The sequence below is a fragment of the Denticeps clupeoides genome, chromosome 12 (assembly GCF_900700375.1).
Source record: "Denticeps clupeoides chromosome 12, fDenClu1.1, whole genome shotgun sequence".
Taxonomy (NCBI): Eukaryota; Metazoa; Chordata; class Actinopteri; order Clupeiformes; family Denticipitidae; genus Denticeps; species Denticeps clupeoides.
The window spans coordinates 18,731,023-19,010,474 of record NC_041718.1 but is presented as its reverse complement, the minus strand read 5'-3'; the positions used below and the strand labels follow the sequence as shown (position 1 = coordinate 19,010,474).

Here is a 279,452-nt window from a genome sequence, read left to right as displayed (position 1 = left end):
TGGTGTTTTTTTTTTTCTTCGCTGCCGGAACGCTTTCCCACAGTAATACAAGGAGCCAAGCCCCCCCCCTCCCCATACGATCCCCAACTCATGCATTTTTATAGAGACACTGAATCCCCTGAAGGCCTCCTAAACTACACTCTCCAGAACAGGAACGCCTGACAGTTGGATCCATTTAAATCACTAAACATGGAACCTCAATCTTAATAAATCAGCACCGCATCACATGGTACCAGCATCATCACATCCAAATGAGAAACACACTGCAATGCAGACAACATGAATGTAGACTATGGCACAGTGTGTTCTGGGTCCTGAGAGCGACACCATTAATCTGGCACTGCATAATTCCACTTTATGCATCATTCCACTTTATGGGCATAAGGTCACAAGGTCAGTGATGTTGCTTAGGAACAGCTGGATTACAGATGAACCATTTCTTCACCAGAAGATAAATTTGAAGTTCCTCAGTAATAAATAAATATGAACAGGTCAGCTGTGGTATCATCGCCATTATTCACTCCATTTGCTGTGCTGGTGTGATGATCTCCTGAACACGGATCACCACAGAATTATCAAGGTGAGATCAGATGCTCGTGTCCAGACAGGGGCAGTGGTGGCCTAGTGGTTATGGAAGCGGCCCCGTAATCAGAAGGTTGCTGGTTCGAATCCCGATCCGCCAAGGTGCCACTGAGGTGCCACTGAGCAAAGTCACCGTCCCCACACACTGCTCCCCCGGCGCCTGTCATGGCTGCCCACTGCTCACTCAGGGTGATGGGTTAAATGCAGAGGACAAATTTCACTGTGTGCACCGTGTGCTGTGCTGCTGTGTATCACATGTGACAATCACTTCACTTCACAGATGCCGTGATCTAAGGGCTGATGCAGGTCTCATGTTAAGGGCCGGTGGGACCTCAGAATGGAAATTCTTCATTTCTGCCTTCACTGATCCCAGGCTGAGGATCATATATATTAAAAAACCTGTAACAGAGATCCCAGAACCCCAGTACAAGCTTCAGGGGCGTATGAACATTCTGTGTGTTTTTTGCTATTCTGTCAAATGAATTCAAATATGAAATCTGATCATTTCTAAACAGCCATTCTCATTAAATGACAAAACCATGAACAGAGGTTTTAATTAGGGCTGCAACAACGAATCGTTTGAATCGATAAAAATCGATTACTAAAAGAGTTGGCAACGAATTTCCTAATCGATTCATTATGTCGCGCGACGCGGAGATGTTTGATTATTAAAAAAAAACTTTATTTGAGCGCGGAGCGGAGTGAACACACTCGGTCTCTCTCGCGCACAGACGCTAGCAGAGTTTGGCGCCTCATAGACAGCGCGGAGCAAAAATAAAAAAAAAACGAGCGGAGGTAGAGGACAGATACATGGCGGAGGCAGAGAAATCTGCGCGAAAATATGCAAAAGCGACATGGCACGGCACGGGAGCACCACGGCAATGATCCTGCACCTGAAACGCAAACATGTTGGAGTGTTTGAGGAGGAAGAAGGGAGTTCAGCAGCAGGGTAAGTCGCTACAGAATCCTACTTTTGTTCCGTTTTGAAGTGAGGAACGTAATATCCCTGGTGCTGGTGTTTAACTCGCCACAGAGGAGAACTAGACGGGGACTTACAGCGCCACCTACAGGTGTGGAGGGGGGATGAAACAGCGTTCGGACTGTTCTCTGCCTCTCCGCGTGGACGACTCGCCTATTGTGTCCCTGAGCAAGACACTTAACCCTAAGTTGCTCCAGGGGGACTGTCCCTGTAACTACTGATTGTAAGTCGCTCTGAATAAGGGCATCTGATAAATGCTGTAAATGTAAATGTTTACCCGTCATCCAGCTTGACAGGCATGACAAGTTAGCGTTAGCTTGTTAATAACAGTAGTAAAGCAGAGCTGCTATAGTTACTTTGCATTAAAAGACTAAAGACATGTTTTTATTCACTAGCCTTTTTCGGACCATTCATTATTCAATCTGTTGTCATGTATAGCTACACTGCAAAAAAAGCTTTTCTTACCTAGTAATTTTGTATCGTTTCCACTCCAAATATCTAAAAAATCTTAAATCAAGATTACTAGACAAGAAAAATGGCATGAGAAAATTAAATGATGCTTAAAACTTCTGTTTGAGATTATATCTCATTAAGATTAGTTTTCTCACCCCATTGGCAGATAATTTTGCTTGTTTTAAACAATCACTTAATTTTGAGATGTTTTATTGGAAAATAAGACATCATTTCTTATGCTATTTCATGTGTCTAGTAAATGTATCTTGATTTAAGATTTTTTAGAGATTTGGACTGAAATCAGTGAAAGCATTTTTTGCAGTGTGTGTGTTTCAGTGTGAGTTTGTGAGTGTGTGCGTCTGCGAGTGTGTGCATCTGCAGTGTAGTGTAGAGAACAAGTTCTGACATTCAAACAAATCCTGTTAAATTTTCTGATTTGTATTGTTCTTTATTTTTTTATAAATGATTTATCATTCTGGCAGCTCAGGTGGCACTTTATTTAAAAAAAATGTCTATATTTGGCAGATGTAAAGCATACATGTGTATGTTTTTTGTGTTAGTCTTTTTTTTATTATTATTATTATTATAACAGCTCAAGGAGCAACATGTTTGTGCACTTTCTAAAGATTTTGGTTCTGTTTTTGAATAAGGGGTTGGAAATTAATGCTTTTCTAGTTTTTTGCTTTTTAATCCGATTCTACGATTAATCAAATATAATCAACATATTAATCGATTATTAAAATAATCGTTAGTTGCAGCCCTAGTTTTAATTACTATTCAAACTCTTTGAAGCCCTGTTGCTCTTCCTTTAAAGGACTTGGTGGGTGGAGGCACAGAAGTGGCACTGGCATTGAATTTACACCCAGTGTCACAACCACAAGCTGGAAGGGAAAGGAAGAACAGAAGCAGGGCATGGCGATGAAGGAGTTTTAATAAATGACCAAAAGAACAAAACACAGCATGAGAGCCAAAAGGAACAGAAAGGGGACGAACTGAAAAAGAACCCGAAGGTGTGTGGCATAAGGCCAGGAACAGAAGGTGAGCAACAGTGTTGTCCTTTTAACAGGGCCCTAATCATGGATATCTAATCAGCAGCACTGCTCCATGATTAGAGCCCTGCGGCCACATGGACCAGTGCAGGCTGCGATCGTGCGATCCAGAGCCCCGACACCCAGAAAGAGCATTGCAGCCATCGCAGGCCATGAATAAAAGCAGTTTATCCAGGGGTCAGAGCAGGAGTTCAAAGCAGCCAGGAAATGGGATGCTGTTGGATGTTAACTGGTTAAAAAAAATGTGCCTGCAGAAAAAAAAGCTTCAAAGAACCCCTTTTGTTCTTCTCCTTGGCGCTGGATCCTTCAAAAATGAGCTCAGGTTGAAATACATCAAAAACACAAATACAAATTCGGGTCTTTTTATTCAGAAATTGTCTGTGTGGCACAAGACAATCATACTGTATGAGTGATTCTGGAGTAAAAAAAGAAAAAAATGTTTTGAACCAAATATTACTACCTCTGCTCAACAGAACGTAAGCTTAGAAGATGAAGGGGAGTGGAGAAATTCAGGTAAGAGAATGTATTTTACCATGGCGTAATAATAAAAAGCCACAACTACAAAATCAACATTATATAAAGTATGGTATATGATGGATAAGCTTTTTATGTATACTGTAAATTTGAATTAATTTCTCCATTCTAAGGTAAAGACATCATCACAGACACAAGCCGCAGCGTATGATTCCTTTGGTCAGTTTGGAATGCTGAGAGGTGTGTGTGTGTGTGTGTGTGTGTGTGTTGGGGCGAATGGCTCGTCTCATGCTATCTACTGGGGTGAGTGTCGGAGGGACTCAGCCAGCATCAGCCTCTGAGCGAATTCACTCAGGAGGTGAATGAGGCAGATTAGCTCGGCCTCGACAAGCCCCACACCGTGGGCCGTCAGCAGAGGACTTCCGAGGTTCCTGTATGCTTCTTCTGTCTTTTTGTGTTGTTCTCTGTCTACGGTGCAAATTTATGAAGCTGCAGAGTTGGAAAAGGGAACGATGATGAAGGCTGATGCTGCTCAGCGTTCCTCATCCCCAGACTGAGGTCGTGTAAAGAAACAGAACAGAGTTCATTTGAAATATTCTGCATAGTATGTGCAGTAAAATATAGAGAAAAAAACGGTGTTGTTCATAATTTAATAATACAGTGTATCTGCATCGTTCGTTATTTAATACTACAGCGTATCGGCGCTGTTCATATTTTACAGCTACAGCGTATTGCCATTTACCTGAACCTCTCATATCCCTCCTTGCATGGCTGCTGCTTATTGTAATTTGTTGCGAAGGACTGAACACCTGTCAACATTTTTACCCACAATTCTTCATTCGCAGAGTCAGGACCCAGCAGGTGACACAACGGGTGTCGATTGTGCCGGACTGACAGGTGACGAGTTGCGGACGCGATGCCCGTCAGCCTCGTTCGCATCGTCTCTTTCATCAACAGATCAGCCTGATGCGGCAGACAAAATACAGCACACACCCTCACACACGCTACACACAGCTCGCAGCAGAGCGATTTCACCTGCATCCCTCTCCAACACTTCCTGTCACACACCTTAACCCAGGCTGACCAGCAGCACAAACCTTTTCAATCAATGACCAGAGAGATTCATCTCACCAAGAGCTCGAAACCGATTGTATTGTTTTTGAACGTTCTCATATGACTGGGCTGGACATGACTGCAGCTCGTCTTTCCGTCTAGAGATGTAAAACTATATATGTCAAGATAAAATGGGGAGCAAATCGACTTTAAATGTCCTTATTTCCTATCCTTCACAATTTTTATTCCACTGCAAAAAGTAATATTCAGTCGGTGTCACACCAGAAGAGGTAAAGAAATGTGCTTTGCATGCATGACGTGTTCCTGATCACCGCTGCTGGGCGAACTGAAGCTGTGTTCCAGCGTGAAGGCGTCATCGGAGATGAGCAGCGGGCCCGTTTTCTTCATTTAAATGCACACGCGGTGAGGCTGCGTCTCGGTGAATAAAAATGCAGCGCGGCTGTTTAAGGCTGTTTAAGTTCCGGGCTGACGGTGACGCACTAAGCAGGAGGCGAGCGGGCTGACCACCGCGTCCCCGGCGTAACGCTCAAAGCACTCTGGCTTCAGCTCCGCCAGCACATTTAGAGCGCCGAGGTGGAATCAGCCCGCTGCTTTCCGGGGGCTGAGATGTTGGGTAAATGGCCGCGTCGTGAACCGCTCTGTGCATTAGCCAAGTCTGGCTGGGGACGGCGAGCGGCGGGTCCGCCGGGGACATCCCGGGGGCCGCTCATCACTCAGACGCAGCAGGCCGGCGTGTAATGACCCCTCGTCCGCCTGGTGGCCCCAGATCTCGCATTCGGGGGACAGCCACCAGTGCACTAGTGCCTCAGGCCCGTCCACAGTCTCATTCGTCCATGCATGCGTCCCGCCAGACCCCTTCAGTCCACACCAGCCCATATTTAATGAGTAAATCCAAAACTCAGCATCTTCTGCTGACTCAATAATTAACTCATTAGCCACATGGGCGGTTCCTTTGGGATGCATACGATAGCACGGATATACCCATGGCTAATTTGGCATCCTTTCCATTATCGTTACTTACACTGCGAACGATGTAAAGCGATCGGCTGTTGCTTAGCAACACCCACTGCTACCATTTTTCATCACTGAGGCTAAATAAAGTTTCATACCGGGGTTTCTTTATGGTTGCAACAGCAGTCTTTCATAAATAGCAACATTCAAAAACCAGTTCATAAATCAAAACAACACACCCGCTCACGCCGCCGAGCGCTCTGCTCTGCATTTTGGTTGGCTGAGATGAACATACCAGCACGCAGCACCTCACCGGTATACCGGTAACCCTGGTCATTTATTATTGATAAAAGTTCTGTACGGCTGAAACGCGGGTAACAACCATGCGCTAGAACGATGGAGGATCCCGTGTCGTTTGTTTCATCAAAATTGCAAATAAAAGATGCAATAAGAGTCCTTTTATTAGTCATATGATTCATTTTTTTGTTGTTTGTTTTTTTTTTTTTAACAGTTTAAAAGGTGATTAAGAATATATATGGTCGTTATCATAAATGCATGCACTTGCGCATACATAGTTTCTAAGTGCAGCAGAGAAGCAGGAAGGGCAATAAAAACGGCATAATCGATGGTAAAAAATGTCAGCTCTTCCTCCAGGAGACATTTTGTTGTTAGGCTGCCGGAGTGAGACCTCTGGTTCTGCAGTAAGACTTGCTCCATCATCAGTGTTGCCTCGCCGTCTCCGTCTGCTGATGTCACCCATAGGTCCCATTTCAGCCTGGGTAACGTTCTGTAACATGAGACAGCCTCGTCCTGAGCATTTGGCTGGACCGTGAGTCTCTGGCCAATCATTTGGCCTACATGCAGTCCTCTCTTCAACTCCTCCAGCCATCATAGATCCAGAAAAAAAAAACACCTCTTTCTGAAGCACTGCAAACATCTCATAATCCGTTTCATGTGGGCTTCACCAGCTCTGCACGTGCTGCTGGTCCTTATAAACACCGCAAATGTTTCTATTCAAATTCATGCGGCCAGAGTTTTCCCCAGAAACGTAATGGGTTTTGTGCCACTTCCCATTTGGGTGTTAATGGAAACCATTAAGAAACGTCCCTGAGGGTCTTTAATGTTCTACTTCTGAGGGCAGAGTACCCTGGTGACACGGCATGGAGGATATTCCTCTCCAGCGCGGTTTCTGAAGGCTCCTTCAGATTTGGTTAAAAAGCAGCTGCCAGGGTGGAAAGTGCAGCTCAACGCTGACCCAGAACATGAATGACACGAATTAAAAGAGGGAGCACATGCAGGAGCTACGGCGAGATGGACCATCATTTTTTAACAAGGTTTGATATGTTGGGAAAAAATGACTTTTTTGCATAATATCACACAATATAAATGCGGTAATTTCACAAATGTGTTTTTTTTTTTCCAATTTTGAAAATATCGCTTTAGTTTTACACAACTATAACACATTTTCCCTTTCTCCTATAAAACCATGGGAAAAAGTTGGGGAAAAAAACGTCTCATCTAAGCAGTGTGGTAGGAGGGAGAGAATGTTCCATATGGGAACGTATTGATTAGAAAGGGAAGCGTTTATAAAATTTGACATGAAATTTGTCAGATGGCAGGTAGTTGCGTTGGTCATTAGTGAGGCGTCTGCATCCCTTTGGGGTTTTGTCAGTAGACCCCTGCTCAACAGGCCATCCACGCGCATCAGCACATTTCGTTTTTACTGCTGAGTAAATCCGAGCCGTGGCGTGGGAAGAAGTGGGATTTTTAAGTGCCGAACAAACTGATGACCGCGGGAGATTTTTAGCCCCCCGCGGTCAGGGAGGCAGGACAACAGGCCGAGAAAACACCTTGCTAATGAGGGGGGTTGGTGAAGGAGAGCTGCATCACCCCCAGCTGCTCCCAGGAACATGACGGCGAGTTCACTTCCTCAGACTTCCACGTCGCAGTCCTGCCTGTGAAGCAAGTCTGGGATCAGGAGAGCCGCGGCTGAGCAAAACAAGGAGGCGAGAAACTGGTCCAGGCGATGGGCGTCCTTCTACTGGGCCACTCCCTACCCCAAACCCGCTCGGCTCACCAGATCAGGGTCATGGCTAGACTAGTAAACAACCTCCTCAAGGAAGCCAGAAAGCACAAATACACACACACAATATCATGACTCAGGTCCAGCCGTTCAGCCCACGGACTCATTAACCATCTTCAAGACTCCTCACCTCCTACGTTCCGGACAATTAAAAGCACGACCATCAAGGTTCTAGGCGCCGTTCGGCATAGCAGAACAATAAAAAGGTGTAACTGAGATGAACATGTTCCCCGGACCAACTTCCTGCTTATTGATGCTCAAGACTTACTGATCAGTTCTCGGTTCTCATCCCTAATGAGGTCTGATGGACCAATTGGACAGAGTCAGGGGTGCAAGAAGCTGAATATCAGTCGACTGGGGAGGTCACAAGCCCCGCCCCGCATGGTGACCCCTGCCCTGGAAGGCGTAGCACGTCCGTTTATACCGCCACCGTGGTTCATCTTCCCAGCAGGACCGTTTCACATCAGATAACCGCGACTTTGCCCAGAATCGCGCTTGGATGTCATCACGCCGCGGTCGTTTTTACCTGCCAGAGGGCCGTGGTTCATGAATAGGCAGGATTCCCCGGTGGTCCGGGGTGGGCTTTATTCTGCACGGACGATGAAAGGTGAACATGGCGTCCACGTTTTACATTTCAAAAGGCACACACACACACTCACACGAGGCTCAAATCCATAATTCACACCCACACAAACAAAGCTCGGCTACGGTTACTGGTTGTGGGAATAAATATGAACATACATAAAAACTGTATTTTTTAATAAAGTAAATAAATAAGAAGGCTTTCTGCTCTAATTTGTGTATAACTTGTAACTTCTGAGATTTTATTATTCTGTCACCTTTTTTTAAAAATGAGAACTGGTCACATGACTCATCCTGAGAAATTCCTGGATTTTCTTGCCTCCAACGATGAGTTCGTGGAGAAGGTTGTTATGGAGGCGTCCTGAGCAACTTGTTTCTCCAGGTTTCCTGGGTCCGTGGTTTAAACTGGAAAAATGACGTGTGGGGAACATAACGGCCGAGGTCAGCAGACCGCTTCCATTCCCTCTGACTCACCTCTAGGAAGGTCACTTCAGCCAAAATCAGAGTCGGATCTGTTCACTGTTCACATGTTCATAATACTTTTATAGACCGGGCCAACTGTGCCTCAACACGAACTGGTTTTGGTGTAAATAATGCAAAAGGCGAGCATGATTTATTCATCCCACGCCACAAACCCCAGACCACCGTGGCTGCGGTGGTCCCATTATTTACACGCTGACCAGAACAATGGCAGCAGCTTCACTATCACGTGTCGGTCCATGTTCATTCATTCATGCAATTTTATAAATGTGCATCATGTGACATAAGAGTCACCTTCAAGGGGATTTACATGAATTAGATTTTTTAAAGTGCTTGTAATGCTGCATAAGAATCTGTGAGAAAATGCCCTGAATCCAGAGATATGAAGACTCGCTGTCATGTGTCTGTTGAGCTCAGATAAAACGACTCCAGAGGAACTTTTAACTTCATTCATTCCGAAAAGGTTAAAAGAGGCTATAAAAGCTACAGTCAACAGTTAATCAGTTAACATTCAGCTCTGAAAGATGATGCAAATTAAGGTTTTAAGACAGATTCCAACAAAAGAATAAATCTATAAAATATGGGAGAGATTTTATAAAAATGTGTCATCCCAAATCTCACTTAAGCCAATTCTCAAAGATGGATTAAAGTGGAAATATGAAACTGAATCACTGATTATTAAATTTATCCATGTGTCATCAGGATAGATGTGCATTATGGGTAAAAACCAAAGCCTCGATTCATGCTGTTAAGTGTTACGTTAGACCAAAAATAGATTTTAACATTTTTTACATGGCATCTCTGCCATGCTTTAATTACGATTCATCATGATTAGTCATGATTAATTGTTTGCAAAAGGCTCCATTTCCTCATCAGCATCAGGCTGACAAGCACCTCTGGGTGATGGTCACCATCACAATGCCACAGAGATAGATGGGACTGAAGGAGGACTCGGTCCACTCCAGCATCATGGGAAAAAGCCTTTCATCAGGCCCAGTAATCAATGACCGCAGGTAATGCACTTTCAGAGTCAGTGGCATATGGCAGCCAGTCCATCATTACATGACTTCATTCTTCCTGTTCTCACTCTCTCTCTCTCTCTCTAACCCACACCGACTTACTGAAATGAAATGGCGCAAGAGCCACGTCTTTTAATGACATCCGTCCTGCATTGGTTCATTTGAGCTTGTTGTGCTGAGATCATGTGAGATCTCCTCTCTTTGCAGGAGAGGAGCCGTATGTTTCTGAATCAATTTGTGCATTCTTCCAAAAAATGACCGCAGCCAACGTAAATGCAGAAGCATAAAGACTGTGTCAACGGAGGGACAAACATCCCAGTTTGCAGAATTATGATTGAAAAGCTATTTATAAAAACTGTGCACAATATAATATGTTCTTTATAGCATTATAATTGACATGCAATGTACACCATGACACATTTTTTGTGGAGTTTTTCCTTGTGTGCAGAAGGGTCAAGTGTGGGTGGTGTCAACTGCTGGGTGGTAGTAGCCTAGTGGGTAACACACTCGCCTATGAACCAGAAGACCCAGGTTCAAACCCCACTTACTACCATTGTGTCCCTGAGCAGGACACTTAACCCTGAGTGTCTCCAGGGGGGGGTTGTCCCTTTAACTACTGATTATAAGTCGCTCTGGATAAGAGCGTCTGATAAATGGCGTAAATGTAAATGTAACTGTAGGGCGGATTTAGGCATGGAAAGGTCTCCATCATGGCACCGCATCACCAACTCACTGCTCGAATGTCCGGTGGACACCAAGTAAGATGTAACAGTGACAGCGTTTTTCATCTTCATCTCGGCGCTCAGATGCACAATCAGGTCACGCCTTGCCTGGTCACGGCAGCTGGGCTTCAGAATGAAATTCTGAATTCATATCTGTATGTGTGTTTGAGTGCACGAGCTGCGAAAACAATCATGAATGAATAAACGTCTGTCATCTCCGCCCCTCACGCTGTTCGGCCGCATGCTGTGACTGTAAAGTGACGTCCAGGAGACCACAACTGCACAGGCACCTCTTCATTACTTCTGTATTATTCATATTTTCCTTGAATCACATGGCGGCAGCCTATTACACAGACGCTCTAATTAGAGATGAACAATTCACAGACGTCTTTACAGCTGCGTATAAATTAAAATCAGCTTGCAGTCATGCACAGGTTACGCAAGGCCTGCTTTTTAATAGGGAAGTATTTCTACTCTTACGTGCAATGCATGGTGGGGAGTTTTGACTTTTTGGGGAGATAAAGTTATATTAATACAAAGCAACACATGGATTACAAAAACAGCATTAGCTGTGGTATCGGCTTGACAAATGCTCCTCAAATTTAGCTACTTGATGCAGCCGCATGTTCCGCACACTTTTCTCTAAAAAACGGGTTTCTGTATGGTTTACTTTTACCCCATGTCACACCATACACACAAAAACAACACTACTAATCTGATCTCATCATTTGTGATAAAGCTGATAAAGCAACACACTAGCAACCATGTCTTTAAATCCTAACTGACCAGGTGCAGTGCGGTGGTAAATGAGTAATAAATGTGTAATAACGACAGCATCATAGTAAAGACAGAGCTGAAGCTTTTTTTTAACCAAACATAAAAAGGAAGGCACCACGCTGATAATCCCTCTGTACATTCTCTGTCGCGTTCTGTCGTATTGATTTACATTATTTGTCACGTTGAAATTTATTATTTGTAAGGGTATGAACCATAAATACGAGTTTATTCCAGGCGCATCAGGACACCCCGGTGACGGGCCCACAGCAAGGCCCGCAAATCAATTCTAATTTTCTCGGGACACAGAGCCAAACATTTTGCATTGTTTGGGTGAAGGCAGTGATCCATTCAAGGTGAAAAACGACACAATCGAGACACGTCGAGCCCCACAGAGGGACCGACTACGCCGCGCGCCTCGCTAGATGAGCCCCCAGTTCCCAGCGGGGCGCCTCCCGAAATCAGGGCAAACGTATAGGATTTCTGGCCCAATACCAGTAAATACCCACAATGGCAGCAGACAATTCACATTGAGGGTGATGGAATCGGAAATGAAGGAGGAGCCCTCGTCTACTGAGGAGCCAACGATGGCCACTGTTTGGTACTTTTATAATATTAGCATATTAGCATCTTATCAAAATACAAATTATTTTGATAAGACCAAATTTCATTTCCCCTGAACAGGGCTGCGTGGGCGCTCTGTAACGACGTCCAATCACGCGTCCACCCCCGTGCATTTTTGAAATCAGTGAAGTTTTTCGTCCTCCATGAAGCACGACAGCGACCGTCAACCTGTAATCAGCCTGTCAGCCTGTCAGCGGTGAAATCTCCAGCCCGGCAAGCGCCTCCCGGAGCCACTCGACGGCAGATGAAAAGGCTAACGGCCTGTCTGGGTCAGCGGCGTGAACCGAATGGACGTTTCATGGTCCACAGAAGTCGAGGGGCTCAATACGGACTCCATAATGGCAAACAATGGCCCCTGCTTTCTGTCTGTGGCTTCCGAGCTTAGCAAAAAAAAAAAAAGTTTTTTTAAAAATCTGAGTGTGGAGCGGCAGAACGAGCACGATGTCACAGCGCCACAGATCGATCCACAAGATCCCCACAGAGACGTCACTTCTCAGAACAAAGGAAAAATCCGGAGCCTTTAATAACACAGCAGACAAAACACTAAAGATCCCTCTGAGATGGATTTTTTCGCGTGCCAGAGTGAAGGTGGGTGAAGTTTATACGAATTTCTGTTGTGTTCCGGAACGTTCCTTCTCACCCCTAAATCATTCATCTGCAGCTATTCTTACCGGGGTTATGAATAAGGAACTATAACCAGCGTTTCTTATATTTACCGAGGAACTCTCTGCATTACGTTGGAACGCATGGAAATGAGAAATGCAAAGTCCTGCCGACCTGCTAATCACCTTCGTGCAGACAGGGGTCGCGACCCCAGAGCCTTTCAGCCACTTTCACCAGGCAGGTAAGTGACATCTGCCAACCGACATCAGGAAGGATTAAACAAGGGTTTGGGGTTTTTTTGGGGGTGTAATACCTGCTGAGGTTTTATACAGACTGATTCTGATCTTTCCAAGTGAAATTACCCGCTAGGATTAGGATGGCGAGATGAATTGGAGGTTCGCGGCTCTACGGGGCGGGATCAGAGGCTGAATGGGTCTGTGACGAAGAGACCAGCAACAGGCCTCACTCTTCTCACCTCCACCAGGTCTGTCCTTCTCTTACCACGAACAGAAGACTCTGAAGATATTCGGAAAACCCGTAAACGACGGAACACGAACCATCTGAGTGGCAGTAATAAACCTTCATGAACTGATAAACTAGCCAGGCAATAAAAGGGATCCTTTTTAGTGACCAAGTTGCATGCACACACACACACACACACATCACTTACACATGAAGTTTGCAATCACCTGGCATCAAATAAAGCGAATCCGATTAGACCATAATTATCCTACATTAGCTGCAGGTCTCTTGACTGAAGAGTGGAGCACGAAATAACGTAAAGGCATTAAGTGACTCATTAGGACCCAAGAGCACCAGACCACAAGCAAAAAAAAAAGAAGAAGATTCAGCAACTTTAGCAACTTTAATGAAGCTGGCCACGCCCCCTGATAAACAGCAACCATTGTACACAGTCCCCGCCAGTGCAGTTGTGGGACATGGACATGATGAATTTGCAACTCTGTCAGGCCAGTGTTCAGCCTTAATTACGGGATTGCGACTAACCATTTACAGAGTCTGTTCAGCAAACAACTCTTTTTATTGGTCTGTTGATAATGAAGCCATGCTTATTTCTCACGAAGAAAGCAGGTTTTTGAAAAATGAATAAAAGATCGCTTGCTGTCTGAGCTCGAGCATTTATCAAAGCGCGGATGTACAGTAATTCACGACATAGAACAAATAATCCATCATGACATTTGCATATATGTGTGTGTGTGTGTGTAAGACCCAGCAACTCTACCTTTCTAATATACCCGCTGCTTTTGAGTTGAATCAAATGTCACTTGTTTGGAACCATCTGGAAATCTACGTAAATCACATCACGGGTGGCAGTAGTCCAGTGGGCGATGCGACACCTGTCCACGAACCAGAAGACCACAAAGTCACAGGCTCAAACTGTGTCCCTGAACAAGACACTTAACCCCGAGTGTCTCCTGGGGGACTGTCCCTGTAACTACTGATTGTAAGTCACTCTGAGTTAGGGCATCTGATAAATGCTGTAAATGTAAATGTATGTCATAGGCCTCATTAGGCCAATTTCCAGCCTCCTGAAAAAAAACTCCAAATCCTAAAGTTCTCCTAAAGTTGGATGTTCATCAGAGCAAAACCTAAGAGCGAGTATTCATGAGGTCACTTTCCAACACGCCTTCAGGTGTCAAATCCTCTCATGATATCAGAATTGTCATGGAAGCTTTCAATCAGCCAATCGTTTCTACCTTTCCCACCACCAATGGCGACCGATGTAGATATAGATTGAGCCCCGCCCCCTGCTCATGTTAGCCATCACTCAATATCAGCTGGTCCTGGGATTGGCTGCGATCCACACGACTGCTGAGCTGAACAAGCAGAGGCGCAGATCATCTGTGCTGAGCCACGCATCAGATGGATCAGATGCTTTTGACTTGTTTGTTGGACCAACTGTGGCACACGAGAGCAGCATGAGCATCCTGAGCTGTTAATCAGAGACCCGCTGCGTCGCATTAATCACCCGCTACAGCAAGCGCGCACACACACACACACACACACCAGCAGCATGAATCAAGACTTCCATTCACAGCTTTCCTCAATGGAGAAAATAAAAGGCGCCATTAATCACATCAAAACTGCACCGCTTACCTTGAACAGACGGAGGATGTTGGCCACCATGATGGACACGGAGCTGGCCGACGCCCCGATCACCCCGACCACCCTCTCCTGCTTGGTGACGATGGGCGCGCCGCCGCCCAGGCACTTGACGTCCGTGCCGTCCTTCTCGATGAGCGCCTGCACGAAGGTGAGCGACTGCTCCAGGGCGTGCGTGTCGCGGGAGCAGGTGTCCAGGATGCGGGCGCCCAGCGTGATGTTGGGCAGCAGGGCGTGGTCGTTGTTGATGCGGTCCAGGGCGAACAGCATGGCCTCCAGCCGGTGGATGCCCTTCTCCTTCTTCAGCTCGCCGCAGGCCTTGCCGTCGTGGCCGCGGGCGTGGACCGGGAACAGGCCGCCCAGCGAGATGTCGCCGTCGATGCGGATGGAGTTCAGGTGCGTGTGGCCGAGGGGCTTCGTCCTCCCCGCGACCGTCACCGCGCCCAGCCAGAGGAGGGCCAGAGCCACGCCCACGCCGCGCCGGCCCGTCCAATCAGCCACGCCCCCTGAGACCTGACACATAGCGCCGCAGGTCGATACGATGACGTCCCTCTAAGCAAAAGAAGACTCCTTCAGTGGAAGAAGAGACCCGGGGGACGGCATCGCGATCCGCTGGTCAGACCTCCGTCTCTGGCTGGAGGAGAAGACCTGCGGAGACCTGCGAATGGACAAACGAATGAATGAACAGCGTGAAGTGGAGCGTTATGCAGAACTTCCTCCCTTCCTCCGCCGTTCTCCCGCTCCCCTCGGCGGATCATGAATTTAAAAGGTTGCCATGGACTCCCAAGGTCGATCGGAGCCAACGGTGGCGCCTACTTGTTTCTTTTCAGCGCGCCGAATGAAAATGTGACACTCTGATGTGTGTTGTCGTCATGATTTGTCCCTTCCCCGCAACACCGGAACGGTTTATGTGACAAAAATTCATAATTGGCTTTTGCAGCATCTGCTTCCCAACGCACAAACAGCGGTAAACCGAACCGAACACGTTTCCATCCTCCTCCATCAGGCACCTCTGCCTGCTGCAGGTCCGCAAACTGGCCAATTTTCACTCTAAATCACCCTTAAACACACACACACACACACACACACACACGCACACATACATAATCTGTTTGCTTTTCATGGTTTTGTTGGAACAGCCCGTATCGACAGAAGCTCTAAAATAATCCATCAAAAACGAAGGCGGAAGATCATTATGACGGTTTTCAGAGATTTGCGAGGATTGGGAGGGGGGGGGGGGGGGGGGGGGGGGGTACATCAGTACCACCTTCAGAAACAGGGATCAGATGAGAACAGGCTCCGACAAACGGTCCAGTTTGTAGGATCAAAATTCATAAGAGGAGCTTGTGGTGTTCATCAACATGACAGATCCAGGCAGTTGAGCATTGTTCCGTAGCGGGTAAAGGAGCGGACTCATAATCACAAGACATCCCACTGCTCACCAAGGGTGGTGGTTAAAAGCAGAGGACACGTTTCGTAGTGTCATCGTGTGCTGTGCTGCGAGTGTTTCACTTAAACACAGAACAATGGATTCTCTGTGTTTATACAACTCTTTCATCGATTATGAACCTCAAGAAAAACAATACCTCTCCCTGGCCACTTTATTCCAAACATTTAATAACTAATATCCACCGGTCTGGGTCACTCTATCGGATTCACCTATGTTCTTCCTCCATCTGACCACCATTGACATCAATGGTGAGTTACTGCTGACCAGCTCTGATGAGGGGTCGTGACCCTGGGAACAGGGTGGTCCACCACCCAAATACATCCAGAGAGAAGAAACTGGCCACCGATGGAGGGTCAGAAGATGATAAGCACACTGTGTAGATCAGTAGCTGGACTACGGTCATACCGTAGCTGGAGGTGCAGGGTGGGGTCTCTAATAAACTGGCCGGAGAGTCCATTTTTGGGCCCGTAAGTGGTCCTCCTCCGGCACTTTCAACAAACAGATGTGTTTGCTGATGGAGCAGGTCATCCTGCTGCACCTGAGTGGAGATGAGATGGGCGGGAGCAGACGGGGGAACTTTAAATATGCTCCATATGGCAAAGGAGAAGCAATTCCTGCAAGTTTATACCAAGAGAAGAATGGAGCGCTGGTGGAAATTCATTCCAGTGCAAAAAAAAAAAGCAATCTATCTGTCCACAAAGGACAAGCGCACACAATAACCTCCAGCCGTGACTCCGCCCGGGGAACCCGGAGGAAGAGAGAAAGAAATGGATGAAAAGAGATGGACAGAATCCCTCCTCATTCCGCCGCTGTTCGGTATTAGAGGAGTTGAGCCGCTGGAACCGGAGCAGCAATCGGCCCGACAGTCCAGGTGGGGTTGCAAAATAAAGTCCTGGCTTTTCAGAAAGCCACAGCGTGACCAATCAGAACGTCCCGCTCGATTTACACAGTGCGCCGAGTCTAGCAAGAAAAGAACTGGTCGAACTTGTCAGTTTATCCATCTTTCATGAGATATGTCTCAAACTACGAATTATACTAGTGACTACAAATGACACTACTGTAGGGGGGTAGAAGCCTAGTGTGTAACACACTCGCCTATGAACCAGAAGACCCAGGTTCAAACCCCACTTACAACCATCGTGTCCCTGAGCAAGACACTTAACCCTGAGTGTCTCAAGGGGGGGACTGTCCCTGTAACTACTGATTGTAAGTCACTCTGGATAAAGGCGTCTGGTAAATGCTGTAAATGTAAATGTAAATTTTGAAAGCAATTTTTTCATATGCATGAGAATTTCCAACAGTACATTGTGATCGAGATCTTTACACAAGAACAAACAAAAACAGGTTTAAAGCTTCTTAAGTGAAAATGATTTTCCCTTTTTTTCTCAATTTTCATCCTTTTTTAATACACAGAATCACAGACCACAGAAGGAAGGTCGGCAGAGCTCGACCACAGGAGAACCCGTCCACCAGCACAGGGTTCTTTCTCCACAGTAACACAGCTCCAGGCAAAACGTTGAAGTTCTTCAACGATACGAACCGACACGGAACCATTTTACTTTTACAGCACGTGATCCACAAACACAAACAGAATTTAAACTGAGTTCTTCAGAGAAGCGCTCCTTGTTTCTGCTGATTTTCCAGCAGAATCATGAGCTGCCTGAGAAGTGAAGGGAGCTGCAGATCATCACCTGAAGACAAAAGGATGACTGATTCGCAAGATAAAGATCCGACAGATGACTGAACCGCCGGTGCCAAGCGCTCGATGAAGACCCCAGAGCTGCACCTATTCTCAGTGTTCACTTGATGTCACTACGGAGGAGATGATGTAGAACATCTTCTGCTGTGAAGGTTCAGTATGGAGGCGTGGATGGGTGCTACTCCTCCTCCTCCTCCTCCTCGTGCGCACGCACTTTCACTGTGCTGAAGTCCAATGACCTTTGACCTTCTAAATTTGCCGAGCCTTTTCTCACATCCTCATCTACAGTCACCGCCGACTGAGACCCTTCAGGCGTTTGGCACATGAGCCGAGTCCCAGCCGGGGCGAGGAAATGATGCAAAACTGAGAAAGAGGCTTTTTACTCCGCTGCTGCTCCACACCTGAACTAAAACAATGACATGATGCAAAGTGGGGGTCACACGCTGTTACCGAGCGCTGCGGAAACGTCCGGACAAGAAATGTTCCGGTTCTTCCGCCGAGGAACATCTGCAGACGGCCCTCAAAATTAAAGCTGTAAATATCAGCTGCCAGACCGACAAGATCCTCTAAATATTTCAGTGCCGAAAAAAAGCACGTCAGTGACGGCTGTGGGGGGCAGAGGAGGTAATGTCACCACCGGTGCCACGTCCACAATTCCCACATCCTTGCCTGTCTGGACCGAATCTTCCCACTGCTTGCTGCTGGACAGGGCTGGACATGTAATGTGCAGGGCGTGGCATCATTTCAAAACTGCCCGGCGGAACTGGACCAGAGTGAACCAAAACCAGCCAGACAGATCCCAGTCGATGTCTCACGTACTGTAAGTGCTCCCCTCAGAGCTGCGGTGACGTCGGTGGCGGGTAAATAGTGGTGGGCGAGAACTCGCACCACTACAGGGAGTGTTCAGAAACACAGCTTGCCTTGGACTATTCCCCGGAATAAAACACGTCCGCATTCTCCACCAAACACGTCCAGGTCTTATCGAAGGACCAGTCAGAGATGAGATGCAGATGAAGGTCAGAAAAGCTCTCACCGAGCAAACGTCCTTTAATGGGGCAGTGGTGGAATAGCGGTTAAGGAAGTGGCCCCGTAATCAGAAGGTTGCCGGGTCATGGGTTAAATGCAGAGGACAAATTTCACTGTGTGCACCGTGTGCTGTGCTGCTTTGTATCACATGTGACAATCACTTCACTTATTCACTTTATTATTATTTAACCCAAAAACAGAGAGTTTTTCATTACCAGATACTAACAGCATTTTATACTGTACAACTCGAGATAAACCGGGCGACTGGCCACTTCAATGCATGATAAAAACCAGTGGTGTTCCAGTACTGTGAGTGTGATTTTGTGTGTGTGTGTGTGTGTGTGTGTGTGTGTGTGTGTGTGTGTGCCTGTGTATGTACCCTCTGTACACCACCTACCCACAAACACTCAAATTTCAATAAAAATCAACTTTTTGTCCAACATTATTACAAAAACACACCAGAATAAAAGGTACTAATTCAATCATTCTGTGTAAGAAAATTGAACATTGAATAACTGAACATTGTCCTTTCATAATTAAATTGAAGTGTCAGTCTGAGGCCAGCAGGATAAATATATGAATATTAATATAAACACTCATACAGCACTATATGAAAACAACCATGAAACAGATTCCAGATGAGGGTCACGGTGGCAGTAGGCTGAGTTGACCGTTCTCCAGGGTTCTCCAAAGACTCCTGGCACAATCGGGGCATGCCTGAACAAAGGGGGCAGTGGTAGCCTAGCGGTAAGGAAGTGGTCAAGGCTGATGGTTAAAAATCAGAGGACACATTTTGTTGTGTCACCGTGTGCTGTGCATCACAATGATAATCACTTCATCCTTTACATTTACATTTAAGGCATTTGGCAGACGCCCCTGATCCAGAGCGACTTACAACATGCTTCCATGTTACCATGGATGAAGAGATCAATTCTGGTTCACTAGGACCCCCAACTATGAATACAATCTTTTTATTCACTCTGTTCTAGTTTCTATACAGAAGTCAGACAAGAAGAAGTTCATCTAAATCTACTGAGCTCCTTGCCCTGTTCACACAAAGTTCATGAAGCAGACTGACTGACACTGCCTTCGATTTATTCTCAGTTCCCTTCTCCTCCTCCAGCAGAATGACCCCTGACCTGGAGACAGCGTCCACCCGTTTCAAGGATAGAATCACAGTTTCTACAATAAATCTTGCAAAATCTTACAATCTCACAAAGGTTGCCGCAGGCCTGTCCAGGTCTGACATCTTTCCTTCGGACCTCGAAATCACCATCAACTGTGTATTTTTATATCATGATGGTACAGCCCATGGTAACATGACCACAATATCCTCTTTTAATCATTTCAGAATGCCCTGCATGGTTGAATAAATGAAAAATCATTTTGTATGACAGAAAGGGTATAAAATGTCTCACTTTGTTTGCATGCATGGCTGTATGTGTTTAGCATTATCATATATCGCCATGTCAGTTCTTTTTCCATTCAGCCAGAACATGCTGACAGCTGATGTGCATCGTTCTGCGGGAACAACATGGGGTCACCAACCCTGGACGCCGTTTATCCTGCACATTATTGGTTTTTACCCACATTTAACATGCCTGATTCATCCTCTTTACTCATCGCCACCCAGTTGTTGAGCTGCATCACGTGTGGTGTCCTCCAGGTCTACATCAACACACCACTATCTACGCCTGGAACCTGGAAGCAGGCGGGTGCGCCGGTGCTCTCGGGCTGTGTTCTTCTCGCACCTAATCGCCTCGAGGTGGGGCTCCTGAGCACCGAATTAAAAATGATTGGCACTCAGCAGCTCACCCTGAGAAATGAGCCCTGCCCGTTTATTCTCCTCGGTCAGTGAGATTTATAACGTTGCCATGGCTACAGCCCACCACATGCAGCATGTCCAATCAATGTCTCACACAGGGACCAGTTCAATGCAGCCTCGCTGAGCGCCTCTGAATGGAAACCTGGGTTTCAAATGTAAATAAATAAAAACGGACCTCACACCGGTCCATAAAGCCCCGAAAATGAGCTGCTTACTGAAAAAACTTTAGAAACTTTTTAATGGATGCATTTTTACTGCATGGACAAATTTTACTAGCAACCATAAATAGGAGTATATGTGATATGTAGCAGTGTAGACCTCACAATATTCCAGCAATATGCATAGATTCATAACTACAGCAATTATTTGATAATATCTAATGAGGAGAGATTTACCTCAGCAAAATATATAGGGATGATGAGGTAAATATGTTGACTGCAGAGTTCATGATGTTCACTTTTAAGTACATAAAACACAGTATGGAGCGTTTACTGTAAAAAAAAAGTGAAATTTCTATTTTAGGGAAAAATAATATCTTGAAAAAAGGTAACTTTTATGATCTGGCCCAGCCTGGTCCTGTTAATGCTTTGGTTGTGCATCCATTGTGGAATCAGCATGTGTATCGCGGGTATTAGGAGTGTTGAGAACGGAGGGAAACGGAGGAGTAAGGGGAGAGATAAGTGCTGCGCTACACCTGGCAGTGTGATGGATTGACAGGAGGGGGTTTTAAATCGACCAGGATGAGCAAGCAGGGTGTGTGAGAGCTGTCAGTCAAACCTACAGGCTCCTCCCCGTGTTAAAAACAAAATTAAAGTTAGAAATAGTTACACACAAAAAGGGATGGATCCTCTGTCTTTATCGCTGCAAATCCAGAAGGGATTTGCTGCATCATATTGGTGTATCAATAATAAGGAAGGACAAGTTCTCATGTAAAAATACTAATGTTGAGATGCTGATGACATTAAATCTGAATGCAGAATTATATTTAAAGACGGCAGCCCGCATCAGAAGACACCGAGGATGGTGAAGGGAAGTGAAGAATGTTCCACGGCTGCTTATCTGTGGAACGTTCCGCTTCCATCAGCGGGAGCAGAAATGGGATCTGATTGTAGCATGTTCTTAAAGGACAGGAAAGGGCCTGGAGTAAGAGACGCAGCGCTTATTAAAACGCAGCACTCAAACAGAATCCATCATGGACAGAACAACAGGTCAGGGGGGTGGGACAGGCGAAGATACACTCAAAAATAAACGGGACCTTGGAGACCAAAGAGTCAGGAACCCAGACGTTCAAGTCAGAACGTGGTGAGGCGGTGCTCTACATTCATCATGTCCATCCTCATCCTTCGTCTGCATCAAAGTGCCATCAATCTGCCGAATCTGGTGGAATTTCAACAGCAAGAACCTCATGAGAGATCTGTCAAAACATCAGGTTGTCACGCGGGGGACTTCACTGGGACCTGCATGGTTCTGTCCACGTTCGGGTCACAGAGAAGTCAGGTGCGATGGAACAGGGAACGGGGTCGTTCCGCCAGGCAGGTTAATGGCCCCTGAGCGGCGTAGCCCGCATTAGCACCGTCTGTTCCGGGGGCTGCGTAATGATCCGAGACGCGCCGCAGAACCACGGGTCGGACTTGCTCAGGCCTCAGGAAGAGCAGCTCAGGCGAGCTCAGAAGTATGACAGACTTCAGACTGCTGTGGAGTGGGTGGTAGTAGTCTAGTGGGTAACACACCCGCCTATGAACCAGAAGACCCAGGTTCAAACCCCACCTACTACCATCGTGTCCCTGAGCAAGACACTGAACCCTGAGTGTCTCCAGGGGGACACTGTCCCTGTATCTACTGATTGTAAGTCGCTCTGGATAAGGACGTCTGGTAAACTTCTAAATCACAAGTCAGTTTCATATAACTGCCTGACATCAGCTCTTTCAATTCCCTTCAACCATTTTTACTGTTTTTTTTTTGGTAGTAAAAAAAAAAAATCAGATCAGACATTCGATTCAAAAAATAAAAAGTGTAAAAAACCCTCACCCTTAGAGGAAATCTTAATAATCTTTATCTTTTACATGGTTTAACCAGTTATTAAATATACAAGAGTCTTCTTAATTTTAACTTTTCTGAAAATCATATAGTTTTTAATTCTTCATTCTGATTATCCTGCAATAACATTATTCTAGTTTATTACATTCACCAGGTCACGTGACCAACAGAGATGAAATTTCATGTCATAGAAGATCCATCTAAATCCCCATCAGCCACTCCATGGGCCTCTGTTACATCTAGCACTGATGTCCTGATCTACTGAACATGGATCACCACGGCCCACCATCACACAGAACCTCCTCCACCGTGGGATTTTTCAGTGGAAAACACACGTGTGCAACACCACTGAGCATCTACGATCACAGACATGATGCCTGGCGTCTAGTACATGATTTTTTATTTTAATCACGTGGCTCCTCCCTGCACCTAGATTCCCTTCTCAAACATGACTGTGTTAAATCAAGAATGAAAAATTATTGAAGTCATAAAAAGTTATGGCGAATCGGCAGTCACAGTGAGACAGACGACACCAAGCTGTCTGTTATCGGCACTGCGAGCAGTGACAGCGGCCGATGGCGGTCCAGTGCATTGATTTATCTGCGGCGCGGCTCCCACCGCCTGTCAAGATTAAAGAATTTATGGCTTATCAGAGGCATCTGGCGCCAGAGCCTCACCACACAAAATTTCCCACGTCAGCAGAAGACGAAGCCCTAATCGTGGAGTAAAGATAAGCATATTACTCGCAGCAGTGAGCGGAGACTAGTTTTGACGAAATATCTTCGTCAACGAACCTTTATGAAGTGGACGCAACATAAATTCTGGTCGTGTGACAATAACTCTGACGAAATATATCAGTTAATTTTTGGAGAAATAAAAATGTGATAAATGTGAGATAAAATGTGGTTTACAAAAGAAAAACTACACTAAACTGCCTTCTAATTTTTGCTGATGAAAACGTAACAAGACGTTATTTCCTCTCATATATTTGCGTTATTGTTGTGTCTTCCCATCCGGTCGCAGGGAAGATGTCACTTCTTCAATTGCCATTCGCTGCATTGTAGATTTCAGAACACTCGCGGCGTGCTTTGGTATCCGCCTCACAAAAACAGAATGTGCGCTCGAAAAAGACAGGGAGAAATGCGGCCATAAAATATTGGGGAACAAAGTGACATTGAGGTAAGTAAAGACAATAATGTAACGATAACTATGGTTTACATGGTAATGTTAGCAATAGATGTGAGCCTGCTAGCTTTAGACGTTTTGGATGACACTTGTACAAAATATAAAAAAAAATAAAAATAGACTTGACAATTTTCATTGACTAAAAATAGACTAAAATGTCATCAGTGATGACTAAATAAAGACTAAAATTAAGACAGGCCTCCAATGGCAGCTGTAGTGGAGAAGGCAGCGCCCCTCTGCTGAATGAAAGGGGGAGGATGGCGGCGGGCGCCCGGGAATGCATCGCCGCGGGTCGCACGCCACCTCTGAGCCGTTGATGGACTCCGATCTGCAGGCTGTTTACTTGTGAGAGCCCTCAGGCGGTTCAGTTCACCGCCGGGGTTTAAGGAGCTCTCAGAAACACGGCCTGGTGCTGGGCCCAGCCTGCGGAGCTGCCTCGCCGTAAAAGCAGGGAAGAAAACCAACAATCGAATCGGTAAAGAACGTAAAACACAATGCAGCTGCAATATTAGCCCCACCTGCGTAAATGAGCGCAGGTCCCCCTTAAAATCTCTCTTTCGTCAGCAACAGTTTCAGCTGCAGCAGCTCTTTGGTAAAATCCAATGTCCATCTAACACCACCAGTTCGCCTTTGATCTGTACAAACCACCATGAACACACAACAAAATCTTTACCAGTTGTCTAGAATCACAATCTGGTATTTTATGCCTTTGCCCTCACGGCAAAAATTCACTCGCATTTCATCAAAGGCAAAATTCCAACATCATTTTGCACGATAATGTCGCAAAACCTTGAGACTGGACATTGAAATATAGAGACAGAAAAATTAGTAAAATGATTAAAAACAGCCCTGTCGCTCTTCATCATCAACATGACAAACGGCGAGGAAGGTTTCAAGAGATGCAGAAAGCTGATGATACGCTTTCTATATAATTACGTGAAGCCCAAGTCTATTGCAGATATGTACATTTTTATGGGCATAATGCTGAATTTCAGGAAAGTTTCACCTTGTGGGCATTTGTGGGCTCATTAATGCTTATCTGAACTGATCAATACTGAATCGCTGGAAACAATGTAACTTCAAGCCCCGCGCCCTGCATCTAGTCTCTGCTTTTGTTTGAAGTAGCTCTCCGCCGGCCATAGTCACCGCGTTCTGCTGACCTCGTACTCTCGGCCGTCAGCGGGAGGGGTGTTTTGATAGGCAGGACGTGGACTGCCATCCTAACGGAGCTGATTTCTGCACAACCTGCCCATTTTCTGAGTATATGTGTGTGTGTGTGTGTGTGTGTGTGTGTGTGTGGTGTGGTGTGTGTGTGTGTGCATCAGGTTGAGATAATATACCACACCACATGGTGAACCAAAAAAATTGTTACATTTGCGTTACATATTTTCATATTCTCATATCAAGAAAGCCGGGCCTGAGCAGCAACCTCATTAACCTTTACCTCATCTGATCTCATTACTGTCATTATTAGGTGCGGCTCATTAAAAGATAACGGTGAATCCCAGTGAGACGATCGTACAACAGGAAGTGTGTATTAAGCCTAATGAAGCCCTAATCAGCCCACCAGGCTCCAGGATAAACCGATTTGGTCCAATTTAGAGTCCCGAATGTCACACGGTGGAAAAAAAGATGATACTCTGGGACAAATCCCCAGGTCGGCTGCCGTTGGATTATGAGTTTAAAGTTTCCTGTCTGTCCAGCTGATTATGCGGGGCGTAAATCCGGGTTTTGCATTATTTGCATGTGTCTTTGGTCCTCTCCCTCGTCATATCGCGGGAGACCTGTGATTTTTTCACCTTGCCTTCTCAGATGCGGTACAATGCCAAACAGAACGAAGTGAAATGAAAGGAAATGAAACGTTGGCTGCAGGAAGGATGGTCCAGGCTCTCAGGGGTGTGAGGGGATTCAGTTCTGAGCCCCGGCTCTCATTTCATGCCAGACGCATTCGCCTGCATCCTTCTCAGGGCGTCAGCATGTGCAGCACTAACACCGTGAGAGGCCACAAAACGGCCTTTTATCACCTTTCTCGCAGAGTGCAGCCCGCTTAAACGTTTCAATGGATTACAGCTTCAAATCAAGAATGCAAATATGCAATACATTTTGCTGCATGTGTTGCAATGGGGTGGTAGTAACCTTGTGGGTAACACTCACCTATGAACCAGAAGACCCAGGTTCAAATCCCACTTACTACCATTGCGTCCCTGAGCAAGACACTGAACCCTAAATAGCTCCAGGGGGGGACTGTCCCTGTATCTACTGACTGTAAGTCACTCTGGATAAGGGCGTCTGGTAAATGCCGTAAATGTAAATGTATGGAGGTCGTGGCTGCATGTTAAATCCATCTATTTCCTGATAAAATAATTCCTAATCAACAGCTGGTCATGTGACCTCATGACTGCAAACATGTTTAAAGCCATCAAACTCAATTAACAGAAATCAACACAGGGAGCATGAATTTGGCTCATAATACTGTGTAGGTTGGTTGGCTGGCCTGGGAATTCAGACGACAGATGTCCTCGTCCCTCTACGGCTGTCCATTAAACTTACATTTCAATATAAACATGGCTAACGCGTGTTGCAGAGGTTCATTTTCTGAGGCCACATGGCTTATTAAAGCCACTCAAATAAATAACCGTCTGGTGCTCTCCGTAATGAGCCATGGTTTCAGCACACAGATCTGGTTACGTACAAATCACAGCAAACATTACATATGCAATTATGTGGATGATGTTCTCACGCACACAACGACGACTGACGAAGCCGGGACAAGAGTTAACAAGATGGGAGTTTCAAAGACCTGAATTAAGCAGAAAAAACAGAAGCGAGATTCACAGAACAACTGCAGGCACGTGGAGAGAGAGAGAAAAAGAGAAAGAACTACTTCAAGCGAAAAAGGATCACCGTGGTGCTGATGTGGCGGATGTGACAGTTCGCACTGGGGTACACACACACATACACACACACGCTGCAGTGTTAGAACTACCACATTAGATCTACAAAGAAAGGTGGATGCCATTTTCCAGGCATTTCTCCAAATAAATACAGTACAGGCCAAACGTTTGGACACGCCTTCTCATTCAATGTGTTTTCTTTATTTTCATGACCATTTTCGTTGGTAGATTCTCACTGAAGGCATCAAAACTATGAATGAACATATGTGGAGTTATGTACTTAACAAAAAGTGGAGACCTGGCCTCCACAGTCACCGGACCTGAACCCAATCCAGATGGTTTGGGGTGAGCTGGACCCCAACAAGTGCTAAACACCTCTGGGAACTCCTTCAAGACTGTTGGAAAAGCATTTCAGGTGATGACCTCTTGAAGCTCATCGAGAGAATACCAAGAGTGTGCAAAGCAGGAATCAGAGCAAAGAAACAAGTTTTCAGTTATTTCACCTTTTTTTGTTAAGTACATAACTCCACATGTGTTCATTCATAGTTTTGATGCCTTCAGTGAGAATCTACCAACGTAAATGGTCATGAAAATAAAGAAAACACATTGGTCTGTACTGTGTATTAAATATTAAAATGAATCACATTGTCACCTTTTCACCGCTCTTCCACCTCACACACATTTTCAGCACTGGACAAAATCCCTCATTTGCATAATCTCTCAGCGGATGGTGAACACTTTCTGTCAGACGGTGCCAGATTGTGAACGCTCGCTTGTTGAGAACCGCTGAAGTATTGAAATCGTGCTGAGTCGTCTTTCGCCGCAAGACAAAATATTTTTTGCGCCAGTTAGCGTCGTGGCCTCACGCCTCCAGAGGCGTGAGTTTGAGTCCCGGCCCAGATATCGTTTGCATGTTCTTTATGTGCTATATGCACTAGGTAAACTGGCGACTAGGTTTGCCCGAGTGTGAGTGAATAGTGTGTGTTTCCCTGCTGCACCCAATGACGGAGGGTGAGCTCTGACCCTGAGTAAAATTTACATTTAAATTCATCCAGAGCGCCTTACAATCAGTAGTGACAGGGACGGTTCCCCTGGAGACACTGTGTATTGTTCAGGGACACAATGGTAGTAAGTGGGGTTTGAACCTGCGACTTTGTGGTCTTCTGGTTCATAGACGGGTGTGTTACAAACTAGGCCGCTACCACCCCTTGTTTTAACAGGACTAAGAGTTTATGGAAAGTGACTCAGTGAGTGAGGCTGTCAATGCTTTTGACCCTGCTATTTAAATGCAGACGACACATTTTGTTATGTGCTGTGCAGCTGGCACCCCCGGCAGCCCCCTCCCAGGCCAAACGTGATATCTTCAAATGCGTCCCCATGCCCGGATCGTGACAGTTTGACATTTCGTCAGATTCCTCTCTTCTGCAGGTGGTGTGGAGGTCATCGGGTCATCTGCAGCCTCCCACTGTAGAGCTGAGATCAATACATCAATTACCAGGTGAGCTCGATCATGACCACTGACATGGCTGCACAATCCTATGGTGAAGACGTCTGAGCTCCTACTTTATTTATTTGAGGCTTGATCACGGTTTAAAGTAATGCGCCAGTAACGTGACGTTAAATGGCAGCGTTAACGCCTCCTTCTTGCTGAACATGAGGTGACTAGTGTAAAATCTGTGATTTACCTGATGTTTTTACGTGCAACGCCCAGGCGATGGAGCATGACGCGTTGCTTGTTGCAGAATTTAAACCGGGGGAGGCAGAACCGAGGCAGCGCCGCTCCTCAATTAACCACGACATTCCGATTCGTGGGAAATGACGGCGGCGTTATTATTTTTTTTCCACAGGAGCCGGGCCTCTCCTGCAGACGTCCCCTGTCGTTCAGCCAGACATGCGCCAGTGCGGGCTGAAAGAGGCGATATTCACATCTTCATCCCGCCTGACAGGACATCTGCCCATCGCATCTGGAACCTCACCCAGCCAAGAACAGAGGCCGCTCCGTTACGTTATACTCACATCACAGCTCAATGTCACCTCGCCGGTTTAATACAGGCGCCGCTTCTCAAGCAGGCCAAATACATGCTCCAGTTCAAACTAATCCACTCTTCAGAAATAAGTCTAGCAAAAATACAACTAAAGTTACATTTGGACAAAGGACCATGCACGCAGTGTTAAGATAATATAAGAAATAAGTAAATAACTAGTCCTACAAAAAAGCAGTAGATGTGACTTATAATAATAATATCAGTATAAACATAGAAAAACAGGAAGGCCTGTATACATATAATATAAGTGTATTTACGTACAGAGTGGCTATATAGGAAAACGGAAGTGGTGTATTGGATGTGTGTGTAGGTGTGTTAGTCTATGTATGTTTGTGTGGTCAGCTGTTGTGCAGTCTGACAGCGTTTGGCAGGAAAGACCTTCTGAATCTCTCCGCCCCACATCGTGGTTGCCGCAGCCTGCCACTGAAGGAGCTGCTCGGTGCTGTCAGGGTCTCCTGCATGGAGTGGGAGATGTTGTCCACCATTCTCCTGTCACTCACCACCTCCACTGGGTCCAGAGGGCGTCCTAGAACAGAGCTGGCCCTCCGGATCAGCCTGTTCAGTCTCTTCCTGCAGAGATGCTACCTCCCCAGCAGACCACACCATAAAAGATGGCTGAGGCCACCACAGAGTCATAAACGGTCTTAAAGAATGGGACCTGAGCCTCCACAGCAGGTACAGCCTGCTCTGCCCTTTCCTGTAGGGGGCATCAGAGGTGTGTGTCTAGTCCAGTTTACTGTTCAGATGAACACCAAGGTACCTGTAGCTCTCCACAACCTCAATGTCCAGACCCTACATGGACAGTAATTGTAGTTAAATTCATTGTCGCATAGTTTCTGTGATTTTTTTGTGTGTGTTGATGCATTTTTGAACGTATTGACAGGACGTGGTCTAAATTTCCAGGAATGAGGTCTTTTGAGAGCTGTCAATCATGTTTATGGCTCTTCTTCAAGTTATAGATAACTTGCAGTGCTTTCTTGCTTTATACATGTATTAATATTCTGAATATGCCTTTGACTTTACACTAGTGAACAAGCCCCATGCACAAGTTGTGATGTTTGAGCAGAGCAGTAGTAGAGCAATAGAAGAGTCTCTGCGGTCCTCCCGGAGCAGCATGATCCTCATACGTCAGGAAGAGCATCCAGCCTGCACTCCGATGTGTGTAAACACACCGTGCACGTCGTCTTCGGACGCCATTACCCAGCATTCCCCATTTTATCTGCCCGTGCACTCGTCTGCACTGAGATGCAAGATGAGGCTAAATGGAAACCGACTGGAGCAATTAATTTCCCTTCTGATGCAGCAGTCATCAAAATGGCCGTAGACATTCCTTCCAGCGTGAGTTTTATACTCCGGATTAGATACACTGAAAACCTGCAAAATGCAGCCTGACGGAGAAAAAGTCAATCATAAAATGACTTGCAATCTCATAAATCTCCCGCTGCTAAATAAATGTTTGGAATTCAGTGGATCTGCCAAGTAAAACCACCAAAACCCAGAGCGCTGGAAGTAAAATTTTGAGAGGCGTCTTGACATTCACCTGAAGCAGCGTTCTTCAAGTCACTGTCCTGGGGGGGCTTGGCGGGTTACGGCTGATTTAATGCCTTCCCTTCACTAGAAATATCATCAATGCCTTTTCTAAAGCTACTCATGGGGAAGAAGGAGCCTATGCCGGAAAGCTGCAGGCATACACACACACACACACGCACACTGCAATTGGGCACTGGAGGCCAGATGTCTTCATGCCTCAACCACTGTAATCAAAAACGTACACCGCATTTTTACACCAAAAGTCATTCTCATAAAGCACAAATATGAATATGTGACAGACAGCAAATATCGTTCGTATCAGAGAGCAATTGGTGGCGGTGAATGTTTGCAGGTCTGATAATGAGCTCCGAAGTGGCGGCTTCGTTGAAAGATGCTCGTTGATTACTAATTCATCCTTCCTGCATTTTAAACCGCCAGCCTGCAGCGGCATTCATTTCCACACCAAACTGACCTGAATATTGCACTTGGGTCCTAGTGCATTATGGGATCAGGCCACGGAGGTCTAGGAGGTCAAAGCCACACGGATTTCACTTCAAAAATGTCCTATGTGACCTCTTCATGGTCAGGTTTTTAAATGAAGGGACGGATGAAAGGCTTTTTTGCTCGTCTAGTTTTTAAATCTTTCACTGTCCATCACAAAACATTTCTTATTCTACCTGTAAGTACCGGCGACCCTTACTTTACTTTACTTTACTTTACTATACTTTATTTTGCCAACGCGTTTATCCAAAGCGACTTACAGGAGGAAGACACCAGAAATTCGATTTCTATAGATTTGAGTTTACAAAACTAAGAGCCCTGATAAGGCCGAACCTGTCAGCAAAGAGCATGCTCGGAGATTGTTAAGTGCTAGACGAAGAAAAATTGTGTGTGTGTGTGTGTGTGTGTGTGTAAGTGTTAGATTTGTCTGAAATACTTTTTGAATAAGTGGGTTTTCAACAGCTGATGGTAGGTGGTAGTCTCGGATAGTCGAATGGAGCAGGGCAATGAATTCTTTCTTAATGCATGGGATCAGTGCAAAAATACGAACATATATCGCGTAATGTATCATACACATTATGATACATCTAAGCTTTATGCATAGAACGTCACGTTACGCGCTTTGTTATTTTACTTGTGTTGTGCGTTTAGCAAACATGAATATATTGTTCAAGTAAAAAATATTTGGTGTTTTATGGGGGTTTATGGGGTCCCCCCGGGATTTTCATCTATGACTACTGTATAAAAATAGATTATTTTAATGAACAAATTAGCCAAAGCCTTTGATTGGTTCATTACTGCTGTGTTTAATAGGTTTAAGCTGGTAACATGTTATTTAATCTTCTAATTTATTAAACAACCACATTAATGGATGTATCTGTCAAATGATGGGCCTGCATCAAGGAAATGGAATACCTGTCATCACCCTGATTTCCGAATTGTGTCTTCTGATGTCGAGCATATAAATGCAGCCTTATTGTGTCTATTCCTCATTGGGTCATCATACTGTATGTTTGTGCTTGTACCCTGCACTGTATGTTGTGGGACTCGTCATACAAGTTGAGTGACTACGTCCTTCTTCCCTGTCCTGTCCCTGTTGCCGTAACAGAAACGCATAAAGCGATGCACCTATCACGCATAGTCCCTACTGTACCTACTGTACCAGCTGTTTCAGTTGCTTGGGTCTGGGTTCAGCAACATTTTGCAGGAGTAAAATTAAGACTAGCATATTTCAACATAACAATACCAGAATTCATTTATGGTATTTGAAAGTAAAGTGATCGTCATTGTGAAACACTGCAGCACAGCACACAGTGACACAACGAAATGTGTCCTCTGCTTTTAACCATCACCTCACCTCAGTGGATCGGGATTCGAACCTGCAACCTTCTGATTATGGGACCGCTAGGCCACCACTGGCCCACTATTTATTATTTACCAGACACTCTTATCCAGAGTGACTTACAATCAGTAGTTACAGGGACATTCCCCTCCTGGAGACACTCAGGGTTAAGTGTCCTGCTCAGGGACATGATGGTAGTAAGTGGGGTTTGAACCTAGGTCTTCTGGTTCATAGGTGAGTGTGTTACCCACTAGGCTACTACCGCCCGTATGAAAATTCAGAATCCTCAAGCATAATTTTTCACACATGGACTGTGAAACACCAACCTTTGAGATGTGTTGGACAGTGGACTGAGTGGACAATCTGGCATGAAATGTTTCCAAGAGCTCAGTAATGGAGGGCCATGATTTAACATCAATCCAATGGCAATTTTCACATCTTCTGCTGTAAGTCCTGACGGGCTCGGCGTCACGTCCCTCGATGCACCAGCGTCTTGAAAAGAAAAGGCGGGCGAGGTGATTGATGAATTATATATTAAAGGCGTCCACCCCCGCGTGCGCCAGCATCTCCGTAAGGGAGGGTTTGATCCGCGTCCGCCGCTCGCCTGCGGCAGCCACAGCTGCCCCGCCGCCGCCGCTTCGCCCCGCCTGGTTGCAGCCGAATGTGTGAAATGTGTCAGTTTAATATGATCCGTAAAACGAACGATGCCGGAGTGGCGCTTGTGATTAGCGTCGGTGGGCTTCTTGTTAAAGTGAGCGGAGTCGCTGGCTTTGTTGTCTTGTTTGCATCGTTTGCCGGCCCTTTTTTCCCGTTCTAATGTGTGTAATTGGGCGTAAGTGCCCCTGTGAAACACAGATGGGACCTGGTGCCAGGGAGGTTACGTGGCGCAGCTGGACGCGGCCCCGCAAGCCACCGGCGTCTCCAGGACGACACACGGCGTCCCCAACTGAGCCAGGATCAGTCCAGGCCAGCCAGCGACTTGTAGAGGGATCGCCGACGACCCCGCCCCTCCGCCAGACCACCATGAACCCCCAAAGGCCGCAGCGATGCCACCGCCACCGTTATGCCCCCTGTCGTCTTGACAACCGGGTGATAGCTGAGATCGCGGCCATCGGCGGAGTGGAGAGGTTCTTTTTTTTTTTTCCGTCTCCAGGACTTTTAACTGCCTCTTAAAAGCTCTGGAGTCCGATAGCAGGCACTCACCGGCCGGACGGGGGAAATCGCTGACGCGGCAGGGCGGAGAGGCATGGCGGTGCGGCGGCCTGATGGGGTTCTAGGAACCAGATTGCGTAGCGTGAGTGTTCTGCTGGCTGAGTGTAATAACAGCCACTTGGCCAGGATCAATAATTTCCAGCGAGTCGCTCCTGAATAACAGCCAGTTCTCAATGGCTTCTCTGTGTGTGTGTGTGTGTGTGTGTGTGTGTGTGTGTGTGTGTGTGTGTGTGTGGTGTGTGGTGTGTGCGTGTGTGTGTGTGCGTGTGTCTGTTGGCCGCAGTGGGAGCTCGGCTCAGTCAGAGGGGCTGGGCGTCCACCGAGACCCCCTCTGAGGCTGAGCTCATGGGCTCCGTCTTCAGAGACAGTCAATAAATACAGCCTCAAGGCCTCAAGCCCACGGCTTAAAAATGAAGAACCAAGGCTCCGCCGGAAAAAACGGGACCTTCGTCTTCTCGTTTTCGGGAAAACCGCGGAACCGTCTTCACCGTCTGTTACTGAACGGCTAAATTGCTGCATTTACCTCCAGCTGACTCTGGGTGACATTAACAGCCATTGCCACCGCAACAGGACGTGGATGTGATGGGATCAGCCAGGGTACCTGATCACCTTGCATCTCATGCATGGCATTTTCCCGGCACATTGCTGATGTATCTGTATTTTCTTTGGTATTTGCAGAAATAATACGATATAACCATATAAGTGGGTGCTTGGCAGCTATCTGTATGTAACTACCCGCCCTGCCCTTGTTGCTAGCGTGACACCCAATGGAAAAAAGGGGAGGAGCCTGTATTCATGATCATGACTTCCTCTTTCAGGATGATTTTATATGTGACACGCCCAGGTGTAGCACAGTGTCCATCTCCTCCCTTTCTCCTCCGTTTCACCCTTTTTTCTACACTCCTTTCTGATTGAAGGAGACGTAACATTAGTGACCAGTAGCCTAGTGGGTAACACACTTGCCTATGAACCAGAAGACCCGGGTTCGAATCCCACTTACTACCATTGTGTACCTGAGCAAGACACTTAACCGTGAGTGTCTCCAGGGGGGGACTGTCCCTGTAACTACTGATTGTAAGTCGCTCTGGATAAGGGCGTCTGATAAATGTAAATGTGACCACGCCCCACATTCTTATATAGGTGCTGGCAAAATACTGTACCCAGGTGTACAACTCTTAAAAGAGGGTTTCACGTCAATAATAATAAATGTCGGCGTCTCTACATTTACATACATCTGCCACATGTAGGTCAGCTCTGCACACCGTGCATCAGCGCTGCAGGATTCAGATTCCGCGGAAAAAGCATGAATATCTCCCACATACATACATACTGTACTCATCCATATTTTATTCCACTGTTTATACCGCGCGTACGCTCTAATCTCCTGCGTATGTTGGGGTTGCCGTCTGTAACGTATCCAACATGGAATCTAATGGAATCTCCGCAAACGGAATCCGTAACGTAACGGTGGGCTGGAGACGGCGTACGTGGGATGAACGGGTCGGTGCAGATCTGCCTGGGAGGCCGCGCGTTAGGAACACGAATGACGAGGCGCCCGCGGTGATAGGCACCGTCTGCCTGACGGATGAGGCGGCCGCTGAATAACCCGTTTTTAACGTTCTCCTCTCAGCACGCGGAACTGAGCTCTTTTACGGGCCCGAACTGTCGAATTAATCGTGAATTATGGGAGGCGTCAGGGGTAATGAAGCCGCCGACACGCCGGTGCGTAATAAGTCGCGTGTTAATTGGAGAGGACAGGCCTGGAATCGCACGGCGCGAAAACGCCCCACCTCACGTCAGGCAGCCATTTTCGGCGCTGGAACCATGAGTCGTGGTCGTCATGTTGAAGGCTCGCCCGGCGCTGCGGGAGCCTTCTGGAAAGACGCATCACCGGCGAGCCGAGCGGAGGTCCTGCCGCAGCGGCCGGTTTGCAGGGTTAATATTCGCTTTCGCCGCGAGCGAAGAAGAAAGCGGCAGAAAACAGACGTGGAGTAACGACTAATCGCAGAGTTTAGAGGCGAGCTCAGAGCGGCGATGCGGCGGCCCGGGTTCTCGGCTCCCGTATTGATTCGCGTGAGTCATCGACTCCGCACGGAGCCCAGCGATAAAGACTCTGCCCAAACTTCTTCTGCCTCTCAAGCTGTGTCTGAAACGAGAGACAGACTGGGGTTCAATAGATTATTTCACAGCCATCGCTGCAGCGGTGCGACCTCCCGATCGTGAGTTTCCTCTCCGAGGTACAGTACAAGGCCAAAAGTTCGGACAACTTCTCATTCAATGCGTTTTTCTTTATTTTCATGACCAATTACGTGGTAGATTCTCACTGAATGCATCAAATCTATGAATGAACACATATGGAGTTATGTACTTAACAAAAAAAGGTGAAATAAGTGAAAACATGTTTTATATTCTAGTTTCTTTGCTCTGATTACTGCTTTGCACACTCTTGGCATTCTCTCGATGAGCTTCAAGAGGTCGTCACCTGAAATGGTCTTGAAAGAGTTCAGAGAGGTGTTTAGCACTTGTTGGCCCCTTTACCATCTGGATTGGGTTCAGGTCCGGTGACTGTGGAGGCCAGGTCTCCACTTTTTGTTAAGTACATAACTCCACATGTGTTCATTCAGAGAGAATCTACCAATGTAAATGGTCATGAAAATAAAGAAAACACATTGAATGAGTTGGCCTGTACTGTATGTTAAGAGGATTAGGAAACAAAAAGCACACAAAAGTTTTTAAAAAATGTGATTCTTGAGAACTGGAAAATGTTGTGCCCAAAAAACATCAAAACATTACTTAATTAGACTGAAATTCAACACTCTAATTTTACACTGTGAAATTATCTATATTACAGTGAAGATAAATAATTAGGGCTAGAGCTTGTGAACTTTGGATTGGATTCCAATATTCTTTAAAGATTCTATAACAATCACTGAATCCAGTGGTCCAGAGCAAAGGGAGGGTCCTTTATTCGATCAATATAATGAAGCGCTCCTACCAGCAGGAATACCTGAGAACACATTCAGCTCAAGCAAAGGCGAGATGCTTCAACACACAAACACAATGAGACAATGGGGCGTGGCCAGGCAGCCCAGATGGGCATGGCATAGGCTGGACCCAAGGTGGGTTAAGGAGCTGAAGGAGCCGGTTTAAAATGCATCACAGCTAAGGATGCCATGGACATCGGACAGTAAGGACAGGCCTCCGTCCATCCCCCCCCATCGTGCTTTTTTAACGTTACCGTTCCATTCCTTTACATATTCCACCGTGTTGGATTACAGGCTGAGAACCAATTTCCTTGTGTTAATGTACTTGGCCGATGACCTGATTCTGAATTATTTAGTTCATTGCGCCCAGGATAAACAATCGCAATTCTGTCTTAATAATTCATGGTGATAAATATTCATCTACAGTCTGGACGAATAGTTTTACCCGGACCCTCCTCACAAATTGGCACAGACACCTTTAAAATCGCACATCACAAATAAGCATGTAATCACAGATAAAATCCCCAAATGGCACATGCTGTGACAGTGACCTAAAAGAAATCGGTGGCTTTTTGACAGAAGCTTGCTTCTTTTAATTCATGCAGAGCAGGTGCTGGGGGACGGCTGGTGTCTGTGATAAAGACGTGTTCAGAATCAGCATTGCGAGCCAATCAGGGCACTTCCCTCTCCCGGCTTGCCCCCCGCCCGCCGGTGACAGCTGGGAAAAGTAATCCGACGCGCCCTGGCACAGGTCGCCGTTCCGCGGTCAGAAACCAGACAGAATCAGATGATTCCAGGCCTCGGCGGAGCTCCGTAACATTACAGCCGTCTCCAGAGCGTCTCAGGACCTACCGACCTGTCGGACAGCCGTAGGGCGGGAGAAGGTGTGTGATTGAACACCTTCGCGCTCAGCTTCCACCTCTAACCCCTTCTCCAGGTTACGGCCCATCCATGAATAACTAGAACTTCTACAGTAAATAAACGTCCCTCTTTATAAAAAGCCCACCAAAAAGGCCCCAACATGCATCTCTGTAATGAGACTCTGAGGTTTCTGCATTCTGAACATTTTTATTTACCAGACGCCCTTATCCAGAGCGACTTACAATGAGTAGTTACAGGGACAGTCCCCCCTGGAGACACTTCTGGGTCTTCTGGGTCACAGGCGAGTGTCTCACCCACTAGGCCGCTAGCACCCAAAACCATTGCATTTTTATTCTGAATGACTTCTGGCCTGTCCAGTGGCACCAGAATGCAGAATCCAGTCCCTGCAGCGTGGCTACGACGTCACAGAACAACCGCTCCACGTATTTTTCCAGGAGCTTTTCATTCATTTACATTTACGGCATTTGGCAGACGCCCTTATCCAGAGCGACTTACAACGTGCTTTCAAGTTACCATCGATTAAGTGATCAGTTCTGGTTCACTAGGACCCCCAACTATGAATACAATCTTTTTATTCACTCTGTTCTAGTTTCTATACAGAAGTCAGACAAGAAGAAGGTTACAAGTTCATCTAAATATTCTCTAAAGAGGAAGGTCTTGAGCTGCCGTGTGAAGGTGCTCAGTGACTGAGCTGGAAGTTCATTCCACCACCGAGGGGCCAAGACGGAGAAGAGTCTAGATGAACGTCTTCCTTTTACCTTCAGAGATGGAGGGACCAGGCGAGCAGTACTGGAGGCTCGGAGTATACGAGGTGCAGTGTGAGGTGTAATAAGGGCTGTGAGGTAGGATGGTGCTACTCCATGTTTGGCTTTGTAGGCCAGCATCAGTATATTGAACCTGATGCATGCAGCTACTGGGAGCCAGTGGAGGGAACGTAGCAGAGGGGCGGTGTGGGAGAACTTGGGACGGTTGAAGATCAGTCGTGCTGCTGCATTTTGTATGAGTTGTAGAGGTCGGATGGAACATAGAGGTAGACCAGCTAGAAGGGAGTTACAGTAATCCAGTCGTGAGATTACTGAGGACTGAACCAGTATCTGGGTGGCCTGTGTTGATAAGGGCGGATTCGTCTGATATTGTAGAGAAGGAATCTACCGGAGTGGGAAAGATTGCTGATGTGAGTCGAGAAGGAGAGTTGGTTGTCTATTTTTACTCCAAGGTTGCGGGCGGTTGTAGAAGGAGAGAGCTGTGAGTTGTCCAGGTAAATAGCAAGATCAGTTATTTTCAGTCATTTGTCGCACATGTTTTGGCACAGCAGCTGAGATTGGCCACTTCGCTCACGAACCTCCGACTGTTTGCTCTCGAACGAGATGCACAGGGGACGGATTTCTGTTTCCCTTACGTGTGTGGCGCTGAGCGCTGACCGCCGGCCGACTGGTGGGAGGTCTAAGCGCCATCATTTCACAGTCCATTTAGCAAACGCCGACCCGGGGAGGGCGGACCAGCGCGGCTTCGAGAGTCGGGCTTCCCTTTAGTGCGTTGTGCGTGTGTGTGAGTGTGTGTGTGTGTGTGTGAGGGGGGGTCCACTTCAATTTTTAAGTTTGTGTCTCAACTTTAAATGAGGCTGTAATTCTCTAAAAGGATTTTTTTTTCAATTTGGCAAAATTCAACCATGACAGAACGTGTGTGTGTGTGTGCGTGTGTGTGTGTGTGTGTGTGTGTGTGCGTGTGTAACTGGAGCTCTGTTTAATGCAGGCCCAGTTCCAGATCACAGCTCCCACCCTCCCACCTGTGTACCGAGTCTTGTCACCTGTCAGTGGGCGTGCCGGTGGGCGGAACAGACAGACGGCAGTAATTAACGAAGACGCGTCTCGGCGCCTTTCATGGGGTTCGACGGTTTGAGATTAAAACCCATCGCCTGACAAGAACTGCAAATCAAATTAACATTTTATTAAAATGTAACTTTTGATAAAACAGCAAAATTACATGGAAAGGATAGGTACTATAGAGCGGTACTATAGACCCAACCTGACTAAAATTATAAAAACTGAGCCCAAAGCCAACACTCATCACTCTAGCGAGTCATCCCGCCACTGTTCTAGGGTCCAGTGGCGCCGTCCCAGTGCTTTTAGCAATATAGTGCACGTGCCACTTATGACCTTTATCCTCAATTCAGGCCACGGAAACGCCACGTGACACCCCGGTCCCCGGCCTCTTCAGCACCCATGCAGGAAGATTATCGTCGGGCCCGGAACGGCTCCGTGTTGGAATTCACTCCCTCTCCGACGCCACGCTGTGTGGCAAGGTGCGGCTGCCAGAGGGGAGGTGGGAGTCCAGCCTGAGTCACCAGCGGTCATCCCACTCTAACACGCATGCACCTACGCGTACGAAACACACAAACCGAACCACAAAACAATGGGTTGTTCAATATGCAAAGGACGGGTCGGTTTTTACCAATCTCAGACATTCAAATGCTTATTAAAATAGCTCAATCTTATTCATCTTCTTCCTTCGGCTTCTCCCATTAGGGGTCGCCGCATCAGATGGTGGTCCAAACTATTTAAACCCGCTTTATGCTGGATGCCCATCCTGAAGCAACCCTGGCTCGGCGCCGGCACCAAGTGGGGCGGTAAGAAGCAGACCAGTAATTAGAAGGTTGTGGGTTCAAATCCCAATCAGCCAGGGTGCCACTGATCAAGGTACCGTCCCCACACGCTGCTCCCCGGGCGCCTGTCATGGAGAGTTAAATGGAGAGGACACATTTCACTGTGTCTCCATGTGCTGTCTTTGCTGTGTGTCCAAATGTCAATCTTTTAAATGCATGGTTCACCCTCAGAGGCTGGGCTCTCAACGTATACCGTTGCTGTGTAAATTTTTATAAAATATAGTTTTCACTCGTTTGATCCACAGTAGGTTGGGACCTGACATTGAACCCCAATGCTTGGAGGTGTTATGCCACAGTGCAGCCATGTGTCCCTACTCAAACCCACTCACTCACAATCCATGAACACACACACGCTCGCACATGCACCTACGCATACGAAACACACACACACACACATGCGCATCTTTGGCCGATTTAGAGTCACCAATCGGTCTGAGGCGGCAGGAGGGAAGCAGACCGACATGGGGAGAGCATGCAAACTCCGGAGCACGTAGTACGTGAGATCTGAACCTGGGTCTTTAGGTTCATAGGCGAGTGTGTTACCTACTAGGCTACTACCTTCTTAAAGGTGGTAGTAGTCTCGGCTAGTCAAATGGAGCCGGGCAAGTTGTTCCACCAGCCAGGGACTTCTGTTTTATGTTATTTTATCCCTATTTAATTTTTGCACCCGTAACATTGATATTATACTGTATGCAAGATAATGTGTACCAGGAAACTAACACTCGGCCGTGCAGAAGACACAAGACCATCCCAGAATTGCCAGCGCGTGAGCGTCGCCACGCCGGGCCCCACGCCGGGCCCCACGCCGCAGATAAGCGCTGCAGCACGTTCCCCGAAACAGTGGATGTGCTCGCGGCGCATTCGGCTCCCTGCCGCCTTATCAGAGCCCCGGCCCGGCGACAGATTTAATGATCTTAACGTAACAGAGGCCATTCCGCCGCAGTCCTGCTGAGCCGGCAGTTGTTCAAAGTACCGGCGGAGAGCCGGGCGGTGTGGGGAAAGTTCGTGCAGGCTCCTCTGCGCCTCTCTGGACGTCCGTGAGCAGATATGTCACATTACTGAGGGCCAAAACCCCCCCCCTCCCGTCCCTGTCCCCAACGTGGGCCCTCGACGGGCCAGAAGGAGACGCACGATAACACCGACACACAACCGCGGCCCATGGGAGCGGCAGGAGCGGCGCCAAATTGAATCTAAATCTCCCTCCCCCTCGGTTTCCGCCGAGTCGGCATCTTTGGATAATTAGCTCGGCGATATGCGGCTTCTGATCCTCGTCTGGCAGCGCCATTCTCAGATGAATGCCACTACGCCCCGCCCGAGAGCCACAGATCCACGGCGCACGGTCGCGGTTTTATTACGTCCCAAAGTGCCGTTAACAAGAGAAGGGAATGAAAGGAACGATTCTGGACATTTCTGAGCCCCAAATAAACAATTGGCCTGAGTCAATAATAATGTCCATTTCATTGCACCTCTGTACATTTTACCCACAATCCCTTCACTGCTGCTTTGGTTAAGCTTTAAAAGAAACTTATTTTAGATTGATTTACAATAATATATGAGGTCACGTGTCTCAACCAGCGATGGCAAGAATGTAAAAGATGTTTTTATTTAAACCAAAATTGCACTTTTTTTGGCAGAAGTATGAGACGAAATGTGATTTTGAACCTGTGTTGAGACGCTGCGTCTGGACCTGTTAGAATCTCATATTGCTGGATCGTGTCACCCCGAATCGTGTTCCGCTAGTCTGAGTTTAACCCCTTCTGAAGCAACAATGTCCCTTTTCAGGGAAAGTGGCCAGAAGTGGTATTGCACTTTTTGTGGCAGAAGTAAGGGAACAAAATGAGAATGAAACGGAGTGTGATTTTAAAGTGAAGTGAAGGTCATTGTGATACACAGCTGCACAGCACACGGTGCACACAGTGAAATGTGTCCTCTGCACTTAACCCATCACCCTGAGTAAGCAGTGGGCAGCCATGACAGGCGCCCAGGGAGCAGTGTGTGGGGACGGTGCTTTGCTCAGTGGCACCTTGGCGGATCGGGATTCGAACCGGCAACCTTCTGATTAATTGGGCCTCTTCCTTAACTGCTAGGCCACCACTGCCCCAAACCTATAGATGCTGCATCTGGACCTGTTAGTATCTCATATTGCTGGATCGTGTCACCCCGAATCGTGTTCCACAAGTCTGTGTTTAACCCCTTCTAAAGCCACAATGTCCCTTTTCAGGGACAGTGACCAGTGAAGCTCCACTCCATCCTTTTGGTGGAATATGAACGACTCCAGCCGGTTCAGTGGGTCGATCGAAGGCCCGTGTGGGTATCAGGAGCAGGGGGGGGCAGGAGAAAGCCATTAATCAGCCGCCACCGGCGTGTGATGAATTTGATCAGAGCAGCAAAGTGCCTGTTAGCCGGACGGCCACTGCTGAGATGACAGATGGCCGTAACCGCGATTTGCCATCAATAAGGCATCCGGCACCGCCAACCAACGCGTCCCGCCGCCTGTCAGTAAGTGTTTGCCCTTTGACCCCCTGAGAAGTAGCCTGACCAGTGACGAAGCTTCCAAAAAGGAGCTTTTGGTTTAAATTGGGGGGGTGAGAGGTTGTAGGGGGTTACGGTGGGTGGGGCCTCCCCTTTTAAAGGTGGGTTAGATCAGGGTGGCGACATTTGCACACGGGCCTGGTCCAGAATGACAAAAGAGCCGAACCTCGGGCTTACATAAGCCCAACTGGGCCGGAGAGGGTGGATCGTCGGGGGTCCAACACGCCGCGGACGCGCAGACGCGGTGACGGCGGCCGTTCGTCTACTCACCGCTCCGTCAGGTGCGCGTCTCCGGGGACGAACTTTATTCCACAAACTCCGGCCCCCCGAATTAAAAAATAAAAATAAAAATCCCAGCGGACGGGACGGAGGGATCTGTTGCGCTCTGCGGAGGAGAAGTGGTCCCGACCGGCGGACGCGGGCTCCGGCGCAGAAATCCGACGCCCACGGAGCGCGTCCGGTGCGGGGCGCAGAGGAGCTCGCCGCGTCTCCGAAACCATGAAAACCTCCCGGCGCCCCCCAGGAAAGAGTCTCCGGGATGGAACGCCAGGACGGGGTGGAGGGAAGAAGTCTTCACCGAAGTATCGACATCGTCCAGGGCGCAGGGAGGGATGGATGGAGGGAGGAGGGAGGGAGGGAGGGAGGGAGTGGATCGGGGTGGGTGGGAGGGAGGAGAGAGATGGAGACGTAGAACACACACACACACACACACACGCAGCCATTTAGAGATGGAGAGCAGAGCTGTCATAAATTGGATTAGTAATCAGATTATTTCTAGACGTCGATTCACTTCGGACGCGATCGTTCCGTGGTTTTGCGCAGTAAGAATCGTTCTTTTCTTTCTTTTCTTTTTTTTTTTACGATTCCCGGAATGGCCGTGTGGATTTTTACACTTGTCTGTGCACAGACGATTCGTTTCATGTCCGGCGTGGGTCCCTGGAAAGGAGGACACGGCAGGCGTGGTGTCACAGCGCCCACCAGTGTCGCGATGGAGGAAGGGATCTGTTCAGGAAATTGCCAAAAAGGCCCCAACGTGCAGCGTGTCACAAGCTCTGATGGAAAAAAGAGGGGCAGGAGTGAGTCTGGATGGGTGCATTAGGCATTAAAGGAGGCAGAATAGTCCAGGAGGGGTCAGGGTGGGCTTGGTGTGAAGAACAGAAGAAATTCTGCCTTTAAACAACAACAATGAAGTCTTTTCACCCACTGTGAGGCAGTGGTGGCCCTAGCGGTTAAGGAAGCGGCCCCATAATCAGAGGTTGACGGTTCGAATCCCACTGAGGTGCCACTGAGCAAAGCACCGTCCCCACACACTGCTCCTCGGGCGCCCGTCATGGCTGCCCACTGCTATCTCAGGGTGATGGGTTAAATGCAGAGGACAAATTTCACTGTGTGCACCGTGTGCTGTGCTGCTATGTATCACAAGTGACAATCACTTCACTTTCACTTTAATCTCTTAAACAGCTTTTGAAAAAAAAAATCATTTTATTCATATATGTTTTTAATAAAATATTGAAAACAATGATTAAAAAGTGAAATTACCACCAGACGTTAGCTTTTTGTTTTTCCTCTCCCATGAACCTTGCAGATTTCTTTTGTCAGACCAGTCCAATCTCCCAGCCTGGTCCCATTTTTAACATCTGATGACCTCTTTGAAGTCTCCTCCGTCTATCTCTCTCTCTCTATATATATATATACACACACACACACACACACACACACACACACACACACACACACACACTTCACCAGCAGTCATATGATTGTCATCTATGAAAGGTACTTTCAGGTCATTAGATCCAGCCAGGGGCTCTTTATCTCTCTGCTAGAATGTCCAGCATGACACCAGCCTTTGTCATTTTCCTGTATCTTCTGCACCAAATGTATGGTATTTGTCAGTAACTTGGCAGTTCTTTTGTAACCCTTCTGGACTGATGAGCTTCATCAGCTCTTCAGTTGGGGTCTCTGATGTCTCTTCTTTTTTTTTTTTTTAAGCTGATCCCTTTCTTGACAAGAACGCCTGGCAGTAATTTTCTTCTCATACAGTTCAGACATCTCGGAGGGTCCCGTCACTGACCACAGCCAAACAGAGACGCTCCCCTGGCACAAGGTCCACACCATTCACAAACCTGCCATGAGAGATCTGTATCTTCCTCCTCAATGCTGAGCAATGGGACAGTGATTGATGGCCATTGTAGGTGAGGGAATGTCAAAGAAACGAATGCCCTGAAAAATAATATTTATGTCACTGAGAGAACACTGTGGTGAAAATTACTCCCAACAGACCTACTCGTGTGAAAGTGATGCCTCAGTGGCACTTTGGCAGTTGGGGATTTGAACCCGCAACCCTTTCTAACCCATCCACTTCCTACCCACCACCACTACTTTTTATACTATCCAATTAGTAAGCAATATTACCCTCACCCTATGAAGGCCACTCTTTTCTCCAGCCATGCACTGGCCTATTGACACACTGTTGCTATGGTAACTGTAACAGTTATCAAGTATATAAACTGTAAAACAATTTTCCCAGAATACTGTTTTATACTGTGTGGTGAGAAATGACAGTGAGCCCAAGGGATCGTGCGTTATAAAAATATATTCGATTTTTGGATTGTTTATTCATAAAACTTTTGCTTTTGGTGTACAGTGAGACACAATTATAACAAATATCCTAATTTCCATTATTCAGGGATGTGTGAATAACATCAATCAAACCATGATAAACGAATAAACTAAGCGCCGTCAATGACCAACTTACAAGAAAATGAAGCGTCTTAAATGGGAACATAATACATTTTTCCTTTTTGCAGCGCCCCCTACTGACTGATTTGCAACACATTTTACAAACATGCTTTTTATTACTGCAGATTGAATATGCTTTGTTTAAATGAGTGACTTTTGGAAAGATTGTGTGTTTTAGCTGCTAACATAAAAGATGATTCTGGCAAGTTGGGCATCTCGCACACTAGCAGCATTGGCATGGAATTCTATCTGCAATTTCTCACCCCAGGATGAATTAGGAAAGAAATCCATTTTAATTCTACTGTATTAAACTTTATTGCCTGAGGAGTGAGTGGAGGATCTGGCCTGATGCGGCAGAAAATAAGAAATAATCAGCACAAAATACAGCAAATGAATAAATACACTACAGGCCAATAGTTTGGACACACCTTCTCATTCGATGTGTTTTCTTTATTTTCATGACCATTTACGTTGGTAGATTCTCACTGAAGGCATCAAAACTATGAATGAACACATGTGGAGTTATGTACTTAACAAAAAGTGGAGACCTGGCCTCCACAGTCACCGGACCTGAACCCAATCCAGATGGTAAAGGGGCCAACAAGTGCTAAACACCTCTGGGAACTCCTTCAAGACCATTTCAGGTGACGACCTCTTGAAGCTCATCGAGAGAATGGCAAGACCGGCAGTGGTGGCCTAGCGGTTAAGGAAGCGGGTCCGTAATCAGAAGGTTGCCGGTTTGGATCCCGATCCGCCAAGGTGCCACTGAGCAAAGCACCGTCCCCACACACTGCTCCCCGGGCGCCTGTCATGGCCGCCCACTGCTCACTCAGGGCTCACTCAACGTGCTGCAGCGCTTATCTGCGGCGTGGGGCCCGGCGTGGGGCTCGGCGTGGCGACGCTCACGCGCCGGTATCACATGTGACAATCACTTCACTAAAAAACAAAAACAAAGCAGTAATCGGAGTAAAGGGTGGCTATTTTAAAGGAACTAGAATACAAAACATGTTTTCAGTTATTTTTTTGTTAATTACATAACTCCACACGCACATGATAAATCAGACTTCTGCTCCTGGCGCGGCGCATCGATGCTCTCTGTTATCGTCCCTCGTGGCTGTCCGGCCGTCTCTCGCCACTCGATTGCTCCGGACTGCGCCTCGGCCAGGAAGGAAGCGGCGTGGACGGTAAACAGAAGTGGGGACCGCGGCGCTACAGCGGCGACATGACGAACGGTGGGTATTCGTGTTGACGGGTACGTGAACGCGGCCGCCCCGAGTGTGAAGTAACCTGCTGCCCCCTTCCCCTCCCGCAGTTTACTCCTTCGACGGGATCCTGGTGTTCGGACTCCTCTTCATCTGCACATGCGCGTACCTGAAGAAGGTCCCCCGCCTCAACAGCTGGCTGCTGTCCGAGAAGAAGGGGGTCTGGGGCGTCTTCTACAAAGGTGGGCGTCGCCAGCTGAGCCGCGGCCTTCTTTTACATGTCCGATTCGGCGCTGTACGACCCACCCTGGGCTAAAGTTGTAGGCGGTGTTGGAACTGGGAAATAGTTCGGGAAGCGCGAAGCACACAGAGACACTAACGTGACAATGCTGATGTGTGGGGATGGTGGTAGAAGAACTTGGAGTCGGTCGCTCCGAGCTCCTACAAGCAAACGCCTCCATGTTGTATTGCGGCTCCGAGAAGATCAGGAGAACAGATCATGCCACGTTGCAGAAAGGTTCGGAGCAACCATTGCGCTGCGGGATCTAGTCGGCATGTAAGCAGTATATAAAGCAGTAAATAAATCTAAATATGAAAGTACAGCAGGTGAGTGGGCGTTATAAAGTAAGCAGAAGAAGTAGAATAAGAGCAGTGAACTTTATTTGTCCCTGAGGGGCAAATTAGAAGGCACAGTGGAGCAGCTCACGTATAACACTTGTTACAGCAGACACACCATATGACACAGAATAAAAATTTATTGTACCATGAACAACCATAAATAACCATACATAAGTGATTCACCTTACTGCTCCTGTTAAAAAGTGTGTGAGGTGATCATTTGGGTGGATGTCCAGAGTTCAAAAAAAGGACTGCTTTAGGAACAGAGGGTGTGAGGGGTCTCTAATGGGCAGTGGTGGCCTAGCGGTTAAGGAAGCGGCCCCCGTAATCAGAAGGTTGCCAGTTTGAATCCCGATCCGTCAAGGTGCCACTGAGCAAAGCACCGTCCCCACACACTGCTCCCCAGGCGCCTGTCATGGCTGCCCACTGCTCACTTCACTGTGTGCACCGTGTGCTGTGCTGCTGTGTATCACAAGTGACAATCACTTCACTTCTTTTTTTTTTTTTTTTTTTTTTTTTTTTTTTAGTACTTCTTCCATTTATATAACATAACATTATTTTATAACATTCCCAGCAATCAAATTTATTTGAGGGGTTTCATACGTTATTATGCTACGAAATAAACATATAAAGTGAAATCTGACAAATGACTGTATAATGGAGGACTTTTCAGGGATGTCATCAGTTTAATTTTGTGATTTTTTCTGGTAAATGAGACTTTCTGTGATTGTTTTTTTCTTCTTCACATTTGCACAGACAAATCAGAGTCATGAACATTTGACTTAGAGTAGTTGAAAATTCATGGAAATTCTTTTGTAAAAATGTGCTTATGGAATCTGGCCTGCAGACACGTATAAACACACATAAAACAGAGAACCCTGCTGGTGCATCCATGCAACGGACGTCAGAGCTCCTTCATTCACTGCATACACAGAGCCAGGATGCAACAGGAGCCTAAACGTGATCTAGAAACATGATCATTGCTTTTAACTGTGTGAGAAACTCTTTTGCTGGTCTATTTTAATCACATTGTAATGTATTTTAATTGCAGGACATTATGACACTGCGTTGCCTTTTAATTGTTCTCTATAAACATGGTGATTTGGTTCATTTAAATGAATAGTCATTATATGGTCATTGCTTCTTCCCATATGGTAATATTATCATAAGTAAACTCTGATAATGAGAATAACATTTACAGCATTTATTTACCAGACGTCCTTATCCAGAGCTCCTTACAGTCCGTAGTTACAGGGACGGTCCCCCCCTGGAGACACTCAGGGTTAACTGTCTTGCTCAGGGACACGATGTTAGTAAGTGGGATTTGAACCTGTGAATTAAACGTTGTCTGTATACTTGTCCCCCAGCTGCAGTTATTGGGACGCGGCTGCACGTTGCCGTGGCGCTCTCCTGCCTCTGCACGGCGTTCTACATCGTCTTCCTGAAGTGACGGGGCCCGGCGGCAGGTCGCGCACATGGACTCCGCAGACCGAGGCCCCTCAGTCTGGCTCCGCCAAACGCCGCCCCGCGCTGGCCGAAGTGTAAACTGGCTCCAGTCTCCCGTCCTCGAGTTCCCGACACACAATCTGTCCCCAAGCTTTTCTCTGGTGCAGGGAGAAACTCCATATCAAGAGTATCTTTTCTTTTTTCTTCTTATATGGGAAGATGTGTTGCTGTAAATTTGGAGAGATCGGAGGCTGGTGTTTGTCGTGACGAGGACTGTGTAAATAATGGCATTCCGGGTGGACATCCTCTCAATAAACGTCCCTTTTTATTGAATCCAAGCCTAGTCTGGTATCTCGATGGAATTTACACAATATAAAACTTGCATATTTTCATGCGGCAAAAAAAGAAACTGGCCAAGCTGGTTCATTGTAGTTTTTTTTTTCCCCATATGTTTGCATATTGTCTAATTATTCACATTAGTCAGATGTCTGAATTACAATGTCTTTCTTTTTTCATGTCCTGAGTAACTGTTTTACTTTATACTTTTACTGTTTGACAATGAAGGTGCAAATACATGTTGGATCGAAATATTTGTACATAGTTGACAAATAAAATGTTTGTCTAAAGCCCTGAAGAGCATCATTTCCTTTAAGCCGTCCCCACAGTTTCCTGCATGGGGTGGGAGATGTTGTCCAACAGGGATGACAGCTTAGCCACCATTCTCCTGTCACTCACCACCTCCACTGGGTCCAGAGGGCATCCTAGAACAGAGCTGGCCTTCCGGATCAGCCTGTTCAGCCTCTTCCTGTCCCCAGCGGAGATGCTGCTGCCCCAGCAGACCACACCATGAAAGATGGCTGATGCCACTTCAGAGTCATACAGAGTCATATAAAAACGAAACCACATTATGTAGCTTCTGCACAACACTGCATCATAAACTGAGGCGGCAGTGAGTGAGATGCGTGCGGAGCAAGCCATCGCATGAATGTGCGTAGAAATATGAATGTAATAAATAGCTGCATTGTGTTGCACTTCTATTTTGATAATTGGTGGCCCAACAACAACAGGTGATTCATAAATGGACTTGTTTGACCGGATTTGCATCACGCCGGTTGACGCCTCCATAACAATTCGCACCGTTAGCCCGGTCCACTGGGTCAGTTTTCGACCTGGCACCTGGATGCGAGGCTGGGACAAGGCTCCATCTGTCCCTGTGGCGGCCGGAGAACAGAAGAGACCGGGCAGCCGGCACGGACCGGGCAGCCGGCACGGACCGTGCACCGGCCCGCCGAAGCCTGTGTGTTTGATTAACAATTACATTTACGGCATTTATCAGACGCCCTTATCCAGAGCGATTTACAATCAGTAGTGACTGGGACAGTCCCCCAGAGACACTCAGGGTTAAGTGTCTTGCTCAGGGACAAGATGGTAGTGAGCGGGGTTTGAACCTGGCTCTTCTGGTTCATAGGTGAGTGTGTTACCCACTAGACTCCTACCAGGAAAAAAGAAACCCATATTGTTGAACAACGTGAAGTTGTTGATTTTCCATCGTGATCTGGCGCTTGTTGTTGTTGTTGTTGTTGTGTGAGTGGTGGTGGGCGGGGCTATCGGGCCGCTGATCTCGGATCTCGCGAGATGTTGGCCAACGCTCCCCGCGTCCCTCGTCAGAGGAAATCCGCGGCGCTGCGTTGTTCGCGTTCCTCGCCCGTTCCGCTGTTCGTCTCCCCCCCGCCGCGCAGTCGGAACCGCCGCTGAGCCGCAGCCGCCGCGCCGCGCCGCGTGTTCTCGACCTCGACTCCGCTCTCCAGCGCCGAGCGCCCAGCGGAACCGGACCCCGGCGGAGAATCTCCTCGGGGCGCCTCGGGAGGAATGTCCCAGACGGAGAGACCCACATTCTACCGGCAGGAGCTGAACAAGACCGTGTGGGAGGTCCCGGACCGGTACCAGAACCTGTCGCCCGTCGGCTCGGGCGCGTATGGATCCGTGTGGTAAGGACCGCCGGTGGTCGGCGCGGCTCTGCAGGCCCGCGGGCTGCAGCGCGGCCTGCAGCGGACTCGGTTCAGTCCGGCTCCCCTGCAGAAGCGCGTCACGCATCAATAATGCGCTTTAATACACGTGCATTATTATTATTATTTTAATATTAGTAGTAGTTTTGTTTTAGTTTTAGTAGTAGTACACGTGCATTGTTGTTGTTATTATTATAATTTTAATATTAGTAGTAGTTTTCTTTTAGTAGTAGTAGTAATAATACACGTGCATTATTATTATTTTAATATCAGTAGTAGTATTTCTGTTTTAGTAGTAGTACACATGCATTATTATTATTATTATTTTTATATTAGTAGTATTTTGGTTTTAGTTTTAGAAGTAGTACACATGCATTGTTATTATTATTATTATTATTATTATTATTATTATTTTAATATTAGTAGTAGTATTTAAATAGTAGTAGTAGTAGTAAATGCGCTAAAACTCCTCTGCAGAGTCAGAAATAATAAAAAAAATGAATCACCCAGGGTGAGGTCATGGTGACTCATAATCCCTGGATGATGTCCTCTTCTACCCTTCGTAGTCTCGGTCGGCCTTCAGGTTTGTGGTTGCATTGGAATGTAGTAATGTAGTCTTTTAATTTTTTTTTATTAAAAGTTAAAACTTTTTTTTTTTTTTTTTTTTTTTTTTGTGAAGGCCAACATGCAGGCCGACGCCGAGCTCCCTGCAGCAAAGTGTCGTGTTTTGCATTCTTACCTTTTTAAGACACCCACCTGGGTGCATTTTTTTTTTGTCAGCGTTGAGGGGAATTCGGTGCCGTGGAGTTAAAACCAGGCTTTTATTGGCCATTATTGCACAACGCGCCCGATCCCACTTTATGGGTGGTTCACTGGCTCCTTCTTAATTCTGGTGATGCATCAGAGTTTAACACTTAAAACATGTGGCTGTGAAATTGTGTATCTTGTGCTATATAATTTGATATGTACATGTAAATGTAACTATTTTTGAAAGGGTATCATGTCAATAGCAAAAGCAAGTTGTTTGGTAAACTTTTTAAACATTTCAAAGTAGCCGTGAACATAGTGCAATTATTGTGCAATTCTGCAATTATTAAAAAAATGATCAGCTATCATCTGAACATCGCTCCCATAGAGTTTATGACTTCAGTGAAGTTAGCAGTGAGCTCTGTATTCCACAGACATTTATAGAACTGTGGAATTACACCACACACACACACACATACACAAATACATATGGGGCAGTGGTGGCCTAGTGGTTAAGGAAGAGACCCCGTAATCAGAAGGTTGAATCTCGATCCGCCAAGGTGCCACTGAGGTGCCACTGAGCAAAGCATCGTCCCCACACACTGCAAATTTTACTATTTGCACCGTGTGCTGTGCTGCTGAACAATCACTTGACTTTTCACTTTATACACGTGTTCTCTGTGCTCTCGTGCTCTCGTGCTCTAAGTAGGCATGGTATTTCTGTGGCCGGCCGGTATAATCAAAATCAAGTAGGGCTGAAACGATTATTCGAATAACTCGAATGATTCGATTACAAAAAATGTTCGAGGAAAATCCTTTGCCTCGAGCCTTCGTTTTAATTCGGAGCTGCGCAGTGCGGAGCTGCGCAGCACCGGAATCATTGTTCTACACGGACTGTTTTAACTGAAGCGCATTTTTAAGGAAGCGCAAGATTTAAGGAGGCGCGCTTTATTTTGAGCTCCATGGCAATGGCGGAAAATGAAGATACTGGTGCGCGTAAAAGGCATAAAATGTCTAAAGTGTGGGACCAGTGTATACAACGTAGTGCTGTGTATACACCGTAAAACGGACCTGGCCTACCATAAAAGTACTTCGTCAATGCTACAGCACCTTAACCGAACAAATCCTCACGTGACCGCACTTCTCCGAGCGGACTCGGAGCTTCTACAAGGTATCGTATTTTTATGATTGCTAACTAACATTAGCGCTTCTTAGAACGTACATTATTGTAATTATTTGTGTTATGAGTCGATAGTGACGAAGCATGATAAGTAGCAAGAGAGCACGTACACACACACTGATAGGTTACATCTCAAAACACGCCTTCCCCATACATAAGGTAGTAATAGTAAATGCAACAGATGGACAAATCTACATTCATTAGCATATAGATTTACTTTTGGGTGAGTTTATAGCATTTGTTGTACATCACAGCGGCGCAGGCTTGCACATGCATTGCACATGCATTGCACACACATGCACTAAGACAAATTCTCTCTCTCTCTATTTTGCACATTGCACAAATACAAACATTCCACCTACCTAAGTCATCTAGATTCACTGGAAAATGAACTGTATTGTTTAAATTGGATTACTAGTAATGCTTGAATTGTTTATTTATATTTTCTTTTTACTATTTTGTACCTTTTTTACTTTTTATTTTTCGTTATTCTCAGATGGGTTATAGCAGGGGGTACACCTCTAGTTTTATTTATTAAAATAAAACTAAGGACAAATAGGCTACCCTATGTTTGTGAATTTCATAGTTTTTTCCATGCACACCATGTACATTCACAGAAAGATGGATTTAAATGGGCTTAATTCTAGAGCCAGTAACCCAAAGGTTTTAATCTTTGGTCTAATAAAAGTGTTTTTTTGTGAAGAGTAACAGCCAATTGCTTGCTCATTTTAAGAGGATTTTCATGTTGCATAACACACTATTGATAGAGTTGTTTAAAAACTCAAAAGTATGACTTATCCGATTAATCGATTAAAAATCGACAGAATACTCGATTCCAAATATATTTGATAGTTGCAGCCCTAAAATCAAGTTTATATCTCATACCGTTTATACCGCACAGTACTAGTTCCGCCCGTTTCGGTTTCACGTGGACCCAGACGCTGAAGCCCGTTGTGCTCCACAGCTCGGCCTACGACACGAGGTCAGGCCTGAAGGTTGCGGTGAAGAAGCTGTCCAGGCCGTTCCAGTCCATCATCCATGCTAAGCGCACGTACCGAGAACTGCGGCTCCTGAAACACATGAAGCACGAGAACGTAAGTTTGGCTCGTGCTTCTCCACCTGCTGGCTGCCTGACGTTAACGTTCTCCCGGGGTTTCTCTGATGGATGTGGTGTGACGATTAATGTTAATTATTAAAAACCACGATTTGTCTTGGCTTGATGGGCTGGGGTTCCCACCGTCGGCCATCAGAATATCATGGTCAGAACCGACTGAATAAGTCATGAACGAGACGGAAATGGGAAACGTCACACGACCTCGCCTCATTGTCTCGATGGCTGTGTTTCAGGTGATTGGTCTGCTGGACGTTTTCACGCCTGCCACAAGCCTGGAGGAGTTCAGCGACGTGTGAGTAGGACCCCGCCGGGGTTCTGTTTCAGCTGATGTTTACCTGCGTGAGGCTCTATTTGCAGGTTTCGTTGGGTCCCGCCATGTGTTTTCAGAGCTTAGCTGTAAGGATTGTGGCTTGGGTTGGTCTCTCACACACACACACACACACACACACCCACGTTCAGCTGAATTCAGTGATGAGTCGGGGTGCGGTGTGTGTGACTGCTTATTTACATCCTCTGGGTTTTATCAAAAAAACAGATCCAACGATATAAGGGGATGATTTTGAGCAGCAGCTCAGATGGTCGGACCTGGAACTTGTCCCCTTATGACCTCCCGTTTCTCATGCTTTTCCCGCCCAGAGAATTTCCCACCCCTCCCCTCGAACATTATCTCCACCGACCGTCATGGCCTCCAAACAGTGATTGGATGTAAAAATTAGCACACATGTATTTTTTTTTTTTTTTTTTAGTTCTGTCACGCGACACTCTGAAGAACCAGAGGGTTCGTTTTATTTTTTCTGCAAAAACGCTTTTTACCCCAGTTAATTACCAGTGTGTCCCTAAAATCGACCCTCAACCCTGAATTTAAAGCATCGTTGTCCTGGTGCTCTTAATACCTTGCTGCTGCCCTGCTGGTGGGTAGACCATCATTACCCAGCATGCATCTGTCTTGACTTGTCTGGGGTTATAATTTTGGTCATTTTGACCCGTGGCCGTCCTGCAGGTACCTGGTGACTCATTTGATGGGCGCCGACCTCAACAACATTGTCAAGTGCCAGAAGCTGACGGACGACCACGTCCAGTTCCTCATTTACCAGATCCTTCGGGGGTTAAAGGTCAGACCTTCATTAGCCGCGATGCTTCATTTATCTTCGTCGATTCAGCTGTTTGGTAACATGTCTCTTGTCCGCTTTTTTCTTGCAGTACATCCACTCAGCGGACATCATCCACAGGGTACGTGGTTGTTTTGACCGGTGCGGATGTTTCCCGCTGTAGAAGGTAAAAAAAAATTTTATTTTTTTTTCTTGCGCCCCGCAGGACCTGAAGCCCAGTAACCTGGCGGTGAACGAGGACTGCGAGCTGAAGGTGAGCGGCGGCGGTGGCCTGCCTGGTCGCGAAATGGCTGGCGGGAGGTGACCGTAACCTGTCTCCTGTCCGACTCAGATTCTGGACTTTGGCCTGGCGCGCCACACCGACGATGAGATGACCGGCTACGTCGCCACGCGCTGGTACCGCGCCCCGGAGATCATGCTCAACTGGATGCACTACAACATGACCGGTAGAGATGATTGGCGGCGGCCTGGGGCGTGCCCAACTTCTGCAGCAAATCTTTTTAATGGATTTCTTTTTTCTTTTCTTTTTTGACTCCAGTGGACATCTGGTCTGTGGGCTGCATCATGGCCGAGTTGCTGACTGGACGGACTCTGTTTCCCGGCACTGACCGTATCCTTAACTCCGCAATTCAGTACTGATACCCACTAAAAAAGGATCAACAATTTAGTTTTTGTGCCAGGAGTGGCCCAGCGGTAAGGAAACGGACCCGCAATCGGAAGGTTGCAGGTTTGATTCCCGAGTTGCCACGGTTCCACTGAGGTCCCCTTGATCAGGGCACCATCCCCACACACTGCTCCCTGGGCGCCTTTCATTTACATATTTACATTTATGGCATTTGGCAGGTGCGCTCATCCAGAGCGACTTACAACATGCTTCCATGTTTTCATGCTTCCATGTTACCATGGATGAAGTGATCAGTTCTATACAGAAGTCAGACAATAAGAAGGTTACAAGTTCATCTAAATATTCTCTAAAGAGGAAGGTCTTGATATGCCGTGTGAAGGTGCTCAGTGACTGAGCTGGAAGTTCATTCCACCACCGAGGGGCCAAGACGGAGAAGAGTCTAGATGAGCATCTTCCTTTTACCTTCAGAGATGGAGGGACCAGGCGAGCAGTACTGGAGGCTCGGAGTATACGAGGTGCAGTGCGAGGTGTAATAAGGGCTGTGAGGTAGGATGGTGCTACTCCATGTCTGGCTTTGTAGGCCAGCATCAGTATTTTGAACCTGAACCTGAACCTGCAGCTTCTGGGAGCCAGTGGAGGGAACGTAGCAGAGGGGCGGTGTGCGAGAACTTGGGAAGGTTGAAGATCAGTCGTGCTGCTGCATTTTGTATTAGTTTTAGAGGTTGGATGGTACATAGAGGTAGACCAGCTAGAAGGGAGTTACAGTAATCGTGAGACCAGTATCTGGGTGCCCTGTGTTGACAGATAAGGACAGACTTGTCTTATATTATAGAGAAGGAATCTACCGGAGTGGGAAAGATTGCTGATGTGAGTCGAGAAGGAGAGTTGGTTGTCTATTGTTACTCCAAGGTTGCGGGCTGTTGTAGGAGGAGAGCGCTGTGAGGTAAATCCAGGTAAATGTCAGTTGGACATGCAGAGATTTTGGAAGCAGCATGTAGATCAGAGGGAGGAAAAGAGAATGTGAGTTGTGTGTCATCGGAATAGCAGTGGTAGGATAATCCATCTAAGGAAATGACCTCACCAAGTGATCTCGTGTAGAGGGAGAATAGGAGAGAACCTAGTACTGAGCCTTGAGGGACACCAGTGGAGACTCTACGTGAGGCAAAGGTCGATCCTTTCCAAGTCTCTTGGTAAGATCACTCATCAAGCAAACCACTGCCATGCTGAGCCCTGAATTCCAAGCCTGTTCAAGATAGACAAGAGAGTCTATCCTTTCATGGCTGCTCACTTAAATGGTTAAATCCAGAGGACACATTTCATTTTGTCACTGTGTGCTGTCCTGAAGTGTTTCCACAATGAATCCCTTCACTTCCACTTTTGGCTCTGCACAATAAAAGGGAGAAAGTTTAAGGAACGAGTCAGGAATGACCCACTTTCAGGGCAGAGCGAGCGTGGAGTAGATCTCAGAGACGGGTTGGTAATAATTAGTCCAAAGAATTGTCTATGAAGATACAGTTATAGTTGGTATTAAACAATAATATTTGTAATAACAATAACAGTATGAACAATAGCGTAATACTATAATACCATTTTGATCGCCAATAGTAACATAAAATGACAATTTTGAGGTTAACAGTGCAAATTTTGAACTAATGTATGGCAAATATTTTAACATCGCTTTATTTACTGCTATTGCCCGCTAGCTGTTATTGTGATTTATCGAAATTAATAGTTAAATGGCTAACATTACTTTTTTTGTACATGTTCCACTAGTGTGTTGTGCTGTGTTCTGTACTGAAGTGAAGTAATTGTCACATGTGATACACAGCAGCACAGCAAATGGTGCACACAGTGAAATTTGTCCTCTGCATTTAACCCATCACCCTGAGTGAGCAGTGGACACCATGACAGGTCACCCGGGGAGCAGTGTGTGGGGACCTTGGCGGATCGGGATTTGAACCGGCAACCTTCTGATTATGGGGCCGCTTCCTTAACCGCTAGGCCACCACTGCCCCTGTAGATGATGGAGCCATGTGAAGACACTGACGATAATAATGATACTGATGCAAATGAAATTACATTTTTTTCTGTCCCTTCTACACCATTTTTGGATGTCCCCTCTCCACCTCCTGAACGTTTTCATCCGCACTAATTTCACAGTTCCACAGCATGCGGCCAGGATTTACACCGAACTCCACCTAGTAAGAGTTTAGGTGGAGGAAGAGTTTAACATCCCTTGACTCGAGCGCCTAAGATATAAACCAGCTTCAACAGATCATGCGTCTAACGGGAACCCCGCCAGCCTCCTTAGTGAGCAGGATGCCGAGTCATGAGGTGAGCAAACCTATGGCATCAAAAAAAAAAATATATATATATATATATATTTCTGTTGCTAATAAAGTTTCAGGATGAACAGCAGGACTAATGCCCTGTCAATGTGAGAGCTTTTACCCATCATGCTTTGGGCTGCTTGTAAAATCTTCTTCACCCAGTCACCTTTTAATAAATATTTATTTGTTTGTTTGTTTTTATTTATTTATTTGTTTGTTTGTTTGTTTGTTTTAACTCAGGCCAGAAACTACATCAACTCCCTCCCCCACATGCCCAAGAGGAACTTCACCGATGTCTTCATCGGTGCAAACCCGTTAGGTAATGCAGCTATACTTCATTCTTCTACATTCTACATTTTAATTCATTGCTTGCAACAGTGTGTGTGTGTGTGTGTGTGTGTGTCTTCCTTCCACTCAGCTGTTGACCTGTTGGAGAAGATGCTGGTTCTGGACACAGACAAGCGCATCACCGCGGCCGAGGCGCTGGCGCACTCGTACTTCGCTCAGTACCACGACCCGGACGACGAGCCAGAGGCCGAACCGTACGACCAGAGCTTCGAGAGCCGCGAACTGGAGATCGAAGAGTGGAAAAGTGAGTTCGAAATGAAATGTCCCAACAGCCCAGTGCAGTCTGTAAATTTGGACTCGCGTTGCAGGATTGACCCACGAGGAGGTGCAGAGTTTCGTTCCGATGCCGTTTGACGGGGAGGAGATGGAGTCGTGAGGCGGCTGCGTGTGACCCACGCCGAACTCGACGATGCAATACAGAAACTGACCAATCAGAAAACCGGATACCCAAGTGCCTGCTGGTCTTTCCTCAGCTGATTGGATGAAAGACAATGAGAAAGACAACGCGCTCCGATTCCGGCTTTGACCCCAGAACCCAACGGAGCTGCTGGCTGAAATTGTGTAAAGTGTTGGATTTATGTCTGTGGCTTAGTCTTTTTTTTTTTGTTAAATAAGAATATACATACATATACATGAACTGTGTTCCACTTAAAAAATGCTGTTGTAAATATGAAATCATGTCTTCAGGTTGGTTGTTGAATGTGAACTTCACCCACGTGTGTGGACCTGACGTGCTGGACTGAAGAATCGATGAGCGCGGGTGTCGGGGTGGTGGGGACAAAGCGGAGAATCCAGGCCTGCAGGGGAACGTTGTGACTGAACTCGGAACTTTCTTACACGCGCCCGCTGTCTTCTGCCGGTGTTCTGCCTGTCTGTGTTACATTTTCATTCTTTAAAGCAATATTTATGTTACAGTGGCTGGTGCAACAAAATATCAATTCCAACCCTCTTTTTTTTTTATGGATTTGTTGTAAAAATGACAGACCACCATTTTACTTTTTTTTTTTTTTTCCTTCTAATCTGTCAGTTTCTGTTAAACATCCTGTAAATACCTCTAAATAAATAAAAGCAGATTATTTTTAGTGTTGGTCTTTAATCACCTTGCTTAGGATGAAGCGGCAATGGAAATTGAGGAAATTGTGGACTCTGCACTTCAGCGAATGACGGATATATTCCAGCAGGTGGAGCCAGAACTGAGAGACGGCGAGCGTTTGGACGTCTGTTTAGCAATGGTCCCATAGAGATGGCAGAATGACCCCTGAGGAGCCATGAACTTCAATGGAGCAGAAGACATGCCCCCCCCCCCCCCCAAAAAAAAGAGCAATAAGCATGAATTTGAGCATGAGCATGAATGATATCTAGCAGTGAATAAAAAGATTGTATTCATGGTTAGGGGGTCCTACCATTTGCAGGACCACTCTAGGGGGTCCCTCTCTGTATCACTCCTTCCCAACGTTTCTTCCTTTCTTTCTTTTTTTCTCTATCCTAGAGTTTTTCTTTTGTGTGGAGTTTTTCCCGTTGTGTGCCGAAGGGTCAAGTGTGGGGGGTGTCAACTGTAGGGCCTGTCAAAGCCCATTGAGACATACTGTATGGCTATATAAGAAATAAATGTTGTTGTTGTTGTCCTAGTGAACCAGAACTGATTACTTCATCGATGGTAACATGGAAGCACGTTGTAAGTAATGCCAAATGCATTAAATGTAAATGTAAATATAAAAATGCTGACTACACTAAATGAAGCCCAGGTTGGTGATATTTTGTTCAGCTGTGGTCCCGTCCCGCTATTGGATCCAGGGGCAGGATTTCACCAGGAAGAAGAAAGACGTCCACTCCCATCATAATGAGCAGGGGAATGCAAAGACGTTACAGGAATAAGTCAAGAGATGAATCAGAGGCCAAAGCAGAAATCAGATTTTTCTCGTGTACATGAGTGTTGAGTTTCTTTTAGTTTCTTGTCTGCGTGTTTGTCTCAGTCTTTGTCTCCCTCTGCTGAGCTGCAGCCCTGAGATTCCTCCGTCCTACTCTTCCTCCCCCTCCTTCTCTGGTTTCTTCTCTCTGCCTCCCTGCTTGTGAGTGCTCTGTGGTGCTGAAGTAGCACTTGGGCGGCGAGGACGAGGACAAGGACGGAACCCGGGACGGCGAGCGGAGCGCCAGATGTGGCTCCTGGACTGGATCGAGTCCCTCAACAGCGCTGTGGCGAAGTTGACCAGCAGCCTGAGGTGCAAGTGAGTGGATGCCGGGTCTGGGGGCTGAGGATGAGGAGGAGGAGGAAGGCAGGATGCAGCAGGACGCAGTACGGAGGAACTGTTCCCGGAATTCCGTAGTCCAGTTAGACTTTTTCGCTGTATGGCTTCACGTGAGGGACATGCAGCTGCAGATTTCATCAATATTTCACTGTAGCGTCCATCCAAACTGAACACACACACACACACACACACACACAGCATGGTTGACCTCAGAGTTTAATTCATACTGCAGTCTGAAGTTGGTCTCTTAAACAGATCTGGATCGAGACGGGCAGCCGACCTCATTGGGTTGTAATGCTGCGTGTGTGTGCCTGTGTGTGTGTGTGTGTGTGTCCACACCTATACGTCTCCTTATCTGTCCACTGAGTGAGTGTGGATGTGGCGGTGGTTACATAACAGTGCAGCCGCTGCATTTTATACTGTGGGCCCCACACACACACACACACACACACACACACGTGACTGATGTTGGGCGTGTGGCTCCTGATTCTGTGTCTTCACCCTCAGAAAGTCAGGACAGGTACAGAGGCGTCGTTCTCACTTCCGGTTCTGCCACAGTGCGCGTGGCATGGATCAGACGCGTGGAAACGTGACCTCGGCCAGCGGAGTCGGTCCTTCGTAAATTCGTTACGAGGATGCTATGGTTTACAGTTCAGACTTCTCCTGCTGGCTCGCCAGGGGACGCCAGGACACCGCTGAGGACACATCGGCCTTGTTCATGTGAGATATTTAGCCCAGAATCCAACATGCCTCTCTGAGTAGGAGGACGGATTTTCTCTCTTCTGAGTGGGAGCTGGTGCTGTGGAGATACAGAGTCTATTTACACGCACGGTCCACTCTGAATCCTCTTATTCATCCTGCACCAACATGACTGTCTTATTAAGACAAGTCTCGCTTTTACCATCCTTTTAATGCAAATACGCTGTTCATGATGACGGTTCAACATGCACACAACAGGGCGGAGTAAAGTCTGTCTTTCCTGCTGCGAGTGTGAATGTGTGTGTGTTGGTGAGTATGTGCTGGTGAATGTGTGTGTGTTGTTGAATGTGTGTGTGTTGTGGTGTGTGCTGGTGAATGTGTGTGTGTGCGTGTTGCAGTGTGTGTTGGTGAATGTGTGTGTGGTGTGTGTGTTTCAGTGTGTGGTGGTAAATGTGTGTGTGGTGTGTGTGTTGCAGTGTGTGGTGGTGAATGTGTGCGTGCTTGTTGTTTGTTTGTTTGAGTGTGTGTTGGTGAATGCGTGTGTGTGTGTGTGTGTTGTGGTGTGTGTTGCAGTGTGTGTTGGTGAATGTGATTGTGTGTGTGTGTGTGTTGTGGTGAATGTGTGTGTGTTGCAGTGTGTGGTGGTGAATGTGTGTGTGCTTGTTGGTTGTTTGTTTGAGTGTGTGTTGGTGAATGCATGTGTGTGTTGTGGTGTGTGTTGCAGTGTGTGTTGGTGAATGTGATTGTGTGTGTTGTGGTGTGTGTTGGTGAATGTGATTGTGTGTGTGTGTGTTGCAGTGTGTGTTGGTGAATGTGATTGTGTGTGTTGTGGTGTGTGTTGGTGAATGTGATTGTGTGTGTGTGTGTGTGTTGCAGTGTGTGTTGGTGAATGTGATTGTGTGTGTGTGTGTGTTGCAGTGTGTGTTGGTGAATGTGATTGTGTGTGTGTGTGTGTGTATTACGTTGAGGGTCACCTGCAGGCAATAATGAAGCTGCTGACAGGACGTGATGCTGAGTGAAGTGACGCCTTGAATGCCTCAGCACACAAAGAGGAGGGTGTGTGTGTGTGTGTGTTTGTGTGTGTGCGCGTGTGTGTGCAGTGAGTCGAGTTTTCAAAAAGAAGATGGGGGGGGGCTGTGTTTTTTACCTGCAATGCAGTTCTGGAGTACTGCGGCCAATCAGAGCTCAGAGCCGGTGCAGGAGGGGTGGGGCTTGTGCGTGACGGCAGCAGAGCGGAGCTTTCAGAGAGAGAGAGAGCGAGAGAGAGAGAGAGAGAGAGCGAGGGCAGAGGAGGGAGAGATGAAGCAGCCCCTGCCTGTCTGCCCGCCTGCCCGCCTGCCTCTGGTTCATGGCCGTGGGCCGAACTGACCGCCTCCTGACAACGACACTGATGGGCATCCGGGCGTCCTGCAGGTAAGACGCTCCGCGGTGGGACAATTCATCTCCGTACAAGCGTCCTTCACGATGTCGATCTTGAATTTCCATTCCTGGCCACATCCTCATCCTCATCGACCGGTGACCCCGGGTCTGGTGCTGGTGGACCCAGAGATGTGGGCGGGTCTTCATTTTCACGCCTTCATCCTGCTGGACACAGTTGCTGTTTGTTAATGGGAGTTTAGGAGACAGATTTTCATCTTCATAAAGTTGCGGGTTGGAGAAACCGGCCGGCGCCTGAATGGCGGATGAAGATGAGAGGAAGGGGAGGGGGGTGAGCAGTGGGGACAAACTTTGCTCCTCACCCCCTGGGTCCTGATGTCGGGGTGCGTTGTCTGGACCTGAACGCCTTTGATATCCTTTGATCCCCGTGATGAATCGCCGCGTTGGTCCTGCAGAACCTGCCATATGCTGCTCGACTGTTGCTGTCGCTTTCATCTGCTCCGCTCACCAAACACCAAGGAGCATCATCATCACCATCATCATCATCATCATGCACCAAATATTTCATGTGGTTTTTTTTAAAGACATATATTTTTTTCATGTATGTGCGTCTGGGAGAAGAAGCAGCTCTCAGAAGCTCTGCAGACTGATTGGGTTCTGCCTTGGGGAGTCTGAGGGAGTTTGAAGTGTGTCTCGCACTGTGTGTGTGTGTGTGTGTGTGTGTGTGTGTGTGTGTGTGAGTGTGTGTGCATGACAGAGAGCGTGTGAATGCCTTGCTGTGAGTGGGTTTGTGAAATTCTTGGAGCGCCGTTGTCTGTCTGGGGTTGTACTGGAACCCTTTCTGAGCCGCACACTTGTTCTTGACTACAAGACTGTGTGTGTGTGTGTGTGTGTGTGTGTGTGTGTGTGTGTGTGTGGTCCGACTCTGACGCATGTGAAAGCAGCTGATGTGAGGATCGGCAGCAGCTCGTTGCTATGGTCGTCCATTCGAAATAGAAACCTCCTCCACAGCGGTGCTGATCTGACTGATGCGTTTCTTCGTCTTCACCCGTACAAACATCGGCCGCTTCTCACTGAGGTTGAGTCCCACGCTCTCATCCTCGTCCAGAGGGACGTCCAGCCCTGGCTGCAGTCTGAGTGCGTGGTGGGAACCCAGACACCTTCAGCGTCCCCACTTGCCGGGGTCCTGAAGAGCTGAGGAGCATCGGATCGCGAAACCTTCAGCAGGCCTGCTGAGGCAGAAGGAAAATTCTCCATTCTTACGTATTCGTACTACCTTTTTTGAGGCTAATCTTTTCTCTCTGTGGTGTCTTGGCTGCTGATGTTATTTAACAGACACATTTTTTTTATGTCCCGGCTACGTTTTACATAAGACGCTCAGTAGTCCTGTTTCTCAGAGTGGAGGCTGACGGGTAAAATGCACAAAATCCTTTAGAAATTGAATATACTACATATATTGCTGTTGCCATTCAATCATCGAAAGATGTCATGCTCCCCCCAGGTTCCCAGGTGGGGCAGTGGTGGCCTAGCGGTTAAGGAAGCGGCCCCGTAATCAGAAGGTTGCCGGTTCGAATCCCGAGCCGCCAAGGTGCCACTGCGCAAAGCACCGTCCCCACACACTGCTCCCCTGGCGCCTGTCATGGCTGCCCACTGCTCACTCAGGGTGATAGGTTAAATGCAGAGGACAAATTTCACTGTGCTGTGCTGCTGTGTATCACATGTGACAATCACTTCACTTAAAAGGTTAGAAAGCCTGAAATTTGACTGCAAAACCAATGATAGACATCTGAGTGTCTGCCAAATGTCATAAATGTAAATGAATACATGCAATGCTGAAATGTACAAAAATGAAGTGTTCGGTATTCAGTCCATTTTTTCAAGGCAGTGTTGAAAAGAGGAGAATATTTTTGGAATACATCTGCTGTGATACACAGTACAGGCCAAAATATGACACATGTGGAGTTATGTACTTAACAAAAAAAGGTGAAATAAGTGAAAACATGTTTTATATTCTAGTTTCTTTGCTCTGATTACTGCTTTGCACACTCTTGGCATTCTCTCGATGAGCTTCAAGAGGTCGTCACCTGAAATGCTTCTCCAACAGTCTTGAAGGAGTTCCCAGAGGTGTTTAGCACTTATTGGGGTCCAGCTCACCCCAAACCATCTGTATTGGGTTCAGGTCCGGTGACTGTGGAGGCCAGGTCTCCACTTTTTGTTAAGTACATAACTCCACATGTGTTCATTCATAGTTTTGATGCCTTCAGAGAGAATCTACCAACGTCATGAAAATAAAGAAATCACATTGAATGAGAAGGTGTGTCCAAACTTTTGGCCTGTACTGTATATAATACCTTTGCTTAAGTACTTGAAAGTGGTTGGTGTGACTGGGATCCGTCATAATGTCTAAATTAAATTTCGTTTTGTTCGTTGCTGTTCCTTTGATGGCTTGATATTACCGTGGGGACTAGTGTCAATGGCTTGGCTTTGCACTTGACATGACTGCAGTCCAATGTAGCCGTGTTCCATTTTCTTGGCTTCTAGTCATCAACAGGAATTGTGGGATGATGAGTGGATATTTGAAAGGACGTTTGTATGGATTTTTGGTCTGAAATAGCGAAGCGGCCAACATGCCACTGGTTTTACTACAACAGGATTTGCGTGTGTGATGTGTTCATTTCGAAGAGGCAGAAGAGTAGAAATTGACACTGAGGGCAGTGCCGGTGTAAATATAAAGACATGAGCCCATCTGTCACTCATCCCTCTGAAAATAGACCCTCAAACAGGCATCATCACACTCTGTTCCCTGCCCGTAAGTAGTTCATTGCTGCTCCCAGCAGAAGCTGTTTATGGACGATACAGTAATCTTCAAAAGGCAGCTAATCCTCATCGGGAATCTGCCGCCTCGCCTCTGCTGATTTACTGCCTTCATTTCCCCTTTACGGCGGCGCCGCGGTGCTGCTTTAGCGGTTCGTTTGATTTAGGTCCTTATTTGTTCTGGGAATTTCCGGATGGGGATGATGAGAGAAATTATTGACGCGGGGGGGGGGAATTAGGAGCCGCCCCCCCTTCTCCCTGAAGTGATCCAGCTAATGTGCATCAGGGGGCCATCACTAATTAGCCAATCCCTGCCTGTGATCCACAGGCCAGACCCCCACCTCAAAAATGCCTCCCTGCAGACGGACCCCGCCCTCCAGGAGCAGAACGAGGAGGTCATGGGCTCAGACGACGAGGAGCAGGAGGACCCGAACGATTACTGCAAGGGTAAGTGCGGCGTGAACAGGACCCGGCGTGGACGGTCCCGCGTCAGGGTGAGTAAAGCCGCTGGCGTTGCCTCTCTCCAGGCGGATATCACCACGTGAAGATTGGCGACCTGTTCAACGGGCGGTACCACGTGATCCGTAAGCTGGGCTGGGGCCATTTCTCCACCGTCTGGCTGGCGTGGGACATTCAGTAAGACTCTGGTTTCCTGTTGGAGCGTTGTCAGCTGGAAGTTTCTCTTGAGCAATACCCTTTTTTGTGTTGTTCAAGGTGCAAACGTTTTGTTGCAATGAAGGTGGTGAAGAGCGCCGAGCATTACACCGAAACAGCACTGGACGAGATAAAGCTTCTGCGATCAGTCAGTGAGGCTTATATGACACCTCAACAGTCTTAAGACACCGATTTGTCCATTTCATGCTGATGGAGGCTTCCTTCTGTTCCAGGTCAGGAACACAGACCAACATGACACCAACAGGGAGAGGGTTGTGCAGTTGCTGGACGACTTCCGGATCTCTGGCGTGAACGGCACTCGTATCCTCAAGTGGCACCTCTGCTCATGCTAATTGTCATGCTGTCATGTCTTCTGATGCTAACAGCCACATGCAGGATGGGACGATCAGACTTCACGGCACATCTCATTTTCTTCCATCTGACCTTGACTTGTCTGTCAGACGTGTGCATGGTGTTCGAGGTGCTTGGCCACCACCTTCTCAAGTGGATCATCAAGTCCAGCTACCAGGGCCTGCCACTGCCCTGTGTGAAGAGCATCATACGTCAGGTAATCAAAAGCAGAGTCTTCCTTCAGAATAATTATTGACAATCAAGTTTCTTTCTTCCCCTCATCCCTCTGTCCACAGGTTCTTCAAGGCCTCGACTACCTGCACACCAAGTGCAAGATCATCCACACAGACATAAAGCCGGAGAACATTTTGATGGGCGTCAACGAATCGTATGTCAAGAGACTCGCCGCCGAGGCGACAGAGTGGCAGCGAAGTGGAGCTCCGCCCCCCTCCAGCTCGGCAGGTGAAAATAAAACGGAACCGTATCAACCCACGAAAATCCTTATTTTATCCTTAGTTATTTTCTTACTACAGTACCTGTTTGTTTTTATTTTTCTTACTTTTACTTTTCTTACAATCTGGATTATTAATTATTGATAGTAAAAATATGTTTTTTTTAATTATCAATTTTGTACTGATCAAAACAAAAACCATCACCAGAAAAACAATAATGTTCAATTTGATCAATGAACTGAAAGATATCACGGCAAAATGCTGATTGCATAACCAGATCATTTATCTGGATAAAATGGTGAAGCGGTGATTTCCAAGCATCGGCCGCGATGTGCTGTGCCGCCGAGACGTCTGAGGTTTTAACGCGAAGACCCGTTATGTAATGCGACGTGGGTGGTGATGACTCATGCTGGGCCGACTGCAGACGGGTGGGGGACGTCCCCCTCCTCGCCTGAATGTTTGTCAGGTCAAGTGATTGACTGCGTTCTTCTCTCTCTCCTCTCTTTGGACAGCGAGTTCTGCACCCCATCAGAAACAGGTTGGTTCGGGTGAATTTTGGTGGCGCGCCAGGGATGGAGGAAACGTCCTGCCTCCTTCAATGCCTTCGTTTATCCACAGGTATTGAAGATGTCCAAGAACCAAAAGAAGAAACTGAGGAAGAAGCAGAGACGGCAGACGGAGCTTCTGGAGAAACGACTGCTGGAGATGAAGGAGCTTCAGCCGGAAGAGGGGGAGGAGGATGAGGAAGATGAGAGCTCCCCCTCAGGTCAGTCTGACCTGCAGAAGGACCATGAGGAGGCTGGAGGTGAGGAGCTGCTTTGAAACAGCATAACTTAGTCCTACAAGATTTACATTGATATTCACAGCATATCCAGAGCACCTTACAATCAGTAGTTTCAGGGACAGTCCCCCATGGAGACACTCAGGGTTAAATGTCTTGCTCAGGGACACAACGGTAGTAAGTGGGGTCTTCTGGTTTATACTGTTTTACCCACTAGGCTACTATACGGTGGCCCAGAAGGGTCAATACAAATGCAAAGGCCACAATGGAAGTTACTCACCGGAAGTTATGGCCACTGTGTTCATATATCAAATATTGTATATTGCACATAATATTTGATATTTTAATACAGTGTCCATTATCCCTTACATAAATACATCACAGTGAATAATGTGACTCATTATGACAGGCATTAATAAACGTATTCTTGCATCGGTGCTTCACTTACTTCACATTTACAGCTTTTCATTCGGCATTTTCATTCGTGCTGTGGCTTTCGCAGCCACAATGAGAGTTAGCGCTATAATACATTGATTAATGCCTGCCATATTCCAGAAAACATTTATCACCATACTACTACCATCACAGCTACTAGATCACACCCACATTTCTTGTCTCCTCTCTCAGCTCATGCGTTGGATTGTGTTGCGGAGGAGACCAGTAATGGCCACCAGAGCTGTGAGGAGCACGACTCCGAGGACAGCAGCCAATCCCGGCATCGCAGATCTGGTGTCAAGGATGAGGAGGAGCCTCCGAACCCCTATCCTGACGGCGCTGTCACTACGGAGACGGAGCCCACCAATCCCTACCTGCCCTGCAACACCAGCACGTCGTCACACTCAGAACAGGGGAGTCCCCACGGCGCCATGACAACCAGCGACACAGAAGGTAACTGCCATTGGTCACCAGTAGCATTCAGCAAACAGGAAGCGTGAGGTCCTGCTTCACTTTGGACACCCCGCAGGCCTCAGCTCAGACAATGAACCACTCCCATCAGCCATAACACTATGACCTACTATTCAGCAGGCTGCCAAAACAGCCCTGGCCCCGTTGAGATGGGTCTGGCACCAAGTTATCGATAGTGTTATCCTTGAAGTTGCAACATGCCTTAGTTTAACAGTGCTGTCACGATCCGGTCTGGCAGGGGTTACTCCGGGTCCGAAGTTCGGACCGGAGTTTTGTGATAGTCTTGTGTAATGTTCCCTGATTGTTATCACCTGTGTATGAATATAAAGCTGCCTTGTTGTGTCTGTTTGCCATCAGGTTATTGTTTGTACCATGTATTAAACCCCTGTCTCGTGGCATCGTGTGTTTGCGTCCTTCTTTCTCGCCACGTCCAGCCATCGTGACAAGTGCATATTTCTGGTTCCCCATTTGGGGAAACGGTCTCCAGGAAGACTTGGTCAGCAGCAATGTTCACCTGTCGGTGGTCATAATGTTAAGGCTGTGTGTGAGTGTGTGGTTCCCACCATCTAGTGTTTGAAGTTTACAATATTTAATCCCCTCTTAGCTCGGTTTGGTGCTGCCAGCCTCTTCTCCCCCCTGCAGCCTGAAAACGCAGACAAGATCCAGGTGAAGATCGCTGACCTGGGCAACGCCTGCTGGGTGGTAAGAGAAACTTGGTTTTCAGGTCCACTGGTGACAGTGGTGGCCTAGAGGGTGAGGACGCAGACTTGTAACCGAAGGGTTGCAGGTTCAAATCCCTTACCACCACTGAGGTCCCCTCGATCAAGGTACCGTCCCCACACAATGCTCCCCGGGCACCTTACATGGCTGCCCACTGCTCACTGAGGGTGATGCAGGGTTAAATGCAGAGGACACATTTTGTTGTGTCAGCATGTGCTGTGCTGCAGTGTATCACTTTCAATTCATCTGCATGACAGTGAGCATGTCTGAATTATTCAGTTCTGATTTATACACAGTACGGGCCAAAAGTCTGGACACGCCTTCTCATTCAATGTGTTTTCTTTATTTTCATGACCATTTACGTTGGTAGATTCTCACTGAAGGCATCAAAACTATGAATGAACACATGTGGAGTTATGTAATTAACAAAAAAAATAAAAATATTCTAGTTTCTTTGCTCTGGTTACTGCTTTGCACACTCTTGGCATTCTCTCGATGAGCTTCATTGCCTGAAATGGTCTTGAAAGATTTCCCAGAGGTGTTTAGCACTTCTTGGCCCCCTTACCATCTGGATTGGGTTCAGGTCCAGTGACTGTGGAGGCCAGGTCTCCACTTTTTGGACATAAGTATAAAAATCCACATGCGTTCATTTATAGTTTTGATGCCTTCAGTGAGAATCTACCAACGTAAATGGTCATGAAAATAAAGAAAACACATTGAAAGAGAAGGTGTGTCCAAACTTTTGGCCTGTACTGTATATATGCAGTGCACACACACACACACACACACACACACACATACATATATATATCTTTCTGATTCTTTCTGATCTCTCTGCAGCACAGACACTTCACAGATGACATTCAGACGCGGCAGTACCGCTCCCTGGAGGTGCTGATCGGGGCTGGATACGGCCCGCCCGCTGACATTTGGAGCACCGCCTGCATGGTAGGTCAGCAGGAGGGTCGCATGAACGTAAAATTTCTCAAATACACAGCAGTGATCAGAATGATGATGATGATGCTGTTCCTCTTTTCAGGTGTTCGAGTTGGCCACCGGAGATTATCTGTTCGATCCACATGCAGGACAGGACTACTCACGAGATGAAGGTTCACTTTTTTTATTGAGTCATTTTCATAGTGCAGTCATGGCCACTTTTGAGAATGACACAAATTCTGGTTTTCACAAAGTTTGCTGCTTCCGTTTTTATTTCGGCAATTTGCAAATACTCCAGAATGTTATGAAGAGAGATCAGATGGATTGCAAAATCCCTGTTTGCCATGAAAATGAGCTTAATCCCCAAAAAACATTTCCACTGCATTTCAGCCCTGCCACAAAAGGACCTGTTGGGATCATTTCTGTGATCCCCTCATTTACACAAGTAAGAGTGTTTAGGAGCACAAGGCTGGAGATCATTCTGTCATGCTGGTTGAGTTTGAAGAGCAGACTGGATGCTTTAAAAGGAGGATGATGCTTGAGACCATTGTTCTTCCTCTGTGGGATTGGTGTGCCACCAGTGCACAGCTTGCTCAGGAATGATAGCAGGCAGGTGTGAGAGCTTCTGCACCCACAGTGAGGCGAAGACGTATGGAGGACAGCCTGGTGTCAAGAAGGGCAGCAAAGAATTTACTTCTCTCCAAGAAAACATCAAGGACAGACTGATATTCTGCCAAATGTGCAGGGATTGGACTGCCGAGGACTGGGGTAAAGTCATTTGCTCTGATGAAGTCCCTTTCGGATTGTTCGAAAAGGTGAGCGCTAGTATCATCAGACCTGTCTTGTGCCAACAGTAAAGCATCCTGAGACCATTCATGTGTGGGGCTGCTTCTCATCCACGGGAGTGGGCTCACTCACAATTTTAACTAAGAACACAGCCATGAATAAAGAAATGGTACATAAAACATCCTCCGACAGCAACTTCTCCTAACCATCCAAGACCAGTTTGGTGAAGAACGATGCCTTTTCCAGCATGGTGGAGCTAGAAGCTGATGGACAGCACGCCAGGGCGATTTGCAGAGGTCTACAATGCAAATATTGACTCTTTGCAGAAACTTGATGAAATTGTCAATAAAAGCCTTTGAAACTTCAATACACCACAGAAACAGCTAAAAAAAAGGTCTAAAAACACTGCAGCAGCAAACTTTTTGAAAACCAGCATTTGTGTCATTCTCAAAACGTATGGCTCGACTGTGCACCCTAATTACCCTGGAGACTTAACTATTTACAGATCACATCTTTCATCATTATAGAATCTATATTTCATGTCTTAGAGAGTGATTCGGTGTTTTAACCTCACTATTTGCTGTATTCAATTATGTATAAAATCAGTGTTATTATCAGTCTATTATCGATATTTGTCTCAATAATTCAGTAAAACTTCTGGTAATATGAAGACTTTTTTGACTTTTCTCTGTTTAGATATGTTTACAATATGATCAGCATCATACTGAAAATCACATTTCTTTTTTTTTTTACAACAATATTTATTTATTATTTGGCCCAAAATCACATGTAATATGTCTCAATGTCTCGTCCAGATAAGAGGTGGAAACCTTTTGTGGGACAGTATCTCAAGCTGCTTTAACTACCTCTTAATCTCTAGAGGAAAAAAATGAAGAACAGAGAACTGACCAGAATGAAATAAAATAATAAATTCATGCAAAAAAAAAAACAGAATACTGTTGTGGTGGTGGGTTATGGTGGCCTAGCGGGTAAGGAAACGGACCCGTATCCCGAACCGCCAAGGTGCCACTAAGGAGCATAGCACCGTCCCCACACACTGCTCCCCGGGCGCCTGTCATGGCTGCCCACTGCTCACCAGGGGTGATGGTTAAATGCAGAGGACACATTTTGTTGTGTCACCACGTGCTGTGCTGCAGTGTTTCACAATTACAATCACTTCACTTTCACTTTCACTGACACTCTTGCTTACTCAGCTTTATATACTGGCCATGCCCACATGTACACAGCGAACTTCTTCTGAATATTGTAAGAATGTTGCATCTTCCTCCACGTCTGCATGTTCTCTTCCTGTTGGGTCTCTCCTGCAGATCACATTGCACTGATCATTGAGCTGCTGGGCAAAATTCCCCGGAAGCTCATCCTTAGCGGCAAATATTCCAAGGAACTCTTCACAAAGAAAGGTAACACGTTCTAATGAAAGGTTCAGGCCTACTTCTTGACCATCATAGATGCTGATGTGTGGTTTTTTCCTGCGTCAGGCGATCTGAGGCACATCTCCAAGTTGAAGCCATGGGGTCTGCCTGCTGTGCTCATGGAGAAGTACGAGTGGCCACAGGACGAAGCGCAGAACTTCAGCAGCTTCCTGCTGCCCATGCTGGACTTGGTCCCTGAAAAGAGGGCGACGGCGGGCGAGTGCCTGAGACACGCCTTCCTCGCCACCTAGCAGCTGGTCTCCTCGCCTCAGACCGCTCTGGTCCAGCAGACCTCTGGACTGAGCAGCATTCGCTTTGCTCTCGTTCTGTTCCTCGGCCTCTTCTCCTCTCAGCCTTCAGCACCCGTCACCACTCTGCTCATTTCAGTCGATGTAACTCTTTTCTTTCACATGATTGTCATAAGAAGTAAAAAAAAAAAGAAGCCTTACGAATGAAGGGAAGGGACCGACAACAGCGTACATACAGTATCTGGACACTTCCTGTTCGGGGTGGACTCTCGTGATGAAGTAGCATGGTGGAGCGGATCCTCACGTATATATATTTGGCCTTTTCTTCAGCGCTTATTATATTTCATATGCTTGAATGCAGATCTGTGTACATTTTTTTTTTGCTTTCATTGCATCTCTCTGCAGCTTCTCCTGTCAGCTTTGGTTCTGAATGTCTTTTGCTGTGCTGAGAGCTAAAGCCTTTTTCTCTGTTTGCTGAAAATAAACATTTTCAAATGGTGGGAGAGGGTCTGTTCAATGCACGAAACAATACACAAGATGTGTTTTATACCATGTAGGATAAAACCAATTTTTTTCTCTGCTGTGTGACTGCAGAATCAGGACAGAAAACTGTCCAGTTCACTGAAATCAGACTAGACAACTTATCATCAGCCATATGTCACCTTTACTGAAGATGCATCATAAAAGGACTAAAATGATGCTTCCTGATAAGGTGTATATAGAGAATGTAATGAGGAAACAAAGCAAAGGAAATTATTGGTCATCTTTTTATTAAAATACCAATTGAATGGCAAAAAGTAGCCAGAATCTTCTTTCTGAAGAAGAACCTGACAACGGAGGACACTCAAGCACATCACTAATAGCACTTTGTTTGCCCTTGGCACCACATTTTTATATAATTTTATTTGTTGATAGTGTTTGAATCGAAAAAAAAAAAAAAGAATGTAACAACAAAAAAATTGCTTTATGTTGGCTAATTAACATTAACATCTTATCAAATGTCTGGATATACAATGTTATTCTTGCAGAGGAAATGCAAAGAAGTGTGGGCCTGTTTTAGTATAAGTTAAATAATTACAAAATAGAAAAATGACTTGAAATTCATTAAATTAAGTTTTTAAAGTGTTAATAAACAACCTAATATCCTGTAGTCCTGCAGAACCGTAGGCTAAATACCCCCCAGTAACCTGCCAGAATGGAACCATCAGAACCCCTTTGGAACCCCTGAGGTCCATGGGTTCTCCCTGACAGGTGAGGGTCATGTGATCAGGAACGGGTGCTTTGATGCGGCGCCTTCATCAGGTCAGGGGAGCCTCAGGCCTTTTCTGAAACAAGATATGAAAATCAGGGGGGTTGTAAACTATTTAAAACACAATTCCATCCAGGCTCCTCCTCCTTATGCAGCACAGAGGGGTTCTGGGGGCGCCCAGATGTCCTCACCTTTCTCCCCCACATCGAAGTCATCGGGCAGCAGCTTGTCCTGTCGGTTTCCGAGGACGAAGGCCAGGAAGGAGAGGCTGAGCGAGTCGAGGATGCTGATGATGGCCAGGATGTAGGCCCAGCGCACGGTGCAGTTGCCCAGCGTGTATTTATCCGTCCTCTGGCCACACATACGCTTCACCTCTTCAGAGTCCCACCCGTCAGGGTAGATCAGGCAGCCAATCACCATGCATCCTGCTGCAGAGGGGCGGGGCGGCACTCGTGAGTGTCCGTTTCAGGAGAGATCACCGTTCTACCTGCAGGTCGTTTATTATTGATCATAGCTGCAGGGTAGAGTTACCAGACGACTTTCACTGGAGGATCACATTCACCAGAGAAAGCTGCGGTGAAACGTTGCGAAAACGTTCCACAGAAGACCCTGCACAAACCTTCAACGCATCTGCCATTATTCTAATAGTGTTCTATTAGAACTGAGCAGCTGACCAGACTATACATCACACACACCTGCCTCATACACACACATGCCATACTGCTTCAAAAATGCTGTCCTGCCTCACACACACACACACACACACACCTGTCTCACAAACACACATTCTCTCCTGTCTCACATGTATTCAGTCCACACACACTCCTGTCCTGCACATGTTTTGTATCCCAATTCTCTTCTGTCTCGCTCACACACACACACACACACACACACACTCCTTTGTCACACACTTACAGGACGCGAGCTGCATCCAGGCGCAGATCTTGTAGACGCTGCCGGAGTTGCAGAAGAAGAAGAGGCTGAAGCTGACAATGGTGCCCACTATCAGCAGCATGGAGATGCCCACAAAGAACATGGCCGTCTTGAAGGCACCGGACGGGATGGAGCCGAAGTCCAGCGCGCTGCCCTTGCAGGTGAGTTCGGAGGTGAGCGCGTTCCCAATGCAGTAGTGGAAGAGGCCAAAGTAACCGGCCTGCGGCGTGTTGACACTGTCCCCGATCCAGTAGGGCTGGATGAAGACCACCATGATCAGCACTGCGAAGGTGATGGTGAAGACGATCCAGAGGACCCCGATGGCGCGCGCGTTACGCACATAGTTGGTGTGGTAGATTTTGGCCGCCTCCTGAGCCGGTAGCAACTTATTCATTTTGTCTGAGGGTCAGAGGTCAGCAGAACAGGCTTCCTCCTTCACGGGAATGCAAAGCACCTGTGAGTCCAGATCCTGGGTGGACGATGAGAAGATGAGACAACGTCACTAATGTGGGCAGATTAATTCATGACGCAGGTCGAGTTCCTGAACTCCTCCTTCTTCATCCTGCAGGACCCTGTACAGAAGAGGTACAGAGGAACAATGATGGGGTTCATGATGGGGTTCCTGATGGAATAAAATTATCCTATGTTCCCATTTAGATGGAGACAGTGACCCTCCCTATCTCAGATTTATTGTTTTAATTTAAATTTAATTTACGGCACCGCTGGAAGACCGGACGCCAGTCCTCGTCTCATCTTGTATACTTTTAAGGCCTTTGTTGCGCCTTTGCTCATCTGTTCGTTTGCGTATGTCCCGGCGTCCCGTGATGTTTCTGGTGGAGTTAATACAGTGTAGAGAGAGGTGTAGATGGTGGTGCGTGGAGGTCCTGTGGCCACCAGATGGCAATGAAGCTCCTCCTCCCTCTCCACGGATTGGAAGTGCCCACTTGGTCCTGAAGAAGACTACAATAACAGTTTTGCAGACCTCATGATCCCAGAAAGAATATTCAGAAGACCAAATCTGTAGAACACAGGAAGAACATCAGCTTTATTGCTCCGTTTCGCCAGATTTTACTGTACCTGACACCAACCACGAAGAGACAGATTCTGAAGGATTTATTTAATAATGTGTTAGTGTACAGGCATAATCATTCTAATAAAATAAATCAGGCATAATCATCATAAATAAAGATTCCTCAAGATCTTGAATGAGGCCAATATTTAACACGTGGTGATCAAACTCCTTCACCAGCTGTCTTCTCCCGACTTGGTGTTTTGAGCCCTCTGGCCCATCAGCCAGTCTAAATTACAGATTTTTACGTGAGTTGACAGCATGTGGCCAACAGAGAGACCAATTTAAATCATTAAATCAGCTAATTAGACGCCTGCTTGTACCAATAATTGCTCAATATTTCATGATTATTGGATTATTGGTCAGACTGCATGAACGAGACAATGGCACAATAATGAGCTAGATCAACAGAGGGTCGTCTGCGCTGTCCCGCTGTCCTGCTGCTCTTTGTCATGAAAATCAGCATCTGGTGCCACTGATACGCTTCTGGCCGGAGCACTAAATTTCACCCCTGCATTTTTTTCGATGATTAACTCATTTTAATCATATCTCAGTTCAATGGCGGTTGGTGTGGGCATATTTCGCCCTGACTTGCGGTGGACACTAAAGTCTCTGGTCTCAGTGAGACTTCACGTGAAGGCGGGCGTGCAGTGTGTTTCCATTCTTCTCTGCCTCCAGTGCTCTTCTTCACTTCGACCATTTAAAAAACGGGGGTTTTCACATCCGAGTTTAAAAAAACTGTCCCGTGTGTCCAAAAATCAATAAAAAATAAACATATGAGCCCCACTTTTTGACAAAAGTCATCATTTCTTGACCAAACTCTGCAAACTCTCCTAAGGAGACTGAAAATGTCAAGTGTTTTGATTTGGGACAGATTCAGATTTCCTGTTTTTCGGGCACAAAAGACAACAAAAGAGATTTGACTGGACTCACACACGTCTACTGAACACACCCAAAATGTCAGAGACATAAAACTAAAATATCATATAATAATTTTAGCACTGGATAATTAATTTTTTCATTGATAATAAAAAAATACCCGAGCATGCCTAAAAAGGACAAATGGAATTGGTGACTTGCTGCTAAAACAAATGATCGTCCCCTTCTCAGATTTATTATTGGAATTTAATTTTCAGCCATTTTTTTTATTCTTTTTACCCCTCATTTTCTGACACTCATCCTGTCTTTTCTGTCATTTTCTAACGCGCTGACTTGCAATCAGTGGCATTTCTCTGACTTACAATCAGTAGTTACAGGGACAGTCCCCCCTGGAGACACTCAGGGTTTAGTTTCTTGCTCAGGGACACAATGGTAGTGAGCGGGATTTGAACCCGGGTCTTCTGGTTCACAGGCGAGTGTGTTACCCACTAAGAGAGAGAGAGCCTGGAAAAGACTTTATTTCTGTCTGTGTGTGCTGGAGGTCCCCATAAACCACACCAACCATGGGTCGTAAGACAGGACACCGGTCCTCAAGTCGTCTTGTATACTTTCAAGGCCTTCGTTGCATCTTTGCTCATCTGGCCATCTGAGTTTGAGTGGGTACCGGTGGCAAGGACTCGTTCCGTGGTGTTACTGGTGTAAAGTCAAAGTAGAAAGTGTTGTTCATTTCAGTTTTTTAGCCTCAGATCTCAGCTGTCCTCTGAGGCGGTGGGGGGTTCCGTTTTCAAAAGCACAGATTTATGACGCTGACCGGCTTCCACCTGATCTGAGGAGATGAGATGAGCCTCTGGCTTTTCTGCTTATTGGGACAGTTATTAACGCTTCTTTTCAGCGCCGGCCTCATTGTCAGCCCATCACACAGCATTAGCAGTCCAGCCTGTCATGTGCTGCACGAAATGGGGGGTCAGTGGGGCGTCCATCTCTGTAGGAGAAGCCCAGAGGCTACAGACATCCCCCGCCTTCAGACCCAACCTGCCGTGAAATTCAGGAAATGAGGTCAGAGGTGGAGGGAAGTGACAGCCCTTCTATCGTTTCGGTTTGTCCTTATTGGTCTGGTTCCTGGATCTCGTTCCATCGTTTCCACCACCACCGAGGTCACAGTGGAACTCTCTGGAACCCAGAGAAGTAAAACTTTAAGCCACTCTTGATGTTTACTGGCTACTGTGGCCGTCGGGGGGGGATCTGACCCAGCGTTCCAAACACAGATGGTGGCTTCATGTGAGAGAGGAGTGTTTGTGTGTGATTGTGTCCCCTCAGGCCTGCAGGAACAACACACACTCCTCTCTCTTCGACTGACCTAGATGAAGTCAGAGGCAGCTGACTCCGGATCTGTCTGTACCCTGGTCTCTCTCCGGACCGGTGAGACGCCAAGACGCCTGAGTTAAACCCATCCACATAAGATACGAACACACACACTCTAGCCCGGTGAGGACGGATTGTAATATGTGTGTTGCTATAAATGTGTAACTATCTAAAACTGCCCAACCCCTTAACTCAGGAATAATTTTTAAGATGAAATTTTTCATAAGGATGCGACATATTGGTAGCAGCATGGTACGTAACACACCCACCTGTGAACCAGAATATCACAAAATCACAAGTTAGTGAAATGGATTGTCTTTGTCGTCTGCTGCACTTAACCATCACCAGTGGGCGGCCATGACAGGCACCAGGAACAGTGTGTGGGGATGGTACCCTGATCAAGGGGACCTCAGTGGCACCTTGGCGGTTGAGCATTTGAACCCACAAAACTTACCCACTTACCCCACTTACTACCGTTGTGTCCCTGAGCACAACACTTGGTCCTGAGTGTCTCCAGGGGGGACTGTCCCTGTAACTCTTCTGGATAAGCGCGTCTGATAAATGACATGAAAGGATAAATGTAGCCGTCTTTGTGAAAGTTATTAGTTGTAACATGTGACACACCACGGTACAGCACCCAGTACACACAACCAAATGTTGTCAGGATCCGGTCCGAAATGGGGGTTACTCCGGTCCGGGTCAGGATCAGGATCCGGACCGGAGTTTCATTGTTGTCCTGTGTAATGTTCCCTAATCGTTTTCACCTGTGTTAATTGTATAAAGTTGCCCTGTTCGTTTCTGTCCGCTGTCAGGTCTTTGAAGTTATGTTCCGTGTTCACCAGTGTCTACGTCTCGGATGTCTCCCCTGTCTTGTGCTTCACAAATTAAACCCCGGTTTCGTGATGTCAGGTGAAAGCGTCCTCCATTCCTCGTCATTCCTCGTCACTCTTCGTCCTCTCCGTTCACCCGCCGCGTCATGCCCGCATGGACGTGACAGAAAGACCTGACCCACATTTGGACGCCACCTGACGCAGCCCCGCTGATCTGAGGAGCCGCGACTCGCCGGGAGGACGCCGCCAGCTTCCTTGTCCCTGGCCTTCCATGGCTTCATTCAGCAGGGTCCCGACCCCTGCCTCTCAGTCCCGTGTCTGGCGGCGTTGAAGGTGAGGAGCGGCCATTCAGCGGGGCGAGCCGGAGACTGACAGGGAGCGGTGGATGCAGGCGGACGAGGTGCCGGTACCACACTGGCCCGAAGCCGTCTGCGCTGGAGAACCGCCGCTCGTCCATCTGAAATACTGGACCATTCATTCATTCATTCAGTCATTTATCATTCCTCTCTGTTCATCTCATCCTTTCTGGTTTACGAATCGATTCCGTTCGATTCCTCCTGTCCACTCGGACCATTTAAGACTGTGTATGGACTTTTCCCCCCTCCTTCATGGACTGCTCCATCTGGCCCGCCAGGTGTCGTGCCATAAAAGGGGGGATTCTGTCAGGATCCGGTCCGAAATGGGGGTTACTCCGGTCCGGGTCAGGATCCGGACCGGAGTTTCATTGTTGTCCTGTGTGATGTTCCCTAATCGTTTTCACCTGTGTTAATTGTATAAAGCTGCCCTGTTCGTTTCGGTCCGCGGTCAGGTCTTTGAAGTTATGTTATGTGTTCACCAGTGTCTTCGTCTCGGATGTCTCCCCTGTCCTGTGCTTCACCATTAAACCCCTGTTCCGTGATGTCAGGTGAAAGCGTCCTTCATTCCTTGTCACTCCACGTCCTCCTCTCCGTTCACCCGCCGCGTCATGCCCGCATGGACGTGACAAATGTGTCCTCTGTTTGGTGAGCAGTGGGCACCATGAAAGGCGCCCGGGGACAGTACCTTCATCAAGGGGACCTTTAAGTGAGGTGAAGTGATTGTCACTTGTGATGCACAGCACACGGTGCACACTGTGAAATTTGTCCTCTGTATTTAACCATGACCCTGAGTGAGCAGTGGGCAGCCATGACAGGCGCCCGGGGAGCAGTGTGTGGGGACGGTGCTTTGCTCAGTGGCACCTTGGCAGATCGGGATTCAAACCTGCAACCTTCTGATTACGGGGCCGCTTCCTTAACCGCTAGGCCACCACCGCCCCACCTCAGTGGCTCCTTGGTGGTCGAGGATTCGAACCAGCATCCTTCCAATTATGGGCCCGCTTCCTTATCCACTGAGGATGCACACAGTACAGTGAACACACACACACACGTGCACACGCGTCACACACCCCATAGTCCCCCTCCCCTGCAGGGGGTCTTTGTCTGAAGATCCAGCCTGCATCACCGATCGCAGTGCAGAGAAACAATGGTTCAGGGTCCGCGAGTGAATTCGTAATCATAACGAGCCCGGGCCGGTGGCGCGAAGCTGCGCAAACTAATTATATAACCCCGTGCAATAAAGACCAGACACGGTTTATTAAAGAGCACCAATCAGCTTAGGACTTCCAGGCACAAATATAGAAACGGTGCAGCGGGGATTATGGAGACATCAAAGAATGAGGAAAATGCGGCAGCGCATGCGGCGATTATCCTGCCGCCTTCTGATTCGCAGGCACGGAACGTTTCGCTCAAACGTTCCTTGAACATTGTAAATAGCGACAATGACAATAGGTTTAACAGAACCAAAACCAGTTTATAGAACTGACCAGTGCCAGTTCCAGGTCTGGGTTCAGCCAAAAGCTAGAACGCAAGCCGGCATTTGGTGGCAGCACCACAGCCAAGGAACTTCTAGAAACCTGGTGACCTTCAGACAGACAGCAGCTCCTGGCCTGTGGCAACAGGATCTTGCACCACTGGCTGATGGTCCGAGGCCTGTTGCATCGGTTCTGCGGAACCCTGGACCGCGTGACTACGCTCGCTGGTCAGGAGTGTTGGGCGGGCATGTCGCCGATCCCCGTTACTGCTGACTAATCCGCCCCGGAATCTGGCGCTTGGACGCGACTACGTCGCAGCGGTCCGGATCACTGGCGGCCGAGTCCGACTCGACGGATCTCTCGCTACAACAAGCATGCGGACTTCGCAGTTCCACACACACACACACAAGAAGGGGAGGTCAGGTGGATCTTCATCCAAAGATCACGAGATCTTTTTTTCACGCGTCTTCTGACTATGTGGTGGTCTTGGTCTGGACAATTATGTTGACGTGGTCGAAGGCATAAAACTGTGTAGAAACGGTAAAAACACAGCATGGACGTGGTTTAAAACTATTTGCAGAGATGAGACATTTTTAAGTCGCTTTGAAGTGAAAGCCTCTGAATTTCCTCTTTTCAACATTTCTACACTTCCTCTGGCCTCGTTTCTGCTCGCCTTTGTTCTGGCGCGGCCGAGTGACCTCTGACCCGCAGGGTTTTGAGCACTGCCCCCTGACCCCCCCCCCGTCTCACTTTTACGGCCATTTAACGCGACTCAGATGTCGTTTGTGAACCCAGCTCCGCACCGCACCGCCGCCTGGCCGCGCCGGCTACCCATTGGACGACTGCGCCGAATTGGGGGGCGGGAGCTTTCGTCTGATTGGCTGTTGTGCTGTCGATCATGTACCGGTGTCCCCGCCCCCTCCGCCGTCTGCTGCAGCGGCGCGTTCTGCGAGAGACGCGGCGCGCCGAGCGGCGACTGGTCGCGCAGGGTTTGTTCCGTCGCCTCGTAACGTTGCAATGTCGCGGCGGCTCAGCGTCGCGGCGTGACGGCGTCCCGGCCATGCGAAGCAGCTCCTCGGAACCGGGCAGACGGGCCGAGGGACAGACGGGCTGCGGGTCCGTCTGACGATGTCGCGCACGGCCCCGCCGCTGCTGCAGTTAACGTGACGGCGCGTCCACCTTCCAGCGGAGGAACCATGACGGCCCAGAGCGACTGCTGCGTCAAGGTCTCGCTGAGGTGAGGTCCGACGACCGAGGCGTGATGGGTGCGAGGAGAGGACATTTAAAAAAATGTAATAAATCAATCGATTTGTTCATGTGGGTCAGCGCGCGTGACGGGTGCTGGTTTCACCGCGGTCCGCCACGAGCTCTATTGTTGCATCCCCGACTGCAGACTGGACGTCAGAAAGTGACTTTACTGACGAGAGGAAGTGTGTGTAGGTCTGTCACCTGCCCATTGTTTTTGGCAGCGTGTGTGTGTGTGTGTGTGTGTGTCTTGCAGAAATTGATCATCCACCCCAAAATAACGGTCCTCGGTATGAGGAAGGGCGCCATATAATAACGACCTTTCGTCTGTCCTCACCGCTTCCCCCAGAGGCCTGTTAACCGCGTCTTGGTGGCCGCCGCTGGCGGAGATCAGCATCTTTTTGTCCTTTGCCGCCTTTCTTCACCCCGCAGGAGAGCGTGGAAAAGGTGTCGAGTCAGCAGAGATGTTATACGCGCGAACGGGAGAGCCCGTCGCCGTCCTCTCTCCACGCCCCGGGGCGGCGGGGTGCTGCCAGTCTCATGGCCTCTCGGGCGGAACCGAGATGTTCTAAAGATGCGCGTCCGGCCTGCGCGACCTTCCCCGGTTCTGACATTTACAGCATTTATCAGACGCCCTTATCCAGAGCGACTTACAGTCAGTATTACAGGGACAGTCCCCCCTGGAGACACTCAGGGTAAAGTGTCCTGCTCAGGGACACGATGGTAGTAAGTGGGATTTGAACCTGGGTCTTCTGGTTCACAGGCGAGTGTGTTACCCACTAGGCTACTACCACCATATTTCTCTTTCAACTGGTTCCCACTTTAAAGACGCTGACGGTTTAATACGTTAATTAACGTTCAGCGGAGCATCGACGCGCACGTCTGTTTTCCATTTCCCCCTGCCAGCGCTGCACCGCTCGTGGCCTTTGACCTTTGACCTGTGTGTTTGTGGGTGGTGTTTTTTTTTTTTGTTTTTTTTGGTGATTTGCCTGTCCGGATGTTTGCGGCCAATCGGACGATAAGGCGGCTGATCGTTTTGGTGGGCGGGGCTCCTGCTCAGCTCCGTGTTCGGCTTTCATCTCCATGTTTGTCCTGTCAGCGCCATTGAAGCGCAGCGGCGGCTGGCCTGCGCGCAAAGAACAACTTCCTGTTGGCTTCGGGGGGGCCGCGCCACGCCCTCGGCCGCTTCCTGTCGCCTGGCAGCGTGGGGGGCAGGAAGGGAGGAGTGGAGAGAGAGAGAGAGAGAGAGAGCGAGCGAGCATCACAGCGAGCATTTTGAGTTTAAAGATGAAATGTTTTCCTCTGGTTATATAAATTGTAGTTTTGGGGGAACTTGCAGCTCTTGGCTGCGCTCGGCGTGAAGTTGCGGTGAAAGTTGCGTGTCCGGAACGCGGCGTGACTGGTCCGGGGGTTAATGCGGACGCTTCTGCCCTCGGCGAGGACGTTCCCCTTGTTCTGCCCTCGTTCTCGTGAAGAAGACCCGCTGACGCCTCTGATCTTTATCTCCGGCTCGGGACGGAAATTCTCGTTTTTTAGAAGGAGCGGCCGGTCACACGTTTAAAAGGTTCGTGCGTAGAGTCGCCAGCTCAGCACAAATCCCATCTGGCAGCTGGAACGTCCCCCAGCGCCCGGTTCCCCCGAGCTCTGCTCTCAGCCTGTCTGGTCGCTGGCCTGGATCCGTAGAGAATTGGGTAGTGTGTGTGTGTGTGTGTGTGAGGGAGTGTATAGTATGTCCAAGTGGGCGTGGGGGTGGTTGGAGTCAATTGATGTCCCTCTTTTGTGAATTGGTTGCTGTTCTTTTCGACCCGATTCCCTGAGAGGAAGAAAGGAGTGGCTGTTGTGAGATAAAAAGAGGAAGAGCGAGCGAGAGAGACTTCCTGCACCATCTCGCTCTCTCTCTCTCTCTCTCTCTCTCTCCCCCTCATCCCTTTCTCTCTCCCCCTCGGTATCAGAGGACGGCACAGAAGAAAAATAAAGAGCTGCCCTCTGAGGAACTATACAAAGAGGAACGTTTAGTTTGAATTATGTCTGCGTGGTTGTGTGTGTGTGTGTGTGTGTGTGTGTATGTGTATGTGTGTCACAGATGTCTCCTCATGGGTCCAGCAGCACAGAGCCTCAGTGATTGGGGGGGGTGCTGGACCAGGTGCTGCTGCTGAACTCCCCAGCGCATCACGGACGCTGGACCATGAACACACACACACACACACACACACACACTGCTGATGCTCCAGCTCGGATTTGCATAGTTGGTCTGTGGGCATCTTTGTTCTGCTGACTCTGTGTCGGTGGCAATTTGAATTTCCACGGAAAGGTTGGATTTAAATATACGGCGAGCTATTAAAATTCACACACACACACACACACACACACACACACACACGTTTTCTCAACGTTGCACCATTTGGGGTCTGCTGGTGGTCCTGACGTGACCGGTCCCTCTGTCTCGTACCCCAGAGGCCCCCTTAGATCGCTGTGTGTGTGTTATCTTTACCCACAATCCCCCAGACTCATTACTTCACTTCCTAAACTGTGACTGTGGTCCCACTTTAACACACACTCACATGTGTGTGTCTACGTGTGTGTGAGATTAAAGTGTGTGTATGACTGCCCGGCCTAATCCTAATCTGCAGATATGTTGTGTAATCTGGAGGGTCAGGTAACAGGGATAATGGGGCGGGGTGTGTGGAGGTAAAGCTGATTGGGTTTTCGTGGCACGGACCCCACCTCATTTGACCCCACCCCTCACATGGTTCTGCTGATGGTGTCTATATTCTGTAGGCCTCACTGTACACACACACACACTGCTGTCAGAGCCTGCGGGTCTGATTGGGGGTGGAGTATTTGGTATGTGTGTGTGGGCATCGTGCCCACTGTGTGTGAATTGTTGGCCAGAGCTGCTGTGACAGCAGGACTAACACACACACACACACACACACACACACTCAGGACATTAAAACAGCAGTTTAACCCTGAACAATGCAGAGTGTGTGTGTGTGTTGCAGAAGTTCTGTCCACGTCAGATGGTCTGTGGACTCATACGTTAAACACACACACGCATGCGCGCGTGTGTGTGTGTGTGTGTGTGTGTATGTGTGTGACAGTTAATGCACGAGGGTCAGCATGAGGACCCCCTCCTCGGGGGGCTGATGTGAAAACAAGCAGCTGCCCTCTTGTGCGGGACCGGCGTAAGCTCTGATTGGCCGCTGAAACGCCCACTTCCTGTCTGATTCTCCCTCGGGGGGGCAAACGCGCCGCCGGGGGGAGGGGCTGGACTCCGGGGTCCGAGTTTGGTTTATGGACCCCTCTTGGTCTGCATTTTCCGCTACTGGTCCTGGTAACCATGGAAACAGCAGCTCTGACCACTTGGGCGATGGCATGTTGGCGACAGAACGGCGGGCTCCGGTGGGGTTTGGCTTTCCCGTGTTTCCTCACCTCCTCTCCGTTCTTCATGGTTCCTCCATTTCTACTGACAGACGCCTTTACTTTACTGACGCTGAGGTGTGCATGGCGTTGTGGGCGGAGCCGCGGCCGCAGGATGTGGTGCGACACAGGAAATGCTAAACGCGCAGAGATGCCCTGAATCTGAAACCGGGCCGGGGGGGCGACGTCACAATTCTCCATCGAAACCAAAACCTATAGAACGCATGTCACGGGGGGGCTCTACAGCGAGCCCAGGAGATCAGTCCACCAATGGGTCCTGGAAAAAGGGGTTCAGAAATCCAGGAAAGCCGTATGGATGGTCCGAGGTGGTGCTCTTTCCATCGGCCATCTAGATCCAGGACCGCGAAGAACCTCAGCAGCGCGCTGGTGGAAGCCTCCTGGTCTTTGTTATCAGTGCTGTGGGGGGGGGGGGGGGGGGGGGGGGGGCTGAAGGGAGGGTGCAGCTGGGAGATGGTCGGAAGTCGTGATGGAAGGCGGGATAAATGCTGCTCGGGGCTCATTAATTATTCATGACCGTCTCCTGTCACAACTGGCCGGTGGAGGCACCCATCCTGGACGGCTCTCCGCGCTGCTGCTGACAGGCCGTTCCTGCACAACCTTTCAGCAGCGGCATTTGAACGACCCTACATCATTCATCACAGGCAGCTCTGAGGGCCGCGCCCATAAGAGAAGTCCCGTACATGCTCTTAACCTCTCGATGTTGTTCTCCAACGCAGGATCCGGCCCCAGATGGCCAACGAGAAGATAGAGGGCTGTCACATCTGCACGTCCGTGACTCCCGGGGAGCCTCAGGTGCTCCTGGGTAAAGACAAGGCCTTCACGTACGACTGCGTGTTCGACTTGGACGCCAAGCAGCATGAGGTCTACGGTGCCTGTGTGCAGAAGCTGGTGGAGGGGTGCTTCGAGGGCTACAACGCCACTGTTTTCGCTTATGGACAGGTTGGACAAACATACACACGCACGCCCGCAGTCAAGATTGTGTACACGTTGCCCAGAATAGTGATTGATGACATCACTAACTATTTTGCGTATATATAACTGTGTTGCGTAGAGGGTGTTGAGAGACAGAGAGTGTGTGTGTGAGAGATTTTTTTTTTGCAGTATAACAGCTCTGTGCTTTGTCAGCATGTGGTTTAGTTGGTAAGATTGTGCGTGTGTGTGTGTGTGTGTGTGTGTGTGTGTGTAAGCATGTTCGACCTGCCATGATTAAAGAACAGCCCCATACCTAAGTGATTAATTGGCCACTTTAGAAAAGTGAAGCACTGAGAGCTCCATTAAATCCAGCCTGAGCCGTACGTCACAATGCCAATAAAATCCAGTCCTACGGTCCCCCTGTATATCAGCTCCTCCGCGTGTCCTGCGTTACCTGTACTGTGGTGAATTCTGCACACTGTAGTACACCGTACTCTGCACAACATCATTCACTATACTGTAAAAATGTCAGTCGGTACTATAACTCTACTATATCTACATACTGTTCTACACCATGTTGTACAGTACACAGTCGGTAGTGCATACTCTACACACTACAATTCCCCATACTGGACAAAGCATAGTCTGTTGTAGAACTGTACTAAATGTACATACGATAGTTAGGGGTGTTGAAATGAATCTCATCGCGATGCAGTGCAGAACATAATGACGATTCGTTAAAAAGTCGTGCAGGTAGCGACTGTGGCGACCTGTTCTGAGTGCAGCGGCGCTCCGGGTGGCGGTTGCTCTCACCGCGCTGACTTATTAAACATATTAGATGTGTCGTGATATCGAAACGCTGACGTTCGTAATTGAACCAGTGATGGTTCACACGGTACACTGTACTCCACTGTCTCCGGATTCTCCCGGCCCGAAGACGCACTGGCTGTATTGGTGAATAATTTGGCCGCGGGTGTGAGTGTTAAAGCCAGTGTTGGTGATTTGGTGTGTGTTCGTGTGAATTTTGACTCCTGTCCCATCCCAAAATGGGTGACTTCTGCATGTTGGTCCGATGCTGTGCAGTGTGTTTGTTGCGATTAATTCGGTGTGTGTTTGATTGCATGCTTGTGTTGTGTTCTTTTTACGTTGTGTGTACGTTGTGGGGCAGTGGTGGCCTAGCGGTTAAGGAAAGTTGCCGGTTCGAATCCCGATCCGCCAAGGTGCCACTGAGCAAAGCACCGTCCCCACACACTGCTCCCCGGGCGCCTGTCATGGATGCCCACTGCTCACTCAGGGTGATGGGGATAAATGCAGAGGACAAATGTCACTGTGCACTGTGTGCTGTGCTGCTGTGTATCACATGTGACAATCACTTCTCTTTACGTTGGTGTTGGGCGTGGTCAGCATGATGCCGCGTGTGTAGTGATCTGGGGGCTTTTGCTGACCGTAGACAGGATCGGGGAAGACATACACCATGGGGACGGGATTCGACGTGAGCGTGGCGGACGAAGAAAAGGGCATCATCCCGCGGGCAGTGCGCCACCTCTTCCAGGGAATCCAGAAGCGCCGCACCGAGGCCCAGGCGGCCGGCGGCCACCCGCCAGAGTTCAAGGTCAGCGCCCAGTTTCTAGAGGTGAGTGTCAGGATGCCCGCACATTAAACCAAGACCAACACATCTAGTGTATATGCCTACCATGGTAACAGCGTGTGTGTGTGTGTGTGTGTGTGTGTGTGTGTGCGCATGCATGCGCGCTCCAGCTGTATAATGAGGAGATCCTGGACCTGTTTGAGGGCGCCAGGGACAGGAAATCCAACATTAAGATCCACGAGGACAGCAGTGGCGGCATCTACACCACAGGGGTGACGTCTCGACTGGTGACCTCAGAGAATGAGGTTAGCTGTTCTGTGTGTGTGAGCGATGTAGCCAGATATAAGCAGAAGTGCACAAACCACAAAAAATCCCCAGTAGAATTCATTTAAAAAATGTTAAAATCAACATTTATGTATAAATAATGTCTTCCCTGCCTGCACGTTTCTTTATGTAATCTTTCTTAACAAATGAACGAGTGACCGTGACAGCAGTAACACTGATCTAATTATCAGTTTGCTTCTACTCGGCCTGTAATGACATTAGGAGCAGCCAGAGTGGATAATGTGAAGATCCGCCATCTTTCCCTCTTTAGTTGGGCACCAGGGCTGGAATTGCGTTTGGCACCGGGTCACTGCGGTTCTTATCCCACCTCACCAGGGACCATAGCTGAAGAGTGCGGGGTTAAACCATTCGTTTGGGGTAAAAATAAAATGAGCTGATTTCAGTCCCACTCTGGCCCTGACATGAGGCAGAGCTTCACGACAATGTTTAAAAAATGTCCTTCCTGGCTATAAAATTCATTGTAGCGTATTCAAATTTGGCAAAATTTGTAAAATTACTTTTTTAATGCTGCGTATTATGAAACACGTTAATGAAACTCATCAATCGATCACATCGTACTGTCCCGTGCAGTACGAATATTTGTTTTGGAACATAGTGGCAGTATTTTGCCTCTGTCCACAGCTGTTGGACTGTTTGAAGCTGGGCGCTCTGTCCAGAACCACGGCCAGCACTCAGATGAACGCCCAGAGCTCACGGTCCCACGCCATCTTCACCATCCACCTCTGCCAGATGAGGGTGTGTCAGCTGCAGGTCAGTCGATGATGAAAAGGTTACGTGCGGTCTGCGGGCCTTTACGGTCCCCTGACATGAAAGAAATGGTCCCCTAATACTCTATATGAAGGTCTCTTTCTGAAATTCAGCCTTGGTGCAGAATTACAGCCACAATGAGATTTCCCAGGACGCGCCGTTCCGGTGTCTGTAGCTTAAAATGCTACGGAGGAGGGGAGCGGCTTATAGAAGTTGAGGGGACATTCGCTGAAATGACATCATGAACACCAACCACTACGTCTGGCACAGACAAGACGTCGTGTAACAAATTCCAGATCCGACCGTCTCAGCTGCCGCTCTGTGAACTGCGAAGCAGAGCGGCCAGAGCGCTCTTTACGTCTGTCGCCATTTCTAGCCACCGCCGGGCCATAGACAGTGTTAATGTTAAATCATCTCACAAAGTCGGGGACCTTTAATCCTCAACTCCACTGTTCTGATGAGATTCCATTTTTTTTACGTTTAGTTAATTGTTTAATTATTCAAGAGCAGAGATTGTGATGAATGATCAAGGGTGATGTAAAAGTTGCATGAATTCCGGTTTAAAAACCAAGTTAAAAATATCGCACTCCATGTCAGTTGTGCTATTCATCCTGTCGTGGTAAAAAAGTGAGCAAAACTCTTATTCGAGCCACAAAACTCTGATGTCTACACTACCAGTCGAACGTTTGGACGCACCTACTCTGTGGTGGTTATGCAGGCTAAGATGGAGCCATTTTGAATATTCCAATGCAAGAAATATATTTATGTTTCGATGAACCTTTTGTTTGTTACATAACCTCGTGTGTTATTTCATAGTCCTATGCCTTCAGTTTTGTACGATAGTGTAAAAAAATGCAGGACCAATAAATCAGTAGGTGTGTCCAAAGCTTTGACTGGTACTGCGTGATATTTCTCCTCTGGGTCAGGTGAACGGGGAGGTGAATGGAGAGGAGGATGGCGTGTCTGAAGGCTCCATCTCTCAGCCCGCGTACGAGACGCTCACCGCCAAGTTCCACTTTGTGGACCTGGCCGGGTCCGAGCGCCTCAAGCGCACCGGGGCTACGGGGGAGCGGGCGCGAGAGGGCATCTCCATTAACTGTGGCCTCGTAAGTACAGCTCACTTCAGACGCTTCAAAATGGCTCTTCAGTATCAGCTTCGAACTGTTTTTAATATAAAGAGTTCAGCAGGACATTATTACCAGCTTCTGCTATTCGTTGTTGTTTACAGACAGATGATTTGTGTGTGTGTGTGTGTGTGTGTGTGTGTGTGTGTGTACACAGCTGGCCCTGGGTAATGTGATCAGCGCTCTGGGGGATCAGAGTAGGAAGGGCGGTCACGTGCCGTACAGAGACTCCAAACTGACCCGGCTTCTGCAGGACTCACTGGGCGGGAACAGGTACGTCTGCGTTCCATTCCCATCATGCATTAGCTTTCCTTCTAGAGGGAGGGATGTGGCTGCATAACACACGGGCCCACACACACACAACCCGCATAAATGTCACCTTGTCACAAACGCCCATATACGGTTACAAAGACATTTCTGTTACTCCTATAAAGGTTACGCAGACCGCACAGACACACACATGCTTCTCCAGTTACTTCAGTGTAACTGCAATGTGTGTGTGGGATGGGGACTTTGCAGTATGAATTAAACATGAGGACGGTCAGTCACTGTGGTCAGACTGTGTATGGCTGCCGCGTGTGTGTGTGTGTTCATTTTTGCCCTCAAGCTACTGTGTTGGAGTGAAATGCTAATAATCCCCTCCTGTCCGCTTTATTTTATATTTCAGTCGGACGCTGATGATCGCCTGCGTCAGCCCCTCAGACCGGGACTTCATGGAGACATTGAACACGCTGAAGTATGCCAACCGGGCGCGCAACATCAAGAACAAGGTGGTGGTGAACCAGGACAAGACCAGTCAGCAGATCAGCGCGCTGAGGGCCGAGATTGCCCGGCTGCAGATGGAGCTGATGGAGTACAAAGCGGTGAGGAGGCGGAGGGGCAGTGCTGAGACCTGCTACACTACACTCACATGTTTGGTGTTGGTATGATAACTTCACCTGATGCCTACATGAAAGCAGGTTGTAAGTCAATCTGGATATGGGCCAATATGCTGATGTAACATAAAGATGTAGATTGAGGTTGTAGGTCAGTTGAAGGAGGTGTAGATGTAGGTGGAGGTGTGAAGGTCCGTGTATGAAGATGTAGATTGAGGGCATAGGTAAGTTGGAGGGGGTGAAGATGTAGGTGGAGGTGTGAGGTCATTGAGATGTAGATTGAGGGCATAGGTCAGTTGGAAGAGGTGAAGATATAGGTGGATGTGTGAAGGTCAGTGTATGAAGATGTCAGTTGGAGAGGTGAAGATGTAGATGGAGCTGTAAAGGTCCGTGTATGAAGATGTAGATTGAGGGCGTAGGTAAGTTGGAGGGGGTGAAGATGTAGGTGGAGGTGTGAATGTCCGTGTATGAAGATGCAGATTGAGGGCGTAGGTAAGTTTGAGGAGGTGAAGATGTAGGTGGAGGTGTGAAGGTCAGTGTATGAAGATGTAGATTGAGGGCATAGGTCAGTTGGAAGAGGTGAAGATATAGGTGGATGTGTGAAGGTCAGTGTATGAAGATGTCAGTTGGAGAGGTGAAGATGTAGATGGAGCTGTAAAGGTCCGTGTATGAAGATGTAGATTGAGGGCGTAGGTAAGTTGGAGGGGGTGAAGATGTAGGTGGAGGTGTGAATGTCCGTGTATGAAGATGCAGATTGAGGGCGTAGGTAAGTTGGAGGAGGTGAAGATGTAGGTGGAGGTGTGAAGGTCAGTGTATGAAGATGTAGATTGAGGGCATAGGTCAGTTGGAAGAGGTGAAGATATAGGTGGATGTGTGAAGGTCAGTGTATGAAGATGTCAGTTGGAGAGGTGAAGATGTAGATGGAGCTGTAAAGGTCCGTGTATGAAGATGTAGATTGAGGGCGTAGGTAAGTTGGAGGGGGGTGAAGATGTAGGTGGAGGTGTGAATGTCCGTGTATGAAGATGCAGATTGAGGGCGTAGGTCAGTTGGAGGAGGTGAAGATGTAGGTGGAGGTGTGAAGGTCAGTGTATGAAGATGTAGATTGAGGGCATAGGTCAGTTGGAAGAGGTGAAGATATAGGTGGATGTGTGAAGGTCAGTGTATGAAGATGTCAGTTGGAGAGGTGAAGATGTAGATTGGAGCTGTAAAGGTCCGTGTATGAAGATGTAGATTGAGGGCGTAGGTAAGTTGGAGGGGGTGAAGATGTAGGTGGAGGTGTGAATGTCCGTGTATGAAGATGCAGATTGAGGGCGTAGGTCAGTTGGAGGAGGTGAAGATGTAGGTGGAGGTGTGAAGGTCAGTGTATGAAGATGTAGATTGAGGTTGTAGGTCAGTTGAAGGAGGTGTAGATGTAGGTGGAGGTGTGAAGGTCAGTGTATGAAGATGTCAGTTGGAGAGGTGAAGATGTAGATGGAGCTGTAAAGGTCCGTGTATGAAGATGTAGATTGAGGGCGTAGGTAAGTTGGAGGGGGTGAAGATGTAGGTGGAGGTGTGAATGTCCGTGTATGAAGATGCAGATTGAGGGCGTAGGTCAGTTTGAGGAGGTGAAGCGATGTGTGTGGAGGTAGGTTTGGAGAGGATGGGTCTGTGGGCGGAGTCCTGTGATTGGCTAAGATCTGTGAAAGTCTGCTGACGGTGATGCCATTTGCCGCTGCAGATGGTGGGCGTGACCGGTCTGTCTGCTCTGTGTCATCAGGGGAAACGCGTGGTGGGTGAGGACGGCACGGAGGGCTTCAGCGACCTGTTTCAGGAGAACACCATGCTGCAGCGCGAGAACAACACCCTGCGAATGCGTGTCAAGGCCATGCAGGAGACCATCGAGCACCTGAACTCCCGCGTCAGCCATCTCCTGTCCAACGAGATCAACCTGCTGCTTGCCAAGACAGGTGAGGCCACGCCCAGTAATGGCATTTGGGATGGATCCATTTGAGATTCAGGATCTTCTGGACCTTCTGTGCTCTGTTGCAGGAGAGGGAAATGAGGAGATAAGCGCTTTGATCCAGAATTACATTCGAGAAATAGAGGAGCTCAGGTGACAGCATCACACACATACACACCTCAACACATTCACAGATCTTCAGTGGTTCCTTCAAGACTGTAACTCTCGCTTCCTCTCTCAGGTCAAAGCTGCTGGAAAGTGAGGCGATGAACGAATCGTTGCGGCGCAGCGTCTCCCGCCTCTCCTCGCGCTCGCCCTACCCCTCCTGCCATGCCCCTCCCACCGGCCACCCCCCCGGCTCCTCCCCTACCATCTCTGTGGAGGCGGAGATGACTGACGTCATTCGCCAGGCCAAGCTGGACATTGACCGGCTGAAGAAGAAGGAGAGGAACCAGAGGAGGAAGAGGGTCAGGGTGAACGAACGCAGCGAATGACGTTGCAGCTCGGCCCCCTTTTTTCTTGAGAAATGGGGTCAGAATGAGAATAATTGGGGGACGCGCTGTAACTGGGGGGGTGTGGCTGCAGGTGTGCACAGTACAGTAGGGGACAGACTGGATGGTGTGCTGGTGTGTGTGTGTGTGTGTGTGAGAGACCTTCCTCTTCACACACACAGACATCCTCGGTTTGTGTGCGTGTCAGCAGCTGGATTCCTCTGTGTGGACGGGGCGTATCGGCGTAAACGGGTTAACGGTTCCACCGTGGGTATCAGTGTCGGGGTTAAAAGCTCCCTGAGGGCTGGAGCTCATTACTCATCACAGCCGAGGACCGGCGGGGGCGTCCGAACGAAACGGCTTCCAGCGAGAAGCAGCTTCCACAACCTTGTTTTGTGTTTTAAAAAGTGATGCTGATGGGTGTCTGTCTGTCTGTCTGTCTGTCTGTCTGAAGTCCTGAGAAACCAAAGGGTCCGAAAAAAAGAGCGAAGCTTCACCCGCCAGAGAACGGACAGGGCAGACAGGACGGGGACGGCGATTCGGACGACCATGAGGCAGAGGAGGTGGGTCTGAAGGTGAGGGTACTGGGTGGGGACATCCCCCCAGGCTCCTCCCCCAGCCTCCAGTACTCATTTGAATGTGCTGCGTTCCAGAAGGGCATATACCCCCTGCAGGAGGAGGAGCAGGAAGAGAGCGGATGTGATGATGAGGAGGAGGAAGAAGAGGACGCCGTGGAGGAGGAGTTTGACAGTGATGAGAGTCTGGTGGACTCTGACTCGGACTCAGATGAAAAAGGTGCCGCAGACACTAATGAGGGAAATTCCCGGTTAAATTTGGTGGAGCAAAATTAATTTAGTTTAACTCGACTGAACAGTTCAGGAAGCCGGACTAATATGCCTGACCTCTGCCCTCTGACCTCGTAGCGAACTTCCAGGCGGACCTGGCCGACCTGACGTGCGAGATCGAGATCAAGCAGAAACTGATTGACGAGCTGGAGAACAGCCAGCGGCGGCTGCTGACGCTGAAGCTGCAGTACGAGGAGAAGCTGGTCCAGCTGCAGAACAAGATCCGTGACACCCAGCTGGAGAGGGACCGCGTGCTGCACAACCTCAGTGAGTCCCAGGGGCATTGTGGGAATTTCCTTTTCTGGACTCATCTGTGGTGAGATTTACTGGCGAGCCGCGGTTTACGGTTCTAGATTTGGAGACATGGGCTGGAGTGGAGGTTCTGGTGAAACCTTGGAGTGGATGGTTTCTTTATCTACATTTACAGCATTTACCAGACGCCCTTATCCAGAGAGACTTACAGTCAGTAGATACAGGGACAGTCCCCCCCTGGAGACACTCAGGGTTAAGTGTCTTGCTCAGGGACACAATGGTAGTCAGTGGGATTTGAACCTGGGTCTTCTGGTTCACAGGCGAGTGTGTTGCCCACTAGACTACTACCACCGTCCAGTGTCATGTCTTATTGACATGACTATGCTGATGATGATGACAACGTGAAACACAATTCTTCTTCTCCTGCCCAGTGTCCATGGAGAACTACACTGAGGAGAAGGCCTGCAAGATCAAGTCAGAGTACGAGAAGCGTTTGAAGGAGATGAACAGGGACCTGCAGAAGCTGCAGGCAGCACAGAAGGAGCACGCTCGCCTGCTGAAGAACCAGGGGCGCTACGAGCGCGAGCTGCGGAAGCTGCAGACGGAGGTCGCCGAGATGAAGAAGGCCAAGGTGGGGGCGCCTGCTGCTGCATGTTAAAGTCGCGGGGTTCCGGCCGGCGTCCCCTGGGGACGTTGTGAGGAGGCACGACGCGGCCTGGCTCTGATCTGGCTCTCCAACTGCAGGTGGCGCTGATGAAGCAGATGAAGGAGGAGCAGCAGAGGCGGCGCATGATCGAGGCGAAGAGGAACCGGGAGATCGCCCAGCTGAAGAAAGAGCAGCGAAGGCAGGAGGTGAGTTACACAGCGATGATATCGAGCACTTGGCACCTCTCACACACCCTACTTCCCCATTGTGGACCATTTGGGCCCCGTCCACAGAGACCGTTTTTCTCGAAAGCGGGAACGGTACTTATGGGGACCCAGAATATTATTTTCTGAAACTGGTCCCACAGTAAATTTCTCTCTTCCACGTGGACTGCAAAGCGGTGCACGTTTCCAACAAAGGTCTGGAGAACAACGAATTGTTTAACTCACAACGGAGAACTTAGAGGCCAAACAAGGAGAGTGGGGAGTTACAGCACCACCTACAGGTGTGGAGGGGGGTTAGCGTTCAGGACGTTCTCTGTTCTTATGTGGACGGGGCCTTAAACAGCATCCATCTCCCTCTGATTTTTCATAAAAAGGAGACATAATTAGACTTGAGTCAGCTGACTGTGTGTGTGTGCTTCTCAGTATCAGATCCGTGCCCTGGAGTCTCAGAAGAGGCAGCAGGAGCTCGTCCTGCGCCGGAAGACACAGGAAGTGACTGCGCTGCGGCGGTTGGCGAAACCCATGTCAGAGCGCGTAGCCGGGCGGCTCCCCAGGCGGCAGCAGAACCAGGATTCTGGCGCCGAGCTGTCGGCCAGCACCACCACGTCCTCGGAGCCCGAGACCAGCCGCTCCGTCTCCACCATCGTGCGGCAGTGGAACTCCAAACTCAACGGGTACTTGGGCGAGAGCGAGAACGCGGACAGCAGGACCCACGTGGCCAGGTGAGCTCGGCTGTCCACGCCAGCTGGTCCCCAGCCGTCCTTCCTCCATCTGCAGGAACCTCGTCCTGGTCTGTTTTCCGTAGCAGGAAGAAGTTCCAGAGGAAAGGTGTGGGCAGTAGCTTTTCGAAGACGGCCCGTCAGAAGTGGCAGTCCCTGGAGAGGAGGATCCTGGACATCGTCATGCAGAGGATGACCATCACCAACGTAGAGGCCGACATGGACCGCCTCATCAAGGTGAACCCAAAAAATGACTTAAATAAATTATCTGTTTAACGCTGAATCTGTGAGGAACCTGGTGTGTTTTTCTCGCGCCTCTCAGAAGCGCGAGGAGCTGTCCGTGCAGCAGGAGGCGCTGCTGCGTAAAAGAGAGACGCTCCTGGGCGAGGCGGAGCCAGGCCAGGACGAGGATGAGCAGAGGCTGGTGCAGGAGATGAACGAGGAGGTGGAGGTTCTCAGCGCCAACATCGACTACATTAACGACAGCCTATCCGACTGCCAGGCCACCATCGTGCAGATCGAAGAGTCCAAGGCGAGCAGAGCCGCGCCCGCCGCGCGATCTCGGGGGGGCTAATGAGGGGCCGTTAGCTGTCGAAACTTCGTTTGTCTGCCGCTGGTAGAAGCATTGCCTGCGGCTGAAGAGGTTCACGTGGAGAACATTCCCATCAGCTGCTGCTTTCCCAGACATCTAGTTTCTCGCTCTATATACAGTCCATTTCTGGCCGCGTTCAGACCACGTAATAGAGAATTGGAATTTTTTCATATTGATTGTCGATAATATCTTGATAATTTGAAATATAAAAAAGATTGGGTTGGTTGGGATCTCCTGGTTGAAGGGGCGGTGGTGGAAGCGGCCCCGTAATCAGAAGGTTGCCGGTTTAAATCCCGATCCGCCAAGGTGCCACTGAGCAAAGCACCGTCCCCACACACTGCTCACCAAGGGTGATGGTTAAATACAGAGGACACATTTCGTTGTGTCATTGTGTGCTGTGCTGCAGTGTTTCACAATGACAATCACTTCACTTTCACAAGGGTCACTGCAGGACGTTCCAGGACTGACTAAGTTGGCGGGAAATTGATCAGCACCTTAAAGTTGTTTTGTTTTTGCTTCAGGATGAGCTTGACTCTGTTGACACCTCGGTGGTCATCAGCTCCTGCTCGCTGTCTGAAGCGCGCCACCTCCTCGACCACTTCCTGAAAGCCTCCATCGACAAGGTGAGGCTCGCTTGCGCCACAATGGAATTGTGGGTCGTGTGACCCGAGTACCGTTCACAGCACTGTGCTTCCCTCTGCTGGCCACGACAGGGATTACAGGTGGTGCAGAAAGATGCTCAGATCCGGTTTCTGGAGGGGCAGCTGCGTCAGACGGATGTGATTGGCTCCGCCCACAACCACATCATCCTGGATGCGCTGCGTGAGAAGGCCGAGTGCCACCCCGAGCTGCAGGCCCTCATCCACAATGTCCAGCAGGGTCAGCAGAACTTCTCACACACTCACGTCCAGCTCAGTCCATCAAGGGTTGTAGTTGCCACTGACATCTTAGTTGCCGAAGTGGAACAAAAACCTCCCAGGATGGACCGAGCTGGCCTCCACCGTGCCGCAGATGCTGCTGGGTCATTCCTCCAGAGGAGGGGGTTTCTCTTTTTTTTGCTGGCCTGACCTGAGATGTTGATTGTGCGCATCATGTGTTCCATGCAGAGAATGGCTATGCTAGCACAGACGAAGAGGCCTCTGAGTTCAGCCAGGTCTCGGACTGCGGGTGAGTACTATACACGCCGACCAATGACCTTGTAGAACGTCCATCTTCTGACCTCTTACTTTCCGATCTTCTGTTTCAGTGTCTCTCAGTCTCAGATGAAGGCTTCGGCCAGTCAGGAAGATTTCAAACTTAAGGTAAGGCTGTCTTGACAGACAACACCTAAAGTCTGTCCTCTGCAGGACACGTCTTCGGCTGCATTGCGAAAGGAGATATGGGTTTGAAGAGGACTTTGTCCTTCTCCGCAGGCCGAGCCGCGGCTGTCCATCCAGATGAAGGCCATCTCTGCCGAGTACCTGGGCCCTCTGCTGGACTCCTCCACCAGGAACATCACCAAATCCCTGGCGTCCCTCACCGAGATCCACGAGGATGGCCTGAGCTTCTCCACCCACGAGGCCTACGCCCGCGAGCGCGTCTCCCGCACAGTCAGCCTGCCGGTCCGGGGTCACACGTTGTGAGTTTGTGGGACCAAATGGTTGGAGGACTGAATAAAATACACATATATGCTGGTCAATGATGTGTCAATATTTTCATTGATCATTCTCAAGGTGCATTAAAATGGGACGTAATAGTGCATATTGGCTAAAAATCGGTAAACAGGATAAACACTTATTTAGAACAGCGTTGAATTTTGCGTGTTGTGTTTGTCTCATAGTCCCAGGCAGTCCAGGGGGTCGGACACATCACCTTTGACCCGGAGGCAGTCGTATGACCGCGTGTCACCGTACAGGTAAATAAGTGTGTGTGTGGTCTGTTTTTCTTCTTCTTCTGCTGAACCTCCGTGGCTGTTCCTTGATTGTCCAATCGCAGCTCAGTGCTCAGTTCTCCGCTGAGGCCTCCTGACATGGGCTACACCCCTCCCTCCTCCCCGCCGCTCCGCCCGCGCAACGACCGCAACGTCTTCTCCCGTCTGACCAGCAACCAGAGTCTGGGCTCGGCGCTGGACAAGTGAGTGGCCGTCACACACACACACACACTCTCTCACAAACATGAGACAGCCGCACCGATGGTGTCTTTTTGTCCCGTCGTCTTTCTTAATTGTTTATGCAAATGTGATGTTCTCCAGTCGCAGGGTCGTGTGTTCTTTACGGTTCCTGGCGCTCCGTTGTCGTAGCGCCGGCCGCTTTGCCGCCTATTAGCCGGTGCCGGAAGCCGCCGATAATGAGGCTGCGCCGCGTGGACGGCTGTCCCCGGCGAGGGCCTGCGGATTCTCATTAGGCTGCCAGGAGGGGCTGAATTGGGTCGCGGTCACCAATTATTCTTCTTTGCGAGGCGCCCGAGACCCCCACACCAGCCAGAGTGCAGCGTGTGACGGGTCCGCGGTGGCTTTATTTATTACGGGCCTGAGTGCGTGATTTCAGCTCCGAGGGACGCTTTCTGCAGCCGAGTCCACAAACTGTCCCAAAATCTTAAACCCGGACAGGCAGCAATGTTATACAGACACGCGTCAAGACGTTGTGTCTTTTGGAAATTTTTGCCATTTGTAACTGGCTGTTCTGTGAATCAGTGATTTAAGGGAAACGTGTGTATATAGTGTGTTTGTAGTGCGTGTGTGTGAGAGCGTGAGTGAATACACACATTGTGCGCTTGTATGTGTCTGTATGCGTGTGTGTGTGTGTGTGCTTGTATGTGTATCCTCAACTTTTTGCTTGTTACATTTACAGCACATTTATCAGACACCCTTACAATCAGCAGTGACAGGGACAGTGCCCCCCCTGGAGACACTCCGGGTCTTTCTCAGGGACACAATGGTAGTAAGTGGGGTTTGAATCTGGCACTTCGTGGTCTTCTGGTTGGTTTTTTTAAAGCGAACCTGAGGTCAGAGACACCACAGACACCAGTGTAGATTCTGTAGGTTAAAGCTTGCTATGGACGAGTACAGAAGCTGTATCAGCACGTGTGTGAGCGTCTGAGCATTTTCGGTGTGTTTCTTTGCGTGTTTGTGTGTTTTGACGTCGAGATGCATTGTGAATTTGCTACAAGTTTATATGCGGCTGATCTCACAACGGCGCAGAATAAGTAAATCACACTGTGAACTTAGTTGTATGCATAGTTTTCTCCTCGAGTTGTGTCTCCTTGCCATCGGACTGCTGGGGAAGAGTTTGATTCAGAGCCTCAGTGGCCCACTCAGAATCCTAACTAAAGGTGAAGAACCACGTCTGCTGGGCGTGGTCCATGGTCCTGCACCGTTGATTTAATGCGGTTGCAGATGACAAGGTGTCGTCTTGTTTACAACTCTGTTCATGTGTCCTTTAACCCTGACCGTCCCCGATTCTCTCTCTACTCTTCTGTTAACTCCTGTGCCTCCCTGCCCTCCCCTCAGCCCTGATTCCTGCCTGCTTCCTCAGAAGCCCCGCCCCCCAATACTGACTCCTCCCACCCTGCCCTAACCCTGCTGCTGTTCTGTCCTCTAGGTCGGATGACAGCGACTCCTCTCTCTCGGAGGTGTTCAGGTAGAGATCTCTGTCTGTCCGTCCGTCCGTCTGTCATTCTTTCTTCTCTTGCCTGATTGGCCTGAGTTTGGCCCTGCCCCGTCCTGAGGGGTGGGTGTGGCTGTGTGAGCATGCTGTTCCTTCCGTGGTACCCGCCCATCTGACCCCACCCATTTCAGTTCCATGTGTGCGGCGTCTGAATGGACCTTACGACCTCCGTGTCCAGTCTGCAGGAGAGCGTGTGGTGATGTGACACTGACCTCAAGTCCATGATGTGACACTGACCTCAAGTCCATGATGTGACACTGACCTCAAGTCCATGTTTAATATCCTGCAATTGCCTGTAAACAAGAAATCGGAGGCAAGCAAAGAATTAAAGCTCCTCCCCTGAAACCTGCGCCATGGGCGTCGAGGTTAAAGAACCGGTGGAACTCGGGGGTGTCGATTTTTCCGGCAGCTGTCCATTCTGAAGCCACTGCCACCTCCCCGCCGCTCCTTATGGAACGACTGGCATCACACCCGACTCTATTTCTCCTCCACAGTCGTCTTAGCGACATAAAAGTTCCGTTTTGCTATTGACTCTACACAGTGTGGCCCGAGGCTGATAAGGTCCATTCAGACCCCTGACCCACAGAGACGCTCACATCCTGCTCCTCCCCTCAGCCGGGGGTCCGGATTGAGCCTTTTCACTTCATGTGTGTTTATCAGGTGCCTCCAGAAAGGGACGTGTCCAGCTAGAGACTCGCATGAGCCGTAGGTGTGGCGCTTTACGGCAGTGTGTGTGTGTCTGTGTGTGTGTGTGCGTTTGGTTCCTCATGGTTTTCCACTGCATTCGTGTAATTTATGATTTCACATGGTGCTGTAGGTGGCGACACAGCATGTAGCTTCGCTCCACATTTTCATTTGAGGTTGGGTGTGGTTGGGGTGTGGCTCTGGTGCTTTTGTCGGTTTTACCTACATTTACATTTACAGCATTTGTCAGACGCCCTTATCCAGAGCCACTTACAATCAGTAGTTACAGGGACAGTTCCCCCCTGGAGACACTCAGGGTTAAGTGTCCTGCTCAGGGACACAATGGTAGTAAGTGGGATTTGAACCTGGGTCTACTGGTTCCTAGGAGAGTGTGTTACACCACTAGGCTACTAGCACCCTCTATATATACAATACAATACAAAAGCCTCGACGGAAGTTACGTTTATATATTAAATATTGCATATAGCACATAATATTTGACAGGCACGTTCTCTAGCATGACTTCCATTGTTGTGGCTTTTGCATTCAGGCCATCGTACATTACAGTTTCATTTAAATTTACATTTACAGCATTTACCTGATGACCTTATCCAAAGCGACTTACAATCAGTAGTTACAGGGGACAGTCCCCCCCTGGAGCAACTTAGGATTAAGTGTCTTGCTCAGGGACACAGTGGTGGTAAGTGGGATTTGAACCTGGGTCTTCTGGCTCATAGGTGAGTGTGTTACCCGCTAGGCTACTACCACCCTCACCTGCGAGCGAAACACGAAACCAGTCCAAACGACCAGTTGTACAGGAACTCTCTCTCTCTCTCTCTCTCTCTCTCTCTCTCTGCGTTTCTCTGCACACGCAGCAACTGCATAGTTTCAGAGTCGACTGTTTTCACTTTGATGATGTTCCTCCAGCCCACCTGCCCGTCTCCCTCTCCTCCGGTGGGACGCCACGTCGCTCCACTTTCGTCTTTTAATCACCGCGCCCCTGTACGAGTTCCATTTGAACTTCAGAGGCGCCTCGGCCCACCCCTGCTCACCAGAGACCAATTTTCGTCCCTTCATCCCTCTCACACGCCGCCCAGTACGAGCCCAGCAACTTCCCCGAGCCGCGTCGTGGGACCGGGTGACGAACGGGAAGTGCCTCATTATCTCCGAGAGGGGCGAGTCCTGTTCATCTACCAGGGCCGCCTCTTTTTAAGGCTTCCTAATTGGCGGCGAGGAAAAGCTCCACCGTTTCAGCTCCGGATGACGGCGCTACCTCAGCGAGAGCCCTGCAGCGCACGCCCACTTCCTCCAGCAGGGGGCAGCCTGGCGCTGGCACCCGGCCGCCGGAGTGAAAGGCATGAGACGGGACAGGCTCCCTGCCGTATTTGGTCCCATTGTCTGAGAAGCGCCGGGATGATCGGAGCGCCGCGCTCGTCTCCGACAGCCTGTCTGTCAGTCTGCCGGGGGAGAAGCCACCGCCGGGATATTTTTGCCCACGTCTGCTGTCACTAGCAGTCTGTCACGCCATTTATTTTAGTTTATCGTCGGACGCAGAACCTCCGTGGCCCGGCGAGTATTTGTGTTCCTTGGCCCCGCCGGCTGACGCGAGACTATAACTGGTGTTGCTGGGTAACCCACCGCCACGCCTCCAGAACCCGCCCCCGTCACAACTAATTTCTGGCTGACTGGTTTAAGCCCGCTGACAGGTGTCATGTCATGTTGTCACTACTTACATTTACATTTACAGCATTTATCAGACGCCCTTATCCAGAGCGATCAGTAGTTACAGGGACAGTCTCCCTGGAGCAACTTAAGGTTAAGTGTCTTGCTCAGGGACACGATGGTAGTAAGTGGGATTTGAACCTGGGTCTTCTGGTTCATAGGGCGAGTGTGTTACCCACTAGGCTACTACCACCTTAATTACCACTACTTCATCTGCAGTAAAAAGAAATTTGCATAAACAGGTCGGACGGGCTTGAAATGTACAACAGTGTTTTAATTTTAATGCCAGAATGACTGCATTCAGTTTTGTGGTGCATTATGTCACTCCGTACAAAGGACGTACATGCGAGTATAGTCACGGCCTGAGCCTCTTTCCCACACTCGTCGCAATTAAAACATTACAAACATTAGCTTCCTCTGTGGTCGTCTGACCACCAGGCCATCATCCGCTCAGGACTGGGGTGTTGGGACATGTGTAGGGCCACACCCCTTCGCCCCTCACGTTTCTGACCGCTGGTGGGTTTTAACACTTGTTTGTCCACGTGCTGGACACACACACACCTCTTTGTTTGTCCTCGGCTGTCCATTTCCACATCACAGTCGTCACTCGGCAGCCACTCTGATAAAGACCATTAAACACCACTGAGCTATTAATACCCCGCGGAACAGACAGCGCTCTGTCCACTAAAGAGCTGATAGGAGATCACACACACACACACTCATTAACTCTCTCTCTCCGAAAGTGCTGATAACACATCACACGTGTGTGTACACACACTCCAACTCTGCCTCTCACCATGCACTGGATGTCTTTAGACACACACACACACACACACACACACACACACACACCAGCAGCGTCCCTAACCGTGTGTTTCTGAACCAGGGGGGTGATCAGCCCGGTGGGAGGGCTGAAGGCGGGGCGCACGGCGCCTCTGCAGTGTGTGGCGGTCGCCGAGGGACACTCCAAACCCGTCCTCTGCCTGGACGCCACCGACGAGCTGCTCTTCACCGGATCCAAAGGTACGGAACCTCTAGGCCGGCCACTGTGCGGACACATGCAGGCCAGCTCATGGCAGAACCATACATAGCGTTGGGTTCTGCTGCAGAACGTTACAGAACCCAGTCATGTTGTGAAGTCCCGAACCTGACTGAATCCAACCCGACCTGACAAGTACAACTTTGTACAAGCCCCAACTAGCCCCACCTACCCCTGGGGCAGTGATGGCTTAGCAGTTAAGGAAGCGGCCCCGTAATCAGAAGGTTGCCGGTTCGAATCCCGATCCGCCAAGGTGCCACTGAGGTGCCACTGAGCAAAGCACCGTCCCCACACACTGCTTCCCGGGCACCTGTCATGGCTGCCCACTGTTCAGGGTGATGGTTAAATGCAGAGGACAAATTTCACTGTGTGCACCGTGTGCGGTGCTGCTGTGTATCACATGTGACAATCACTTCACTTTACTTTAGTGCTGGATTAAGAGGAAAAGGGAATGAGCGGGTTTAAAATATAATCGCCAGCGGCTAGCCTCCGTTTCACCTCCTCAGCATCCATTTTCATATCTCTTTTGCGATAATTAAAACCAAATCCAATTTAATCATACAGAAAAGATAGGAACTGTGGACCGCAAGCGCGTGTCTGCCAATAATTTACCGCACGAGCCTGAACAGACCCGAGCTCGGGCCAAGAATTTCTGCTCTGCTGTGAAGGGTTCTGTAGTGGGGCAGTGTTCGGCCTTGCGGCTAAAGAAGGTTGCCAGTTCAAATTTTGAACCGGCAAGGTGCCCCTGAGGTCCCCTCGATCAAGGTATCCTCCCCACACACTGCCCCCTGGGCTCCTGCTTACTAAGGGTGATGGTTAAATGCAGAGGACACATTTTGTCCTTTTTGTTTCATCATAATACTCATGTACTGTTTTTAGGGTCCTAATGTAGAACATTAGGGTACCCATCTGTGATTAAGTTTCTGAAGTTCTAGAACTCTGCTGTCTTTGCTCGACCTCTTCCTCCATCTTTCTTCCTCGTCAGACCGCTCATGTAAGATGTGGAACCTGGTCACGGGGCAGGAGATCGTGACGCTCCGCGGTCACCCCAACAACGTGGTGTCAGTCAAGTACTGCAGCAGCTCCTGCCTCGTCTTCACCGTCTCCACCTCCTATGTCAAAGTGTGGGACATCCGCGACTCCGCCAAGTGTGTGCGCACCCTCACGTAAGTCACTGCGGCCAATGGGGGCTCAGCAAGACCTTCATCGTCCAATCAGATGCTTTTTTCACCTGGAATCTCGGCATTGTAGCTGAAGATTAATGAAATATGTCTGTATTAGCGTGTATGCGGTTATATTATGAGTGTGAGGTTCTGAAGGAGGTCCCGCTCTTCAGCTCCTCTGGTCAGGTGGTGTCAGGCGATGCGTGCGCCGGAACGACAACTCGGAGCATCACCACGGCGCCGGGCGAGTTCCACATCAATCAGATCGCACTCAACCCCTCAGGCTCCGCCCTGTACGCCGCCGCAGGGAACACAGTCAGGACCTGGGACCTTAACAGGTACACATACACAGCAGCGCCAACGTCCACACAAACACATAAAATGAATGCTTAACGTGTTAAAAGAAAAAAAACATGAAAACATAATTATCTGTTCAAGCAGACCGTGTTTGTCCATTGATCTGATCACATTTTTACAACCAATTTGAGCAGAATTCTATATAATTCCAAAGGGTTCACATACTTTTTCTTACAACTGGATATGGAAACAGTGTAATGTGCACATTAACACTCACTTACGCTCTGTGTGTGTGTGTGTGTGTGTGTGTGTGTGTGTGTGTGTGTGTGTGTGTGTGTGTTAACAGAATGCAGGCCACGGGGAAGCTGACGGGACACATCGGCTCGGTCATGTGTCTGACCGTGGGCCGTTCTTCTGGGGGGAAGGACCAGGTGATCACCGGCTCAAAGGACCACTACGTCAAGGTGGGAGGAGCCTCATCTGATCTTGATTAGCAGGTACCTCAGGGACCCTCACAGTTAGGGGAGTGATGTTTAGTTCCGAGTGTGCGTGTGTGTGTGTTGTAGGTGTTTGACGTAGCTGAGGGAACGCTGGGCAACATTGGCCCTGCACATAACTTCGAGCCACCACACTACGATGGGATTGAGTGTCTCGCTGTCCAGGGGGACGTCCTATTCAGCAGCTCCCGTGACAACGGCATCAAGAAGTGGCACCTGCAGCAGCAGGAACTCATTCAGGTACGGAGTCAGTCCGATAATTCATTTTATTATTCACGAAATACTCCTGAAATGAATTAAGAAAACTGGTCCTTTTTGGTCTTCTGATTAATTTCTTACCCGTCGTAAATGCTCGGCTACCAGCACATTTTTTAAAGACCGGAAATGATAATGATTGGCTGTCAGCCTGAGCGATGCAGAAACCAGCCTAATGGGCACCTGTTTTTCGGCGGAGTATTTTAAGCAAGTCAGTGGGTGTGAGTGTCTCTCTCACTGGCATCCCATACACACCACCAACCCGCGGGCCACGCACCTCGATTCATCCCGACTCTTCCAGAGCGATGTTAAAACGCGTTTCTGCTCCTCTCCTGTTCCCCACTGGCACAGCGGCTGAGTCCATTTGGCTGAGGTTAAATAAATGGACCTGACGCTCCATCTCTAATTATGGTCCTCAGATGGCTCTAAAACAAAGAGTTCTTCTGTTTTATTTTGGCTGCCTCGTGTCACCTCTTCCTACAGCAAATCCCCAACGCCCACAAGGACTGGGTGTGTGCCCTCGCCTACGTGCCCGGCCGGCCCATGATGCTCAGCGGCTGCAGGGGGGGCGTCCTCAAGGTGTGGAACGTCGAGAACTTCACCCCCATTGGCGAGATCAAGGGCCACGACAGCCCCATCAACGCCATCTGCACCAACTCCAAACAGATCTTCACCGCCTCCAGGTACCATCCCTGGGCTGGCCACCCTCGTTGCATTTAACCCCTTCTAAAGCTGCAATGTTCTTATTTAGGTGTGGCGACCAAACCTGTACAGTATTCAGGGGAAATTCTATTCTTAGCATCACCTCCCTTAAAACTCCACACATCTGGCGAAAAAGTGTCAATCTTCACACCCAGGCCTTTCTCATTATCAGCTTCATTCCATGGAACCCATGAAGTATCTGTTCTTTATGTTTCTGCTCCTGGTTCGTTAATTAGATAGATTTCTGCCGTTGGCTCGGTGTCGGCAGGGCCATCTTCAGCAGATTGAACCTGTTGTCTGCATGCGCTAGTGTTAACGCTGTTTAGAACAGTGCCGCCATCCCACCACGACTGCCTGATTCTTTCCGTCTGCCTCACTTTATAGGCCTGTGAAGCAAATGGATTCTGTCTGTTGGCCGTCCTTCATCCTCCATTTTTTATCCTGTTACCCACGTCGAGCTTATTGCTTATTCGTTTTTAAGAGACGACCATTTTGAACCATGCTTCTAATCAGTAGGAACCTTCACGTCCTTCCTAACCTTCATTTGTGATAAAAAAATGTCCAATTTCAGCACATTAGGATCGCTGCCGTTAATGATCTCCATCTAACGGGGTCTCACTCTCGCTCTGTCTGTCTCTCTCCTGCGGCTGCAGCGACTGCCGGGTGAAGTTGTGGAGTTACGTCCCCGGCCTCACCCCCTGCCTCCCTCGCAGAGTCCTGGCCATCAAGGGCCGCGCCACCAGCCTCCCATGATCCTCCACTAACACCTCCTGCTTCCACCGCTTTCTGGTACTGTCCACGCCGGGCCTCCGCCTTCCTGACCCCCCTTCCCCCTCTCGTTTTCTGTCTCGCCGCCTGCCCGCACGTCCGGCCAATCAGAGCCCAGCGGCTCCGTGTCTGTCTCCGCAGCCACTTTCGTTCTCGGTTTTAAAACCCCCAAGAATAGATGAGCGGGAGTGACGAGCGAGCGCGGCGCCGGCTGTTCAGCGGGCTGAATATTTCATGAGCGCGGTGCCGCGGGAGGTTGTGATGTTTATTAACCCACGGCGGGGCGCTGCTGAATCGGGGGGGGGGCCACGACGAGCATTTGAAGCTGGTGGCGTGGGCGTCACAAGACAAGGTGTTTGAAGCTGCTGGAAACTGAGTCCCCTTTTCTCCCCCCCCCCCCTCTTCCCTCCTTCTGCAGCGACATGAGAGTGAAGATCTGGGTGGCGAAGATTGGGAAGAAGAGGTGACGTGGCGGCGGACGTGTCCAGCGGTGGGGTCAGCTGGGGGACCACGAGTGCTTATGTGCCATATTTGAACCATGTCCAGATTGGAATAGAGACCGTCAAACTGGTTCATTCAGCACCTTTTTTCCACAGGATGTGCCCCTGTGGTGAGACGTAGCTGCTGATGTTTCCTTCATTTTTAATGAAGCCCTGCACTCCTCGCCATGTGGAAAGTGAAACTGGGAACGTTTCGTCTTTTTAAGAGGACGTGTTGTGAAAAGGGAAGAGTTTTAATGTAGAGCGTCAGCGATGACTTCACGTCAAGTTTCTCTTTTCCTCTCTTAACCTGTTTAATACGTAGTTACTTTGACCTCTTCTGACCCTCCAAACCTGACCCTCTGATGCTCCAACACCACGCCAGTACCCCTTAACATCATGTAGGACTTCGCCCCCGTCCACACGAGAGAATTTCTATCTCACTTCTAAAACTGAAAACGCTGACGTATCAGCCCAACCTCCAACCTGACCTATAACCCCGAACGCATCATACATACAATGGCGGATAACACGTTCGTGGTCGTGCTGCTGCAACCACTGCAAGAAATCCTCTCTACGTTCCTAATGAAAAGACAGACAGGTCTGGGGAACAATGACTTGTTTAACTCACCGTTCTCTGCGTCTCCGTGAGGACAACATTTCAGATAACGCTAAAACGTGGACGCGGGTTTTTTTTAGAAACCGAAAACCCGTTTTAGAAAAAAGCGTTCTCGTGTGGGCGGGGCCTTAGTGATGGGGGTTCGCCATCAGATGTCCACTTCTGTACCTTTAAACACTATAGACCTTCTGTGTTGAAATACACACAAGATGGTGGGCGAAGCTTTGACAACGGGCCTCTTGTTCTTCAAAATTGTGGTAAGATTGCTGGGTGTCCGTTCTATATGGGGTGTGCGTTATCGTCCCCTGCGCAGGGGCTCTGTGTCATTATGGGCTGTCCTGCCGGGCACGGGGGAAACCTCGGCTGAGACGCTGGAGGAACTTTCCGGATTCCCCCTCCGGGTGGAGGAGCCTCGCTGAGCTTCAGCCTCGTTATTGCCTCTATTTTAAGTCGTAAGAACCAGACATAATTTGGAAGGGGAAAAAATGACAAGCAATTAATCTGTATGTGTCTGTTTTCTTGTGCCCCGCCCCCACAGCGCGAGTGTGATGCGCGTGGGCGTAGCGCCGTCAGAACTAGGTCACACATCGTTTTCCAGCCAGCCCCGTTGAGCTCCCTGTTAAATCAAACGCGGCGTTCCGTCTCTCCGGTGTCAGAAGAAGCCACTTGCCTGACGGGGAAGCGTGGGCGACTCTTGGCACAACTAGAATTCTGGGTATTTTTAGGTCTGTGGCTGTCAGAGCAGAAGTCATCTCTGCTCCATGCTTCCTCACACGAAGGTTTTTTTTTTATCACTGGAACTTCCTGTTAGACCTTCTGACCTCGGACTGGTCAGCAACGAAGGGTTTCTTCAGACTTATCCTGATGAGTATTTGCAGCACAACCTTCTTCTTAGGAAACACAAAGAATATTAATTCATAAGTAAAAGTTCAGCCATCGAGCAGAATTGGCTAGCCAACGGTTTGATTTTGGTGCTTCACGCTTCTTGTCTGTCCATTGGTGCTCAACACTGTAGCCTTTGCCGTTATTTCAGGGTGCCCCCTTTTTTTGTACAGACCTTCACAGCCACTCCTCCTCAGGTGGCGTTACGGTACGACCACGAAGCCCTGCACTAACCTGGCCCCAGGAGGGCCGGCTCCGCCTCTGTTTGTTTAGGCTCCGCCTCTCCCAGGCTTTACAGTCCACACTGCCTTATACCTCCCTCGAAGGCACACAGCGACTTTGTCAGAGGTCAGGGGACTTTCAGATCTACGAGATGTAGGTCCAGCCTTCATTAAAGGTGGCGGTCTGAGGTCCTGATGGGTTCAGGTTTGGGAGGGTTTGTTTTTAGAAAGAACTCTTTAAAAGGCTGATTGTGTGCTTTGAATGAGTGTGTGTGTGTGTGTGTGTGTGTGTGTGTGTGTGTGTGTGTGTGTGTGTGTGTGTGTGTGTGTGTGTGTTAGTGTGTGCGTTATGAAGATCAACTGCATCTTCACAGCCAAATCCCAGCAGCATGGCTGGAACGCAAGTGTAGAGCTGCAGGCTGGGAAGGTGGGAGTGATGAGGAGATGTGGAACTGGAGTCACGAGTCAGCCTCTTCCTGCTCCGAAACCGGCGAATCCCGCCCCCCATCGGCGCTCTGCACCTTCGCACCCACGCTCCCAGTCTGATGGATTAGCTCTGTACCCTGGCTGGACCAGTGCAGTTTAATACTTACCTGTTATTGGAGCTCCTGACTCAAGCGACCCTATCACTGGCCTGAACCGATGTCACCTTCAGGGCCAGACGACAACACTGTGACCCCTCTATGCAGGCAAGAGGTCACCAGGGGTCACCGGTGCCTTTAATTGCACAGACAACTCCTTGACAGGAATGTAGATGTATGTACAGCTTTTCTCTTCTCTCTTTCTACGTCCGCATGGGACCAAACGAGAACAACTTGACTGTAAATGATGTATATAGATTTTTATTTAATGACTTGTTTGAGAGAAATAAAAGAAAAACAACACCACACCTGCTGAGTTTTTTTTTTTTTTTTTTTTTTTTCTTGTTGCTCCAGCCCTCACTAGCTCCCAAAACCTTCTCATCATACCATCCCTCCGTCCTCCTAAAACCGGACCGTCTCCCTCTCAGCCCATTTGAATTGATGAACTTGATTGCAGAGCAACCATATGACGTGACCACAGGCCCTCGCAGAACCAACATGACATCCTCATCACGTGACCACATGCTCACCTCTGTCGCTAGGCAACAGTGTATCTGTTTTTCGCTTTTCTAATTTTAACTACACAGGAAAAGAAATTATCTTATACACTGTTAACCCTCACCTTATGTTTAAAAGGTTTTTTGTTCAGAAGCTTATTTTCTGCAGTAAACAAGCAAGCACACACACGCGTGTATATATATTAAACAAGCACAGGCCTGCGAGTGGTAAAAGATTGTAATTGTACAATTGTAGAGTAACGTGATGAAATTAAGGGATCGTCCCTCCGGCTCAGTCACATGACCCTCAATCATTTCAATATAATCAATAATGACCTAGAGTTTAAAAAAAAATAAAAAATGAATTCCGGATGCATCAGAAGCTGGATTTGGCACAGGAGATGCAAGTATGGATTGTGTGTGTGTGTGTGTGTGTGTGTGTGTGTTAGTGTGTAGGCCTGCCCTACACACGGTGTAGTTGAATGTCTTAATTACAGTTGTATATAACAGGAAGAGGTGCTTGTCCAGTCAATAGCACATTTATCCACAGGGGAAAGGCAAAACATGTTATTTCTGCAGCTTGTTATTGAATTAAAGTTTGCATCCGAGCCGCTCGTCCAGCATTGTGGCTCCGTTCGTTCCTACTCAACGTTCAGCTGCCTCGCACCATTCATAATAATGAACGGTTCAGCTAGTTGCTTATTATATGAAAGGGGATCTTGCTGCTGTTGATCTTTCACCAAGCCAAGGAGAAGCTTTTACTTCTTTAAGAACCACTCTCCATTATTTTTGTGTCACGTTAACTCCTTAACAACACCTTAATGTGCTTTAAATTGCAGTGAAACTGTTCCACCGATCAAACAGCCATGCTGGTACATCATCATGTCCTCTGTGAGGACAGATCACTGATTGGTGTGGATTTTATCATCTCGCCCGCCGCCAGACTGTCTGTGGAGGTGATGGACGACGGGCATCACTCGCCTGGACCAAAGACCACCTCAACACTGAGTCATGAGCAGATTCAAGTTCCTGCTGCCACTGCCATTTAAACGTATCGACTGGCTGCTGTAATTAGTCTCTAGGTACACCTGTACCTCCTCCACACACGCTACAACGCTACAACCACGACACAACACACTACAACACTACACAACTACACACTACAACACTGCAGCAAAGATACTACACACTACAACACTGCAGCAAAGATACTACACACTATAACACTGCAGCAAAGATACTACACACTATAACGCTAAAACCACAACACTACACAACTACACACTACAACACTACAACCATGACACTACACACTACAACATGACACTACACACTACAACACTGCAGCAAAGATACTACACACTATAACACTGCAGCAAAGATACTACACACTATAACGCTAAAACCACAACACTACACAACTACACACTACAACACTGCAGCAAAGATACTACACACTATAACGCTAAAACTACACAACTACACACTACAACACTGCAGAAATGATACTACACACTATAACGCTAAAACCACAACACTACACACTACAACACTGGCAGCAAAGATACTACACACTACAATACTGAAGCAAAGATTCTACACACTAACGCTAAAACCACAACACTACACAACTACACACTACAACACTGCAGCAAAGATACTACACACTACAGCACTGCAGAAATGATACTACACACTACAACACTGGCAGCAAAGATACTACACACTACAATACTGAAGCAAAGATTCTACACACTAACGCTAAAACCACAACACTACACAACTACACACTACAACACTGCAGCAAAGATACTACACACTACAGCACTGCAGAAATGATACTACACACTACAACACTGGCAGCAAAGATACTACACACTACAATACTGAAGCAAAGATTCTACACACTAACGCTAAAACCACAACACTACACAACTACACACTACAACACTGCAGCAAAGATACTACACACTACAGCACTGCAGAAATGATACTACACACTATAACGCAAAAAATACCAACACTACACACTACAACACTGAAGCAAAGATACTACACACTATAACATTGCAGTAATTATACTACACACTATAACACTGCAGAAATGATTGTCACGTTGTAAGTTGCACTGGATAAGGGCGTCTGCCAAATGCCGTAAATGTAATTGATACTACACACTATTAACGCTACAGCCACAATGCTACATTCGCAACAATACAAACTATAATGCTACAGCCACAATAATACACACTGTAATGTTAGACCCATGATAATATGCACTATAACACTACATCCACAATAATACCCACTATAACGCTATGGCCCTGATGCTACACACTATAACGCTATAACCACAATAAAAAGTACTATAACACTACAGTATGTCTGAATGGGCTTTGACAGACATCACACTTGACCCTTCTGCACACAAGGAAAAACTCTAGAAGAGAGAAAAAAGAAAGGAAGAAACCTTGGGAAGGGGTGATACAGAGAGGGACGCCCTTCCAGGGTAGAGTGAGCCGGGTTGATGGTCTGATGATTTTGTGGAGGTGCTGGACAGGGCAGAGTAGGTTTTAGTCCAGTGTCATGGTGTACATTACGTGTCCATTATGATGCTACTGGTCCACTTGAAGGTCCCTGAAGCTTTAGCTGTTACGGTGGTGGCGGCTGTGGTGACCCTCCGGTTCGTTTCATGTTAAGTGGTCTCGTTAGAGTTGCCAGGAACCAGGATTTATCTGCTGGTCTCTTCACTGGAGTCTCCCGGTGGTCTGCAAGCTTGATTCAGTATCTCGGAGAGAACAAACAGATGCAGCAGCAGACGGTGGCATCGTACAACTGGTACAGAAATATGTGGTTATAGAGGTATATTTGTGCAACAGTGGCTCGGTACCTAACTAGGACAGCCTAACTAGGGTGAACACACTATAATGCTACAGCCACGATGCTACATGCTGTAATGCTACAGCCATGATTCTACACAGTATAACACACAGTATAACACTAAAACCACAATACTACACACCATAACACGATAGTGCACACTATAACACTAAAACCACAAAACTACAAACTATAACACGATAGTGCACACTATAACACTAAAACCACAATACTACACACCATAACACGATAGTGCACACTATAACGCTACAGCCACGATAGTGCTCACTATAATACTACAGCAACATACTATAATGCTACAGCCATGATTCTACACAGTATAACACACAGTATAACACTAAAACTGAAATACTACACACCATAACACGATAGTGCACACTATAACGCTACAGCACGATAGTGCTCACTATAATACTACAGCAACATACTATAATGCTACAGCCATGATTCTACACAGTATAACACACAGTATAACACTAAAACCGAAATACTACACATCATAACACGATAGTGCACACTATAACACTAAAACCACAAAACTACACACTATAACACTGGAGCAACGATAGTGCACGCTATAACACTACAGCAAAATACTATAATACTACAACCACAATACTACACACTATAACGCTACAGCTACAATTCTACACTCTATACCTCACATTACAATGTTACCACAACACGAGTAGACAGAAATGTGTTTTTTATCAGTTTCGAATGCAATGAGCAAATTGACACACAACATTTTTCAACAATAAATTTTTATTTCAGGAACCTTGATAAAAAACAGACACAATATATAACACAAAATTGGAATGTGTTCTGGAGGTCCCATAAACGTCTCATGGGAGGCTTTCAGGGGAGCTCGGGTCTTTTGCTGCTCCGGCTTAATTTGAAACACGAATTTACTGAAGGAACATGGACGGAGGGAAACGAAGCAGAAAGGAAGGTGAAAGAGAGGGGACTTGAGTCTCAAAAGTAAACTTTGGTCTCACACTCTCCATAAGGGAAGGGTCCAGAGTTCCGCCGAGCACAATCTGTCTTTGATTGACACAGGGGGTCACACAAGCAACGTGGCGGGCGTTCGCAGGCTCCGCGCCCGTCGTGGGTACGTCGCTCAAATCCGCACCCGCTTCTCACAGACCACATCTGAGACGTGCCAATCTTCACACGTCCCACGGACCTGAGCTCAGGTCTCGGGTTTTAATGATGGGCGGACGCTGCCGAGCCGCTTTTGGACGCGTGCGCCCGTTGCCCGCGGGTCAGTCGCGCAATTTCTGCAGGCCTGATGTTGGTGAGTGCGAGTTCACACCAAACAGACTCTGACATTTACAGCTTCCCGCCGCTCCGGGGACCGTTTCTTTCCTTTTCAATTAAATGGTGGTTTCCGGATTGAAGTGAGATTCGGATTTTTGCGCTCAATTGCGCTTCTCCGTCTTCGGCGTTGCGGCTGCGGCGTTGGCCGGCGTCCCTCTCCAGTGCAGGCTGTTGTAGGAGACCAGGGCGCCGATGAGGTAGGCGAACATCCCGGCGTAGCCGCCGATCACCAGGCACAGCGGCTGCACCAGCACGAACAGGACGAAGACGTTGACGGAGGCGCTCGGCGGCAGGTCCACGCGGTCGTCCCGGGTGGCGCGCGTCACGCCGAAGAAGTAGGCCAGGGCCACGGCGGGGTAGAACGCCAGCTCCGCCATGACGGCCCGATGGAGGAACGCGATCAGAGCCGCGCGTCTCCAACGGCCACCTTTAAACCCCACGCGGCCTTGAAGAGGGTGGAGCGGGTAAACCATTACCCACAATGCCTTATCAGCCTCGGGGCAGAGTACACGCCTTCAACCTTTGCTCTCCAACATTTAAAAAAGTGAAGTGATTGTCGCTTGTGATACACAGCAGCACAGCACACGGTGCACAGAGTGAAATTTGTCCTCTGCATTTAACCCATCACCCTGAGTGAGCAGTGGGCGGCCATGACAGGCGCCCAGGGAGCAGTGTGTGGGGACGGTGCTTTGCTCTCTGGCACCTCAGTGGCACCTTGGCGGATCGGGATTCGAACCGGCAACCTTCTGATAACGGGGCCGCTTCCTTAACCGCTAGGCCTGGGTGGTAGTAGCCTAGTGGGTAACACACTCGCCTATGAACCAGAAGACCCAGGTTCAAATACCGCTTACTACCATCGTGTCCCTGAGCAAGACACTTAACCCTGAGTGTCTCCAGGGGGACTGTCCCCTGTAACTACTGATTGGATAAGGGCGTCTGGTAAATGCCGTAAAGGTAAATGTAGGCCGCCACTGCCCCTATGGGTAGTGGGTATATGGGTATAAATGGGTATGAGTGGCAAATGCGACGGCGATTCAAATTGCTAAAACGCAGCAGTGGGGGAGCAGCAGGTGGGCGGTGGAGGAAACCACCACGTGCCGCTCCGCACTCTTCCCCCCCATTAACCTATCAAGGCGCCGTTGGAGGGTCCTCATTTGGTCAACGTCTCTTCCATCTTCTGTGCCTAATTGCGCGCAGGATGACGATATTTTTGGTCCCCGTGACGCAAAGGAGGCAAAAAATACAGTAATTAAAAAGCCAAATCACAGGGAACGGGCGCACGGCGAGCCAAACGTCTTCATTTCTCTGTCCGTCTGATGAGCTCCCCTCTCCGCGGAGATGTAGAAACGAGGAAGGGTGGTGGACCGGGGCCATTCGTGGGGTCTTGGGGGTTCGGCTGGCTGCTTGACAAAACTTCATCCTTCCCCTCCTCCTCCTCCTCCTCAAACCGACCCAGCACCAGCTCTTCATCTGGCCCCCATGTGGCACGTCTGCCCTTCCTACCAGGAACCAGGTCCCCTCACGCTGCTTCTTCTCCGTTTTCAGGCCCCGCGCTCCTCCACGCGCGCGCTCGGTCCCGTAATTAAATCATAAAGCGTTAATTTTGTATTTTATTCGGGTTTCAGGCAGTCAAAGCCACACATGAGCCTCGTGTGACCTCATGAGTAGAGCCGAATGTGCCATTTTTTTCTGACTGACCCACACTCTTGAATATAAACTGCAATACGCCAGTTTATTAAAATAATAATAATAATAAAGGACGGAAATTATTTCTAATACTTTTAAGATAAATATCAGGAATGGCGTGCGTGCGTTTAAGTGCCGGAGTTAAGAGTCGGAACGAGTACAAAACTACCCAGTTCGGCGGTGAATGTGCAACCCGCCCGTAATCAGAAGGTTGCCGGTTCGAATCCCGATACGCCGAGGTGCCACTGAGCAGGGCGCCGTCCCCACACACTGCCCGCCGCTCACTGAGGGTGACGGGTTAAATGCAGAGGACACATTTCACTGTGTGCACCTTCGCGTTCAGTCCGGTTAGTGGAAACGATCCATGACACCCCTTTTTGCAGACCGCAGTTGCACTTCTACTGTTATCATTTGGACTAAATAAAATGTAGGAATTGTGAATAAATCGATGAACGAAAGCCGTGACGTAACGATGGAAAAACGATGTTTTTTTTTTTCCCCGATATGCACGCCAGATATGAGACGAGACGGTCCTATATTAGTCCCACAAGTGGGACATATGCGCTTTACAAAGTAAACGATTGTTACTTTTCCCGCTGGAATTGTTCGTGTCCTTGTGTGTGTGTGTGTGTGTGTGTGTGTGTGTGTGTGTGTGTGTGTGTGTGTGTGTGTGTGTGTGTGTGTGTGTGTGTGTGTGAAGTTGTGTGTTCTAGAGCGGATTTAGAACGGGAGGGAGGAGAGAGAGAGAGAGAGAGAGAGAGAGAGAGAGACCATCACAGCACCGGAGCCACCAGACCGTCCGCTTCACCTCCGCGTCCACGTCCACTCCTCCACCTCCGGCTGCAGCCCGCGGGGTCGCCGCGTTGGACACGCGCGGTTTGTGCACCTGCGACCGGGGCGACCCGGACGGACCCCGGCGGTGCGAGTCCCGGACCTGTCCGCTGCCCCGGCCGCTCATGGAGGGCGACGCGCTGGACAAGCCGGAGGACGCGGCGTCGGTCTGCGACTTCGACCCCATCACCGGCAGCATCCCGGCCACCAAGGTGGAGCTGACGGTGTCCTGCAGGTAGGACCGGGACACTTTCTTTAGCGACATGCATATATATAAATATCGAGATTTTCTCGTCACTGAAGTTCTCACACGTGGCCGGGTCAGGATTTAATGCATGAAAGATCTACATTTAGATATTTTAAAATACATTTACGCCCTTATCCAGAGCGACTTACAATCAGTAGTGACAGGGACAGTCCCCCCCTGGAGCTGTTTAGGGTTAAGTGTCTTGCTCAGGGACACGATGGTAGTAAGTGGGGTTTGAACCTGGGTCTTCTGGTTCTGGTTCATAGGCCAGTGTGTTACCCACTAGGCTACTACCACCCTGAGATGGTCTCAGGCAGATGAAAAAAAAGTCCAGGATGGGTCAGATGGGTCTCCGTCACCTAAAGGATGAGTTTGAAGTGTGTGTGTTGGTGTCTGGTGGTCAGGAGATGAGAAGAAATGAAATTTCATCAGCTCAGAATGAACGCCCATCGCTCAAAAACCCCCCATCCTCTCTGCATTTAGCTCTGCAGAATATGCAGGGACGGTGCGTGTGTGTGCGAGACGGACGTGTGATGTGTTGTGTGTGTGTGTGTGTGTGTGTGAGAGACGGACGTGTGATGTGTTGTGTGTGTGTGTGTGTGAGAGACGGACGTGTGATGTGTTGTGTGTGTGTGTGTGTGTGTGTGTGTGTGTGTGTGTGTGAGAGACGGACGTGTGATGTGTTTTGTGTGTGTGTGTGTGTGTGTGTGTGAGAGACGGACGTGTGATGTGTTGTGTGTGTGTGTGTGTGTGTGTGTGTGTGATGTGTTGTGTGTGTGGGCTGCTGGAGACTCTTTTCAGTCTCTGCCCTTGAAAGCAACGCTGAGTTTCTGCTCCTCGCCGCTGATTCTCCCTGTTTAGGTTCTGCCTAAATGCATGTGAATGTGTGTGTGTGTGTGTGTATGTGTGTGTGTGTGTCCACACGTGCGAAGCTGCTGAAAAATATTGAGTGAATTCAGTGGAGAGCTTCCAGCGCAGAGAACACACACACTGACACGCTGACGGGCTTCAGTGCAGAATGACGGAGAGTCACATCACACACACGTTTCACCTGACGAGCCTTCAACAGTTAAAAAGACGACTGTGTGTGTGTGTGTGTGTGTGTGTGTGTGTGTATATAGACAACTGCTCCATCACATTCCTCTTGTTACGGACCTGCTGTAGACCAACACGCAGACCAGACTGGAACCTTACATCTAAATTTACAGCATTTACCAGACGCCCTTATCCAGAGCGCCTTACAGTCAGTAGTTACAGGGACAGTCCCCCCCTGGAGACACTCAGGGTTAAGTGTCTTTCTCAGGGACACGATGGTAGTAAGTGGGATTTGAACCTGGGTGTGTTACCCACTAGGCTACTACTACCTTCTGGGTTTCTGCTTCCTGCTGGTGAAACTGGGTGCCGGTTCTTGTTCAGAACCACAGTTAAAAGGCCACCTGACCACGAATGTTCTCACCAGTTGGGTTCTCTCCGAGGACCGTGAAGAGTTGCGTAGACCCCCCCTTTTCCCTTTAAGTTCCTTCCTTCTCGTTGGTTAGCGGAGCCATCGTCTCGGTTCTGCCTCACTCCCACGGCGCTATTCGATCTAGATTTTTTTCATTCATATGCACAGTACGCTGCTGCATGCACCGGCGTCGCGGCTCTTTGATGATTTCAGCAGATCTGGGTCACGAGCTTCAGAACGGCAACCTCCGACACTCCCACATGCTGCCCGGTGAACGCGTGGTTCCGCTTTCTCCGTACGCGGAACTCGCTGCAGCCAGAAAAAAAAATCGTTCTGTGACGTTCCATGTCCAAGTTGACATTTATCAGGCATGGCCAGGATATGGACAGAGCGGTTTAAGTAATGTAGACCCTTCACTTCACGTTCAGTGAGCAGAAGAACGTCTCTCTTGGTCTCTTGGTTCCTGCAGCATCGAGGACTTAAAAAGTCTCGAAATGACACTTCCTCGGCACAGCGAACCTGCAGAACATCGATTTGTTATCTCCGCCTCCAACGAGGACGGATCATCTGCATGAGGGAACTGGAGGGCCGCGAAGACGGTAAGAAGAACGGGGAAATGCCACGATGCACCTGAGGACAGAGCTTCACCCTCTCCGCCACGAATCGCTGCTCTTCCTCCTCCTCCGGAGGGAAGGAAAACAGCAATTCGGGAGCAATTAGCAGTCTCCTCATCACACTGGAGCCCTGTCACCAACCCCCGTCCTTCGTCCGGGACCTTATCCGTCAATAAGCGCGGGATTAGTCCCATCCGGAGTATCAGGGCGTATCCGTCCGGGCCTCCTTTCCACTTCCCACCCGAACATCTGCACGAGTGGGAGCCTGGCGCACCAGGGCGCGCCGGGTCCGTGTTCCGGGTCTCCTGCCGTTCCTGTGCGGTGCGTCGGCGAGGGACCTCGTACCCGGGTTTACCCCTCCGCCCTGCCACGCCCCGCTGCCGTGACCACTGGTGGCTTCTTTAATGAGAGGGAGGTATGGCGTGGCGGTTGTGGGTCTGGTGTAAACGGCTTTGTCGTTTTTTTTGCTGAGAGTGCGTGGTAGTGTGATGGTTTAATAGATGTGTTGATGGAATGAACTTCCACTCGATGTGGATCTTCACATGCCAGGTAAAAGCCGTGAATTTACAAAAAACAAACAAGGGTTGGGTCGTGAGTTCTGAAGCGAGTGGCATTTACAGATCGGTAGTGGATCAAATGACGGACTTCTGTGTTGGGCATTTTAAAAGCGCTCATGTGAAGTCACGCTGGATATGAGCATCTGCCAAATGCTGTAGATGTCAATGTGATGATGGTGGTGAGGGAGGCTAAAAGAAAGTGGATTTGAAAGCATTGTAGATGGCAATGGTGTCGGTTCTCATGTTGGTAAGGGGCAGGGAATTAGTGAAGTGAAGTGATTGTCACTTGTGATGCACAGCAGCACAGCACATGGTGCACACAATGAAATGTGTCCTCTGCATTTAACCCATCACCCATGGTGAGCAGTGAGCAGCCATGACAGGCGCCCGGGGAGCAGTGTGTGGGGACGGTGCTTTGCTCAGTGGCACCTCAGTGGCACCTTGGCGGATCGGGATTCGAACCGGCAACCTTCTAATTACGGGGCCGCTTCCTTAACCGCTAGGCCACCACTGCCATTCAACACACTGAATGTGTTGAACGTGTCGCTGTAGATCTAGCTGTTGGTTCCCATTAAGAAAGTTGTAAAATCCCACAATAAGACTGATGCTGTGTTTGTGACAATGGGACTGGCTTACGGTTTTTGGTTAAATAAAGTGCTTCACAGATAAAGTGCTTCACATACAGTATTAAATTCTGCTGCAGAATCGGGTCCTGTGATGATGGGTTGATGATCCAGAGCGACTTCAGTTTCCCTGAAGACACTCAGGGTCAAGTGTCCTGCTCAGGGACACGATGGTAGTAAGTGGGGTTTGAACCCGGGTCTTCTGGTTCACAGGCGAGTGTGGTACCCGCCAGTCCACTACCGCCCTGGGTGCGGTGCACAGTATGGGTGCTGATGCAAGTGATGGCAGGGCCGACCTCATCATCGTCCACGTGCTTAGAGAGAGGAGGCGGAGTCTACCGTTCCTCAAAATCTTGAGGCAAACAGGTTCCGCCGAATCCTGCCGCTCACGACTTGTCCAGTTGCCGACGTGCGACAAAGTAATCGACCGTGATAGGAACTGATTATCTGGACCTGCTGACCGGTTGTCAGGTCAAAATAAAACTCGCCGTTATTGTTGCTTGTGTGGCTTTCGCTCCCTGCCCTTGTTGTTACCATGGTGGCAGACCACGGTGAAATGTTTATTTTTTTGACATCTCTGTCACCTGACTCGCCGGCTGAAACGGAACTAATCCGGGGACTCTCTGCGGCCAGGCGAACCGTAATGGAGTGCGATGCTTTCAGACCCGATACGTCAGCTGCCTGCAGAAAGGCCAGGGCTGATAAACCTGTGTGTGTGTGTGTGTGTGTGTGTGTGTGTGTGTTACGTTAATTTAGTTAGATTACATGATTGCAGGACAGAGAGCGTATGGAGGCAGTGGACCAATTGGCCGGGTTCGACCTCATCACATGCGGCAGCTCACTGAGTGGACAGCGAGGCAGCGCCATGCTGCCCTTTGACCCCCTTTCTGACAAAGAGTGGAGGGATGATAGCGCATGGAAAATGTATTTAAATACCATAGATAAAAATGAGAAAGTGAGACCTGTGATCTCGTCATCAAACTAAATTCTCAATTTGCGTACTACGAAATCACGATTCAGTGAAGTTACTGCCAAATAATATATATATATTTTCCCCCGGTGGTGAAAGACCACCGCTCATAAATATGCACAACTACATTTACATTTTACATTTACAGCATTTATCTTATCCAGAGCCACTTACAATCAGTAGTAACAGGGACAGTCCCCCCTGGAGCAACTTAGGGTTAAAAAAAAAAAGTGAAGTGATTGTCACATGTGATACACAGCAGCACAGCACACGATGCACACAGTGAAATTTTAACCCATCACCCTGAGTGAGCAGTGGGAGGCCATGACAGGTGCCCGGGGAGCAGTGTGTGGGGACGGTTCTTTGCTCGGTGGCACCTCAGTGGCACCTTGGCGGATCGGGAATCGAACCGTCAACCTCTGATTACGGGGCCGCTTCCTTAACCGGTAGGCCACCACTGCCCCCCAAAAAAAGTGTCTTGCTCAGGGATGCGATGGTAGTAAGTGGGATTCGAACCCGGTTCTTCTGGTTCGTAGGCGAGTGTGTTACCCGCTAGGCTACTACCACCACTAGCTCACCACTGGTTCACCCGTGGTGTGTGAGCGCGGCCTCGTTCTTTACATTTACATTTAAGGCATTTATCAGACGCCCTTATCCAGAGCGACTTTCAATCAGTAGTTACAGGGGACAAGTGGGATTTGAACCTGGGTCTTCTGGTTCATAGGCGGGTGTGTTACCCACTAGGCTACCACCACCCCTTTACAGCGCGCTCGGGGAGGTCGGGGTTATTCGTGCGGAGTGGCCACGTTGAGCCGCCATTACAAATCTGCGAGTCACCACTGAGGTGGAGCCATTAGGGTGTTGGCTGACTTAAGGGTCCTGGTCTGGTGGCGTTGGAGGACGTTCGGGGCCGATTCGCACCTCTTGATAGCAACATATGTTCCCAGACGGGGGTTCGTCGTGCAAGCTGTCGCAGCGCTCTGTTCGCGTCGTCCGCAACAGTCAGGCCGAGCGCGGAGAGCGTCTGGGTCTGGGCATGTGGATCCGTGATGATGGGCCCTAACAATCCTCTCTGCGTTTGTGTCTGTTCCGGATTGTTCCCAGTCGGAAGTGGCTGCCACCGCTCGGCAGCGGACGGCCCTCGGGGGACACGGCACGTCTGGCACAGTTCCGCAGCGGGCTGCTCGTACGAGGTGTGTGAAAGGGGAAGCGTGTGTGTGTGTGTGTGTGTGTTGCACATGCTGCTGCTGCAAAGGTGACAGACAGGCGGTTTGAGGTTCCACCCCACCCTCACGTTCTACACGCCACGCCCACCCACAGCGGTGGAGCGGCTCGGCACCGTCTGAACAGAAATGTTTCCATACGAGAGGACACGCCCACCCGAGTGCTGGATGCCACGCCCATCCCTCGGACCCGCAGGTCCGCCCCCACCTGCCTCAGCTGCAGAGCCGTTCGAATTGCAGAGGGGGCCGGCACTCGGATGAGAAGGGCTGCCGTGAAAGGAAGCGAGGGAATAATTGTTCACGCCGCTCCCACTCCACTCGCGCCGATTCTCTCCGCTAAACCGCTGCCAGGGCGCAGCCGCCGCCTCCGACTATCGATTCGCATCTAATTGAGAATCTCGATTGTTGGCTCTGGTGGGTGATGGTGGATGAACCTTCATTCCGCCTTTCCTCCTCGCCGCTACACTGTCTTTATCCTTCAGTTTTTAAAACCGGCACATAGACCTAGGCCTGTCACGATCTTGGCTGCCACGATTAAGTAGCTGGATCTGCTGCATAAAGTCTATGAGCGGCAACCTCAAATTGCGACAGAGTGAGACGTAATGTTGGGAACAGTAGGTGACAAAAAAAATGTCTGATTGTCGCATTTGCAGTCGCAGTGGTGGCCTAGCGGTTAAGGAAGTGGCCCCGTAATCAGAAGGTTGCCGGTTCGAGTCCCGATCTGCCAAGGTGCCACTGAGGTGCCACTGAGCAAAGCACCGTCCCCACACACTGCTCCCCGGGCGCCTGTCATGGCCGCCCACTGCTCACTCAGTGTGATGGGTTAAATGCAGAATACAAATTTCACTGTGTGCGCTGTGCTGCTGTGTATCACATGTGACAATCACTTCGCTTTCACTTCACTTCAGCCTCTCACCATTTTTGGACGTGGTTCCGAACTCATTCAACCACCCTTCTCTGATGGTACGGGCGAAAATGCTGGGCTTTTGCACCACGTACGGCTGTAATAACGTGCGAACGAAGAATCAATGCATTACATTTTATTTTAACATTTTTTTACGACACGGGTGCGACAAATAAGGTTATTCACGTTACAGGCCTGAGCTTCTGTCTTCCCGCCCCACCCCATATGACAGGCACAGCTTCTGTTCAGACTCTATATGTTTTATAGTTAGTTCATTGCCTTGACGAATCTATGCAAAATGCCTCTGTTTATGGGACCTGTCCTGTCTATAGTTATTTTTTCCAAATACGCAGGTAAATCTATGTTCATCTTTTATATTAAATTTAAAAAAAAGTATTTTCATAGTGACCTGCCTTGAAGAAGCCAGAAGATGTTGACAGGCTGGTGTTTCTGTTCCTTGTAGTATGTGCCTTTTCCGCATAGACTTCTTGTTTTCTTCATTTATTTGCACTTTATCATTGTACTTTGCAATTGCTACTTATTTTTTGCTTTGGTACATTTTGAGTTATTATTTAAGAATAATTTTTATTTGAGGTTTATATTATTATTATTATCATTTAATTATTGTTTGTTAAAAATAGAAGGTGCAATAAAATGTGTTTACCTAAAATAATGGATAATCATAATTAATAATCGTGATTACAACATTGATAAAACTAATAATAATAATAATCGTGATTATCATTTTGGCCATAATCGTGCAGCCGTAGAGCACAATGTGGGTCATTTAAGCACATCCGTATTCCTCGACAAGCATCGTCAGCAGCTTCTGTGTGCATAAATCCTGGTGATGGATCCGATCCTGGAGCATCACAGGAACATGCCTGAGGTCCTCAGATTCTGCTTGCTGAGTCACCTTGATATGTAGGTTTTGAATTTATGATCTCTTGGCGCAGAGAGAAATGAGCAGTGTGTTAGAGAAATGCACCCATAGTTAACCTGTACCTGGCAGTTTTTATTCCAACAGGTTTAGGTGCAGAGGAACATCTCAGGGTTTTTTTTTACAAAGAACCTTGTTCTCATTAGATATCTGGTCTTTACATCTTTATGTTTTATTCCAACAATACTTGCCTGGCCCCTGGCCTTGTCCATTAGCTGTTGGTACAGCTGATCTCTGGACGCCGCGGTTTTATTACGCTCTTACAAGATCATCTTGTCAGCAGGAGATGCTTGTGATGAGGTCCTCCGCAACAGGGGCCATGATAATTTCACTCCAATCACCCCCACAAGCTCTGGAGAATCAAGGCAATAAAAGGCTAATAAAAAATTCAAGAAGGAGACGTGCTCCTTAACACACCCGTGGCCTCTGGGACCAGAGAAAGATGCTGGTGCTCAAAGCCGGAGAACAAAAGGAGGAAGAACTGAGGAAATTGATGTCCGGTGAGGAACATCAGTGTATCTTCATGGCCACAGGCCTCCTGCACGCGCGCCTTTCCCGATCCTCACCGTAGGCCGTTCGTGAATAAAAGATGACCCCGTTGGATGCGCTTCCAACAGCCCCCCCGCGTTACACATCAAACTTCGCTCACACAGAGAGAGACGGGGAGAGCGCTGCTGGAGTAATCATCTGGATGTGTGACTGTGACATGGTGGATGTTAGAGGTGTGAACCGCCACTGGTCTCACGATTCGATTCGATTACGATCATCAATGCCTAGGTTATTGATTTTTTTTTCTACATTACTTCACACGGTCAAACTGCTACCCGGGGCGGTGCTGTTCTCAGATCAGGCAGCCACAGTCACTCCTTTTTAACGAGGTTTTTTTATACCCCTGCCAGAAAATCACCAAGCAACGGCATCATGATACAATCGATGTTCTGCACTGCATCAATGCCGAATCGTCCACGTCAGCATTGCGATGCATCGTGGATGTGCAGAGGAGCGCTGCGGGGTCGCACCCAGGAATGTCTCTTTTTACCCTCCCGGAGAAGATCGGTGGTCACAGTTCTCCTCAAACCAGAGAGGAAGCTAAAGCACACACACACACACACACACACACTTTCCTAACATGAACTGCTCCTCCTTCACTGTGGGTTGTGTGCACCTACGATACCATGCAACCAGAGTTTATTTTTGGTATTGCACGGTGGATCTGAATCTGATTCATAACTGATTCATGAGATCCCCAACACCATGCAGCATTTCCTTCACCATGTTTAATAGATGGACGTAGACACCCACTATCGAAGCGATTTAAGACCTGCTGCTACCGATCTTCAGATTCCCTGTTTTCCTTTTCATGAAGAAATAAGACGTGGCTCAAGACTTTTGTGCATTTACTGTGTTTCGCTATGTATATTTTCATATATTTTTCCCGAGACATCATTCTGTTTCTGCATTTTTGCTAATGTACGACACTGTAAGATGGAAAATTCCAGGTCCATGACTTTTCATGTGTTAATGAAGGCCTCCACTTCTGTAACATCGGTACCAATTTCCATACAACATTTCCAATAGTAATCTACCCATGTTAATAAATTAGGAGCTGGTAATTTATGTAAGTATGTCCAGGTAACATCAGAATATTGCTCATAATTAACGGAGTCAGATTAACAAGGTCAACGCAATCTCTGATGTCCACCTTTCCGATGCCTGAATTGGATTCCGTTTTTGGGCTTTTTACAACACTTCTTACTTATACGATTCAAGTGAACTGATTCTCTGAGACAGCTCTCTCGGAGAAAACGTGATTATCTTGAACCAGACGGCCGTGGCCGAGGTCACAAATGAGCCTCTGTCTCACATGGTGAAAATGCCTGAACGCCACCAGTCCGGTCCGTTCCATCACAGCGCGCAAGGCTCCACGCCAGAAATCAATGTGGCCTTTTGTGTTCCCCATCGACTGTCCTTCAGCTCGCTCTGCTGTCCTTCACTCTCACTGAAGCTCTGGCTGGCACCTCCACCGATGCTTTTATTGGAAATAATGGCCTGTGGGGTGAAGGTTGTCAGGATTCGGGAGCAGACAAGCGCCCTGTTGATTCCTTTTGTGCTGTCCATGGTGCTGATCTCCAGCCTCGCGTTTCACGGAGGATTTTCTCGGTTTTCTGGCAGCAGGAACGCATTCTTCGCACGATTTACCGGCCAGGGGCATCGTGGTGACACGGAGAGGCAGCCTTCCCTCATTACTGCCACAGTTGCTTAGAAAAAAATAGGTGAACGTCCACAATGAGTGCAAAGGGGCAGAGGTGGCCTAGCGGTTAAGGAAGCGGCCCCGTAAGCAGAAGGTTGCCGGTTCGAATCCCGATTCGCCAAGGTGCCACTGAGGCACCACCGAGCAAAGCACCGTCCCCACACACTGCTCCCCGGGCGCCTGTCATGGCTTCCCACTGCTCGCTCAGGGTGATGGGTTAAACGCAGAGGACACATTTCACTGTGTGCACTGTGTGCTGTGCTGCTGTGTATCACAACGACAATCACTTCACTTTCACAATGAGCATGGAAAATTAAACACAAACCCCCAGAAAACACCCATTCATCAGTCTGAAGCAGAGTGAAGTGACAGAGCAGCCGAAACAGGATCGTTCTCTTTCATTCCCTGAGGATGGACGCCGACCAGATAATGAAGGCCCACACAAACACAAACATCTTAGCTCTATAATATTATCTCTTTTTTTACATTTTTTATCGCTGTACGTACTGCACTCGGATTAGAGGCTTTATTTCGATTTTGCCAGTTTTTAACGATGCTCACATATTGCCGTGTCTCACAGTATGAGTGCCATAAAGCACATTATGCTGCCATAAATTATGTTCGATTGACAAACCGTGGATTAATTTTTTAATTACACTCCACCAGGCTTCAGTCAGGGCGGAAGTCTGTTTGCAGATGAAAGGTGTGATCCTGCAGGTTGGCTGTTGGACTGAAGTATAGAATATATGAATCTTCGTGGAGAATTTTGTTTAAATTTTATCGAGGTGTGTCGCCGTCCTTCCCTCTCAGGGACTCGCTAAAGGCTCAGCACATGAATAAAGGACAAGCGGGAAACATCTCGTCTCGTCCTACGTCCACCGCTCCACATTTCTCCTGGTTTTCGGATCTGCCCTCTCTTTTGCTTCCCATGGTCCTCTTGTGCACTGGATGTCCAGTAAAAGAGAGATGGAGGAAAGATCGATTGATTGGAAGCCTGTTGATTTCTGGACTGGATTCTCCTGTGAACCTCCACCAAATCCCCGTACCGGGATGAAGATCTGCTGTTTGATGTCTCAGGTACGACATCTACGTCAGTTGGGTGCAGTGAAGGCATCTGGGGGACCCTGATAAGGTCCGGATAAGAAAATGGCTCATCTGCATATTCATGAGCTGTAATTAAAGCTCCAGTCGGGCTCTTCCGGGCTTCCCGGTCTGCCGGTGCCGTGGGACTCGGCTGCCCTGGTTTTCTGCCGGCGTCGGTGAGGGAACCTTCCCGAACGGATACTAATGTGTCGCGGGTCCAGGTGGAGAGGATCTCTCTCTCCACGTGGGAGTTTAAGAGGCACAGAGGAGCGTGCAGGACCCTCTTAAAATGCCACGGTGAGAAATTGCCGTTCATTAACGGCGGCGGCGTATTTATAGCGCCACGCTGCCGAAATGCGGTTTTAATGGGTGCGTTTCCCCCAATTTTCCGCATGAGTAATGTCCCTTTATTAAACCGTGGGACATTTGCATATTCCTCCTGATGAAACGGGAGGGTCTGTGTTTACTCCTCCTGCCGGCGGACGGGCGAAGGACTGAAACGTGATCTGGCACCAAAACGCACACAACGTGCTGCCGGCGGCGCGGCCCCGAAGTCCCTCCAGCTGTCAATCTTTGCAGGGGTCAGGGGGTAAAGGTGCGCTTGCTGTACCTGTCAGCCGGCAACGTGTCCGTAATTCCCTGAGCCGCGGCGGAGAGAGCGCAGGATGCGCGCCGGCGTAATAACAGAGGCGGTTTGGTTTGGCATCTGCTCTCGTAATCGCGCCGTGTAGCCCCGTGCCGGAGCGGGAGGACGTAAACACTCCGGCGTGGCCTTTTTGTTCGGCCCGTGTCTCCTGTCATTATCTTCTCCCGGGTCGAGACGATTACAAATTACGATGTGCATGAACATTTACATTTATGGCATTTACCAGACGCCCGTATCCAGAGCGACTTACAATCAGTAGTGACAGGGACAGTCCCCCCCTGGAGACACTCAGGGTTAAGTGTCTTGCTCAGGGACACAATGGTAGTAAGCAGAATTTGAACCGTGGAATCGAGATCAGGTCTGCGATTCGTCTCCTTCCACCTTTGGCCCCATCAGTTCTCTATGGGCAGTGGTGGCCTAGCAGGTAAGGCAGCGGACTCGTAACTGAAGGGTTTCGGGGTCAAATCCTGAGCGACCGAGGTGCCACGGAGGTCCCCTCAATCTCACGCTGCTCCCCAGGCGCCTGTCACGGCTGCCTACTGCTCATTCAGGGTGATGCAGAGGACACATTTCGTTTTGTGTCACTGTATGCTTGGCTATGCTATGCTGTATAGCACAATGACAAAATCAGAAGGTTGCCGGTTCGACTCCCGATCCGCCAAGGTGCCACTGAGCAAAGCACCGTCCCCACACACTGCTCCCCGGGCGCCTGTCATGGCCGCCCACTGCTCACTCAGGGTGATGGGTTAAATGCAGAGGACACATTTCACCGTGTGCATTGTGTGCTGTGCTGCTGTGTATCACAATGACTTTTTTTTGGGATGCGTCCATGGAGGCGGCTGGTGGTGGGCGCGTCTGCCGCGCACGGCGCACAGGAGTGGCAGCCAAATGGTGTTTCTCGCTCATGACAACAATGCCTGCTTCATTCACTCGGCATCGGCCCAACTGATCGCCTGGCATTTGCATTAGGCCATTTGGTACTGATTTGCCGGAGAAATTTGCGTAGAAACGTGTTTGATTGGCTGGCACCCGCAGCCAAGAAAAGTTAAAGATTATTTTTTTTTTTTTACTCTCTTCTGCAAGCAACATAAAGTGATGGACCCATAATTCAGCAGCGCATGGATTTTCCTGTCCTCCCGTCGTGTGGGGAATGACAGAACCCCAGGACTTCTAACAATGTGCATGGAATATGTGGAATATTTCTGCCGTGAAATAGCTGGAATGAGTGATGGGAGCATTTTTGGAAGCTCAGACTAGTTTTGTTGGATTTATTAAATTAAATTCGAATTAAATTAAGTACAAGAGATAGATGCAAGCCGAAGGTGAGAGAGTGTTCTGTCACGTCATGTGATGTTTTGTAAAGGGCCAGTGGTGGCTTAGCGGTTAAGGAAGCGGCCCCGTAATCAGAAGGTTGCCGGTTCGAATCCCGATCCGCCTGTCATGGCTGCCCACTGCTCACTCAGGGTGGTGGGTTAAATGCAGAGGACACATTTCACTGTGTGCACCTTGTGCTGTGCTGCTGTGTATCACTTCACTTTATACTTTAATCTCTCTATATACACTGGATACTACACGTATTGTGCGTGTCACTGCTACTTGTTGCAACATGATGGCATTGTTTGATTTTTCTCTCTTTCACTCCTCCCAACCAGGAATCTTCTGGATAAAGACACGTTCTCCAAATCCGACCCGAGTGAGTTCCGTTCTGTCCCGGCACATTCACGCTGTCAGCATGTCTCATTATAAAGCTTTTGCTCACCCCCCCAGTAGTCCCTGTCTGTCTCTTCACCGGGTTCCGTTATTTTAATTGTTCCGCTTTTCCTCTTCTCCTCACCCTGTTGTGTGTCTGTCGACTCGGGGTTCGTCCCTCCTGCTCTTCTGCCATCAGCTGTGTGTGTGTGTGTGTTTGTCAGGACACCTTAGAACCCAGTTCTCTGCTGTGATGGTGACAGGCTGGGGGGAGGTAGGGTCGCGTCTGACTCCCGAGAGAAGCGCGTGGACGCCGCACGTCCTCCATCTTGTTGTAACGAGTGCTGCTTCTGCCACCCTGCGGGTTCCGTGTGTTCTGTGGCCAGAGGCGCGAAATGAACGATTCAAGTCTGTGTTTCTTCTGTGTGTCTGCAGTGTGCGTCCTGTACACCCAGGGTGTGGAGACCAAGCAGTGGAGAGAAGTAAGTGTGTGGACACACATACACACACACACACACACTCAAAAAAGTTTCTATACAAATTTAAGCCCCGTCCACACGACAACGTTTTCCTATAAAATGTTCTATCCGATCTGGCCTTATGTACACAGGGTTTGAGGGAACCCAGAAACAGGCTCCAACCGCCAACCGGACCTTTTAATACAGAGCTCGGGACATTTCAGATAGCGCTCCCGTGTGGACGCGAAAACCCGGTTTAGAGAAAAGCGTTTCTACACTTTGACGCAAATGTATAAAAATCCAACTGTAATGGAATCGGGAAGTCGGAACAGCCCGCAGCTGTCAGGATCCGGTCCGAAATGGGGGTTACTCCGGTCCAGGATCCGGACCGGAGTTTCATTGTCATGTGAAATGTTCCCTAATCGTTCTCACCTGTGTCAAATGTATAAAGCTGCCCTGTGCGTTTCTGTCCGCTGTCAGGTCTTTTGAAGTTATGTTCCGTGTTCACCAGTGTCTACGTCTCGGATGTCTCCCCTGTCTTGTGCTTCACCATTAAACCCCTGTTCCGTGATGTCAGGTGAAAGCGTCCTTCATTCCTCGTCATTCCTCGTCACTCTTCGTCCTCCTCTCCGTTCACCCGCCGCGTCATGCCCGCATGGTCGTGACGGCAGCTACTGAGCTAAGGACCTCTTCGCCGGGGTGGATTTACCAACCTAATCCTGCTGACCTTTCAACTGCAGCCGACAGGAGTCAGGAGATGATGGAGACGAGGGACAGATCGAAACGATCGCATCACGATCATCTTGCTTTCACTTCGGCAACTGCTGAACGGCCAAATTGAAAAAAAATAAAATAAATAATAATAATGGTGGATTTATTAGAGGGTGCATTATTCTGACGGAGGCATTTTATACCCATTTTCCCGCCTTCCCTTGGCAGATAGGAGCTGCAGAAACGTCCTCCGTACAAAACACCCATTTTCAATATTCCAATTTAAATTCTGGTCGGCGGCACGCGGTGGAGCGATCGTCTGTCATTTGGTCCATTTGCCTAATAACCGTCTTCAGGAAGTGCCTTTTAAAACGTCTCCATCAACGCTTACGTAGGACACATCCTTCACGGTCGAGAAGTTGTTTCAAGTCTTGTCTCGCCGTAGAGCGACCACTCAGATGACTGTGAGAAAAGTTGGCACGTCGCGTTGAAAGTCATCTTCTGGAGGCCGAGCTTTTATTTGTTTGTTAGTTAGTGGAACACGCTGTGTGGGATTTCTCGCGGCTTTACGAGACGATCCAGGATCCGGCTCTTCGGCTAAAGAGCAGCAGCTCGTTTTCGCACTCCGCGGCGTCCGCTGGGAAACTCATTAGCGGCAGAGGAACGCAGCCGAGTCGGAGGGACGCGGTGCTAATTCTGTCTTGTTTTGCTCGGACGCGACAGCCTGACCTTTCCTGGCATCTCCTCTGCACGTTGCACTCGTCCTCCTGCCCACGCAGCCGACGTCATGTGTCCCAAACCTACAGTCGGGATGGAGAGAACGTCCTCCCCTTTCCCGTTTTATTTATTTTTTTAAACAGATTAGAATTGTGTTAATGCTCAGTCATTAACACAATGGCAGTGGTGGCTAGAGGCAGTGGTCGCCTAGCGGTTAAGTAAAGTGAAGTGATTGTCACATGTGATACACAGCAGCACAGCACACGGTGCACACAGTGAAATTTGTCCTCTGCATTTAACCCATCACCCTGAGTGAGCAGTGGGCGGCCATGACAGGCGCCCGGGGAGCAGTGTGTGGGGACGGTGCTTTGCTCAGTGGCACCTCAGTGGTACCTTGGCGGATCGGGATTCGAACCGGCAACCTTCTGATTACAGGGCCGCTTCCTTAACCGCTAGGCCACCACTGCCCCAGTGTTAAGGTAGCAGCCCCATAATCAGAAGGTTAACGGTTCGAAACCCGAGCTCACTCAGGGTGATGGTTAAATGCAGAGGACTTGAAAGCACGTTGTAAGTCGCTCTGGATAAGGGCGTCTGCCAAATGCCGTAAATGTAAATGAGGACACATTTCACTGTGTGCACCATGTGCTGTGCTGCTGTGCATCACATGTGACAATCACTTCACTTTCTTTTTCTTCTTTCAGTCGGAGCAGGGAATGGAATGGTGTATGGATAGGACAGGCAGCGCTGTTACTGTAAAATTAATTTTATTATAATTTTTTTTTTCATTTTTATTTCACTCGAAATGTTCTTTGACTTAAGCTTCTTAAATGCATATGAGACGGAAAGAACCGAAGCAATAGTTTTCAATAGACAGATAACGCATTATAATATACAGTGTTATGGTTAATATACCAGAGTAAAAAACTAGCTGTAAATAAGCACGCTTGGAGAGCTTTTCCTCTCTGGTCCACTCGGTTCTGAAGCTGAACGGAACGTGGTAATGGGTGCAGCGGCGAACCTTGTTTGCGCATGTTTTATATATTCATGCGAACAGAGTGGCGTTTCTTTAGCTGCATTATTCATCATAAACAAACAGCAAAGCCCTGCCAACAAAATGGACCCAACTGCGGCACTGAGTCGTCACAGGACGGTTCTTTAGGGGCTGGTGGGTATAGAACCATCGTCCTCTAATAGATTTTTTTTTTCTCCCTGCAGTTTGGACGGACTGAGGTGATTGACAACACGCTGAACCCGGACTTTGTGAGGAAGTACATCCTGGACTACTTCTTCGAGGAGAAGCAGAATCTGCGCTTTGACATGTGAGGCTCAGACATCTGATTGGCTGGAGGGTTCACAGGGGCGTGGTTTAATAATGAAATCTCCGCGCCGTTGGCCATAAATCCCTCAGTTATTTCACAATGTTATTTATTATGCTGCATGTTATTTTTTTGGTGTGGCTGACCTGTTTCTGAGTAACCCCAACCCGGATAATGAACTATATTAATTATTATTAATTGATGAGATGATAAATTGAGAACAGTGTTGCCCTGGTGCATTTCAGCACGTTCCATCTCGTGTGGAATCGGGACGTCTGGGTGTTATGGTGATCTGCGGTTAAACTGGGGTGTCTCTGCGTTGCTCCGCAGGTACGACGTTGACTCCAAAAGTCCCGACCTCTCGAAACACGTGAGTGGGAACGTACTCCTCGCTGAGGTCACTTCACGGTCCGTCCGTCCATCTGTCTGTCCCATCTGTCTGTCTGCTTGGTGTTTGCCGCATGTGTTTTCATCCCAAATTAAAAAAAAAACGTCAAAAACGCTAAAAAGGTCCAAACGCAGCGTAAAGTAACGCAGAGTTCTGGCGTAGAGAAGCAGCGCCATGCTTTTTGATTTTTTCCCATCAGAGCTTTTCGGGCCTGAACTCTAAAATCCCGAATGACGCTTCAAATCCGCCACGGAGCCGCCGCCGAAGCAAAAAGGCGAACCCGGTTCGCAATTAAAATAATCAGCGCCGCTGATTATTTCAGATTATTCAGGGGGGTGGGCTTCGCATATTTTGAACGTTTATGTTAATGCATGGTTCTCAATGTTTTTTTTTTATTTTTTTAGTTGCGGACGCCCTCGCCCCCGCCCCTGTCGGCCATTGCTGGGCTCTGTTGTGCTTGTTTTCTGTCACGTGTCACGTTTCTGTCCCCTCTTGTGGTTAAACTGCTGCCCCGCTCTCTACTTCCGGAAGCCGCCCAGCTCCAACGTACGTCAGCGTCTTTGTCCACTTGATTTCTGTAGAGAACGGAGTAGCCTGTGCTGCCGCGGGTGATTTCTCACCAAGCCCCGCCCCTCTCTCTCTCTCTCTCTGTCTCTCTCTCTCTCTCTCTCAAACCCCTGCAGGACTTCCTGGGTCAGGTGTTCTGCACCCTCGGAGAGGTGGTGGGGTCACCCGCCAGCCGCTTGGAGAAGCCTCTTGGGTGAGTTGCAGCAGAGGCTTTAATGTCACTCCAAATGTCACACTGGGCCGTGACGCATGCGCCGCATTCACGTATACAGAACGTTGCTACATGGAGATTCTGTTTCTCAGCTGCGCGAACAGATGCAGCGGGTCACAGTTGACAGGACCTGATGGGGGGGGACGTTCCTGGATGCCACCGACGGATAATAACTGTCATTAGGTGGCTGCAGTGAGGAATTGAGTTATTGGACTCTCCGCAGGGCATGCAGCTGTGGATACTCCGGCTCTTTAAGGGGGACTTATTTTTTTTCGCCCGCTCGGCTTCGGCAGCGCTGCTGGGGCTGATTGTTTGGTTTGGGGTATTGATTAATACACGCGGCCCGACATCGGGCACCGCGGAGCGGCACGGCGGCACGTTTTTGAGCCGCAGGAGCCCATTAGGGAGGACTGAGGGCGGAACTGCGAGCACAAGGAGCGAAGCGGCGGGTCTGATGACAGACACTCTGTCGGCTCGCGGCGTTTCCATAACAGCGGAACGCTCCTCTTGCAGCCCGCAGGCGATCGGCAGAAACTTTCCTCGACTCGAATTAAAGAGGAAGCGAGATCAAGGAGCCGACGAGGGTTCCTGCGGGAGGGAGGCCTGCGCTCTGGAGCAGCAGCCAATCGTAGCGAGGGTTTGAGGTAGTGGTTCCTGCTGAACATCAGCAGCGGAACCGAGGCGCTCACGTTGTAATTAGAGCGGGTCAAAGTGGCTGAAGAGGCTTTTAGTGGCCACCTTTTAGCCCCTGCAATCAAAGCACATGCGCTATACACACACAACATACACACATACAGACTACATACACATACACTGTATATATGTATATATATGTATACGCACACAACACATACACATACAGACTACATACACATACACTGTATATATGTATACACACACACCATATACACATACAGACTACATACACATACACTGTATATATGTATATATATGTATACGCACACAACACATACGCTGTATACACATACACACACCATATACACATACAGACTACATACACTGTATATATGTACATATATGTATACGCACACAACACATACACACATACGCTGTATACACATATACACACACCATATACACATTGAACCCTGTTTTTGATGGACTGTAATACAACCCCAAAAAAGTTGGTACAGGGTGGGAAACGGTAGGTGCTGTACTGTTCCAACTTTTTTTGGAACGTGTTGCAAGCCTGAATGGCAAGAATGGATATTCATATACAAATCAAAAGATGTTGACAAGAAAAAGCATGAATTATTTTGTGTTAACACAGTCTGCAATGAAATACAATTTGAGGAAAATGTATTACTTGCTTTTTTCTTTTTTTTATTCACATTTTCCACCCTGTCCCAACCAGTGGTGGCCTAGCGCTTAAGGGAGCGGCCCTGTAATCAGAAGGATGCCGGTTCGAATCCCGATCTGCCATGGTGCCACTGAGGTGCCACTGAGCAAAGCACCGTCCCCACACACTGCTCCCCGGGCGCCTGTCATGGCTGCCCACTGCTCACCAAGGGTGATGGTTAAATGCAGAGGACACATGTGCTGTGCTGCAGTGTTTCACAATGACAATCACTTCACTTTATTTTATATTTATTTTCTGATTTGGGGTTGTAGATGGTAATGGTCTTATTAATGACTGTAATAATATTATGTCACAAGTATGTCATTACGATTTAAACAGAATAAACCGATAAAAAGGACTGCTTGGTAAAAAATAGGCTGAACCTCAGTTCTGCACCGGAGCCTCGTGCTTCATGCTTCCCCTCTGAGTTCGGCGCATTCACAGAGACTCCTGTCTCTGTCCGCCTTTTCTTCCCGAACAAAAGAAAAAACAAAAGCGCGTGGATGAGTTCTCCTGCAGCGCATCGTTTAATTGTGCTGCCTTTAATCTCCGGAAATTAGACGTCATGCTAATTCTGCGCCGCATATTTTTGATCATGAAAGGGCTGCTTCAGGGAGGTTTGGGAACGGGAGGTGGTGCGAAGACGGGGCAGGTGCTTTTAGAACACATTTACATCACAAGTGACATTTACATGACAACGCGCATGTCACATTTACATTTACTCCACGTCACATTACTTTAAAGTTCCTTAGGACGCTGTAGCAGGTGGATGTAGCTGGTTATTTTCTTTAAATAGCCTGTTAGTTATTGTAACGTTTTACATTTACAGCATTTATCAGACGCCCTGATCCAGAGTGACTTAGTAGTCAGTAGTGACGGGGACAGTCCCTCTGGAGACACTCAAGGTTAAGTATCTTGCTCGGGGACACAATGGGAGGGAGTGGGGTTTCGACCTCTGACTTTCTGGTCTTCTGGTTCAGAGTTGAGTTTCTAACCCACTAGGCTACTACAACCAGAACATCACCGCACACATTTTATAGACTGTATTGGACTGCGTCAGTGTATCTAGCGCCATGTTTTTCTCAGCTCTGTCATTCCAGGACATCATTGGACTTTTCCTCTGCGCCAGAACCAGGGTTCTCTCTGATTTCAGCCCAGAACCTGGCCTCAGTCCAGTCGTCTTCTTCCAAGCCTATAAATAAACAATCCCTCCGTCTCAGTCTGATAACATGATCCCAACCGCCGAGTGGATCGATGGGCGCGAGGCTCCGCCCCCGAGTGACCTCCCGTTGAAAGATCTGGAGGTGATTAATGCTGCACAACCTCCCTCACGAACTGAGCAAACGCTCACCCACTCTTTGACATTTGACCTCGTATTGACCGAGGTGCAGCAGAACATCGTTTGCTCAGCGCCAGCCTCTCTGCATGCGTTCGCTATCATTTCAGCGGGGTCGTGTTAATGAGCCGCTTCTCTGCAGAATTTTCATTCAAGCCACTGGGTCCGCGCGTCGAATGAACTCCCGCCTGCCTCTCAGACTGATCAGAAGGGGCGATTAGGACATGTCGCCACGCTGATCCTTCTCCGCCTTTGAAATTGAGAATAAAGGTGGTTGTGGCTCAGTGTCTTTCAGAGAGAATGAATCGGAGTGAAATTAGAGGAACGTTTCTGGCCATTTCTGATCGATGGGAAGGAACAGGGCAAGACAAAAAAAAAAAGTCAGCTTCTCCCTCAATTGACTGCGGTAAGGATTCAGTCCATTGATCCGTGCATCACTTCCAATTCGTCAGCAGGATCAGAAATAAAAATTAAACATTGTCATACATGCTAACGAACACGGATCATTTTGCACCCAGATTCCCAGCATGAGGATCAGAAGGAACGAAGGGCTTTATCTGGAATTATCCGTCGGAATTGTTTTCCATGAAGAGCAGAGCAATATCCGCACCAGTGTTCTTCAGAACGGAGAAAAGTTGATTGACCTTCCTTCAAGTGGCAGTTCTGCCTGATGGCGGCGTTCGGCAGATACCGCCCTCCCCTTTGTCTGATGCGAGAACTGTGCTGAGGGACTTTTCTTTCCCCGCACCCACAGCTGGTCTCAGGCTGCCATCCAATCCCAATCGTAGGAAGAAGTGACCGTGGAACGTAGCGCTCTCCGTCTGAGACACCGTCCGTCTCTTGGTCGCTGTGGTAGTAGAGGGTGGTAGTAGCCTAGTGGGTAACACACTCGCCTATGAACCAGAAGACCCGGGTTCGAATCCCACTTACTACCATTGTGTCCCTGAGCAAGACACTTAACCCTAAGTTGCTCCAGGGGGACTGTCCCTGTAAATACTGACTGTAAGTCGCTCTGGATAAGGGCGTCTGATAAATGCTGTAAATGTAAAATGTAAATGTAAATGCTGTTGACAAACACTGCATACTTGTACTCATCTGTACTTCACCTGACCGTTTGTTGTTTCTTCCTCACTCTAGTTTTGCTTCGTGATTGGATTGGGCGCAGAAAATAATCCTGTGCGTTTTTCTTAACACACGTCACCATGCATAATGGGGACGATGACAAACAAGAGCATCTTTTATTCATCAACGCTTTGTTTTCTACACTTTCTTCTACATAACATCAGCTATTAATTTAAGTTTCTGTATTAATATTACACGAGGTCCAGTTGGTTGTCTTATTTTTTTACGTGTTTCAGAGCTCGTACATGACAAAAGAGCCATCATTTGAGTATTTTTAATTCGAGTACCCGCATGCCTAATTGAGTTAAGAATGTGTGACTCTTTCCGGGTCTCCTCCGGTCGTAACGAGGTGCCAGCAGGCTTGAGGGTGTGATAAGTTCCTGGAACAGGAGGCATTGTGTTCTGTGTCACGGTCACTCGGCCTGATGGACGCCGTGGTGGTGGCTTCTGTACCTCAGCTGCCCATCGGTCTGATAGAACTGGACAGCGAGAGCCGCAGTGCCGTCCAGAACATCCATCAGTGATGGCGCTCAGTATTCTATTGCATTCTAAAATGATAAATCATGAAACAGTCAGGTTCAGGTTTTGTTATTTCTGTGGGCATCTGTTTTCTTTAAAGACTTTTGCACGTTTCAGTGGTAAGTGAGCATCTGTTGTTCTTCTTCTTTCTCCCACCAAGCACCTGTGGTGTTGAAAGAACAATTAAATGAAAAAAAATCATAATAATGAACATGAGTCTAATTCTCTTCTCCGGGCGTTTTCCTCCACAGTGGAACGTTTCCCTCTGCTCAGTCGATGGGCATGGTGGGAGAAGGTGAAGCTCACCTCTCCATCATTAATAGGTGTTTGTTTATTTACAGTCAGCGTATAACTGTACAACATAATGAGCCATTAGCTCCATTTCTCAGAGCTGAAACGGATCGGCAACGGCAACTGCGTTTTTTATTCTGAGAGGAGATGAAAAAGAAAGATGAAAAGGGATAGATGAAAGGCCATCTTCATTCTGCTACTGCAGCGCCTTAAAAAAATTAATAAATCCACACTGTACTCCATCTGTATCAGAACACAGGAATGTGGCCTATAAAAAGAAGGGATCATTCTGATTGGCTCTGTGGGATTTAGATCCTGGCATCCGTCCAAAGAGTGGGGACCTAAAGACTGAGATGATCTTCATCTGTTCTATATGAAGAATAACAATGAAAAAACATTTATCACAAATGCTGTCCAGACAAATAAAGAGCTGCAAGACCAAGTGGTTGTCATTGTGAGCACAGCACACAGTGACACAACAAAATGTGTCCTCTGCCTTTAACCGTCACCCTTGGTGAGTGGTGGGCTGCCATTCGTGGGGACGGTACTTTGCTCAGTGGCACCTTGGCATTTCGGGAATTGAACCTGCAACCTTGCGTTTACGGATCTGCTTCCTTACCGACTGCCCCATTACCACCGAAATCCAATTCAAACCACTGATGCTGACCTAAAGAGTGGCTTCTAGCGCACCACCCAGCTACCGTAACTGAAAGGGGACGATTTATATGCGGGTTGGTCCATGGAAGGTTGCCTGGACAACCTCTGTGGTCCAGCAAGCTACCAGTCACCATCGTCTCTTTCCCTCTCTATAGTCAAGAATAGCATCTCCTCACACCGGAACTCTTACCTGCTCAAACTGACTTTACACACTTTTCAGTCCCATTCAAATTCAAGTTGAGAAGCACACTGATGCTTCCATCATCAGAACGTCTGTTTGGTTAAAAGCCACCTGTGGTGTCTCGCTCAACACACTGACATACTGATTTAGATCCAGATGTCATCCTCTGTAATATTGTAATAACTACCATCAAAATTAGACTCTTCCCTCTGCCTGTTCAGAACAGATGGATTAAAATTAGAACTGGGTGGTGGTGGTGGTGTTCTGCGTGGGTTCAGAAGAATCCTGTCTGACAGAGACGACTTCTCCGCCTGTCATGCTGTCACTTTTATTTAGTTTCTACCATTTCCTCCCGTGCCGGAGGTAATAAAGTGAGTTTGGGGGGCCAGCGCCGTCGGGGGTGTAGACGTGGACGTGTTGGTGAATCCTCACCTCCTCCATGTTTCTGTTTTTTCTGTATTTCCCATGATGCTTCACCCTGCTGTAGTCGTCTGAATGTGGGGGCGGGTTGTGCCGTTTGTTTTTTTTTTTTTTTTTTTTTATCTTTGTTGCTCTTCTGAGAAATACTTGAAAGTAAATCCTGGCAGCTAATTCCACATCCACTCATTAATCCCACTGTTTCCACAGAAGCGGCGCTGCCTGGAGACCCTGACCGGTGGAACACACACACACACACACACACACACACTTTCCTGTAGCAGCAGCAACAGCAGCAGCCTCTCTGGCTCTAATTGGTGGAGTAAAAAGTGCTTCCTCTTGTGTTCCGGTGGAGATGAGCTCAGGCCCCGCCTCGGGCCGGGCTCGGCTTCGGTGCCGCTGTGCAGAAACCACAGTTCATCCTCCAGATGTTAAGTTGAGAAGCCATAATAGAGATCCCGGTGATTTGTGCACCCTGGTTTTTATGTCCTTTCTCCACGACTCCCAGTTGCCTCGAGGCCCTTCGCGTTCGTCTCCATCCATCAGTGCAGCTTAATGGAGAAGCGTGTTATTTCCTCCAGCCCCACGATCATGCCGGTGGTGCTTCAGTATTCATTACATGTGTAAACTGGTCTTTAATGGGAACGAGGAAGAGGATATATGTCTTTGGCAGCGTGCTGAGAGAGGGGGTGGGGTGATGAATTTTGCATTTACATCCAGCAGCAGTGCAGGACCATCTTTTTTGTCCCTTTTGCTGCACAGTGAGGGATGTTTTTCTTTCATTCGGCGCCTAGATGAAAAATTCTAAACGATGTAGATCCTTCAGTTGGACTTGTTCCCTGCGGGGACACCAGGATCTTGCATAGATTTTTTGTCAGTTATGGACGGAACTTCTCTTTGATTAATGATCCTTCCAGGACCACCCCCTTTTTTTCAAGGCTAATTAAAACACTCACAAAATATGGTACAGTACTGAGATGACACCATTTTTACAGATATTTACAAAAGTAAGTTCAAGATTCTGTCCAATGTGGCATACATGTCACTATTTTATAATATATTTTGATTAAAATACAGTTTAGTATTGATTAATTTATAGAATTCCTAAAATAGCGATGCTCTCTGCGTGTCAGAGGACGTCAGTAAATATTTAATTGAATCTAACCACGAAAGCGTGAGGGTGCGTCATTACTAATGTAATCAGTTCTTTTGAAATTACATTTTCACCATCAGTATAAAAACGACCCCGATTGACCCGGACGGACAGTTGGAGTTTTTTTTACTAATAAATCCATCGCGCCGGAGTTTCTGTTCGCTGTCGGTGCCCGGGAGTGTGAAAAGGCCACGCCTGTTCGCTTCCGCAGCCCCTGCTGCGTGTTCCTGCCACCAGCGCACTGACCTCTGTTTTTTTTTTTTCTGGATTAAGACCACGTGGAGAACCTCCTGGAGCTGGAAATTACAGATGTACATATCTGTTTCATCTGTCCACACTGAGCCAACGCATGCTGAGCGCATCAGATACTAATTAGTAGATATTATTAGTGCGATGAATATTCTATTCTAGCAGATCAGAATGTTCTGTGGTAGAACTTTTTCATGCTTTGTAACTTGCCTATGAACCAGGAGACCCAGGTTCAAAGCTGTCAATGTGTCCCTGAGCAAGACACTTAACCCTGGGATATATTCTGCTGAAAAAGAATAGATTTTTTTTTTTAAAATAGAACATATGAATGTGAACTAGTTGTTTGCGTTTGTTTGAACTGAGCTCTTCTTTTTTTTTCTATCTACTCGCTCAAAACAGCTTGGGGGGGTTAATCAGATGATGATAGTTCACTTCAGATCCACACTCCTTAATCTACCCACAGTGCTCCTGCGTGCGTTTCTGCCCGTATACGGTTCAAGTACAGAATGTGTGGAGGCAGAAGCATTTGCCGTTTTTAGCATCTTATCATTGCCAGTAAAGGTGACTAGCTCTGCGCAGTAATCTCCGTTCAGAACTCTGTGGAACGCTCACCTCGTAACAGCTTATGACTCTGAAATCTGGTTGAACAAATGCTTGCTGGAAGGGGGCAGCGTTATAGAGTTAATGAGCTGAGAAATGACCGTTTGCTGTGGGGAACGCACATGAACGGGAAAACCATGCAGATCCTGTGACCCCGTCCTCAGTAATGGAAGCTCTCATGATTGGCTTTTTGTGTGTGTGTGTGTGTGTGTGTGTGTGTGTGTGTGTGTAGGGGAATTCCCGGGAAGAAGTGTGGTTCGATCGTCCTGACGGCGGAGGAACTCGGCAACTGCAGGGTGAGTCACAGCATTACTGTCATCTGGATGAACGGCGCCTGGACTGGGACAATAGACACACTCCCGGTCCAGACCCATCACCGGCCACATCGGGACGAGATTTATTTACGCCGCACCACGTCACTGAGCTGTGGCACCAACACCGAGTCCTGTCACACATCCCACACCTGGGATTTAACATTCTCCCCCTCAGCGTTTTCCTAATGAACAACTGTGTGTTCCTCACTACTGAGTGACACTCGCTGCAGGATCAGGGTGCTGGTGTACTGGGGTGTTAGTGTATGTTATTAATGTGATCGTCATTACGGGGCAGTGGTGGCCTAGCGGTTAAGGAAGCGGCCCCGTAAGCAGAAGGTTGCCGGTTCGAATCCCGATCCGCCGAGGTGCCACTGAGGTGCCACTCAGCAAAGCACCGTCCACACACACTGCTCCCCGGGCGCCTGTCATGGCTGCCCACTGCTCACTCAGGGTGATGGTTAAATACAGAGGTATAAACAACTGGGTATAAAAACGTTGTAAACATCTTGGATTTGATGGCGTGGGCGTGGCCTGGATGAGGATGGGCAGGCGTATGAATATGGAATATTTTGGCGTCTGTATTTAATGAGGGCTGCTGCTGCAGCACACTTCAGTCCTCTGGCCTTGTTAGATGCTGGGCCTGATGAATTATTAACTCCAGTGGCGCTGCCCTGCATGGGCAGCTAGTTAGATATTTATTTATTATGGATGATAATCAGATTTTGGAACAGGCACCGCTGTGTAACAAAAGGAATTTTCAAAAGGAGCATTCGTGACCTCCGATGTGCCGGTCATACAAATGAGACAACCAAGTGTAGCACGTGACAGCAAGAGCTCCATTAGGGTCTCGCTGCACTGTCCCGACTCGAGGACATATGAAGCCTCCAGATAACGAAGCCACGGCGTCCTGTCAATTTCACTTTTAATCACCACAGGACCACTCACCACCATCTTCCTGTAATAGCCATGCGAATACAAACATGCGTGGGCGGGGCCGACGGGGGCGTTCCACTGCTGCGCTCATTAAAATGTCAGCTCCTCTCTGAGTTCTTCTCCTTTCTTGCTCCTTCACAGGATTTCGCCACCATGCAGTTCTGCGCCAATAAACTGGACAAGAAGGACTTCTTTGGGAAGTCAGACCCCTTCATGGTGTTCTACAGGAGTAACGAGGACGGAACGTGCGTTCAGTTGGATCTTTTGGCTTCATTCTGAAATAAAATCCGCTGAAATAGAATCAGCCAGTAACAGGTCAACACTACTTGCCCAGAGTGCACTTTAGCCGCCAGGTCCACCTCTTTTCCCAGAAAGCTGTAGGGTAACCGCTTCATTGAAAAGCTTTTAAATCTTGACTGAGGAGAAAATGATTCATAAACCCGCAGTTTACATCACAACACCATCCTCAGTCATTCAGTCAATCGGTGGCATGCTGGGTAAAAAAGGACAGCGCTATGTGGTTTCGCAGCAGATTCAGAATTCAGAAACTCAAAATGAGCCACGCCCACAGGACTTTAAAATTTTTTTTTTATTATTTCAAGGTTCACCATCTGCCACAAAACCGAGGTGGTGAAGAACACGCTGAATCCAGTCTGGCAGTCCTTTACCATCCCGGTGAGGGGACTGTGCAACGGGGACTACGACAGGTACAGACCCCTCCACACGACACCGCGGGTGACCGTCACGCTGTCGCAGCCAGTCAGCTCTGGTCCAAAAAACGTCCATTACCAATGCTGTCTGAGACATAACATGTAGCAAGAGGAGGAAGGAAGTTCAGGAGGTCAAGAGTCACCCGTCTGTCACTTCTGGCTCTTACGTTTACAGCATTTACCAGACGCCCTTATCCAGAGCGACTTACAATCAGTAGTTACAGGGACAGTCCCCCCCCGGAGCAACTTAGGGTTAAGTGTCTTGCTCAGGGACACAATGGTAGTACGTGGGGTTTGAACCTGGGTCTTCTGGTTCATAGGCGAGTGTTTTACCCACTAGGCTACTACTACCCTTGAGACAGTGCATCCCCGTGGTCCAAATAAAAGTTTACAGAAATAAACAGAATCAAAAACGGGAAAAAATGAGCACCCTACCAGTTGTAGCCCAGGAGTTCTCCTCTGTTTCCCTCCATGTTTCTACACTCCTAATACCCCTGATACACAGAATATGTCACAAATGTGACCACGCCCACTACCAACACCAACATGCAGATTATCGGATCCTTAACTCGTGAATGTGACATTAGAGACCATGTCCCATACGCGGTGTCATAAATATGTCCCTCTGAGGGTCAAATTCACAGTGACAAATTAAACCCCTCATTAAAGGGCCAGTTTGGTGACAAAAAAAGGTCCACTTCTAAACCAGGCCAGATTTAAGGGGGGGGTCAGACGAATGGAAATTGATTCCCCTGTGTAAAGACGTGATTGCGTTTGCTCTGTTAATAAAAACGGGGGTTCCGGCGCAGCTTTGAATCCAGACGATAAAAGCCTGTGCAACGCTGGCACGGAATGGGCTCGAGGGAATTCCGCGCCCCTCTCGCCTCCCCCGCTGCTCGCAGGATATTTCCGGCCCGTCTGTAGCTGGCGCCTGATCGACGGGACCCGCAGGGCGTCCCTCTCGCTGTCAGGACGCGCTCACCTGCGTGTGGGCTGAGCCGCGTGTACCGCACTGTGATTCCCTTGTCTTTGGTGGCACCCGTGGGTGGATTTGTGTTTGTTGAGGCCCGGGCGTGATGCGTGGGGAGTCACACAAACTTATTCGCAGAATGAAAAAAAAAATAAACTTCTGCTTAATCCTGCCCAGAGGAATCATTTGTCAGGCGGTGTTCCGGGGAGCGTGAGAATGTGGGAGTTTTGGTGAGTTGGTATCAGCGGGTCTGCAGCGCAGCCTCTGGGTGGAGGCTCTACTGGAACGTAACATGAAATCGGAAAACCGAACAGGTTCAAGCTCTGGACGGAGTAAAAGTGTCGTTGTTTCATAATCTTTTATGGAAAATTTTAACACTCTCTGCCACAGCTCGCTGTGGATTAGTGAGTTTACGACATACCCACCTGCCAAAAATAAACGTGCTTCAGCAGGTTGCTATGGTAACATGCAGATGGGAGAGGAAGGAAAATCCTCCATGAAGCTCCAGGTTCTCCGGTTCTTTTCCTGGAGGATTAGGAACCTCCAGGACAACTAATGACGTGTGGATGGAATTTTAGGTCAATTTACAAATAGTAGTGACAGGGACAGTCCCCCTGGTGACACTAAATGTCTTGCTAAGGGACAATGGTAGTAAGTGGGGTTTGAACCTGGGACCTGAACCTGTGGTTTTCTGGTTCATAGGTGATTCTCTGACTCACTAGGCCACTAACACCCTTAGGCGTCTTCATCCAGGACTGTGACAGGATCTTTTTGTTGGTATGTGATCATTTCTGACACCCCATAGATTAAAATGGGCAGAGCCTATAGACATGATTGGCAGGTCTCACGCCCCATCAGGGCAGAAAAAGTTCATCACATCGTCATACAGAGACCCTCGCAGAACAAACGAGTAAGACATACTTTTAATTTCACTTGGATTCACACGTGAAGGTGGAATAGATATCAGTCTCAACTGGATCTGCACGTACAACTACCAGCCAATCAGATATGAGCTGGTCACATGACCTCCTGACCCTAAGCTACATGTAATGATGTTTAAAGAGTGATGGTGTCATAATATCGTCCCTCCCTGGAGACCCACAGTAAACTGGATTCAGCTTTTACTGCCATTATCCAGGAGATTTAATGCCACTCTCACAGGAAGTGACCTTTTATGTCAATATGCTGACTGGCAATAATGACAGCTGTAATAATAGTCTTATATTAAATTTGTAATCGCTGGTGTCCTCGTCCCGCCGCCCTCCTGCATAACTGCGAATGCTTCAGCAGGTATAATGAGGTTTCGGAGTAGACGAGTGCAGTTTTCTTCTCCATTAATTCGGAACGTAGATGTCATTTTTCTCGTCTTTTTACTGCGCTGCAACGTCTGCTGGAGGACATGTTCACCCAGCTTCTCCAGCCGGTGCTGCTCTGCGCGAGACGGATGAGACGAGAAGCCAATTACCACGCGTCCCTGCTAAATCCTGCAAATGAGGGCCATCGCAGCGAATGCAGCCACACTGGTCTGGCTGATGATCGTTCATGAATTTGCATATTTATTTATTACTCGTTCTTTTTGGTGCTGCTCTTGTCTCCCACAGGACAATTAAGGTGGAGGTGTACGACTGGGACCGTGATGGCAGGTTAGTGGTTTGTGGCCCAATTTTCATGGTGCCGTACAAAGCTTGCTAGTCACCAGTATGTTGGAGACATACTGAACTACCCGCCCAGTTATTTTTTTGTAGGTGTGTAATTATTTCAGCCACCCTGAAGATGGTTTTATATGCAAAAAAAATCTCCTCTTGCATGTTCTCACATATCCCCTGTGTTGGCTTGAAACTGTGTGTGCAAGTGAGTTCCATTATTGGTCACCTGGAATGGGACGCCCCTTTGTCTGATGTCATCTATAAAGCAAGATTCGTTTGTGTTGCAGCCACGATTTCATTGGTGAGTTCACCACCAGCTACCGAGAGCTGGCCAGGGGGCAGAGCCAGTTCAACATCTACGAGGTGAGTATCTGACCACCTCACTAGCTACTGTAGGCCAGTGGCTGTCCGGGATCGATTCCTCGTCCCAGCGGTGTGGGGAAAGTGCCACCTGGCATCGGAGGCTTTTCAACGTGCGGTGAATGAAACGGTTCAGAGGTCTATAGTGCCACAGTGAGCTTTTTCCACGGAATTTGGTGTCTCATTTCGGCTGCTCCCGTTAGGGGGGGTCGCCACAGCAGATCGTCCAGTCTGGTTGTACGCACAAAATTTGCTAAAATTACCAAGAAATAAACTGTCACCTGCATCCCCAGTGGCTTGGTTGTGCGTGAATTTAATTTATTTTTCCTATAGAATGGTAATCACCTGAATAGTGGGGCAGCGTGTGAAATGAGGATTAGTGCGGAACATTCCAGGAATTATTAGCCTAATGTCTTTTGGTCCCCCCAAGGCGCCTGTCTGAAATCACGTCGTTCCCCCTGAGCCTCTCAGACTGGGCTCGACGGCACGGCCCATTAACCTGGTTCGGCCCGACCGGTGCCTTGTTTCAGTACCATGTAATCCATGCTGCGATGGGATTTCTGCCGTTGGCAGCGGCATCAACCCTGCCCTTTTCCCGCCCTCTTACACAACTTCATCCATAAACAACGTGGCCTTCACGGAGCCGCACACTTTTTACGGTTCTCAAAATGACAAATTTTCACGACCAATTGACCAATGACCAAGACCAAATTATATTATGCGGGGAAAAAGTATAGGACTGATCATGGACCCTAACCACAGTAGTCGAAGCTCATTCCTGAACCATCATAGTCCTTCACACTCTTTTGGTTCTTGCCTGACCCATTATCTTCTGGCATGCTAGATGTTCAGGTCCAAATGGGTCAAGATTCAAGGCGTGACTTCTCTGCTGTGGGTATGATAATGTGTTTTTTCTGCTCCAGTGCTGACTAATGATCATTAATCAGCACTTATCTCCAAAACCACCCCCGCCGCACGGTGGGCTCTTTAGTTCAGACCGTCTCAGTGTGAGGAGGATGAGAAGTTGAGGAATTGTTTATTTCGGCCCTGGATCGATTTCGGTTTAGATCGGCGCTGCACCCTCCTGACCAGTGACTGGTCAATAACGTGGACGGTCTTCTGAGGTTTCTTCTGAGCCTCTCAGGCTGCTGAGTTGTTTTTATTAGAGATGCTCAGGGCACTTCAGTGAAATTAAATACAAACCGAATTTTAGTCTAGAATTTAGTTTAGAACACCAACACAGCCTACTGTAAAATAGGAGGTTAAACGACAGCATTATGTAACTGATTTCACCAAATTGGCTCATTTTCTCTGTAGGACCAGACCCCTGGACAATGTCCTCTTATATCAAGAGAGTTAAATTCCACACCGAACACCAAACCCCGGTTTACTAATATGAATAATAGGTTAATTAATATGAAAGGAATATGAAATGGCTCCTCTCTGTGTGGTTGTTCGTAACGAATTCTGTGTTGGGGCAGTGGTGGCCTGGCGGGCGAGGAAGCGAGACTTATAACCGAAAGGTTCCAGTGAGGTCCCCTTGATCAACGCACCGTCCCCGCACGCTGCTCCCCGGGCGCCTGACATGGCTGCCCACTGCTCACCAAGGGTGATGGTTAAATGCAGAGGAGACGTGTCACCGCCTCACCGCGTGCTGCGTTGCAGTTTTATTTTCCTAATGCACACATTCGATTATTTTTCATGAGAGCCTTGATGCAAAATGCAAACTGCTGTGCTTCGGATCGCATGGACGTGAACCTACGTCCTCCTCCCACCTTTCTGCAGTCCTCCTGCGTAGGAAAGTGTTGCTAGACCTCGCGTGTGGGATCATCTTCGAACCTGCTGTTGTTGTATTGTTCCCAATGCCTGTCTGAGTTCGCTTTTCTCAACTCGCACTAATAATAATCGCATTTCCCTCGGTAGGTGGTGAATCCCAAGAAGAAAATGAAGAAGAAGAAGTATGCAAATTCAGGAACGGTGAGTGTCAGCTACGGTGCCGCCGAGGGGGACGTGTCCACGCGGCTGTCGGCCATGTCTCATTTCACACTTCAGTTAGTTAAAGGAGGAAGCCACACGTGCACACACACCAGCCCGGAGATCTGTTTCAGGTCGCGGTGGTGAAGCTCGCCACGATGAATGATGTCCCTCCGTCTCCCGTTAATGTCCCGTCAGCCGGTTACGGTGACTGATGGCGCTTTATATCACAACAGGCTCCTGTTGACTTTTTCATAACGTGGCTGATGGAGTCATCAGCCAGCGGCACGTTTACCTTCACACACCCGTCCCTCGCCCGGCGTCATCATTTACATTTACATTTACGGCATTTATCAGACGGCCTTATCCAGAGCGACTTACAATCAGTAGTTACAGGGACAGTCCCCCCCCTGGAGCAACTCGGGGTTAAGTGTCTTGCTCAGGGACACGATGGTAGTAAGTGGGATTCAAACCCGGGTCTTCTGGTTCATAGGCGAGTGTGTTACCCACTAGGCCACTACCACCCTATCAGCCAGCGGCGCGTTTACCTTCACACACCCGTCCCTCGCCCGGCGTCCCCGCGCGCATCCCCGCGTACGGCCGCTGGTGAGCGCTTCTCTGTCTGTTGCAGGTGACCCTGCTGTCCTTCTCCGTGGAGTCGGAGTCGACGTTCCTCGACTACATCAAGGGAGGGTGAGTCGGGCAGCGAACGCACACCGACACTCGGCGACACACAGCGGCGCGTTGGGAGGCGCGGTGCTCTCGGGGCGCGGTCCCTAGACGCAGCCTACGTGCGTCCTCAGGATATTACAATGTCATTATTACCCAGGAAACTTACCCACGTTTCTTCCATTCCGGGTGATCTACGTCACCGGATAATACCTTACACGTGCCAGCGTTATTAACGCACCATGTGCATCACATTTTATGTTTTTTTGCATAATTATTTAGCATTTTATTGCATGAAATAGGTATTTGATACGCCATAAAAACGGAGCTTAATATTTGGTACAGAAACACTTGCAGAGGGCACTTCTTGGCCAGGCTTGCGCACAGTGCAACAGGGACAGTCGCGGGGTTTCAGCTCCTCCAGAGGTTTTCTACTGGCTTCAGGTCTAGGCCACTCCAGGACCGTGAAATGCTTTTTACGGATGCCACTTCTTAGGTGCCCTGTCTGTGTGTTTGGTCATTGTCCTGCTGATTTTGGAAGTTGGCCCTTACTGAGGGCCCATCCAGGCTCTCCTTTACAGGGTGTGGAAAATGTGTCCACGCCCATGTTCTTGGGATCGTTCCCATCCTTCTTCTTCCTCCGAACACGGCAAGTGGAGCTCACACCAAAACCGTTCTGTTTTAGTCTTGTCTGACCACATGACCTCCTCCCGTGCCGTTTCTGGATCATCCACGTGGACTTCAGACGGCTCTGGACAATGCTGGCTCACACGCGGGGACCTTTTGCACGCTGCAGGACTTTAGTCCAGGACTTCAGTGGGCAAAATCGGCAGGGGATCAAACAATTATTTACCCCACTGGCATTTGGCCTTACAAACGAACCCCTTGCTTAGTGTGTAGTGCTGCCCTAGTCGGTGCCCTCAGAGTGGGCTGGAGGTCATGGGGCAGTGGGGTGACGGGTCCTCCTTGATGAAGTGGCAGCTCGCGCTGGTGTGAGCTGTTCGGCTCGGCCGCGTTGCCGCGGAGACCCCCAATGCAGGATCCCTCGGCCAATTCTGCTGACCGGCCCTCTCCGATCCTCGCTGTTATACATGTGTCATTGTTACAAACACACACACACACACACACACACACACACAGTAAGCAGCATGGTTACTTGTGGTCCGTCCAGCCCGCGAATGAAGCCCGGCGGGGCAATTACCGGCCGGCCGCAGCTCCGGGAGCGGAACGCCGTTGCTGACAGTCGGGGTAATTGGGTGGACGGCCTGGTTTCGGTTGCGGCAGAAGAACAGAGAACCCGGTGAACCGTTCTCCTCCTTGCGCTCATGAGGCCAGTCGCCGGATGATGTTTCTTTACCGTAGGCCTGCAGCTGCCGTGTGAGTGTGAGTGTGTGTGTGTGTGTGTGTGTGTGTGTGTGTGTGGCTCACGTTTGTATCAGCTGGTGCGACCCGAAATTAAGCTCCGGGATTAAAAGGAAAGCGGAAATTGGCACTTCGGCTGAAGCGGCTCTTCGCCACCGACGATCCGGTCGTGAAGAGTCCGGCCGCGTGTCGGGAATACCGATTGGGGCCGAGACAGGAGATGACCAATCACCACCAGAACCATGGCAACGCTCTCGAATCGACAGCCTCTACCACTCAAAGATGAAAGTGTTACCAAGAAAAGAAGGAAAAAGAACGCAGTCTTTGTTTTTATGTTATTGTTCATTTCATATTTTTACGATATTGTGATTTTCTTTTTCTTTTTGAGAATTCCTGTGTTTTAGTGTGCTTTTATGGGATAGCAAATACAATTTCTATTAGAATTCTGCTCGCCTGTGATGTGAAGGTGCATCGATTAGCAGAAGGAAATCGGCGGAATCCATTTGGTTCCGGGGAGCTCCGGAGCGACGATAACTGCGGGAGCCGCGGCGGCACGCTCCATTACCCACGCCGCCGCCGGCGGTCCGTGGGTGGAGGCTGTGGGGTGGGGGGGCGCCTGTGCACGGGAGCGTTGGCTCTGATTAAACGCTGACCTTTCGCGCCGCGACAGGCCGGACGGCTGAGTGGCGGACGCCCGCCGTCTGTCCGCGGCTCGCCTCGCCGCTCCTCCCGCCGCCGCCGTGACCCTCGGAAGACTTCTGGCATTTCTGTTAGCCGACCCCGCCCCGTTCTGGAGGTGAAGAGTCGCCGTCTGATTAATCCCCGGTGGTCAATGGCCACCGCAGCAGCCACCACTCAACAAAAAAAGCAGAAGCCCCCGCGGGGGAATTGATCGATCCGTAATAGCTCCACTCCGGGGCAGGAAGAGCAGTGGATTCCAGACTGCGGCCCCGGGTTGATGGACAGGCGGCGGTCAGGGAACCACGGCTCCTCCACGATTAATGAGTGCAGATAATTGGTGTCCAGGGCGGGAGGTCTTCTCTACCCACAGGATCTGGAAGGTTAATGTGATACGTCTACTTTTTTATTACTGTGTTGAGGCCCAGCTTGATGGGGCTTCCTCGTTTCCTCTGTAGTCCTGGATCTGCAGATCTTCTTCCCAATGGTCCTCTGTCTTTCTGCCTCCTTAGACTGAACTGATGAATATATATCACGCCATAATTATGATATAAATGGGTTGTGCGGCTAACATTCTGATCTATTTCCTTCAAACGTTTCACTAAAGTACACGTTGCTGATTCAGAAACAAGAAGACATTAGAAACACTTCAAACGAATGGTGAAATGGTGGAAATCCGCATCTGAAGTCGGAGGTGCATTATTAAATGATATTTAAGCAGCGCTTCTTAGATGTGTGCAGGTGCACCTTTTTTCTTGTCATTTGCAGATTTCATTGTAAAAATACATTTAAAATAAACAGTAGAGTGAGTGGATTGTATATATAATTTAATGTGTTCCCTTGTGCTAATGTTTTCATTTATAGTGTTTTATTGTAATACCATTTTGAAAAAGCAGCATAAAAGTCATGCTAGGACCACTTTGCCTGAATGTTCTCAGCCCATGTTTTCCATTTTCAGGAATTAAGTTCACTGGTAATTAATACAACCGAACAAAAGCCCCACTGTTCCCCTTCATTAAAGCACTTTGGCCTTTGCTGTGATTGGTTTGTTGTAAAACGCATGCAGAGGTGTGACGACATGACCAGCGGTTCCCACGAAACCAAGGACACATGATTGGCTGTGATGCAGCATCTTATTCGTTTCTTAACTCACCGGGGAAGTGAAAAGCACAACATGTGAGGAGAGTAAAAGCCTGCGGCGGTGTAAAATGCAGCGGCGCACCGCCGGACTCGGTAATTCATCGGATGTTGTTATAGCGCCGCGTGCGACGCTCCGTTTTTCATCAATTCATAAATCTACCTGGGCAGCTGGCTGTGCCTCCTCCATCGTCTGCTGCTGAGCGCCTGGAGGCCGCAGGTTCCACAGCTGGACGAGAATCGACGCTGGAGATGCGGCGTTTCATCCTGACAGATAGGGATGTGTACCGATGCCCATGGGACAGCCGCGCTTCATCGCCACAGGGAGCATGGCTTGTGTTTTTCATGTGTGCGTGTGTGTCTGCAATAGTTTGTGCAGTTGTTTTCATCTTTTTTTTTTATTGTGTTCTCTCCCTGTTTAGAACCCAGATCAATTTCACTGTAGCCATCGACTTCACTGCATCTAACGGTGGGTGTTGTTTATTGTACATTTACATTGTACATGAATATCTGTGTTTTTGTGGCGCATTTTGTATGTAATTGTGTATATTTTTTATGTGATATGTGTGTTTTGTGTGCTTTCTGTTGTATAACATGTGTCTTGTTTTGTAGACAGTACAGTACAGGCCAAAAGTTTGGACACCTTCTCATTCAACGTGTTTTCTTGATTTTCATGACCATTTACGTTGGTAGATTTTCACTGAAGGTGTCAAAACTTTGAATGAACACATGTGGAGTTATGTACTTAACAAAAAGTGGGGACCTGACCTCCACAGTCACCGGACCTGAACCCAATCCAGATGGTTTGGGGTGAGCTGGACCCCAACAAGTGCTAAACACCTCTGGGAACTCCTTCAAGACTGTTGGAGAAGCATTTCAGGTGACGACCTCTTGAAGCTCATCGAGAGAATGCCAAGAGTGAGCAAAGCAGTAATCAGAGCAAAGAAACTAGAATATAAAACATGTTTTCACTTATTTCACCTTTTTTTGTTAAGTACAGAACTCCACATGTGTTCATTCATAGTTTTTATGCCTTCAGTGAGAATCTACCAACGTAAATGGTCATGAAAATAAAGAAACACATTGAATGAGAAGGTGTGTCCAAACCTTTGGTCTTTACTGTATATTTGCGTATTTTGCGTTGTTCGTTTGTTGTCTGATACAGTGGGGGGGGGGGAGTATTTGGCAGGAAAATACATTGGACCTTTGTCATTGCCAACCAAGGTTACATTACAAAGTATTGAGGTGAACTCTTGCTATTGACCAAATACATATTTTCTGCACCGTAAATACAAATAAATTATTTGAATGGATTTTTGTTTACATTTTGTATGTCACAGTTCGAGTGTACCTGTGATGAAAATGACAGACCTCTCTCATCTTTTTAAGTGGGACAACTTGCCCAGTCTGTGCCTGCCAGATGCTTTTGCCCCACTGTATGTGTGTGTACAGTGTTGTTTTGTGTGATGTTTGCTGTATAACATGCAATATGTTTTGTGGGTTTTGTAACGTGTGTTTCGTTTCGTGTGTTTGATGTGGTTTTGCCTGTGACCACCGAGAGTTGCGATAGACGAAGCAAGCGTCTGACCTCTGACCTCACAGGTAACCCATCCCAGTCCACGTCTCTGCACTACATGAACCCGTACCAGATGAACGCCTACGCCATGGCGCTGAAGGCCGTGGGGGAAATCATTCAGGACTACGACAGCGACAAGATGTTCCCGGCGCTGGGCTTCGGCGCCAAACTCCCGCCGGACGGACGGGTGTTTCACGAGTTCCCGCTGGTGAGTGTGTGTTGTTCTCCGGCGCCTCCTCTCCATCCTGTGTCGCGGCTGGATTCCAACACCGAGTGTCTTTCACTTGCTGCAGACGTGTGTGTGTGTGTGTGTGAGGACGTGAAATAAGAATATTGCTTTTTTTTTAATGCGTCGCTGGAGATCTGCGGCCCTCTGAGAAATAAAAGGAACGACGCCCCGTCTGAATTCGCGCTTCTGAAACTGCAGCTTCTGTCCAGCTGTGATAAACTCCTGCCGGGCGCAGGAAGACGGAGGGGAAAAAAAACGTGGGCACATGTGTGTGTCTGTGTGTGAAGACAGGAGAGATGGGAGACCCGGAATTTTGCCGCTTCTGGAAGCTTTACAAAAAAAAAATAAATCTGCGTGTGTGTCATATTGCATCCTGAGCTCCTCGTTTCTCTGTAAAATCCCGGCGGCTCTCAGTCGAACTGGCGGGAGTCGTGTGACGTCGGGGGTCTCTAATCCCCCCCGTTAGTGGCGGATGGGCGAAAACCACTTCTCACCCCGGCACGTCTCCCTCTCTTTCAGAACGGGAACATTGAGAATCCCTACTGCAACGGCATAGAGGGCATCCTGGAAGCCTATCACCAGAGCCTGAAGACGGTGCAGCTGTACGGACCCACCAACTTTGCTCCGGTGGTCAACCACGTGGCCAGGTGGGATGTAGGCAGGGCCGTCACCGCCTCGGCTTGGCGGACACATGAAAGGTCGCCGCGGTGGTCTTCACGCCGCTGTTCCGAATCGCACATCTGCCAGAGTTCCGCGGCCAGGAACTGAGAGCTGAGGAGACTGTGGTCGGGCCGTAGAGACCTCGGTGCCGTGGACATAGTCCACGGGTGGGCATATTGAGGCGGGACGGGATTTTTGAACTACCATTTCACCTCAGCGGCCGAGTTGCTGATGGCTGTGCGCTGATTAAATCGTCTGGAGAGTGAAAAGAGCAGAAAGAGGCTTTCATTGATGGCAACAAACCAGTCAAAGTACTGTAACGATTTTCTGTTTTTGCTGTGTGTGTGTGTGTGTGTGTGTGTGTGTGTGTGTGTGTGTGTGTGTGTGTGTGTAGGTATGCTGCAGCAGTTCAGGACGGCTCTCAGTACTTTGTGCTGCTGATCATCACGGACGGCGTCATCTCAGACATGGCACAGACCAAAGAGGCCATAGTGAATGTGAGTTTTATTGTGTGTGTGTGTGTGTGTGTGTGTGTGTGTGTGCGTGTGTGTGCGCTTTCAGTGTGAACTGCAGCGAGGCCACGATTACAACAGACTGGATTTAAAGGGAATTTGCGACTGTTAATGAGACCAGTAGAACAGCCACACCTTCCTTTTAAGATCTTGCCTGCTGCTCAAACACTCTTGGCCGCCACGGAACTGCCGCTGCAGCACCGGATCAGAATGCGTGAGTTTGTGCGGAGTGTGTGTGAGAGTGTGTGTGTGTGGGTGGGAAAATCTGACAATGTGTGACGAGTTATCTCAAGATCAGCACTTAATAAAAACGGTGGATTGAAGGCCAACGGGAACTTCGATAATGGCTGAAACCGCAGCATGACCACAAAGAGCAAGGCCAGAGCTCGACAACGCGAAACACAGCGGGGCGTGGTCGTGTGGGGAAGGGGCTCAAACGATGGCAAAGGTTCAAGCTCAGAGCTGCGGGTTCAGCTAATTAGGGCAGATCTTCAGATGTTGAGGCATGTTGGGTGGCTGCCCAGATATGTGTGTGTGTGTGTGTGTGTGTGTGTGTGTGTGTCCTCTCACGGGTTCGTTTTCAGGAACACTGACCTACTTCCCGCTTCTGCTGCCGCACGGGGAACCGCATGTATCATTCATACCATCCTCGCCGCGCAGGGACAGGAAGCAGCTGTTCACCCCCACAAAACTCCCTAAAACAGGCCAGGCTGGGCACGGGCCACGCCCACCTCGTGGCCACGTTACGGCGGCGCTTCGCCGCAGGAGAAAACTTTACGCAGTTTTACAGGGCCAGAGGTGGAACCGCCACCAGACCATTACCAAAACCGCCGTTTCCAGCCGTTTCCCCGCCCACCAGAAAATCCTCCCGTCAGCCATCTGCCTGGCATAAACACTGCAGCGGCGGGATATGAATATTTAACGTGCGGGTCATAAACGCAGATGGAGCGCGGAGCCTCTTCATATTTTTAGAACCTGTTTGTTTTTTTGTTTTTTTTTTTGCTTAGTTTAGCTCTTTTGTCAGAGCCGTAAAAATTCCGTTGTCAAGGCAACAACGGGAAATGTCTAGTTACAGCGGATCCGCTCTGTCAGTCACAATGCGAGGTGGTGGCACAAATAGGCCAACAGAGCTCAATTATTCACGAGTGGCGCTGAAGTTCCCCTCCAGTAAACCAGGAGATGGTGGTGGTGTCTTCATCGGACCACATGGGCACGGAGATTCAGAAAGGTGCCTACAGACGTTTTACGAGGTTTAATCCTCAGGCAAACAAAGTAAATGGTCGAAGAGGGCGTCAGGAGCCTGGCCATCAAATCACACAATCTGACCCCAGAAACATACCGATCATGAGTCCAAATACCACGGTTTGAATTGTGCTGTTGATATGATTAATGCATTGATGGCATTTTTAGGTCTTTAATACCACCGATAGCCAATAGCCCAATACACAGCTACCCTTCATTAGCATTGACGTGAAGCGATAACAGCCTTTATTACATTTATATCAGATTTGGAGCTGAATAAACAAAGTTTATTACGTGGTTCTGGTTTAAAATACCTCATAAAACCTCCACAGCCAGTTTTAAGCATCTCTTGCCAATGATGAATTGCATAACTTGGAAAAGAATGATTAGAATTAATAAGAAGAAATCCAATTAGATTCATTTTTTAATGTGTCAAGTGTTTGTAAAAGTGATTTTATTGCTTGTTATAACACATTCATAACTAAGAGGTTTAATCACTGCTGCGTAACTCAATGATCTAAAATCTCCTGTGTTCCTGCAGGCTGCTAAACTCCCCATGTCCATCATTATTGTGGGTGTGGGACAGGCCGAGTTTGATGGTAAGACCTCTGACCTTTCACCTATGTGTGTTGGACGTCTGTGGCAGGCATAACTCTTGCAAATACTTCAACCAATGAGTCAATAATTAGCCTTACAAATCGTCTGAGGGCAATTAGCAGCCCATTTGAGTCCACAGACGGAAGACGGAGTGAGATGGAGTGAAATCCGACTTCAGCTAATTACGGCGTGTTCAGTAAATATCAATCACTCAGCATCTGGCTAATGAGCTCTGGTCCTCCAGGCTCCACGGAACGCCTCTCGTGCAGATTAGCTGTGAGTTGGCTGGTCTGAAGCCATACGGTGGGCACCGTGGCGCTGGAGAAGGGCGGTGTGATGAGGTGGCTGGAGGCTGTGCGCTGTTGGGCCAGCAGAACAGACTGAGGCTCTGATACCTGTCCAAAACAAAATCAGAGAAAGCAGACATTTCCCATAATGGAGTTAACCACCGCAACAAAAAGACTGCGGTTCAAACATGCAAATAGTAACAAAGTGAAATTGAAGTCCCCCAGTGAAAGACTGCAGCACAGCACATGGTGATATATTGGGTGGTAGTAGCCTACTGGGTAACACACTCATCTGTGTTGGGGCAGTGGTGGCCTAGCGGTTAAGGAAGAGGCCCCGTAATCAGAAGGTTGCCGGTTCGAATCCCGAGCCGCCAAGGTGCCACTGAGGTGCCACTGAGCAAAGCACCGTCCCCACACACTGCTCACTCAGGTGATGGTTAAATGCAGAGGACACATTTCACTGTGTTGTGCTGTGCTGCTGTGTATCACAAGTGGCAATCAACTTAACCCTGAGTGTCTCCAGGGGGGGGACTGTCCCTGTAATTACTGATTGTAAATACTGTCTGGTAAATACTGTAAATGTAAATAACAAACAGAACAGGCTCGGTTCGGGATTTGAACCAGCAACCTTCTGATTACTACCCCACAGGTAAAACTGAAATGAATGAGCAGGGAAATATGCCAAAAATATAATTCCTTCTGTCTTTGTCACTGAAGGTAAGGTGTGCATTTCTGAAACAAATTGCATGTTCTCTGTGAAGGTGTCCCGGATAGTATCCCACTTTTCAAACCTTTTCGTGGGATTGTCCATTAGATCGTACCAGGATGTTATTTCATGGGGTCGTATCTGAGATTGAACAGATCTGTTACAGATCTGTCACATCAGTTCTACCACCCGCCCACCCTACACACTAGGCACTGGCATGAAATTACAAAAACAACCAAAAATTCCCGTCGGTATAGCACTGCATGACAGTCTTTTTGCAGGCATGAAATCGACAGGATCTGAGCTCCGCAGGCAGCAGCATCCCGCACTGCATCAGAAACCCGTCCTCATGTCTCCCCTGCACCGAGGAGAACTGTAGTGACTCTTGCGAATTTTTCTCCCTCTTCAGCTATGGTGGAGCTGGACGGCGATGACATCCGGATATCGTCGCGGGGCAAACTGGCGGAGCGGGACATTGTGCAGGTGAGCAGGAGGACCGACAAATATTCACATTATCAAGAACAATTAGACATTGACAGCAGAACGACGCATATCTGGACAGACGTGATAAAATCTCTCTTGTCTCTGCATGTGCGCCGACGCCAGTTCGTTCCGTTCCGAGACTACATGGACCGGACAGGGAACCATGTGCTGAGCATGGCCCGCCTGGCCAAAGACGTTCTGGCGGAGATCCCGGATCAGTTCATTTCCTACATGAAGAGCCGGGGTATCAAACCCAACCCAGCACCCCCACCGTACACCCCTGCCGGACACACCCACCACACGCAGATCTGACCAGGAGCTTTGCTCTCCTGGAATTCTGGGACACGTCTCCGATATTGTGAGGACGGCGGCGGGGACGGATGCAGTGTAGAAAAAATCTCCTGGTTTCTCCTCAGAGATGCAGCGGCGTTTTTTTATTTTTAATTATTTTTTTTTTTTGGTGCTTGTTTTAATAGGAGGAAATTCGGACGTGAGAATCTTGACGCTCGGACTCGTTATTATTTTCCAAAAAAAAGACAAACCAAACAAAAAAAACAGTAAGATGTAACACATAGACATAGGCCTGTGACTGTTTCCCGACGGACCACGTCGGACCCCATGAGAGTGAGACGTGCTTGTGGTTTCAACTCGTGCCTGTCTGTGCTTGTCTAAATGTGTCAGCACATGTCTGCCCTGCTCTGACCTTTGACCTCGCTCCACATCAGCGTATCAGAGTGAGTGTGTTCAGGTGCCGTTTTCTTTTTTGGTACTTTTGTATGTGGTGTTGCTTCGAGGGAACCGCCTCCAAAAAACCTAAAGTTACAACCAGGACAAGTCATCCTTGAACTTGAATGTCCGCAGCATCGAGCAGTGCACCGATAAAGCAGCAGTGATGACGATGATGATGATGATTATTATTACTGACATTCTTACTGCTGCTCTTTTCTCTTTTTCTCCCTCCCATTTTTTCTCCAAGTGAAAGTGCCTGTTTTTTTGTTTAGTTTTTTTTTTGGTTATGCCTTTTCAAGGCCATCAAATTTCTTTTACTGCTACTGTTTAAACACTATGATTACAGTGTGTGTGTGTGTGTGTGTGTGTGTGTGTGTGTGTGTGTGTGTGTGTGTGTGTGTGCGTGCGTGCGTGCGTGTCCATTCTCAGAGGTGTGAGCATGAATACAGAAATCTCGAGGAGACTTCATGGCAGTCCAAACAAAACAAGCCAGATTGGCCACGACGTTTGTCATTCATCACTTTCATTTATTTGATTATTATTCTTCATAATTCTGACGACTGCGTTTATTACTGCAGTGCTGTGATGCTGTCATTCAAAACCATCCTCTGCACTTCATGTTTATAGTATGATAGAACAGTCAGTAATGCGTTTATATTCAGACGTTTGATATGGGGTTTTTTTTTTCATCACAAATTGATAAATTGAAAATGTATGGTACGTTACTATGTGAATAATGTATAATATCTGTGGGTCATCTATCTACACTCATAAATAATCGTTTTTCACGGGTTATGTAGTAAACAAAGTGGATTTAGCTTTTTTCCCTTATTACCACTGTTATTCTGTTCCTGGTTCTGATGAGATAGCGGCGACATGCTTGCCGCACAAATATCTTCTGGATGGTTTGCCATTAGCTCGTAATATTTTATATGCTTCAAAAGGAATTGTTAATTGGCCACTGGTCCAGTTATTGGCAGCCAATGGCAACAGATCAATAAATTAACATCATTAATGAAAGGGTTATGAATGTGCTATAAAGATGTTATGTGAGGTTCACGCTGTAACTGATATTTTTACTGTTGAGATAAAGCTATTTTTACGGAGGTTTCACGGACAAGACTGAGTATTTTTGTAAGTGCAGATTCTCATGGGAGGAGAGAGCAGGGCCATCGTTCCTCTCACTGCTGAAGGGACGGCTGTCAGGAAAATTAATTCAATAAATCGTTCAGATCCGGTTAATAAGATGAGTACTGAACGTACCAATTTGTCCAACTGCATCCATTAAAATGAAGCTGCGGAAACTTCAAGATTCTTTTTAAAGCCATTAATGTTGCCCTGCTTTTTCCATATTTCATGTTCGGTTTGCCGCGGATTTGGAAGATCCTGTGAGGGGATGTCTACTATGCATATAGCTGAGTCGCAGCAGCTCAACGATACCTTCACTGCATCCGGATATCAGAGGCTTCAGGGGTTTTTTCCATTTGACACCCTGAATGACCAACGCGCCATCACGACCATCGGCGAGAGGCATGCTGGGTAAAAACTACGTCCCCGCTCATTTCATATCTGCTGATTGTTGTACGAATGCTCTGCTCAAAGCATCATTACCTGATCTGCAGCCAAGAAGAGTTTCTTCTGTTGTGTTTTATCAAACTCTGGGTTACCTGTGGAGTGTTTGATCGACCGATCGCCCGCCCACACTGGCCACACCCTCCCCTCATCCCCTGTATCATAGAGACCCTGTGACGTCTGAATGATGTGCATGTTTGTTTCAAATCTGCACTTGTAATGGACTTCAGTGTTTTTCTTTTTTGTTCTCTTCTTCGCTCTCGTTCCACTGGTCTGTTTTATGGACATTTATGGAATTGGACCATGCATGTTGCAGATATTGCTGATATTTTCTTATCTTTTTGGACAGTATACCGTATATGTTACTCACCTTGCTTTCTTTATATCACAGAGTTTTTCATTTGCATGGTCTTGTTTTCTATTTACCAAAATTAATTGTACATGATTGGTGTATAAGGTGGGTTGTGAAATGCTTTGTATTGGGTTGCCTTAAATGAACATTATGAATAAAATCAGATTACTACTTTTACACACGGTGCATAAATAAAGACTAATTATTTCAAGAAAACTGGGATAAGGATGAATGTGTAAACAGAACACACCAAATCTCCATGATATTAGACAACACTTGTATCTGTATGACTGGGGTCTTCTTGTTGATGACCTCTGACTGGCCTCAGATCAGTGGTCACCAGGAATGACATCTCTGCCCCTCGGTGGTGGAATGAACTTCCAGCTCAGTCACTGAGCACCTTCACACGGCAGCTCAAGACCTTCCTCTTTAGAGAATATTTAGATGAACTTGTAACCTTCTTCTTGTCTGACTTCTGTATAGAAACTAGAACAGAGTGAATAAAAAGATTGGGTTCATAGTTGGGGGTCCCTCGTGAACCAAAATTGATCTCTTCATCGATGGTAACTTGAAAGCATGTTGTAAGTCGCTCTGGATAAGGCTGTCTGCCAAATGCCTTAAATGTTAATGTATTGTGTATTTACAGTTTGTTTATGCTGTATTTAAGCTTCTGTCACGATCCGGTCCAGAAGGGGTTACTCCGGGCCCGGATGTCGTCCCTGTCCTGTTGATCATGAATTAAACCCCTGTTTCGTGACGTCGTGTGTATGCGTCCTTCTCATCGTCATGTCCAGCCGTCGTTCAAGATCTACTGCCTCGCCATGTCAAACTAGCGCGACATCTTGCACTGCGTTTACTATCTTTACGTTGTTTTTGTTTAGTCTACAGTGTGTGTTGTGTCTACAGTTGAAGTTTACAGTTTACTTTTGTGTCTGTAGCCGGTTACGTTGTGTTTACACCACATTCCGTGTGTTTATGCAGTGTTTACACTGTGTTCATGTGTTGTGTGTCTTGTTAACACAGCGTCTTCAGTCTGTTTGTGTTGTTTACAGCTGTTTTGAGACAGTAAATATAGTGTTTAAGCTGTACCTGCAGTGTGTTTACAGTCTCTTTACACTGTATGTTTCGTCCAAAAATGTGTTTACGTACTTTTCACACTGTGAACACTTTTTACAGAAACTTTCTGCGTTTTACTGTTTCCGTGTTTGCCGTTTTGTTTTTTTTTGTCTGCGGCGTTTTGTGTGGTGTTTACGCTGTCTTTAATGTTAACGCTATGTTAACAGTTTCATAACACCATGCTTATGTTTCGTCCACCACTTTTTACACTGCCAACACTGTGAACACTTTTTACAGTCTCTTTCTGCTGTGTTGATACTGTGTTTACTGTCTCTGTACACATTTTACAACATATATTTCTGTTCTGTCTGCAGTGGGATTTGTGTCGTGTTTAGACCAACGTCACTGTTAACACTGTGTTTACAGCTTCTATGCGTTCGCTGTAAAAAGTCTGCCTATGTCTGTCTATGCAGTGTTTACCCTGGGTTTACTGTGTGTCTCGCACCATGTTCATATGAGGTCCAGTGCTACTTCTCGCAGACCTGGTGCAGCCCAGAACATTAGAGTGGAGACCATCGGTGCGATCTGCTTCACCCACCCTGACAATTTCACTCGTCATGTCCAACTTCAGCGTAACTCGCATCTTCCTACATTACATCTTTTACAGCGTGACATCTTCCTATATTACATAAACATCCTGCAGAGATGAGATGATAACGTTTGCTGTTTCTGGATTCGGATGAATAAGTGGTGGCCTAGTGGTTAAGCACCATAATCAGAAGGTTGCCGGTTCGAATCCCGATCTGCCAAGGTGCCACTGAGGTGCCACTGAGCAAAGCACCGTCCCCACACACTGCTCCCCGGGCGCCTGTCATGGCCGCCCACTGCTCACTCAGGGTGATGGGTTAAATGCAGAGGACAAATTTCACTGTGTGCACCGTGTGCTGTGCTGCTGTGTATCACATGTGACAATCACTTCACTTTCATCATTTCACTTTCAATAAGGTCGCCTGTGTTCCAGAGCCCTCCGGCCCTGAGTTTCTCACTCTGGACTGAGGTTTTGTGCGCATGGTCGTTTCCCTCCAACATAAGCAGCTTGTTTCTTCCAGTGAAGCGCTGTAGCTGTGACTTCGGCGGGAGAACACTCTGGTAAATTGTTTCCATGGCTACAGCAGCTCGGTGTTTGGTACTGTATTTTAACGGCGTTACGCCGCTGCCCGTAAATTGGGAAACTGCTGTAATTAGTGTGGCGTGTGAATGTGAGGGGTAAGTGATTATTAAAGGTGCTTGGAGGCTTCGCGGCCGCAGTGCAGGCGGTGCTCCATTGTTCATGCTCTCCAGAGGCCAATTGAAATAGTGACCTGTGCCGATTACTTGTTTGACACACAAAGGGCGCAGGAACGGGGTGGGAATTTGAAGGAGCGGCGGAGGGTGTGAAGCACCAAACGGCAGAATTCACTCCGGCCCACGGCGTGAAGGAACGGCAGCAGGCCGCCGGAGCTCGAGACCCCTGCGGTGGTTGAACATGTCGCTGGGCGCAGAGCAGCATCGCTGCCGTTCGGGCTAAAATGAATTGGCAATTTCGCGCATTGCAGTTTCATCTGGGATCTAATCCGGCTCTGGCGGCGTTTTTCATTTGGATCGGATGTTTAGTGGCTTTCTGGTGTCAAAAGAAAGCAGGGAGGTAATAAGCGGAAATTGCCACAGAAAGTGAGCCTCGTTCTGCTCGATTGGAAGAGAAAATGATTTCTAGCATTATTGCTCACTGTTCTCTGCAGACAGGAATGTTTTAATTCCCGTCCAGATGCTTCATGCACACGCACGTTAGGGTGTGGCGCTGATGGCCGATCGCAGTGAAACACCGCCCTCTACTGTGCAAACAGGGTGAATGCAGCAAAATGTAAATACTATTACTTAATTAAAAGTGATTGTCACTTGTGATACACAGCAGCTCAGTGCACACAGTGTAATGTGTCCTCTGCATTTAACCCATCACCCTGAGTGAGCAGTGGGCAGCCATGACAAGCACCCAGGGAGCAGTGTGTGGGGACGGTGCTTTGCTCAGTGGCACCTTGGTGGATCGGGATTCGAACCGGCAACCTTCTGATTACGGGGCCGCTTTCTTAACCACTGCGCCACCACTGCCCCATATGACACTATTACTTATATTAAATTGATAGGATTTCTGTGTTACTGACAACACATTTTATTGGTGATGCTGACATTCAGAATAAGACGAGCAGAAAACAATTGTACAAATAGTGATGAAATAATAAAAAATAAGGCTTACCCCGCTATGAAGGTGGAAGAAAATGGTCTATTTAGTTTAGTTTTCATTGCAACGCATATTGGATAGACGTGCAAAAAAAGTCGATTGTGATTTGGTATTTTATGTCTCATGAACTGAATCGTGAAGCCAGCTAATTCAACTCTGCTTCAGTCAGTTAGTTTCTGTAAGAGAAAAACATTTATGTTATTCTATTCATACTGTTCTGCTTTCTTTTTCATGTCTGGAGTACACTGAAACCCCTGGAACCTGTATCTTTGTATTTTTTTCAAATCATGATTTATGAACTCTTTGTTGGCAATACAGACTTAAAATATAAATAACATTTGTCATGTCATGTTGCATCACTTATGAATTAAAGTAACAGAAAGAACAATGACAAGGACCAACGACGTCATGCATTTAAAGGGGGCGGAGTCTCTGTGAAACGACTGTATTTACGGTAAATATTTCATTCACAAAACTGTGATTTGACGCGTAAGTCCTCTGAATATCTATTTGCTCCGTATGGGCGCTCCGGATCCACAGCACTGCTCCTGGTTTTCGCTCTGACCGACCGACCGGTTCCCGGTGGGCGTGGCCTGAGGCGGAAGTGATAAAAGGCGGCAGCGGCTGCGGCGCCGGGCGGCTCAGACGGAGGTGATGGCTGCGGACGAAGTCAGGAGCCAGACGGGCCTGGTCGTTCAGTTTCTTCTCAATGAGAACGTGTACGAAACGGACGGCGGTGAGTTTTATTCGTCATTTTTTTCCACGGGCGGGTCGCACTGTGAGTGTAAAATGATTTATGTGTGTGTGTCCGGCGCAGGCGGCGACGCGGCCGCGTTCGACCCGCAGGAAGTCGCCCGGAAGCTCCGCGACCTCGGGGACGAGTATGACGAGCGGAGGATCCAGCCACTGATCCGCGGCATCCGGGAGGCGGCGGCCAATCAGGTGAGGCCCACCGCTCCAGCGCAACCAGCTCGCCTCCTGAGCCGGAGTGAAGGATGACCCTTGACCTTTGACCTGCCCCGCCGCCGTTCAGGTGGAGGAGGTGTTCGTCAGCAGCGTCAACAACCTTTGCGAGGCGTGGCTGGGACAGAGGGCCGAAGTGGCCCCCGAGAGGGACCTGCTGAGGGCCTCCGTCGCCCTGGGCCTGTACGTGAAGAAGAACTGTCCTGACATGGTGCAGAACGTCCAGCGGCTCCTCACCAGCTTCCTCAACGCGCGCCTGGCCGACTGGATCTCGGCGCAGGGCGGATGGGTGAGTGGCGGCCACGCGAGACATCAAAACAAGTCTGTCACCTCCGCACGTCACTCTTATGCTGTCATTCGTTCTTAGGAGAACGCCAGTTCGTCTCAATGACGGCGCCAGAAAAAGCTCCTAGACGAAGCCGACGCCCAGGACACGTGCCACACCTCTTCAGATGTCACAGCGGATGTGGAGCGCCCTCGCTGGAGCTGGCTGTCACGACCTCGTGCCTCCTTTACCGATCATTTTTTTATTTAATTTAAATCTGTATTTATAATTTCAGCAGCCTTTCTGGAACCCTGGTGTGATATTTAATGTGTTTGTGTGTCCAGCCTACAATGTGAATCCACCAATCGTGTCCGAAGTCCGGCAGCCTCAGGTTTAAATTCTAATAAGTACGAACACTCTGCAACAGCCACGTCGCTCCTGTGTGGAAACGCACAACGTAAGATCGGTTCGATCAGTTTTAGCTCTATCCTCCTCGTCCCCCCACGGCTGCTCTGGTGCTCAAAGCTGAAAATCCGTCTTTTCGCCATCCGTGATCTTGCAAAATATCAAATCCGATAGCAGTTCCCTCGGGGCTGCGTTTACATCAGGCTTTTATACCATTTTATAAATCGCTTTTTTTCTTTTTTCTTGTCTTTGTAATGTGTGGTGGTTTACTCTCTTATTTAATTTAATTTTTTATTCTCAAAATCTTTGCATAATTGTGATTTATTTATATAATGTGTTTTTTTTTGTAATTTAGAAATAGTAGGATAACCAGTAGAGGGCGCCAGAGTATAAACTCTTTATTCACATTTTCTTTGTTTGGTCCATGCAACCGCATCTTGTACTCCTGTTGGATGTGACCTCTGACCTCCAGAGAACCGTACTCGACCCTGCTGTATGTGACCTTTAAGCACGTGTCACGTGATTAAATGGTGCTACAAACCCCTTCACGCGTCATTATTTGACATGGGCGTGGCGACTGGGCTAGCGGGCTCCTGCCGGGGCGTGTCCCCCGGTGACGTCACCACCCCTACCCCCACACTTCCTGACGCGGGAATGCGTTCTCGTCCTCCGGTGGGAAATAGTTTGGCCCGGAGTCTTTATAGGGCCGTGGCTGCATTTATGAGGCTTATCTAGGGGCTCCGTCCAGCCCCGCCCTAATGCCGTTATGTAGCCGGAGGGGGAGGGGCGACAATAAAAAGGGCCGCGGGCCACTTCCTGTTCCCCCGGCCCCACTTCCTGTTCCTTCGGCGCCCGCGCCTCACAGGCGCTCGTTCTGCTGCAGCCTCCTCTCCAGGCTGCGCCGGCGCTGGCTGCCCCGCCGGGCCAGCGGGTCCTTCTCCGCGCAGCAGACGTAGCGCTCCCAGATGGCGAGGAAGGCCAGCCGGAACTTCTTGATGCGGAAGGCGTAGACGACGGGGTTGACGGCCGAGTTGGCGTGGCTGAGCAGGATGGCGGCGTAGAGCAGCGGCGCGGGCTGGCCGCGGCCGGGCCGGAAGAGCGTGACGCAGTTGAGGACGTGCAGCGGCAGCCAGCTGACGGCGAACAGGAGCAGCACCAGCGCCAGCGACTTGGCCAGCTTCAGCTCCCTCCCGTAGTAGCGCTTGCGCTCGCCGAGGCTCACCGGGCCCTTCTTGTTCAGCTGCCGGTGGATCATGTAGAAGATCTCGGCGTAGACCAGCAGCATGAAGACCAGCGGCGGCAGCACCCAGCCGAAGAAGTTGAAGTAGACCATGTACTCCATGCTGATGACGTTCTCGAACTGGCAGGTGACCACCATGCGGTCCGAGCCGTTGGCCGCCCGCAGCTTCTCCAGGTTGTTCCACCCCAGCATGGGCGTCAGGCCCACCACGATGGCCACCATCCAGCAGAACGCCACCGCCGTCCCCGCCCGCCGCGGCGTCACCACCCGCTTGTAGCTGCAGGTCAAAAGGTCAAATTACCACCAACTCCTTTCCAAGTATAATAGGGCGCTAGTAGCTTAGCGGGTAACACACTCGCCTATGAACCAGAAGACCCAGGTTCAAATCCCACTTACTACCATCGTGTCCCTGAGCAGGACACTTAACCCTGAGTGTCTCCAGGGGGGGGACTGTCCCTGTAACTACTGCTTGTAAGTTGCTCTGGATAAGGGCGTCTGGTAAATGTGGCCATTATTTTACACTATATACGGCATTATATATCATGCACCACTTGTCTGCCTGGTTTGTCTAGTTTGTCTCGACCTGCACTATTTCATGTCCACAGTGTCCCTTGTCGTGTTTTTGTGTCGTGTGTTATTCCATTTACAATATGTCCTTTTGCACTCTGCAAATCTCCAACGCTTCGCAATCTCGTCTCTCTGTGTGCTTGTATGTAGCGAGATGACAATAAACTGGACTTTGACTTGAATTTCTTCGCGAATTTCCAAAGAAATAAGGCCTTAAATGTCATTAAAAATGATTAGTAATCATTAAATCTCGAGTTTAAAGGGGCAATCGGGAGGTTCGAATCCCACCAAGGTGCCTCTGAGCAAAGCACCGTCCCCACACGCTGCCCCCGAGCGCCTGTTGTGCTGGCTCCGGTTCCACCAACGTTAACAGGACGCTTGCATTAGAGCCGCTTATTGCGTGTTTTGTTTGGGTTTCCGGTGTTCTGACGATTTATGCTGCTTTGTCGGTGCTACCGTACAGGGTTCCGTTTAAATTTGTGCACTTCCGATAACGGTACAAATCACTTTAAATGGCACCTATACTCAGTCCTGGTGTAATAGTGAATTAAATCATACTTATTTACAATTTCAGGGGTAGCATGGATCTATGCGCGCTGAAACAGAGCGCAAACTTGAGGGACTGCGCATGCGCAGACCGGCTAGGTAGCACAACTCGACAGGCAGCATGTTTCGACAGAACACCAGTGTTATGCGTGGTCCGCGCAGCGCGGAATTACCATTTATTTCAACAAAGTAACTGTATTCTGATTATAACTCATTTAAACTTTAACTGAAACGAAATACAGTTACTCATAGTTTGTATTCTAAACACGTAACGCCGGTACATGTACTCCGTTACTCCCAACACTGTTCGCCGAGTATCTGACTGCAACAATAAATCATATTACTACGCATAAAGGGATCAAACTACTTAGTATGCCGTCGTTGCTGCTGTTTTATGATTTTGAAGAGGTGAATTCTGGGAACTTTAGTCTCTGCTACGTGTAAACGGATCCTAGTTTCCTGTGTTGGTGTAGTTTGTCGTCATCTAGTCGCCAAAAGTGACCGTTTGTGGCAGAAGTGAAACCGTAATGGAACCAGCACCGTGTCGGGCGGGCGAGGGTTAAAGGTCAACGTGCTGTTAATGTCATGGAACCTTCAACCACAAATACTTTTTACAGTTCTGACGTGTGAATTTGACCATGAGTAATATTATATTATAATATTATATTATAATAATGCGTTATAATATATTTTACTTCTAATAAGTAGAATATTATTTTTTTTATATATATTTTCTGGTGCGCCAGTAGAACCTGGTTTAATACATTATATTTAATAGACATATTTTATACACACAGACACACACACACAGCGAAAGAGCTAGAAAGAGAGAGGGAGAGCAAGAGAGAGAGATCAAGAGTGGGAGAGAGAAAGCGAGAGAGAGAGAGAGATCGAGAGTGAGAGAAAAAGCAAGAGAGGGAGAACAAGAGAGAGAGATCGAGAGTGAGAGAGAGAGAACGAGAGAGGGAGAGAGAAATCGAGAGAGGGAGAACAAGAGAGAGAGAGTGGGGGAGAGAAAGCGAGAGAGGGAGAGGGAGAGAGAGAGAACAAGAGAGTGGGAGAGAGAAAGCAAGAGAGTGAGAACAACAGAGAGAGAGAGAGAGAGAGAGAATGGGAGAGAAAGCGAGAGAGGGAGAACAACAGAGAGAGAGAGAGAGTGAGAGAGAGCAAGACTGAGTGAGACAGATAGAGAGGGAGAGTGAGAGAGAATGGGAGAGAAAGTGACAGAGGGACAACAACAGAGAGCGAGAGAGTGAGAGAGAGGGAGATTGAGAGAGGTCTCTCAGTCTGGACAGTCGGGGACAGGACTGCGTTGGAGACCAGTGGAAACTTTCAACACCAGCAGCTGTAACACCAGACCCTGCGCTGCTAATACTGTCTGATCAATTTATCGATCTGTAGATACTGTCTGATCAGTTTATCGATCTGCATCTATGTATTGGTCCATGTCGAAATGGTGCGTGTCTCCACTTTGACCTTGAATGAGGGCACCAGTCAAGTAAAGAAGGAACTGACCCACCTGATGGGAATCTTGACGCGCAGGTAGCGGTCGATGGCGATGGCCAGCAGCGCCAGGATGGAGCTCTGGGTCAGAACCAGCACGGCGCAGGCCAGCAGCAGGCAGCTGTAGAAGTGCGTCCGCAGCCCGATGCTGATGGTGATGGCCAGCGGGATGACCAGCGCGCCCACGGCGATGTCGGCCAGGGCCAGGGACACGATGAAGCAGAAGGTGGTGTCCCGCAGCGCCCGGTTCATCCGCACCGCCCACACCACCATCACGTTCCCCACCACCGAGGACAGCGCGATCAGCACCTCCATCCCGATGTAGAGCACCTGGGACGCGGGCAGCGGCGCGGACAGCGCCGGCGAGGGGGGCGGATCCGCGGACATGCTGCTGGACGTCACGGCCGGAGAAAGTCCTGGAGGAACATCTCCCCGCTCGCCGAGGACTTCGCCGAGCGAACAGCCAGGCTCCGTCTCCGGCGGGATCTGTCCCGAGACGAGCCGTCCGGTCCGGACCGAGGGGGCTGCCCTCCGTCACGTGACCCCGCCCGACAGCCAATCGGAGCGCCGCGTTCATTAGCACCCTTTCAGCAGGCAAGTATTAGGGATCGTTGGAACGTCAGGCACCAGTGCTCTCTTAGTTTTGCCCGTGGTTCATTCTTTGAATTATGAATTTTAATTTATGCAATTGCAATGCCTTGACGTTAGTCGGGTAAGCACGCACAGTCCCAGTCATAACAGCAATGGCATCCCTATAAATAACAAAAGTCGATGTTTCTGTGTATTATTACGTATTGGTGTCTTTCTGTGACGGTGGGGAGATTGGATTCATATCGCTATTAATCAGCTCTTCTCTATTACTAGTCTCTTTTACGCTATTTGCCTTCAACAACAAGGTGGTCATTTTGATTTCCCATCAAAACCAAACTAATATTCATTCCAGCACATTCTTCACCACATCAGGATCTTGCTATCTACCTGGACAACGGCACAAAGCCTTGGAGTAACTGTAGACAACCAACTCTCCTTTCCCGCTCGTGTAGATTCCTTCTCTACTATATCAGACGGATGCGCCCTTATCGATCATCACAGGCCACCCGGATACTGGTTCAGTCCCTAGTAATCTCACGACCGGATTACTGTAACTCCCTTCTAGCAGGTCTACCTCCGAATGGCATCTGACCTCTACAACTAGTACAGAACGCAGCAGCACCTTCCCAAATTCTCCCACACCATCCCACTGCTAAGCTCCCTCCACTGGCAGCCCCCCTGCATCAGATTCAAAATACTGATGCCTACAACACCATCCTACCTCACCTCGCACTGCACCTCCAGTACTGCCCGCCTGGTCCCCCCACCGCTGTAGGTACGAGGAAGACACTCATCCAGACTCCTCTCCGTCTCGGTGGTGGAATAAACTTCTCTTCGAGGTCAGAACAATACAGTCGCTGAGTATTTTCAAACAGCCTCTTAAAACCTTCCTCTTTAGAGGATACGTAGACTAGCTTGTAACTTGCTTATAGTCTGATTTATGTTAGAAAACTACAACAGAGTGAATAAAAATATTGTATTCATGAACCAGAACAGAACATGAAAGAAGGCTGTAAGTCAAACGGGACAAGGGCGTCTGCCAAATGCCATAAATGTAAATGTAAATGTTGACTAGTGTTGACGATTTGTGGGCTCGGAACTGATATTTCTGACACTACATGGCTGCCCGCTCTGTGCAGTTCAATACACAGGACAGGACGATCTGAAGGCGTCTCTGGTCTAAATACATACACGGTTTTTAATTGTTTGCAGTGCAAATGGCTGTTCAAACAGATTTTTTTTAATGCTCAAATCTCATAGTTTGTGTACCAATTTTACTTCTTGCTCGGCTCCAGTCTCTGCAGAAGAGAGAGAGTGTGTTTCTGTGTGTGTGTGTACGTACACGATGCATTAATGTGATTGCAGCTAAATGTCAGACTGTATTATTTATTGATCTGTCATTTTGACATTAGCACTCTGTGTAGACGGCTGCAAGTCAGGATTTCAAGGTCCTGGTCGCTGGTTCCTGATACGAAATCAAAGTCCGCCCACAACCGGGTTCTTGATGACCGAAACTCACATTCGAGTGTGTAGTTGTGTGAGAAACTGTCTTTTGTGAAGCAGATAAGCGTTCGCAGAAATTAATGCTGATCACATGACCCACACCACTTCCTGTCTCTCAGCGGCACTTGACCTCATAACCATAACCTGTCTGGTCATGTCCAGTTGGACAGAAGAGGAGAGGAAATGTGACGTTTTGAATCGATATTTCATTCTTCTGTCATTGGACATTTTTTTTTCTTCAGTCTGTCCGGCCTTTTTTCTCTATTTGCTTATTGATTCCGAATCTCAGAACCTTCTTAATTATCAACAGCAGGAGCTTTTAGTGCCCTGCATCCCCTGGAAACACCACCTGAAGTCCCATTAGCCGAGAATGACTGGTTCCAGTAAATGACCCGGTCTGGACGGCTCCAGTGTTTACTGCCGACACGTTGCTTAGCTACAGTCCTGCAACTGCAGCGTTTTCTGTCTTTTCTATCAATCAGTCCCAGCTGCAACCAAACACTGGAGCCAATCAGGAGCAGAAATGATGAGAAACAATAAAACAGCTAACTCACAACCGAGTAGCTAATGTAACTGTGTCACCGTGTGCTGTGCTGCAGTGTGTTACAATGACAAAACAAGCACTTTCACTAAAATACCACAGCAGCACATCATATCTCATCACATCAATACAATTCGTCATATCATCTTGTCACATCTCATTATAATACGTCAAATCTCATCATTGTTGATCATATCTCATCACATCACATCACACAATCACAATTTTATTTTGATTGTCATAAGACAGCACTACACATCACAATTTATCACAACACAACACAGCCAATCACAACACATCACTTATCATCACAGTCCATCACTTATCATCACAATTCATCACAACACATCACAGACCATCACAACACAACATACCCCATCACATCACAGTTGATCACAACACATCACGTGCCACCACAGTCCATCACAACACAACACAGCCAATCATATCACAGTCGATCACAACACATCACATACCATCACAGTCACACAAAACACAACCCAGCCCATCACAACACATCGCCTATCATCACAGTCCATCACAACACATCACATACCACCACAGTCCATCAGTTCATCATACAATGTATCATCACAGTTCATCATATGTCATCCCAATATATACTCTGATACTTAACCAGTCCAGATTTTTTAAATAACAGTAATGTTTAAACAATGACAAAAAACATTTGTTCCTCTATTTTTAAATTCAGTGAATGCATGAATCAAATCTTCTTCTTGTTTTTTCTATCTTCATTTATTCATGTGATCATGATCAACTCTACTGTGATTATTATGGTATAATGTTCTGATATTTGAGTGTATTGTGAAAGTTTCGAGGAATTAAACACAGAACATCATATCTGAATGCATCTCATCTGCGGATGTGTATTTGGAAATGATTGCTGGTGCAGCAGAATCTAGATTATCATTAGTGAGAAGGGTCGAGTTCATGAAACCCGTTGAGAACACCGATCCCAAATTGCGCCTCTCAACTGACCTGGAACCTGAATCTCCACAGTAACGGCTGCAGGCCGGACTCTTGTTGATCTAATTGCATTTGTCATGTGTTTCCACTCAGGAGCTGCATTACACGCCCGAGCTCAGCGGAATAAAGGCCGAAGGGGCCTGCTTCATTATATAAACCACAGTGTACGGAACCTGGAGAACCCAGTTCCCTAATTACAGCACAGCTCACGCACTGCACGTCTTAGCCCGAATCGGCGGCACGTGCGGCCCTCTTCCCAACCTTCACCTCCCTGTATCCATCTGACCTGAGAACCTGGCTGTAGGAAACATGAAGAACCATGCAACACTCACTAATGTCTGTGTATGTGCATGTAGACATCATCTCACATCCCTGTATATATGTTTTTGTGTGTTTATATCTGTATATGTGTATAGACATCGTCTGACATCCTTGTATATATGTTTTTGTGTGTATATATCTGTATATGTGTATAGGCATCATCTCATGTCCCTGTATATATGTGCTTGTGTGTATATATCTATGTGTTTCCGTGTGTGTGTATCAGTTCTGAATTATCTCACCTTCTTCTCTCCACTCAAACTGAATTGCCTGGTTTTCTGCCTGAAAGATGCTGATTATCATTGACAATAGAAGCCCCTCTGCTCAGCGCCACTTCATTATCGTTCCGTCTCTTTTCATTTCATGATGGAGCCCCTGCCCGGTGAGGGACCTCCATGCATCACCTCACAATGAAGGTGTGTGAGCATCTGTGTGCTGCTGGAGCAATGTGTTTGGAGATACTCTGGAACACTTACCATCTCATCCTTCACTCTTTCACAATGAAGAGGTGTTGGTTCTCAACTCCTGCAGGCATCTGGATCCCTGAAATGTCAGGTCCCTCGGTGCAGGATAATGAAGGCCCGGGTGGCTGGGTATCTAAAGAGCAGCAGAACTCGGTCCGGTGGAAGTCATCCATCTGAAATTGGACTGATCGATGCTTCAGATGGTGCATTGGGTTTATCTCGGAGCTCCACAGGGATGAGCATCATTATCATCATCATCATCATCATCATCATCATCCACAGTTCCACCCATAAGAGATCAGGCCAGCCACCTTCAGCCCCCTTATGTGAAATATTCGTCTACTTTTTGAATTGTTTTAATTTAGCTCTTTGCATGTCTTCAGTTTACCTGTTCAGGTGTGTGTGTGTGTGTGTGTGTTTATGCTCTGGAATCTCTCCTCCCCTGCGGTGTACTGAGATTACGGAGCACGCGAGCCTCGACTGACCGCTGATACGTCCACTTTAATTTGGGCTCCGAACACCACCTGGGGGGGATTAGTGTTTAGACTCCAAATGAAATTACCCAGAATCCACTGCGCACAACTGACATTCTGATGGAATGCTGCATTATGGGAAACTAGATTCCATTCCAATAAAGGCAGACCCTGCTGAACAGGTTCTGGTGCAATCACCGCCTTTCACTGACCTCAACTGGCCAGTTCTGCTGGAGGGAACACAAATGAGTTTGATTGGTTCAATTTTTCATCAGGTTTATGTGTTTATTTGTTTCTGTTTATGTTGCTAGTTTTGTTTTATTTGCCCGTTTGGATCGGAGAACTGTAGATGTCTTCATCTGGTCCAATCTCCTGATGTCCAGAGTTCAGCGGTCTGCAGGATGTCTCTGAGGCTAAAAGCAGTAAAACGATCCGACAGATGCTGACCACGTCCTGCTTACAGAGGAAGAGCTGCTGGACGTTCATGAAAGAGAATAAGAAAAACACACTTTTTTTTATATAACAGATGTCAGAGCTACAAACCACACCGTCCAATGTGTGTGTGTGTGTGTGTGTGTGCGCGCGCACGCCCCTCAAGGTGCTGATGAGGAAGATAGAGCTGATATCCAGAGAGCTCAAGTTGCTTAAGAATACATCAAACAAACAATTGAGCAGCCTGGAGCCCACAATCTGGGCAGGTCACGTCTTAAAACACATCAAAACTGTATTACCATCATCCATCATCAAATACTGCTAACAGTTTAAAAGTGAAGTGATTGTCATTGTGGTACACAGCAGCACAGCACATGGTGACGCAACGAAATGTGTCCTCTGTATTTAACCATCACCCTTGGTGAGCAGTGGGCGGCCATGACAGGCGCCCGGGGAGCAGTGTGTGGGGACGGTACTTTGCTCAGTGGCACCTTGGCGGATCGGGATTCGAACCGGCAACCTTCTGATTACGGGGCCGCTTTCTTACTTGCTCGGCCACCACTGCCCCCTCACTGCACATGAGCATTGTATTATAACAATATCATTGTTTATAATACACATGTAAGTGTTTTTAATATTATTTTAATAATGTTTTATAATATATTGTATCATCTGCTTACTACAAATACTAGAGGATTTTTTGCCTTTAAAGTCCTGTTCTCGACTGTCATGTTTTTGTCCCACTGGTCCAGCTTTTAATCTTGAAATCCTGATCCTGTCCAAGAAAAACACTGCATTTCTGAACTGAGTGACACGCCTCCATGCCTAAAACACCTAATTTCAGGTTAAACTATTGAGAACCTTCAGTGATGTGTAGAAGTGTTTCAGAACACCCAGTCACCCAGTCAAACTGCTCTCTCAAATGACCTCACGTTGACCCAGAATGTTGTGATGTGGTCCAGAATTTGTGACACATGTCCCAGGGGCCGAGTGGCCCTCCAGCCGTCACTCACGCGCCTCCGTGCTGTAACCAGGACAACAGTCCGGGGAATGATGTTCTTCTCTGCCTTTTTCATGGCTCTTGAGAGGGACGGGTTCTGGATGGAGGACAGGGGGACACTGTCCACACAGTTCATGTCCTGTTTAGTGGCTGCTCTATAACAGATTGTGATGGAGGAGCACAGGACAGACTCAATTACAATTATGTAGAACTGGATCAGCAGCTCCTGGACTTGCTCAGTTGTCTCAGGAAGTCCATCCTCTGCTGGGTCTTTTCGAGGGTGGAGATGTTCGTCCTGGGTAATGGTTCTACACAGAAGCCTGAAAATCTCCACAGAAGACACTGATCTGTCTGATATGGTGAGAGGAAGCAGTGTTCAGGAACGTCTCCTGAAGTCCACTGCCATCTCTGCAGTCTTGAGCTTGTTCTGCTCCAAGTTGTGTCGCTCAGTGTTTGTCTGTCAAGGTTGAGGAAACCTTGAGTTTGGAGCTTTAGCTCTGCTTTTCTGTTGTGGAACAAGGGGCAAAGCGGTGCAGGGGTACTCTGATGGTGGTGATGATCTACACACTTCCTCTTGATGAAGAGGATTCTGAGAAGTGCCACAGTGTCCTCTTTGTAAAGTCATCAGTTTGGGACTGGAGGTCAGCTTTAGTTGAATAAGCTGATGGGGTGGAAGAAGATCAGTCACATCAGAGTTTTTACATCTCACAGCTGACCCCGAGCAGCAGAAGAATGAAGCCTTTCACTGGAGGCCGTTGGCCCGGTTCGGGTCTGGTCTACACAATCTGCCATTTGTGCTCTTTATTAACACTGAGCGCTAATGAGGACGCGGTTCTTCTGCAGTTTTATTCCAACCCACGAAGCTGTACCACCAGCAGGTAGTCACTCAGCATGTGTCTGAAACAGAAAAGCGGTACCAGTCAATCTCAGGGGGGGGCGGGTGACATCAGCACCCCCTGCTGGTCAGGGTCAGGTTCTCATTTCTCTCTGGAACGTCACCTCGGCGTGACCGTATTGACCAGCTCCTTCACCACATGCAGGCAGTTCATAAACTGGCAAAGGTAATTATGAGAACCAATCACCTGGGGGAGTCATAAAACAGGCGTGTCACCAGCAGAAGGAGAAGGACTGCTGAGACGTACAGAATCAGCACAATCCCACGCAGGTCCGATCATTCGTGGGGGGGGATAAATCCTGGTTTCGAAATTTTTAATCATTTCCCTTTCATCTACAGATGATCCATGTCTTTGTGAGGGGGACGCATTTTGCAGCGTCACCATGCAGTTGGTAATTTACAATTATTATGGCAAACATGAATTTTACAGCCTTTATTAAAAAGAGTGCAGTAAAAAGCACATTTTATTTTACATCCACTGTGTTTCTCCTGTTCAAAATGAAATAACATGACTGGTGTGTTCTCTCACTTTCAAATAAGAGGTCTCTAAAAAAGGCCCTTCATCTTTTTTAGTCCCTAGTGACTAGTCCCTGTCCCTCACAGGGACTGGAGTGCTGTGTTGACCTCTGGGTGCAAGGTCGTGACCCTTTTCTGGCCGCTCAGTGGATTAATGCAGCCATTAGGACCCAGAACTGCTGTCTACATGTGGGCTGTGTCCATGGCAACGAATGGCTGCAGGACTCAGGAAGGAAATGCTCTTGACATAGCAGAAAATTCTCAAACATTGCAAGCAGACATCCACATTTCACTTCTGGAGATCATTCGACAAAATTCTGATCTATCTGGATACGAAGCTCTGATCCCTCAGCACTGTTGAAGCTGCAGTCCACCTGCATGTAAATGGAAATGGGCGGGGCCAAAATTCTACAGTCATCACCCATCAGCCCAGTTCCACCCGGCCTGAACAGTCTGACAGTTGTGTAAACCGCTCGGTATTACAGCAGTATTCAGTATTACAGCAGCGTCTCAGCAGAATAACACACACACACACACGTACACACACTGCAAACACCTGTCTGGCCCCACGCTGCCCTCTGCTGAACAGACTTGTGAGAACGCCTTACTGACCCTTTGTGTTCTGCTATGTCAGCTCTGTTCACCCTCCTGGACACATCAGATGGAGGCAAAGCACCAGAAATGAAAGATCTCATTTAATCAGTGCTGAACAATCAAACCAACATGGACAAAAACACATTATTCACAAATAAACTAATCCAACTCCATAATTTACAGTGAATGTGTTGCATACATAAATATAATAAATAAAATTGTCGTGAATGGAGAGAAGATTAAAAGCACAACAAATAGCTCCGCCGATATTTCCATGGAAAATAATCTTCTAATAGACGACCACCGATTAGAACGATTCAACCTTATTAAAGAGCATGAATTAATAAAACTAATCTCGTCGTCAAATCAATGTACTTGCGCTTTGGATCCGATTCCAACAAGGTTCCTTAAGCAAATAGCACCCAATATTATATATTCTATCCTCAAAATTGTTAACTCGTCGCTTAGCACCGGCCACGTACCAAGTTCGTTCAAGGTAGCAGTCATTAGACCCCTGATTAAAAAGAAGGATCTTGATCGCAGTCAGCTTTCAAATTATAGACCGATATCCAACCTTCCGTTCATATCAAAAATCTTAGAAAAAGTCGTAGCCCAGCAGCTGAGCGTTATACATGTTTTTTCGTTATACATGTTACCTTTAGGCGACATCATCCGCAAATACGGTATTAGCTTTCATTGCTACGCTGACGACACACAGCTGTATCTGTCAGCAATGCCAGATCAGAGGCAGCAGCTGAACAAAATAGAGAATTGTCTGAAGGACATTAGACAGTGGATGCTCACCAACTTTCTCCTGTTAAACCCTGACAAGACAGAAGCGCTTGTACTTGGGCCTCAAGCAGTCAGGCATAAGATGGCTGACTACATCATAACCCTGGATCTGTTTTCTGTGGCTTTTTGTTAAAATACTAGACCCTCATTTCACTTCACTTTGACGCAGTGTCAATTATAAAGTCCAGTTTATCGAAGAGTCCCCCTGTTAGACACAGACAAAGTTAAATTCACCATAGTTAGGCTGTCCTAGTTAGGGTACCGGGCCACTGTAGCACCAATATACCACTATTACCACATATTTCAGTATCGGTCGTACAGTGCAACCGTCTGCCGCTGCTTCTGTTTGTTTTTCTCCGAGACACGGAATCAAGCACCCAGACTACTGGCAGACCCCAGTGAAGAGACCAGCAAATAAATCCTGGTTCCTGACAACTGCTTTACAAGGACAAAACATGAAACAAACCAGAGGGTCACCACAGCCACCACCACCGTTACAACTACGGCTTCAGGGATCTTCAAATGGACCAGTAACATCATTATGGACACGTAATCTAGACCATGACACTGACTACATCCTGGACTCCTCCAACCCCTACAACTGTAGGACTTATTATTATATCTTCCCCAGCCCTGCACTGACACCATTTGCAGGCTAACTGTACCCTGGAAGGGGGTCCCTCTCTGTATCACTCCTTCCCAACGTTTCTTCCTTTCTTTTTTTCTCTCTCCTAGAGTTTTTTTCTGTGGAGTTTTTCCTTGTGTGCAGAAGGGTCTAGTGTGTTGGGTGTCAACTGTAGGGCCTGTCAAAGCCCATTGAGACATACTGTATGTGATTTGGGGCTATATAAGAACTAATTGTTGTTGTTGTTGTTCTACTATGTCAGCTCTGTTCACCCTCCTGGACACATCAGATGGAGGCAAAGCACCAGAAATGAAAGATCTCATATAATCAGTGCTGAACAATCAAACCAACATGGACAAAAACACATTATTCACAAATAAACTAATCCAACGGCATAATTTACAGAGAATGTGTTGCATACATAAATATTTAAAATATGTATCCTGCACTGCAGAATGCCCCATGACTATTATATTCATTTGGAATTCTCGATACAGTATATGTGACTAATTGTAATCATATCATATCACGAGCACAGAAAATCTGCATGTTGTATTATATTATTCATTTTAAAACAGCATCGCTGCACAACTAATGCAGAGGTCTGTATTTAGAACTCCACGGGAAACCTGTAGTAATTTTTTTTTTTTTCTTTGATATCTGACCAGGAAAATCAGATATCAGAGCACTTAAAACAGCTTATCTGAGAGAGCTTTTAGAACGTCTGATATTTGTGTCTGGGCATAAATAACTGGGCATAAATCCTGACTCAGCAGTTCTTCAGACTCCTGTTTTATTCTGCTTTGTGCTTTTAATGGCACTTAAAATCCACTAAAAAGCCTTTGTAATTATTATTGTAAAAAAATGCGGTTGATATGAGACCATTTGCGCTGGATGGATGGAAAATGTTCGGCAGTGTCCCTTTTTGACCTTGCCACAGTTTATGCTCCTTATGCCATAACTCAAGGTCAGGTTATCAGTTTGTCTGAAAGAGATGAAGGGAAAGAGTGTGACTGAGTAAATGGCAGCAGCTGATAGGCCGGTGGCGAGAGAGTATTTAAGGGGAACGTCCACTTCTGGTCGCTGTACAGACAACATGGGCAAACTACTCATTTGTGTTGGTGAGTCTGTAACTTCCCTCTGCGCTTCTGCTCGATCGGGCCTCCGTGTGCAGTAAAGGGGTTTGTAAAGTGCATTTGGACTGATGAACTGACCTTCTCGCTCTGTTGCAGGGCTGGCTCTCCTGCTGCATGCGCAGCTAGGTACGTCCAACGGGTCTCTTGACGCCTCGCACGTCTCACAGTCACATGTTTTATACGTCGTGTATACATTTACGTCTGCGTGTGAACATGCTCCCCTCTCCCTCTGACACCTGTTCAGGATCCTCCTACCTCCTGTCCTGCTATTTCACCAACTGGGGACAGTACAGACCTGGCGCAGGAAAGTACTTCCCGACCAATGTCGACCCATGTCTTTGTGACCACCTGATCTACGCTTTTGCCAGCATGGACAACAACCAGATCAAGAGCTACGAGTGGGATGACCAGAAGCTCTATGCTGAGTTCCAGGCCCTCAAGAACCAGTAGGAGAACATTCTATGCTTTGTTAAAATATTCTTCTGGCTCTGAGTTGCTGTTAATTGGTTGATGTTGTCACCATCAGGAACAGCAACCTGAAGACTCTCCTGGCCATCGGAGGTTGGAATTTCGGAACACAGAAGTGAGTAGAATCTGCAGGAGTGTCACCTCCATGCAACTCCTTTTCTCTGACTCTCTGATTATTCTGATCATCTGCCAAGGTTCACAGCCATGGTTTCCACCGCCGCCAATCGCCAGACCTTCATTGAGTCCGTCATTCAGTTCCTGAGGCAGTACGAGTTTGACGGCCTGGACATTGACTGGGAGTATCCCGGATCCCGCGGCAGCCCCGCTGTTGACAAGGGCCGCTACACCATCCTCATTCAGGTCTGAGGCCATTGGGTTCCACTGCTGTACGGTGTCATTCATCACGGTGCCGGGAATAAGATCTTTTATGCTCCTACTGCCTGACAGGAACTGATGGCCGCTTTCGTGGCTGAGGGCAAGAAGACCAACCGTCCACGACTCATGCTCACCGCTGCCGTGTCTGCTGGCAAGAGCACCATCGATGCCGGATACCAGATTGCCCAGATTGGCCAGTGAGTGTTTTAGTGCACAGAGCTAAGGTGGAAACCTGTTTGCACCACAGGTTGCTGAAGAACCTGCTAATTATGTCCTCCACAGGGTCCTTGACTACTTCCACGTCATGACCTATGACTTCCACGGCTCCTGGGAGCAGATCACTGGTGAGAACAGCCCCCTGTACCAGGGTCCTGGTGACGAAGGTGCTTACATCTACTTCAACGTGGTACGTTGGCCTGCAGACCACTACACAGCAGCTCTAGCTGAAGAAACCGTTGCAGTGAAGGAGAATCGAAACCTTGTGTTCCTTCCTAAAGAACTACGCTTTGAACTACTGGAAGAGCCAGGGCGCCCCGGCTGAGAAGCTGCTCGTCGGCTTCCCCACTTATGGACACACCTTCATGCTGGCCAGCGCCTCCAACACCGGAGTTGGGGCTCCTGCGAATGGACCTGGACCTGCTGGACCCTACAGCAGACAGTCTGGATTCTGGGCCTACTACGAGGTGAGTTTCTGCAGCCAGTAATTACACATGCATGCTGGTGTCTTTATCCGCTGTAACCGTGTCTCTTCCTTGTCCACAGATTTGTACCTTCCTGAAGCAGGGTGCTACCCAGGCCTGGGACACTGAACAGGACGTCCCCTATGCCTACAGCAGCAACCTGGTCTGGGTTGGCTATGACGATGTGAAGAGCTTCAACATTAAGGTGAGAGACATCTGAAAGAAACCGACCCTACGTGCAAAACGACAGAGAAAGACCAAAACAAGAAATGCACACAACTGGCTTCACCCACCAGATTGACTGGCTGAAGAAGAATCAGTATGGAGGTGCCATGGTGTGGAGCTTGGACCTGGACGACTTCAGTGGTACTTTCTGTGGTCAAGGCAAATACCCACTGATCAACGCCCTTAAGAGTGGCCTTGGAACCGGACAGAGTAAGAGCCACCACGGGCGGACGTGATAAAAAAAAAAACTTGTGCTGAACTCCATGTGACCTCTTCATCCCTTTGCTCCTCTCTTCAGGCTGCACGTCCCGCACCCAACCCCTGCCTCCCGTCACCCCCACCCGTTCCGCACCTCCTCCTCCTCCCCAGACCTCTAGCAGCGGTGGCGGCAGCAGCAGCGGTGGTGGCAGCAGCAGCGGCGGCGGCAGCAGCAGCGGCGGCGGCAGCAGCAGTGGTGGCAGCGGATTCTGCGCCAGCAGGTCCAACGGCATGTACCCCGACCCCAGCAACAAGAACATCTTCTACGAGTGCGTCAACGGCCTGACCTACGTGCAGCACTGTGCTGCAGGCCTGGTGTTTGACACCTCCTGCTCTTGCTGCAACTGGCCTTGAACCCAGGTCACGAGAAACATCGGTTTTGATTTAACATCAAATGAAAAACATTCCAATAAAAATTATGTTGCATATTTGTGGTTGGTTTTGTGGTTTGTGCTTGCTTTCTCAATTACCATTTGCACACAATCAGTTTGGTTCAATCCATTTTAATTTTATTCAGGTTTAATTCTGACTAGATACACAAAAATTTCTGTTTGTGGGACTGGTGCAGCTCCTGTATCCCATTATAACTACTTTATGACCTCATTCAAAACTTAATTTGCTTATCTTAGATATACGAATAAGAGACGTCCACCCTTTGAGAGCCACCAGCAGGTGGTGTTTAAAAAATAAAAGTCCTAAATCGTTAAACGCATTTTCATACTGATGGTTTAGTTTAGTGTGTTGTGTGTATTCACAAAGTACTATTTGTGTTAATTTGAGCTAGTTAACATAATATATATAACCGAGCTGCCACATACAGTACAGGCCAAAAGTTTGGACACACCTTCTCATTCAATGTGTTTTCTTTATTTTCATGACCATTTACGTTGGTAGATTCTCACTGAAGGCATCAAAACTATGAATGGACACATGTGGAGTTACGTACTTAACAAAAAGTGGAGACCTGACCTCCACAGTCACCGGACCTGAACCCAATCCAGATGGTTTGGGGTGAGCTGGACCCCAACAAGTGCTAGACACCTTTGAGAACTCCTTCAAGACTGTTGGAGAAGCATTTCAAGTGACGACCTCTTGAAGCTCATCGAGAGAATGCCAAGAGTGTGCAAAGCAGGAATCAGAGCAAAGAAACTAGAATATAAAAATATGTTGTCACTTATTTCACCTTTTTTTGTTAAGTACATAACTCCACGTGTGTTCATTCATAGTTTTGATGCCTTCAGTGAGAATCTACCAGCGTAAATGGTCATGAAAATAAAGAAAACACATTAAATGAGAAGGTTTGTCCAAACTTATAACCTGTACTGTACATGTTTGAGATTTGACGAACTCTTATTTTGAAAGGATCCCTGTTTGAGGCTGGAGGAAGTGCGGAAGTGGAAATGGAACGTCTGGCCGCAGGCCGGCAGGGTTCCTGACTTAATAATAAAATAAAATTGTAATTTGTTAAAAAAAAGGGGACGAGAACGTGTGACTCGGACGAAGACGCGCTGATAGGAAACGCTGCATGATGCCGTCGTCTCTGTTCAGGTACCGTATTAAAAGACGTTATCTCCGGCCGGTGCCGGTTCTAGTGGCTGGTACCGGTTCTGGTAGCCGCTCTGACCTTTTAAGTAAAATCATTTATTTTTACTTCAATAAACATTCAGGACTGTAACATATTAATTTATAGGGCGTCAGCACTTAACGCTGGCCTATAAAAGCGATTAGATTATTGATTATAAATCTATGTCTCTTTCTCTCTCTCTCTCTCTCTCTCTCTCTGTCAGTCCTTCTGTATACAGAAAAAAATATATATTATTGGGGAATAAATTAAAACTGCCACACTGTTCAGCACCACAGCCGCTGCTGCTCTCAGATGCTCTGCTGGCATTACAGGAATCAAGGAATTATGCCAGTAAACCGAGCCGCTCTGTCTCTGTCTGGTTTAATTTCTGCAGCTCGCCGCATCAGAACCGGTGAAAATGAAGGCCCTTCTCCTCCTGCTGGTCCTGGCGGCCGACCCGCTGGTCGGCGCCTCCGACGTGGACCCGTACCGCGTCCTGGGCGTGTCCAGGAGAGCCAGCCAGGCTGAAATTAAGAAGGCCTACAAGCAGCTGGCCAGAGAATGGTGAGTGAGGTACAGGTACAGGTACAGGTACAGGTTTGACCCATCAAGTGGGGATGCAGGTTTCTGTGAGGGTTAGAACACCGGCTGATCCACCATAACGGGAGCAGTCGCAGGAAGATGACACCCGTTTCAGGGTATTTCTGCTCTTTCTAATGTTCTCTTCTAATAAAGGCACCCAGACAAGAACAAAGACCCCAAGGCTGAGGACATGTTCATCAAAATTAGCAAGTCGTATGAGGTAGGGCATGACACAGCTCACTCCATTCCATTCATTTTCCTTCTTTCGCCAAAAAAAAAAAACTGTCTTCCATCAGATTTTGTCCAACGAGGAGAGGAGAGCGAACTATGACCAGTATGGACAGATGGAGGAGAACCAGCGTCCTCACCAACCACACCAGGGCTTCCATAGCTTCCACAGCAGCTTCCACTTCGACGAGTCCTTCTTCCACTTCTCGCGCTCTGGGAGGGACTTCGCCGACAGCAAATACATGCTGCACTTCGCCCAGTTCAACAGCGAGGTGCTGCCCGACAGCTACCAACGGCCCTACCTCATCAAGATCACGTCCGAGTGGTGCTTCACCTGCATCCACATGGAGCCGGTGTGGAAGGAGACCGTCCAGGAGCTGGAGGCGCTGGGTCAGGGCAGCTCTACAGCTACATCTCACTCACATCAGCTCCAGTCCATCAGACTTCGTTGGCCAATTCGTACATAGACAGGAATGAAAATGATCTTTTCAGTAGGTACACCTACTGGTTTCTGGCCACGCCCAAAGATGCATACGCTCATACTGACATCATACCAGCTATGTTGTATTCCAAAAAGGAAGTTTAGATGAGAGAAGAGAGGTGGAATATGGAAGGTGGCGTTGCGGCCATGTAGCTCATGTCACGTGCCGTATATGTCTGGGTTTGCAGGTGTCGGTATCGGAGTCGTGGACATCGGTTACGAACGTCGCCTGGCCAACCAGCTGGGTGCCCACCGGACCCCCTCCATCCTGGGCCTCATCAACGGCAAGGTGACCTTCTTCCACTACGCCGTGGTCAGGGAGCACCTGAGACAGTTCGTGGAGAGTCTCCTGCCGCAGAGGCAGGTGGAGAAGGTGTGAACTTTCATCGGCTTATACATTTACATTCGCGCCATTAATCAGATGTCCTTCTCCAGACCGCCTTACAATCAGTAGTGACAGGGACAGTCCCCCTGGAGACACTCAGGGTTAAGTCTTATTTTTAAGATGAGAGATTACACGTAAAGTGACCATAAATCTGCAGGTGATGGACAGCAGTTACCGCCAGTTCCTGGACCGCTGGCCTGAGGAGAACAAGCCCAGCGTGCTGATGTTTGACCGGAGGGCTGAAACGCCGCTGCTGTTTAAGGTGAACCAGTGTGCAACGTCCCTGTAAGCGGCCGCGACGGGTCTTGTTGGAGTCACGGGTCTCATCCGTCTCCTCTGTCCGCTCCAGCTTGCTGCCTTCGCCTATAAAGACTATGTTCGGTTCGGCTACGTGGACCAGGGTCTGACGGAGACGACGGAGGTCCAGCGTCGGTTCAGCGTCAACACGCTCGCCCCCACCATGCTGCTGTTCAAAGAGAATGCAGAGAAGCCAGCAGACGTCATCCAGGTCCAGGTTCTTTATGTCTGTGCTTCAGTGTGGTGGGATCAGAGGTCTGGTGATCTGTAGGGATCAGTAGATCCTCACACCATGATTGCAATGATGCCACAGTTGACATTGGTTTGTTACGGAGAATCGTTTGATTTGAAATTGAAAATGCAGCAGAGCACACGATGACTCAATGAAATGTGTCACCCTTAGTGAGCAGTGGGCAGCCATGAAAGGCGCCCGGGGAGCAGCGTGTGGGGAGGGTTTGGATTCGAACCGGCAACATTCCAATTACGAGTCCGCTTCTTTACCTGCTACATCCCACGGCATCACTTTATATAGGCCTATTATTATGACCTGGCGTATTGATGCTATGATAACACACAAACCACAGATCCCATAATGCAGTGCACACTTTGCTGACAAACCTTCGCACATTCGCACACCGACTTTGAAGCACAAAAAAGAATTTCGAGCTGCTTCACACCCCATTTGCCATCGCCATGGAAACTGCTCCTGTACAGATTCAGCTGCAGTGTAAAGATTGTGTTCGGCAAGGCAACTGAAGCGATGCATTATGGGATCTGTAGTTTGCGAGTTTTCAGCGCTTCATAATTACCGGGTCATAATAGTATTTGTAAAGTGAGCTTGCGGGATGTGGCCTTCTGTGATGAAAGATCTTAGCTGCCTGATTTGTGACCTGAAAATTTAACCCCCGTGAACGCCACCGAGTTACTGGTCCTCTGTTCTTCTGACCAGCTCATGGTTCTTCCAGTGCCGAAGAACAAAGGCAAGGGGATATTGTGTCTTTTACATTTACAGCATTTATCAGACTTACAATCAGTAGTTACAGGGACAGTCCCCCCCTGGAGACACACAGGGTTAAGTGTCTTGCTCAGGGACACAATGGTAGTAAGTGGGATTTGAACCTGGGTGTTCTGGTTCACAGGCCAGCGTGTTACCCACTAGGCTACTACCACCCAGTGTCTTGGCAGGGTTTGATTCTCTTTTCTCTCTCTGTCGGGACGCTGCAGGCGAGGGCGATGAAGAGACCGATCGTTGATGAGTTCATCTCCAACAACCGCTTCCTCCAGGTGCCTCGGCTGGTCAACCAGAAGCTGTTTGATGAACTGTGTCCAGTCAAGCAGTTCCACCGGCGCAGGAAGTAAGGAGTCGGCTTTTGTCCAGCTCGCGTGCCGGTGGCCGGGCGTTCAGGCATCATTTTTGTTCATCTGTGGTCAGGTACTGCGTCCTGCTGATCACCAGCGAGGACGACGCCTTCACGAGCGGGAACTCCGCCTTCCGGTCCTTCGCGGCCTCCAACACTAAAGAGGTCCTGAGGTTCGCGTACGTCTACCAGCACCAGCAGAAGCCTCTGTGTGACACCCTGCTGCAGGACAGGAATACAATCCTACCTCAGGTTTTACACACACACGTTACCATGGTAATAAGAACATCTTAGTTCTCCGCCCTGTTCTGATGACGTGCCGATCGCTGCGTGCAGGTGGTGATTCTGGAGCGCCGCAGCGCCGCCGGGAAGGTGGTCTATAAGGAGGTGATGGGCGGCTGGAATGGGAGTGAGGAGGACCAGCGGCTGCTGCAGGAAGAGCTCGAGCTGCTGCAGAAGGAACCGGCCTTCCTCAGCCTGGAGGTCACCCTGCCGGAGCTCAACAACGAGCTGGCGGCAGTGAGTTCCGCGGCCTGCTCAGAAACCGCACTATTTACTAGCATTTACCAGACGCCCTCATTACAAACAGTAGTTACAGGGACAGTCCCCCCTCTGGGGACACTCAGGGTTAAGTGTCCTGCTCAGGGACACGATGGTAGTAATTGGGATTTGAACCTGGGTCTTCTGGTTCATAGGACAGTGTTTTACCCACTAGGCTACTACCGCCCTGACTACGTAGCACGTAGTTAGTTACAAGCTGTTCCAGAAAATAAATGACATCGTAAATTATGTTCAGCAGCCAGGATTTCAGGTGATGTTTGCTAAATATGTTTTTTTTTTTTTTATCAACTTCTCTACTTGTGAGATTATAGGCCACATAGTTAGTTACGTTATTATAAATACCGTCGTATGGATTGGCCCAGGTACACCAGTTTCATGCCATACCTGTACGTGCCGTGATTTGTCCCACTGTAATAAGCTCTCGTTTTGACCCATTGTCTTTAATTGAACTGAAAGTTGGCTGCAATACATCCTTTGCTGTTTTTTTCTTTCCCGAGATGTTCCTCATTCGGTGGATGAACACCGCGTATGATTACGTCAGCCAGCTGTATCTGGATGTTCTCTACTCCAACTGGTGAGCTTCAGTACCGAGCCGCCACGCTGGAACACAAGCCATCATAAAACTGACACTTTCACCTTCTGACCGCCAGGAGAGAAATGATGCCCATCCTCTCGCTGATCTTCTCAGCCCTGTTCATCCTCTGTGGTACAGTCATCATCCAGGCCTTCAGGTGTGTTTCTTCCTCCTCCTCCTTCTCCTCTTCTATCTGACCTCACTCCTCACCCCGCGTTCATTCCAACATGCAATACAGTGAGCCGGGGGAAGAAAAGCCAAGCAAACCGAAACCTAAAGAGCCTCCACCAACCTCAGCTGGGCCAGATGGAGCTGAGAGTTCTTCCAGGTGAAAGGAGGTTCTGATTTCTGACTGTTAATTACAACGTTGGCCGGGAACCCTTAGATCGGTTGTGTGCTTTCCTGCAGCCGTCCACCCAAGAAGAACTTTGTGGAGGTGACAGAACTGACCGACATCACTTACATCAGCAACCTGGTCCGGCTGAAGCCTGGTCACATCAACGTAGTCCTGGTGCTCAGCAACGCCGCCAAACAGGCCCTGCTGAAGAAGTTTGCCAAAGAAGTCTTCTCCTTTTCTGGGTGAGATTTCAGCTGGGTTCTGTGGTCTTTAATGCTAACTTTGATTGGAATGGCGCTCATGCTTTTCATGCTCCAACACCAGAAATCATACAACATCCAAAAAAAAATTAAAAGATTTTTTTTTCCTCGTCCATTCACTTGATCAATTTAGTTTTCTCAAATATACATGCTGTTTATGCTAATTTGATACAAACAAACACCAAGAATACATTGAATTCTACTCCGAGCGCAAATGCTAAATTTGCAATACTTAAACCAAAAATTACCCACTATAGGTTAGAGGATAGTTTTAAAAAATGTACATAGAATTAAAGGTGCGTACATTAAATACATCAAAATGAAAATATGACTGCAATCAGTGGAGTAGTGGAGGGGGCAGTTGTGGCCTAGCAGTTAAGGAAGTGGACCCATAAACTGAAGTTTGCTGGTTCGAATCCTGAACCGTCAAGGTGCCACTGAGGTCCCCTTGATCAAAGCGCCGTCCCCACACACTGCTCACCGGGCACCTCACCAAGGGTCATTGTTGAATGCAGAGGACACATTTTGTTGTGTCACCGTGTGTTGTGCTGCAGTGTTTCACAATGACAATCACTTCACTTTCACTGCACTTTCTTTTCTTTCTTCAATTTTGACATCTCTGTAAATTCTCGTAGTGAACACAAGGTGGCACCACTGTCCCATTTATTCCCATTGTAGTGCTTTACAAAATGTGAACAGTTCTGCAAAATACATTTTTGGAAAACGTTTTCGTTCAGAAATCATATTTGTAGATCTGTTAAAAAAAAAAAAAGTGACATTTCTTCAGTGATAGTTCTAGCCTAAATGATTTTTCCCAGAATCTCAGTGCAGTTCAGATCATTTACAACCTTATCATGGCGGGATAGTCCTGGTCTAAAATCACAGTGGTAACAGTTTTCCAGCCTATTAATAATTTGTAATTAAAACATGAATGTTGTCATGTACTTCAGTACCAGCTAATTAAACATCAGACTAACTGTAGACAACATAAAAGTATTGCTGAGAATCATATATAGATTTAAAATGCATTTCATATGAATACTGATAGGACGTTTTTGTAGGATGACTTTAGACGTACAGTTACAGTAGTTCTGTGGTTGAGAATTTCAACCACTGTTTCCATGGCGACTGGCTTTATTGTGTGCAGGACTCAGACGTTACACTACTCTTTCCTGAATGTGGACAAGCACCAGCGCTGGATGGACTCTCTGCTGGAGTTATCACCGGAGGCCATACTGGCCGAGCAGCCAGGTGAGGAGGATGATGACGAGGGCGGGGCCGACGATTACAGGCGGGATTACACGGGCCATGTCCTCGCCCTCAATGGACACAAAAAGTACTTCTGCCTCTTTAAACCCGTGTTCACCGGCGAGGAGGCTGAGAGCAGCAGGTCCTCAGACGAGGACGGTGGGGCAAGGTCCAGGTCCAGGTCCAGGTCTCGGTCCAGCTCAAGGTCCCGCTCCACCACCATCCAGATCCACCATAAACTGGACCGGCTGAGCCTGTGGATGGAGAGGCTGATGGAGGGCACTCTGCCCAGACACTACGTCCCCAGCTGGCCGGGCCTGGATAAGATCACCCCTGAGGGCTGATCAGCAGGACGTGGCTTCACTCGGTCGGGGCGGCCCGCTGACTCTGGACTCGGGTGCTTGTGTAGGCTGTTTTAATCCCTTGTTTGCTGGCAGGAAATACGATGAGGTACGACGTGACGGTGCTTCCGTCTGTAATTAAAGCGCCCAGAATGCACTGCTGCAGCAGGTGTTAAGCTGGTCTCTCCTCTGACCTCTCTGACCTGCTCCACGGTTTTCTATTTCTGTCGTCTGTCTGCCGCCTTCCTCTGCACTAAAACCTTTTGTTTTTATTTATGCATGTATGAAATGACGTCTTTATGAATGCACTGGAATACCGACAACGACCTGACAAGTGTGGCCGTTTCCTAAAAAATATATCTGGAGCCGTTCATTATTTATGTTAATGAGTGTAATTACTGCACATGTGCTTCATGGTTAATTTATGTTTCCTCACTGGCATTAATAATAAAGTTTATATGTAACCTTTATTATGGTTCTTTCTGCATGTTTAGAGTGGTAGTGTGCCGAATTACCATATATGAACCAGAATAGAGAAAAGTTTATTACATTATACACTATGTATTAATAATTTGTCATTTTGGTATGAAATATGTACGTTATCTAACTTTATTATTAGATCTTTCCTTGGGACAGCAATGCTGAAATGACACTTTTATACAATGTGAGGTGGTCAGTGTACAGCTTGTATAAAAATAAATCTGCTGTACCCTCAGAATAGCTAAACACCGCTTTAATGTCTAAACCGCTGGCAACAGAAGTGAGTACACTCACGGGTTCCTTGTGTTACATGACTAGTTAGTGTTACACACTGGTTACTGAAAGTTCTACAGCTCATAGCATAGAAAAGAATTGTTGCTTTACATAAAGATGGTTCAGGAAGGTGGCCGCACCCCGAAACTGAGCAACAGGACCGGTTCCACTCAGAACTTTCGATGATGATGCACAAGGAAGCAGTTTGCAGCAAGCAGTTTACAGTAGACAAGCAGACTAAGGACATGGACACTGGAACCACGTCCCGTGGTCTGATGAGACCATTTGGTTCAGATGGTGTGGAGAACAAAGACAAGTGTGTCTTGCAGTACACAGTCGAGCATGCTGGTAGGAGTGCCATGGGTTGGGTTCTCGACATGAATACCCCCAGCTCAGAAACTGGGCGGCAGAGCATTATTACATAGTGGCCTAGTGGGTAACACACTCGCCTATGTACCAGGAGACCCAGGTTCAAACCCCACCTACTACTATTGTGTCCTTGAGCAAGACACTTAACCCTAAGTTGCTCCTGGGGGGGCGACTGTCCCTGTAACTACTGATTGTAAGTCACTCTGGATAAGGGCGTCTGGTAAATGCTGTAAATGTAAATTATAAACACCCCCAAAAACACCTCCAAGATGACCACTGCCTTGCTAAAGAAACTGGTCCCCCCAGCTCAGAAACTGGGCAGCAGAGCATTATGAATGTGCCGGACTGGCCAAGCACGTCTCCAGACCTATTCAGAGAGGTAGAGAATTGATTCCACACATAATATTGACGTTTATGTGTGTGTCTTTAGTTATTCTGAGGGGACAGTAAATTTAAGCTGATGTACAAGCTGTCCACTGACTGCTTTTTAAGTGAAATGACTGTTTCTGTCATTGTAAGCAGTGGGCACCCATGAAAAGCGCCCAGGGAGCCCCAGTGTGTGGGGACGGTACCTCGGCCGTTCGGGTCCCGTTTCCTTAGCAACTAGGCCACCACTGCCCTCCCACCCCCCTTTAGTCATAATAACAGTCATAGACATAACAAACAATTTACAAAAATGTGTGAGGCAAACTCACTTTTATGAGATACTGTAAATATTTCAAGACTCAAGACCTCTTATTGTCATTGTACAGTTGCCTGGACAACAAAATTTGTGAAGGTGCAAGAAAAGTGACAAGTGTCTGTACAAGAAAAAAAACTCAATACAAGAATACAAGCGAAGACAGTATAGAAATACAGTATATAGTCTTCAATCTGGCTTTGTAATAATACATCACATTTTTTACTGCATAAATACACAGATTTACTGTGTAATTATGTGTTAGACTTGTGTTTTTTTTATTGTCCCCCACATGACCCCAGTCAACAGCAGTTCAGCTCTGGACTCCAGCAGACATCATAACTTGCTTGGGGTGCTGTTCCCTTTTTCCATTCCCAGGTCATCGGGTCCAAAAGACCTGGGCAGAAGCTCCCGGACGGTCATCTCCACGTGGGAACCATCCAGCTTGGACAGGTAGACGTTCCAGCTGCTCCCGAACTGTGGAGAGAAAAAAACTCACATCCCACAAAACTATAAAGCCTCACTTTAGCCACACAAGCCAACCAGGGTGGATGGTAGTAGCCTAGTGGGTAACACACTCGCCTATGAACCAGAAGACCCAGGTTCAAACCCCACTTACTACCATTGTGTCCCTGAGCAAGACACTTAACCCTAAGCTGGTCGACCTCTATGTACCATCCGACCTCTACAACTCATACAAAAATGCAGCAGCACGACTGATCTTCAACCTTCCCAAGTTCTCCCACACCGCCCCTCTGCTACGTTCCCTCCACTGGCTCCCAGTAGCTGCACGCATCAGGTTCAAAATACTGATGCTGGCCTACAAAGCCAAACATGGAGTAGCACCATCCTACCTCACAGCCCTTATTACACCTCGCACTGCACCTCGTATACTCCGAGCCTCCAGTACTGCTCGCCTGGTCCCTCCATCTCTGAAGGTAAAAGGAAGACGCTCATCTAGACTCTTCTCCGTCTTGGCCCCTCGGTGGTGGAATGAACTTCCAGCTCAGTCACTGAGCACCTTCACACGGCAGCTCAAGACCTTCCTCTTTAGAGAATATTTAGATGAACTTGTAACCTTCTTATTGTCTGACTTCTGTATAGAAACTAGAACAGAGGGAATAAAAAGATTGTATTCATAGTTGGGGGTCCTAGTGAACCAGAACTGATCACTTCATCCATGGTAACATGGAAGCATGTTGTAAGTCGTTCTGGATCAGGGCGTCTGCCAAATGCCTTAAATGTAAATGTTAAATGTAAATGTCTCCGGGGGGGACTGTACTTGTAACTACAGATTGTAAGTCTCTCTGGATAAGGGCGTCTGATAAATGCTGTAAATGTAAATGTAACCAAGATCAGATTTGCAGATGTAGAATATATATTAAAATCTCACACACACACACACACACACACATACACACCTCTCTCATGAACTGCCTACAGCCGCCACAGGGAGAGATGAACTGTTCCCGGAGGTCACTGGACGAACATAAAACGAGAGAGCTGAAGCCAGAAGTGCCCTGCAGGGGACAGGGAGGTGGATGAGGGGTGAAAAAAACGAGGTGCTACCTGGCGATGGCGATGGCTTTGAATTCTCTGTGGCCCGCTGAGACCACTTTGGCGATGGCGGTTCTCTCGGCGCAGATGCCCAGGTTGTTGCAGGCGTTCTCCACGTTACAGCCTGATGGGGGAGACAAAGCAAAGATTGAACAAACTACCACTTTTTAAACAAACATTAACACACGCACGCTTTTTATTCTGGGTTTAAAATGTGGTAAAAATAAATTAAAAGGTTGCCGGGCACAAAATGTAAATTTCCATTTTTTATTAAATGTCTGCAGGGCGTTTCGTTTAAAAAATGACCAGATCATCTCCTCATCGTTTTTACGGCCGAGCCTCTTCACCACGCCGGTCTCTGCCATCGCTTCAAATACACGTTTTAGCGTGAACCTCGGCCACCGGGTTCAGGGACACAGCAGAGTTCGTGCTGTCTGTGTCTGGTCTCTGAGGGGACAGTCAAGGCCGCGGGTCAATAGGAGACCAAAAGGCTTCCAGTTTGAAGTGCTGGGGATGGATTTTCCCACATGTTTCTAGAGGTGAAGCCCGGTTAATCGTTAACACGCAGAAGGACGTTTCGTGGGATCAGGCTCCTGCTCGATCCCTTCCTTCGGTTTCTAATGTTCGCGCTTGACTGTTCCAGAACGGTCCTGAACCTCGTGGAACGGACTCACCTGTGAAAATGGCCCCGTCCTTGGTGAGCAACGCCGCCCCCACCCTGAACCTGCTGTAGGGGCAATAGGCGAAGGCTTTGGCCTCCGCCGAGCGGGCCGATGAGCTCCATCACTTCCCGCTCCCTCGCTGTGGCGCCGGAGATGGCTGCATCACCGCGCTTCTCCCCGCCGTCTGCCATGCCGCTGCTCTGGTGTCTCCGTCCGAGCGTCCGTGCGTGTGTGTGTGCGTGTGTGTGTGTGTGTGTGTGCGTGCGTGATCGCGCTTCTTTCCTATTGGGAAAGTGAATCAGTAGCCAATCCCTCCTCAACACACCACGCAAACAAGTCTTACCCCATCGCCGCGTGATGCAGGACGATAGCGGGGATGTATTTACCTGCACGCGGTGCAGAGGGTCAAAGACAAGGAGGTGTGTGACCGTGGAATATTTTGTACCCGCACCCGGACGCACCGCGCTGCTGAAAACGTACATGCCGCGCATATTAGAGGAAGCGGGGAGATGAAGAGATGGCCATGCAATCTGTAAGGCCATTTTAACATGCCATGCACGGGTTTGGGGGTGTATTTTAAAACAAAAAGTGGGTGCAAAAGACCGGCTCTTTGGCACTTTGGCCATCACAAGTTCATGCCAGATGATGTCCTGTAACATCTCTATCTGTGCCTTTATAGCCCTTCGATGTTACAAAGGGCGGAAGACGTCATCGCAACAGGACAACGAAACTAATAGTTTGTTGTTTTTTCAAGAGATTGTAATGGAGTATGATATTGGTCAACAGAAGGTGTTCTGTCTCTAGTAACCTGGTGGCAGGGGGGGAATTTTCCACCACATGGGAAAAAGCTCACTGTGATTTGTGTGCGCAGGGTCTTTTTTAACGGCCCTACTGGGACAGAACTAAATTTATATTGTTCATCATAAACTTTTATGTGAACCCCCTGAGCGTGTCATGTCTCTATCCTCTGAATTCACTGGCTGTCCCGTTGTGCATTATGTCCGATTTTGAAGTAGGTGGGAAAATATGGAGTATTTTGTGCTCACACACGGCATCACACACAGATGCAGATACTATTGGTGGGGACGCCATGCTGGTTTTCTGCAACATGGCCAAACCAGATTGACACCCTCAGTGTTAATAGTCATGAAAACCGGATTTGTGCAGTTCAGGAGATTCTCGGCTTCTTGGGGTTTAATGTGTGCTCAACCCAACTTCTGTTTCATCCTGTTTTCAGTTCTGAAGATTTGAATGTGTTTTCAGGTCTAGAGTGGATTTGAAGTTAATGGGTTCATAAATTAAACATGTGTTAAACTCTCCAGTAGATTGGATCTGGATTTGCACTTAATTCTTAATTCTCGAGTTGAACTGTTATTTATTCTACTGTAGATTACAGCTGAACGTGCATTCATTTCTGGAATTGAAAATATATTTCTTTAGTAATATTTAATAACATATATTTTTTTAGTATGTTCAGTTGTGTAATTGTAGATAGGAGATGTGCACAATCACTGTACTAAAACTCTGTGATGGTTATGAATGTAGTTTATTGTTTTAAATTGCTTTAAAGGGTAAAATCAAACCTTCACAGAACAACTTTCACCAAATTCTATCAGCACCGCAGTGGCCACCGGTTTAGACCAGGATTTTTTAACCCCCCAGAAGGAGAGGACTGGTCACCGACAACATGCTCATCTTCTCAGGCCCTGGTTTAAACACTAAACAGCAGTAGCAGCAGCGACCTGGTTTCCCAGCTGCCATTTGGCCTGCCACGCCCTGTTTTATTCCATCACATCGTTCTGCATGATCCAGTTGATCCAGCGGACATAGTTGCGCACTTTGGTGTAAACTCCGGGGAAGTAGGGGTTGGCGCAGCTGATGCCCCAGGACACGATGCCCTCGAAGTTCCCGTTGCAGACCAGAGGCCCTCCAGAGTCGCCCTGAGGAGAAAAAGCGGAGGATTAGGGTTTCAAGCGGGACGTTTGGGTTGGGAATTCATGACGAGGGACGGCTGAACCAACTTGGCAGGAGTCCTTCCCCCCGAAGCGGGAGCCGGCGCAGACCATGTTGTCCGATATTCGGAAGTAGTAGTAATACTGGCAGTTGGGGATGATCTCCACGTCCACAGCCCGCAGCACGGGGGACAGGGCGTAGCTATACACCTGCGTCACGCCCCACCCACTCACCGTGCACACCGTCCCACCTGGCAGCGGCGGCGCATCGGGGTCCGGGAGCTTGGCGGGGGCAACGAGGGAGTTGAGCAGGGCGGGGCGTTCCAGCTGAAGGAAGTTGAAACGGGATCAGTATCATGCGTGACATCATCCCGCTGGGACGGCTCGTTACCTTTATTAGCATGATGTCGCTGTCAAAAGTCCTGTAGTTGTACATGTAATAGACAATGACTTTGGACGCGTTGATGACCTGCTCGAAGCCCTCGTTTTTGGACAAGTTGTGCTCACTGAGGACCACCTTGATTGTGTAGGCTCTGGAAAAGATTAGACAGCAAGGGGCGGGGATCAGGAGCTCCGTCCCTGGCTCTGAGCACCTCTAACCAAAAGAAAAACCTGCACCCAACACCGGCACCCTCCAGGGACCAGGTTCAGACGTGCCGCCACGAACCCAAAGCTCTGCAAAAAGCTCGGCAGAACTCACGGCCTCCAGCAGTGGGCAGCAGAGACGACCCACTGTGGGCTGACGAGGGTCCCGCCGCAGTAGTGGCTGCCGCTGTACTGGATGGACGCCTGGTACTTGACGGAGTACGGCTCGACCTCCTGGCCCCCGATGATCCTCTGCTCGTCTGAACCTGGAAGGAGTCAGAGACGCTTCAGCTCTCCTGCGGCGCTGCGGAGTGAACCGCGTCGGCCCCGTTCGCTTGTGCAAGATTCACCTTGGAAGGCAATCGGGAGGGTCAGAAGGGAGATGAGGAGATGGAGAGAACCCTGCATGGTTTCCACCATCTGTTCCTGTTGAGCGGTTGATTTGTCAGCAGCGGGGTTTTCAGTCGCAATGTCTCAACTGGCCCCGGTCAGATCTTTCCTAACACTAAAACACATTTACATTTACAGCATTTACCAAACGCCCTTCTCCAGAGCGACTTACAATCAGTAGTTACAGGGACAGTCCCCCCCTGGAGACACTCAGGGTTAAGTGTCTTGCTCAGGGACACAATGGTAGTAAGTGGGATTTGAACCTGGGTCTTCTGATTCACAGGTGAGTGTGTTACCCACTAGGCTACTACCACCCCAACACCCAAAAAAGGTCTGTTCAGCCTGATTTAGTTTTTAGGAATGAGTAGAAAAATCGATGCGGACGCTGTGGTCTGCGTCCAGCCTACATCCACAATTTGCGCTGCAATCGACCGTCCATAGAGCTGGATTGAAGTGGACGAAGGTGGATCTTGTACTCACCCTCGGCAGCCGCGCAGTCTGGACTCGGAATCCCACAGAGTCCCTGAGACTCATGTTACGGACAGAGGCGCGACTCCCCGTCTTTTTAAAGTGTCACCGTATCTGCAGCCATTGTTGCCGTGCTGTGTTTCAGCGTGAGAGAAACAGTGGGCCCTGACCTAATATGTGACAATGGCGCCACAGCAGCCCATTGTGTTGCTCTTGATTCCTTTTGAGGAGCGTTCTGCATGGAGAAATGAAATCCAATTGATTTTTCTGAATGAATGGAGGTGAAAGGGAGATTATGTGCCTTTACATTTAGGGTCCAGGACCACCTAGGGCTGAAGGTGCATGGAGGATGCAGGAAGGTCTCTGTAGAGCCTGCACTGGCTCTAACTCAGACCAGATCTTGTGATTGTGAGAGGTGGAGACATGGTTTCTCTGGTTCCTCTTGGATTTCGGCTGCTACATTGTGCTTACAGGATCCTGTTTGAAAAAAAAAACACCCCATATATCAGAAGAACAATGAGAAGCTCACAAATCCCTGCACCACCACCACCACAGGTGAGAAAAAGAGGCGCCAGACGAAACTTCAGGAGAATCGTGTCTCTTCAGGGGTCACCACCAGGTTCAGGCTGCGGGGGGGGGGGGACAGGATTTGACAATGACTTGTTTAATGGATTAGGTTCCTGTTGTGTGCTGCTTGGTCCATCACTGAGAACAGTTTGGAGGAAGGTTTATGGCTGAGTGTTTTGCCCAAAGTCTCAGACCTGTTATCCTACCCTGATGGGAAAAATTGGAAAGACCAGCTCTTATCTTCATGGGCTGCTGCTCAGCTTGATCATCTCCAAAACACAACGTTCACTGGTATTTCCAATCAAAACTAGATCGTTGTGAGTCTATCATTTTTTATGGAGGTGGATTTCTTTATGGTGCTGAAGTTAGGGGACCCCATGCAGAACGCGTGGAACCTCCATGCCATGGTGGGAGCACGGCTCGAGGAACCGTCTGGCGCTGGGGAGGGGGCGATGTGTCCTGTGTGAACGCAGGAGATCACAGGGGGGGAACTGCCGAAAGCAGGTTCTGTTACTGCCACTGAATGAAATATTGTTGGCCAGAGAATCTGAACCGAACTGCGGGATGGTGCTTATTCTGCCTCAGTCACCATGGGGCTGCTGCTCCAGATCCTGACCTTCAGCGGTGAGTAGAACGCTAGCGGTACTGCCGGCACTTTAGTTTCCAAAAGAATTCCTCCGGTGTAATTTGCATGATCGGAAAAAAGACTGAAGTTTGTTTTGTGGCTGTCGTCTAGTCATTGCATTGGATTCAAAGATGCGTACACCATGGCGTTATCTTCTCTACACCTGCATTAAGGTTGAAATCTGTCTTGACGTATGGAAGGAAATGGGCTAAAATACACAATTCAAGCTTGTTTTGAAAGTGCAGGCAGTGGATATTCAGGCTAAAAACGTATGAAGCAAAAAGTAAAAAAAAAGCCAGAAAAACAATACGAATTTAGATGATCTGCAATGAAATGAGACTGAAAATCTCCGATCCCAATCGACTCTGTTCTCCTTTGGTGTCTCTGGGTGGTGGAACAACTTGCCCAGCTCCATTCTACTAGCCAAGACTACCACCAGCTTTTGGAAAACCCACTTATTCAAAAAGTATTTCAGACAAGTCTAACACTTACACACATGCACAAACACACACAAAATAAAATAAAAAAAAAAAAAAAAATATATATATATATATATATATATATATATATATATGTGTGTGTGTGTGTGTGTGTGTGTGTGTGTGTGTGTATATATATATATATATATATATATATATATATATATATATATATATATATATATATATTCGTCGAGCACTTAACAATCCCCCAGCATGTTCTTTCCTGACTAGTTTGGCCTTATCAGGGCTCTTAGTTTTGTAACTCAAAATCTATAGAAACCGAATGAGAATTGCTGGTGTTGTCCTCTTGTAAGTCGCTTTGGATAAAAGTAAAGTAAAGTAAAGTAAAGTAAAGTAAAGTAAAGTAAAATATGCCCTGCGGCTGCATCGTGTGTGTGTGTGTGTGTGTGTGTGTGTAGACTGTAGTCCAGCTGTTTGTTCACAGTGGATCCTGCTGTTGCCGCTGTCCCAGCACTCGTTTCAGGCGGGGAGCTCGGGCGGAGCCGGATCGCGCCGCACGCCGCCGGGTTCCTGGTGTCCCTGCAGACCCCCAGGGGGCGGCACTTCTGCGCCGGTTCCCTGGTGCACAAGTACTGGGTGTTGACTGCAGCGCACTGCAACCCGGGGTGGGTGGCCGAGCTTACTGTGATGCCGCATCGCAATGACGAAGGACGAGGTCACGTGACTGAGCCGCACCTCCTACCGACGCGCACGTAGCGGACGTAGGAGTCGGGTTTGTTTGTCAAACGGCCCGCAGCCCTTGTGTAACTGTAGAGGACCTCGGGGTCGATAACTGAGGTCGACCTTGACTTGTCATCACAGACCGCCGGCAGAGGGCAGAACCTGGCCCCCGTTCACCGTGGCCCGGCCCTCCTGGCTGCCAGGCGGTCATGGTGGAGACGGTGTTGTTCATGTCCAGGACACGTGGTGAGAGAATGTCTGAGGCCACGTTTCGGTACTGTCGCCCCTGCAGGGCAGAGAACATAATGATCGTGGCAGGGGATCGCTCTCTGGGCAGGTTTGAGGGGACGGAGCAATACTTCAAACCCCAGAGGCTGATACCTCATCCGTCCTACAACCAGGACACCAGGAATGCTGACATCATGCTCATCAGGGTAAATATGATGTAAAACACCAGACTGACAGGATGTTCCAACAACCTGTGCCTGCAGGTTCTCTAGATGCTCTGTAGCTTCTGTGATCGGACTACAGGCTCTAGGTTCTCCAATCTGTCTGCAAGTTCTGTACATTTACATTTACAGCATTTACCAGACGGCCTTATCCAGAGCCACTTACAATCAGTAGTTACAGGGACAGTCCCCCCCTGGAGACGCTCAGGGTTAAGTGTCTTGCTCAGGGACACGATGGTAGTAAGTGGGGTTTGAACCTGGTTCTTCTGGTTCATAGGCGGGTGTGTTGGGGCAGTGGTGGCCTAGCGGTTAAGGAAGCGGCCCCGTAATCAGAAGGTTGCCGGTTCGAATCCCGATCTGTCAAGGTGCCACTGAGGTCCCCTTGATTAAAGCACCGTCCCCACACACTGCTCCCCGGGCGCCTGTCATGGCTGCCCACTGCTCACCAAGGGTGATGGGTTAAATGCAGAGGGTAAATTTCACTGTGTGCACCGTGTGCTGTGCTGCTGTGTATCAGCAGCTGACAATCACTACTACCGCCCAACTGTAATCTCCACAGTTCTGTGATATGAATCTTGGATCTGGCTGCAGTTCTATAATCTGTAGATTCCAGAATTTCAGGTTCTGCAATGTGTTTTTTTTTCCATCATCTTTTTTGCAGATCTGTACAGATCTCTGTGTACATTCTGTAATCTGTCAGAAGGTTCTATGATCCACTCGTATATTCTGTGGCTCATCTGCCGGTTCTATCATGTGTACACAGGTTCTATAACCTGTTTTTGGAGGTTCTGTAATCTCGCTAATTGTGTACTGTATCTGTAGACCACATGGAACATGATGACTGGCAGAAGAACTCTCTGATGCAGTGAATGTTCTTCAACTTAGAACCAGTCCACATCTCCATTTTCCATTTTCTGTGCAGCACACAGTGCACAGAGTGAAATGTGTCCTCTGCATTTAACCCATCACCCTGAGTGAGCAGTGGGCGGCCATGACAGGCGCCCGGGGAGCAGTGTGTGGGGACGGTGCTTTGCTCAGTGGCACCTCAGTGGCACCTCAGTGGCACCTTGGCGTATCGGAATTCGAACCAGCAACCTTCTGATTACGGGGCCGCTTCCTTAACCGCTAGGACACCAGCACCCCTTGGGGAAGAGACGGATTACCCATAATTCCAGGTTCTTCTCTGTGTTCTCCCAGCTCAGGGCCCCGGTGGTGCTGAACAGGTTTGTGTCCCTGGCGCCGCTCGCCCCGCAGGACGCGACGTTGACAGCCGGCCTCGTGTGCCGGGCGTCGGGGTGGGGCCACGCCGGACGGCACGCCCCCGCCGTCCTGCACACCGCCAGGCTGCCCATCGTCTCCACGGCCGAGTGCAACAGCAGCGACGCGTTCGGCGGGAACGTCACGGCCTACATGGTGTGTGCGGGACACCGCGCCGGGGGCAGAGACGCGTGCGAGGTACCCGCGTCCGGAAATGTTCCACACGTTGCCCGGGAGGTTCTACAGTCTGTCCCTCTGTGCCGTTTTTTTTTTTTTTTTTTCTCGGTTCCCAGGGCGACTCTGGGGGGCCACTGGTGTGCGAGGGCCGCGTCTACGGCCTGGTCTCCTGGGGAGGCGGTTGCGGCGGTCCCAGGTTTCCGGGCGTGTACGCGGCGGTGTGGAGGTTCCGCAGGTGGATCGACCGCACCATCTACAGCACCTTCACGCCATGCCTCAAGTACTGAGGGTCCAGGGGCCTTGGAGCCGAGGCCCCGGGGCCCGCTGGGACCTTCACCGGCTGTAGATCGCTGGCACTTCCCATCACGCTGTCCCCATCGGCTCACCTCCTGTCCACTCACGTGAAGACAAGTCAGAAATCGGTGTAGATCATAATAAATAATATTCCCTGTTTAATATGCAATAATGCATCTGTACACGAGTACTGCCGCTGTTTATTTCTCTAGATGTTCCGGAGCCGCCTGTGTTTTTTGCTTGGTTTGTCATTAAAGTCACACTGCAGAGGTGTGTGTGTGTGTGTGTGTGTGTGTGTGTGTGTGTGATGAGTGTGCGAGCAGCGCCACCGTGCGGCAGCAGCTTCATTATTTAATACGCAGCACTGCGGGTTCAAACCTCCTTCCCACCGTCTTCACACACACACACACACACACACACACACGCTGCACGTTATTTACTACAGAATCACGTCACTTCAATAAAACACCATTTCCCGCGCGACTAGAAGACGTGGTCGTGCGTGGGGTGCAGGACAGGAGCAGAACATGAAACATCCATCCGTCCATCATGATCAATATTCTGATGTAACGGCCTCTCTGTGAATGCAAGTTGAATAATTCATGCGGAGTGGGTGTGGTCCTCCCTCCGCGTGTTTTCGGCGTGGAGAGGTGAGGTGAGGTGGATCTCGCCATTTTGCGCCAGGAAGATCTCCTCCTCCTCATCCTCCATCCCTCGGCTTCTCTCCGCGCGTCGCGTCGCGTCGCGTCGCGTTTTTTCTCGCTCGCTCGCTCCCGGAGCGCGGCTCGTGCGCGCGCGCCCCCGCGCCCGCGCGCCAGGTGGAGAGCCGGAGGTTCGAGTCCGAGCCGCGTCACCACCATGTCGGAGGTGCTGCCGTTCAGCGAGGAGAAGATGACGCCGTACGCCGCCGACGGCGACGACGAGCACCTGTCCTTCACCTGCCGCCTGCAGGACACCAACAACTTCTTCAGCGGGACGCAGAACAAGCGACCCCCGAAGCTCGGCCAGATCGGCAGGAGCAAGAGAGGTGAGGGAGAGAGAGAGAGAGAGAGAGAGAGAGAGCAACCGGTCCTGCACCCTGCTGCACCCTACTGCACCCTACTGCACCCTGCTGCACCCCGCATCCACCTGCACCTTCACAAAGCAACGCAGGGTGTCTGTGTGTGTGGAGTTTAGGGAGCACCCGCTTTGTTTATATAACAGTGCTGTGTGTGTGTGTGTATCAGACACGTTTCAGATCGATCTGTTATTGATATTGTGTGTGTGTGTGTATCAGACACGTTTCAGATCGATCTGTTATTGATATCATGTGTGTGTGTGTGTGTGTGTGTGTGTGTGTGTGTGTATCAGACACTTTCTGATCGATCTGTTATTGATATCGTGTGTGTGTGTGTGTGTGTATCAGACACATTTCAGATCGATCTGTTATTGATATTGTGTGTGTGTGTGTGTATCAGACACGTTTCAGATCGATCTGTTATTGATATCATGTGTGTGTGTGTGTGTGTGTGTGTGTGTGTATCAGACACTTTCTGATCGATCTGTTATTTTAGATTAGATTCAACTTTATTGTCATTACACATGTACAAGTACAGGGCAACGAAATGTAGTTTAGGTCTAACCATCGTGTGTGTGTGTAGGTCTAACCATCGTGTGTGATATCGTGTGTGTGTGTGTGTGTGTGTGTATCAGACACATTTCAGATCGATCTGTTATTGATATTGTGTGTGTGTGTGTGTGTGTGTGTATCAGACACGTTTCAGATCGATCTGTTATTGATATCATGTGTGTGTGTGTGTGTGTGTGTGTGTGTGTGTGTATCAGACACTTTCTGATCGATCTGTTATTGATATCGTGTGTGTGTGTGTGTGTGTGTGTATCAGACACATTTCAGATCGATCTGTTATTGATATTGTGTGTGTGTGTGTGTGTGTGTGTATCAGACACGTTTCAGATCGATCTGTTATTGATATCATGTGTGTGTGTGTGTGTGTGTGTGTGTATCAGACACTTTCTGATCGATCTGTTATTGATATCGTGTGTGTGTGTGTGTGTACAATGTAACTGTACAGCGGTCTGTAATCCTCTCTGTGTGTGACAGTAATTGAAGATGATGCTGAAGCTGAGGAGACGCCTGAGAAGGCGACCGAGAAACCCTCCTCCTCTTCCTCCTCCTCCTCCTCCTCCGCTGGCGGCGGCGGCGTGTAGACGGACTGACGTCCCAAAGACTCTTTTGTACATTTAGCAATCGCCGGTTTCTACCTAAAGACGTGACGACCCCCCCCCGGTCCCCGGTCCCCTCGCGCCATCTCATCACCACCTCGCGTCCAGGAGCGGCGATGGCCGGCCCTGAGGGCCCCCCCAGAGGCCCCTGGGTTCCACACAACGCCGGAGGGATGATGGCGCGCCCGAGTGCCATCCGGTGCGGGGATGAGGTGTGGTGGCCGGCCGGACTCGTCTTCTTCTTCCAAACGTGAACACGAACGAGACATCCTTTATCGACACCTTTGTTTTAAAACAGAAAGCGACGCGTTTTTCGGTGTTCGAAATGTGAGCGGCCCGCTCTGATATGAAGGGACAAGGACGATTTCCGCTTCATTTCCCGCATTCCGGCACCGGGCCGCATTCCGAATGTTGCGGTAATGATCATTACGCGGCTACCGGACTCAATATGTCCCTGTTGTATTCCGCCATCGTCGTAGGTGTGCCAAATATAATCCGAGAGTCATGTTCTCCTGGTGGTCCTGGTGGTCACGTTCATATCGGTGTTATAGCTCCTCATGCATGGCAGCACCGCCGTCGTGGTTCCGCGCACGTTTCTGCCGTGGCTTCCGTAATAAAGAGATTTTTTTTTTAAAGCCGGGTGACAGCAGACGGACCTGAGTTTTTTGGGGGTTTTTTTGTGGGTGACATTTGCGGCGGCTCCTCGCCGCTCCCCGAATCAAGGAGCTCCCCGACGTCTGCACCGGAGAGAGAGCCCCCCCCGTCCGAACCGCCGGCGAAGAGGCTGCACTGGGGCCGGCTGCCATGGCAGCGGATGCACCTGCCATGCAGCAGCAGCGAGAGCTGCGCCGCTTCCAGTGGAGGAGGGAGGCGAGGTGGACGCGATCAGAATCTTTTCGCAGGAACGTGCCGGGTTCGGCCCTGCCACGTGCATTTGGTTCATTTTTCCACGGCTCTGGTGGAAAAGGTCCGATGGCGGTCCCCAATTTGGAACCTATGCCTCATTTTCCCCTTACTCCACCCACCTCGCATGAAATTGCAGGTTCTCGGTGCCACCGCCAGATTCCAGGAAATCCCACATATGACAGATAATCCCTGTTTGGGGCAGTGGTGGCCTAGCGGTTAAGGAAGCGGCCCCGTAATCAGAAGGTTGCTGGTTCGAATCCCGATCCGCCAAGGTGTCACTGAGCAAAGCACGGTCCCCACACACTGCTCCCCGGGTGCCTGTCATGGCTGCCCACTGCTCACTCAGGGTGATGGGTTAAAAGCAGAGGGCAAATTTCACTGTGTGCACCGTGTGCTGTGCTGCTGTGTATCACGTGACAATCACTACACTTTACTTTACTTTAGGTAACTGCGGTAACTTTAGCTAAAGCAAATGGTGGAAAATGGTGGACATTTTTTGTGACGCTGTCACTCTGTTGTCACTCGACTCACAAAGCCGCGACCCCGTCGAGACCAACGGAGGTTCTCCATCATGTCCCGAGGCTCGGCTAATGGAGGGGATGCCATTTAATGCCCACCCCCACCTTCTGGCCAGATGCAAGCAGACCAAGTGTGGGACAAGAAGTTCATCTGTGTGGGATTCCGTGGTACAGGTTAAGAAAATTCCCATCGGGTTCGATGACGTAGCTATATATATCTCACACATGCAAATTAGGCATCCACTAAATAATCACTGAACAGGAAGCGGTCATCATCCCACTAACCCCCGTCCACCGGGACACTCCGCTCTGACAGAACATGTTCTTATCGTGGTAGTCGTCATTTCTGCAGAAGTTCCATTTCTCTGTGTAGAAAAACGTGTTGTGTCGCCATAATAGGGTGAGTCCAGCAGGCATCTTCCAGATGTTCCACACGTCTCTTATGCACACGCAGGCTGATCGACGTTCATCTCGGCCTCTTGGTGGGGCCTCCACTTCTCACCTCAGTGACTTCAGGACTTTTCGACTACGAGTCCACTTCCTTGCCCGCTAGGCCACCACTGACCCATGCTGGTGTACGGCGGGTTTGGCTTCCGGTGCAGAATTACCAGCCACCATAGAGGTGGTCACCGCAGGGACCACCTTGGATGCAGCACAGCCCAGAAGGGGACACCTGGTCCCCGACACCACCTCCCTCCGTCCAAAACCAGCACCAGGAGATGGATGGAAATAACCCAAACCACCGGCCATCAGGCGGTGTAACACACAGACATGCAAAAAATGGCATTTGCATCAGCTTCCCGCCTCTGCCGCGCGACGGTCCGCAGGATACCCCCCCCCCCGGAATTTGCATCGTGACGCGGCGGAACGCGGCCCTGACCTCCGGAAAGGTCACGGCGGTGAGCGCAAATGAAGTATTCACGCGCCTGGAGCCACTTTCGTTCACCGCACCGCCGGTTGCATAACCGGCTGCTATCGATCTTCCGTACGTTTGGGGAGAAGAACCCTCGGCTCTCGGACGAGGCAACTTTTGCATGGAGATTATTTTCCGTCTCCGCGGCAGAGAAGGGACAACACGCGGTTACACGCGTAACCGTGTAAGCCGCCCTGCTGAATAAAACATGTCGTCCCCGATGGAAGTCCCCCATTGGTCGCTGGGTTGGGCCCGAGGTGTATGTCCCGCTGGCCCCGGCCGGGATCGGAGAGTGCCGTGTTTAAAGTGGTTTTTACGAACTGTTCACACGACTGCAGGATCATTCAAACCGCTGACCTGTGTATCAGACACGTTTCAGATCGATCTGTTATTGATATCATGTGTGTGTGTGTGTGTGTGTGTGTGTGTGTGTGTATCAGACACTTTCTGATCGATCTGTTATTGATATCGTGTGTGTGTGTGTGTGTGTGTGTATCAGACACATTTCAGATCGATCTGTTATTGATATTGTGTGTGTGTGTGTGTGTGTGTGTATCAGACACGTTTCAGATCGATCTGTTATTGATATCATGTGTGTGTGTGTGTGTGTGTGTGTGTATCAGACACTTTCTGATCGATCTGTTATTGATATCGTGTGTGTGTGTGTGTGTACAATGTAACTGTACAGCGGTCTGTAATCCTCTCTGTGTGTGACAGTAATTGAAGATGATGCTGAAGCTGAGGAGACGCCTGAGAAGGCGACCGAGAAACCCTCCTCCTCTTCCTCCTCCTCCTCCTCCTCCGCTGGCGGCGGCGGCGTGTAGACGGACTGACGTCCCAAAGACTCTTTTGTACATTTAGCAATCGCCGGTTTCTACCTAAAGACGTGACGACCCCCCCCGGTCCCCGGTCCCCTCGCGCCATCTCATCACCACCTCGCGTCCAGGAGCGGCGATGGCCGGCCCTGAGGGCCCCCCCAGAGGCCCCTGGGTTCCACACAACGCCGGAGGGATGATGGCGCGCCCGAGTGCCATCCGGTGCGGGGATGAGGTGTGGTGGCCGGCCGGACTCGTCTTCTTCTTCCAAACGTGAACACGAACGAGACATCCTTTATCGACACCTTTGTTTAAAACAGAAAGCGACGCGTTTTTCGGTGTTCGAAATGTGAGCGGCCGCTCTGATATGAAGGGACAAGGACGATTTCCGCTTCATTTCCCGCATTCCGGCACCGGGCCGCATTCCGAATGTTGCGGTAATGATCATTACGCGGCTACCGGACTCAATATGTCCCTGTTGTATTCCGCCATCGTCGTAGGTGTGCCAAATATAATCCGAGAGTCATGTTCTCCTGGTGGTCCTGGTGGTCACGTTCATATCGGTGTTATAGCTCCTCATGCATGGCAGCACCGCCGTCGTGGTTCCGCGCACGTTTCTGCCGTGGCTTCCGTAATAAAGAGATTTTTTTTTTAAAGCCGGGTGACAGCAGACGGACCTGAGTTTTTTGGGGGTTTTTTTGTGGGTGACATTTGCGGCGGCTCCTCGCCGCTCCCCGAATCAAGGAGCTCCCCGACGTCTGCACCGGAGAGAGAGCCCCCCCGTCCGAACCGCCGGCGAAGAGGCTGCACTGGGGCCGGCTGCCATGGCAGCGGATGCACCTGCCATGCAGCAGCAGCGAGAGCTGCGCCGCTTCCAGTGGAGGAGGGAGGCGAGGTGGACGCGATCAGAATCTTTTCGCAGGAACGTGCCGGGTTCGGCCCTGCCACGTGCATTTGGTTCATTTTTCCACGGCTCTGGTGGAAAAGGTCCGATGGCGGTCCCCAATTTGGAACCTATGCCTCATTTTCCCCTTACTCCACCCACCTCGCATGAAATTGCAGGTTCTCGGTGCCACCGCCAGATTCCAGGAAATCCCACATATGACAGATAATCCCTGTTTGGGGCAGTGGTGGCCTAGCGGTTAAGGAAGCGGCCCCGTAATCAGAAGGTTGCTGGTTCGAATCCCGATCCGCCAAGGTGTCACTGAGCAAAGCACGGTCCCCACACACTGCTCCCCGGGTGCCTGTCATGGCTGCCCACTGCTCACTCAGGGTGATGGGTTAAAAGCAGAGGGCAAATTTCACTGTGTGCACCGTGTGCTGTGCTGCTGTGTATCACGTGACAATCACTACACTTTACTTTACTTTAGGTAACTGCGGTAACTTTAGCTAAAGCAAATGGTGGAAAATGGTGGACATTTTTTGTGACGCTGTCACTCTGTTGTCACTCGACTCACAAAGCCGCGACCCCGTCGAGACCAACGGAGGTTCTCCATCATGTCCCGAGGCTCGGCTAATGGAGGGGATGCCATTTAATGCCCACCCCCACCTTCTGGCCAGATGCAAGCAGACCAAGTGTGGGACAAGAAGTTCATCTGTGTGGGATTCCGTGGTACAGGTTAAGAAAATTCCCATCGGGTTCGATGACGTAGCTATATATATCTCACACATGCAAATTAGGCATCCACTAAATAATCACTGAACAGGAAGCGGTCATCATCCCACTAACCCCCGTCCACCGGGACACTCCGCTCTGACAGAACATGTTCTTATCGTGGTAGTCGTCATTTCTGCAGAAGTTCCATTTCTCTGTGTAGAAAAACGTGTTGTGTCGCCATAATAGGGTGAGTCCAGCAGGCATCTTCCAGATGTTCCACACGTCTCTTATGCACACGCAGGCTGATCGACGTTCATCTCGGCCTCTTGGTGGGGCCTCCACTTCTCACCTCAGTGACTTCAGGACTTTTCGACTACGAGTCCACTTCCTTGCCCGCTAGGCCACCACTGACCCATGCTGGTGTACGGCGGGTTTGGCTTCCGGTGCAGAATTACCAGCCACCATAGAGGTGGTCACCGCAGGGACCACCTTGGATGCAGCACAGCCCAGAAGGGGACACCTGGTCCCCGACACCACCTCCCTCCGTCCAAAACCAGCACCAGGAGATGGATGGAAATAACCCAAACCACCGGCCATCAGGCGGTGTAACACACAGACATGCAAAAAATGGCATTTGCATCAGCTTCCCGCCTCTGCCGCGCGACGGTCCGCAGGATACCCCCCCCCCCGGAATTTGCATCGTGACGCGGCGGAACGCGGCCCTGACCTCCGGAAAGGTCACGGCGGTGAGCGCAAATGAAGTATTCACGCGCCTGGAGCCACTTTCGTTCACCGCACCGGCGTTGGCCACATCGCGTGACCCCTGACCCCCCCCCCCCGGGGCCCGGCGAGCGCGCCGCACCGGAACGGACTGCTGGTGCCGGCAGCACACGGAGAGCCGCGCTCAGTATGCACGCCGTGCACAGCGCGGAGACACGCCGTTGGCCGACTGGACTGTTGCCATAGTAACCATCACAGGCTTCTGCTCTCTTGGCTGCTGCAAAGTCGTCGAGGGGGGTTGGTGGGGGGTTCTAACAGAGCATCAGCAGAAGCCGCCTGTCGCTGACGTCAGGATCCATCCCGCATCGCCTCTGTTGCGTACGAATCCGGTAAATGAGGAAATGGGCGCGGCCGCTGAGAAGAAGTGCGCACGTGGAGATTTGCATAACCGGCTGCTATCGATCTTCCGTACGTTTGGGGAGAAGAACCCTCGGCTCTCGGACGAGGCAACTTTTGCATGGAGATTATTTTCCGTCTCCGCGGCAGAGAAGGGACAACACGCGGTTACACGCGTAACCGTGTAAGCCGCCCTGCTGAATAAAACATGTCGTCCCCGATGGAAGTCCCCCATTGGTCGCTGGGTTGGGCCCGAGGTGTATGTCCCGCTGGCCCCGGCCGGGATCGGAGAGTGCCGTGTTTAAAGTGGTTTTTACGAACTGTTCACACGACTGCAGGATCATTCAAACCGCTGACCTGTGCAGAAATGAAACGCGTCAAACGCGGGGAAATAATGATGCAACGTCTTTCTGAACGAGGGGACACAAAGGCAGGCTTGGGTGTCAGCATTACAAAAGGAACACTTCATTATTGATGTGCACTTTAATTGCCGGTATCAATAAATTATTACAGAATTCATACACGGCCCTGAAAAAGCAGCCGTCGGGCCCTGAGCTTTGGTGAAATCCACCAACGCAGGAGGCAGACAGGCGTGGAGGATCCCGGGTCTCGTTTCAGGGAGCCAGACGGGCCGTGGCTCTGAATCCAAATGAATCTGTGGCTCGCCATTTCAGTGTGGCGTCCTCCGCAGCATCGACTCATCCTTTTTTTTTGTGATTTACATTTACAGCATTTTCCAGATGCCCTTATCCAGAGCAACTTATAATCAGTAGTTACAGGGACAGTCCCCCCCTGGAGACACTCAGACACTCCTGCTCCGGGACACAATAAGTAGTAAGTGGTAGTAAGTGGGATTTGAACCTGGGTCTTCGGGTTCATAGGCGAGTGTGTTACCCACTAGGCTACTACCACCGCATCTCTGTGGTCCATGTGAAGTGATTGTCACATGTGATACACAGCACACAGTGCACACAGTGAAATTTATCCTCTACATTTAACCCATCTGAGCAGTGGGCAGCCATGACAGGCGCCCGGGGAGCAGTGTGTGGGGACGGTGCTTTGCTCAGTGGCACCTCAGTGGCACCTTGGCGGATCAGGATTCGAACCAGCAACCTTCTGATTACGGGGCCGCTTCTTTAACCGCTAGGCCACCACTGCCCCATGAAACTACCCCATAAAACTACTAAAACTAAATGAATTAAAAACATCTATTTGATATAGAAACACATCCCGACAGTATATGAGTGGATTTTTAAATTAATATATATTTATATAATATATGTCATAATAAAATGCACAATAAAGTGCACATGAATGCACAAAGCACACACACAATTTTAAGAAATAGTTACCTTATTCTGGAAATGGTTGAAAATGACAGTGAATTTGTTTTAATTAAAATACACAAAAATTTGAATAAATAGAATGCATAATACATTTAATTAAGCAACATTTTTTTCTAACATGTTCATTTCAAATTGAAGCAAAACTGAAGGTCCAAAGTCAGGAAAATGCACTCTGCCACAGGCCCAGCAACTTGAGGTGCTGACCTCCAAAATGTCCAGTTCTGAATCCAATCCAGCATGTGCATGTTCTGGAAACATAAGCTTGACCCACTGAGGGACCAACTCACAACTTCCAGTAAGGACCTGCTGCTGACAAACCGGCGACAGATACAACAGCGGTCACCTTCAAAGGACTAATGGAGTCCATGCCTAAAGGTCGTAGGGGTCAGTATCAATCAGATGATAATAAATGAATGCTAATTAGTGCATGTGATGATCCATACATATTCTTTCTGAAATATATCATGGACAGATAAATAAACAAACACATGTTATATCCACCCACGTGGCCGCCAACGCACCCATCCTTCCGTCCACCTGCTAATTTATTTTAGCTCAATTATGTAAGTGTGATGAGTGCGGGAGTGTGGCGGCATCTGCTGGTGGCGACCGGAACTGCGCACAGCGGGAATTTCACCTTCCCTTCAGTCAGCGGCCGAGCGCGACCGGGACAACCACTGACCCGGAGTCTCTGTCGCCTGTTTCCGTGACATCGATCAACCAACTGACCGCGCCGTAGTTCCCGAAAATCAGGACGGCGGCGAACGCGGCCGCTTTCTGTCACGTGTCCGGCCCGGAACCTTTCTTCTTTGCGGCAGCGCGTTCCGGCCGGACCGAGATTTCAGCGCACCGGGACTGTTTCCCATGTCGCCATTGTGGGGATTTTAGGCTTCGAGTGAAACTTTGCCGGCCGAACGGACAGCGCCCCCGTTATATTTTATTCACTTTTTTTTTTTAATTCGTCGAGGCATCATGGCGACGGACTCGTGGGCGCTGGCGGTGGACGAGCAGGAGGCCGCGGCGGAGTCGGTAGGGCCCGATCCATTCACGGTCCACACGCGTCGGCGGCTTCTGCGAAGTCGGCGAGAAATGTCGCCTGTGGTGGCCCGTGGTTTAAATGACACTTTTCTTTTCGAACGAGCAGATCGGCGGCCTGCGGATCCGCGAGAAGGGAGACGAGCCCAAGCCGGAGGAAAACGGTGAGAGCGGCGGCTACAAAATACAATTACGTTCCGGCATCATGTCGATTTTCGTGCTGTTAACGCTGACCTGGGACTGTTCTCCCAGGTGCTCAGACCGGACCGAGTGAAGAGGAGAAGGACGACGGTGGGACTTTTTCAACCAAACTAATTTGTCGTTGCTCAAATTATCCTTGCAGCTCCGGGCCTGAACTTTTCTTTCTTTCTATTTTCTTCCAGACGACCGAGCGGCTCAGTCTCTGCTGAATAAGTTGATACGCAGCAACCTGGTGAACACGACCAATCAGGTGGAGGTCCTCCAGAGGGACCCCAACTCTCCGCTGTACTCGGTCAGGTCGTTCGAGGAGCTGCGCTTGTGAGTGGGTTCTCTTTGCTTCAACACTTCATAGAACCCCTAATACAGGCCAGCACTTTCACTTTCAATCACCTCTGCAACCTCAACCCCCCCAGAATCCTTGCACAAACTTTTTAATTTTGCACATTTTTTAAACATTTTTAACTACCTGTTACACATATTTTATGTTAATAACATAAGTGTAACATTTGGTTATGTTTGCAGTATTTGCATATTGGTTCATTGTATATTTGCAATATTGAGGTTTGTTGCAGTTGCTAAAGCATTTCACTGCACATCATACCATGTATGACTGTGTATGTGACAAATACAATTGTAAATTATTTGAGAATTTTTCTCTGGCCGTCCTGAATGTGCGCTGCTTCTGAACAGAAAGCCACAGCTCCTGCAGGGCGTCTACGCCATGGGATTCAACAGACCCTCCAAAATCCAGGAGACGGCGCTGCCCATGATGCTGGCGGAACCGTGAGTGGCCTTGAATCTGTGCTTTAATTTCCCGACGCGGACCTGATCTGACGATAAGATTGTTGTCTCTGCCTGCCCGGCCCTCTCCAGCCCACAGAACCTGATCGCTCAGTCCCAGTCCGGAACTGGGAAGACGGCGGCGTTTGTGTTGGCGATGCTGAGTCACGTGGACCCGGCTAACCGATGGCCTCAGGTGTGTCCGGATTTGTCCCTGTAAAGTACCCTGCTCCCAGAGTGGCTTAGGGAAGTGGACTGATGGCGTGTGGGTAAATGTTGCGATTGACTGGTGCTTGTTTCTTCAGTGTCTCTGCGTGTCGCCCACGTATGAACTGGCCCTGCAGACTGGAAAGGTCATTGAGCAGATGGGCAAATTCTACCCTGAGGTCAAGCTGATGTACGCCATCCGAGGAAACAAATGTAAGCAGTGCTCTGAGTGTGTTTTAAAGGTCCCCTATCATGAAAATCTGACTGTGAGATTATTTAACATTTAATACGAGTTTCCCTAGCCTGTCTATGGTCCTGCAGTGGCTAGAAATGGTGACGTGTATAAAGTGTTTTGATCGTTCAGAGAGCGGCAGCTCAGGTGGTCTGATCTGGAATTTGTCCCCTTATGATGTCATAAGGGGAAAGGTTACCTCCCGTTTCTCATGCTTTTTCCTGCCCAGAGAATTTCCAGCCCCTCCCCTAAAACATTCCACTAACCGCCGTGGCTTCCAAACATGTGAAGCATTGCAGTTGCTCAGTGATTAATGAGCACAATTATTTATTTATTTATTTTAAACTTCAGCCACGCAAGACTCTAGAGAAATCAGTGGGTTCATTAAAGTTTTTCTGGAAAAAAACGTTGACACTACTTCCTGTCTGCGGCAAACATTGTGGTTGGTGAATGGTGTCGATGACGCTACTTCTGCGAATGCCTGCTCAACTTCTACGGGCCGCTCTCCTCCTCGTCCCGCCTCTCTCTTCCTCATTAGCATTTAAAGCAACAGACACCGAAACGGCACGTCATGGGGGAATCCCATTGTGGGACTGGATCAAAGTGGCTGTAATTCTACACCAAGACTGAATTTTGGAAAGAGACGTCAGATACAGTTTTAGGGGACACTAAGACTTATATTTTTTTAAATAAAAAATAATAATAATAATAAAAAAAAAAACATACATACACATTTATAAAAAGCAAAAAATGAGATCTTAATGAAGCGGTTTACTTTTGAAGTTCTTGGTAGTTGAATGACTGCAGCATGATGCGGATGATCATTATAATTCTCAATGTATAGTGGACCGTGGTGTGAAGCTCCAGGAACAGATTGTGATCGGCACGCCGGGTACAGTGCTGGACTGGTGCTCTAAACTCAGGTTCATCGACCCCAAGAAGATCAAGGTGTTTGTGCTGGACGAGGCCGACGTCATGATTGCCACACAGGGTCACCAGGACCAGAGCATCCGCATCCAGAGGTGGGTCTTCAGTCCCGGTGGTCAGAATGAGGTGGGATTTAACGTTCCAATAGGTCTGCAACTAACATGCTGTTTAACGGGAGAAAAAAGCCTAGATAATTTCGGCCCTACATCCCATCCGTTCTCATGGTTTAATTAGTTTTCTCTGCTGTGGAGAAAAGTGGGAATGTCAGTGTGCAGAATTCCCAGGAAGGCTCTTGACAGGTTTCCATGTCATTCTAGGATGTTGCCCAAGAACTGTCAGATGCTGCTGTTTTCCGCCACGTTTGAGGAGAGCGTGTGGAACTTTGCCAAGAGAATAGTCCCCGAACCCAACATCATCAAACTGAAACGGGAGGAGGAGACCCTGGACACAATCAAGCAGTATTACGTCAACTGCAACTGCAAGGAGGAGAAGTTCCAGGCACTGTGCAACATCTATGGTGCCATCACCATCGCCCAGGCCATGATCTTCTGCCACGTACGTCAGCTACCTTCATCAGCAGGTTGTGCATTTTTACTAGACCGTTCTTAACTCATTTCCTCGCTGCCACAGACCAGGAAGACGGCCGGCTGGCTCGCTGCAGAGCTGTCGAGGGAGGGCCACCAGGTGGCGCTACTAAGTGGGGAGATGATGGTGGAGCAGAGGGCCGCAGTGATCGAACGTTTCCGAGATGGGAAGGAGAAAGTCTTGGTCACCACCAACGTCTGTGCACGAGGTGTGTTATCCATGTTCCAGGGTCATTTACCGTCATCATGTGACTTCTGACCCTGCTCCATGACATGAAAATGTGAGATGATTTAATACGAGTTCTCCTAACCTGTCCATGGTCCTGCAGTGGCTAGAAAAGACAACACGTGCACATTTACAGCATTTATCAGACGCCCTTATCCAGAGCGACTTATAATCAGTAGTTACAGGGACAGTCCCCCCTGGAGACACTCAGGGTTAAGTGTCTTGCTCAGGGACACGATGGTAGTAAGTGGGATTTGAACCCAGGTCTTCTGGTTCACAGGCGAGTGTGTTACCTGCTAGGCTACTACCACCTAGGTGTAAGCATTGCAGTTGCTCTGTGATCGGATGTAAAAACGAGCTCTGCCTTGTGAGATTCTGAAGAACCAATGGGTTCATTTTATTCTTTTTCTGGGAAAATGGCAACATTTAATTCCTGTTTGCGGCCTCCTCATTAGCATTTAAAGCGACCTGGGAAATCTCATTGTGGGACTGGATCAAAGTGGCTGTAATTCTGCACCACGGCTGAATTCTGGAAAGAGACTTCAGCTACAGTATTAGGGGGACCAACAAGACCGAAATAAAAGCAAAAAAAAATTCTAGTTGGGACCTTTTAAAGGCAGGGTTCTTACGGTCATTAAAAACCTGGAAAAGTCATGGAATACCAAATAAACATAGTTTTGGAAAAGTCTGTTTGGAAATCTGACACACGGATGGATGTATAATGAAGTACATAGAAAAACGCTTCTCGCGCAGTCTTACGGGAACAATGACTTGTTCTGATGGGAAAAGGCTTGAGAACCCTCATCTAATGAAACCACATTCGTGGTGAAATGAAATCAGAATTGGCTTTCTGATTCGATTACAGGTATCGACGTGGAGCAGGTGTCTGTGGTGATCAACTTCGATTTGCCAGTGGATAAAGACGGTAATCCGGACAACGAGACATACCTGCACAGGATTGGACGGACTGGGCGCTTTGGGAAGAGGGGTCTGGCGATCAACATGGTGGACAGCAAGGCCAGCATGAACATCCTGAACCGCATCCAGGAGCACTTCAGTACGTAGTTTACACCCACCTCTCGGCGGATAACCCTCAGTTCTGGTTCTAAAAAAAACGTTCTTGACTTCACAGATAAAAAGATCGAGAAGCTGGACACAGACGATTTGGACGAAATTGAGAAAATTGCCAACTGAGCAGCATCTGGTGGACTTTGCAGCACGTTTTTTTTAGTTTTGGGGCGCGTTTTTATAAAATGTCCTGGTTTTTAAAACATTTCCACACTTTGTAAATCTTAATAAAATCTAGAACTTTCACATTTTTCCCTCCCAATGAATTCTGGACACACAATGGATGACCAAGGTTTTTTTTTTTTTTTTTGCCATCACAAAGGTCAATGAAAGTCAAGGTCAATGGAGGAAAGGAAGAAATGGAGGGAAAAAAAAAAAAAAAGACTTTGGAATGTTCAGGTCTTTCCAGGAATGAAGAGACATTCACAGGACTGAAGAAAAATAGTTTAATACAGAATTTAACAAATTATTCACGTGTCGACGTTCGTGTGTTGCTGTTCTCTCCTGAGGTCTGGGGGAATAAAACAGAACGTTGAGGGTTCTTTCCAGCTTGCCCTGTAAACTAACTTCGTGATGAATCGTTTTGCTTAGCGCTCACCTGCCTCTCGGTACTCTACGCGGGTCAGGAAGAGGCCGTGAGGAGGTGCTGCCGTGTTCTGGGGGTACAGCAGGGAGTCGCGGGCCTCCAGCAGCTCCCCGACCTGAGAGACGCTCTGTTTCCCCCGGCCAACAGCGACCAGCGCTCCGGTCATCCTGCGCACCTTCACAAATAAACATCATCGTTCATTTCTTCAAATAGCAAAAAATACATTTCAACCTGCACAATGAGGATGGAATTTGATCACATTAAAGAGGTGAACTGTTGGTGCAGCTACAGATATAATAAAATGGTACGCACTTGTTTGTAGAGGAAGGAGCGACTCTTGAAGGTTAATTCCCAAAACTGGATGTCTCTAAAAGAGAGGAAACGTCTTTTCAACCATTTACACATGAAAAGGCGAGTTGTATATCCAAGCGTGGACTACATTGGTTTTGCAAACATTTACAGGAGCTAAAATTTTGCGGCTTCAGACCTTCAAAGTTAAATAATTCGCCACCTCAAATGCCAAATGGAGCTGTAGTGGCCTAACAAGTAAGGAAACAGACCCAGAATCTGAGGGTTGCTGCTTCAAATCCCAAACTGCCAATGTGCCACTGAGAAACGCACACTTATAAGTTGTGGATGATTGGGGTCTGGTTGGATGGATGGAATATGAGGGAGGGATGGATGGAATATGATGGATGGATGGAATATAAGTTGTGGATAGTTGAGTCTGGTTGGATGGATGGAATATGAGGGAGGGATGGATGGATGGAATATGAGGGAGGGATGGATGGAATATGATGGATGGATGGATGGATGGAATATAAGTTGTGGATAGTTGTGTCTGGTTGGATAAATGGAATATAAGTTGTGGATAGTTGTGTCTGGTTGGATAAATGGAATATAAGTTGTGGATGGTTGGATGGATGGAATATGAGTTGTGGATGGTTGGACTGATGGAATATGAGTTGTGGATGGTGTCTGGTTGGTTGGTTGGATGGATGGAATATGAGTTGTGTCTGTTTGGATTGATGGAATATGAGTTGTGTCTGTTTGGATTGATGGAATAGGAGTTGTGGATGGTGTCTGGTTGGTTGGATGGATGGAATATCAGTTATGGATTGTTGTGCCGGTGGCCACACTGACCTGTAAAAGTGCTGCTGGGTGAAGGAAGTGCCTGGCTGCATCTCCACCACATCCAGGGTCTTCAGTGGGTTCTTGAAGGGGGTCTCAGAGTTTATAGCTCGGAAGCTGCTGAAATCATGGGTCCCCTGCAGCACGGTGGCGGCCCGGCGCATGGCGTCCACATCCAACTCTCTGCCATGGGTGGGGCACAGACTGAGCTTTTTATGTTGGGTTTCACGACACTGACATGTTAACTGAGGAGTGATGCATTCTGGGAAATCAGTAACCGTCCTGAATAAAGCAGTGAGGGTGAAGCAGCACTCTGTATGTGTGTGTGAGATGATGAGACTTGAAGAACTCACGTATCTCGTAGCGACCAGCACAGGCCACTCTCAGTCACCGGCATCAGTGTGATATGGGGGGCGCCGGTTGCCAGGCGATAGACGTAGGTCCGCGATACGGCCTGATATCGAGCGTTAAAGTCGCCCGGCACATGATGAGCCCTGATCACCCTGAGCGCAAGGTCAACAATCAGTAATTCACATATGTCCAACATCCGATAATCATTCCCCAGTAAAAACACACATTTGTTCATCCTAAATTTAAAACTAAATGGACCTGAAATCATTTAATACGTGTTTTATTAATTTCTAAATCATTTAAATCTGTTTCTATGGCAACCACAGATTGACATTTACACAGACACAGACCCTTACGGGGGAAAAAAAGAAACTCAACAAAGTGGTGAAACTGGTCTCCCTGCGTCACTGTGTATCATCACACACACACACACATACACACACACACAGACTCCTGACAGTAAACCAATCACAGAAGTGGATAATGTTCTAAAGACTAGATCAATAAAATCAGAGCTTGCACCCACTGCTCTGGACACAGGTGATGTTTCTCTGGACCTCAAACTTAGAACCCAGAGAGATCCTGCAAAGATCCTGCAAAGATCCTGCGTTTCCAGTCCACAGCCTCTAACCTGATGGGGTCGTGCCGTTCAGCAGGTGGGTCTCACCGGATTGGCTCTGGCTTCAGATGGTGGTTCAGGGCGTCGACCAGGACGTCCTCCTCAAACGGGGCCCTGCCATCCTTGCGCTGAATGTCCACGTGAGCCGAATTGCAAAGGGCATGGACTCCTGTGTCCGTCCGGCTGGAAATGGACACTGAAACCTGGTTCACAGGCCGCAGCTTCCGCACTGCATCCTGCCGACGGTGATGGGAAGTTCAGACTCAGACGTAATTCGCCACTGTGCTGCAGTTCTTTTTTTGTCCATTTCTGGAGACTTTCATCTAACTCCATTGCATCTCACCACATCACCCACATTATGTGAAATCCATCTTTTCGGTTATAAGCTATTGACAATTTTTTATACAATCAAATCTATTTAAGTTTCTATCCTCTTGATTTAAAAAAAGTGTCATTACAACTTAATGTCTACATCTAATCACAAAAATTCTAATTGGACATTAGAACCATGTTGCATCGCTGTATTAGCGCTTTTTTTTTTGTACTTAAGTACATTTTAAGGAGGTATTTTTACAGCTCTGAACATATATTAAATTGTGTTAGTGGGGTGAAAGGTAATAACAATTCTAGTGAACTCAGAAATTATAAAAGGTTATGCATCGGATGGGGGCGAAAGAGACTGTCGATTGTCCAGCGAAGACTTTCAATCAGAGAAAACCCATCTGACCTACTGACCTCCAGGAAGTTCTGGACTCCTTCTCCTCCTTGGTGAGGAGGAGTCTTCATCACGCCACTAGAGGAACAGTGAAGGGTCGTGTTATTTAAACCTGTCTGGTGACCGGGAGGGAAGGGAATTCTGTCTCTGGCTGACAAGCAAGATGGTGGCGCTACCTGAATTTGGTCCCCGCATACTGGAAAAAGATCAGATATCGACAGCGCATGTGGGTCCGAACTCGCGATCAGCTTACTGCATTGAACCGAATCGAACCGCGGGGTTCCTCTCACACCCGACGTTCGCCCCCGGCACGGAAACACGGCGCTGTGGCCGTGAGAGCTCGAACCGCCGCGGTGAAGCGCAGAACGAATTCAGAACCGGTCACACTTTCTGTTGTGTGGTGACGTCACGGCGGCTGCCCCGCCCACTTTTCGAATCAACTGGGGGACTATCGATGAATTCCTCTACTTAAAAATAACGCTCAGGTTATTATCTGCTCCCATTTTACATTTCTCTGGTTTTTAACATCAAATGAAAACATTTTGCACCACCCTAATATCATTCTCCTGAATTAACACAACAGCCACGCTCCCGCAGAACCCACCACAGACACACCACCAGTGTTGAATATCACAACGAGTACTGTTATATTTCTTACGGCTTGTCTCGGATTGAAGTAAATTGGTTGTTTGTAGGGAGACCAGCCCAGGGGTTTCCACAGAACAGCATTTCTTAGCTGAATTGGATTTAGATAAAAGCCATGACTGACCCAAAGCAAGGCTCCTTACGTTCGTCCTTATTGGACAGCTGAACTCTGGTTGAAATTCAGCCCTTCCAACTGAGAAATCTGGAACTCCATAACATCATGTCGTTTCACATTCTTCATTTCAACGTGTTTCAGTGTGGGCTCTTCTCGGCCTCACGTTCCAGAGTCAGTACCGCGAACGCCGCTGGTTGTCTCTGCGGAGAGATATTTGTAGACGCTCCCTTGACACTCGGCGGAGCCGCTCCGCCCCCCCAGTCGCAGGCCACCGGGGAGCTTCACGAGTCCCGGTGCGGGGACGAGACGCGCCGATCCTGGAATAAAGCATCATCGTCATCGGCCGCAACATGACGGTGGACTTCGAGGAGAGCGTAAAAGACTCGCCCAGGTTCCGGTAAGACGCGTTATAATGATACTTATAATGGTACTTAACGACAAATTAAATATTGAATATATTTTTATTTGAATGTCGTGATGCCAGGGTCGACGAGGCGCGTGACCGCTGGTCCCTTGTGATTTAAAAGAGATTTTTTTCAGAATGACGCCAGAACACCATCAATAGCCAATAAAGAACCGGTAATCAATCAATCAATCTGAAAGGAAATATTCCAACAGGTGGCATGTGGATTCCTCTCCAACAGGGGATTTGCCTTCTAAGGCGGAGTGCAGAGTGTGGGTGTAGAGGGGTGTATGGTGTGGGTGGGTGGGTGTGTTACTGGCTTCTGGTCTGATTCCAGTCAGCTGGAACCTGGAGCAGAACCTGGAGGACGTCGGCCAGCAGGAAGCGACCAGTGCTGGTTCTGCCTGGTTCCGTTGTGACGGACGGGGGGGAGAACGCCGATTCTCTAATCACGCTTGCGATGAAGCTGAGGAATCTGAGTCTGTGTGTATCAGACGTGTTCCTGCATGTGAAGCTTGTTCTGCTGCTTTACTCGCAGTTCTGCTGATAGAGTCGTGCCATTCCAGCAGTAGCGATCCTTCTCCTCTTTAAGGTCACCTATAATCAAAGTTTATTTAACATTAATACGAGTTCCTCTAGCCTGTCTATGGTCCTGCAGTGGCTAGGAATGGCGATTGGTGTAAAGAGTGTTTGGTCATTCTGCTCTGCCTTTCACAGAGTGGCAGCTCAGACGGTCGGATCTGGAATTTGTCCCCTTATGATGTCATAAGGGGAAAGGTTACCTCCCGTTTCTCATGCTTTTTCCGCCCACCCCGAGAAATTATTCTCTCTACCGACCGTCATGGCCTCCAAACGTGTGAAGCATTGCAGTTGCTCGGTGATTGGATGTAAAAATGAGCCCTGAGTTGGTGAATGATGTTGATGACATCATCTTCTATTGGCCGCTCTCCTCCTCATCCCGCCTCTCTCCTCCTCATTAGCATTTAAAGCTACAGACACAGAAACGGCGCGTCCTGGGAAATCTCGTTGTGGGACTGGATCACAGTGGCTGAAATTCTGCGCCAAGACTGAATTCCGGAAAGAGACGTCAGATACAGTATTAGTGGACCAAAAAAAACTATATAAAAGCAAAAAAAATTATAATAATATCAAGGGACCTTTAATCAATTTTGTTAAACACTCAACACTCCCATCTGTACAACCTGGTTTCTTGATTGCAGAAACAGAAACTGAAAACAGAAACACAAAATCCAATAATACTGGTTCTGCATCTGAAGGTTAGAATTATTGTAATTTTCTTATTTTAATGATTATTGGTGGGATATTATGATTACGTCGTTTTTGTGGAATATTTGACATTTGTGTGGTATAATGTGTGTTGTGTGGATGTGAGGGTTAAACTGCAGGTTCTAAGCGTTATCAAGGTTAAACATGGTTATCTTGTACATGAAGGGGAACATTTTATTCTGGGAACAGAACCAGTCACCTTGTTGCGTTCTGGACTGTTGCTGGGAGCGACCTTTGGGGTCACATGGGGTCGCGGACGCTCGTCAGGCGATGAGTCTCTCTCATGGCAGGAGCCCGTTCTGTCACGTCATGAATTTGTCCCCTGTTCCACGCTGCAGGCCTGGACCTGCGAGGGGAGCGGAACACACCCTGAGACGCGCCACCACTCTCCCTTTCACTTTGGGTTTTACTTTACTGCTATTAAAGATTCCTTTCAGTTCACAGTACCGTCAGAACTGATCGAGGACGTCGCCATTTCCTAATCAAATTATAATAATTCAAACAAAAAATTTCATAAATGCCCCGGTAGACCTGAGATGAACAGAAGATTTCTAATATCAATGGGAAGATTTAGTTTTTTTGATGTCTGATATGAATGCCTGAACTCTCAGAGTTTTTGGTGCTGTGACCCCGACCCCCTGCTGCTGTGAGGTCAGTCGATCGCTTGAAACTTCAAAAGTTCAAAGGTCAAATTTACTTATAAAGCACCTGAAAATGACACAGTTGACCAAACTGCTCTACACAGACAAAAGAAAAGAGAGAGACGGTGAATAAAAAGAATAGCAACCAATAAAACAATAAAAACCAGGGTGGTAGTTGCCTAGTGGGTAACACACTCTATGAACCAGAAGACCCAGGTTCAAACCCCACTTACTACCATTGTGTCCCAGAGCAAGACACTTAACCCTGAGTGTCTCCAGGGGGGGACTGTCCCTGTAACTACTGAACTACTGATTGTAAGTTGCTCTGGATAAGGGCGTCTGGTAAATGCTGTAAATGTAATCACAATAAAACGGTAAAACCAACATCTCAGACAGATTTACAAGCCAAGGAGAAAAAATGTGTTTTGAGGGAACTCTTAAAAGCAGGAAAGGATTTGGCCTGCCTGATGTTCAAAGCGTCTGAAAAAGCTCGGTCACCCCTGAGTTTCCGCCTTGTCTTGGGCACGACGAACAATGAATGTTCTGCCGACCTGAGAGCACGTGGAGGAGCGTACGACTGAAGCAGATTGGACAGATGATGTGGGGCAAGGCCATGAAGACAAACAAAAGAATTTAAAAAGCAATCTGATATCGAACCGGGTGCCGATGTAACGATGCTAGAACTGGAGTGCTCCTTGTAGTGTAATGTTACGCTTGTGTTTCGTCGTACCAGTTAAAAGCCGCGCAGCAGCATTTTGGACCAACTGAAGTCGATCAAGTGACCTCTGGTTCAGCCCAACATGAAGTGCATTGCAGCAGTCCAGACGATTCGTAATAAAAGCGTGGACTAAAATCTCAAAGTGACGCAGAGAGAGAAGTGGCTTGACTCTGGACAGTTGTCTCGGTTGAAAAAAAGATGGCTTTGACCACTGAGCTGGTCTGTGCATCGAATGTCAATGCGCTGTCCAGTCTAACTACCAATTTTTTTTTCACTTAGATAATAAACCTTAATAATCATTTGATTATTACAACAACAACATCCGGAACAAAGAACTGATGGATGAATCGGGACGATATCTAGACTCAAAGTGGCTCCCGTGTTTTACGCCGTAAACTGGATTACTGGTTCCGGGTTCCGTCTCTCGCGTCCTGGATTTCAGAGCGCGGGCGGAGCTGCTGTGCGCTTCCTGATGAAACCTCCCATGAGCCTCTGTGACGCTTCTCTGGTACCTGCATCAGTATGAAATCTGGTGTTTGTGTGTGTCCCATCCAATCAGAACCCAGCACGGGTCCCTGGCCCGTTCTGATCTGCTCAGTGAGGGTGAACGTGGACATTCTGTCCTCTGTTCGGTTGGATGGCCTGCAGGTGAAGCCTGAAATCTCAGTGGCTCATAAGCGAGTTGAATCTCGGCCGTAATTCTGCCCTCAGTGTTTATTAGGAACCCGTTCTGCAGCAGGAAGTGCGTTTGTCTGCCTTTATTCCAAGTGAAAGGAGCGTCTGACGGACCAGGGCGTGTTTTCCGGCTCCACACAAATCCAGAGGAATGTTTCTGTAGCTGAGATAAATCCAGAGATTAGTGCATTTGCCGGGATTCCGGTGAAGCAACGCCGCGACCTGGAGAGTCCACATGTCTACGGACTGCCTATAACCTTCTATCCATCATGCGAATCTCGGAGATACAGATCATAGATGAGCAGACGGCGCCACGGTCTGGGCCGCGGCAGGCCACGCCCTATTTGCCATTTTCTATAAAGCAGACTGGATTTACAGGTTTACTGCACGTCTTTGGTTTTCAGTCTGGTTTCCGCGGTCTGTACTGATGAATTCTGTTGAGCAGTAATTCATATTCTGCCACAGTGACTCGGGAATTGATTTTTTGTATTTATAATTATCGCGTTGGCCCTCTTAATGGAGAAAGAATTGGGCTGTTTCTGGAACTGAAACAGTTGCAGGGCAGTGGTGTCCTAGTGGGTAAGGAAACAGAATCCCGAACCCGAACCACCAAGGTGCCACTGAGGTGCCACTGAGCAAAGCACCGTCCCCACACGCTCACCAAGGGTGATGGTTAAAGGCAGAGGACACGTTTCGCTGTGTCACCGTGTGCTGTGCTGCTGTGTTTCAAATGACAGTCACTTCACTTTCATATTTCTAATCGGAACCTAGATATGGCAATAATAGTGCATCGATTTGATGAATGAACGGCTTCCATCTTACAGTGTGATCACCCACTGGCCAGCAGTTTTACTGGTCAGGTTGTGTTGAATGGTCATGTGAGACAGACGGACCAATCACGTGTTCACTTCTTATCTTACCATTTTTATTCTGCACCTACTCCACCCCAGAGTTTCTTATACTTTTTTCTTATACTTTTAAACTAGCTATGCATCTGCATAACAGAATCAGCTGTTCGGCTCTGCTGGGTGAGACGGCTGAAGCGGACAGGAAGCCGACCGTCTGGACAGTTCTGGACGCCGTAGACGTCCGTAGCTCTGCATCTTGTCCTTGACTGAGCGGCTCTGTGGATTTGAGGGCGTGGGTGACATCATGTGTCTCCACTCCAACCTGTTGAGGTCAGAAGGAAAGTCTTCTGCCCAGAGGACATTCATTGTGCAATCTGCAAAAAAATGAGAACCCGCCCTCGGAAACAAATCACACAGACGGAACAGGAAGAGCCGAAGCGCTCCGGTTCTGTGTCGGTGCGCCTACAGATCTCGGGTCAGAAACATATTTGCACACACGGAGCAGTCGAGATTCCTCCAGGCTGACGAAGGCGTTGATGGACACCTCTAGCTCCGTCCTGAACTGGAGATGACAGACGACAGGAATGTGGTGCTGTGTTTGCATGCCAGCGGAAACAGGCCACGCCCACTCGCCCACGCTCTCCTCGCTCACCTTAGGTGTGTTGGTGTTCAATACGCGGTGTGATTTATAACAAAACCATGGATGTGCAGATGTTTTTTTTTATTTCATATCGATCTTTATATTGGTCTGTCCCCTAATACTGTACCTTTCCGAAATTCAGCGTTGGTGCAGATTTACTGCCACTTTGATCCAGTCCCACAATGAGATTTCCCAGGACGCGCCGCTCCGGTGCCTGTAGCTTTAAATGCTAATGAGGAGGAGAGAGGCGGGACAAGGAGGATAGTGGCCTGTAGAAGTTGAGAGAAATGACGTCATCAACACCATTCACAGACAGGAAGTTGTGTCTGCGTTTTTCCAGAAAAATTAATTGACTCAGTCTTGCGTGATGGAACTAAATTAATACATTTCTGCTAAATTTTACATCCAATCACCGAGCATCTGCAATGCCTCGTATGTTTGGAAGCATTGACGGTCGGTGGAGAGGATGTTTTAGGGGAGAGGTGGAAAAAGCAGGAGAAACGGGAGGTATCCTTTCCCCTTATGACGTCATAAGGGGGCCAAATTCCAGATGGGACCATCTGAGCTGCTGCTCTCTGAACGGTGAAGCGGGATGACCAAATGTCTCTTTATACATATCGCCATTTCTGGCCACTGCAGGACCATAGACAGGCTCGGGGAACTCGTATTAAGTCCCATTTTCATGATAGGTGACCTTTAAACCAGTAAAGATGAAGTTCCTTTAATGTTCTGTGTTCCTGCCCTCGGTGGAAGTCTCTGCTTTCCTCCATCATGTACACAAAGCTGCTGTAAATATTTACCTCCATCCTGAACTGGAGCTGGATTTGAGGAGAACAGAGTTTTTCCATCTTCACATGCTCCTCTGTCGTTCCTCTGTCCTCGTGCAGCTCGTGGACGACACTGATGCCTGAGTAAACACACAAACGCAGACCCTGTAACAGAACTTGTTCATAAGCACTGACCAGGCCCGTGTGCGTCGGGTTCGGGTTCTGCGCGTGGTTCTGATGTTCTGCAGGCTCTCTGTGTGGATCCGTTCATTACGCTGCCGGAGACAGTTGATCTTATTGAACAGAGCCGCCGCTGTTCAGACGGGGATGAAGACGTTCCCTGTCCCCACGGTTCCCAGTTTGTTTACGAACAGTCGGACCTTTGTGAGCGGGTCGACGGGGCGAGTGTACGATGCGCCGGATGAAGATCGTGGCTGTCCCCCCCCCCACAATGCAGCTGGGGCCGATGGGTGTACAGCGGGCGCCCTGTGGACATGCTCAGAACGAAATAGCAGAGGAGGGTGTTTTATTGATGATGACGTTTGGATGGACTGCTGTGCCGGACTGAAACGCTGGTTCCTGTGATCATGTGAGAATACACACACACACACACACACACACACACACACCGCCTAATTAACTCAGCAGATGTTTTCTCCGTCTTTCGGGAGCAAATCAGAGGAAGAACGACAGACAGAGCGACAGACATGGGGCAGCGATGTGACAGACTGTCTGGTTTCTTTGGCAACCGATTCTTGGTAACCAAAATGCTGAAGGGAGAAAAGCGAGACATCGCAGAGGGTGCGGTTGCCATGGTGACAGACCGGTGGACCTTTTGCATGACGCGCTGAGCAGTCTTCGTTCGCACAGCCTGCAGTGGCCAATCACAAAAACCCGTTCACTTGTTGCCTACAAGGTGCTGCGTGTTCCTCACCGCGTTCCTTGCTCCACATCCTGGATCTCCATGTGAGCCTCAGCTGTCCCGGTCCAGGATCACAGAAATGCGTAGGAAATGTCCAGGATCACAGAAATGAAGAGGACCTCGGTTCGCACAGCCTGTTTTCTGGGGAGTCTGGCTCTAGAACCTGGGCCCACCCGGTCCCTGAGGTCCTGTCCAGCTCATCTCGCGTCACTACGCGAGTCATTCGTGTTTTTCGGGGACACACCTTATGGCCACTGAGGCTGTTTAATGCCAACATTCAATTTATCAGGATACGCTGCAATGCTGTACTTAAGGCTTTAATGTTGAGCTTTTCAAGATTTAAACTAAAAGTTTAGAAAGTGTTCAAGCCATTCAATTTTGAAACAGAATATATTATATACTATTTATATGCAATGGTCTTGCTTTATTAAGGATCTTGTGTCCCATGAAGCTGGTAAACTGTTTAATTATTTTTTTGTGTCGTTGTTTTCCCAAATTCATGAGATTGAAGAACACATAAAGAACAAAACACATTTTCAATGGCAATGAGCATCACACAAGGGTTAAAAATACCGAAAAAAAACGTGCGTTTACATGCGTGATGAAACGCCTCGACCTGGATGAGGGACCCGTCCGTTTTTATAGAAAGAGGATCACACTACTACTTAGCTACTTTCGGCAAACGAAAGGAGACTAAAAATTCCTTCTTCACGGGGTCTCCGATTCCAATCATCTCTGTTCTCCGTTGTTGTCCCTGGCTGGTGGAACAACCTGCCCTCCTCCACACGACTAGCCGAGACTATCACCACTTTTAAGAAGCAGGTGAAAACCCTCTTATTCAAAAAATATTACAGACAAATCTAACACTTACACATGCACATGTGTATACATTGCACAAACAATACAAAAATGTATAAAAACATTATAATTTTTCTTAGTCTAGCACCTAACAATCTCTGAGCATGCTCTTCACTGACAAGTCTAAACCTTATCAGGGCTCTTAGTTTGTAAACTCAATATTCTGTAGAAATCGATTGAGAATTGCTGGTGTCTTCCTCTTGTAAGTCGCTTTGGATAAAAGCGTCTGCTAAATAAAGTAAAGTAAAGTAAAGTAAAGATCTGAGGTCTAAACTGCTCTCAGTCAAAACACGTGTGTGTGTGTGTGTGTGTGTGTGTGTGTGTGTGAGAAGAAAGCAGACCTTCATACATCACCACGTTTCATTTCTTGGAACTATGTGTGTTCGTTCATGTATCTGCACACGCCACATTGATTAGCTGTGGCTCTGTGACGGGGAGCACAACCTGACCTTTCAGACTTGCAGGGGGTGGAGCTGCATTCTGAGTGACCCTTGGGTGCACAGGCCTGAATTATTTAGGTGTGTGTTTGTGTTTGTGTGCAGCTAATGGAAGAGGTGGAGAGGGAGTTTAGAGCAGCTGTGCCCCCAACACACTGACCTCTGACCCAGATTGACCAGCCACCAGGGTCAAACTCTGACCTGTTAAAGGGGCTGCCACTGTCCGTTAATGTGTGGAGGGAACGGTTTGGCTCAGGGAAATTATTGCTGCATTCATGTGGGTCTGGGTAACTGAAGCATTTTAAAGATGCCTACATTTTAATGACCTCTGACCTTTATGTAATTTCATCACCATCAGTGATGGAACCAGCAGAGACGGACTGGGGATGAAGCACCGATGGGACAGTCAGTGTGTTATGGTTTAATGTGACTAATGTTCTTATATGGAAGTGTGCACCTACCAGTGTTGGGTCTAGGACAGGGGTGTCCAAACCCCTGTTTCAGTGAGGGCCACATGTGTCTGGAATGGATATAGAGTATTCTTAAGTATATAAGGTAACAATAATACAATAATAAGATAACCTTGTTTTAATTATGAAATGGTTTTGACTAAAAGGAAAATGTTGTTTTGTCTGTTCTAGGTACTTGTACAAAGAGACTAAAATTAGACAAAAATGTCATCTGTTTTCGGTGACTAAAATTAGACTAAAATAGTAATGGATAATTCTGACTAAAACATGATTTTTAGTCAACTGAAACTTGACTAGACTAGAATGACTATTGATGCGACTAAGCCTAATAAAGACTAAAATGACAGCTGGATGCTAAAACTAGACTAAAACTTAAATTAAGACAGGCCACCAAAAACAACTATAGCCTTGCTTCAGACACACATCAAATAAAAACGCTGGACGCATTTGGTATGTGAAGGATGCACTGACACCAACTGCAGGCTCACTCTACCCTGGAAGGACGTCCCTCTCTGTATCACTCCTGTAGGGCCTGTCAAAGCCCATTGAGATGGATGCCTGAAGAGCTCAGATGCTCTTCAGGCATCCATCCTGTATAAAACCATGGGATTCAGAGGGCCATGCTGGGTGTGTTCTGTATATGACTTTAGTGACTCAGTTGACAGAAATCACCAGTACTGATGGAAAACTTTAATAAATGCAGTTGAGATTTGAACACGTGACTCTTCAGTTTCTTTTCGCTTCTCCACCCGCTAGGCCACCAGAGCCAGAGCAGTAGTTTTGCATAAAATCAACTTGAAGTGTGATGACATCCTGTTACTTTTGTTCCCACAGGGCGAACATTGACGAAGTGGAGACAGACGTGGTGGAGGTTGAAGCCAAACTAGATAAGGTACGTGCTGAATGTGTTTTTTTTCCCTATCTCAGCTCTTAGCTTGTTGGTGGCTCTTTATTTTGAGGCTCTATGCTGCCTTTTTCAACTCTGCAAATCGGCAACCTTGCTGTCGGCAAGTGGTTTGGCAAATCTTTGGATGTTCGTATTGGACATAAGCACAGAGATGTGCCAGCTGCACGTTTTTTTTGTTACTTACGCTTTTTGCTTTGCCCCATGTGTCAAGTCCTCAAAATAGGGCCCTCGGCATAAGCGGCCAGTAAGGGTTTGATAGGGGCTTTTTTGGAGAAGCCTCAGGCTTACGCCAATCAGAATGTAACTGCCAGCCCACCTGGCCACGGTAATAATGACCCAGTGTTGGCAGAGTGAAGTGTGCATGGTGATCATGTTATGTCGCGTGCGTCACTGAACTTTGACCTCAACAAACTACTAACTTTGACCAACAAACTAACAGTTCGATCTCAGCTGCTGACCCCATGACCTGTTCACTGACCACTGATGGTCCCTGGTGCCACAGCTGCAGCCCCCGTGGTTCCACAGCTTCCAGTGCACCAAGGATAATGGGTTATGTGCGCAGCTGGGAATATGAGAAATGGCGCACATGAATCTTCCGAGAGCGCCGCAGCACCAAAGACTTATGGGGGATTTGAGGGAACAGATGGTGTGAATGGTGTCTCTGTGTGACATTTACTGAGATCTTCTGTTAAAGGTTAAAATCTCACTCTGGGTTCTTCAGAGGCCGTAATGCAGCTCAACAGACCGCACATTCGCCACGATAATACACAAAGCAGCTCTGCATCATTCGGCCATCTGGACAAACTTTTCACAGCATGAGTCACTGAACTTTTAAACATTTCACCAAGACAACAAAAAAAAGTGTACACACCCCTGTTTTTGTGATTTAATGCAAAAAAAATCTAGTTTTGGAACGACCCAGCCAGGACCTAGACCTAGATCCAATAGAAAATTTTTGGGGTGACCTGGCCTCACAACGTGACAGATTTGGAACACATTTGTAAGGAAGACTGAGTAAGATGTCAAGATGGGCAGATATGAACAAAGTATTTATTAAGGGTGTGCACCATTTTTTACATTTCACCAAGGGTGTACACTTCTTGTAGCCACTTTGTGGGTCTCAAACCTGTGAAATGGGTTATGTAGGGTAGGACATTTTGGCTTCACTTGACCACCTTGACAGTGGTGATGGATTTTTCCTTGAGGTTTCATCTTATGAAGGTGCATATGATGATGACCAGAGTGTGAAGAACTCTCAGGAAACCCTGTTCCTCCTCTCACCAACTCACGCTGTGCTGCTGTATTAGTGTTACTAACATATTACGACTATTTTCATATTATATAATCTATATACTATATATACTAAATAAACACATATACTGATATTTACATTTACAGCATTTATCAGACGCCCTTATCCAGAGCGACTTACAATCAGTAGTTACAGGGACAGTCCCCCCCTGGAGACACTCAGGGTTAAGTGTCTTGCTCAGGGACACAATGGTAGTAAGTGGGGTTTGAACCTGGGTCTTATGGTTCATAGGCGAGTGTGTTACCCACTAGGCTACTATGATATATTATCCTATTGCTGCTACGTGTCCATCTGGTATTTGTTGACCTGCACTGTATTACTGGTCACTTTTTTGTGTTGTGCGCTGTTTTAAATCTCCATTTGCAGTCTGTGTACTTGTATATGATGAGATGACGATTAAGTTGACATTGACTGAACGGTGGGAGTGTAGTGCTGCGACGTCCTCTCTGTGACTGGAACTTTCTCTGCCTGCTGCTCGCGTCTCTGCTTTATTCCCACCACAGGATCATGGTGGCGTCGGGGGCCGCAGCTCCTCCCGCCCTGTCATTTCCAGCGTAATGCTGTCATTTGGTTCATTTCATCCCACCGAATTCTGTCATTATGCGTGAGAATGTGCTGCTGCGCCCAGAACAGAGTGTGTGTTTCTCTGCCTAATGTCGGCGTTCTCCTCCTCATCTCCACCTCTCAGCTGGTGAAGCTCTGCAGCGGGATGATTGACGCCGGTCGAGCGTACGTCAGTGCCAACAAGCAGTTTGTGAGCGGAGTTCGGGACCTGTCCCAGCAGTGCAGGAAGGAGGGGATGGTCTCGGTAAGTCGTTTGGATGGGCCTGGCGTGTGTGTGTGTGTGTGTGTGTGTGTGTTGATCTGAAACCTGTTTCTGCCTGGATTGCAGGAGTGTCTGCAGAAGTGTGGCGAGAGTCTTCAGGAAATCATCAACTACCACATGGTACGGTGCTGACACCATCACATGTTCCTCCACAGAGGTCATCCAGAGATTAGAATGAGTGCAGGAACCATGTGAGAACATTACAGAAACAGGGGTCAAGAACAGGGTCGAGAACAGGCATTAAAAGTAAATAATGAGACTTCTGTCCATGTCTGGTGAAGGTCGGGTGAAAAATGGGCGTGAGCTGCTCACATCTGCCATAATTGGAAACACAAGAGGCAGAAGAGAAGGAACGTGTCTCCACGGCAACCGTTAGCGTGGCTCACCTCCTCGGAGAGGAAATTCCTGCCCACGGCCATGCGGCCCTGTGGTTTCTTCTGTAATTGCCGACCCGGAGAGTCTTTATCCCTTCATGCTGGCTTTTTAAGATGCTTGTTGTGGGCCGTGGCGCTAATCGTCTGGGGCTCTTTTGTCCTCTGAGCTGTACAGAACTGATCTTTCGACTTAATCTACTCTCGTACAAACTCTGAGAAGTTAATCCGACACTCAGGTCAGATCCCTGCCACTCCACGGTCCGGGAATTATTCAGTCAAAACGAGGAGAGAAAATACTCGCTTTCCTGTGCTGTCATTTTGCGCTATTAAATCACAAGGTGTCATTACACTAAATACTCTGGCTACAAAACCCAGACCTGCGTCAGCTTCAGCTCTAACGACCACAGCCCAACTGTTTATGCCAGGACCTGTGGCCAACAACTTCATCACGCTTCAAAATGATTCTGAGCAGAACACAGTCCTGACGTGAGTGTGGATCAAGACACAGAAAGACTTTTTAACAATACATAGAATTATATTACACTACATATATTAAACAACATTACATTAAATTACACAATGATTAAAAAAAACGTGTCCTCCGCTTTTAACCATCACTCTTGGTGAGCAGTGGGCAGCCATGATAGGCGCCCGGGGAGCAGTGTGTGGGGATGGTGACTTTGCTCAGTGGCACCTCAGTGGCACCTTGGCGGATTGGGGTTCGAACCGGCAACCTTCTGATTACGGGGCCACTCCCTTAACCGCTAAGCCACCACTGCCTGTGTAATTACATTACACTAAACTGTATTACATTAAAGTATGTTATGTTATAAAGTAAGTAATGTAATACAATTATGTATTAATTGTATTACACAACATTAAGCTCTGTTACATTGCAGTAAACTACACTACATTGCATTATTTTATAATATATTACACTAGCCTACTTTAATACATTCTATTTAGTTACATTGTTAGTTCTAAAGAACATAACCAGAGTAACGGGTCATCTACATGGCCCCCAGACAAGTGCTGAGATGGGCTTACTGCTGCACGTGTCACTTCCTCTTCCTCCCGCTGTGATGGATGCAGGAGTTGGTTTCGTCTCCATATGGGGAGCATCTGGTCCAGCTTGGTCTGAGCAGACACATGAGCTGCTGCTGCTGCTCCACCCTGGGTGTTTGGTGTCTGGGGTGTCAGTCGGGTGGCGCACACACACACACACACACACACACACACACACATCTGTCCAAACTCACTGTACGTTGCTGGGCGGGCTTTTGCCGTAAGAGAGAATTCAAACCTAAACGGACCAATTAGAGGGGTCCAACATCCTGCCGACCACCGTGAGACATCTCTACTCTACTCTGTTTATTCTGGGTCCAGACTGCTGCAGCCATCAGGGTGAGAACTGGGTGGAGGAACGCTGTGAGTCAGTGTTCCTGTACACACACACACACACACACACACACACACCACACTAAGGCCATGCTTAACTCTCGCTGTGTTGCCTCAATGTCACAGGTGATGAAACACTAATAACCAACACTCCCTGTGAAGCGAAATGCTGCTGCGCCATCTAGTGGTCACATTACAATATGAACTTCCCTTGTTTTCTTTTGGATTTTTTGCATCTCTTCTCACCAGTGTGTGTCTGATTGTGTTCTGGTCACAGATCCTCTTTGATCAGGCCCAGAGGTCCATCAAACAGCAGCTCAACTCCTTCATTAAAGAGTGAGTCTCTTATACGTTACATTTCTCCCGCTTACTTGCTTGTCACCGTTGTCATGTTGACTAACGTGGCTCCGTGTGTCCAACAGGGACATCCGCAAGTTCAAGGAGACGAAGAAGCAGTTCGACCGAGTGCGTGAAGACATGGAGATGGCTCAGGTGAAGAACGCTCAGGTGCCACGAAACAAACCGCACGAGGCGGAGGAGGCGTCCGGCGCCCTCGTCATGTCCCGCAAGGCCTTCCGGCACCTGGCCCTCGACTACGTCCTACAGGTGTGTGCAGCAACACCTCCATCAGTTGAGATCTTCTCACGTCTTTAGGTTCATTTGAATGTGACCGGTGCTTCAGCCGGGGCTACCAGCTGATTAATCAGTCACCACAAGGTGGCGCCACAGTGCAACGAGAAGTGTTCACAGACCTGTTTTTACACACCTGTACTGGGGAATGAGCGCCTGTTCTTAGTGTTGCCAGGTTGGACTGGTTTTAATTTCATCTTTTGTTAAATTTGGACTGGAAATACGCCATTCCACTTGCCCAGGAGTTCCCATGCATGTCCTGGGAGACCAGCTTGCTGACCAAACTTGGCAACCCTGTGCTGTCTATTTCAGATCAACGTTCTTCAGGCAAAGAAGAAGTTTGAAGTTTTACATGCGGTGAGTATTTACTCCCGTTCTGCGTGGTTCTGTTCACGTTATGTGTGGGTTTTTCTACACTTCTCTTCACGTGCCCTCCGCCTCATGTCCAACAGATGCTGTCCTTCATGCAAGCCCAGCACACCCTGTTCCAGCAAGGCTACAGCCTGCTGGACGACATTGACCCCTACATGAAGAAACTGGCAGCTGAGGTGAGAACTGTGGTCCAACAGACCGCCAATTCTACTGGCAGGAAACATGCACAGTGTGCATATGTGTGCCTGCATCATGAACTTTATCTATTTACTGTGTGTGTGTAGATGAGATAAGAGTACAAGATAAGAGCAGCAGAAAATAGAGAATATACTGACTGTATAACATAAAAAATTCCAGATTATAAAAAGTCTAGACAAAACTGTGAATGAGATAATTAAAAACATGAATATCTGTATCGGTATAAATATTTATATTTGTGTACCTCTGCATATGTAGAATATATGCAAGTGTACATAAGAAAAACACTAGATGTCTGTTTGTTAGTATGTGTGTGTGTATTTGCACCTGCATCATGAACTGTGTCTATTTACTGTGTGTGTGTGTGTGTGTGTGTGTGTTTAGAGTGTGTGTGTATATGCACCTGCGTATTCAGTTCAGTGCATCATGGTCTTGTATGGGGCAGCGGTGGCCTAGCGGTTAAGGAAGCAGCCCCGTAATCAGAAGGTTGCCGGTTCGAATCCCGATCGAATCCCGCTGCTCACCAAGGGTGATGGTTAAAAGCAGAGGACACGTTTCATTTTGTCATCGTGTGCTGTGCTGCAGTGTTTCGCAACGACAATCACTTCACTTTCACTTGTATTAATTTTTCTGTCTGTCTGTGTGGCTCCCCACTCCAGCTGGACCAGCTGGTCATCGACTCGGCCGTGGAGAAGAGGGACATGGAGCACAAACACGCAATCATCCAGCAGAGGGTCAGCACCTCCTTTTGTCTCACCCCTTCTTTCTTCCGCAGGTTCCTTGATCTGAAAATCTCTAGTTCTACCTGTGGTTCTTAGTCTCTCTTGCTGACAACACTTTTACTCAGGCAGCCCTCAGAGACATGAAGGCTGTGTCTGTCCATCAAACTCGTTCTGCACTAAGTTGTAGACACACGCACACACCCACAGAGGTCCAGCTCGACACCATGAGGATTCTGCACCTCTCTGTATCACAGCCAAGCACAGTCCTAATGGGGCCTAATGGAGATGCTGGAGGATGCTGTGTCCTGCTTTCATGGAACAGAAATAATTAAATAACTGCTGCAGAAGAAGTGGCCTGAAATGCAGAGGAACCTTCTGTTTTGATTAAATATTTAGTGAAAATATGAAGTCATAGACTTCTTACATTTATAACTCATTGTAATGACTGTAGTGAAATATTAACATGTTGTCTCCATCTCTTCCCTTCTTTTCTTCCTCCATGGACCCTCACTGTTGACTTGTGGAACGAATCACCTCTACACAGACCCTCATGCAGGCAAGTGGCTGAAATGTGGGTGGTAGTAGCCTAGTGGTGTAACACACTCGCCTATGAACCAGAAGACCCAGGTTCAAATCCCACTTACTACCATTGTGTCTCTGAGCAAGACATTTAACCCTAAGTTGCTCCGGGGGGGGGGACTGTCCCTGTATCTACTGATTGTAAGTCGCTCTGGATAAGGGCATTTGATAAATGCTGTAATTGTAAATGTAAAATGTGTGTGTGTTATATAAAGGGGGAGGAGCCTGTAGGGTTGATTGACAGCTCTCACACACCCTATTTCCTCATCCTGTGCAATTTAAACCCCCCTTCTGTCAATCCATCACAGTCACGTACCATCACAATATGTCACTGGACGTGACCACGCCCACTTCCCACATTCCCAAATATTCCTAATGTAAAAATCCAGTGTGTAGATTGGTGTGAATCATGGTCGTGTGGGCAGCAGTGAACACAAAGAGCAGGAACCCAGTCGGCCTGCTGATCTGCAACATAGAGACGCCACATGGACCTGTGGACAAGGAAGGGATGTAAAACTGAGAGGAAGAGAAGGGGGCAGGGCTCGGCTCACCACGCAAGAGTTTTTTCATTCATTTTCTGGTCAGAACGCATGAAGAGCAGGTTCTGCAGATCTGGGATCTGGTCACATTTTTAACCAGTAACTGGACAGCCGGTACCTGCAGCGCATGGATCATGGAGGATTTGGGTTTTTTTTTTAGAGAATGAGTGCAGCGTGTTCCCCTGCACTAATCACCTCCTGGTCCATGAGAGCAGTAAGCATCAGGGATGTCCTGCAGAGACGGCTCAGGATTAAATGGCATCAGTGTGCCAGGTTCCAGTGGCAGATGGTCCTGTTGCAGGACGGAGAACGCGCTGAATTAGATCCCGCCATGTGGTGTCCATTCACCGCAAGCATTTTTCACACTGATCACCCCACGCTTACCTGCCTCTTCTTTTTTAATACTGTCTCATGGGAATACACCATGAATCCCATATACTGGGACAGACAGACTACAGATAATTCATTCATAAAATACTGCTAATAAATCACTATTTCAGGTAAAGTTTTTGGTTATTTTATCAGAAGCGTAATACTTTTCATGGACACAGGGACAGACAGAGTCTCGGCTTGAACCGTGGACACCGATCTGCTGACCTTCCCTGAAGATTAACTGCCTGGCCCCGCCCCCTCTCTGAACAGCCTGCAGGTGGGTGGGGCAACACATCCCAAACCCCCAGCAACAGATGAAATAAGAGCGAGAGGTGACCCACTGTTCTTGTTCAGCCTCGGGGCTGCCCCTCAGAGCCATGATGGAATCCTGTTAGAATCATGACGGAACTGTGTTAGGTCCATTATAGAACCATACCATGTTCGTTCCATGACGGAACTGTTTTAGGTTCATGCCGGAACCGTGTTAGGTATAACACGTTAGGTTACGGAACCGTACCATGTTAGTTCCATGACAGAATTCTGTTAGATTCATGACGGAACCGCGTTAGGTCCGTTTTGGAACCGTACAATGTTAGGTCTATGACTGAACCATGTTAGATTCATGAGAGAACCATTCTAGGTCCGTTACGGAACCGTACCATGTTAGTTCCATGACGGAATTCTGTTAGATTCATGACGGAACCGTGTTAGGTCCGTTATGGAACTGTACAATGTTAGGTCCATGACAGAACCATGTTAGATTCATGACAGAACCAATCCAGGTCCGTTACGGAACCGTACCATGTTCGTTCCATGAAGGAAACATGTTAGGTCCATGACAGAACCATGTTAGATTCATGGCAGAACCATTCTAGGTCCGTTACGGAACCATACCATATTACTTTCATGCCGGAACCGTGTTAGGTTCATGCTGGAACCGTGTTAGTTCCATGACGGAACCGTGTCAGGTTCATGCCGGAACTGTGTTAGGTCCGTGACGGATCCGTGTTAGATTCATGACGGAACCATTTTAGGTCCATTACGAAACCATACCATGTTCCATGACGGAAACGTGTTAGGTTCATTACAGAACCGTGTTAGGTCCATGACAGAACCATGTTAGATTCATGACAGAACCATTTTAGGTCCATTACGAAACCATACCATGTTCCATGACAGAAACGTGTGAGGTTCATGCCAGAACCGTGTTAGGTCCATGACAGAACCGTGTTAGATTCATGACGGAACCATTTTAGGTCCATTACGAAACCGTACCATATTAATTCCATGACGGAGACATGTTAGGTCAATGCCGTAACTGTGTTAGTTCCATGACGGAAATGTGTTAGGTCAATGCCGTAACTGTGTTAGTTCCATGACGGAAATGTGTTAGGTACATGACGAAAAAGTTTGAGATTCATGATGGAACTGTGGAACCATGCTAGATTCATGACAGAACTGTGTTGGGTCCCTTACGGACCATGTACCATGGTACAACTGTACCATGTTGGTTCCATGATGTGTTAGATTCCGTGTTAGATTCATGCTGGAACTGTGTTAGGTCCTTGACGAAACCTTGTTAGATTCACAATGGAACCATGTTAGTTGGAATTTGTTAGTTCCTATGAAGATGTGTTAGTTCAGATCAGAACTAGGTTTTTTTCGACAGAACCGTCGGCGGGAGTGTGAGGTTCTCTCCATCTGCAGAGCCTGCCTGTGGATTTCTGTCGCCCATCCTGTGGAAGATCTATGGTCTCCTGCTCCGAGACGCATCTGCTCCTCACACATGCACACACAGCACAAAGCTGCAGCTTAAATTGTGGCACCCGTGGGACCGAGTTGTCCATTCTTTCACACTGCTGTGGCATGTTTAGTGCAACATGGCAGGTGTGCAGGCCTGAGTGAGCGCTTATATGTGTGTGTTGACATACGTGTGTCTGACAAACCTCTCATTCACTTTCCTCGCTGGAAGTGTGGAAGGTTTCCTGCGTGTCCATGCTGCAGACGTTCTGGCTTCCACTTGTTCCGTTTTTTTTTTTTTGTTTGGAACTAGAGCCCCAGTTCAAATCTCATGAGAAGAAGCACTGACTGAAGTGCTGGTGTGTGTGTGTGTGTGGAGGTGTTTTATGCCCTGCTGGTCCTTGAGGACCCATCATTCCCGCCTGATTAACCAGGAACAGTCAGGCAGATGGAAGCCGCTCATTACGGAACTCCGCTCCAGCTCCGTGCCGGGGCGTGGGGTGGTGGGACCGGCCCGGTGAGATCGTAAATCCGGTGGGTGCAGACGGGGTGGTGAAAAAAAACTGCCTCCCTGCAGGCACTTTCCCAAAAAGACTTATCTCTGAAACCGTACCGAATGCGCAGCCCCCGAGCACGGTTATATTTTATTACTTTATTTGTATTAATGTCGTCATCGCACCATTCAGATGTTTAAATTCCCTCTCCTCAAGTGGACATGAAAACCGCCGCCATGGCAACACGAGCGGACTGGCCGCTAGAGGCCCGCGCGTGGCGGAGGTCACGGTGGAGGTCACGGCCGGCAGCTGTATGCTAATCGTGGCGTATTAAGCGGCGCCGCGCGCGACACGCCGTACGCAGAGGAGCGCGAGCGGCAGAGAGAAGGTCTGAAATGCGTCTGGATACCAAGTGGTTCAAAATGAAGCTATTCGGCAGGCTGGAGTTCAGCCCGGTGAGTTCATAATAATAATAATAATGATAATAATAATGATAATAAAAGTAGTCAGTTACAGATAAAGTTAAAGATTTTAATAGTGTAACACAATGTATTCATCTATACTACCGTCTCATATATTTTAAATAATTTACCAAAAAGATTCAAACACAATTTAGAAATGTTAATAAAAACCTCGAGCCCTGGGCACACCGATCTCGTTATCAGTGTTAATATCGATCCTTGGTTGCTGGCAATATGATTTCCATTAGAATATAAATGCCGTGTGTTGTGTTCCGTGCATGTGATGTCCAGTCAAGAATAAAGATGTCCTGCTCAAGCGTTGCAGACAACACAGTTTTAAAAAAAAACAGGAGAGACAGGAACATTACAGCAGGCAAACGGAACCATTAAAAAGTTTAGAGTCGTTTTTGATGGGAAACTGTTTGGCGCATTAAAAGACATCGGATGGTTCATGTTGTAAATGACTCTATGTCAGTAAATGATGGAATATCTGCATACTTTATCAGCAACAATTGGTCTTGAGTTCCAATGGAATTCGGTGTGCGGTAACCCATGTTCGTTGACCCTTCTTTTCAATTATCTTAGTGGAGATGAAAACATTTGTGCTGTTTTAAAGAGTAGTGCATCAGCAGATCACGTGGATTTGACTAGTTCTTTATTATCCTTTTTGTATTTTTTTTTCGTGGAAAAAACAGGAACTTTTAATAGGTAGTGTATGTCTATTATCATCATATTATTATGTTATTATATTGAACAGGTCATCGTGGTACGTCATCGAGTCTTTTGAAATGGTTTGGCCAGTTCCCGCAAATTATTCCAATGTGTGACGTGTCCTGCACACCCGGGCTGGGATTTGTGAAATGTGTCTATGTCCTGCTCAGTGGCATCATGGGAGACTCTTTGGTCACCAGTTTGTCCGTTTCTGTCTGTCTGCGCGGCAGGACTTTTCGTACGATGACCCCAGGGCGGAGTTCGACATTGACGCCCCGAACGGAGTGGTGATGGAGGGATACCTGTTCAAGAGGGCCAGCAACGCCTTCAAAACGTGGAACAGGTGAGAACGTCACTCACCTAGTAATGATGTGTCCCGATACTCCTTCATGCACCCTCTTTCACTACCATGGCTTATTCTCACTAGTGTGTGTGCTCCTCTGGTCTCCTCTCAGACGCTGGTTCTCCATACAGAACAGTCAGCTGGTGTATCAGAAGAGATTGAAGGTAAAGAACCAGCCACCGTAACTGAGACCCCGTCCACACAAGAATGTTTTTCTGCAAAACGGTAAAATTTTCAGGGGCGCCAGAACTGTTATTTTCTGAAACGTGTGTACATGACATATCAGCCCAACTTCCAACCTGACCTTTAACCCCGAACGCATCCTACATACAACACGTTCATGATTGTTCAGCACGTTCAGAAATACCTTTGTCCTGGAACATTTTTGACGTGTTTAAGATGAGACGATAAATAAATGAGATGCATCATGTTACGATAACTATAGCAAAATATATCATGTAATAAAATTGACGAGTAAAAATAAGACTAAATATGGTTTAAACAATAAAAACTATACTAAAATGTCTCTTTATTTTCGTTGGCAAAAACAAGACGAGACGTTATTTTCATCTCACTACATACAAGTACACAGAGAGATGAGATTGTGAAGCTTTGGAGATTCACAGTGTGCAAAATGACATGCAAATGGAATAACACACGACACAAAAACTTGACAAAGGACATTGTGCACTGACCCATAAAATAGTGCAGGTCGAGACAAACTAGACAAACCAGGCAGACAAGTGGCAGCAATATGACAGCATATCAGTGTGTGGATGTATTTAGTATATAGTGTCAATTGTACTATATTGACCGGGTTAAATAGAATTGCATTAGTAAAAAAAGAAGAGATTAAAATACAATTTTCATTGACTAGTTCTTGTTGACTAAAACTAGACTAAAATATTAAAATATAAAAAGTTAAGACGAAAACAACCATAGTTACTAGTAGTGACGAGTTGTGTTAGTGTATGTGTTCGGTACAGCGTGTAAGTGTGTGTTGGTGCAGGACTCTCTGACGGTGGTGGTGGAGGATCTGAGGCTCTGCTCTGTGAAACCCTGTGAGGACATAGAGAGGAGGTTCTGCTTCGAGGTGGTGTCCCCAACAAAGTGAGTGTTTCTCTTTCTTCTAGGGTGTGTGTGTTTCTGGGAAACGTCGTGTGTATAAGTGCACGTAATAACGCCACGATCCGTATTATTCCTCAGGAGCTGCATGCTGCAGGCAGAGTCGGAGAAGCTCCGCCAGGCCTGGGTCCAGGCAGTTCAGGCCAGCATCGCCTCGGCATACAGAGAGACCAGCGACGCCTACGGCGGCGAGGTCCGTGGCAGTGGTGCCGCATTTCAAATTTCAAATTCAAATTCAAATTCAAATTTTATTTGTCACATACACAGTCATAAACGGTATGATATGCAGTGAAATGCTTTGGTGACTGCTACAGACCACAGTATTGCAAATATTGAAAGTATACAGTGAAAACCAATATGCAAATATTGCAAACATAACCAAATATTACACTTTTATGTCTTTAACCTAAAACATAAAATATGTGCAACAGGTAGGGTGTGCAAATGGGGGAAGTCAAAGTATAAAGTAAAAAAATAATAAATGTGCAAGGTAAAAAGAGTTAAAAGTTTGTGCGAGGATTTCTGGGGGGATTGTGGTCCAGAAGTGATTGAAAGTGAAAATTGAAATTGAAAGAGAAGAAAATGCGTCCCATGAGTGTTTATTGGTTCACGTGTCACTTTTCCAGCTGGACCGGACAGCGTCTCCCTCCACCAGCAGCATCGAATCGGCCAGCGAGCCACGGGAGCGCAGCGTCCGCGGGGACACCGTCCTGCCGCGGGTCCTGTCGCTGCCTGGAAACGAGCTGTGCTGTGACTGCGGTCAGGCCGAGCCGCGCTGGGCCAGCATCAACCTCGGCATCCTGCTCTGCATCGAGTGTTCCGGCATCCACAGGTGGGATCGCCTGACTTCGTTACGCTTTTTAATCTGATCTATGCCTGGAATGATCCATGCTGCGGAACATGGACGGTTGGTTCTGACCTGAGTAGTGGGTGGACAGATGGGTGGCGTTAGATTAGAGGAAGTTCGCCCGCCTGTCACCAGCGGCACCTGTCCGTCTGCTCCCACTTCCTCCTTTTGTTCTTGAAATGAAAGAGGTGGGTGTTGGTGTGATTGCAGGAGTTTGGGGGTCCACTGCTCGAAGGTGCGATCTCTGACCCTGGACTCATGGGAGCCAGAGCTGCTGAAGGTCAGTTTACATTTACATTTACATTTACATTTACGGCATTTATCAGACGCCCTTATCCAGAGCGACTTACAATTAGTAGTTACAAGGGACAGTCCCCCTGGAGCAATTTAGGGTTAAGTGTCTTGCTCTGGGACACAATGGAAGTAAGTGGGATTTGAACCTGGGTCTTCTGGTTCATAGGCGACTGTGTTATACCAACTGGGCGACTACCACCCAGTTTAGAACATCTTTAGAACATTTAATTTCTTCTCCTTGTAATTTATTCATCTCCATGGAAACAGTGTATGTGTAATACATTTTTGGTGCTTTTTCCAGATGTTCTCACTGCAAGTTTCTCACCAGACTGAGCAAAGTCTGTCGTTTCAGCTCTTTATGAAACACTAATTGCTAAATGGTTTGAATGGAAGTGAAAGTGATTGTCATAGTGAAACACTGCAGCACAGCACACCGTGGCAAAACCAAACGTGTCCTCTGCTTTTAACCCATCACCCTTGGTGAGCAGTTTGTGGGGACATTGCATTGCTCAGTGGCACCTCGGGACTCGAACCGGCAACCTTCTGGTTACGGGTCTGTGTCCTAAACGATAGCCCATCCACTGATCTGAAATGTTGTACTTGTTTTTATTTCTTATTAGGCAACACAAAGTAAACACGGCCAATAAAGGGATCAGACTTAATTATAAGACTTAATCATAAGACTTAATCATAAGACTTAATTATAAGACTTAATTAAGACTTAATCGAATGGGTTATTGGTCAGAAAGGTGAACCTGCTCTGACGTGCTCTGACCAGGCAAAGTGATCCCGGCATTTCTAAGAAAATGTTGAGGCGCTGATGTTGAGATGTTCACCATTTCTCCCCTTCGCCCCTCTGCAGCTGATGTGTGAGCTGGGCAACACCCTCATGAACCAGATTTATGAAGGACGCTGTGAAGAGCAAGGCCTGAACAAACCCGGGCCCTCCAGCTCGCGGTAGGCGGACCGGTCGTTGCGGTACGCGGTGATTGTTCCGCGCTGGGTTCTGTTGTGCCCTGTGTGTTTGAGGACGTTGCCTCGTGTGTCGCGACAGGCAGGAGAAGGAGGCGTGGATCAAGGCGAAGTACGTGGAGAAGAAGTTCCTGAAAAAGATGTGTGGCTCGGAGGCCCTGCTCTCAGAGAGGAAGTTTCCGCGCTGGAACGTCAAGAAGTGCCACCGGAATCACAGTTCTGCCCGCAGGGTTCCCCGAACCCGACGGAAACACGATCCAGGAAGTGCATCACTTAATAACCTCACCTCAGGTCAGTTAGATGCTGAATTAAATTGTTCAAAATCCGTAATAACATTGGATAAGTAAATTGTTTCAAATTCAATTCATATGTTGATACAGTTGCTCTAAATGTCTAGATGTTGCTTTGGTGAATTTATGGATGTGTGTAGCTCAGTTGAATATGGTTCCTTTTCCCCTCAGCCGCCGCAGCGAACGTCAGGCGCGAGTCTCTCTTCTGTCCTGACGAGCTGGACTCGCTCTTCTCCTACTTTGACACCAGGTCCGGACCCCGCAGTAAGTCACACCTCTGAAGACATTGAGCATGATTAAAATAGTGACGATGGGGCGTGGCGTATGGTAGTTAACGTGTCCCCCCTCTGCTTGGCGCTTGTTGGCCCAGCGGGTCTGAGCAGTGACAGTGGCCTCGGTGGCAGCACCGATGGCAGTACCGACATCCTGGTGTTCGGCCCCATGGTGGACAGTGTCACAGAGGAGGGTAAGCGGACAACGATTATTAAGAAGATCAAACATATTTATTGATAATCATATTTATTTTTACATAATGTCAAAAATTACGTTTTATGGAGGAAAAAAGGCATCTCGTGTCTTCATTGTACAAATATGTCAAGATATTCAATTATTTTCAGATGGTGAGGATTCTGAGGACGAGTCCAACGGGGAGGTGGAGCTGGAGCAGGAGTCGTCGGACCCCGAGGACCAGCGGGAGCTCCACCCAGGGGCGCTGCTGCACAAAGCCTCGCTGGCGCGGAGCCTGCCCGCCATGGCCAAGGCGCTGGCGCACGGCGCCGACGTCAACTCCGTTGGCGATGAGAGCGAGGGGCGGAGCCCGCTGATCCAGGCTGTGATCGGGGTGAGTCTGACCTCAGATCAGCGGACGGTGCGGTACGTCCGGGCGGCCGTGTTCATTACGCCTCCGCTCCCCAGGGGTCGCTGATCGCCTGTGAGTTCCTGCTGCAGAACGGCGCCGACGTGAATCAGAGGGACGGACGAGGCAGAGGACCCCTCCATCACGCCACGGCCCTTGGACACACAGGGTGGGTGCAGGGACGAGGTTAAAGGTCACATGCCGAGATTTTGAAAGTGCAGCACGTCGCAGAACTCAACTCTGCTTGCAGGCAGGTGTGTTTGTTCTTGAAGAGGGGCGCATCACAGACGGAGGAGGACGACGATGGACGGGTCCCTCTGAACGTCGCGGTGCAGACGGCCAACGCCGACATAGTCACCCTGTAGGTGCTGAGCTGCACAGAGCGAGGCGATGCGGCCAGAAATGGACGGAATTGATGCTGATGTGGTCTCTCCTGTTCAGGCTGCGGTTGGCGCGGATGAACGAGGAGATGCGGGAGACGGACGGGCCGCTCGGGCAGCCAGGTCAATACCCCGTCAGCAGCCCCACCGAGCAGCAGTACAGGAAGTGCATTCAGGAGTTCATCTGCCTCACCATAGACGAGTGCAGCTACAGTCAGTAGGGCGGGTGGGGGAGGCAGAAGACGGTGCTGACCGCAGCGTCCAGACCTTCCGCATCAAGTCCAGCCAGTGTTGTTGTTCTGATTCGGTCCAGTCAGAGCAGCCTCCTGCGACCGCACCATGCCGTCTGTGGGTTCTGTAGGACAGGAAGTGAATTCTTTTCGGCAGGGGCACCAGGTTGCGTGACTCTTTTGTGCACCTTTCATTCCTTTAGTCCTGTCTGTCACCGTAATGCAGAATCAGGGTAGCCCTGTACCTGCAACAAGACGGTCCCATCTAGGCATGATGGGAGACTAGGCACATGATTTGCCTGTTAAAATAAGCCTTAATTTAAGAAGGAATGCTGCTTTCTTTTGTTGGCAGCGTTGGAGTCCATCTTTGGGTATTTCTGCTTCGTCTAAGAAGCTCTCTAGAGACATTATTTTAGCTTGGGTTAACTTATGAGCAAAATCTTTTAGACCTCAAAACTTTGAAAGAGACTTTGAAAGTGTTGGAAAGAGGCTCAGCCAGGGAGTGACTGGGTGATGATCTGGTCATTCTTCTAGATAAAGCACTCCGATAGTAAATAAAATGTCCAATACTTTTACCAGTGTCTGAACCAGTGGTAGGCGAACTGCTGGAGTACAGGGTCCCGGTTTAATTCACGCGAGGACGATTGCCGCTTTGTTTTCCGAATCAGCCACATGGCCGCAGTGCCTCACCTGTTCCGGGGCTGTAGTGTCCGGTGGAAGGTCTCCTGTCCACTTTGTGTGTTTCTGATTATCAGCTAATTGAAATGTATTTATAGAAATGTTGATTATGAAGTGTTTCACACGTTTACTGAGATTTGACACACACACAAGTGACATGGACTTTACCCTAAATGTGTTGGTAACATGATTGTTTTTTTTGTTTTTTTATCTAAAATGATAAATTATTAAAGGTACCCCTACCATGAAATTTCACTTTGTGAGATTATTTAACATTAATAGGACTGCCCCTATCCTGTCTGTCGTCCTGCAGTGGCTAGAAATGGCGATATGTGTACAGCGTGCTATGTAGGGCTGAAACAAGTATTCGAATAACTGATTTGATTGATTTGAATACAAAAAAAAATTAGATTCAAGGTAAATTCTTTGCCTCGAGGCCTCGTTTAATTAGTCACCAAAGTCCATCTATTATCGTATCCTGTATGTAATTCTGCACCAGGGCTGAATTTCCGAAAATATACTTACAATATATACAGTATTAAGGGACCTTTAAAATAAAAGCAAAAATAATAATAAGGGACCTTTAAAAAAAGAATGTTGTGTTCATATGATGAACCACCTGCTCTTAAGTGTTAGTTTCTCCATGTTGTAGACATCATCAGCATCTCAGACATGCCTCTGTTTTATACCTGGTGGTGGTGGTGTAGGGTTGGGTCTGTAGTGAGACTACCTCTATGTGATCTGTTCTTGGATAATTTATTGTCTGTGACATTTCTCCTGGTGTCTGGGGAAAAATAAAAAAAAAATGTAAAAATTCATTCTCGCCGCTCTGTTTCTCTTTCCTCTGGAACAAAATCGGGGCTTCTGAGTTTCTCACATGCATGGTAGCACTGAAATAATTAAAAGTCCCATTCATCAGCTTGGAGAACATCGGCCATCATTAACACAGCTGGAGCTCCAGCATCGCAGCTCTGTGCAGCTTCTCATGTTTTTGTTGTTACTCAGCAGATACAGAGGCGGATGTTGTCACCCAGAAAAATAAAGCCAAGGAATTTCGGGATCGAGTGAGTGAAATTACCAGGATTTCATTACTGGTTGTGGGGCTCTGCTGGTGGTTTGGGAAATTCAAGATTTTGGAAATGCATAATGGGGTGCTTCACAGTCGTAATTCGGTGCTTCTGTCCCAATCAGCAAATAATGTTTCGGTTTATCATTCGAATGAAATCTCTTTGGAGACTCACCACACCCCCTGTTGTAGGCCGCCCATTCATCCCTAACATCAGTTGGCAGTTTCCGGACCTGGCGTCTCACGTCACCCAAAAGCTGAGGAGCAGAAGAGTTTCTGGATTGGTCCCCACTGTATGAGACCCCCTGTTTTATGTTAAGCTCTCAAGAAACACTAATTCATTAAAATCACTGAACGGTCATGCCCACCTGACGGGAAAGAAATTTGTAAAATATGTACATTTTTGTTCTTGATAAAAAGAAATTAAACCCGTCCACTGTCTCTCCATCTGCGAATTTGATGCCCGTTTGTTTGTATTCTGTTGTTTTCATGTGAATTTGTCACACGTATATCTATATACACGTGGCAGAAATAAGATGCATTCAGTGCTATGCAAAAGTCACCAATACAAACCAATGAAAACAAAGCAGTTTTGTTAACGTCACAAAAAAAAAAACCCTGAAGCATCAAATCTAACCATTGACCAAATATTGATGTCATTGTTGAGAAGATGAAAACTTTCACTACTGATTTCACTACTGACTAATGATGTTGTGAATGCACTGCATGTGATTCCTCTAGAACAATTACAGTGATGACACTGGTGGTATGGGCGGTAGTGGCCTAGCGGGTAACACACTCGCCTGTGAACCAGAAGACCCAGGTTCAAATCCCACTTACTACCATCATGTCCCTGAGCAGGACACTTAACCCTGAGTGTCTCCAGGGGAGGACTGTCCCTGTCACTACTGATTCTTTGCCTCGAGACCTCATTTAATTAGTCACCAAAGTCCATCTATTATCGTATCCTGTATGTAATTCTGCACCAAGGCTGAATTTCGGAAAATATACGTAAAGTATATACAGTATTAAGGGACCTTTAATATAAAAGCAAAATAATAATAATAAGGGACCTATAAAAAAAAGAATGTTATGTTCATATGATGAACTGCCTGCTCATTACTGTTAGTTTCTCCATGTTGTTGACATCATCAGCATCTCAGACATGCCCCCCAGGGGGGGACTGTCCCTGTAACTACTGATTGCAAGACGCTCTGGATAAGGGCGTCTGGTAAATGCTGTAAATGTAACGTTATTACAACGTTAATAACTCACGTTACGCACTATGTGCGCGGGGCTCTGGATAAGGGCGTCTGGTAAATGCTGTAAATGTAACGTTATTACAACGTTAATAACTCACGTTACGCACTATGTGCGCGGGGCTCTGGATAAGGGCGCCTGGTAAATGCTGTAAATGTAACGTTATTACAACGTTAATAACTCACGTTACGCACTATGTGCGGCGGGGCTCTGGATAAGGGCGTCTGGTAAATGCTGTAAATGTAACGTTATTACAACGTTCATAACTCACGTTACGCGCCGTGTGCGGCGGGGCTCTGGATGAGGGCGTCTGGTAAATGCTGTAAATGTAACGTTATTACAACGTTAATAACTCACGTTACGCACTATGTGCGGCGGGGCTCTGGATAAGGGCGTCTGGTAAATGCTGTAAATGTAACGTTATTACAACGTTCATAACTCACGTTACGCACTATGTGCGGCGGGGCTCTGGATAAGGGCGTCTGGTAAATGCTGTAAATGTAACGTTATTACAACGTTAATAACTCACGTTACGCACTATGTGCGGCGGGGCTCTGGATGAGGGCGTCTGACAAATGCTGTAAATGTAACGTTATTACAACGTTCATAACTCACGTTACGCACTATGTGCGGCGGGGCTCTGGATGAGGGCGTCTGACAAATGCTGTAAATGTAACGTTATTACAACGTTCATAACTCACGTTACGCACTATGTGCGGCGGGGCTCTGGATGAGGGCGTCTGGTAAATGCTGTAAATGTAACGTTATTACAACGTTCATAACTCACGTTACGCACTATGTGCGGCGGGGCTCTGGATAAGGGCGTCTGGTAAATGCTGTAAATGTAACGTTATTACAACGTTCATAACTCACGTTACGCGCCGTGTGCGGCAGGGGAGGGGGCGGGGCGTGCGACCCGCGCATGCGCGCTGCGCTCCAGGAAGTCGATCATAAGCAGCTGACGCTCGGCGCGGCGCTGTTCCGGTGTGAAAACGCTGGCGTCGATTAAAGGGCCGAGTTTTTGCCATCGAGACCCGTTTCTGGCGGAATCCGGCCCGATGGGCGGCCTGTGAGGACGGGGCGGGTTGACGTGCGCGGCGGCCCGTTTCTCACGCCGCGTCCGCCCGCCGCTGGTCGTGGATTGAAGCCGGAGTTCGTGGCGCTCCGCGGGACAATGAAGGCCTAAAGTCTTCGGACCGGAGGGCCGCGCATCGCACGGACAGGTACCGAGAGAGACGAAATATTCACCCCGGCCCCTTTATACTGCGCCGATGGGGCGTTTTAAAGCGTTGAGGAGAGCACCGTGTCGCGCCCCGGGGGCTTCTGGGCCCCGTTCGGGTTTAATCCGAGTTTACGCGGCGTGTCGACGAACCCTCCAAATTTGACTAAATACCACGAGTACGCGACGGACTTCGTATCTCCTTCGAAAGTACCATGTTTGAGTGGTTTTGATTTCTGGAGGAGGATGCGGTTCGGCTGCTGTGAGATTGGGGGCGAACCCGGGGTTCGGGGGTTCGCGGTATCGGTTTTCCGTTGGCTCAGGGCGGAGACTTGGAAACACGGCCGGCTTCTCTCGCTGTGTTTTTGCGGATTAAATAATTAACCCTCGTCTCGTTATCTGTAAACGTGTAAATGTTTGATCACGTTTATCCGCAGAAGATCCATGTTCACCTGCATACTCAACATGGCGACCAGATCAGAGATTAGGCTAATCTCTCTCTCTCTCCGCGTAGACGCCCGTCCCTCTCTCTCTCTCTCCGCGTAGACGCCCGTTTCTCTCTCTCTCTCCGCGTAGACGCCCGTTTCTCTCTCTCTCTCCGCGTAGACGCCCGTTTCTCTCTCTCTCTCTCTCTCTCTCTCTCCGCGTAGACGCCCGTTTCTCTCTCTCTCTCCGCGTAGACGCCCGTCCCTCTCTCTCTCTCCGCGTAGACGCCCGTCCCCTCTCTCTCTCTCTCCCCGTAGACGCCCGTCCCTCTCTCTCTCTCTCTCTCCGCGTAGACGCCCGTCCCTCTCTCTCTCTCTCTCCGCGTAGACGCCCGTCCCTCTCTCTCTCTCTCTCCGCGCAGGCGCCCGTCCCTCTCTCTCTCTCTCTCCGCGTAGACGCCCGTCCCTCTCTCTCTCTCTCTCCGCGTAGACGCCCGTCCCTCTCTCTCTCTCTCTCCGCGTAGACGCCCGTCCCTCTCTCTCTCTCTCCGCGTAGACGCCCGTCCCTCTCTCTCTCTCTCCGCGTAGACGCCCGTCCCTCTCTCTCTCTCCGCGTAGACGCCCGTCCCTCTCTCTCTCTCCTCCGCGTAGACGCCCCGTCCCTCTCTCTCTCTCTCTCCGCGTAGACGCCCGTCCCTCTCTCTCTCCGCGTAGACGCCCGTCCCTCTCTCTCTCTCCGCGTAGACGCCCGTCCCTCTCTCTCTCTCCGCGTAGACGCCCGTCCCTCTCTCTCTCCGCGTAGACGCCCGTCCCTCTCTCTCTCTCCGCGTAGACGCCCGTCCCTCTCTCTCTCGCTCGCCCCGTGGACGCCCGTCCCTCTCTCTCTCGCTCGCCCCGTGGACGCCCGTCCCTCTCTCTCTCTCGCTCGCCCCGTGGACGCCCGTCCCTCTCTCTCTCTCGCTCGCCCCGTGGACGCCCGTCCCTCTCTCTCTCTCGCTCGCCCCGTGGACGCCCGTCCCTCTCTCTCGCTCGCCCCGGGGACGCCCGTCCCTCTCTCTCTCGCTCGCCCCGGGGACGCCCGTCCCTCTCTCTCTCGCTCGCCCGGGGACGCCCGTCACTCTCCCAGACGTTATGATGAACTTGTTTGTTTTTTTTTTTTGTCCCCGTCTGACAGACATGGCGTCTCAGCTGCAGGTCTTCTCTCCGCCGTCGGTGTCCTCCAGCGCCTTCTGCCGGGTGAAGAAGATGAAGGTGGAGAGCTGCGCGTGGGACATGTCCGAGTCGTACGGTTCGGTTGGCCAGGCGTACGGCTTCAACCCGGCGCCGGCTCTTCCGTTCGGCTCCGCCGGGATGGTGTTCCCGCCTTCCGGAGCGCCGCGGGGCCAGGTGGTGGTGCGCGCGGCGGACAGCACCGGGAGCCTCCCGCGGGGGTCGAGCCGGCGCGCCGCGCACCACGCCGACTCCCACGCCGCCCGCGCCCAGCGCTACGGGGTGAAGAGGAAGAACGAGGAGGTGGAGAGCTCCAGCGGGAGCGGCAGCGTCCAGATCCTGGAGGAGCTCTCCGCGCCGGCGTTCTCCGCCCGGACGGGGGGCGGGGGCAACACCGGCCAGTCCATCGCCAACTCCGCGCCCACCACCAAGAGCAGCAGCTCCAACGGCGAGGGAGACTACCAGCTGGTGCAGCACGAGATCCTCTGCTCCGTGTCCAGCAGCTACGAGGTCCTCGAGTTCCTCGGCCGCGGAACCTTCGGGCAAGTGGCCAAGTGCTGGAAGCGCGGAACCAACGAGATCGTGGCCATCAAGATCCTGAAGAACCACCCGTCCTACGCGCGCCAGGGTCAGATCGAGGTAAATGGCCGTTTTTCGTTGGGTGTCGATCTTCATTAAACATCTCCTATGGGTGGTAGTGGCCTAGTGGGTAACACACTCGCCTATGAACCAGAAGACCCGGGTTCGAATCCCACTTACTACCATTGTGTCCCTGAGCAAGACACTTAACCCTAAGTTGCTCCAGGGGGGGGACTGTCCCTGTAACTACTGATTGTAAGTCGCTCTGGATAAGGGCGTCTGATAAATGCTGTAAAATGTAAATGTAAATCTCCTGACTCCTCCTCCACTTCCTGTATTCCCAGGTCAGCATCCTGAACCGGCTGAGCGCCGAGAACGCCGACGAGTTCAACTTCGTGCGCTCCTACGAATGCTTCCAGCACAAGGGCCACACCTGCCTGGTGTTCGAGATGCTGGAGCAGAACCTGTACGACTTCCTGAAGCACAGCAAGTTCAGCCCGCTGCCGCTGCGCCACATCCGGCCCGTGCTGCAGCAGGTGGCCACGGCGCTGATGAAGCTGAAGAGCCTCGGCCTGATCCACGCCGACCTGAAGCCCGAGAACATCATGCTGGTGGACCCGCTGCGCCAGCCGTACCGCGTCAAGGTCATCGACTTCGGCTCCGCCAGCCACGTCTCCAAGGCCGTGTGCTCCACCTACCTGCAGTCGCGCTACTACAGGTGATGTAGTCCGCGACCGGACTCAAATCTATACGCTCCCGGGGCGGTTAAGGGAGCGGCCCCCGTAATCAGAAGGTTGCCGGTTCGAATCCCGGTCTGCTGAGGTGCCACTGAGCAAAGCACCGTCCCCACACCCTGCTCCCCGGGCGCCTGTCATGGCCGCCCACTGCTCACCAAGGGCGATGGGTTAAATGCAGAGGACAAATTTCACTGTGCGCACCGTGTGCCGTGCTGCCGTGCATCACAATGACAATCACTTCCGATCACGAACGACTGCGATGCTTCGTGCAGATGGCGTCGTGGCAGCTGGACTTTCTGTCTTTAATGTAAAGACGTTTCGTGCTGCGTCCACAGAACTTTGTCCGTCTGAGGGAAGTTGGCTTGTGCCCACAAATGTATCCTCCAGGTTGGTTTCACCTCAATCCCTCCTTGAATAGGCTCGTTATGGAACAAAGGCAGGGAGAGGGGTGGGTAGATGTTAAATGTGGCCGACCCAGTGGATGTGTAAAGTGGGCCTGATTTTCCTGGGGATGGATGAAAGGGCTGGAGATGATAGGTTGGACACGTTGTCTGAGGCCTCCACCTCTGGATTGGATGAAAGGGCTGGAGATGATAGGTTGGAGACGTTGTGTCTGAGGCCTCCACCTCTGTTGAGTGAGGGGTTGTTGATTTGGACACAATGATTCGTAGAGATGATGTTGAAGTCCAGCTGCTATGACTCAACTTTCAGACATCATCTCCACGAAGCATCGCAGTCGTTCGTGATCGGAAGTGATTGTCACTTGTGCACACAGTGAAATGTGTCCTCTGTATTTAACCCATCACCCTTGGTGAGCAGTGGGCGGCCATGACAGTCGCCCGGGGAGCAGTGTGTGGGGACGGTGCTTTGCTCAGTGGCACCTTGGCAGATCGGTATTCATATAAAGTGAAGTGATTGTCACATGTGATACACAGCAGCACAGCACACGCTGCACACATTGAAATTTGTCCTCTGTATTTAACCCATCACCCTGAGTGAGCAGTGGGCGGCCATGACAGGCGCCCGGGGAGCAGTGTGTGGGGACGGTGCTTTGCTCAGTGGCACCTCAGTGGCACCTTGGCAGATCGGTATTCGAACCGGCAACCTTCTGATTACGGGGCCACTTCCTTAACCGCTAGGCCACCACCGCCCCTGGGTGGCGTTAGTCTGCGGCGTCGGTTCGAGAAACTGAATGGTTCCCTTCTCTGACCAGAGGTTCCGTTTGTGCTCTGCAGGGCTCCAGAGATCATCCTGGGCCTGCCGTTCTGCGAGGCGATCGACATGTGGTCCCTGGGCTGCGTCATCGCCGAGCTCTTCCTGGGATGGCCGCTGTATCCTGGCGCGTCGGAGTATGACCAGGTCGGCATCCGTTCCCCACAAGCTGTTTTTTTTTTTTTTTCTTTCTTAAAATCCATAGCACTTTTTCGTTTAACACGGCTGGATGTTTCGCGCAGATTCGCTACATCTCCCAGACTCAGGGGCTTCCTGCGGAGTATCTGCTGAGCGCCGGCACCAAAACCAGCCGGTTCTTCAACCGAGGCCCCGACTCCAGCTACCCGCTCTGGAGACTCAAGGTTGGTGGAGATCTGAAGCTGCACCGTTGAGTCCGGCGCCTGACATTCCCTGCTAATGAACGTTATTAACGCTAGTTAATACGTAAGTGTTTTATGCCCGGTGTCATTTTCTCCCCGCAGACTCCATTAGAGCACGAGGCAGAAATGGGCATAAAGTCCAAAGAGGCTCGAAAATACATCTTCAACTGCCTGGACGACATGATGCAGGTAAAGCAGCGCGGGCTTCACTCGCAAGCCCCACAGCAGCGCCCGTCCCAGTCGGGGGGCACCTCCTTACATTCTGGCCATCACCAGGTCAACCTGTCCACCCACCTGGAGGGCACGGACATGCTGGCAGAGAAAGCCGACAGGAGAGAGTTCATCGACCTGCTGAAGAGGATGCTGAGGCTGGACGCCGACAAGAGGATCACCCCCTCAAAGACCCTCGCCCACCCGTTTGTCACTATGAGCCACCTGTTGGACTTTCCTCACAGCTCTCAGTGAGTGTGTGTGAGGCCCTCCGTTTTAGCCGTGGCGCCTGTTTCAGAGACCAATTTTTACATTTACGGCATTTACCAGACGCCCTTATCCAGAGCTAATTACAATCAGTAGTTACAGGGACAGTCCCCCCCTGGAGACACTCAGGGTTAAGTGTCTTGCTCAGGGACAAAATGGTAATAAGTGGGGTTTGAACCTGGATCTAGTTTTACTCACTAGGCTTTTACCACCCTATCATTCTATTAAATTATAATTCCATTAAATGGTGCTTTGAAATATAAAGTTCGAGGTTTTGGGGGGGGGGTTCAGAGTTCATCTCTTTATTCATCTGTTCCCTTTCAAACCATTTCAGCGTCAAATCGTGCTTCCAGAACATGGAGATCTGCAAGCGCAGGAGCAGCACCTACGACGGCGGGAAAAGCCTCTTTGCTGCCAACGCGGTCCCAGGCGCCACGGGCAACCTGACTGTGACCTTCAGCAGTCAGCTGAACCAGCACAACCAGGTGAGGAGCAGCTGACCCCATCCCGACCCCCCTATAGGTTCACCCTACGTTTTCAACTTCTGGGCAGTGGTGGCCTAGCGGTTAAGGAAGCGGCCCCGTAATCAGAAGGTTGTCGGTTCGAATCCCGATCCACTGAGGTGCCACTGAGCAAAGCACCGTCCCCACACACTGCTCCCCGAGCACCTGTCATGCCTGCCCACTACTCCCTCGGGTGATTGTTAAATGCAGAGGACAATTTCACTGTGTGCACCATGTGCTGTGTAGCTGTGTATGACATGTGACAATCACTTCACTTCGGGAGGAAGGAATCTCGTCCTGATCCGGATTCGTGTTTAAACGAAGAGCCTGTTTGGTGTGTGTTTCAGGTCCCTTCTGCTGGTGCCACGGTTCCACTACTCAACTACCAGCCAGCGCTTTACCAGCAAGCCACCATCAACATCCCCGGCCTGACACAGCCCAGCATCCCCCTGCAGCCCCGCCCGCCTCAGCTGTGCCCTCAGGCTGAACCCTTCCAGCAGACCCTCATCGTGTGCCCACCCACCACCATCCAAGGTGAGGCGCAGCTGTCCAGTCAGTTAATACGAGATTTTACTCCGTTTGGCGAAATGAAGAAAACACTTTACTTGGCAGACGCTTTTATCCAAAGCGATTTAGAGGAGGAAGAGACCAGCAATTCTCATTCGGTTTCTATAGATTTTGAGTTTAAAAACTAAGAGCCCTGATAAGGCCAAACTTGTCAGGAATGGAACATGCTCGGGAATATAAGTGCTAGACAAATATATATATATATATATATATATATATAATTTTTTGTGTGTGTGTGTTACATTTACAGCATTTATCAGACGCCCTTATCCAGAGCAACTTACAATCAGTAGTTACAGGGACAGTCCCCCCCCTGGAGCAATTTAGGGTTAAGTGTCTTGCTCAGGGACACAATGGTAGTAAGTGGGATTTGAACCTGGGTCTTCTGGTTCACAGGCGAGAGTGTTACATACTAGTGTTACCCACCCACCCTTGTTAGACTTGTTTGAAATTCTTTTTAAACAAGTGGGTTTTCAGATGTTTCTTAAAGGTGGTAGTAGTCTCGGCTAGTCGAATGGAGCCGGGCAAGTTGTTCCACCAGGCAGGGACAACAAAGGGGAACAGAGTTGATTGGGATCTGAGACCCCGTAAAGAGGGAATTTTTAGTCTCACTACATATATTATTTAGATATTATGTATACATATATTACACATATTTACTTTTATGCTATGTAGAAAAAAGAATAGTGTGTTCCTTGTGGAATTGTGTTAGTGCAGGTCTGTGTGGCGGTCGGGGGGGGGTTATAACTGTTTACCACAACATTGTAGTGCCGGTCGGGGCTCCAGTTGCCGCGTAGTTGGTTCGCTCGAAGGGGGCTGGGGCGGGGCGTGAGAAAGTTGGGGAACCGGGTCATCGAAACAACCAGATCTGAAATCTGTTTTTATCAATTTCTTCGCATCAACAACCCCTTCGCAGTTGGAGGTCTCACTGGAATCGTGACCGTAGTTCAACGCGTTGCATTTTAATGTTAAAATATCAATCTTTTAAATTCGAATAAGAAAAACAAATGAAAATGTAACACCCTGGCCCAGCTCATCATAATCATCATCCTCACTGAGATTACGGAGTTCTAATACCGAAGATACGAGCCTGTTTCTGCCGTGGTGGAGCTCATGCCACCGTAACTCCTCCTCCTCCGTCCTCCAAGGTCTTCCGTCGTCCAGTAAGGGCTCCAGCTGCCCGGTGCGGATGGACAGCTCGGTCCCGCTCGTCCAGCAGGGCCAGTCCAGCCAGCCGCTGCAGATCCAGCCCAGCATGCTGACGCAGGTAGGCGTGGCGCGCGTTCTGCCGGTCTCCGTCCCGCTTCTGTGCGCGCCACCGCGTGGCCGGTGGGGTGAAGGACGCTCACGGCCCGAGAGCCGGCCATGCCGTTTTGTTTTCCTCGTGCAGTCTAACCTTCCTGTGACCTTTGCCCCCTTTCCCTCCCTCCGTGACCCTCCCCAGGGCTCCTGCACACCTCTGATGGTGGCCACCCTGCATCCCCCCGCGGCAGGGGTGGCGCCGCAGTACCCCCTCCCGCTGGCTCTGGGCTGCGGGGCAGCAAGGCCTGCTCTTCTGCAGCAGACGGCCACCGTGCTGGTAAAGAGACGCGGAGCGCTGTGCCCCCCGATCCGACCCTCCTCATCTTCCTCTGGAACCGTCTCTCTCTCTCTCTCTCGCTCTCGCGCGTTTTCCCTCCCCGCCCTCGCCATTCTTCTTTCTGCGCAGGTCTGCAGGCATGGGACGCATGTGCTGACACGTCGTCTGCGTTTGGCTTTGTGCGGCTTTGTGCTCCATAACCGCCATCTCTTGCTCCCCCCCACCCTCCTCTCCTCAGGAGCCCTGGCTGCCATCAACGCTCGTTACCTCGGCAACCGCATTCTGCCCCGCCCCCACCTCCACTCACGTCTTGTCCGCAGGTCGCCGGCGCCTTCATCCATCCGTCCATCCACTTACTCCCCCTTTACACCGACAGCGCTTCCCTTTTCAGCCGCACCCCGACTAAACTTCCTCCCGACAGGCGGGCGTGGCCGACCGGACTCCTCGGTCTCTCTTGTTCCCCTCGTGTGGAACGTCTGTGGTCCTGCATGCACCGCACGGCTCTGCTTCCTCCGGTCAAACCAGCAAGTATGATGTGATGAGCATTAGGTCTGTGGTGGACTGCGGGGCGTGGTTCCAACTGGCTGTGTGTGTGTGTCAGGGTTTCCACAGAGTCTTAAAATCGAATTTTATTCCCTTAAAGTCCCTCTTTTTTTTTTTTTTTTTTTTTTTTTTTTTTTTTTTTTTAATATATATATATTTTTTTTTAGTTTTAGATAAATGTGGTGCATTTATTTTGAAGTCACCAGACCTGTGCACGGCCTTCTCGACAGGGTTTGGATCACAACGCTAGGTGTCAGAACCCTGAAGAAACCCTGTGTGTGTGTGTGTGTGTGAGAGAGAGAGAGAACGAGGGAGGAACCCCAGCCCTCTCTGTGCCGTGTTGTCCGCATGCCGATGGAGGCGTGAAGACGCCTCGGTGCACGTGCTGCTGCTTCTGCGTCTTTAGTACGGCGGCTGGGGGAGATGAAAGTAGAAGTACTGCCACGCTGTGTTCTGGTCGTGCTGATTTGCCGTTTGCAGGTGATTTGGACGAAAGTGGGAAGTACTTTTATTTTCACGTTCTCTACAGTCACGACTCGAACCCGTTCCGTCCTCACCGTTCGGTTCCAGACTCTTCACGTTGTCTGTGTTTTTTTTCTACTCCACAGCAGGCATGGCCGTCCGGTACCCAGCAGATCCTCATACCGTCCACCTGGCAACAGGTGCCGGGCGTGGCCATCCACAGCTCCGCCCACCAGCCAGTAGCGTCGCCGCTGGAGACGCTGGTGTCCGACACAGCGGCTCATCAGGCTTCTGGGTGGAGGTACAACAGTAACCCAGGCTACACGTTGCCTTTTATTTCTTTATATTTCTTTCCAGTCATTTTTATAATGACTTTTTATTTGTATGCAGAGGCTCTCATGGTGGGCAGCATGCTGGGGTTCTCCAGCAGAACCCCCATATACTGGGTGGAAACCCACCCCTGGAGCCCTCACAGGCCCTGGGCAGAGGAGGGTTCCACGTGGGCAGGTCGCAGCAGGAGCGAGGCGCGGCTAAAAAGAACCGAGGCCGACGGGCGGACAGCAGAACCAGGTACCCTTCCGCATCTGGGTCGCAGACGGTCACCCGAGCGCCTGGTTCTGAGACCGGTTCTAACCTGCCCCTGGTCCACAGTGGGCCTCACACCGGGTCCCCTGCCTACAGCGCGCCCGTATCTCAGCCAATCATCATCTCGGACACGCCCAGCCCCGCCGTCAGCGTCATAACCATCCACAGCGACACTGAGGACGAGGACGAGAGGAAGTTCCACCCAGCCAGGTGCGGCCGCTTCCCGGGTTTGCTTGTCCGCGCCCAGTCGCCGGCGGTTCCGTAGGTGACCCTACGTTCCCTCTCGTTTTAAACAGCTGCGGACCCAGTCAGCGGGCGAACGTGATCAGCTGCGTGACGGTCCACGACTCGGACTCCTCCACCGCCAGCCCGCTCACCCCGCGGCCCCGAAACGGCGTCCTCGGAGGCTCCGTGCCACGCCTGTCTAAATCCATGGCGGTGGTGGCGCCCTCAGTGAAAACACAGCCTGCAGAGGGCGTGTCTTCCAAAGCCCCAGCAACAGGTCAGGGCTACAGCATATATATATATATACACACACACACACACACACATCAAGATGAGAGAAGAATCTAATCTATAGTTATCTACCACCCTAATCTATAGTTATCTACCACCCTAGCGACACCCAGTGTCTAGTGGGTAACACACTCGCCTATGAACCAGAAGACCCGGGTTCGAATCCCACTTACTACCATTGTGTCCCTGAGCAAGACACTTAACCCTGAGTTGCTCCAGGGGGACTGTCCCTGTAACAACTGATTGTAAGTCGCTCTGGATAAGGGCGTCTGATAAATGCTGTAAATGTAAAATTATCTATGTATGTGAAATTCTTCTTTACTAGCAGAACTGAACTATTTCAGTCATTATAACAGGGTTTATTGTGTTATGAATTTAAAGGTCCCCATTAGGAATGATTTTTCAATAGAATTAGATTATTGGCTTAATTATTTATTTTTTTGCTTGTGCAGGTCTCATTCTAAGTGCCTGTGTGAAGCCCAAGAGGGCGGCTACACGCCAGCCCTGCAGCTCTGGGGACGCTGGTGAACGCCAGCTCCTGGCACCCAGCCGGTCCCAGCCACTCAACCTGAGCCAGGTGACCCCTGACCTTTGCACTGCCGGTGAAAATGAATGATTTATTTTTTGTTTTTTCTGATCCAACTCTCATTAACCTGCATCTCCCCTCTCTTTCCATCAGCCTGTGCTTCTGTCCTCCTCGTCTCAGGACCGCGCCAGCAGCAGCTCCCTGGCCCGCCAGCACACGTACCCCCCCGGCGGCCCCTCCAGTGCCCACTACCGCCTCCATGAGGCTCTCCCCTTCAGCACCGCCACCCCGAACCTCTACACCTACCCAGCCACCGCTGCACTGGCCTCTGCCTCCCACGCCATGGAGCAGCTGCTGGTCCAGAGCACCACCTCGCCCTCCCGCGGGCCACCCGCCGGCGCCTACACTGCCGGCCTGCTGCAGAAGGACTCGCTGGGGGGCGTGGTCCACGGACTGCCTGCTCCGTACCAGCAGAACTTCTCCAGCCACGGCTACGTGGCCCCGACTGGCAGCGGTGCCAGAGCTGAGGGAGGGTATGGCGGCTACCCGCTGAGCCCTCGCAGACACACGCAGTACCCGTACCTATAAGGGGCGGGGCCGTTAGTGACAGTCCCCACCCCCTCGTCACCCTGGGCTCTTCCTTAGGATTTTCTAGGAATTACTGCATTTCAGCTTTAACCGATTTTACGTCGTTTATCTTATTTAAGTTTTAGACCCAATTTTAAACATTGCTATGTAGAATTATATTTTACCATTATTCTGTATTCCTGTGTAATCGCACCGAACTGAAGGTAGAAGGTGATGTGAAATTGTTAAAAAAGCTGACTGTTTTTAACTAAACCTTTTTTCTTTCTGTTTTTAGATTTATTATTATTATTTCTTTTTTTAGTGCAATAGAGAAACACTATTCCTGTACCGGCCCTTTGTTCCTTGTGTTCTAAAACGTTTGTTTTCCTGAAGTCAGAAGATGCTGTGAAAGTGTGTTTCTCTCAGACACTGTGGCAGAATTACTTGAACTCAATGCAAGAGGCGTTAGAGGAGCAATACCGAATGTCGTGTTGGAACCCGTCTTGTGAGATCTCCTGTGGTTTTGGTGGCTAGTATGGAACGTTATAAAGATATTGATGTGCGGGCGTCCTGCTCGACTCCCAATTAGTGATGGACTGAGGAGGGAGGGAGGGGGGTGGGAAGAAGCAAAGTTTCATGTAGAAGTGACTGTGGTCCCTACATTAATGTACGAATATTATGTAGTTAGAGTTCCTGTCTGTCCCCCTCCTGTGTCATGTTCAGTAACCTAGAACCCCACTGTCTCCGAGTCTAGTTCATTCACCGCCCCAAAGACCCTGATGTAGCGGAAAATGCCCGTTGACCGGAGGGAACTTCTCAACTTCTCTGAATGCATTCCTCAGTCACTCAGGTTCATTTCACCACCAAAAAAAAACCTCCATACCGGCGTGTCGTGGCGGACGATGAAATTACGTTGCTAACTGGCTGTGACTGGGCTGTGTTTCTACATTTTGTAATCATGAGAAACGGCGTCACCTTCGGTCAATAAATGAAATCTGACTCAACAGCTGCTGTCTCATGTGCATCTCTGCTCTAATAAGTGTTATTATTTTAATTTTGGTAATAACTGTCTGATGTTACAAAATATCGAAGATAAATATTTACATTTAAACAGTCTTAAAATAGTAGTTATGTGGACTTAATTGGAGACCAGGACTTGGATCTGCCAAATCTAATCAACTGAGCAGAATTAAGATGGGGGGGGGGGGGTAGTTTTGTGCGTGTCCTATATGCAATATATACACACGCTATTGTGCAAAAGTCTTAGAAATAACATGTTTATTATTTGCTATTTATATGTAATATAAATATATATTCAAAATCCCTGTCAAACACTGAGTTACCTGCACAGTTTTATGCAGAATTTCTTAATACACCGTACACACCTAAAACAATGCGTGTTCCTGTATTTCGAGTACAGCGCATACGTCATCACTTAATGAATCAGGCTTCGATACTTTATTTCCTCGATAGATATATACTCCTCACGTTTTTAAGACAAAAAAACACCCAAACTAACGTGGAAAAACTGTCAGTTTCGTATTTTTTGGGTGGTCTGATTACGGCGTTCGTGCTGTATAGACGGGCAGAATAAAACTGCACTTAGTGACGACAAGCGAGTTGCCAGGTTGGTGTATTTTCTGCAAATTCGACAAGGCTATTCAATATGAGGGCGAATTATAAAAAAAAAAAAGATGGAAAAGTCGAAGACTATCATGACTCGATTATATATGAAATGGTTTTCCAGAAACTATTTCTGGTGGTTGCGCGAAAAGATGATTTTTTTTAATGACCTGGCAACCCGCCAGCACGAACCGATATTTCACGTCGGCGTCGTGAGCTCTGCACAAACTGCATTAGACGCCGCGTCCTTTATCAACAGCCCGAGAAATACCATGAATTCCTTGCTGGGATTTTGCGTCAAGGTTTGTAGTTTTTTTTTTTTTACAACGATGACGGGACCGTGTGCGGACGGCGCTACGCTAACCGAGCTCTCTCGCTAACGCAGCCCGCGGCGACGTGTCCGTCCGCCGGCTGATTTCCCCCCGGGACGCGGACACCCGAGCCGGCAGCCCTCGTGTTTAACCCTCGACTCCGGCCCGGCCAGCGACAGCCTGCTAGCTCGATGGTCATTTGTAATCGGTACTCGGGTCCCCGTCCACTTCCGGTGGGAGGCGAGTCTCGCGTCCTTCTTGGGTGACGCCTTGTCGCAGCCTGGCGTCCGTTAAGGCGTTTTTATAAATGGCGTTGTAACGGGAGGTGTCGCGCTGTGTTGTTCCAGGCGCCATGATCCCGCTGCGTCTCCTCTGCCGGCACAAGACGGCCCTGCTCATCGGCGGCCTCGGCCTCTTCGCCGTGGTGCACCTCTTCCTGGCCAGATGCACCTCGGAGACGCTGAAGCAGGCTGACGGCCCGGGCCTGGTGCCACGGGCAGAGGCCCGGCCGGCCCGCCCGGAGAGCCCGGCCCGGCCCAAGGAGCTGTCAGCCCTGCTGGTGGTCCTCGTCACCACGGGGCCCAAGTACAACGAGCGGCGCAGCATCATCCGCAGCACCTGGCTGGCCAAGCGGCACGCCGACGTGCTGCCGCTGTTCGTCATCGGAACCGAGGGCCTGGCGGGCGAGGACCTGCAGAGCTTGGGCGCCGAGCAGACGCGCCACCGCGACCTCCTGCTGCTGCCCGAGCTGCGGGACTCGTACGAGAACCTCACGCTGAAGCTCATCCACATGTACGCCTGGCTGGACCGGAACGTCGACTTCAAGTTCGTCCTGAAGGCCGACGACGACACCTTCGCCCGGCTGGACCTGCTCAGGGAGGAGCTGAAGTCCAGGGAGCCCAGCCGCCTGTACTGGGGCTTCTTCTCGGGCCGCGGCCGGGTGAAGGCTGCTGGGAAGTGGAAGGAGAGCGCCTGGGAGCTGTGTGACTACTACCTGCCCTACGCCCTGGGCGGCGGCTACGTCCTGTCGGCGGACCTGGTGCACTACCTGCGCCTCAACAGAGACTTCCTGAAGACGTGGCAGAGCGAGGACGTGTCCCTGGGGGCGTGGCTGGCGCCGGTGGACGTGCGGCGCGTCCACGACCCCAGGTTCGACACGGAGTTCAAGTCCCGCGGCTGCAGCAACAAGTACCTGGTGACGCACAAGCAGAGTCTGGAGGACATGCTGGAGAAGCACCAGACGCTGCAGAGGGACGGGCGCTTGTGCAAGGAGGAAGTGAAGCTCCGCCTCTCCTACGTGTACGACTGGAGCGTTCCGCCGTCACAGTGCTGCCAGCGCAAAGATGGCATCCCCTGACATTTCACATTTTAAAATTCACTGCTCGACTTATTTATTACGCTCCTCAGCACTGCGTGGGGTCTGGAATCGGAACGACTGAAACCGGAATGGCGAGAGAGGCGTGGCCAATGTTCTCTGGATTATTCTTTTATGCTCTTAACAACAGGTGTGCTGTAGAACGCCCGCTCTTCTCTCCGAGGCAGCCGAGACCTTCCTTCCGAAGGACGGACGAAGCATCTGACTGTAGTGTGAGAAAATTCTCTAGTGCCATTCATGGAATGTGTGGTTAATTGTCTGGTCTTCATGTTTCGTGAACCGCTTGTTCTCCTGATCCTGGATCAGGTAAACTGAAACGTCTGTAATAATCGTACCTCCCTCAGCCCTGCAGGCCTGGGACTCTTCCGCAGCAACGGCCTTTCTTGTCCAGTCGGAGCGTTCCCATTGGACGATTCTTGAAAAGAGCACAACAGGGACGTCCTGTATCGTGGAATACGGTTACGTCCCATCTACGTTACGTTACACAACGCTGCAATGAGAAGCGTCGGCTGATTGATCGTAATTTAATGTAATACGTCCATTGGTTTCATACACTTCATACTCTATTTCATACACTCTTTGTGAGAGATTGTGGTCCCACGTGACCATAACATGAACTTTGGTGTGTGTGTGTGTGTGTGTGTGTGTGTCGGACACATCAGTAAACGTCAGATTTAAATCCAACGGAACACAGCAGTTGTTTGGTTTTTCCCTGCAAAATTTATTGCATTGAATCCATCGCACACATGACACCCGTGCTCACACGGAAACACCTGCATTTTCAGTTTTATTTCGTTGGATTACGCTGCCTCATGGTTTGTGATGTTTGACAGAAAGACTACGTTAGAATAAACATTCGTATTCGTAAGTATTATGACTATAAATGAGGTCAGTTCACTTGAGTTCAGCAAGTTCAGCTTCAGAGGCCAGAATCACCCAGAGGTAGGGGTGCTAGTAACACAGTTACTAGCGGGTAACACACCCGCCTATGAACCAGAAGACCCGGGTTCAAATCCCACTTACTACCATTGTGTCCCTGAGCAAGACACTTAACCCTGAGTGTCTCCAGGGGGGGACTGTCCCTGTCACTACTGATTGTAAGTCGCTCTGGATAAGGGCGTCTGATAAATGCTGTAAATGTAAAAATGTAAAAAAAATCTCCATGCCGGGATGGAGTCTTCTGAGGTCGGGGTCACAGCCTGGACACCTGGATGTGCCTGAGATTCTCTCTCACACGTACGAACTCTGGAATGTTCTTCTGGTCTTCTGCACTCCTCCTCTCCTCCAGCTCATACTGCAAAAGAGTGAAAAGCACAACCGGTCAGGCGGTCAGTCTACTCAAGATGTTCGGGTGGTAGTAGCCTAGTGGGTGTCTCCAGGGGGGGACTGTCCCTGTAACTACTGATTGTAAGTTGCTCCGGATAAGGGCGTCTGATAAATGCTGTAAATGTAAATGTTCATCGCCCTTCATCTGGATGAACATATCACACAGCAAGCGGGACAGTTCTCAAAGAATTGCATTTTCTTTCTTTCTGTTTACCTGGGAGAGAGATGCATCAGAGTGCATTATGGGAAAACGACAAACTGGCCAAAGGCAGTGAGTGTGGTGTGTTTAATGTAATGGCTGCCTCGTGCGTAGAACAGCTGTCACTGCGCAGGATCCACAAGATCACATAATGAGATGTGCAAATGGGATAAACTGGCCAGGCGGGGGCGCTACGGCTCTGCATTCCTTCAGTCGCCACACCTCCAGGAGCCTCTGTTGCCTCTTGCGCAGCTCCAGCTCCAGGTCCGAGCTGCTCCCGAGGGCGAGCTCCCGCTCCCGCTGCTGCCGAAACCTCCGCTGCTCCAGGACCCTCAGCAGCTCGGGCTTCTTGCCCGGCAGCAAGGCCCTGCGGTGGAGGAGAGACGGTTTCAGCACGTGAAAACAGACGCCTAAGCACTGTGGGCCAAGAATACAGCAATGTTACGTAGCTGTGCGTCTACTGGCTCACACACAGAATAATTATTTCAATCAGGTGCTGATTGATCATCTCTTTTGCTTTCGTGTAACATGATAAAAGCTGATCCTTTTGGTAGTAGCCTAGTGGGTAACACACTCGCCTGAGAACCAGAAGACCCAGGTTCAAATCCCACTTACTACCATCGTGTCCCTGAGCAAGACACTTAACCCTGAGCGTCTCCAGGGGGGGACTGTCCCTGTAACTACTGATTGTAAGTCACTCTGGATAAGGCCGTCTGGTAAATGCTGTAAATGTAAATGATCCCTCTCAGAGTGGTCTCTTTAACAGCTATTTGGACGACGTCTACTCCATTTGCAACCTTTTAAATGTGTTAGTAGTGCTAAAATGCATCTTTTTTTCTTTTGCTATAAAACTTAAATCTTAAAACATTAATCTTAAATCATCGCCTAAGAAGCTGATGGTGTCTACAGATCGGTTGCTAGTGAACTAAATGAGGGTTTTTTATGATGGGCATTTTAAATGGAAGTGCTCCTGCCAAATATTGTTAATATTATAATATAAGATACAATAAGATCAACCTTTATTAGTCCCACAAGTGGGAAATTGCATAAAAATTAAAGCATGTTGTCGGATTCGAGTTACTGGATATAAAACAAAAAAGGAAAGAGAATAAAATAGGAAAAACAAGAAAGAAGCTGCCGTAACAGGGGCAGGGGGCGCCGGAAGTCATTATAACTGAGTAATGAAGCACATACAAAGAGAAAAGGATGTTTAAACAAGAGGACTAACCCAATCGAAAAGGCCGCTTTTTACTGAACTGTAATTGTGGCATGTAGTGATCTGCGCATAGGGGACCGGAGACCTTCAACCCTGGTCCTCAAGCGTGTTCGGCCCTGCCCGGTAGTTACTGGCTTTGATTGGCCACGGCGGCTCCAGTCACACCACGAGCAACATTGCGAAGTTCCCCACCGTCTGATGCTCAGCAGAAGTTCCCGGTGGAAGCGCCGGTGGTCGGACGACTCCAGGGTTGGGCTGACTAGCTTCTTTGGCTGAATGAGTTCATCCTGGTCCTTGACCGCCTTTTGAGATGAAAGGTTTCCATAGGTGGCCCATAAATGGTCTGGAGAGGTGAGAAGTGTTGAGTGTTAAGGTTGAATTTCGGTTTTTAGCATCGTTGCATGTGAACGGCGATTAATCAGAATACCTTTCTTGTGGTTCCGATGGCCCATTCTTCTCAAGATGACCTGAGACAGAAACCCGTTGTTAAATAAATTCTGATGCTGGCAGCACACGTGAAACCCGGGTGGGGTCTCCACACTCACCCCGCCGCTCTGGTCCATGGGCGAATCAGTTGTTGGACCGCTGCAGCGTCCACTGCGCACTGAGGCCAGAGACAGCTTCCGTCTCTAATGAATCAGATTAGCGTCTAATCGCAGCGAGGACGGCCCATATGCCGGATAACCTCATTACGCGCGGCGGTGTGTTTGCGCAGCTGGCGCTCTGACACCTTGGACCTTGTGGGCCTGCAGGAGCCGTACAAACGCCAGCTTGAAACAGCTTCCCGTTGACTTCTACACGGGACATCAGCGTCTGGCCTGATCTCCGGGCAGATTCCCTCGCTTGAATCCCCGTTAAGACCCTGAAGGACTAACCTTTGACCCCGGGACAAGCACCATTCTCCCGGTGTAGCTGTTCGTATGTCTCTGTAAAATAAGTGACTTTGATGTTTGATGTAATATTGTGGAATGCTCCACAGAAGCAGATGGCCACAATGTCACAGCCATCATTGTGTCTCTGAGCGAGAACTAAGTCAGCCATATGCTGAAAACAAACCCTGAGCGTCTCCAGGGGAAACTGTCCCTGTCGCTGAGAGAGGTTTATTACACAGTATACAGTGTCTTGACATGCTGTTTCACACAGACACCCCCCATATAAAAATATTACACATCGCATCTACATTTCCAGCAGTAACCAGACGCCCTTATCCAGAGCGACTTACCATCAGTAGTTACAGGGACAGTCCCCCCTGGAGACACTGGACACAATTGTAGTAAGTGGGATTTGAACCTGGGTCTTCTGGTTCATAAGCGAGCGTGTTACCCACTAGGCAACTACCAGCCTGAATGAATTTAAGAAAATTTAAGAAAAGTCTTTGTGCTTTTGTTCAAGCACATGGGGTATGGGGGCGCACACGTAATCAGCATAATGTTAATGTACTGAATGAGCATATTTAGAGTGAAAGGTGCTTAAGGCTGGACGTGTATTGTTGTTCAGTTTATCGGGTTTTTTTGGTGATGGCAGTGCGTTGAGTGGTAGAACAGGCACCATTACACTGGAACCTAGTCAAACATAGAGTCTTGGTTAGGCTGTCCTGGTTAGGGTACAGAGCCACTGTTGCACAAATATACCATTAAAGCCGCATAGTTCTGTACCAGTCATACAATGCCACCATCTGCCGCTGCTTCTGTTTGTCCTCTCTGAGGCACTGAATCGAGCTTCAAGTCCACCTCCAGAGTCCAATGATGAGACCACCAGAGGGATCCCGGTCCCTGGCAATGAAGTGCTGACAAGACGACTCAAACGTACCAGAGGGTCACCACAGCCACCACCACCTCAAGGGCTAAAGCTTCAAATGGACCAGCAGTATTATAATGGACACGTAATGTACACCATGACACTGGACTAAAACCTGCTCTGCACTGTCCAGCACCTCCAAACATGGACAGATGCTTTTACTACACTTTTACTGGACTTTACTGGACTCCACCACTACAACTGGACAAAATCATCAAACCATCAACCTGCACTGACACCAACTGCAGGCTACCCTGGAAGGACATTCCTCTCTGTATCACTCCTTCCCAACATTTCTTTCTTTCTTTTTTCTCTCTTCTAGAGTTTTTTCTTGTGTGCAGAAGGGTCAAGTGTGGGGGGTGTCAACTGTAGGGTGTGTCAAAGCCCATTGAGACGTACTGTATGGGATTATAGACTATATAAGAAATACATGTTGCTGTTGATGTGAGGGGTGGTGATCGACGGACGAGGCGTTTCTTATAGAGGTGGGAGAAGCCCCGATGATGTGCACTGCTGTCTTCACTATCCGCCGCATGGCCTTCTGCTCAGCAACAGTGTAGTTCCCGTAAATATGCCATAAATGTAAATAAAATGTAAAAAGGAAACGTAGAGTATTCCTGTTGTGTGGGGCGACATTCCTCAAGATGCGGGATCTGCTGGTTCTGTGTCTGTGAACCTGTATGTAGCTGCAGCAGCACCAGAGGGAGCCAGAGGCCTGGCGTTTCACCAAGATGTAGACGAGGACGTCACGAAAGGAACATTTCAACTTCGTTCCCACAGATAACTGCTTCCCATCCACATGGCTCTGCTGATCTAACCATCAAGTTCCCAGTGAGACGCACAGATTGTTCAATCATCTTTTTTAGATTTATAGAAATAAACAGAAGTGCTTGGTACCCACCCAACTCTTTCTGTTGGTAATGTAATTATTTCTGACACCCAGAAGACTAAACCTCCGGATGTTTAAAAGAAAGGCGTGATTGACGGGCATGATTGACAGCTCTCACGTCCTCCTTCTTCATCATTCTTAATGATTCGGTTCGTGTCATGCCCAGGCATGGCCAGCCCCAAACATTCACCAGACGGCCTTATCCAGAGTGCCTTACAATCAGTGGTGACAGGGACAGTCCCCCCTGGAGACGCTCAGGGTTAAGTGTCAGGGACACAATGGCAGTAAGCGGGGTTTGAACACGTCTGGATCATATGCAAGTGTACCACTACCACCCGAACGCTCCACATGCCTTACTAATATGAACCAGTAAGTACTGTTTGTAGATATAACCGCTAGCAGTACTTCCATTACTATAACCCAGTGTCTCAGATGATTATGTGTTGGTGTGATAGCTACACCAGGGGCAGTGGTGTTCTAGTGGTTATGGAAGCGGCCCCATAATCAGAAGGTTGCCGGATCAAATCCTGATCCAACAAGGGGCAACTCAGGTGCCACTGAGTGAAGCACCATCCTACCTCACAGCCCTTATTACACCTCACACTGCACCTCGTTTACTCCGAGCCTCCAGTACTGCTCACCTGGTCCCCCCATCTCTGAAGGTAAAAGGAAGACGCTCATCTAGACTCTTCTCCGTCTTGACCCACACAGTCACTGAGCACTTTCTAAAGACCTCCCTCTTTAGAGAATATTTAGAAGAACTTGTAACCTTCTTATTGTCTGACTTCTGTATAGAAACTAGAACAGAGTGAATAAAAAGATTGTATTCATAGTTGGGGGTCCTAGTGAACCAGAACTGATCACTTCATCCATGGTAACATGGAAGCACGTTGTAAGTCGCTCTGGATCAGGGCGTCTGCCAGATGCCTAAAATGTAAAAAGTCTACTTTCCTTAACTTTGCAGACGCTTTTATCCAAAGCGACTTACAAGAGGAACTTGTAAGTCTACACACTGTGTCATCTCACATGGTCTTCATACAAAGTTACTGCACACGGGTCACCCTCTACTCCCTACACTCCTACACGCTCTCTCAGATCGGCAAACGAAAGGAGACTAAAAATTCCTTCTTCACGGGGTCTCCGATTCCAATCATCTCTGTTCTCCGTTGTTGTCCCTGGCTGGTGGAACAACCTGCCCTCCTCCACACGACTAGCCGAGACTATCACCACTTTTAAGAAGAAGGTGATAAAAGCGTCTTTGGATAAAAGCGTCTGCAAAGTTAAGGAAAGTAGACTTTTTACATTTTAGGCATCTGGCAGACGCCCTGATCCAGAGCGACTTACAACGTGCTTCCATGTTACCATGGATGAAGTGATCAGTTATTCCAAAAATATTACAGACAAATTTAACACATACACATGCATACACATTGAACAAACAAATACAAAATGTATAAATACATTATAATTTTTCTTAGTCTAGCACCCAACACTCTCCGAGCATGTTCTTCAATGACAAGTCTAAGCCTTATCAGGGCTCTTAGTTTGTATACTTGATATTCTATAGAAATCGAACGAGAATTGCTGGTGTCTTCCCATTGTAAGTCGCTTTGGATAAAAGCGTCTGCCAAATAAAGTAAAGTAAAGTACTCCAGCGGGAACATCGCACCTTAGTGTGCCGCCACCCCCGCCTCCACCCTACTCAAGCGACCCATTGATGGGTTTCACCAGAGGGGAACATAAAGGGACATTTGCATGAATGGCTCCGTCCTTCCTCAACTCTTTCACTCGGGCCGTAACTCTGGAGAAAGTCTGCTGCTGCTGACGGCCTGTTAACGGCGCATCGGCTTTCGACATGTCCCTCTTTGGTGCGCGTCGGCCGTTGTTTTGGTTCTTTTTCTCGCTGTATTTTCGTTCCATATTGAGGGAACGTCAATGCTTGTTGCATACAGGCACACATGGCTGCATATTCATTTCCTTCCTGCTTCATGAAACGTTATCACTAGTTCAGATAAATGTGTTTTTAAGATTAAGATTAAGAGTAAGGTGACTACACTGTCGTGGTGGGCCTGATCTCTGACAACGACGAGACGGCCTACCTGGAGGAGGTTGGAAATCTGGTGAACTGGTGCCAGAGGAACAATCTCCACCTGAACGTTAGCAAGACAAAGGAGTTAATAGTGGACTTTAGTACCAAGCAGGAGAGGAACTTCCAGCCCAGTGGAGAGAGTGGACAGCTTCCGTTAGCTCTGTGTCTACATCACGCAGGACCTGTCATGGTCCTGTCACATCAACACCGCCAGCGTCTCTACCACCTCAGACTTCATACTGCCCTCCAAGGTGTTCAGGAACTTCTACTCCTGCACCATAGAGAACTTCCTGATGGGAAACATCTCAACCTGGTTCGGGAACAGCACCATGAAGGACAGGCGAGCCCTACAGAGGGTGGTTCCATCAGCCGAACTAATCATCCGTACCAAGCTCCCTGACCTTCAATCTGTCTACAGCAAACGGTGCTGCACCAGGGCCAGGAAGATAGTGAAGGACCTCAGCCACCCCAACAATGGACTCTTCTCTCTGCTGCGATCAGGGAAGCGCTTTCGCTCCCTGAAGTCCAACACAGAGAGAATGTCCACACAGAGAATCTTCCCACAGGCTATCCAAGCCCTCAACCACAATACATTGACTTTCACTCATTTGCACACCTTCACCCTACCTGTTACACATATGTTATGTTAAATACATACAAGTGTAATATTTGGTTATGTTTGCAATATTTGCATATTGGTTTTCATTGTATGCTGTATATCTGTAGCAGTCGCTAAAAGCATTTCACTGCATATCGTACCGTGTATGACTATGTATGTGACAAATAAAATTTGAATTTGCACTGTTTTGATGGTTATGTACGGCACAAAAGAAACATTTACGGCATTTATCAGACGTCCTTATCCAAAGCGACTTAGAATCAGTAGTTACAGGGACAGTCCCCCCTGGAGCAACTTAGGGTTAAGTGTCTTGCTCAGGGACACAATGGTAGTAAGTGGGATTTGAACCTGGGTCTTCTGGTTCATAGACGAGTGTGTTACCCACTAGGCTACTACCACATTGAAACGAGTTGTTTGTAAAACCGAATTTAAACATAATCTGAAACTAAATCCCCGCTTTGAGGGACAGTCTGGTGGAAAATCGACGCCGCCGTCGGATTCGGCCCCCATTCGTCGTTAGTTTTCGCCTCGTCAGAGAGAAACACGCCGTCGTGTTTTCTGGTCCGCGTTTCACTCGTTTCCCGACACTCGTCGTTCGTCGTCGACGTCACGAGCGACGCTGACGTCTATCTCCATATTTGGAAGCCGTCGGAAGTGGATGCGCGTGGGCGTCGCCATAGCGACCAACGTTTTCCGCCCATCGCAGCGTGGCCAATCACGAGCGAGCGAGGCGAACTCCTTTGCCTGTGATTGGCCAGAAACGTGCCCAGCTGTTCTGACGTCAGAGTTGTGTTTTCCTTATAAAGCGCCGACGGCGCCGAAGGAGCCAGATCAGTTAAGAAGATGAGAGAAGGACGGTGTTTGGCGGACTTTCGCGGATTTAGTACTTTGGCTTCGCAAACGATGACGACAGAGGGAAGAAGGCAGCAGTTTGACGCCTCGAAGCTTCGCAGCGGCCCGAAGTTGAAGGTGAACCACAACCCCGGGACCGCGGCCGACATGGTGGCCGAGGTGTCGGCGGCGGCGGGCTTCGTGTCCCGCCTGCTGAAGGCGAGGGGTCTCCTGAGCGAGTACCAGCTCCGGCTCTTCAGCGACGGCCTCCGGCAGGCCTTGTCAGGTACCGTGTTACGTCAGCGTGGTGCTCTAGAAAGTTTGTTTTTCTTCTCGCAGATAACCGAGAAGGTGCTCCGATGGTTCTAACCGGCGTTCTCTCTCCTTCTTATAGAACACTACCAGCACCACTGGTTTCCAGACAGGCCCCAGAAAGGCTCTGGCTACCGCTGCATCCGTATCAACCACGAGATGGACCCCATCATTGGCAAGGCTGCCTGCAGAATTGGACTCACCAGCGAGCTGATGTTCTCGCTCCTGCCCAGGGAGCTGACGCTGTGGGTCGACCCCTTCGAGGTCTCCTATCGCATCGGGGAGGACGGCTCCATATGCGTGTTGTACGAGGCCCCGGCTCACGCAAACAGCAGCGCCTCCAGCTCCGGCAGCAGTGGTGCGGCCTTCGACTACTCCCAGAACTGCAAGGCGGGAGGCCGCATGAGTCCCCCAAAGAACTACCTGATGACCGTCTCCAGCTAGACGACTGGCAGGGCACTGGGGACTGGCTCCGTGCGTCGCCACGGCCCTCATCGATAAACCACAGTGTATTTCGCACGTTGCCCAGACCTACCTGCAATTTAACCCTTTAGCCATTTGTCATTTGAGCACTGCTGTTCATGTGATGAATGGCTGGAATTCACAATGTTGTTGCGCACTTAGTTCTGCACTGCTGGTGCGCAGTCTTACGGTGCATTTTTTTTATTACTATATATATATATATAAAGCGTCAGGTGTCTTCAGGAAGAACCGTAGGCCTTCGTTTTTGTGCAATAATGCAGCCCCTACCCCCATCCTAAACCAGCACGAGAAACTAGCATAATGAGCGATGGCCTTTTACTTCAGGTACTTTTGTAGGACCACGTGCCCATTGTTCACGGTCCGGTCACCTTCTGCCTTATCGCTTCATGGGTCCAGAAGTGTCGGGCCACTGTGGCCTGTTCCCTTTTGTGCAATATTTTGTATGCAGCGCTCCAAATTTGGGTTTTTAAATGCAGCCACATTAAAGAAAGCTGACGTTTGTTGACTGAGGCTACAACCCTCGATGCCAATGGCTTTTTATTTTTTTTTTTTAATGCAATTTTCTCGCCTGCTTCTGGGCAGCGTGATCTGAATGTTAATGTGGCTCATTGCCGTTTTAGGTAAAGTGTAAGCTGTGAGGTGATTGGTGGGCCCTGTGCCGCACGGCCGGCCCCGGTGCTCTTGTCCCTGTAGCCTTTTCCTCTGCGGCCGCTGCTGAGCAGCCCCGCACTGTTTACTTTTCTAGATGGAAGGAGTAGTGTGTAAGCTATTATGAATTTGTGCATATACCATTCTGTACACTTTTTATTATTATTACAGTAAACTTTATGAATTTTAACTTGTCTGTTTCATGAGTGTTTTTGAACATGCACACATTCACCTAAGAAATCAGTCTGTGGTCTTTAACAAAGCACATATGCGTCCTGACTATGATTTAATGAACATTTTCATACCTGTTCCCACTTTATTCCAAGCACAAAGTTGTGGTGCAGAGTAAAGGCTTTTATTCATGCTTTTCATTCAACAATAAGATAAATGTGGGTGTACTCTGGTTTAAAAATACATAAAATTACAATGCTGTGAAGATGTAGAACATTGTGGTCAAACATGTAAAAGTTCTTGCAAAGAAAACCACACAAGACTCATTCGCAGTCTCTCAGAATTATCGTAGTTATTTCTTGTAAGTGCAAGCATATATTACATTTTTACAACTAGTGAATATGAAGAGAGCCGCTGAAAGGACAGTAGCTGAGGTGTTGCGGGTCTTAAATTACTTGGCCTCAGGAAGTCCTGTTTGCCTCGTGGTACAGTGATAATGGAACTTTATTTCCCCAGGAAGCAGTGAAATGTGTTTGATGCGTCCCACTTTGGGCTGGTGTCCTCCCACCGCGTGCTGGACGTGTGCTGGCTGCTGATTGGGCCTCGGCCTCAGGAGGGGTGAGGGGCGCTGGGACCCGCGCTCGGCACAGCGGTGGGGCTCCGCGGCTCGCTCTCTCAGCGTCTGCTATCCGGAGTGGCAAGACAATAAAAGGCTTCAGCTCCCCTTCAGCAGTCACAAGACCATCTGCCGCCCCGGCCACCCTCCCCACTCTGTCCTTGCACACTGGACTGCCACCAAAAGGGTCTTTCAGAGTCCCCTACACACCTTCCTTTCTCTGCTGAAAAAGCCCTCTGCTTAAATGATTCATGAATACTTTTCATAGAAAAGCTCCTCCGGTGGCTGGTGTGAGACAGGAACGTGGTTATGAACCCCCTCCGAAGCAGCAAATGATTGTCCCAATGCAACAGAAAGTCCACGCAGACCACCAGTTAAAATTAAACATTAGAATAATGAACCACAGCCTTTGGGTCTCTAATAAAGGGGCCGGTCAGGGTGTTTCAGTGCTTTTTACTGTCTGTTGTCAGGTGGAAGAAGTGCTGGCCTGTGGCAGGAAGTCCTGTCCAGTTTTATGGACGAGTGTGGACAGCTCAGGCCTCCCAAACTCTCCAGTCCATTACTCTCACTCAACAAAAGGTGACCTATGACCCCCTCAGCTGTAGAAGCCACTCTAACTTTTAGGACCGCCTCTCTGCCGTGATTGGGCGGCAGTTGTATCCAGGCGAAACATCCCTGTCCAAGACTGGTAGTTCCCTCACTGGCCAACACCTCAGTGATCGTTTCCTTGTTTTTATTTTTTTATTTTTTATTACTCTTTCCATTACTGACAACTGAACTCGCCAACTTGCTCTTTCTTCCCTGTGCAAGTACCAGTCATGGCTGGGAAAAGTGACAATGACACATCTTAATAAAGCTGGTGACGCTTGACCACTGAAGCTGTCACAGAAGACCAAGAAACACGTTCAATTAACTAGCGCAGTAGTTTTTAAATTCATCTGAACTAGACAGTATATCATTACAGTGCTTCATGTAGGCCTGGGACAATACAGCAATAAATTGTGACGCATCCAGTAGCGAAGTTAAACACTTAATATCTGTGTGAGATGAGCTTTATGGTCAAAGTCTGCTTTTTCATTTTTAAAAATGTGCTTTAAAACATTTTCTTTCTACTGCTAGTAAGATATCATGAATTTAACAAAGAGAACTGTCCTGTGATGATGATGACATCATGATCATCAGCAAAATATCAA

At 48.6% G+C, this 279,452-nt stretch overlaps 21 protein-coding genes across 41 annotated transcripts in view; 14 read left to right on the top strand and 7 right to left on the bottom strand.

Annotated features, from left to right (window-relative positions):
* LOC114800617 (metabotropic glutamate receptor 4-like) overlaps window positions 1-42,966 on the bottom strand; it is a 143,281-nt gene extending 100,315 nt beyond the window's left edge. Inside the window, exons 1-2 of the mRNA XM_028998229.1 lie at window positions 42,647-42,966; window positions 14,565-15,228 (exon numbers count right to left, since the gene is read on the bottom strand). Coding sequence (XP_028854062.1) covers window positions 14,565-15,092 — 528 coding nt within the window. The 5' untranslated portion in view covers window positions 15,093-15,228; window positions 42,647-42,966. The remainder of the gene's footprint in view (window positions 1-14,564; window positions 15,229-42,646) is intronic.
* Window positions 42,967-46,230: 3,264 nt separating this feature from the next.
* tmem167b (transmembrane protein 167B) lies at window positions 46,231-49,010 on the top strand. Its single transcript, XM_028999018.1, has 3 exons — window positions 46,231-46,350; window positions 46,431-46,562; window positions 48,306-49,010. The coding sequence occupies exons 1-3, from the start codon at window positions 46,341-46,343 to the stop codon at window positions 48,386-48,388; spliced, it is 225 nt and encodes a 74-aa protein (XP_028854851.1). The 5' UTR covers window positions 46,231-46,340; the 3' UTR covers window positions 48,389-49,010.
* A 1,001-nt stretch (window positions 49,011-50,011) lies between these two features.
* LOC114800362 (mitogen-activated protein kinase 14A) lies at window positions 50,012-59,290 on the top strand. Of its 2 annotated transcripts, XR_003751379.1 has the most exons (13): window positions 50,140-50,372; window positions 53,282-53,411; window positions 53,665-53,723; window positions 54,432-54,543; window positions 54,632-54,661; window positions 54,746-54,793; window positions 54,872-54,986; window positions 55,079-55,150; window positions 57,420-57,499; window positions 57,736-57,814; window positions 57,914-58,087; window positions 58,152-58,404; window positions 58,531-59,290. XR_003751379.1 is itself a non-coding variant. In XM_028997616.1 (12 exons), exons 1-12 carry the CDS (start codon window positions 50,254-50,256, stop codon window positions 58,217-58,219), a joined length of 1,086 nt encoding a protein of 361 aa, XP_028853449.1. In that variant the 5' UTR covers window positions 50,012-50,253; the 3' UTR covers window positions 58,220-58,422. The 2 variants fall into 2 exon arrangements, 1 of the variants encoding a protein (XP_028853449.1); XM_028997616.1 differs by lacking the exon at window positions 58,531-59,290 and having other exon boundaries at window positions 50,012-50,372; window positions 58,152-58,422.
* A 616-nt stretch (window positions 59,291-59,906) lies between these two features.
* Window positions 59,907-72,746, top strand: LOC114800920 (SRSF protein kinase 1-like). Of its 3 annotated transcripts, none has more exons than XM_028998802.1 (15): window positions 59,907-60,062; window positions 65,308-65,426; window positions 65,507-65,615; window positions 65,694-65,781; window positions 65,867-65,954; window positions 66,095-66,201; window positions 66,281-66,446; window positions 66,949-66,974; window positions 67,055-67,241; window positions 67,845-68,105; window positions 68,728-68,825; window positions 69,684-69,791; window positions 69,883-69,952; window positions 71,894-71,986; window positions 72,065-72,746. In XM_028998802.1, the coding sequence occupies exons 1-15, from the start codon at window positions 59,998-60,000 to the stop codon at window positions 72,247-72,249; spliced, it is 1,770 nt and encodes a 589-aa protein (XP_028854635.1). In that variant the 5' UTR covers window positions 59,907-59,997; the 3' UTR covers window positions 72,250-72,746. The 3 variants fall into 3 exon arrangements, with proteins under 3 accessions (XP_028854635.1, XP_028854633.1, XP_028854634.1); XM_028998800.1 differs by having other exon boundaries at window positions 59,907-60,068; XM_028998801.1 differs by lacking the exon at window positions 59,907-60,062 and adding an exon at window positions 61,896-62,201.
* Window positions 72,747-73,642: 896 nt separating this feature from the next.
* LOC114801015 (LHFPL tetraspan subfamily member 5 protein-like) lies at window positions 73,643-74,855 on the bottom strand. Its single transcript, XM_028998960.1, has 2 exons — window positions 74,411-74,855; window positions 73,643-73,923 (listed from the first exon to the last, which is right to left on the bottom strand). The coding sequence occupies exons 1-2, from the start codon at window positions 74,820-74,822 to the stop codon at window positions 73,643-73,645; spliced, it is 693 nt and encodes a 230-aa protein (XP_028854793.1). The 5' UTR covers window positions 74,823-74,855.
* A 6,490-nt stretch (window positions 74,856-81,345) lies between these two features.
* On the top strand, window positions 81,346-110,416 carry kif21b (kinesin family member 21B). Of its 6 annotated transcripts, XR_003751412.1 has the most exons (36): window positions 81,346-81,633; window positions 85,799-86,021; window positions 87,445-87,627; window positions 87,753-87,887; window positions 88,549-88,677; window positions 89,601-89,780; window positions 89,956-90,071; window positions 90,466-90,661; window positions 92,430-92,619; window positions 92,702-92,765; window positions 92,854-93,078; window positions 93,558-93,678; window positions 93,757-93,898; window positions 94,027-94,215; window positions 94,632-94,831; window positions 94,945-95,052; window positions 95,494-95,792; window positions 95,876-96,026; window positions 96,112-96,321; window positions 96,903-97,004; window positions 97,095-97,260; window positions 97,488-97,548; window positions 97,628-97,682; window positions 97,794-97,999; window positions 98,201-98,275; window positions 98,356-98,493; window positions 99,960-99,998; window positions 103,318-103,454; window positions 104,456-104,636; window positions 104,807-104,971; window positions 105,277-105,394; window positions 105,497-105,667; window positions 106,166-106,365; window positions 107,038-107,173; window positions 107,571-110,109; window positions 110,289-110,416. XR_003751412.1 is itself a non-coding variant. In XM_028998190.1 (35 exons), exons 1-34 carry the CDS (start codon window positions 81,593-81,595, stop codon window positions 107,135-107,137), a joined length of 5,004 nt encoding a protein of 1,667 aa, XP_028854023.1. In that variant the 5' UTR covers window positions 81,346-81,592; the 3' UTR covers window positions 107,138-107,173; window positions 107,571-110,242. The 6 variants fall into 6 exon arrangements, 5 of the variants coding, with proteins under 5 accessions (XP_028854023.1, XP_028854022.1, XP_028854024.1 ...); XM_028998190.1 differs by lacking the exon at window positions 110,289-110,416 and having other exon boundaries at window positions 93,558-93,666; window positions 107,571-110,242; XM_028998189.1 differs by lacking the exon at window positions 110,289-110,416 and having other exon boundaries at window positions 107,571-110,242.
* Window positions 110,417-117,043: 6,627 nt separating this feature from the next.
* On the top strand, window positions 117,044-162,488 carry cpne5b (copine Vb). 2 transcript variants are annotated; one of them, XM_028998194.1, is made up of 20 exons: window positions 117,044-117,404; window positions 130,324-130,364; window positions 130,796-130,842; window positions 133,462-133,565; window positions 133,893-133,932; window positions 134,634-134,710; window positions 142,846-142,909; window positions 144,002-144,105; window positions 144,463-144,567; window positions 147,142-147,183; window positions 147,474-147,549; window positions 149,470-149,523; window positions 150,152-150,213; window positions 153,789-153,835; window positions 154,969-155,150; window positions 155,691-155,818; window positions 156,226-156,328; window positions 158,127-158,184; window positions 159,585-159,658; window positions 159,782-162,488. In XM_028998194.1, the coding sequence occupies exons 1-20, from the start codon at window positions 117,295-117,297 to the stop codon at window positions 159,968-159,970; spliced, it is 1,707 nt and encodes a 568-aa protein (XP_028854027.1). In that variant the 5' UTR covers window positions 117,044-117,294; the 3' UTR covers window positions 159,971-162,488. The 2 variants fall into 2 exon arrangements, with proteins under 2 accessions (XP_028854027.1, XP_028854028.1); XM_028998195.1 differs by lacking the exon at window positions 158,127-158,184 and having other exon boundaries at window positions 159,782-159,973.
* Window positions 162,489-167,610: 5,122 nt separating this feature from the next.
* Window positions 167,611-171,604, bottom strand: LOC114800604 (adenosine receptor A1-like). The gene is made up of 2 exons (XM_028998197.1): window positions 171,148-171,604; window positions 167,611-168,792 (listed from the first exon to the last, which is right to left on the bottom strand). Exons 1-2 carry the CDS (start codon window positions 171,516-171,518, stop codon window positions 168,135-168,137), a joined length of 1,029 nt encoding a protein of 342 aa, XP_028854030.1. The 5' UTR covers window positions 171,519-171,604; the 3' UTR covers window positions 167,611-168,134.
* A 10,357-nt stretch (window positions 171,605-181,961) lies between these two features.
* LOC114800475 (acidic mammalian chitinase-like) lies at window positions 181,962-184,361 on the top strand. Its single transcript, XM_028997898.1, has 11 exons — window positions 181,962-181,986; window positions 182,098-182,127; window positions 182,246-182,447; window positions 182,528-182,584; window positions 182,664-182,829; window positions 182,917-183,041; window positions 183,127-183,250; window positions 183,342-183,527; window positions 183,607-183,729; window positions 183,821-183,959; window positions 184,048-184,361. Exons 1-11 carry the CDS (start codon window positions 181,962-181,964, stop codon window positions 184,359-184,361), a joined length of 1,491 nt encoding a protein of 496 aa, XP_028853731.1.
* A 1,030-nt stretch (window positions 184,362-185,391) lies between these two features.
* On the top strand, window positions 185,392-192,693 carry dnajc16l (DnaJ (Hsp40) homolog, subfamily C, member 16 like). Of its 2 annotated transcripts, none has more exons than XM_028998262.1 (15): window positions 185,392-185,555; window positions 185,966-186,135; window positions 186,307-186,373; window positions 186,450-186,771; window positions 187,051-187,235; window positions 187,405-187,509; window positions 187,597-187,755; window positions 188,769-188,899; window positions 188,977-189,154; window positions 189,239-189,421; window positions 189,961-190,037; window positions 190,114-190,194; window positions 190,276-190,365; window positions 190,446-190,616; window positions 191,782-192,693. In XM_028998262.1, the coding sequence occupies exons 2-15, from the start codon at window positions 185,990-185,992 to the stop codon at window positions 192,224-192,226; spliced, it is 2,340 nt and encodes a 779-aa protein (XP_028854095.1). In that variant the 5' UTR covers window positions 185,392-185,555; window positions 185,966-185,989; the 3' UTR covers window positions 192,227-192,693. The 2 variants fall into 2 exon arrangements, with proteins under 2 accessions (XP_028854095.1, XP_028854094.1); XM_028998261.1 differs by having other exon boundaries at window positions 187,597-187,761.
* A 1,535-nt stretch (window positions 192,694-194,228) lies between these two features.
* Window positions 194,229-196,725, bottom strand: cdab (cytidine deaminase b). The gene is made up of 6 exons (XM_028998958.1): window positions 196,689-196,725; window positions 196,587-196,629; window positions 196,256-196,359; window positions 195,594-195,705; window positions 195,446-195,503; window positions 194,229-194,501 (listed from the first exon to the last, which is right to left on the bottom strand). Exons 1-6 carry the CDS (start codon window positions 196,723-196,725, stop codon window positions 194,361-194,363), a joined length of 495 nt encoding a protein of 164 aa, XP_028854791.1. The 3' UTR covers window positions 194,229-194,360.
* Window positions 196,726-197,779: 1,054 nt separating this feature from the next.
* Window positions 197,780-200,130, bottom strand: LOC114800535 (trypsin). Of its 2 annotated transcripts, XM_028998023.1 has the most exons (6): window positions 199,651-200,130; window positions 199,131-199,285; window positions 198,896-199,046; window positions 198,587-198,728; window positions 198,265-198,522; window positions 197,780-198,183 (listed from the first exon to the last, which is right to left on the bottom strand). In XM_028998023.1, exons 2-6 carry the CDS (start codon window positions 199,198-199,200, stop codon window positions 198,025-198,027), a joined length of 780 nt encoding a protein of 259 aa, XP_028853856.1. In that variant the 5' UTR covers window positions 199,201-199,285; window positions 199,651-200,130; the 3' UTR covers window positions 197,780-198,024. The 2 variants fall into 2 exon arrangements, with proteins under 2 accessions (XP_028853856.1, XP_028853855.1); XM_028998022.1 differs by lacking the exon at window positions 199,651-200,130 and having other exon boundaries at window positions 199,131-199,408.
* Window positions 200,131-200,692: 562 nt separating this feature from the next.
* LOC114801042 (trypsin-like) lies at window positions 200,693-204,293 on the top strand. Its single transcript, XM_028998986.1, has 5 exons — window positions 200,693-200,829; window positions 201,785-201,938; window positions 202,286-202,427; window positions 203,640-203,897; window positions 203,993-204,293. The coding sequence occupies exons 1-5, from the start codon at window positions 200,796-200,798 to the stop codon at window positions 204,161-204,163; spliced, it is 759 nt and encodes a 252-aa protein (XP_028854819.1). The 5' UTR covers window positions 200,693-200,795; the 3' UTR covers window positions 204,164-204,293.
* A 361-nt stretch (window positions 204,294-204,654) lies between these two features.
* Window positions 204,655-206,670, top strand: camk2n1a (calcium/calmodulin dependent protein kinase II inhibitor 1a). The gene is made up of 2 exons (XM_028999101.1): window positions 204,655-205,197; window positions 206,272-206,670. The coding sequence occupies exons 1-2, from the start codon at window positions 205,029-205,031 to the stop codon at window positions 206,376-206,378; spliced, it is 276 nt and encodes a 91-aa protein (XP_028854934.1). The 5' UTR covers window positions 204,655-205,028; the 3' UTR covers window positions 206,379-206,670.
* A 7,638-nt stretch (window positions 206,671-214,308) lies between these two features.
* Window positions 214,309-219,430, top strand: ddx19b (DEAD-box helicase 19b). Its single transcript, XM_028999063.1, has 12 exons — window positions 214,309-214,633; window positions 214,749-214,803; window positions 214,892-214,930; window positions 215,023-215,158; window positions 215,531-215,623; window positions 215,714-215,816; window positions 215,926-216,040; window positions 216,904-217,081; window positions 217,304-217,541; window positions 217,617-217,779; window positions 218,662-218,853; window positions 218,929-219,430. Exons 1-12 carry the CDS (start codon window positions 214,577-214,579, stop codon window positions 218,988-218,990), a joined length of 1,431 nt encoding a protein of 476 aa, XP_028854896.1. The 5' UTR covers window positions 214,309-214,576; the 3' UTR covers window positions 218,991-219,430.
* On the bottom strand, window positions 219,297-222,865 carry pusl1 (pseudouridine synthase like 1). Of its 2 annotated transcripts, none has more exons than XM_028999065.1 (8): window positions 222,443-222,865; window positions 222,287-222,344; window positions 221,600-221,787; window positions 220,935-221,075; window positions 220,594-220,764; window positions 219,763-219,817; window positions 219,463-219,625; window positions 219,297-219,375 (listed from the first exon to the last, which is right to left on the bottom strand). In XM_028999065.1, exons 1-8 carry the CDS (start codon window positions 222,490-222,492, stop codon window positions 219,335-219,337), a joined length of 867 nt encoding a protein of 288 aa, XP_028854898.1. In that variant the 5' UTR covers window positions 222,493-222,865; the 3' UTR covers window positions 219,297-219,334. The 2 variants fall into 2 exon arrangements, with proteins under 2 accessions (XP_028854898.1, XP_028854897.1); XM_028999064.1 differs by having other exon boundaries at window positions 220,935-221,084; window positions 222,443-222,859.
* A 413-nt stretch (window positions 222,866-223,278) lies between these two features.
* On the top strand, window positions 223,279-250,855 carry LOC114800536 (arf-GAP with coiled-coil, ANK repeat and PH domain-containing protein 3-like). Of its 5 annotated transcripts, none has more exons than XM_028998026.1 (26): window positions 223,279-223,423; window positions 232,527-232,584; window positions 234,600-234,719; window positions 234,804-234,857; window positions 236,787-236,845; window positions 236,932-237,115; window positions 237,452-237,496; window positions 237,592-237,687; window positions 238,369-238,443; window positions 238,976-238,987; window positions 243,558-243,670; window positions 243,783-243,834; window positions 244,680-244,780; window positions 244,877-244,988; window positions 245,422-245,627; window positions 245,853-245,922; window positions 246,799-246,893; window positions 246,991-247,199; window positions 247,370-247,462; window positions 247,569-247,664; window positions 247,816-248,039; window positions 248,114-248,223; window positions 248,305-248,415; window positions 248,496-248,557; window positions 250,348-250,406; window positions 250,601-250,855. In XM_028998026.1, exons 1-26 carry the CDS (start codon window positions 223,377-223,379, stop codon window positions 250,667-250,669), a joined length of 2,532 nt encoding a protein of 843 aa, XP_028853859.1. In that variant the 5' UTR covers window positions 223,279-223,376; the 3' UTR covers window positions 250,670-250,855. The 5 variants fall into 5 exon arrangements, with proteins under 5 accessions (XP_028853859.1, XP_028853858.1, XP_028853857.1 ...); XM_028998025.1 differs by having other exon boundaries at window positions 247,563-247,664; window positions 250,351-250,406; XM_028998024.1 differs by having other exon boundaries at window positions 247,563-247,664.
* Window positions 250,856-252,610: 1,755 nt separating this feature from the next.
* On the top strand, window positions 252,611-264,760 carry hipk1b (homeodomain interacting protein kinase 1b). Of its 5 annotated transcripts, none has more exons than XM_028997951.1 (16): window positions 252,611-252,891; window positions 254,487-255,160; window positions 255,445-255,818; window positions 257,073-257,196; window positions 257,292-257,411; window positions 257,532-257,618; window positions 257,706-257,890; window positions 258,241-258,391; window positions 258,757-258,943; window positions 260,125-260,243; window positions 260,421-260,555; window positions 261,707-261,861; window positions 261,951-262,355; window positions 262,442-262,647; window positions 263,114-263,238; window positions 263,341-264,760. In XM_028997951.1, the coding sequence occupies exons 2-16, from the start codon at window positions 254,489-254,491 to the stop codon at window positions 263,773-263,775; spliced, it is 3,480 nt and encodes a 1,159-aa protein (XP_028853784.1). In that variant the 5' UTR covers window positions 252,611-252,891; window positions 254,487-254,488; the 3' UTR covers window positions 263,776-264,760. The 5 variants fall into 5 exon arrangements, with proteins under 5 accessions (XP_028853784.1, XP_028853783.1, XP_028853786.1 ...); XM_028997950.1 differs by having other exon boundaries at window positions 257,532-257,890; window positions 261,951-262,130; window positions 262,212-262,355; XM_028997953.1 differs by lacking the exon at window positions 260,421-260,555.
* Window positions 264,761-265,377: 617 nt separating this feature from the next.
* b3galt6 (UDP-Gal:betaGal beta 1,3-galactosyltransferase polypeptide 6) lies at window positions 265,378-267,747 on the top strand. The gene is made up of 2 exons (XM_028997954.1): window positions 265,378-265,679; window positions 266,036-267,747. The coding sequence occupies exon 2, from the start codon at window positions 266,041-266,043 to the stop codon at window positions 267,043-267,045; it is 1,005 nt and encodes a 334-aa protein (XP_028853787.1). The 5' UTR covers window positions 265,378-265,679; window positions 266,036-266,040; the 3' UTR covers window positions 267,046-267,747.
* Window positions 267,748-267,773: 26 nt separating this feature from the next.
* On the bottom strand, window positions 267,774-270,426 carry LOC114800506 (protein FAM107B). Its single transcript, XM_028997955.1, has 5 exons — window positions 270,350-270,426; window positions 270,232-270,271; window positions 269,997-270,147; window positions 268,811-268,955; window positions 267,774-268,357 (listed from the first exon to the last, which is right to left on the bottom strand). Exons 1-5 carry the CDS (start codon window positions 270,365-270,367, stop codon window positions 268,256-268,258), a joined length of 456 nt encoding a protein of 151 aa, XP_028853788.1. The 5' UTR covers window positions 270,368-270,426; the 3' UTR covers window positions 267,774-268,255.
* A 5,590-nt stretch (window positions 270,427-276,016) lies between these two features.
* btg2 (B-cell translocation gene 2) lies at window positions 276,017-277,662 on the top strand. Its single transcript, XM_028998715.1, has 2 exons — window positions 276,017-276,315; window positions 276,424-277,662. Exons 1-2 carry the CDS (start codon window positions 276,042-276,044, stop codon window positions 276,783-276,785), a joined length of 636 nt encoding a protein of 211 aa, XP_028854548.1. The 5' UTR covers window positions 276,017-276,041; the 3' UTR covers window positions 276,786-277,662.
* Window positions 277,663-279,452: the final 1,790 nt, after the last annotated feature.

Coding starts and splice junctions, on each gene's coding strand:
- tmem167b (XM_028999018.1), top strand. Junction 46,563..48,305: donor CTGGGGCGTCTTCTACAAAG/GTGGGCGTCGCC, acceptor CTTGTCCCCCAG/CTGCAGTTATTGGGACGCGG.
- LOC114800362 (XM_028997616.1), top strand. CDS start 50,254: ATGTCCCAGACGGAGAGACCCACATTCTACCGGCAGGAGCTGAACAAG. Junction 54,544..54,631: donor AGATCCTTCGGGGGTTAAAG/GTCAGACCTTCA, acceptor TTTTTCTTGCAG/TACATCCACTCAGCGGACAT. Junction 54,794..54,871: donor ACGAGGACTGCGAGCTGAAG/GTGAGCGGCGGC, acceptor TGTCCGACTCAG/ATTCTGGACTTTGGCCTGGC.
- LOC114800920 (XM_028998800.1), top strand. CDS start 59,998: ATGTGGCTCCTGGACTGGATCGAGTCCCTCAACAGCGCTGTGGCGAAG. Junction 68,826..69,683: donor TGGGCAACGCCTGCTGGGTG/GTAAGAGAAACT, acceptor ATCTCTCTGCAG/CACAGACACTTCACAGATGA. Junction 69,953..71,893: donor GGACTACTCACGAGATGAAG/GTTCACTTTTTT, acceptor TCTCTCCTGCAG/ATCACATTGCACTGATCATT.
- LOC114801015 (XM_028998960.1), bottom strand. CDS start 74,822: ATGAATAAGTTGCTACCGGCTCAGGAGGCGGCCAAAATCTACCACACC. Junction 73,924..74,410: donor CTGGATGCAGCTCGCGTCCT/GTAAGTGTGTGA, acceptor GCCCCTCTGCAG/CAGGATGCATGGTGATTGGC.
- kif21b (XM_028998189.1), top strand. CDS start 81,593: ATGACGGCCCAGAGCGACTGCTGCGTCAAGGTCTCGCTGAG. Junction 93,079..93,557: donor AGGAACCAGAGGAGGAAGAG/GGTCAGGGTGAA, acceptor GTCTGTCTGAAG/TCCTGAGAAACCAAAGGGTC. Junction 106,366..107,037: donor CAGATCTTCACCGCCTCCAG/GTACCATCCCTG, acceptor CTGCGGCTGCAG/CGACTGCCGGGTGAAGTTGT.
- cpne5b (XM_028998194.1), top strand. CDS start 117,295: ATGGAGGGCGACGCGCTGGACAAGCCGGAGGACGCGGCGTCGGTCTGC. Junction 117,405..130,323: donor GAGCTGACGGTGTCCTGCAG/GTAGGACCGGGA, acceptor CCTCCCAACCAG/GAATCTTCTGGATAAAGACA. Junction 149,524..150,151: donor AGTATGCAAATTCAGGAACG/GTGAGTGTCAGC, acceptor TGTCTGTTGCAG/GTGACCCTGCTGTCCTTCTC.
- LOC114800604 (XM_028998197.1), bottom strand. CDS start 171,518: ATGTCCGCGGATCCGCCCCCCTCGCCGGCGCTGTCCGCGCCGCTGCCC. Junction 168,793..171,147: donor CGCGTCAAGATTCCCATCAG/GTGGGTCAGTTC, acceptor TTTGACCTGCAG/CTACAAGCGGGTGGTGACGC.
- LOC114800475 (XM_028997898.1), top strand. CDS start 181,962: ATGGGCAAACTACTCATTTGTGTTG. Junction 183,730..183,820: donor TGAAGAGCTTCAACATTAAG/GTGAGAGACATC, acceptor TTCACCCACCAG/ATTGACTGGCTGAAGAAGAA. Junction 183,960..184,047: donor TGGCCTTGGAACCGGACAGA/GTAAGAGCCACC, acceptor TCCTCTCTTCAG/GCTGCACGTCCCGCACCCAA.
- dnajc16l (XM_028998261.1), top strand. CDS start 185,990: ATGAAGGCCCTTCTCCTCCTGCTGGTCCTGGCGGCCGACCCGCTGGTC. Junction 190,195..190,275: donor GTCATCATCCAGGCCTTCAG/GTGTGTTTCTTC, acceptor CATGCAATACAG/TGAGCCGGGGGAAGAAAAGC. Junction 190,366..190,445: donor GGAGCTGAGAGTTCTTCCAG/GTGAAAGGAGGT, acceptor GCTTTCCTGCAG/CCGTCCACCCAAGAAGAACT.
- cdab (XM_028998958.1), bottom strand. CDS start 196,725: ATGTACGTTTTCAGCAGCGCGGTGCGTCCGGGTGCGG. Junction 195,504..195,593: donor AAAGCCATCGCCATCGCCAG/GTAGCACCTCGT, acceptor ATGTTCGTCCAG/TGACCTCCGGGAACAGTTCA. Junction 194,502..195,445: donor GTAGGCAGTTCATGAGAGAG/GTGTGTATGTGT, acceptor TTCTCTCCACAG/TTCGGGAGCAGCTGGAACGT.
- LOC114800535 (XM_028998023.1), bottom strand. CDS start 199,200: ATGGTGGAAACCATGCAGGGTTCTCTCCATCTCCTCATCTCCCTTCTG. Junction 199,047..199,130: donor CCTCCCGATTGCCTTCCAAG/GTGAATCTTGCA, acceptor GACTCCTTCCAG/GTTCAGACGAGCAGAGGATC. Junction 198,184..198,264: donor GGGGGAAGGACTCCTGCCAA/GTTGGTTCAGCC, acceptor TTTTCTCCTCAG/GGCGACTCTGGAGGGCCTCT.
- LOC114801042 (XM_028998986.1), top strand. CDS start 200,796: ATGGGGCTGCTGCTCCAGATCCTGACCTTCAGCG. Junction 202,428..203,639: donor CTGACATCATGCTCATCAGG/GTAAATATGATG, acceptor GTGTTCTCCCAG/CTCAGGGCCCCGGTGGTGCT. Junction 203,898..203,992: donor GGGGCAGAGACGCGTGCGAG/GTACCCGCGTCC, acceptor CTCGGTTCCCAG/GGCGACTCTGGGGGGCCACT.
- camk2n1a (XM_028999101.1), top strand. CDS start 205,029: ATGTCGGAGGTGCTGCCGTTCAGCGAGGAGAAGATGACGCCGTACGCC. Junction 205,198..206,271: donor GATCGGCAGGAGCAAGAGAG/GTGAGGGAGAGA, acceptor TGTGTGTGACAG/TAATTGAAGATGATGCTGAA.
- ddx19b (XM_028999063.1), top strand. CDS start 214,577: ATGGCGACGGACTCGTGGGCGCTGGCGGTGGACGAGCAGGAGGCCGCG. Junction 215,159..215,530: donor TCGTTCGAGGAGCTGCGCTT/GTGAGTGGGTTC, acceptor GCTTCTGAACAG/AAAGCCACAGCTCCTGCAGG. Junction 217,542..217,616: donor AGGCCATGATCTTCTGCCAC/GTACGTCAGCTA, acceptor TCGCTGCCACAG/ACCAGGAAGACGGCCGGCTG.
- pusl1 (XM_028999064.1), bottom strand. CDS start 222,492: ATGCGCTGTCGATATCTGATCTTTTTCCAGTATGCGGGGACCAAATTC. Junction 220,765..220,934: donor TGCTGGTCGCTACGAGATAC/GTGAGTTCTTCA, acceptor CACCCATGGCAG/AGAGTTGGATGTGGACGCCA. Junction 219,376..219,462: donor CGTAGAGTACCGAGAGGCAG/GTGAGCGCTAAG, acceptor TTATTCCCCCAG/ACCTCAGGAGAGAACAGCAA.
- LOC114800536 (XM_028998024.1), top strand. CDS start 223,377: ATGACGGTGGACTTCGAGGAGAGCGTAAAAGACTCGCCCAGGTTCCG. Junction 236,846..236,931: donor CTCAACTCCTTCATTAAAGA/GTGAGTCTCTTA, acceptor TGTGTCCAACAG/GGACATCCGCAAGTTCAAGG. Junction 248,416..248,495: donor AACGCCGACATAGTCACCCT/GTAGGTGCTGAG, acceptor TCTCCTGTTCAG/GCTGCGGTTGGCGCGGATGA.
- hipk1b (XM_028997949.1), top strand. CDS start 254,489: ATGGCGTCTCAGCTGCAGGTCTTCTCTCCGCCGTCGGTGTCCTCCAGC. Junction 257,197..257,291: donor GCGCGTCGGAGTATGACCAG/GTCGGCATCCGT, acceptor TGTTTCGCGCAG/ATTCGCTACATCTCCCAGAC. Junction 263,239..263,340: donor AGCCACTCAACCTGAGCCAG/GTGACCCCTGAC, acceptor TCTTTCCATCAG/CCTGTGCTTCTGTCCTCCTC.
- b3galt6 (XM_028997954.1), top strand. CDS start 266,041: ATGATCCCGCTGCGTCTCCTCTGCCGGCACAAGACGGCCCTGCTCATC.
- LOC114800506 (XM_028997955.1), bottom strand. Junction 270,148..270,231: donor CCATCGGAACCACAAGAAAG/GTATTCTGATTA, acceptor TCACCTCTCCAG/ACCATTTATGGGCCACCTAT. Junction 268,956..269,996: donor CTTCTGCTGAGCATCAGACG/GTGGGGAACTTC, acceptor CCTCCACCGCAG/GGCCTTGCTGCCGGGCAAGA.
- btg2 (XM_028998715.1), top strand. CDS start 276,042: ATGAGAGAAGGACGGTGTTTGGCGGACTTTCGCGGATTTAGTACTTTG. Junction 276,316..276,423: donor CCTCCGGCAGGCCTTGTCAG/GTACCGTGTTAC, acceptor TCCTTCTTATAG/AACACTACCAGCACCACTGG.